Source organism: Urocitellus parryii, chromosome 4, assembly GCF_045843805.1.
Source record: "Urocitellus parryii isolate mUroPar1 chromosome 4, mUroPar1.hap1, whole genome shotgun sequence".
NCBI classification, from domain to species: Eukaryota; Metazoa; Chordata; class Mammalia; order Rodentia; family Sciuridae; genus Urocitellus; species Urocitellus parryii.
The window spans coordinates 173532221-173820578 of record NC_135534.1 but is presented as its reverse complement, the minus strand read 5'-3'; the positions used below and the strand labels follow the sequence as shown (position 1 = coordinate 173820578).

General features: G+C 38.8%; 4 protein-coding genes and 2 non-coding genes across 6 annotated transcripts; 5 read left to right on the top strand and 1 right to left on the bottom strand.

Annotated features, from left to right (window-relative positions):
- Window positions 1-12409: 12409 nt before the first annotated feature.
- On the top strand, window positions 12410-44396 carry Dcaf12 (DDB1 and CUL4 associated factor 12). The gene is made up of 9 exons (XM_026387907.2): window positions 12410-12787; window positions 13876-14130; window positions 30607-30813; window positions 31716-31776; window positions 35019-35212; window positions 36893-36958; window positions 38216-38378; window positions 42152-42330; window positions 42861-44396. Exons 1-9 carry the CDS (start codon window positions 12710-12712, stop codon window positions 43017-43019), a joined length of 1362 nt encoding a protein of 453 aa, XP_026243692.1. The 5' UTR covers window positions 12410-12709; the 3' UTR covers window positions 43020-44396.
- Window positions 44397-72544: 28148 nt separating this feature from the next.
- Window positions 72545-134900, top strand: LOC144254336 (ubiquitin-associated protein 2-like). Its single transcript, XM_077797344.1, has 11 exons — window positions 72545-72646; window positions 84659-84728; window positions 93721-93860; window positions 112306-112383; window positions 115860-115970; window positions 122931-123087; window positions 125063-125140; window positions 126935-126989; window positions 129631-129734; window positions 134731-134783; window positions 134889-134900. The coding sequence occupies exons 2-11, from the start codon at window positions 84722-84724 to the stop codon at window positions 134898-134900; spliced, it is 795 nt and encodes a 264-aa protein (XP_077653470.1). The 5' UTR covers window positions 72545-72646; window positions 84659-84721.
- Window positions 134901-142723: 7823 nt separating this feature from the next.
- LOC113182147 (ubiquitin-associated protein 2) lies at window positions 142724-178058 on the top strand. The gene is made up of 17 exons (XM_077797053.1): window positions 142724-142913; window positions 147014-147098; window positions 151066-151235; window positions 152515-152728; window positions 163186-163225; window positions 165489-165687; window positions 166608-166677; window positions 171503-171701; window positions 172417-172508; window positions 172833-172880; window positions 175129-175207; window positions 175410-175615; window positions 175902-176001; window positions 176087-176194; window positions 176332-176396; window positions 176482-176673; window positions 176761-178058. Exons 1-17 carry the CDS (start codon window positions 142777-142779, stop codon window positions 176854-176856), a joined length of 2100 nt encoding a protein of 699 aa, XP_077653179.1. The 5' UTR covers window positions 142724-142776; the 3' UTR covers window positions 176857-178058.
- On the top strand, window positions 143048-143128 carry LOC113182166 (small nucleolar RNA SNORD121A). Its single transcript, XR_003300682.1, has one exon. It is a non-coding gene; the product is annotated as a small nucleolar RNA SNORD121A (small nucleolar RNA).
- Window positions 164780-164858, top strand: LOC113182167 (small nucleolar RNA SNORD121A). Its single transcript, XR_003300683.1, has one exon. It is a non-coding gene; the product is annotated as a small nucleolar RNA SNORD121A (small nucleolar RNA).
- Window positions 178059-178406: 348 nt separating the features above from the next.
- Ube2r2 (ubiquitin conjugating enzyme E2 R2) lies at window positions 178407-283204 on the bottom strand. The gene is made up of 5 exons (XM_026387938.2): window positions 282559-283204; window positions 212699-212785; window positions 202185-202282; window positions 184873-185007; window positions 178407-181848 (listed from the first exon to the last, which is right to left on the bottom strand). The coding sequence occupies exons 1-5, from the start codon at window positions 282733-282735 to the stop codon at window positions 181629-181631; spliced, it is 717 nt and encodes a 238-aa protein (XP_026243723.1). The 5' UTR covers window positions 282736-283204; the 3' UTR covers window positions 178407-181628.
- Window positions 283205-288358: the final 5154 nt, after the last annotated feature.

The window sequence follows — 288358 nt, the reverse complement described above, 5'->3', positions numbered from 1 at the left end:
GTAGAATAGCAATGATAATGGTTTATTTCTCAAATTTTTTGAAAAACTCAAGCAGAATAATGCTGTGATAGTGTTTTGAAAAGCATTAAGGGATGCTGGGCATGGTGGTATACACTTGTAATCCCAGTAACTGGGGAGGTGGAGCAAGAGCTTTGCAAATTCAAGGCCAGCAATTTAGCAAGGCTATGAGCAACTTAATGAAACCCTGTCTCAAAATAAAAAACTAAATTAAAGGGGCTGGGGACATAGCTTAGTTGGTAGAGTGCTTGCCTCACATGCACAGGGCCCTGGGTTCAATCCCCAATACCACACACACACACAAAAAAAAAAAAAAAAAAAAAAAAAAGTTAGAAAAGGACTTGGGGTTGTAGCTCAGCAGTAAAGCACACCTGGGTTCAATTCCCAGTACAAAAGAAAAGAAAAAAAGAAAGAAAAGCCTTAAGGGTTCTAAAATAGAATTGAATATGTTTTTATCCATATTATCCCCTGTTAGCACAAAAGGACTGGGCCAAATGCAAACTTCATGGATCAGCAAAATCCTGAGTGATGCCACTGATGGACCCACTTTCCTGGTAAAAAATGAGCCATCAGCCAAAGAGGGGAATATGGGTTTATATAGGTGAGAGGTGACTTAATTGATGAGCACATCAGTTTGGGCACTCAGGAATTTTGAGATCTGCTTTGCTGGGCAAAATGGAAGGGGGCCTGGGGTCAGTGGTCATTTATCAGTGGGATTTATCTTTTACTGGGCCAGATGGAGGGTCTGGAGTCCATTGTAGGTATCTGGGAAAGAATTTGTTTGGGGAAGGATCAATGCTTCCGCCTCTTCCCAGAGACTCTCATTTCAGACTTGATGGATATCTACTCCTAGGGCCTGTCTTGTCACTGAGAAAGAATGTACGGAAAGAATCAATGTATTGCCTTCTCCCCCATTCCTTCTCCCCAGGCCACACTATTTTGGGGTTTGTCATTTTCCATATTCAACATCCCCTAATCATTCTTTTATATTTTAAATGTGTTGATAGCTCCCTTACCCCCAATCAACAGAAATTAAACAGGATTATGAGATGCTTTTATAAGGCACTAAAGACAGTATGGATGGAAATGGGTTTGAAGAGATATAGATAATTGGACTATGTTTTCTTTTTTTTGGGGGGGTGGTACTGGAGCTTGAACTCAGAGATACTCAATCACTGAGCCACATCCCCACCCCTATTTTGTATTTCATTTAGAGACAAGGTCTCTCTGAGTTACTTAGCACCTTGCCCTTGCTGAGGCTGGCTTTGAACTTATTGATCTTCCTGTCTCAGCCTCCTGAGCCCTGAGATTACAAACATGCACCACACCCAGTTTAGACTATGATTCACAGGATCATCCCAGGCATGCCTTCCTTCATTCACATAGCAAATTAGGCAGAAGGGAGTTGTCCTTTTTTGTTGCCACAATAGCTTGTAAAGGCCTCTGGCCAACTGTATTATCTAACCATGATTCTGAATAATCACTGGTGTCAGTATAGGAGACAAACAGTTGCTGCTCTCTTTGTGCAGGTTTTAGGATGTTGGTTTGGAAGACTTAAAATACACCTCTAATGCAGGCTTGGTGGTGCATACCTGTAATCCAAGCAGCTCAGGAAACTGAGGCAGAAGAATTGTGAGTTCAAAACCAGCCTCATCAATTTATCAAGGCCCTAAGCAACTCAGAGAGACCCTGTCTCTAAATAAAAAATAAAAAAAGACTGGGAATATGGCTCAGTGGTTAAGTGCCCCTGGGTTCAATTCTCAGTACCAAAAAATAAAGTATACCTCCAGCTGCCACCCTGAAAGCAACATTCAAAAGGTTAAAGTGCAAAAATAATTGCTAATTTTTTGCAGATTATTTATATTCTTTTTCTTTTTTTTTTTTCTTTCTTTTTTTTTTGGTACCAGGGATTGAATCCAGGGGCACTTAATCACTGAGCCACATCCCCAGCCTTATTTATTTATTTATTTTGAGACAGAGCCTTGTTAAATTGCTGAGGCTGGCTTTGAACTTGCAATCCTCCTGCCTCAGCCTCCCAGACTGTTGGTATTACAGGCATGCACGACTGTGCCTGCTACATTTTAGATAATATTTTAAAAATTGGTAGTACTCTGGGGCTGGGGATGTGGCTCAAGCGGTAGCGCGCTTGCCTGGCATGCGTGCGGCCTGGGTTCGATCCTCAGCACCACATACAAACAAAGATGTTGTCTCTACCGAAAAACTAAAAAATAAATAAATATTTAAAAAAAAAATTGGTAGTACTCAGTGTTAGCTAGGAACTGGAAAATGTAAATTTGAATTTCCTTGGTGGACAAGATGACACTATCTTTATACTCCACTCCAAATTTCACAATAAAATCAGGCTATGAAAGGAAGAGGATCTCCAAAGATCCTGAAATTCTATATATTTATGTATGTATGTATGTATATATGTATGTATGTGGATGTTTACTTTATTTTATTTATTTATTTATTTTGTAATTCTGGGGATTGAATAATCCAGGACTGTACATGCTAGGCAAGTGCTCAACCACTGAGCTATACCTCAACATATAATAATTCTTTACATGCTTAAAGTGTTTTACAATTTATATATGTGATCTTACTTAATCCATAGAACAATTCAATGATTTATTTGTAATCCTATATACCTTTTAAAAATATTTGTTTAGTTGTAGATTCACACAATAACTATTTTTTTCTGGTGCTGAGGATTAAACCCAGTGCCTCACATGTACTAAGAAAGCTCTCTATCTCTGAGCTACATCCCCAGTCCCTCCTGTATACTTTTGACAGATAAGGAAGTTGAGGTTCAGTCTTATTCCCCTGATTTGTTCAGGGCTTCATTTTTAGTAAGTAGTTGGAGGAAGGATTAAAAACTCTAAATCCCAGTTGGTGACTTACTGTATAGCAAAATTCAGAGAACACAAGAAAGGGTACTTCTTTCTAAAAGGAACCATCACTACTGCCTGGAGTAATACAAAATGTAAGTTTTTTAATGTATTTTTTTATTTATATATGACAGCAGAATGCATTACAATTCTAATTCATATATAGAGCACAATTTCTCATATCTCTGGTTATATACATAGTATATTCTCACCAATTTGTGTCTTCATACATGTACTTTGGATAGTAACGATCATCACATTCCACCCTCATTAATAACCCCATGCCCGCTCCCTTCCCCTCCAACCCCTCTGCTCTATCTTGAGTTGTCTATCCCTCCCATGCTTCCGCTTCCTATCCCACTATACGAGTCTTATATAAAAGAAAACAGTCGGCATTTGATTTTTTGGATTGGCTAACTTACTTAGCATTATCTTCTCTAACTCCATCCATTTACCTGCAAATGCCATGATTTTATTCTGTTTTATTGCTGAGTAATATTCCATTGTGTATATATGCCACATTTTTTTTATCCATTCATCTGTTGAAGGGCATCTAGGTTGGTTCCACAGTTTAGCTATTGTGAATTGTGCTGCTATAAACATTGATGTGGCTGTGTCCTTGTAGTATGCATAAGTAAGTTTTTTTTTAAAGAAACATCTGGAAAGGCATAGCATCTGCCTAAATGTTATCCCCATGGATTAGTTAAAATTCTCTTGGTTTCAAATGACTGTTCAAATTGAAAAGGTTCCCAGATAGTGTCATCAAGGTTGACTTTTATAGCCTGGCATGGTGGTGCACACCTGTAATGAGAAACTAATGTGGCTCCATTTTTAAAAATAAATAAATATCAGCAACTTCTACCTCAAGGCCTGTCCTAAGGAAGGGGGTGATACCCTTGTCCTTGGGAAAAACCCACAGAGCACTCCTAAGTACATATCCACCCTGCTGAGTTGTTTGTCTGTAAATAACAGGAGAGGTGTGTGGCGCCAGGTGTCCCTGACTCAGGCTAGGTGAGGACCCATAGTAACCCCCCTAGCAACCAGCAATCAGCATAAGACAGGGAAAATACCTGGGATGCCAGATAACCCCCAAGTAGTTTATGGTAGTTGGTAACATGTTGGGAAACCATGTAGCTTAGCACGTACACCCCTTGTGGCCTAAACCAATCAGTTCAAACGAACCCCCCCTTGTACTAGCCAATCACCCCTACCCAACTTGTTCCCACCAGTGAATGTGCTAATCAATGTTAAGAGTTGTTGTTTGATTTTCCCGTGGTATGGAATGATTTGCTGTGTGATGTTGTGACGCATAGAGTATCCCCCCAAAACCTATAAAATCTCACTGAACAAGGGACGGGGACTCACTCCCTGGGACCACTGCATTGGAAATGGTTGTGATTCCAGGCTCGAGCTTGCAATAAAGACTCTTGTGTGATTGCATCAGATTTAACTCCTGGAGGTTTATTGGGGGTCCCATGAATCTGGCATAACAGGTGGTGCACACCTGTAATCCCAGCAACTCAGGAGGCTGGGGCAGAAGGATCTCAAGTTCAAAGCTAGCCTCAACAACTTAGGGAGGCCTTAAGCAACTTAGCAAGACCCTGTCTCAAAATGGGCTGCAGATGTAGCTAAATAGTAAAGCATCCCTAAATTCAATCCCTAGTATAAAAAAGAAAAAGAAAAAAGACCTGGAAAGTGTCAGATCAGGCTGGGCAGGCAGCAACCAAAGGAGGCAGATTTAAAAGGGCCGCTGAACAGGCTTTATTGAGATATCACTTCCCAGGCAGAACTTGATCAGACCCACAGAGGGGACAGGGGAAGGGTCTGAGGAGAAACCTCGTGGAAGCTGGACCGGACTGGACTTTTATGGGGCTTACAGCAGGAAGGGAAGGGCTTGGGACAGGAAAAGGTGTCTCTAGGGTCCCTTTCCCCCTTGGAGTTGGTCAGGGGAGTTGGCTGAACTCCAGGATTGGCCAGGGGGTCCTGCTGATTGACAGGCGTTAGGAGATCTGGCTGATTGACAGGCATCTGATTGATGTTCAAAGCAGCTCGGGCTGCTTTGTTCTAAGTTGCCACTAAGTCGCCACCAAGTCGCTGCCACCGACCTAACAGAAAGGACTAGGGGATTATGAAAATAGAAGGGAGATCAGTAGAGTTGAAGTGGGGGACCAAGGGGCAAGGAGGAGGGGAGATAAAGGGGAAGAATTGGAGAACAAAATTGACCAAATTATGCTATGTGCATGTATGAATATATCAGAATTCATTCCAATTTTATATATAAGGTATCAAATAAAACAAATAAATAAATAGAAGGAAAACCAATAGAGTAGAGGAAGGAGGTTGGGGGAGGTAGGAGTGGAGTACTGGGATTGAAGTGAAGGAAACTGATTATGTGTGGTGAGCCGTTTCTGTGTACTGTGGCCGCCATTACAAGATGGCGCTGATAAGCGCCGTGGCCTGTGATAAACAACTCCTTATTTTGGGAGAGTTGGCACGTAGCTGTAAAACACCCTATGAGAAAGATCCACGTGGCAGTTGTGCATTGGGGCTTTATCTGCTTTATTAAGGCTGGGGCACGTGGTAGTAGTAGTAGGGGTAGTAGTAGGAGTAGCAGTAGGAGTAGTAGTAGTAGAGAGAGAAACAAGCTAAAAGACATGTCAAAACAAAGGCCTGAATAAACTGCTGAAGGAAGAATCCTGTGTCGTGTTTCCTTTGCTGGCGAGGGGACGCGGCAATTATGTCAAAACGAAACCCCACTATTATGTATAAATATAATGCACTAATAAAAAGAAAAAAGAACTGGGAATGTAGCTCAATGGTTAAGCATTCCTGGTTCAAAAGACAGGATATGGTGGTACAGGTCTGTATTCCCAGCAACTCAGGAGGATCACAGTTTTGAGGGCAGCCTCAACAACTGAGTGAGGCCTAAGTAACTTAGTGAGACTGGTCACCAACTTTAAATTCTCTTGTCTCAGTCTCCCAGAGTTGCTGGGATTACAGGTGTGCATCAATGTGCCCAGCAGATTAAGTGTAATTTTCATTTTATTTTGTTTTGGTACCAGGGATTGAACCCAGTGGTGCTTAACCATTGAACCACATCTCCAGCCCTTTTTTATATTTTATTTAGAGACAGGGTCTCACTAAGTTGCTTAGGGCCTCACTGAATTGCTGAAACTGGCTTTGAATTTATGATCCTCCTGCCTCAGTCTCCCAAACTGCTGGGATTACAGGCGTGTGCCACCCCACTTGGCAGATTATATATAGTTTAAGGAGATGTGTGTAGGTGCCAAATTGACAAAGGGTAGACTGGGATGATTAGTTCTATATATCATCTTGGCTAGGCTATAATGCTAGTTATTGCATCAGACACTAATCTAGGTGTCCTATGAAGGTCTTTTGTAGATGTGGTTAACATTTCACAATCAGTTGATTGTATGTAAAGGCAATTACCCTGGATTGTGTGAATGGGATAGTTCCTGAAGGCAATTGAAAAGCTGTAAGAGCAAAACTGAGGTTTCCCTGAGAAAGAAATCCTGCCTCAAGACAGCAAATTAGCTCTTGCCTGAGGTTTTCCAGTCTGTCTTAGAGATTTTTGGATTTGCCAGCCTCCACAATTGCATAAACTAATTTTTTGGAATAAATCCCTATATACACATACCTATATTTGCTGTTCCACTTCTCTAGAGAATCTTAATTCATAGCCTGAGGGTCCAACAATAATTAGTTAATAAATTATGGTACATTCATTTGTTGAATTATTTTTCTGTATTAAAACCATGTTTTTTTTTTTTTCTTTTTCCTGTTCTTTTTTTCTTTTTTGTACTGAGGATTTAACTCAGCAGCACTTTCTCACTGAGTTACATTTCCCAGTCCTTTTTATTTTGAGACTGGGTCTCACTAAATTTCTGATGATCTTGCTAAATTACTGAGGTTAGCCTTGAACTTGCCATCCACCTGCCTCAACTTCCTGAGTCACTGGGATTACAGGCATGTACCAGCATGTGCAGCAGTTAAAATTATGTTTTCAGGAGACACATGAATAACATGAGGGAGCTTGTTGTGGTGGTACAAGCCTGTAGTTCCAGCTGCTGGGAAGGTTGAGATAGGAGGATTGCTTGAGACCTAATTCAAAACCAGCCTAGGCAACATAGTATGATACAGTGTGTGTGTGGGAGCAGGAGTAGAATTCTTATGTTATATTTAAGCAATAAGGAAAATTTATGTTTAATTTTATTTCAAAAAATAAACATACACATAGACAAAGGAATTTATCCTCAAACAGAATGAAAATCACAATATTTATTGCATGTATTTCTTAGTAATGGTTTTAAAAAACATTTCCTGGGGGCTGGAGTATAGCTCAGTGGTAAAAGCTTTTGCCTATTATGCATGAAGGCCTGGGTTTGGTCCTCCAGCACTGCAAAAAAAAAAAATTTTTTTTCCTGACATTTGTTATTTATGTTATCAGAGTAAAAATGTTATTATCTTTTTTTTTTTTTTTAAAGAGAGAGTGAGAGAGAGAGAGGGGGACAGAGAGAGAGAGAGAGAATATTAACATTTATTTATTTTTTCTTAGTTCTCGGAGGACACAACATCTTCGTTTGTATGTGGTACTGAGGATCGAACCGGGCCGCACGCATGCCAGGCGAGCGCGCTACCGCTTGAGCCACATCCCCAGCCCCCGCCCTGGTCTTTGAGCAAGGTCACCTTACTAAAGCATACATGCAATGTCCCATTGAATGTCCTCTAAGCAGCATGGGGTACGCTGGCAAGGAAATTTCGATGCGTCATTCCTACTTGGCAATGGCCCTCAGCAAAAAAATACACAATAACAACAACAATAATAATATGTGAGTAAATAAATTGGGCAGAGCAGCACATACCTGTAATCCTGGTGGGAGGCTGAGACAAGGAAGACCAAATTAGAGGCCAGACTCAGAAATTTAGCAAGACCTCAAGCAACTTAGTGAGACACTGTCTCAAAGTAAAAAATAAAAAGGGCTGGGGATGTAACTCAATGGTAAATTACCCCTGGACTCTATCCCCAAGTACCAATAAATTAATAAAATCTAAAAATTAAAAAAGAATAGGGATGGGCTAGGGTTGTGCCTTAGCAGTAGCACACTTGCCTGGCATGTGTGAAACAACTGGTTTCAATTCTCAGCACCACATAAAATAAATAAATAAAATAAAGGTCTATCAACAACTAAAAAAAAAAAAAAAAAGAATAGGGATATAACTCAGTGGCAAAGTAACTTGAGTTCAGTCCCAGTATCAGATAAATAAATAACCAACCTAATCATGATTCTGGAAACAGGTTATTGGAGCATTATTCTCATTACTCTCTCTTCCCTATATTTTAGTTAACCCAGTCTTTTTTTTTTTTTTAAACGTTTATTTTATTTGTAGGTGGACACAATACCTTTATTTTTATGTGGTGCTGATGATCAAACCCACTGCCTCAAGCATGCTAGGGAGCGCTCCACCTCTGGGGCACGCTCCAGGTCATTAACCCAGTCTTAACATACCTATTTTGTAAACCACACATCTGACTTAATCTTCACTCATTCAACATTTCGCACCTGTGTAAAATAAACTAGATGCCTTCCCAGGTGCAAAGGACTTAAGAGATAAATAAGGGATGCCCTCTATCTTCAAGAAACTTCTAAACACCAGGTGGAGTGGTGCAGGAGGATTGCAAGTTTGAGGCCACCCTTGATAATTTAGCAAGACCCTGTTTCAAAACAAAAAGAGCTGCAGGTATGGCAGTGGTAAAGTGCCCCTGTGTTTAATCTCTGCCTTAAAAAAAAAAAAAAAAAAAAAAAAAGGAGGGTTGGGGCTGTAGCTCAGTGGTAGAGCCTCGCAGGTGTGAGACCCTGGGTTTGATCTTCAGCACCACATAAAAATAAAGATATTGAGTCCATCTACAACTAAAAAAAAAAAAAAAAAAAGGAAGGGGGGAAGCTCCCAAGATAGCGGGATAGATAAGCATGAAAATAGACAACTATAATATACCATGAAAAGTTCCATGGGAGCACAGAAGAAAAGCATCTTAGGCAAAAAAATGGGTGTTGGTAGGGGGACCAGCTTATAGAGTAGGTGATACTTGGGTCCCCAAATTTATTTTAAGCCAGGTGTGGTGGCACATGCCTGTATTCCCAGCAACTTGGGAGGCTGAGGCAGGAGGATCAGAAGTTGAAAGCCATACTCAGCAATTTAGCCAAGCCCTAAGCAACTGAGACTCTTTGTCTCAAAAAATAAAAAGGGCTAGAGATGTTAAGCATCCCTGGGTTCAACCCCCAGTATCCCCCAAAATTTTTTTACTAGATGCTGGAATGAGTGAACAAAGGACATTTCTTAACTTTGGGAGAAAATCCATTCATTTATTTATCCATTTATTCAACAAAATTTATTTAGTGCAAGCACATACAAAAGAGATAAAATGGCAGCAAAAACAGTTATAGTCTCTGTTCTGAAGAAGCTTATAGTCTAGTAGGGGAGACAGGTGTTAAATAAAAACTAATTAATATAAAATTCTAATTGTGGTAAGTGCTATGAAGGAGAAACTTATAGCGCTATGTAACCTAACATGGAGGGGAATTATAATTAAGCCAGGGAACAGTTCCCTGAAGTAGTAGTAACTGGGTTGGGGCTGTGGCTCAGTGGTAGAGTGCTTGCCTAGCATGTGTGAGGCACTGGTTCAATCCTCAACACCACATAAAATAAAATAATAAAATATATTAAAAAAGGAAGTAGTAACTGAAGTATTTTTTTTAATATCTTTATCTCTTTATTTTTATGTGGCGCTGAGGATCGAACCCAGGGCCCTGCACATGCTAGGCGAGCGCTCTACCACTGAGCCACAACCCCAACCCAGTGAATGAAATCATAGGGATAACTAGATATCCCAATAGCAGAAAGAGATGGAAAGAGTGTACCAAGCAGAGATAAAGCTGTGCCCAGGTTCTGTGAGAGAATGAAGCATTTTGATTAGGAAGCAGTTTGATTGGAAGAGAGCTACTGCAGCTGAAGCTGAGAAAGAGGAAATACAAGATGTGGCTGGAGTCAAATTTGAAGTCAGACAATGCAGGCTCATAAAGGCCAGATTAAGGATTTTATTTATTTATTTATTTACTTACTATTTATTGCTTGCAGCAAGGAATTGAATCCAGGGCCTCACATGTGCTAGGCAAGTGCTCTACCACTGAGCTACACTTACAGCTCCCTACATTTACTAATTTTACAGTTAGGAATTACTGCTTCATGTTTGATTTTTTTCCACTCAAAACACATTCATCCACACAATGTCCATGTGTAGCACTGCTGTGTAATATCCCATTGTATGATTAAACCACATTTACCTTTTTTGCTATTGACATTATTTCCAGTTTGAAGTTATTATGAATAAAATTGCTGACCTTTCTTATCAATGATGTTGGAGGCCATAAATACTCATTTCTGCTGGGTGTATAACCCAGAAGTAGAACCTCTGAATCAAAAGGCACACATGTTTAGGACTGAGGGTTCAGTGCTTGCCCAAGGCCTTGGGATCAATCCTTAATACTAAAACAAACAAAAAAGTTAACCTTCATTTTGGCAGGCAACAACCACAGATTTTTTTCAATTTGGTTTTTCTAAATTACATGCCCACTAACGATGTATGAGAGTTTCAGACATTATACCTCCTCAGCAATTCTTGGTGTTATCAGCCATTTAAAAAACATTCACGGGGCTGGGGATGTAGCACATTGGTAGAGCACCTGCCTAGCATGTGCAAGGCCCTGGGTTCAACTCCCCAGCATTATCAAACAAACAAACAAACAACAAAAAATGTAAACTTTTGAACTTCTGAATGGGCCTTCTTTCTGCTTCATTTCCACGGAAATGGTGAGCTCTGCTGTGAGGTACATCTGCAGATGGTTCCTGGGATAAGATGAAATACACTAACTTCAAAAATGAGCCTGCAGCAACCCAGTGTGTCCCTGGGATATAGCCAGAGGAGACCAGAAGACAAGCCCTTTCCAGCCTGAGCCTAGAGATTCTCAAAGGATTCCAGACTCTTGCCCAATGGTCTCCTGGGTCATCCAAAGCATTGTGAGGCAAGACAGAACTAGAACAACAGACTCAAAAAGGAAACTGGGCCACTCCTGACCCATTCACTGTGTGCATGTCTCGGAAGGAACAGACCTAACCAAGAAAGATGGGGCTGCCTTTCCCAAGGTGGCTTTAGGGGTTAGTGGCAGTGCCAACTTGGGATGGCGGAGGACCCTGTCTCAGTCTGGTCTTTGATTCAGCTTGAAAAACAAATCCAAATCTCCTTGTAGGCAGAACTTCAGATGGGCCAACAGAGCTCCCTGGAGGTATGAGGCCTGAAGTTTGAAGGGACCAGCAGGTAACTGGGCACCACAGCCAGAGGCCAGTCAGTCTCAAGAAAGAGCATCCTGATTCCTCCAAGGGTTTCTTTGCCCGAGGAAGCTGGCACTCAAATTCCTTCAGGATCTTCAGAAAATGGAGGCAAGGGTGATCCTGAAAAAAACCCCTTACGGGACTGGGGGTGTAGCTCAGCGGTAAAGTTGCTTGTCTAGGCTGCTTGAGGGCCTGGGTTCTATCCCCAGCATCCCAAAATAACAAAAACAAAACCTCTTTTTAGTGACCAATTTCAGCTCCAACTTAACCAAAGTGCTAAAAATAGCAACTCTTCCGTGATTAGGAACTTCATTCAAACTTCCTAAGGCGAAGACAGGACCAAGAGAGGCAAGCAGTGACAGATAAATCACACCGTGAGGCCTGTTTTCTAAACCGCAAAAGACAGTGTGGCTTTGATGGCAGGTCACGGGATCTTAACGGGGGCATGGTAAGGGTCAGTTGACTGAGGGACAGGAAAGAATCAGGAGGGGGAGGGGCAACGGAGTGAGTGAGGCCAGGAGTGAATGGCGCCTTAAGGCTCCATAGTGGTGGGGAGAGGGCTGCCTAGAGTTACGCAGGGCGGCCAAGGCTGGTTGTGCAGTGCAGGTTCTCGGCGGTGGGAAAGTCTAGCCACGCCGTCCTGGCTTCTAAGCCAAGTCCCACCATGAGGAAGGGGGTGGGATGGGGTGTGCACCTGCCCTTCAATATCCAATCCTAGGTGTCCCGGCAGTGTGACAGTTTCGGGGAAACGTGCGGTGCTGGGTGCTAGGTGCTAGGTGGGAGGTAACCTGAGTAACGGTAAGGACGTGTGCTGGGAGGGATTCCGTCCCTGAGCAGGGCTGGTGGTCTTCATTTCCGGGTGCGGACTGATGGGCGGGCTGGGGTCCGAGGTCCGCGGCCAAAAGCCAGATTCCTTTGGCCCCAGCTGGTCCATAGCCCGAGACCGCCAAACAACCGTTGGAAAGGGGAGGGCGGAAGCTCGGCAACAGCTACGAATTCTCCATGGAGCCCTAAATCCCGCCCCTCTCCTGCGTGCAGCGTCTCTGCGGCGACGCGCCGCCAAGTGCGGCTGCGCAAGGGTGACGGAGCGCGGGCGAAGGGGGGAGGGGGTGTTTTGGTTCTTGCCGCTCGCCGTCCTTTCCAGAGTCGGTCGTCTGAAATCTGTTTTTTACCTTTCCTTCCCCCTTCCTATTCCCCTTCCCAACCCCGAATCTCCCTTCCTCCTTTCCTTCTTCCGCCTCCCTTTTTTCTACTGCCGCCCCGGGTCCGGGCCATTTTCCGGGCCGGGCGCACTACAGCGCGCGGCCCCGGGGCCCAGTATATGACCGGCTCTCCTGCTACCCCTCGCTTCCCCCGCCCCATGTGGCTGCGGGGCCGCGGCGGCGCTGCCCACTATGGCTCGGAAAGCAGTTAGCAGGAAGCGGAAAGCACCTGTCTCTCCAGGAGCTGGGAGCGACGCTCAGGGCCCGCAGGTGAGGGTTTTGAAACTGGGATCTGGGCGTTGAGTCTGAGGCACCAAGACGTGATTAGGGTCTGCAGATCCAAGGACAGGAATCTGGGTCCAAGGTCCGTAGTCCGAGGCGGGACAAGACCTGGGCCTGGACCTGCGGTCATGGCCAGTCCCTCAGGACCTCATTGGAGAGCAAATAGTCTAGAGGCAAGGGGGAACTCAGAAGTGGGACCTTCCTTAGGAGGCATGAGCCAGGAATAGGGCCTGAGGAGAAACCGGAATCTTGATTCTGGAGGAAGAGAAAATATAAGTCATGAGGAATCAGAAACAAAATCAAACTCCCAGAAATTAATGAGAGGGAGAGGGAAGTCCACCTTCCAGCGGCACAGTGAAGCGGGCCGATTGCTACCTTCATTGAGGAAATAGTGTCACTAAGGATACCCACGCCTGAGCTGGGCTTCTGGCACTTGGACCCCTAGAAGAAACAGTAGTTATCAGGTGTCATCCCAACACCGTACTCTTTGCGGGGCGGGGGGGGGGCGGGGGGCGCTTCTTGAACTTGGATTCGGACTCTGATTTCCCCATCCGCCTACCCCGTTGGTAATTTGATTTTTCGAATTCTACAACTGCCTGGAGCGCGGGCGTAATGATAGAGGAGCCGCCATTGATAGCACATCCCTGGAAGACCTGGGACCCAGTCTGGCTACTTGAGCTACACCCTCCATGTTCCGTGGGGAATACAGGCTAAGAGGGAGAAGGGGGCTGGGTAGAGATGCAGTCCAGGTGGGTATGGGAACCACTAGTCCTCTCCTTTGCTCTCAAGGATAGGAAAATAATATTTGAATCCTTCACTCCCAGAAGGTCTAGTAAACCTTTTTTTTTTTCAGTTCTTTTCTACTTCCGTTATAGGTTTAACTATGAGCAACATCATTTCGCTGCTGTAAGAGTTAAACTGAACTTTCTGAACTGAGGTCCTTGTTCTTTTATATTCGTATTTCTGTTGTATGTAAATTCTGCAGGGTGAGTTTTGGTTATTTTGCTAATACAGTAGGATCTCTTGTTCAGAAGAAAGGTAGACAAAGTCCTGATTTCTAATGTTACTTTTCATAGTTTGGCTGGGATCACTCAATTCACAAGAGGAAAAGACTTCCCCCAGTGAAGAGATCATTGGTGTACTACCTGAAGAACCGGGAAGTCAGGCTACAGAATGAAACCAACTACTCTAGAGTGTTGCATGGATATGCAGCACAGCAACTTCCCAGTCTCCTGAAGGAGAGAGAGTTTCACCTTGGGACCCTCAATAAAGTGTTTGCATCTCAATGGTTGAATCATAGGCAAGTGGTGTGTGGCACAAAATGCAACACGGTAAGTGTCTGGAGAGGAAAACTTTATCCTAGTTCTTGAATATATATCCCTGCATGCTCCAGAACCTCTCACTGCTCATTTTCCCCATTAGTTTCTTTTGGAAAGGAACTCCCTTAACTCTCCTTTCCATGCCCTCCTGTTGACCACTTCCTCTCTTTCTGCTCTTTTTCTCAGAACTTCTGCATCTTCTGATGTCTTCAAAATAATATGGCTTTTTATATATATATATATATTTTTTTTCCAGTTGGAGTTGGATACAATACCTTTATTTTATTTATTTTTATGTGGTGCTGAGGATCAAACCCAAAGCCTCACACTTGTAGGTGAGTGCTCTACCATTGAGCCACAACACCAGCCCTTTTTTTTTTTTAATATTTTTTTTTAGTTGTAGTTGGACACGATATCTTATTCAGTTATTTTTTATGTGGTGCTGAGGATCAAACCCAGCGTCTTGCTACCGCTGAGCCCCAGCCCCCAAATAACACATCTTTAAGCCTCCTAATCCTCTGTATATAATGCATCTTCCAGAGTTGAGGTTTTGGTTTTGATTTTGGTAGTGGGGATTGAACCAGGGGCACACAAGCTATATTCCAATCTTTTTTATTTTTTTGTTTTGAGATAGGGTCTCACTAGGTTTCTGAGGCTGGCCTCAAACTTGTCATCCTCCTGCATCAGCTTCCTGAGTGTCTGGGATTATAGGTATGTGCCATCACACACATCCAAGGGGAGTAATTTTAAAGAGAGTGACAGTTATAAGGCAGGCATGGTGGTGCACTCCTGTAATCCCAGTGGTTGAAGTAGGAGGATCACAGGTTTGAAGCCAGCCTCAGCAACTTATAGATTCTGTAGATAACCTAGTGAGACCCTGTCTTAAAATTTAAAAAAGAGGTCTGGGGATGTGGCTCAGTGGTTGAGTGCCCCTGGGTTCAATTTGTGGTAACAAAAAAAAAAAAGAAAGAAACAGAGAGAGAGAGAGACAGTTACAAATGAAGGGGAAATTTATCAGTAAGCTATGTAACCAACACAATTTTAGCAAGGATAAAATAAATCAAAAAGTGAATACGATTGGAACCGAAGACTACAAATGGCACAATGTCAGAGGAATGGCAAGTGAGAAGAGGGAGGACCTGGAGGTGGGTAATAACTAGAACCAGCCGCTCCCTCCATTTTCACCTCACCCTGTGTGAATAGGCATGTAGTGTCATAATGGCTGAGTAAATTTACACTAAAGCTAAACACATATGGGGTCAATCGAAAGAGAGAAGGATCCTGTAGATCAAGAAAATCTTAAGTTTTAGGTGAAGTATTTGTTTATAAAAGGCAAAATATTAATTTATTTTTTTTAACTGGGGATTGAACTCAGGGGGACTCCATCACTGAGCCATGTCTCCAGCCCTATTTTGTATCTTATTTAGAGACAGGGTCTCACTGAGTTTCTTAGCACCTCAATTTTGCTGAGGCTGGCTTTGAACTAATGAACCTCCTGCCTCAACTGCCCGAGCTGCTGGGATTGTAGGCGCGCACCACTGCACCCAACTAAATTTAAACAGTTTTGAGGAAGGAAGTAATACCATGGTGGTTGGGGCCAAGTTTTCATTTCCTTTTCTGTTAAAAGTTGCTTGTCTTATACAGAAGCCCTCCAAAACTAAATAGTAGTAGCAAGCCTCCACAAAGCTTCCCGTTTCTTAGTTTCTCAGCTTGCCCACTGATGGCTTGAGAACTGTCATCATTGTCACTTGGAGTGGAAAAAGAATATCCTGCTTGGAAGGGTTCTTTCTACTCCTTACACTTGCACCATAGTGTTTTTCCCAGCAGTATTGCTGAATTGTAATCTGAGTTAACATCAAAATCTCTTGTTTCTTGAATTTATTGACACTGTTTTGAAGGTGAGCATGTTAAGTGATAATTTAACTTAATACCTACCTCTAGTATTTTTCTTTGCATGGCTTCCAGAACCAAAGCAGAGAACCAGCAACACTGCTTTTTCTAGAGTATCTAGTGAAAGGTATCACTATTTATGAGAGATATTGAGGTTCTAGTATGACAAATTTTAGTTGTCTATAAGAGAGTTGGACTGAATCAGGTTATAGAAGCCCTTGAATATCTAGCTAAGATTTTACTCCTTTAGGAGTGGGGAGGCAGTGGCTCAGTGATTTCTAGTGGGGAGTGATGTGGTTGGAGTAATGCATCCAGGAGAGCAATAACAGGAGGCTAGTGCCATGGTGTATACCATGACAGGTAATGAAGGGCCAAATTAGGCAAGTTTCAAGGAGAGGATGGGGAGGAGAGATTTAAGACATCTTAGAGGTTAAATCTATAGGTGATGATGTGCTTAGACAATCTGTTGTGGAGGAAGAAGTCAAAATTAATACTGAAGTGTTGAACCTGGGGAACTGGAAAGATGGCAGGGTGAGTATTAAGGAGCAGATTGAGAGAAGGTGAGTTTAGTTTTATGCTTTCTGTCTATTAGTTGAAATTTGAGAAAGGGTAGGAAGTTAGTGGTTTGGGAGTCGTTCATCGTATATCAGGGATTATTGAAATTATTATAGGGGAGAAGGCACTCTTAATACTTGAGTCCCATATACTTTCTTAAATTGCAAAATTTTTATTATTGTATATTCTCTGGGCAGGATTATGGGGGCTGGTTTGGGAAGCAAGTCTTAATTTTTATTAGATTTTCAAAGGGAGGACTGAGTCAGAAATGATTAAGAGCCTTTGATACTGAAAGAGGAGCTAGATACAGAATCTTACGGAACACCTACATTTACAGGACAAAAACAAAACTGCTACAGAAGAAGCAGGGAACTCAGGAAAACAGTACGGAAAAGAATAAGAAAGGAGGATGTTAGCAGGGGTCATGGCTTATGAAGGGTATGGCATATATAGTTTAAATTATTTAATTGAATGTAATTATTTTTTTATACTGGGGGTTGAACCAGGGGTATATTGCCACTCAGTTACATCCCCCAGATCCCCAGCCTTTTTTTTTTTTTTTAAAGTGGTGTTGTTGCTGAACATTGAACCCCAGGCTTCATACATATGACACATAAGCACTTGACCACTGAGCCACATTCCCAGCCCCAGACCTTTTTATTTTTTATTTAGAGAAAAGGTCTTGCTAAGTTGCTGAAGATCTCACTAAGTTGTTGAGGTTGGCTTCAAACTTTGGATCCTCCTGCCTTAGCCTCCTTGGTAGCAGAATTTACAGGTGTGTGTCACCACACCCTGGTGAGGTATTTAGCTCATATTTTTATTTATTATTTTCCCATATGGTATTTAGCTTTAGATATGAATTTTCCATCATTAATGCCCTCTAGCCAAAGATACCAGGGACCCTCCTGTAGTAGAATAAGATATAATTGCTCTTTCCAGAGAGAGAGAAACCTAAACCATAAGGAAAGGAAGGGGACTTTCAGAGGTTGTTAGAAAGAACTTAAACTTGGGGCTTATGCTAGGTGTCTGGGGGAAGTCTTTTTTTTTTTTTAAAGAGAGAGAGAGAATTTTAATATTTATCTTTTAGTTTTCGGCAGACACAACATCTTTGTATGTGGTGCTGAGAATTGAACCCGGGCCGCACGCATGCCAGGCCAGCATGCTACCTCTTGAGCCATATCTCCAGCCCCTCTGGGGGAAGTCTTGAGGAAATAAAACTCTTGGCTCCAGATCAGATACTGTTAGGAAGTGCTTTGGCAGGGACAAGATTCCTTTGTTTGAATCTTAATCTTGCCTAGAGGGTGGTTAAAGCTGGAATTGGTAATGATGAAGCAGTCATTTTTATTAGCCAGATTTGATCTTTCTGTGGTTTAGACAATGTTCATGTTTCAGTCTCTGTTCAGATTTGGTACAAGTGACCTTATATGGGAGCCGAGGTAGTTGTTCAGTGATTGAGTGATCACCTAGCATTCATGAGACCCTGGGTTTGATCCCCAGCACTGCAAAAAAAAAAAAAAAGGTGAGGGGGGGAGCCTGGCATGGTGGTGCACACCTGTAATTTCAGTAACTCCGGAGGCTGAGGCAGGAAGATCACAGGTTCAGACAAAGCGTTGCAGCTTAGCAAGGCTCTCAGCAATTTATCAAGACTCTGTCTCAAAAAGGGTTGGGGGTGTGGCTCAATGGTTAAGTGCGCTTGGGTTTAATCCCTGGTACCTAATAAATAGAGAGATAGGGTCATCTTCTCTGGTGCTGGTGTTTGTGAAATTCTTTATTTTCACCATGACACAAAATCCTAGCTAAAAGTATCAGACTAACTCTCTGGTGTCAGGGCTGCTTTTTTTTTTTTTTTTTTTTTTTTTTTTTTTTTGTGTGTGTGTGTGTGTGTGTGTGTGTGTGTGTGTGTGTGTGGTGCTGGGGAGTAAACTCAGGGCCTTGTGCATGTGAGGCAAGCACTCTACCAACTGAGCTATATCCCTAGCCCTGCTTTTTTCTATTATAATATTATATCCTTGAATTTACATATTCAGATTCCTGAAATCCTAAAGGCAGAATATAAAACTTACCTTGATACTCAGGGAAGCAAAGTATGATTACATGTAGGAGATTAATTGTGTTCTGGCCAGATTTTACTCATTTCACCTTGTCTTACTATTTTATTTTCCCAAAAGGATTTTTTTCTTCCTCTTTTCCCTCCTCCCTTCCTCCTTCCTTCCTTCCTTCATTTCTTCCTTCCTTCCTACATATATACATATGTAAATACCTGGGATTGAACCCTGGGGTGCTTTACCACTGAACCACATCTTCAGCCCTTTTATTTTCTGTCTAGAAGAGATGCTCAGGTTTATCCCAGAATTAATCTCTTTATCGTATATTCAGAGTATTTGACTATATTGAGAGGAAGAATTTCAGAGGTGGAAGTACTTGAATTGCCCATGTTGGCAAGTTCCTTTTGCTGGGGCACATATGCAGAAGTGTTTCTAAGGTGGAAATAACTGGCAGTATTTCATAAACCCTAAGGTTCTGTGCAAAGTTAATTCATGTAGTTAAGCTTTAGGAAGAGCCAGGAGTAAGAATGATTTTATGCCTCTTATTTGTGATTATACTTGTTTTTTCCTGCTCCTTTTTTGTCCGTCTTTGAGAGGGCATTGCTTGTATTAGTGGATTAGCACAGGTATGGACCTGAGAAATCCTGTTTAGGGTAGTGCTTGACAGAATTTGGGTTACCCTCTTTCTATATATGAGGAAATTAATGGTTGAGGATGTTAGGGCCTGCCAGGTGCAGTGGCCCATGCCTGTAATCCCAGCAACTCTATAGGCTGAGACAGAAGGATTGTAAATTCGAGGTCAGCATCAGCAATTTAGCAAGACCCTGTCTCAAAATAATAAAAGGACTGGAAGTGTGGCTCAGTGGTAAAGGGCCTCTGGTTTCAATCCCCAATACTGGGGCAGAAAAGTGGGGAATGTTAGGGCCTGAGCAACCCTAGCATAGAGTTGATTGAAGATTTTATTTAGGTCAGCTTTTCTAAACAAGAATGTTGATGGTGTTTGGGACACATGTTCTTGTCTGGAACTTAACCCCATATTGCAGGATGTTTCACATACCTAACTTCTGCTCTGTAGAGTTGAGAAATATGCACATCCCTCATGATTGTGACAGGCATGAATACATACACACAAGTACACATGCATGCATTTTAAAACATTTACGCTTCCAGATAATGACCAGTGTAGAATTTGAAATGATCTGAGTGATCAGATCTAAAGTCAGGTCAAGTCTGTTTGAAGCTTGCAACACTGGGCAGTGAGCAGAGGAGGAACATGAACCTTGTACTTGTAACTTTTTTTTCTAGCTGGATCTTTGATAGGCATTATAGTCAGAGAAGACAGGTTTTATTTCTCAAGCTACCAGAAGAACTGTTTTCTATGGGAATGAGATCAGAACCTAGATCTGGTACAATATGAGAGTTTAGGGTCTTGAAGTGTAGCTCAGATAAAACACAGTTGCTTAGCATGTATAATCTCTTTCAATTCCCAGCACTGGGGGCATGGGGTGAGCTAGATGTGGTAGTACACTCCTCTGATCCCAGTGACTTAGAAGACTGAGGCAGGAGTATTGCAAGTTTAAGGCCAGCCTGAGCAACTTGGCAAGCAAGACTCTGACTCAGAAAGGGTTGGGATGTAGCTCAGTGGTAGAGAGATTCCCTGGCATGCTGCATTGCATAAAAAACAAACAAAAAGAACAAAACTGTGTTGGAGTTTGAAAATATTCTTTTTTTTTTTTTTTAATTTTTTTTAGTTGTTGATGGACAGTCACTCAGGTAACTAGGATTATAAGCACGTATCACTATATCTGGTCTGAATCACTCTTGAGGTCCCCCCCCCACTTTTTTGCCTTTGATTCATTCTAGCCTTTATTAATAAATAATCCTGTTAATCTCTGTTCTTTACATGCTTGACAGTATGATGCTTGATGAATTTAGGGTCTATTCCTACTCAGCCCTGAAACTTTGTGGGATGAGCAAAAATAAGATCAGAGCTTTGTTGGGAGGTACTTTAATAGAACCTGCAGAAAATTTTGTTACTGTTTTGTTTGTGTTATAAGGGGGATCATATCAACAGCCTTTCACATGCTAAGCAAGCACTCTACTACTGAGTTCACCCCTAGCCTAAGTTGGGGAAAGTTAATGAGACAGTTAATATTTACTTGACTTGGATCCTGCTTCCTTTGGACCAGTGTCCTGCACTATACCCCCCAGGCCCAGTTACCTGAAATGCCATATCATCAGAGGAAAAAAAGTTCTGGGAGCTAATAAACATGGCTCCTTTTACCTACATTTTAAATTAGTGTATCTTTAATTTCCAAGGGTATATACCTCTGTTTCCCAAGCATAACTCATGAATCCCTAGCATCACAAACACTTGAGGTGTGTGTTTAAAATGCAGACTCCTGGGCTGGAGATGTGGCTCAGCGGTAGCGCGCTCGCCTGGCATGCGTGCGGCCCGGGTTCGATCCTCAGCACCACATACCAACAAAGATGTTGTGTCCGCCGAGAACTAAAAAATAAATATTAAAAAATTCTCTCTCTCTCTCTCCTCTCTCACTCTCTCTTTAAAAAAAATAAAATAAATAAATAAAAATAAAAAATAAAATGCAGACTCCTAGCCTAGCACTGTAGCTGGTGCCTGTACTCCCAGCCACCCAGAGGCTGAGGCTTGAGGATCATAAGTTCGAGGCAAGCCTGCACAGCTTAGTGAGACCCTGTCTCAAAATTTAAAAAATAAAAAGGGTTAGGGATGTATCTCAAAGGTAGAGTACCTCTGGATTTAATCTTCAGTACCCAGCTGAGCATGGTGGTGCACACCTATAATTGCAGGAACTTGGAAAGTTGAGGCATAGAATGGCAAGTTTGAGTCTAGATAGACTGTCTCAATAAAAAGAAAGGGGCATCAAGCACAGTGGTACATGCCTATATTCCCAGTGGCTAAAGGAGGCTGAGGCAGGAGGATCACAAGTTCTAAAGCCAGCTTCACAACTTAATAAGAACCTGTTTTAAAAAACAGACAAAGGGGGGCTGGGGTTGTGGCTCAGCAGTAGAGCGCTCGCCTGGCATGCGCAAGGCCCTGGGTTCGATCCTCAACACCACATTAAAAAAAATAAAATAAACAAAATAAAGGTATTGTGTACAACTAAAAAATAAATATTTAAAAAAAAAAAGACAAAAGGGCTTGGAATGGGGCTCAGTAGTTAAGTACAATCCCCAACACCAAAAACAAAACAAAAGGCAGATTCTTGGCGCTAGTTGTACCTCAGTAGTACAATGCTTGCCTAGCATGTGTGAAACCCAGAATTTGATCCCAGAACTATAAAAAAAAATCCTTTGAAAAATATTTACATACATAAAAAAATGTTTATGTATGTAAATCTACAGGAAAAATTGGGAAATAATGCAGTTTCTGATCCCTACCTCTGTACTGATGCAGGGTTTCCTTCTTTGAGACCTAGGATTTGACTTTTTGATTTTTTAGAGGGAGGGGCATATTGGTGATTAAACCCAGAGCCTCAAGCTTGCTATATCCTAGCCCTTTTTTATTTTATTTTTCATACAGGGTCTTCTAAGTTGCCCATCCTGGCCTTGAACTTGTTTGTTATTTGTTTGAGACAGAGTGTTGCTAAATTGCTAAGGCTGGCTTTGGCAATCCTCCGGGATCAACCTCTCAAGCTGCTGGGATTATAGGTGTGCACTGCTGTGCCTGGTGTGAATTTGTGATCCTTCTACCTTAGCTTTCCCAGTAGTTTGGGATTATAGGCTTGTGCCATATTGCCTGACTATGGAGTCTTCTGGAGGGAGGTTACTAGGGATTGAAACCAAGAGTGATCTACCACTGAGCTACATTCCCTAGACCTTTTTGTTATTTTTATTTATTTATTTTTAAAATAGGGTCTTGCTACGGCTGGCCTCAAATTTGCAGTCCTCTTGTCACAGCCTCCAAAATCCTTGGAATTATAGGCATGTGTGTCCACATCCAGTTTGAAGACTTTTTTTTTTTTTAATTTTTTTTATGATCACTTTTTTTTTTTTTTTTTTTAGAGAGAGAGATTTTTTTTTAATATTTATTTTTTAGTTATGGACGGACACAACATTTTTTGTTTGTATGTGGTGATGAGGATCGAACCTGGGCTGCACGCATGCCAGGTGAGCGCGCTACTGCTTGAGCCACATCCCCAGCCCCAAGACTTTTTTTTTTTTTTTTAATATTTATTTTTTAGCTTTAGGTGGACACAATATCTTTATTTTACTTTTATGTGGTGTTGAGGATCGAACCCAGTGCCTCACGCATGCCACCTGAGCACACTACTACTTGAGCCATATCATCCCCAGCCTTACTTTTTTTTTTTTAAATAAGATAGTTGTTGAACAATATAGTAATTATGGTAAATCAAGTCCCTATGGTTTTATGCAGGCATTAAAATAATTATAACAACTCTAAAGTGCAAGGCATTTCATATTAAATTGAGATATAAAATTTTGTCTCTGCTTTACTATATGCATGTAGTTAAGCACTAAACCAGGAACCTGACATATGAAAAATTTTTTAAAGAGAATTAAGTGATCTTTTGTATTTTTTTATTATTATTTTTGTTATTGTTGTTTGGTGGAACTGAGGATTGAACCCAGATCCTTGCACATACTAGGGAAGCACTCTACCACTAGGCTGTGTCTTCAGGCCATATTTTGAGATGGGTTCAAATTAAAATTAGTTGTCCAGGCTGGCCTCAAACTTGCAATCTTCCTGCCTCGGTCTGCCTAATAGCTAGGAATATAGACGTGTCCCACCATGGCCATCTGGAATTATGTTTTAAAGAGTTCTTTTTGTTTTTGTTTTTGTTTTTCTTAATACTATAGCATAAGGAGCTTTCTAAAAAATGTTCTTTTTATGCCTTTTGTCAGGGGGCTACCAACGATCGAATCCAGGGGTGCTTTACCACTTCCAGCCCTTTTTGTCTTTTGAGACAGGGTTTCGCTAAGTTACTTAGGATCTCAGCCTCCAGAGTCTCTGCGATTACAGGTGTGTCATTGTGCCAGCTCACACCATCATTCTTAAAGTTTGTAAAATAGTTGTGTGACATATCCAAACTCCTATAGTATACCACTAGTTCATCAATGTTGCACAGTAGTTAAAACTGTTTACCCAGCTGGGTACAGTGGTGCATACTTACACTTCCGGCTTCATTGGAGGTTGAGGCAGGAGGATTACTTGAGCCCAGGGTGTTTTTTTTTTTTAAAGAGAGAGAATTTTAATATTTATTTATTCTTTTAGTTTTCGGCGGACACAACATCTTTGTATATGGTGCTGAGGATCAAACCTGGGCCGCACGCATGCCAGGCGAGCGCACTACCACTTGAGCCACATCCCTAGCCCCGAGCCCAGGGGTTTAAGGCCAACCTGGGCAATAAAGTGATACCTTCTCTTAAGGAAGGAAAAAAAAAAGGAAGGAAGAAAACTATTCTTACCTATCATTGCATCATTATTTCTTTAGGAACTGCAAAGTAAAGGTTATTTATTTATTTATTTATTTTTGTACTGGAAATTTAACCTAAGAGTATTTTACCTCTGAGCTATATCCCCAGCCCACCCCCCTTTTTTAATTTTTATTTTTTAGTTGTAGTTAGACACATTACCTTGATTTTATTTATTTATTTTTACGTGGTGCTGAGGATCGAACCCAGGGCCTCGCATGTGCTAGGCAAGCGCTCTACCACTGAGCCACAACCCCAGCCCTTTTAAAATTTAGTTTTTATTTTTATTTTTGGTACTGTGGCTTGGGGGTTGAACTTGGCACTCAATCACTGAGCCACATCCCCAGCCCTGTTTTGTTTATTTAGAGACAGGATCTCAGTAAGATGCTTAGTGCCTTGCTTTTGCTGAAGGTGGCTTTGAACTCGCAATCCTCCTGCCTCAGCCTCTCATACTGCTAGGATTACAGGTGTGCGTCACCGAGCCGAGCTCCTTTTTTAATTTTTTGAGACAGGGCCTTGCTAAATTGCTAAGGGCCTCGATGAATTGCTGAGGCTGGTCTTGAATTCAGGATCCTCCTGCCTCAGCCTCTAAAGTTGCTGGGATTACAGGTGTGCCCCATTGCACCCAGCTTATTTTTTGATTTTTGATACATATCATCTGAACATTTTCTCTTGTATTTCTTGGTCTTGACTCTCCTTCTGCTCTTTCTCATTTTCTTCATTTGTAAAGGGCATGGATTCATCTACTTTAATGTTAGTTGTCTTTTCTTTCCCTAACTTTTAACATTAAGGCCACCTGCCTTTTTATTGTCTAACTGAAATATAACTTATTTTAATGTCTGAGTGAGCTGCACGGATTTGCTTTCCTTTCTCCATTAGGCTCCATTCTAAAATACTCTTGAGTTTTAGAAACTTTGTGAGGCTCTCTTTTTTCCCTATACTGGGGGTTGAACCCAGGGCTTCCTGCATCCTAGGCAAGCACTCAACTCCCAAGCACTCAACTCCCAAGCTACATCTGAGACCTTTTTAAAATTTTTTTTTTTGAGACAGCATCTCAGTAAGTTGTTCAGACTAGCCCCAAATGTGGAATTTTCCTGCTTAAGTCTCCTGAAAACAGAGATTATAGGTGTGTACCACCAAACCTGGCTGCCATTCTTATTTTTTTTCATTCATTTGTTTTACTGTAGATTGAGCCCAGGGACACTATTCCACTGAGCCGTTATTACTAGACCTTTTATTTTATTTATTTTGAGACAGGGTCTTATAAGATGCTAAGGGTCTCACTGAATTGCTGAAGTTGGCCTTGAACTTGGGATCCTCCTTTGTCAGCCCCCCACATTGCTGGGATTACAGGTGTCCATGACTGTACCTGGCTCCCCCCCCCCCTTTTTTTTAAGCTATTTTGGCTTTGAGGGTAGCATTTACATGTGTCTCCATACCTATACATGCATGCAGAGATGTACTCACTATGCTTATATCTTCCTGAGCAAACAGTCTTTGGTTGGTTTTTCCCTGTGTCCTAGAATGTAATTACAGGGAGTCTGAGTCTCAGGCTTACCTGCCATGCTACAAATTTCTGGCAGGGTTCCCAATAGGTTAATGTAGAGCAGCCCAATTCTGGAACATGTTAAAGTAGCTGTATAAAGCCTTGGCTCCTTGTCACAGAATAAAGAGTGATTCTGGGGCTGGGATTGTGGCTCAGCGGTAGAGCACTCCCTAGCACGTGTGAGGCCCTGGGTTCGATCCTCAGCACCACATAAAAATAAATAAATAAAAGTTTTTTTTTTTTTTAAAAGTGATTCTGTGGCATTTCAACTGTATTTCTGTTCCTTGAAAAAGTAGGAAGGCTCTATTCACATGATACTTGCTCATTCCTCTGTAATTCCAAGAGTGGGGATAAATTCTTCTTTCTTTTTGTGTTTTTTTTTTTTTTTCTTTTTCCTGGTTACTAGGGATAGAACCCAGGGTTGCTCTACCACTGAGTGCATTCCTGACCCTTTTATTTTTTTATTTTGAGATAAGATCTAGCTAAGTTGCTGAGGCTCAAATTTGAGATCCTTTTAAGTTGCTGGTATTATAGGTGTGCCATCATGTCTAGCCAAGCCTTTATAATTTTTTAAAAATATTTTAGTTTTTTTTACTTAGGTGGACACAATATATTCTTTATTTTTATGTGGGTTGAGGATCAAACCCAGTGCCCCTCGCATGCCAGGCGAGTGCGCTACCGCTTGAGCCACATCCCCAGCCCAATATATATATTTTTTTAATATTTAATATTTATTTTTTAGGTGTAGATGGATACAATACAATGTCTTTATTTTTATGTGGTGCTGAGGATCCAGCCTGGGTCCTGCCCGTGCTAGGTGAGCATTCTACCTCTGAGCCACAATCCCAGCCCAATCCTTTATAATTTTTTAAGGCCTCTTTAGCAACTTGTAAATTTTATTTTTTTAATTTTAATTTTGTAGTGTTGGGCATTGAATCCAGAACTCATACATCCTAGGGAAGCACTACCACTGAGCTATACCCCTAGTCTCATATAATATATTGTTACTAAATTTTACAGATACAAAATGAGATTCAGAAAGGTTGGTTAAGGGATTGCCCAAGATGACATAACTAATTGGTAACCAATCTAAAATTCCAGCTTAGATCTCAGCCAGGAGATCTGTATGCCTATAATTCTAACTACTTGGGATGTAGGAGTGCCAGCCTCAGCAATTTAGTGAGACTCTATGTCAAAATAAATTTTAAAAGCTGGGTTTAATCCCCATACCAAAACAAAAACAAACCAGATCTCTCCCAACTTCAGAATTGAACTGATTGAACTTAGAACTTATGTGGAGCAGAGGATCGAACCCAGTGCTTCACACGCCAGGCAAATGCTGTACCATTGAGTTACAACTCCAGTCCCTTTACTTGAGTTTTATTACACTCACCCACTGTCTTCTGTGTTACAGAGCAGATTCTCTTTTAAGTCAGTGCTCAAACTTCACTGTGCCTAGCAACCCTATTAAGCTACAGATTCTGATTTACATAGATCTGGGGCAGGCCTGAGAGTCTGAATTTCTAACAAGTTCTCAAATGTTTCTTTTTTCTTTATTTTTCTTTTTTTAGATAGGGGGCTGTTTTGCCCAGTTTGACCCCTGATCCTCCTACCTCAACCTACTGAGTAGCTGGGACTCTAGTCATCAAGGACCACCACATCCAGCTTCATGTGTTCTTTTTTTTTTTTTCTTTTTAGTTGTTGATGGACCTTTATTTTATTATTTATTTATATGTGGTGCTGAGAATTGAACCCAGTGCCTCACACGTGCTAGGCAAGCACTCTACCAATCTGAGCTACAATCCCAGCCCTTCATGTGTTCTTTTGAGCACCAAAGGTCTAAATCAGTAGCTGTCAAACTTGGGAAGTCCTAAGATTCATCTGGAGATCCTTCAAAAAGCAAATTTGTTTTCATTTTGCAGTGTTGAGTATCAAATCAGGGTCTTGAGCATGCTATGCAAGCACTCTACCACAGAGCTATAGTCTCAGCCCTAAAAAAATTCAGTTTGGGAGGGCTGGGGATGTAACTGTGTGGTAGGCTGCTTGCCTGCCATGTGAGAAGGCCCAGGATTCAATCTCAAGTATCACCAAAACAATTTGGCTGCAAACTCAGAGATTTCTAATGTAAGAGTTGTTCCTAGGGTAAGGTCTAGGAATTGTTTTGTTTCATAGGGAATTTTGTTTGTTTTAAAGAATATTCCCCAGGTTGTTTTGATGATCAGTTTGGTCTAAAAGCTAAAATATTGTGAATGCATCATCCTATACAACACAAACATGAGTAGGCAGTTAAAAGTGGAAGAACCAGTGCCAGATATGGTGGTGTGGATTTGTAGTATGAGCTACTTGGGAGATGAGATTAGAGGATCAGTTGAGCCTGGGGCTTCAAGATCATCTTGGGCAATATAGCAAGATATCTCCATCTAAATAAATAAATAAAGTAAGTAAGAAATTCATATTTACTAGAAGAACTAATTCATTAACCTCAAGAGAGGAAGTAGCCCGGATCTCAAAACAAAACAGAACCAGGAATTAGGAGGCCAGTAAGAACCAGGGGTGTCCACACTTACTCTCCTATGTTTTCTTTTTCTCTGAGGACTGGCTTTGGTTAAAAATGGCCACTCTTAACAGTTTTGGTCTAGTGCCATCAGCCAGTTCCACGTTCCTCAAAATTTTTTTTCGTTGTAGATAGACATAAAACCTTTATTTAATTATTTTTGTGTGGTGCTGAGGATTGAACCCAGTGCCTCAAACATGCTAGGCAAACTCCCTACCATTAAAACTACACCCTCAGCTTCCCTGAAAGAATTTGATGGCCCAGTTTTATCTAGCCTTCAAATTGATTCTCCCTGAACAAGAAGATCCCTCTACAGGGTGTCACCCTTACAGGGATGTTGGAGCCTCCCAGAGAAGTTGGACAGATTGCCTAAAAGGTGACTATACTATATATGCTTAAGTAGCTTAGCTTTGCAGGGCAAGAACCAAGAAGATATATCCTATGCTCTTGGAATTAGGAGGGAGTCATTTGTTTCATAAAAGACAGACAAGTAAATGAAATATTTTCAGTCAGTGTGTTGCTAATTCTCCTGAGTAACTGGAACTGTAGGCATGTACCACTGAACCTGATAGAATTTTAATTCATCTTCTTAAACTGTGCAGTATATGAAAGCATAGATTGTTTCTCTCATTCATGGTTATATTCTTTCTCTCCTCCCACCCAGTTCTGGGGATCTAATCCAGGGTCTCATGTGCTAGGCAGTTGCTCTATCCTTGAGCTAGCCCTCAACTTCCTGAGGTAATACATTAGCACCTGGAACAGTACTAGCAAATGAGTGAATGAAGGATTGAATCAAATGAAGAATTTAATAATAGACTCGATTGGTTTCTTCTTCTAAGACTGTTTTGGTAAAACATTCTCTGAGTTGAATCTTGAAATGTAAAAAGCATTTAGGTTGGTAGAAAGGTAGAGGAGAGGGGCTGGGGATGTGCTCAAGCGGTAACACGCTCGCCTGGCATGTGTGTGGCCTGGGTTCGATCCTCAGCACCACATACAAATAAAGATGTTGTGTCTGCCGAAAACTAAAAAAAAATAAAAATAAATAAATATTAAAATTCTCTCTCTCTCTCTTAAAAAGAAAGAAAGAAAGAAAGGTAGAGGAGAGCTTTTTAGGCAGAGGCAACACCATGGGCAAAGTTAAGAAGGTAGAGAACAGAATAGTGTGTGTAGTAGATATATCTGGAGTTACCAGAAGCCGAGTAAAAGTAATTGATAGGTTTAATAGTGGCTGTGAGATGCTCTGGGAATTATGTTTTGTTTACAAGTTTCTGTGCATGTGAGGATTAGATATAAAATATGTTTATGCTGATAGAAAACTTTTTTTGGTGCCAGAGATTGAACCCAGGAGTATTTAACCCCCGAGCCACATCCCAAGCCCTTTTTATTTTTTATTTTGAGTCATGGTCTCGGCAAGTTGCTTTAGGGCCTTGCTAAGTTGCTAAGGCTGGTTTGAACTTGTGATCCTCCTGTCTCAGCTTCTGGAGCTGCTGGGATTACAGGTGTGCGCCATCACAGCTGGCCAGAAAACTTTACATTGGTCTGACTTTTTATGTCCATAACCTGATGCAAGGTCTGTTGGAAACGTTGCACATATTCTGGACAAAATTTACTAATTCCTAATATCTGTGTTCCAGTAGTGTTTTACTTATCTCTAACATTATGTTTTTCCTTTTTTTGGTACCAGGGATTTGAACTCGGGCACTTGATCATTGAGCCACATCCCTAGCCCTATTTTGTATTTTATTTAGAGATGGAGTTGTTTAGCATCCTGCTTTTTGCTGAGGCTGGCTTTGAACTCATGATCCTGCTGCCTCAGCCTCCTGAGCTGCTGAGATTACAGGCATGTGCTTCCACGCCCAGCTTGTTTTCATTTTTGATTTGTCTGTCCATACCTTTAATAATTTCTGGAATCAACTAGGCATAGTGACTCATGCCTGTATTCCCAGCAACTCAGGAGACTGAGGCAGAAGAAGAATGCAAGTTCAAGTCCAGCCTCAGCTCTTTCAATCTGCAGTGCCCACCTTAAGAAACTTAGTGAGATTCAGTCTCAAGTTTTAAAAATGGTGGGGGGCGGGGTGGCTAGAGATGTAGCTCAGTGCTAAAGCATCTCTGGATTCCATCCTCAATACCCTTCCCTTACCAAAAAATAAACAAACAAGGGTTAGGGGTGTGACTCAGTCCCCAGTAGTACTACAAAAGTAAATAATTCCCAGGATGTAGTTTGTAGTAAACTTTAATTAAATGTTTGGAGGACGGTGGTGTAGCTCAGTGTTAGAACACTTAGCCAGCCTGTGTGAGGCCCTAAGTTCAATCCTTGTAATAACAACAAAAAATGTTTAATGCTTAACTGAACAAATGGATGTTTATACCCAGCATTAACCACATTAAATATGTTCAGCTTATGTATTGCTTTTGTTTTATAGCTATTTGTAGTTGATGTCCAGACAAGCCAAATCACCAAGATCCCTATTTTGAAAGACCGAGAGCCTGGAGGTGTGACCCAGCAGGGCTGTGGTATCCATGCGATTGAGCTGAATCCCTCTAGAACACTGTTAGCCACTGGAGGAGACAACCCCAACAGTCTTGCCATCTATCGACTGCCTACACTAGATCCTGTGTGTGTGGGAGATGTAAGTTTTCATAATAGGTGTAGTGAGATAACTTTTTTTTTAATTGGCCTGGTAGATTACATGGACCTTTGTCCTCTAGACTTCTGCTTATTCTAGGGAAATGGGGATGAGTGTGGGGTGATGATAGTGGATTAGGGACTGGACTCTCCCATAGGGTGTATTAGTATATTGACAGAGGATGTATATTTGATAAATGAATAAGAAATACACTCCGGGACCAAATAGCAGTGGATTTCTCTTTCAATCCACAGTACCCACATATTTTCCCATTGCCCAGAGTCAGAGAGAAGAATATTAAATCATTCATTCAGCAACTATTAATAAGTCTTTTATTGGCCAGGCATTGTTTTAGACCCTGGAGGACACAGTAGAATGGATGAAACAGATAAAGCCCTTGCCCTCTTAAAGCCTGCATTCTGGTGAGGGGTGACATATTAACTAGTATGTAAGTCATATAAGCCAATAAGTGTTTACCAGTAATATGTCACAGTGTGATGTGTACCATGGAGAAGAATAATAGCAGGCTAAAGGGACTGAGTGAGGGAGAAAATGCTGTTTAAGAGGATAGAGAAAGCCTCATTGAGAAGATGACATTTGAGCAGGGAGAGGTAAAGAAAATAAAGTGTAAGCCATGTACATTCAGACAGAAGAGGAGTCCCAGATAATATATCCAGGTAGAAGGCTAGAGTTGTGCATCATTTGGATGTGTTTTTACCCACAGTAGTGCCAGTTTTATCCCAGCTTTGATATTCAAGAAAGATTGTGGGATCATGCCCACTGGGTTGAATCACAAGAACTATTTGTAGTCAGATCTGTATGCTTTTCAGGAGAGTTTATTATAATACTTTATACACTAATTTCTTTGTTTTTCTCCCTGTACCTATCACTCTCTCCTTTCCAAGGATGGACACAAAGACTGGATCTTTTCCATTGCATGGATCAGTGATACTATGGCAGTGTCTGGTAAATTTACCCTTTTTTAAGGAGCTTTTGGTGTGGCCAGAGAGGGCTAGAGGTTGAAAAGTGTTAGTTGTGAAATATGAATAACCTGGTAAACAAATACCATTATCAAGTGCTCTGAGATGGGGCCTCACTAAGTTGCTGAGGTTAGCCTCTAGGACATCATGTTTCCAATAATGGCTTTTTATTTATTTATTTTTATGTGTTGCTGAGGATCGAACCCAGCACCTTGCACGTGTTAGGCTGGCACGCTACCGCTGAGCCACAACCCCAGCCTCTGTAGGGTAACATCTTAGCCATAATATTTTTATGGGGCCTTATTGAGATAAAGTTTATACAAGTGTTTTGGAAATGTTGATGTGGTCTCCAGAGTACAACAGGCTATTATTATTATTACTTTTTTCATTGCTGTTTTGGGATTGAACCCAGGGCCTTGCATTTGCTAGGCAAGTACTCTACCACTGAGCTACATCCCCAACACCCTCCCACACCTTTATTTTCTGTACAGGTTTATGGTTTTGGGCAATTTCTTTTTCAGTGGTTGGAACAAAACCAGATTTACCGAAACAACAACAAAAAACAAATGCACAGTCTGGTGGCAATCCACTTTGATCCCAGCCACTCAGGAAGCAGAGGCTTGGGGATCCCAAGTGGGAAGCCAGCCTGGGCAGCTTAGTTAGTGAAACCCTGTCTCAAAATAAAAAGGGGCTGGGAATATAGCCCAATGGTAGAATGCACCTGGATTCAATCTCTAGTACTGCAAAGAAAAAAGAGAGAAATGAGCTTAGAGAAATTAACCTAGAGAATCACAAATCCTTTCTGATACATCATTGGCCACACAAATACTAAGGGTGGAGCATGATTTGAATTCAAGTCTATGGTTTGTTGTTGTTATTGTTTGCAGTCTGGGAATTGAACCCAGGGGCACTCTACCACTGAGCTACATCCCCAGGTCTTGTTTAGTTTTAATTTCTTATTTTGCTAAGTTACTGAGGCTTGCCTTGAAACTGTCGTGCCTAAATCTCCTGAGTAGCTGGTGTTATAAGTGTGCACCACTGCACCCAGGTTTAAGTCTGATTTTTTTTATTTACTTATTTTGGTGCCAGGGATTGAACCCAGGGATGCTTAACCATGGAGCCACATCTCTGGCCCTTTTTTGTTTAGAGATAGGGTCTCACTGAGTGCTTATGGCCTTGCTAAGTTGCTGAGACAGGCTTTGAACTTCTGCCTCAGCCATTCAGGCTTTTGGGATTAGAGGCATGCATCACCACACCTGGCCAGGTCTGTCTTATTTTAAAGCTATTTACAAAGCTAAAGGGAACACAAATATTCCTTCTTTGGGTTCTTAGTAAGGCAATAGAAAGCATCTAGAAGGGAATGTAAATCTAATAAACATAATCAAAGGTCAGAGTTACCCAGAAAGGGGTTGAGAAGATTTTAGATTCCTTGTCAAGGCATGAGAGAGCTCCTTTAAGGCAGAAACTGAGTCGTGTCTCCTTTATGGGAAACCATGTTTTTGCTAGGTGCTTGCACTAAATTTGGTTTTTGAGGACTTAGTTTTGTTTGAGGAACCTTCTGTCTCTTCTTTCAGATACTCTCTCATTGTCTTATGTTCTCAAGTTGAGAGCTCCCACATCTACATTTCCTGAACATTATAGAGGAGTTTCAAACATTAGCTCCAGCCAGGTACAGTGGCACACTCACTCCTGCAAGCCCAGCAACTTGGGAGACTGAGGCAGGAAAATAGTAAGTTCAAGGTCAGCCTTTGCAACTGGCAGACCCTTTCTCCAAGTAAAAAGAGCTGAAGATGTAACTCAATGGTAGAGGACCTTGGGTTCAATCTCCAATAGAAAGGATGTTAAGGATAGAATATGGTATAGAAATGGTCATTATAAAAGTTTTTCAATATTTTTATTGTTTTTTCCTTCTTTATGTTGCTGGGATTGAACCCTGGGCCTTGCACATGCTAGGCAGTTTCTTTTTGTTTGTGTGTGTGGTACTGTGTGGTACTGAGGATTGAACCCTGGGGCTTGCACGTTGCGAATCCTTAATCTTTTTTTATTAAATTTATTTTTGAGACAGGATTTGGCTATGTTGCTCAGGAAGGCCTTGAACTGTAATCTTCTTGCCTCAAACTTACAGGATTACAGGTGTACACCATCTCACCCAAATAAAACAGACTTTTTTTTCCCCATGGTACTAGGGATTGAACCTAGAGCTCACATGTGCTAGGCAAGTTTTCTACCACTAATCTACATCTCCAGCCATAGAAAAGATATTCTTAGTAAGGGGACAATGCTCCCTTGAGGGACAGGACCTTGGACCTTCCTGAAATTGGATCTAAAGAAAGAGATATGTAACATTCCTAATCTCTCTTTTTTTATTGTTTTTTTTTTTAAGAGAGAGAAATTTAATATTTATTTTTTAGTTTTCAGTGGACACAACATCTTTGTTTGTATGTGGTGCTGAGGATCGAACCGGGGCCGCACGCATGCCAGGCTAGTGCGCTGCCACTTGAGCCACATCCCCAGCCCCATTCCTAATCTCTCAAAGGAATCCAAGACTTAGAGTTAATCATTGCTGATCTAGAGTGGAGGTTTCCAAATCCTAGTGGCCACTAGAAGTTGGCTGCAGATATATTCCAGTTTTCTAAGTATTTAGCCTGGAAAATTACTGGGTTTTATCAAACTGTTTAAAATTCTGTTTTTAAAAATCCCCACTCAGCAACTCAGGAGGCTGAGGCAGGAGGATCATAAGTTTGAGGCCAGCCTCAGAAGCTTAGCAAGGTCCTAAGCAATTTTTAGTGAGATGCTGTCTCAAAATTAAAAATAAAAAGAACTGGGTATGTAGCTCAGTGGTGAGTGCTTCTGGGTTCAATCAATCTGACTCCACTAATCATGTTAAGCTGAAAGGTCATATTTTACTTCCTAGACCTTAATTGATTGTCCTCTTAATATAGCTTATTAAAATGTGTACTGCTGGCTGTGAATGTAGCTCGGTGATAGAGTACTTGCCTAGCATGTATAACACCATTGGATTCAATCCCTAACACTGAAAAAAGAAAAGAAAAGAAACAAAAGGCAAAAAATGTCTACAGTTTTGCTGTTGAAATGGGCCACCTGGCACTCTAGATCAATTATAATATGAGGATGATGCTGTGAACTTCAAAAAGCCCATCTTGGCTTCTGTGGAATTGTCACATGGAGAGTTGAATATATCTGACATCTGTGGTCTCTTTCATACAGGCTCACGTGATGGTTCTATGGGACTCTGGGAGGTGACAGATGACGTGTTGACCAAAAGTGATGCAAGGCACAATATGTCAAGGGTCCCCGTGTATGCTCACATCACTCACAAAGCCTTAAAGGACATCCCCAAGGAAGACACAAACCCTGACAACTGCAAGGTCCGGGCTTTGGCCTTCAACAACAAGAACAAGGTATGAAATCACTAGACACTTCCTTTTGACTCACGTCTTAAAGGTGCATTCCACTTTCCTCTCCCCATGTCACTGCTTGCTTTGTAACTTGGTTCTGAACCTACAGAGCACCTCTTAAATGCTGAGGGATGCTAGTGAGAAATTTTAACTGAGATTGTGAAAATCTGCCCTTGGATTGACCTCTATGTTATTTTTCTGGGTGGCCCATACATGTGGGTGAGCCTCAAAGTTTTTCCCTAGGGCCACTCTGATTTGACTGTCCCTCATTTGCACATCCTTTTATAGGTACTCTATTTTGGCTGTGGTTTTCATACTCGCCTCTAAAAGCAATAAATTTTTTTCTCCATTACTTAATTCCTTCTCATTTTTTACTTCCCTTCATGCTGCCACCAGGTCTTACCTAGTCATTGTGTCAGATCCCCTGGCACTGAGGTTTTAAGGAAAGTGTAAGAATGTACACCCAAAAGCCATATGTGCTTGAAATCCCAGCTACTGAAGGGTTGAGGCAGGAAGATTACAAGTTTGAGACAAGCCTGGCAACTTAACAAGAACCTGTCTCAAAAATTTTAGAAAAGGTGGAGATATAATTTAGTGGTAAAATACACATGGGTTCAATCCCCAGTACCATTAAAAAAAAATAATAAAAATAAACAACACATACGCACATAAGAATATAGACCCAGAACCAGAAAAGGAGAAAGACTTCTACAAAATCTGAACCTGGCCTTTAATTTTACTTTTGAAATACATGCACACTTTAGCAAACTCCTTGAGGCCACTCATTCTATAGATAAGTTAGGATTTCAAGAATAATAATATTTAATAGCCGGGCATGCCTGTAATCCCAACGGCTTGGGAGGCTGAGACAGGAGGATTGTGAGTTCAATCCTCAGCAATGGTGAGGCACTAAGCAATTGAGTGAGACCCTGTCTCTAAATAAAATACAAAATAGGGCTGGGGAAGTGGCTCAGGGGCCAAGTGCCCCTGCATTTAGTCCCCAGTTCCCACCCCTCAAAAAAGAATATTATTATTTAATAAATCCTAAAGCATACTCTTTTTTGGATTAACAGGGTAAAACCAGTTTTCTGCCTAAGACATTCCTGAGATTTGTGGACAAAAGAAATATTAGTGTTCAAGTTGGAGTAAATCCAATTTTTTTTTTTTTTAAGTTCGAGGTAACTTGAAGTCCTCCAAAGCCAAAAGATGAAATATACATTAATTTTTAAAGCAAAAATAAAACTGTTTTTAAAAATCTCTACTTTTTATATGTATTTTTTCCAGTAGTACCTTTTGCTATTCAGACAGAAAGGTTTGGAAGTAATGAGGCTACCAATCCAGGGGAAATAACTGCTAATAACAGTACCAATTGCTTTTAGCAAAACATTCTTAAATTTGTAAAGTTTTGGCCCAAATCTTCAATCATGTTTATTAGGAAGGACTCCTTGAACCATAGGTGCCTATGTTATTGCCAGGACCTGGACTTGCTTCTTGCAATTTATCATGTTGTCTAGTTGCAGTTCATAGGGTGAAGTGATGGGCTGATAATTAATTATTGGCACTTGTTGGCATCATCAGGGTAGAGAACAAGAGGACCCTGACTTTGGGGGTCTTTCCCTGCATGCCTATCATACTTTTGTTACTACAGATTGGACCGTAATCTGTTTTTCATTGCTGTTGTAGGAATTGGGAGCAGTATCCCTGGATGGCTACTTTCATCTCTGGAAAGCTGAAAATACATTGTCTAAGGTGTGATGAACATAACTTAGTTTTACCTAATAATTCACCTTATGATTAAAATAACTCGAGTTCTTGGACCTGAGGATATAGCTCAGTGGTAGAGTACTTGCCTAATATGCCCAAGGCCCTAGGTTTGACCCCCAGCACACAAAATAATAAATAATAATTATAATTCTCCCTGAGCCTTTTCATTCTTGTCTAAAGCATTCTTTCTCTGATGCGCTGGGCATGTTATTGCGTAGTACATGCATGTCAGCATCTGGCATGCCTCTTGAAGGAAAAAAAAAGATGGAGGTGTGGGGTGATTCTTTTGAGATTACAGGGGTTTCCTGAGAGGCTCTTTTACCACCAGTTCTCCAGTTCACAATGCAGTTAAACAGTTGTTTATAGACTACTTGGCATGTAATAAAGGCAGAAAAATCTAAATGTTAGGAACCATTGGCAATTGAAGATTAAATTAAGATAAATCATCTGGGCTGGGATGTAGCTCAGTGGCAAAGCGTCTGCCTTGCATTCGCAAAGCCCTGGGTTCGACCCCCAGTTCCAAAAAAGACAAAAAAAAGAACCCCACCAAAAAAAGATAAATCATCTCTGAAGTAATCATGTAAGATAAAGCGAAAATGGACTTAATTTGCAGTAATTGCAAGCAACTTGATCATTACTTTAAATCAACATGTAGATTATTTGCCCTTGTCAAGTTCCAGAGATGTTTGCTGCTTATTATTTCTATAATAGGCTCTTTCTCAAGAGGAAGCAGAACTCTGGGAATTATTGATTCCTTTGATCTCCTCTGTTCTGCATGGTGTCTAACATGCAGTAGGCATCCATTGAGAATTGCTAGTATAAGGTTCCAGGGTTAAGGCCAATTTGGGTTATCTGGGATTAAGCCAGTCCTAAGGGTGTGCTTTCTGTAGAGTACAATTCCCATTCAATTGAAGAGCCAGAAGTCAGCCCCTTTCTCAAAGAGCAGTGGGAAGGGTAGAAGCTCTTTCTGAAGACAGAACAAGGTGGTACCTTTATTTTAGTGCCGTGGTACTATTTCTGGAAACAACCTATGCATCCTGGCCTTTCCTGCCACTTTTGATATTTTAATTCCAGGTTAACTGTTTTCCCAAACCAAAGTATTATTTCCTTAATCAGGGTTTGCCTTAATCTCTTAATCTATGTGGCTATCGTATGAGGGAAGCCCACTTAGGTGGGAATGGAAGAACAACACCTTATGCTCTCTGATGGTGCCATGGTGGCACCTCTCCTCTCTCTTTTCAGCTCCTCTCTACCAAACTGCCATATTGCCGTGAGAATGTGTGTCTGGCCTATGGTAGTGAGTGGTCAGTGTATGCAGTGGGCTCTCAAGCTCATGTCTCCTTTTTGGATCCACGACAACCATCATATAACGTCAAGTCTGTCTGCTCCAGGGAGCGAGGCAGTGGTAAGACCTGGTGTGCCCTTTGGGCTCAAAACATGGAAGTATTGGTGAAAAAAAAAAAAGAGGAACTTAAATGCCTGCATATCACAGTAGTTTCAAATACCACAGACAAATGTGAGGCCACTAAACCCTTTGATAGAAGCCACCAGTCAGGATTTTAGCAGTTTTGCCGGTCCAATCCCCACATTCTAAACCAGCCCACGAGACACACTCAACCAGTAAGCTACATCTCCATCCCTTTTTTATTTTTAATTAAGGTCTCTGCTAAGTTGCTAAGGCTGATCTCAAAACTTGAAGTCCTCCTGTCTCAGCCTTTTTAGTCGCTGGGATTACTGGTGTGCTTCACACACCTGGCCATTTTCAGGTTGGTTGGTTGGTTTGTTGTGCCGAGTCTTGAACCCTGGGGTGCTTAACCATTGAGCCACATCCCCTGCCCATTTTTTTTTTTTATTTAGAGACAAGGCTTCACTGAGTAGCTGAGCTCTGCTTTGAACTTGTGATTCTCCTACCTTAGCTTCCTGGGCCACTAGGACTATGGACATGCACCACCAGTTTAAAATAAGGAATGGCATGGTGGGGTAAGGAGAAGTTTTCAAAGGGCATAAATAAATACGTCCATTGTTTTGAATGTGATGATAGTGTTATGGATATACAATATTATTAGACTCTCAAATTGTATACTTCAAATATATGCACTTGTACATATTATTGTATGTTATGTGACAATTCCACCTTAATGAAACTAAAGAAAATTTTGAATTCTAACCAGTAGGTGAGTTTATCTTCAGCCTCCAATCTTTGTTCTTTTTAGATGTACATGACAGTAGAGTATATAGCCTCTAATATTTTTTAGCTTATTCTAAGAGCACCTGTGTTCTATACTGGAGGAAAAGACTTAGGTTTATACTATACATTGATTCAGAATATCTTTTTCTGGCATATTTCATCCTACTGAGGCTGGCCTTGAACTCAAGATCCTCCTGCCATTGCCTCCCACGCTGCACGGATTATAGGCACATGCCACCACCGCACCTGGCCAAAGAAATATCTTCATATCCCATGAACTTATTTGATATTTGATCCACAGATACAAGTACCTCATGGAAAGCAGATAAAAGAAGAGTGTTAAAAGTTTTAAGTGTTAGGCTGGGGATGTGGCTCAAGCAGTAGTGCATTCGCCTGGCATGTGTGTGGCCTGGGTTCGATCCTCAGCACCACATACAAACAAAGATGTTGTGTCCGCCGAAAACTAAATATTAAAATTCTCTCTCTGCCTTGCCCAGCCATCGGAAACAAAATAAAAAGCTCAAATTAAAAAAAAAATAAAATAAAATAAATAAAATAAAATTCTCTCTCAAAAAAAAAAAAGTTTTAAGTGTTAATAGCATTGTTTAGATAAGCCTGAGATCAGAGTGGCTAAATAACTTGCCCAAACCAGGTGTGGTGCCTGACATGGTGGCACATGCCTATAATCCCAGTGGCTCAGGGTGCTGAGGTAGGAGAATTGTGAGTTCAAAGCCATCTCAGCAAATTAGTGAGGCCTTAAGCAACTCAGCAAGACCCTGTCTCTAAATAAAATACAAAAAAGAGTTGGGGATGTGGCTCAGTGGTTAAGCACCACCCCTGGATTCAATCCTTGGTACAAAAATAAAAAACAAAACAGATGTGGTCTCTGAAATCCCAGAGACTCGGGAGACTGAGGCATGAGAATCACAAGTTTGAGGTGAGTCTTAGCAATTTAGTGAGACCCTGTCCAAAAAAGGGGTGGGAATGTACAGAGTGCTTAGGCACCTCTGGGTTCAATCCCTAGTACCATAGACACACACCAAAGAAGGTGGGAGGGGACTGGGGTATCGCTCAGTTTCAGAGCATTTGCCTTGCATGTGCTAGACCCTGGGTTCAGCCCCAGAACTGCAAAAAAAAAAAAAAAAAAAAGTAATGCCCAGCATCACACAGCTTGATGTGGGAAGAGCCAGGGATCAGAAACAAAGTAATATAGTATTTTCTTCTTTATCTCACTTTGTCCCCTTTCTTTTGAAAAAAAAAAAAAAAGGGGGGGGGTTAATTGGGCCAAATATTCTCAGCACTGCATTTAAATAAATAAAATAAAGGTCCATTGACAACTAAAAAAAAAAAATTAAAAAGAAAAAAACATTGGCTACTTAATTCTGAAAACCTAAAAGGCACAGTATGGATTATAGTTTTAACTTGTTTCCTTCAAGTAGTATTTATTCCTCTAAATATTTCCAAAGTTGCTTTTGTTTGCAGTTTGTTTTTAATATAGGTAAGATGTTCACTAGTAGAAGTCAGAAAACAACAATAATGGGAGTAGGAGGGAAGGAGTAAATAGGCTTAGCTGAAATAATGTATGCAGTGATTTATTTATTTTATTTTTTTGGTACCAGGGACTGAACTCTGGGGGCACTCGACCACTGAGCCACATCCCCAGCCCTTTTTTGTATTTTATTTATTTAGAGACAGGGTCTCACTGAGTTGTTTAGTACCTCACCATTGCTGAGGCTGGCTTCGAATTCGTTAACCTCCTGCCTCCGACTCCAGAGCCACTGGGATTACAGACATGCGCCACCATGACCAACTGCAGTGAAAATTTTTAAGAGATTAAGGGAATACTGATTTCACAAATATTGAGTTCTTCATATATACCAAGAGATATTTTTCTTTCTAGTATTTTTAGCTGTGGATGGACACAATATCTTTATTTATTTTTTTATGTGGGGCTGAGAATTGAACCCAGTGCCTCACACATGCTAGGCAAGTATTCTACCACTGAGCTACAATCTACCCTGCCAAGAGATATCTTTGTGTGTGCGTGTGTATGTGTACACCAGAGACTGAACTCAAGGGCACTTGACCATAGCCATATCCCCAGCCCTATTTTATATTTTATTAGAAACAGGGTCTCACTGAGTTGCTTAGCTACTCGCTAAATTTCTGAGGCTGGCCTTGAACTCAAGATCCTCCTGCCATTGCCTCCCACGCTGCACGGATTATAGGCACATGCCACCACCGCACCTGGCCCAAGAAATATCTTCATATCCCATGAACTTATTTGATATTTGATCCACAGATACAGTAGATATATTTTCCCTAATACCCAGAGGGAGTAGGTAACATGTCTGAAATGCACCCTGTGAGTGAAAGACTCTTTGTGGTACTGAACTCTGTGCCACCCCTCATAACACACTTAGTACCAGATAAGATTGTCTTGCAGTGCCATGCTAATGGTTTTAGGTCAAGTACAAGAAAATTCTTTTTTTTTTTTAATATTTATTTTTTATAGTTTTTTTAGATGGACACAATATCTTTATTTTTTATTTTTATGTGGTATTGAGGATAGAACCAGCGCCCTATGCATGCCAGGTGAACATGCTACCGCTTGAGCCACATCCCCAGCCCGAAAATTCTTTTTGATGTAATGATTTGTAAATATTCACATTATCTTAAGTTGCAGTATAGGTTGGTATCATAGTGGAAAAGAGCTTTGAAAGATGACTCCAGAGTGACTCAGGGAGGTAAAGAAGTTCCCAGACACATGTTCTTTGGCCAGAATCATCTTAGGCATCATCAGAAATCTGGCTTTATGAGAGGATGATCAGAGGGTTCCTGTTAGTGAATATGAGCTATGGTTTGCCTTAGAGAGTAGTATTTTCTCATATTAAGGGATGCAGTGAAAACTCAATATTGAAGAAATTCAGGCTAGCAGACTGCTAAGCATGTATTCTCTCTTCTCATTGCCATTTACTTTTCTCTTTCAGGGATCCGGTCAGTGAGCTTCTATGAACACATAATCACTGTGGGCACAGGGCAGGGCTCCCTGCTGTTCTATGACATCCGAGCTCAGAGATTTCTGGAAGAGAGGCTTTCAGCTTGTTATGGGTCCAAACCCAGGCTAGCAGGGGAAAATCTGAAACTAACTACTGGCAAAGGCTGGCTGGTAAGTAAGCCCCCACATGAAATGGTTGTTGGACAGTGACAGAAAGATTATCTTCCCTCACCCCAACCCCTGTTGACACAAGACCTGCTCAAACTTTTTTACCTAGTAAGAGGCAATCCTTGGCATGAAGAGAGGTACTTTCTCCTGGGTTTGCTTTTGTTCTGTATATTGCCTCTGGGAAAACAGAGGCCCAGTAAAATATACTGGTTGACTGGGGATTCTCCCACAAATGAGAAGAGAACAGGAAGGATAAGGAACCTTCTGCTGCAACTACCAGTGTATTATGTAATTTGGTTTCAACTGTCCTCTTGAAAAGACCTGAGCTTTGTATATCAATTTTTCATCCTACTCAGTTCTTCTCTCATGTTTAGTTGGAAATATGGGTCCAATTGCTATGAAAACATGTTTCCTGACATAAGGCTAAGGTATAGGACCACCTTCCTCTTACAGAGACCAGAAAGCATTCCTGTCCTCCTCTCTTTTCTGCCTTCTGACTTAAATGTGCTAACAGTCTCTTTGTTTTCCTGTAGAATCATGATGAAACCTGGAGGAATTACTTTTCGGACATTGATTTCTTCCCCAATGCTGTTTACACCCACTGCTACGACTCGTCCGGAACGAAACTCTTTGTGGCAGGAGGTCCCCTCCCTTCAGGGCTCCATGGGAACTATGCTGGGCTCTGGAGTTAATGACAACTCTCTCCCAAAATGCAGATTTACACTAACTTCCACTTTCAGTTTCCTTGTTTCTTCTTTTGATTTTTTTCCTCCCCCAATTGTGTGAAGCTCTCCTATTTTCATGGGAATACCAGTTTGCCCATGGTTTAGGCACTTAATAGGAAGAAGCTCTGTATAGAAATCAAAGGGTGTTTTTGTTTTGTTTTTTATTTTCTTTGTTTTTTGGTAATCAGAAATTTACTCTTTTTTTCTCTTTCTCTAGCTTCTCAACCAAACATTGTTGCAAATCCCTATTTGTATTTTTTCTTAAAGTGGCACACACTCTTTCCCTCTCTGGCTTCTTTAGGCTGAAATGACGTAGTCATTCTCACCCTTCACTTTTCAGAGGTAGGGCTCCTTAATGTTTATGTGGTAGCTGTCAGACTTTCTGTGAAAGTTTGGGAGCCGTATGTATGTGTGAATGCATGTGAACTTGTGTGCCTGTAGGTAGTGTGTGTCACTGAAATTACCTGAAGTGAGGATTACTTTTAATTAAAATATTTATAAAAAAAAAAAAAAAACTTTATTCACAGAGTCCAGCTTTGGAACTGGTCTGTATCTTGTTTTTTAAAGTCTAACAACATGATTGTAGGAAGTAAAAACACAAAGAAAATTACCACAGGGAACATCTTTTGAGTTGAGATTTCAGATAGCTTGGGGCCTTCTATGCCAGGACTCTAAAGTAATCCAGCCTTACCTTTATGTCCCCCAAGTGAGAATACTGGTGCATGTGTCACTGCCACTTCCTAACCTCCCATCTATTTAGCTAGTGGCAGCTTTCCTAAAACATCATAGGACTTGGTAAAGGGAACTGCATCCCAACCTCCCTTTCCTTATTCTCAAACAAAACCTCATCTGGTATTTTAGGAGCCTAGGGCTGGGGCTCATAAGTCTGCTAAGGTTCCCATACATAGTCCCTTTGGTTTTGAAAGAAACTTCTCCTTTGTCGTTCTTCCAGTCTCCCCAGTGGATTTTCCTGCTGTTTTCTAAATTAGGTTCAGTCCAGGAGGGTAAGGGTCAGCAGTAGGTTTATCTGTGTGTAATGAGTGCTTCATGTGTGGAATATTTGTTTTGTCAATGCAGTGGAATTTAGGATTAAAGCCACGTTTTTTGCTCAGTTGGCTCAGCCCTGGGATGGTGATGGGATGGCCTGTAGCCAGCATCATTGTGCATGTAACAGCATCGATGTGATTAGTAATTTATCTGTTCCTCCCTTGAACTGTCTGTTTAGTCTGAGGTTTTTAAACTTGCAGGCAACTGACTGATGTCCAGTTGTTCCTGCTTTTTGCTCATCATGTCGAAAGTAACCGCTGTTCTCACCCACAGATTCTTTCTCTGGCACATACAATGCTTCTCTGTCAAAAATCCCATCCTGGGGAAAGGAAAAGTCACATTTATTCCTGCACCCCAATTTCTTATCCCCTTCTTTGGGTATAAGTGGGGAGATTGGAACGAGTACCTCCTCATAATGGTGGGGGTGCTGCGAAAAAAAACAAAGTCTACCTTGACTTGGTGGTATGCAGCGTACACCATGGGTTCTATAATTCTCATCTTCTAACCTAGAGAAATAGGTGCTATATTACAGGGAATTAAGCAAAATGCTGGATGCTATAAATCTTTTGTCTTAATTTTTTTTCTATTAAACTACAGGCTGTAGATTTCTTAGTTCTCACAGAACTTCTATCATTTTAAACTGACTTGTATATTTAAGAAAAAAAATCTTAAGTAGGGTGTTTTGTACTGTTGCCAGACCCTCTTCTGTGACGGGTAATACGTTTGATTGTTTGAGATTTTCTGTTTTTAAAAATGTAGCACTTTTTGCCAAGGAAAAAATAAATATTATTCCAGTGCAGAGTGTTTTGAGTGAATATGTATAGTCAAGAGATGCAGGGAAAAGGCATTATGATTTGTTGGAAGATGTGCCTCAAGTTAGTGGCAGGGATACAAATACTAAGATCTGGTTGTTTCTGACCCAAGATTGGTTGCTCTGAGGTCCATTTGAGGGTGGCTGTGTCCAGGGGAAGTAGTGTAGTGCATAAAAAAGCTGCTGGCTGAAGATGGGGGGGTGGATGTTAGTTTTTATTGTGATTGTGGATCTGAGCAAGGTGACTAGCTCCTTTTATTTATTTATTTATTTATTTTTTTTAGAGTGAGAGAGGAGAGAGAATTTTTTTTAATATTTATTTTTTAGTTCTCGGCAGACACAACATCTTTGTTGGTATGTGGTGCTGAGGATCGAACCCGGGTCGCACGCATGCCAGGCGAGCGCGCTACCGCTTGAGCCACATCCCCAGCCCGGTGACTAGCTCCTTTTAAATCAGGGTTAGTGACAGGTCCTGTCTGCCTTATTGGTTGGTTCACAGTGGTTGACCATGAAAGGCTGCACAATGCCCTAGGAAGAGCATGGCACTTTTTTGCAGTTGGACCCACAGATCCTTGCTGTTCTTTATTTGGAGAGAATAGGGTAACCACACTGAGTGATAAGCTTCTCAGAGCCTATATGACCCTGTAGCTGAGAGAAAAGCAGGCTGCTGAGTTACACCACCTTCCCCATACAGCCCACCAGGACTGGGTCACTGAACCTGGCAAGGAAGTGCCTATTCCTCTGCCACATGGCACTTGTTCCTTTCCAGAACAAGCTGACTACAGTTGCTTTTCACTCCTGCTGTAGAGACTGATTCAAAACATGACTCACGTGGGGACCTCTATGATCAAAGATTATAGGAAGGGGAAATGACTTGAGTCGAAGCAATTTGAGAGAGCTTCCTAGAGGAGGAGAAGAGTTACAGTTGGACAGGGACTGAAACTATCCTTTCCTAAAATGAGTATAGAATACCAAATCCTAATGATTTGGGGGAAATGCAAAAACAAAAATCACCTTTACTCTCAGGTTTTTGATATGTTATGGAACTCGGGTTACATGGGACATACTCAAAAAGTTGCTTTAGAGTATGTGGGATGGACCTGGTAGGGTTTCTGGCCTCCATGGAATCTTGGCTCTGCTCCCATTTTCCAGCAAAACATGTATCACAGAATGGCTTTGTGAACTTTATGGTGTCCCCTCCTGCCAGCAGTCCCTTTATGGAGGCCATGAAAGAACTTCCTTGTTCATTGTCAAGTCACATACCACATGCTTCATTTCAAATGACTCCTCCCATCATTCTTTGAGTCTTTTTACAGAGGGCTGTAGAACAGAAGTGAATTCCTAACACTTCAAGCCTCATTTATGTTCTAGGTTCCCTACCATTCTTTGTTTGCAGGTTTAGCTGTGTTCCTCACACCGATCTTGAACTCATGGGCACATGATCCCACTGCCTCACCCTCTAGAATAGCTGGGTCTAAGCTGGGTACAATGGCACACACCTGTAATCCCAGCCACGTAGGAGGCTGAGACAGGAGGATCTCAGTTCAAAGTCAGCCTCAGCAAAAGCAAAGCTCTAAGCAATTCAGTGAGACCCTGTCTCTAAATAAAATACAAAATAGGACTGGGGATGTGGCTCAGTGGTTGAGTGCCCCTGAGTTCAATCCCTGGTAACCTTCCCCCCTCCTTCCAAAAAAAAGAAAGCTCACGTAGTTGAACAGATTATTGGATTAAGTAACATGAATAATGATAAAAAATTATAATGCATACGCTTTGGTTCTGTTTTCTTTGGAAAATAAAAAATTGAACATGCACTTCTATATAGTAATAACCCAGAATCCATAAATTGGGTGGCAAAAACTCCTTGCCACTCTTAAGAGGTGATCATTGATCTGTTTCTCCTTCCTAGTAAAACTAAAAGACTACTCCCAGTCCAAGCCTCATGGACCCAGCTATCATCAGACAATTCCTAATGCAGGTACCCAGAAATAGCAAGTCAGGATGTCAAGACCCTTGAATTAGTATTGAGGGTCAGTCTCATAGGAGTCAACCTGTGATAGCAGTATTTTTATCCCTTTCAGTTGGATCATGTCTGGAAGACAACAATGGAAGAAAGGGTAGACAAAGAGGGATTGCTCAAAGCTATTTGCTTCATGCTAGTTCACTTTATGGGGAACACAGTGACACCTATAATCACAGCTATTCAGGACACTGACAGCTGGAAGATCGCAAGTTCAAGCCCAGTCCAAGCAACACAGTGAGACTCCATGTCAAAAAGACTCCATGCTCTCCATGCATGATAGCACACACTTGTAGTCCCAATGATTCAGAAGGCTGAAGAAGGAGGATAGCAAGTTTGAGGCTAGCCTCAGCAATTCAGCAAGGCCATAAGAAATTAGTGAGACCCTGTTTCAAAAAATAAAAAGGGCTGGGTGCCATGATGCACATCTGTAACCCCAGGGGCCCCAGAGGCTGAGGCAAAAGGATCACAAGTTCAAAGCCAGTCTCAGCAAAAGCAAGGCACTAAGCAACTGGGTGAGAACCCTGTCTTTAAATAAAAATATCAAATAGGGATGAGGATGTGGCCAAGTACCCCTGAGTTCAATCCCTGATACCCAAAATAATAAAGGACTGGCGATGTGTCTCAGCCATTAAGCACCTGGGTTCAATCCTCAGTACCAGGGATTTCCCCTTAACCTCTACTTTTCCAAAGAAGAATAATGCAGAGCCGGGCATGGTGGTACAGGCCTATAATCCCAGCAGTTTGGGAGGCTGTGGCAAGAGGATGACAGGTTCAAAGCTAGCATCAGCAATTTGGCAAGGCCCTAAGCAACCAAAAGAAACCCTGTCTCTAAAGTATAAAAAAAGCTGGGGATGTGGCTTAGTGGTTGAGCTCCCCTGGGTTCAATCCCCAGATATATATATACACACACACACACACACACAATAATACAGAAGCTGGGTGCAATGGGATGTGGAAGATCAAGATCCTGTTTCAAGGAAAAATTATAAGAACACTACCACAGAGATAAAAGTATAAGTTGAACTCAAAGATGATTCAGCTTTGCAAGTGTGAGCTGTCCTCTCAAATTCTCCCAGGGTAGGGCCTCACATGTAACCACTCCCTTTGATTAATGTGTAATTGCTGAAGTCAGAATTTTTAAAGGATAATGATATTCATTAACTGAGCTCAGAGTCACTTGTTTACTGTTCTTGTTAACTGTACTCAGAGCGCTGTAATTAGCAGGAAGAAAATGATCAACTACTATCTTAAAAAAACTTCCTTCACTTCTAGGTTTTTTTTTTCGTGTGTGTGTGTGTGTGTGTGTGTGTGTGTGTGAGAGAGAGAGAGAGAGAGAGAGGGAAAGACTGGATATTTAACCCAGGGGCACTTACTTTACCACTAAGCCACATCCCCAGCCCTTTTATTTTTTATTTTGAAACAGGGTCTTGTTAAATTGCCTAGGGCCACTGGGCATGGTGGCACAAGCCTGTAATCTCAGTGATTTGGGAGGCTGAGGCGGGAGGATTTTGAGTTCAAAGCCAGGCTTAGCAATTTAATGACTCCCTGAAGAACGTAGGGAGACCTCAAAATAAAACAGGAAGGGCTGGGTATATGGCTCAGCAGTTAAGTGCCCCTTGGTTCAATCCCTAATACCAAAAAAAAAAAGTTGCTTAGGAACTTAATAAATTGCTGAGGGTGGCCTTGAACTTGGGATCCACCTGCCTCAGTCTGCCTTTTCTCTGGGATTACAGGTGTGCTGCCACCGCACCCAGTTTTCTTTCTTTTTTTAAGCTAGTGGCAATATGGACAGAAGACTGAAAATAGCAGTGAGGACTCTCTGTTCTCCAGATGTATGGTTTGGATCTTAAGTATCTTTCAAATACTCATGGGTTGCAGACTTGGTCCACAACTGATGGTATTATTGGGAGCTGATAGAATTGTTTAGGAGGGGGCCTATTAGGAGGTAATTGGGTCATCAGGGGCATGCACTTGAAGGACATATTGGGATCCAACCCTTATTCTCTGTCTTTGATTCCTGGCTGCAATGAGGTAAGCAGCTTTGCTCCCACCATGCACTCCCCATCATGATGTTCTATCACAAGCCCAAAAGCAATGAGCCAAGCCAACCTTGGACTGAATCCTCTGAAACTGTGAGCTAAATAAACCTTTCCTCCTTTACATTTTATCTCTGATATTTTGTCATGGCAAATGAAAGCTGACTAGCATATCAGGGTCAAGGCATTTGTCAACAACAAAGACCCACCCCCCAAAAAAATTGGGTACCTTGACATAATATGTGGAGGTTTGAGCACTAGCATGTTGCTTGCCTGAAAAAACATTCCTCATCTTTACACCAAGCCGTTTGACCTTTTAGATTGTTATGCTAAGAATACAAAATAATTGCCACAATCACCATACTTAGGATTCCACTGTTAGATCTTATTTTTGTTTGTTTGTTTTGGTTTTGTTGTTGTTGTGTTGTTGTTGTTTTCAGTTGGGGGTGGTTTTTAACAATACTAAAGCAACAACTCAGGAGCTGAGGCCAAAGGATTGCAAGGTTGAGACCAGCTTTAAGCAACATGTTTTGTTGTTATTGTTTTGTTTTGTTTTTCCAATCAATCCCCCAGAATTGAACCCAGGGGTATTTTACCATTCAGACACAATTCCAGTCCTTTTATCTTCATATAGGGTCTCACTAAGTTGCTGAGGCTGGCCTTGCTATCCTCTATCCTCCTGAGTCACTGAGATTACAGATGGGCACAGTGGTGTCCAGTTGGTGCAGGGAAATCTAAAATAGGAAATGATCCCTGTCCTCAGATAAACATTATAATAGGATTTGTTAAAATTTTATGTGGATCTTATTTTTCCTTCCAAGAAAACATTGGGAATTGTAGTAGTTTGAATGTGTTTCCTCCCAAATTCACATCCCCCCATAAATTCAGAATGCAACCATCAGAGCTGGGGGCATATGTCAGTGGTAAAGCGTGGGCCTAGCATGTCCAGGGCTCTGGGTTGAATCCCCAGGACCCAAAAGAAAAACAACTTAGGAAGTTGAGGCAGGAGAAGTGCAGCCTCAGCAATTTAGAGAGAACCTGTCTCAAAAGGGATTGGAGATATAGTTCAGTGGTAGAGCTTCCCTGGGCTCAGTCCTCAGTGCTTAAATCAATCAATAAATGAAAGTATGGGGATGTAGCTCAGTGGTAAAGTGGCCCTGAGTAAATCCTGCTTTTCCATCTCCAATATGTCCCTGAACTTTAGTGGAGCACAAGTAGTGGTGAAGTCATTCCTTCCTGGTATCACTGTCAAAATCTTTCAAGGTGTAGTTTAGGTTCCAACTCTTCTGGAAAGTCTTACATGGATGGCAACATGTCTCCTCAGGAAGCCCTGCCTTCCAGGTGCTTTCCAAACAGGCCAGGCAGGGTTGTTGGGAGAGCCTGTCATAGAGATGACTAATCCATTATATACCCAGTAGGGGGAGCCACTTAGTTGCCAAACTGGTGGTACCCCACCTGACATGCATCAAAATCTCCAAATGGAATGCAAAAAAAAAAAAAAAATGTGCACAAAACTCTCTCTCTCTCTCTCTCTCTCTCTCTCTCTCTCTCTCTCTCTCTCTCTCGTAATGGGGATTGAACCCAGGACCTTACACGTGCTAGACAAGTGCTCTCCCAATGAGCTACACCCTCATCCCATACAGCATATTTTTATTTGATGTGGGGGGTGGCAGGCAGAGCTGTGGTATCAATCTTTGAAGAAGTTTTTTGTTGTTTGTTTGGTTTGGTTTTTCCTTTAATGAAGTTTTCAGAGTAGCAGTACTTGAACAAAGCCTCCCTAAGAATTTATGTGTGAATTTGATTTACACACATATACACTTTCTCAAAAATGCTAGGCAAGTGGCAAATGGCTGTAATCTCAACGACTCAAGAGGCCAAGGCAGAAGGATTTCAAGTTCAAGGACAGTCCTGCAACTTTAGTGAAACCCTACCTAACTTAATGAAACCCTGTCTCAAAAAATAAAAAGAACTAGGGATGTGACTCAGTGGTTAAAAGCCTCTAAGATAAATCCCTAATAGCAAAAAAAAAAAAAAAAAAAAAAAAAAGTGTGGTTGCATTAAAAGCCAGACAGGGTCTGAGGTTGTAGTTCAGTGGTAGAGTACTTGCCTAGTATGCAAAAGGCCTTGGGTTCAATCTCCAGCACCATAAAATAAAATAACAATAAATAAAATTAATAATAAAATAAAACCTTACTTTGAAAGAAGTGAGATGTTGCCATTGGATCTCCAAATTCAATAGATGGAGTTTTGTTGAAGGATTAAGTAAGAGTTGGGCTGGAAAAAGAACACTGGATCTGAGGTTGATTCTCCTAGTTAAATCCTGTCTCTAATCACTAGCCAGCTGTTTGACAGTAGGCATGTAGTGGCAGCCCCTCCTCCACAAAAAATCTTGACTGGTCTTCTCCAGAAATCTTCACCAGCAAGAGAGTCTCTACAAAAGAGTTCAATGTAGGGGATGTGGCTTAAGCAGTAACACGCTCGCCTGGCATGCGCGGGGCGCTGGGTTCGATCCTCAGCACCACATAATGTTGTATACACTGAAAACTGAAAAATAAATATTAAAAAAAATTCTCTCTCCAAAAGAATTCAATGTAGATAAACGTCCTATTTTCATGTTGCCGTATTTTACTTGGCCACTGGCCGAGAAATCAGCACTTCAGGTGCTAAATGCCACTTTACTTGTTTTTCACAAACATGTATCCAGTATAGTAGTTTGTAGAAGTGTGTTTGCAAAAGCAAACTGTGATTAAAAAAAAAAAAAGACAAATCCTTTAAGAAGGCCTTTGGCTTTGAGCTAGAGCTTCACAGAGAAGTCTACATTTTTTTTTAATTTTAATATTTATTTATTTATTTTATTGGTGGACACAACATCTTTGTTTGTATGTGGTGCTGAGGATCGAAACCGGGCCGCATGCACGCTAGGCGAGCGTGCTGTCGCTTGAGCCACATCCCCAGCCCAGATGTCTACATTTTTAAGAGAAGTTACCAATTGGGCTCCATGGTAAAAGCTGGCGGGGAAGGTAAAAAAGGGGAGAAGAAGCCCTCCCCTTCTCAGGTATTGTCCTTGAAGGGTTAACTTACCCAGAACAGTAAAAAAAAAAAAAAAAAGTTACTTTTATGTGAACTTCTGCAGATTGTGAACTTCTGAGCCCCTCCCTTTACATGCTGGGTATAAAATTCTGAAACTGGGGCTAAGATTGTGGCTCAGTGGTAGAGCACTCGCCTAGTACGGCCAGAGCCCTGGGTTTGATTCTCAGCACCACATTAAAAAGATAAATAGATAAACGTACTGTGTCCAACTACAACAAAAATAAATAAATATTTTTTAAAAAGAGATACACTTGAAAAAAATAAAATAAAATTCTGAAACTACCTGAACTCAGGGTTCAGGGATTAATTGATTACAGCAAAAGCAGTACCCTTTGAACTTGGCTGCAGCCAAATAAAACTGTTTCCTGCTGTCTTTGGTGCCTTGCCTCTTCTGTCCCTCCAATAGGCCGATCACTAAATCTCTGTGGATTGATTGTGATCTTCTTTGATTAGGAATATGAAACTGCTTTGTAAACAGAGCACAAGTATAAGGCATTCTTATAACTCTCAGTAACTTGAGTCATCTGTTGATAATTTCACCATTCCAGGGAGATGGCAGATCTTAATTTTATTTTTTTTTTGGGGGGGGGTACTGGGGATTGAACTCAGGGGCATTCAACCACTGAGCCACATCCCCAGCCCTATTTTGTATTTTATTTAGAGATAGGGTCTCACTGAGTTGCTTAGTGCCTCTCTTGTTGAGGCTGGCTTTGAACTCATGATCCTCCTGCCTCAGCCTCCCCTGCCACTGGGATTACAGGTATGCAACACTGTACCTGGCCTGCTCTCTCTCTCTCTCTCCCTCTCTCTCTCTCTCTCTCTCTCTGTATATATATATATATATATATATATATATATATATATATATTTTTTTTTTTTTTTTTTTTTTTTTTTTGGTGGTTCTTGGGATTGAACCAGGGCCTTGTGCATGTGAGGCAAGCACTCTACCAACTGAACTATATCCCCAGCCCTTCCCTGAATTTTAACTCAGCCTAAATAATTGAGGCTCAGGAGCAGAGAGACTGGTTGGAGATAATTTTGACAGAAATGACAGACAGCCTTTGCCCAAGACTGAACCCTAAGCCACATCCCAGCCCTTTTTTATTTTTTATTTTGACAAGGGTCTTACTAAATTGCTAAGGCTGACTTCAAACTTTCAATTCCCCTACCTCAGTCTCCTGAGCCACTGGGATTACAGGTGTGCACCAGGAGCTTTACTCCTCCTGTTTGTAACCTGCTCTGTTTAACCACAGTGAGGCAAGAGACTAGCCTGGTGGCTCACACTGGAAGAAAAGTCACACATGGCCTCAGTATTCTGGATCTGAGCAACCTGTAGGGAGAAGCTGATAGCTGGACTTCCTGAGTAGTTGCTGGGAGCAGCTTTATTTTATTTATTTTTCTATTTATAGATGGATATAATACCTTTCTTTCATTTATATATGGTGCTGAGGATTAAACTCATTGCCTCACACATGCTAGGCAAGCGCTCTACCACTGAGCTACAACCCCAGCCCCTGGGAGCGGCTTCTTAAGAGAACACTGGGAACTCCCTAAGCACTTGAGCTGGTGTAATTGGAGTGATGCACCAAGAAATAGGCATTGGTGTAGTAGGGGACAGATGAGGCAGGACACCAAATAGGAAAGAGGAAGCAGGTTTATTTGGCTGCAGCCTGGTTCAGGGGGTATAGCTTTCACTGTAATCAGTTAATCTCCCTGAACCCCGAGTTCAGGCAGTTTCAGAACTTTATACCTAGTGTGTAGGGGAAGGGGCTCAGAAGTTTACAGTCTGCAGAAGGTCACACAAAAACAGCTTTTTCTTTCACTGTTCTGGGCAAGTTAACCCTTCAAGGACAGTGTCTGAGAAGGGGGAGAACTTCTTCTCTTCTTTCTTCCCTCACACTGCCAGCTATTACCATGGAGCCCAATTAGAAATGTCTTCTCTAATCTCTGAAATGTAAACATCTCTGTGAAGCTCCAGCTCAAGGCTGAGGCCTTGTTAAAGGATCTTTTTTTTTTTTTAATCACATTTTGCATTTGCAAACACACTTCTACAAACTATTTTATACATTCATATATATGTGTTTGTGTGTGTGTGTGTATATATATATATATATATATATATATATATATATACACGAATTCACTCAAAATTTACCCCTTGTGGGTTCAGTATCCATGGGGGCAAGACATGAACATTTTTTTTTTTTTTTTGGTACTGAGGATTGAACCCAGAGGTGCTCAACCACTGAGCCATATCCCCAGCCCTTTTTAAAAATTTTATTTAGAGATAGGGTTTGTGAAAAACTGGTAAAGAGGCATTCAGGGGCTGGGGATGTGGCTCAAGCAGTAGCGCACTCGCCTGGCATGCGTGCGGCCCGGGTTCGATCCTCAGCACCACATACAAAGATGTTGTGTCCGCCGAAAACTAAAAATAAATATTAAAAAAAATTCTCTCTCTTTAAAAAAAAAAAAAAAAGAGGCATTCAGCACCTGGAGTGCTGATCTCTTCCAGGCTGGTGGCCAAGTAAGATAGAACAACAGGAAATAGGAATTTTAACTACATTGAACTCTGTTGTAGAGACTCTTTTGCTAATGGTGCTAAGATCAATTATGGTGAAGATTTATGGAGAAGTTTAATTAAGAGTTTCTGTGGATGCCACTATATTTGGACTACTTTTTTTTTTAGGGGGGGTACTAGGGATTGAACTCAGGGGCATTCAACCACTGAGCCACATCTCTAGCCCTGTTTTGTATTTTATTTAGAGATAGGGTCTCAATTGCTTAGAGCCTCAGTTTTGCTGAGGCTGGCTTTGAACTTATGATCCTATTGTCTCAGCCTCCCAAACTGCTGGGATTATGGGTGTGTGCCATGGCAAATTGGGACTGCTAAAAGTTACCCTCCCAGGCAGAAGTAGCCTCTATGCTGTCCAGAGGAGGGGGGTGACTAGAGCTTTAGCTTTGCTATTCAGTGTCTCAGCATCTAAAGGTCCAATTTTTACCTCCATCAAGTTTGCAGGTAGGTGCTAATATTTGTTTTTCCTGAAATCTCTCCCTCCCCGGGTCTCCTGTATCTCTGTAGCTGGCTGTGCCTACAGTCAAGTACATGAATTTTGGCAGAGGTTTTTCCTTAGCAGGCATGTTCAGGCATGCAGGAACTGGTTAAACTTGCTTCTGAGTCCTGACTCCACTCCTTTGGCTTTAGGCAAGGGAGATGGAGAAAACTGGATATAGCCAAAGAGATCTGCCAAGTTTAGGAAGTTCCTGGAGAGGTGACTACTCTGAGAAAGTAGAAGGTCCCTCAGGATTCCCTGAACTTCCCCTAAACTACCTCTTCACAGATCCCAGGACAGGTCTCTGTCTGTAGCTCTTCCCTGTTGTTTCTTGTTTGTTTTGTTTTGTTTGGCATTAGGGAATTAAACCCAGAGCCTCACATATGTTAGGTAAGTGCTCTATTCTGAGCTATATCACCAGCCCTTTTTTTAATTTTTGTTTTGAGACAGGGGCTCACTAAATTGCCCAGGCTGGTCTTGTACTTGCAATCCTTCTGCCTCAGCCTTCTGAGCATCTGGGACGTGCACCACTGCACCTGGGTTCCTTGTTTTGTGTTAAAGTTAGTGTCATCGTGTTTTGGGGGATTTTTTTTCTTTTTTTTTTTTCTTTCTTTCTTTCTTTTTTTTTTTTTTTTTTTTGAGGAGGGTCATGGGCTGGGGATATATAGCTCAGTGGTAGGCACAGCCCTAGCTTGTGTGATGCCCTGAGTTCAATTTCTAGGACTACAAAAACAAACACACAAATGAGATGGAGGTTTACTATGCTGGACTAGTCTCATATTCCTAGCCCAGCATAGTGGTCCTCTTGCCTCAGCCTCTGTAGTAGCTGGAACACATACCAACATACCAGATCAGTGTTGTTTTTATTTCTCTTGCAGTGTTGGAAATTGAACCCAGGGCCTTAATCATTCTAGGGAGGTAATCTACCACTGAGCTACATCCCCAACCCTTTTTATTTTATTTTGAGACAGAGTCCCTCTAAGCTACTCACACTGACCCCAAACTTATGATCCTCTTGCCTCAGCCTTTCGAGTGGCTGGGATCACAGGTAATGCCATAGTGCCTAACTCCCAGTGTCACTTTTGATGCTCCAGAGAATTGCCCCTTAGAGAAGTCTTCCCTGCCTCATCCACCCATCACCATTATGGTGATGTCCTCCTGGAGGGCACATATACACACACACACACACACACACACACACACACACAGAGGACTCAGGAGCCATTTTACAGGGATTCACTCAAAATTCTCCCCTTGCTGTGCTGCATACTTCAAGGCCAAATTATCGTACATAAACAGTATTGTTTGAAATTCAGCAATAGTCAGCAGGTTATGGTGACACACCCTTGTAATCCGAGCAACTGAGGAGGCTGAAGCAAGAGAATCACAAGTTCCAGGCAAGTGTGAGCAATTTAGTAAGACCCTGTCTCAAAATAAAAAATAAAAAGGGCTTGAGATATGGCTCAGTGGTACAATATCCCTGGGTTAAATCCCCAGTAGCTCAAAAACAAAACAAAATTATATTCATTATATTATATATTTATATTAAAATAAAGTGATAGTAGGTGTACATCCTTCTACCCCTCCAGGTCTACTCTTTGCCCTGTTCAGTACCTATTTGTTCTTTCAATAGGCTTTCTTATCTCTTGCCTTCTGTAAGTTCATCCAATGGAGACCAGAAGACATGAGGAGAGAGACATCAGGATTGTTATGGTTTAGATATGGGGTGTCCCCCCAAAGCTCATGTGTTAGACAATGTAAGAATTTTCAGAGGTAAAATGACTGGGTTATGAGAGCCTTAACCTAATCAGTTCATTAATCCACTAATATGGACTAACTGCAGGGTAACTGTAGGCAGGTAGGCTGTGGCTGGAGGAGATAAGTCATGGGGCATGGCTTTGGGGTTTATATTTTGTCTATGGTAAGTAGAGCTCTCTTTCTCTCTGCTTCCTGATTCCCAAGTCTGGATGCTGACACAGGAGCATTTTGTCGACAATTTAGTGAGGCCTAAGCTGCTTTTCTCCTCCATGCACTTCCACCATTATGTTGTATCTCATCTTGTGCCCAGAGCAATGGAGTTGGCCATGTATGGACTGAGTCCTCTGAAACCATGAACCCCAAATAAACTTCTTCTCTATATTGTTTTTGTCAAATCTTTTTGGTTATCATAATGAAAAAGTTGACTAAAACTAGATCAATTATTCTACTTTGTGCACCCTGCTTTCCTAAAAGCAGGATCTATGGAGGATCCTGTCAAGTGACCCTTTCCATTTGCTCTCTGTTCTCTCTTGTCCTCTCATCCTCAGCACTCCTCTTCACTGTCACTGCACCATATCTTGCTGCCATTCCTTTATTAAACTCACATCAATTATCCATCAGTTTCTTACTGGACCTGATAAATAGAACACATACTATATCACTAAGATCTAGAGATCTCCACCTAACCTAGCTTTGTTACTTGTTTGTGGGCCTTTTTGCAAGATACCCAACCTCTCTGAGCATTGGTTTCCTTATACATAAAATATTGTAGGGAAAGGAGGGAGGTTCTAAGATCACTTTTAGCTTTTAGAATCTTTGGTTATAAAGCAATAATAAGATGATAATGCTACAGCCAGGTGCTGTGGTACACACCTGTAATCCCAGCAGCTCAGGAGGCTGAGGCAGGAGGATGGAGTGTTCAAAGCCAGCCTCAGCAACTTTGAAGCACTAAGCAACTCAGTGAGACCCTGTGTCTAAATAAAATACAAGATAGGACTGAGGATGTGGCTCAGTGGTTGAGTGCCCCTGAGTTCAATCCCTAGTACCAAAAAAAAAAAAAAAGATTATAATGCAAACTTTTATAGAATATAATCAGGAGAGGGACTGGTATATAGCCTAGTGATAAAGTGCTTCCCTAGCATAGTTAAGGCCCTGGGTTTGATTTCTGACATAGGAAAAAAAATTCTTTTTTAACCAGGAGAATATGAATAAGCCTAATAGAAAAATATGTAAGATTAATCCGTTGGGTATTTGGATTTGTGTGAAGGATGCATATTTAAAACATCCCAGAGTTAGCATGGCATGGTGGCATGTGCCTGTAATCCCAGTGACTCAGGAGGCAGAGGCAGGAAGATGACAAGTTCAAAGCCAGCCTCAGAACTCAGCAAGACTCTGTCTCAAATTTTAAAAAAGAAAAAAACAAAAATGACTAAATAAAAAAATCATAAGCCATGGGCTAGGGTTGTGCTCAGGGTAGATCACTGGCCTAGCATGAGTGAGGCTCTGGGTTCAATCCAGGGCACCACATAAAAATAAACAAAATAAAGGTAAATATTAAAAAAAAAAAAAAAAGAATCCCAAACCGGTCACAGTAATGCACACCAGTAATCCCAGCAGCTCAGGAAGCTGATACAGGAGGATTGAAAGTTCAAAGCCAGCCTCAGCAAAAGTGAGGTGCTAAACAACTCAGTGAGGCCCTGTCTCTAAATAAAATACACATTCCCAGCCCTATTTTTGTATTTTATTTAGAGAGAGCGTCTCACTGAGTTGCTTAGCGCCTCACCATTGCTGAGGCTGGCTTTGAACTTGCAATCCTCCTGCCTCCTGAGCTGCTGGGATTACAGGCATGCACCACTGCGCCCAGCTGTCCCTAAGATTTTTTACAGCTGGAAGGATTTCATTATAAATTGGGGAGGTTTGTGCATGCCTGTAATCCTAACCACTTGGGAGGCTGATGCAGGAGGAGGATCACAAGTTTGAAGCCAGCCTCACTAACATAGTGAGGCCATGTGTCAAAAAAGAAGAAAAAGGGCTGGGGTTGTGGCTCAGTGGTAGAGTGCTCACCTAGCATGTCCAAGGCCCTGGGTTCGATCCTCAGCACCACATAAAAATAAAAATATTGTGTCCAACTACAGCTAAAAAGTAAAATATTTAAAAAAGAAGAAAGAAGAAAAAAGAAAGCTGGAGATGTAGTTCAGTGGTTCAATCCTCAGTAAACACCATCCCCTAATTTTTTTTTTAATAAAACCACTGTGTTTTACAAAATGATATATATTTAGTGAGGGAAGGGTCTGACCAATAGTGACACAGTAAATTAATAGCAGAGCAAATAATAGCTAAAAGGTACATAATGGCCACGTATGGTGGTACTCGCCTTTAATCCCAGGGACTCTGGAGGCTGAGACAGGAGGATAGCAAGTTTAAGGCCAGCTTCAGCAACTTAATGAGGCCCTGTCTCAAAATAAAAAACAAAAAGGGGGACTGAGGATGTAGCTCAGTTGGTAGAGTGCTTGCCTTACATGAATAAGGCCTTGGGTTCAATCCCCGGCACCACAAAAAAAAAAGGGGGGGTGTAGTTCACTTGTAAAGTGTGCCTGGGTTCAATTCCCACTACTCAAAAATAAAAGGTATATAATGCTGCCTCTGCAATAAGTGTTTTTTATTTATTTATTTTTTGAGGTGCTATGTCTTTGCACATGCTAGGCAAGTGCTCAATGGCTATACCACTGAGTTATACTTGCCCTTCCAGTTTTTCACTAAAGGTACTTTTCACAAACAATTTTGGTATTTCAGACAGGTCGTGATTGGACAATTGATAACAGTACACACCAAACACACCAACTTTCAAACTCCTTTCTTCAATAGACTACCAAAATCCGAAAGCCAGTATGGGGGTAAGGTTGAAGCTTAGTGATAGATAGAGCACTTGCCTAGCAGGTGTGAGACCTGGTTTGATCCCTACCACCACAAAACAAAAACAGTGCCAGGTGTGGTTGTTTACATCTGTAATCTCAGCTACTCTGGCAGCTGAATCAGGAGAAGCACAAATTCAAGGCCAGTTAGGGTAATTTAGCAAGACCCTCTCTCAAAATAAAAGATAAGCAGATGTAAGGGCAATCTGGCTGCAACATCTGTCACCCCATTGATTATCAGGGTTGATTTGCTGATCTGGTGGCTAGGCAGGTGTCCCCTTCCTCCCTCACCACTTCATGTGTATTATTCCAGAAGTTGGGACACTACATGGAAGAAGACAACCTTCCCCAATAGAGGACCATTCTTTGGTAAAGTAGCTGTGCTCCTCTGCTAGCTCACAAAATAAAAAATAAAAAAGGATACAGCTCAGTGACAGAGCACCTGCCATCTCTAGCATGCTATAGATCCTGGGTTCAATCCTTGTATCACACACACACACACACACACACACACGCAACAAAAAACAACAACAACAAAACCACTATCAACCAAAAATCCAATGAGGTCTATTGCTGCTGTTGTCATTTTGATCTGTCAGCTAGCACAACAGGAGAGATTATTTATTGTATATATTGTACATGTGTTACATTGGGACACAACTGAGAACAGAACTAACCCAGAATGCCACAGGTCCAGGACAAAAGGATAAAAAGGGACTGTTCTGTGTCGGGTTTTTAAATTGTTTTCTTTTCCTTTCTTTTTATATTTTTTAATTAAAAATTTTTTTTGCAGTGCTGGGGATTGAACCTGGGGCCTCATACAAGTGCTCTACCTTGAGCTACATTCCCAGCTTCCATAGACTGCTTGGGTTATGCACAAGGTGGGTCTTTCAGAGGGAGTCTTGGCAATCAGATGGTGATGGAAGTTCTAGATACATTGAGAAACAAATTCTAGACGGTAGCATGTATTTGTACCACTGTCCCTGGCCTCCAACATTGCTTATTTCTGCTCCTTTGACCAACATGAGTGCACAAGTTAGTTTACTTGCACTTCTGCCTCATCTTTATTTATTTATTTATTTTGGTACTGGGGACTGAATCAGGGGTGCTTTACCACTGAGCTACATCCAAAGCCCTTTTTCTTTATTTTGAGATAGTATCTCCCTAAGTTGCTGAGGGATTTGTTAATTTTCTAAGGCTAACTTTGAACTTGGGATCCTCCTGTTTTAGTTTCCGGAGCCACTAGAATTTCAGGCGTTTGCCACCCACTTCACTAGGCTCATCTCTACTCTTTAGCATTTCAGTCTGCCTGTTTGCTTCTTCCTCAACTTGACTTTCATGGTGCAGAGGTTTCTTTCCTTTCCTTTCCTTTCCTTATCAGAACTGGGGATTGAGCCCAGGGGCATTCTACCACTAAGCTACATCTCCAGCCCTTTTAAAATTGTTTTATTTTGAGACAAGATCTTGCTAAATTGCCAAGACTGGCCTTGAACTTTCAATCTTCCTGCCTCAGTCTCCACAATTGCTGGGATTACAGGTGTGTGCCCCAATACCCAGCCACTGCAGAGGTTTATAAAAAGATGGAGCTAATGCTGAAAGCTCCAATGAAGTCTTCATTTGATGTTCTGAATAGGGGAAATTTAGAGTGAAGGCTGACTTTTCACTTTTGGCATGTTTTCATGATTTGATCCTGAATTTCAGGAAATGAAGTTAAAATGGCAGAATTAAAACTCTGAAGATCCACAATTCAAAAAAGGAACCACAGATCTTTTGGGGGATGCCATGTCAATGGTGTTACTGGAAAGTCCAGTTTGCCTGACATACTGGTAACAATTTTGGGGACATTAAGTCCCAATAGGTTCCTGGGATTAAAGGTGGAGAGGGAGAGTAAGACATAAAATGAATTTGAGTTTTTTTCACAGCACAACATGTTTGTGCTAAAGTGACTATCAGGGACTCTCTCTTCTTGGGAGTCAAGTGGATGTCTCTCAAAACTAGAAAGGAGGGACTCAGGGGTAGAGTGTGTGTGCAGAAGACATTGCATTCAATCCCCAGCACCAAAAATATAAACTTGGAGTGAGAGGGTGTTGCTAATTTGCTTCATTGATCCAGTTGAAGAGACATCCTATCAGTGACATATACCTCTTTCCCCCAAAACAACAATGGAATGTTCTGTGTACTAATAACATAGTTTAAAAAAAGTTCTACATGTTTACAAAACTTGATCAAAAACATAGTATGTCAAAGCTGGACACAGATTCAGCTACTTGCAGAATTAAGGCAAGAGAACTGAAGTTTGAGATCAGCCTGGGCAACACAAAGAGACTCATTTAAAAATATATAGTATTTTGGACTCTACAGTTATTGGAAATACAGAGTTATTAAAAGTGTACACACTTGGGCTAGGGGTGTGGCTCACTCTTGCTTGCCTAGCATGTGCAAGGACCTGGGTTCAATTCGTAGTATTGCAAAAAATAAATAAATAAACAGGTGGTGGGGGGTGACACACAGCACACACTTCATTTGGCACCTTCAGTACCTTCAGCTTTCTGTTCCTGGTCTGGGTTTTTTTTTTTTTTTTTCCTTTGGGTACCTTTTCTCCTTTCTTTGCAGTGTTTTTTTTTTAAGCTTGAGCTCTGACTTTGGAGAAGCATGTTTAGCAAGGGAACCTAGATGCTCTTCTCTGTGGTTTATCCTTCACCTTGGCTTTCTGTGCTGTAGCATCCTTTTGACCTTTTATCTCAATCATGGCGGCAACAGTGGCAGGGAGGCACCAGGTATAGGGACACACAGGCTTTGTTCCATCCAAGGATGACTGTTACTTATCCTTTCTAGAAATGTTTTATTTTTTATATTTATTTTTTTTTTAGGTGGACTCTATCTTTTATTTTATTTTTATGTGGTGTTGAGAATCGAACCCAGGGCCTCACGCATGCTAGGCGAGCACGCCACAACTTGAGCCACATCCCTAGCCCCTCTAGAAGTGTTATAAAATGCTAACTTGTAATGAATGTAAGAAAGGAGGATGAAGATGAAGGAGGATGAAGATGTGGTGTAGTGGTGATAGGAGATGGAAGTAGAAATCTTGGGGGCAGAACAAGGAAGTAAGAAAACCAAAAGGGGGATCCCTATCCGGAATCCTCCTAGCCCTCTCTTCTTCTTCTCCTTCTCCTTCTTCTTCCTCTTCTTCATCCCCCTCCTCCTCCTCCTCCTCTTCTTCTTCCTCTTCGTCTTCCCCTTCCTCTTCCCCTTCTTTTGGTACTGGGTTTGAATGCAGGGGTGCTTTACCACTGAGCTACATCTCCAGCCCTTTTTCTTTTTTCATTAAGTTGCCTAGGGCCTCTTTAAGTTGCTGAAGCTGGTCTTTGAATTCATGATCCTCCTGCCTCAGCCTCCCCAGTTGCTGGGATTTAGGCATGCGCCACCATGTCAAGCTTCCCTATGCCAACTACTACTTCTGTTTTGTTTGTTTGTTTTGATTCTGGAGATTAAACTCAGGAATGCTCCACTACTGAGCTATATCCTCAGTTTTTTTATTATTATTCTTTACTTTGAGACAGGGTCTTACTGAGTTGCTGAGGCTGGCCTTGAACTTGTGATCCTTCTGCTACAGTCTCTTGAAATGCTAGGATTACAAGCATGCACCATGACACCTGGTCCAATCCCTTACTCCTTACTCTAGGTCTCACCTCTCAAAAATGATCCTTAGAGAAATGGGGATAGTTATAGAATTACCTGACCTCCTAGGGCTGGGGATATAGCTCAATTGGTAAAGTGCTTGCCTTGAATGCAGAAGGCCTTGGGTTCAATCCCCAGCACCAAAAAAAAAAAAAAAAAAAAAGAATTAACTGACCTCCTGTATGGAGTCCGAAGGCTTGACAATCCTAAAAATGTTCAGTATTGATGTTATGTTATGAATAGAATCATACCGGGTCCTTCAACCTGTCTTTTTAAGGCCCTAACACTTGCTAGAAGTACATTCATTCCATTAAAGCCTGGTGACTTAGTTGAATGTCTATAAACTATTTAGCTACTCACTCCTGGTACTTTCATAGTTATTCTTCGAAAATGGAGAAAAGCTTCCCCCAATACTTGCTATGGCCATGGATGGTCCCTATAGAAGTGGCAACCCTGGGCATGTCACATGACCTACTACCAACCCCAACCTCAGTTGACTGGATCAGGGATGGACATCTCCATGTCCTATAGTGACCAGTGACATATAACATTAACTGGCTTAAAATATTGAGTTAGGATTTCAGGCATGGTGCCACATGCCTATAATCCCAGTGACTCAGAGGCTGAGGCAGGATGATGACAAGTTAAATACTTAGATGGCAAAGTCCTAAGCAATTTAGCAAGATCCTGTCTCAAAATTAAAAAAATAAAATAAAATAAATAGGGTCAAGGATGTAGCTCCAGTGGTAAAGCACCCTTGGACTCAAAACCCAGTACCAAAAACAAAAACAAAACCAAAAAATTCATCTGGGCTTTTGAAAATCTCTTTAGGAATTTGTGCTTGATAAGAGGCAACCTGGGGCTGGGGTTGTGGCTCAGTGGTAGAGTGTTTGCCTGGCACATGTGAGGCTACTGGGTTTGACACTCACACCATGAAATAAATAAATAAAATAAAGGTATTGTGTCCATCTACAAATTTTTTTTTTTAAAAGATACAAACCAGCTGGGTGCAGTGGTGCACACCTGTAATCCCAGTGGCTCTGGAAGCTGAGGCAGAAGGATCTTGTGTTCAAAGGCGGCCTCAGCAATGACAAGGCGCTAAGCAACACATTGAGACCCTGCCTCTAAAGAAAATACAAATAGGGCTGGGGATGTGGTTCAGAGTTGAGTGCCCCTAAATTCAATCTCTGGTACCCTCCCCACCCACAAAAATGATGCAACCTGACTTAAAAGAAATTTCCATCTTTTCCTTCCTAGTCTAGAGAAATTTCAATCTTTTTATGTCACACATATAGTTTCTCCTCTCTCAGCCTTAGCTAGTGCCCTACACATTCTGGCACAATTAATCCTCTATTTCTGGAAACTTAAATAATTTCAGGGTTGGGGATGTTAAAGGGCTTGTTCAGTATTTGTGAGGCCCTGAGTTCTATCTCCAATACTATAAAAAGAAACAAAAAATGAATGTTTCTCTGCTAGATTATTATTATTATTTTTAAAGAGAGAGAGAGAGAGAGAGAGAGAAAACTTTTTAATATTTATTTTTTAGTTTTCTGCGGATACAACATCTTTGTTTGTATGTGGTGCTGAGGATCGAACCCGGGCCGCACGAATGCCAGGCGGGCGCGCTACCACTTGAGCCACATCCCCAGCCCCTCTGCTAGATTATGAACACCTTTAAGACAGAATCTGATTCATTGTCTCAGGCATTTATTTAGTGGACAAAAATAATTACATAACAAAGGGACAGACTGAGGAAAGGAAAGAATAACAGTTAATCTCTCTGGACCTCAGAACCTCCTCTTCAAAATAAGAATGATAAGGCTAGGGATATAGCTCATTGGTACAGTGATACCTGACATGAGGCCCTAGGTTCATAGCATGAATGAGGCCCTAGGTTCATAGCCCCAGCACATTAAATAAAGATGAAATTTCCTTGCCTGCCAGGAAACTGAAAGAAAAGAGCTCAGGAATCATTTCCAAGACCTATGACCTGCTTTACAATTTTTCCCTAGAGCAGAGTCCAGTGCCAGAAAAGTTAGGAACATTATGGTTTATCTTTCAACAAAAAGACATTTGGCCTTGCTTTACAAAGACAACAGGTGTAGCAATTCTGTTTCTGCAAAAGGCCAAACTGAACTATCTTTGGCCCTGAAGAGGGCCTGAGCTACTGGGAGATTAGCATTTGGCTAGGGGAATGTCTGGGAAGGCCCAGAATGAACAAATTGTCAAGCCCACTCCTGACCTCCCTAGTGCACTGTGAGAGGTGTATTTTTTTTTTCTGCAGTTGAACTGAAAATTATACTCAGATTTCTCTTGGCAACTGCCATGTGTATATACTTGGAAATTCAACAGGAAAGTTTTGCTTAATTTAATTTAAAGTTGATATGCAAGTGAGTGCTCAAGGAAGATACTTTCTTTAGTGACTACAGCTGGCCCATACTCAAGTGGCAGAACTGGCGCCATATCAGCAGCAGAGGATCTGAGGGGGTGGCTTCCTTATCCAAAATATCAATCCCACCACCTGTCATTCCACCATTAATTCCCCAGTATCTCTAAGAAGGCTTTTCTGCTTTTAGAGACCCCTATTGGTATTTAAAATCTTATGGGAGAAGCATTTTAGCAGGGATTAGAAACAGGAGGAAACAAATTCCTTAGCCTGTATGATTAGATACTATTGATTTTTATATGTTTATCTTTGACATTGACTTCCAAAGAATCCTTCCATCAGTCAAACTTGATTTACTTCTACTCTGCCTGCAGTTCATACCATTGCCCCTGCCTAAAATTCTGTTCTGCCTGGAATATCTGCCAACCTACTTTCTCTTAGTTTGTTTCTCTTCATTTCACAGTAGACATTTATTTAGTAAATACTACAAGGTGCTAGCTGGGTTTGATGGTGCATGCCTATAATCCAGTGACTTCAGAGGCAGGAGGATTGTAAATTCAAGGCCAGCTTCAGCAATTTAACAAGGCCTTAAGCAACTTAGTGAGACCCTGCCTAAAAATAAATAAATATGTAAAAGAATGAATGAATAAATAAATGTTTTTAAAAAGCGCTGGGGAGGGCTGGAGATGTGGCTCAGCGGTAGCGCGCTCGCCTGGCATGCGTGCGGCCCGGGTTCGATCCTCAGCACCACATACAAACAAAGATGTTGTGTCCGCCGAGAACTAAAAAATAAATATTAAAAATTCTCTCTCTCTCTCTCTCTCTCTCTCTCTCTCTCTCTCTCTCTCTCTCTCTCCCCCCCCTCACTCTCTAAAAGAATAGAAAGAAAAAAAAAAAAAAAAAAAAGCGCTGGGGATATGGTTCAATGGTTAAGCCCCTTTGAGTTAATTCTCCCATAAAAAAAAAAAAGTGCTGGTAGCACAAAATGACAGAGCCAGATGCAACTTCATGATGAGCACGCCCTTTATTCAGGAATAAAATCACATATCTATGGACCCACTTTCCTGGTGGGAAATGAGCCACTGGCCAAAGGGGGATAATAGGTTATACAGAAAGGTGACTTAATTATTGACACAGTGTGTCAGTTTGGGCACCCAGGAAAGAGTTGTGAGAATTTAAGATTTGTTTTTACTGGGCAATATTTTGACTTGGAGAAGAATGGAGGGTCTGGGGTCAGCATTCAGTATGTATCTCTTTTCCTCCTGGGTCCCATTGCACTATCACTGGGAAAAGACTTATTTTGGGAAGGATCAATGCTTTGGCTTTTTTTCAGAGACTGTCATTCTAGGCTTGCTGGATATCTCCTCCCCAAGGTTTGTCCAGCCACTGGATGATGTTTGTTTCCTTTCTAGGGATTAACTTGTCACTGGGAAAGAATGTATAGGAAAAGGACAATGTTATCAATGTGTTGCCTTCTTTTTCACTCTCTCTTCCCAAGCCACACTATTTTGAGGTTTGTCATTTTCCATATCTTACACTGAGAATTGATTCTAGGGCTTCAGGCATGTTAGGCAAGCACTCTACCACTGACCTATACCTCCAGCTCCACCTCCCCTCCCCCATCCCCCACCGGTTTAGTTGTTCACAACATGGAAAACATAGCTGAAAAAGTAGTGGTCATACAATAAATCTGAGGTCTAGGGATACCCTGTCTCAAAAAAATAAAAAGGCTGGGATGTATCTTGGTGGTAAAACACCCTGGGTTCAATCCCTAGTACATAAAAACAAACAAAAAAAGTGAGGTCAAATTTGCTTCAGATTCCTTCCACCTCTAGAATTTTTTTTTCCTAATAACTTTATTTATTTATTTTTATGTGGTATTGAGGATCAAACCCAGGGACTTGCACGAGTGAGGCGAGTGCTCTACCACTGAGCCACAACCCCCACCCCCCTCTAGAATTTTTAAAATGGTTATGCAGGTAGGCATGAATTGATTTTCACATCTTACTTGTAAGCAATATGTGGAATTGTGAAACAGACATTTTGGAAGTAACTCTCAGAGGATATCACTTCTATTTTGTAGGGCTGAAGATTAAATCCAGGGCCTTCCACAAATAAGGCAAATGCTCTACCACTGAACTACATTATAAGCACTCATTGTCCATTATTAAATATTTATTGATTATACTTACTTTAAGCTAGATCCTGAAATACAAACATGAAAAGAAGCTTAAAGGTGGTGTATAGGCATGGTGGCCCACACCTATCATCCCAGCAATTTGGAAGGCTGGGACAGGAGAGTTGCAAGTTTGAGGCCAGTCTCAGCAATTTAGCAAGGCCCTTAGCAATTTAGTGAGATTCTGTTTCAAAATAAGAAATAAAAAAGGCTGGGGATATAATTTGGTGGTAAAATACCCCTGGATTAAATACCCAGTACAAAACAAAACAAACCAAAAGCTTAAAGTCCAGTGGGGAGAGACAGGCAAAATTATACTAGGTATTAGAGGAAAGTAAATCACTATGTATCTGGAGTTGAGCAGACTTGTGTTTGAATTCTGCTGTTGCTGAAAGCTTGGTCCTTGTCCTTGATGCCAATCCAATAACAAGGACACAGTTTTGAGAAAAAGGAATAGGGTTTAGTTCTTTGTTAGCAAAGGAGTAACACAAGGGATTCCGGTTTCAAAGGTTGTGATTCTGTCCACCTCATGGAACAGGGGGTTTTAAAAGAGGTGATTCAGAGAAAATGAGATTAGGGAGGAGAGATCAGAAAGGAGAAGATCAAGGAGGAGAAGGTTAGGGAAAAGAAGATCAGAGCAGAGAAGATCAGGAAGGAGAAGGTTGGGAAAAAGAAAAAAAAAATGTAAGTTTCAAAGCCAAAGGGATATAGTGAAAGCATCAAGGGACTTCTGTTACACTGCCACTGTCAATTGGTAGCAGTATGACTTTGAATTACCTCACTTTAATTGGTGATGAAGATAATGGTAATACATCCTTCAGAGTTTCTGTAGGAAACAAAACTAAAATTTGTATTTAGCAGGGCTTTGTGGCACATACTCGCAATCCCAGCAGTTTGGGAGTCTGAGTCAGGAGACTAAATAAAATACAAAATAGGACTGGAGATGTGGCTCAGTGGTTGAGTGACCTTGAGTTCAATCTCTGATATCCAAAAAACAAAGTTGATCTTTTTTTAATATATAAATATTTTTTAGTTGTAGTTGACACAATACCTTTATTTTATTTATTTATATGTGGTGCTGAGGATCAAACCCAGGGCCTCACATGTGCTTGCCTCACATGTGCTAGGCAAGCGCTCCAAAACTGAGCCACACCCCGGCCCACAAAGTACCCACTCCATGTAAACAAAGAAACAAAAAACTAAAACAGTAGGCAATAATCCTTTCTGATTAGCACCCTCAATCAGAAACCTCTTTCTCAGTACTCAGAAAGCCATTTAAATCAAATTTATATAAATTCTTTCAGCAATTTAGCAATTTTTTTTGAGGGGGTTGCTGGGAATTGAACACAGGTTGCTTAACCACTGAGCCACATACCTAGCCTTTTTTATTTTATTTAAACTCTTTTCTTCTCCCCTCCCCTCCCCTCCCCTTCCCTCCCTTTTCTTTTTTGTACCAGGGATTGAACTCAGGGACGCTCAACCTTTGAGCCATATACCCAGCCTATTTTTGTGTTTTATTAGAGACAGGATCTCACTGAGTTGCTTAGCACCTTGCTTTTGCTGAGGCTGGCTTTGAACTTGAGATCTTCCAGTCTCAGCTCCCCACCCCTCAACCCTGCCCCCAGCTGCTGAGACTACAGGCTTGCATCACCCCCCCCCCCCAATTTTGTATTTTATTTAGAGACAGGATCTTGGTAAATTGTTTAAATCTTCACTAAATTGCTGAGGCTGATTTCCAATTTGCTATCTTTCAGACTCAGCCTTGCAGATCACTAGGATTACAGGCTTGCATCACTGTGCCCCTCAAGCAATTTAGCAGTTTACATGTTTCAAAGTAAACATAAAAGGGGTTGGGGCTGTGGCTCAGTGGAGGGTGCTGTTAAGTTCAATTCCCAGCACTAAAAAACTAACAACAACAACAACAATAACAAACCCAACCTAAGGCATAGCCTTTGATCAATTTAGATTAATAACAAAGGCTTCCCTTGAACTGGGTGTAAGGATGGCCTTAGGCCTTAGCCTAAACAACTCCATTTTAAACTCCAGTTTGAAACCTGCAGTCTCACCAAGGCATGCCTACAGAGTCCTCTAGTATAGCCCTCAGGTACAAACAAGTCACTGCTCCCTAATCTGAGAATGAAGTCTCTGGCTTGTTGTCCTCACCCCAATAAGGGGAAAAGGCAAGAAAATCAGGGTGGGACCACCAGACCAGATGCTTTAACCTGAGGACGAATGATGTCACTGAGAAATTGAGTAGTAGCTAATAGAGATTGAAAGGGTGGTCAGAAGCCTCAAAATTTAGTATAATGATGGGGCAAATGAACAGACATTCAGCCAGCTGACACTGATGCACATGAGCCTGAGAGTCTGATGAGGACCTGGACTGATATCCCAACTCTTCTCATCTGATCCTCTGTGTTGTTCTCACTGCTTTCGAACTCACAGCAGCCTCTTGATTTTGGTGAGAAAAGGACTTCTCCCTATAACCCTCCTCAGCCAGCCGTCAGCTTCACCCCAGGAAAAGCCTGCCTTGGTTCCTGATCTGATCATCATGGTCTGAGTGAATGTGCATCTGCTGGACTTAGAGCCTAAGTCTTGAGACTTATGACCTGACACTTGAGCCTAGCATGCAGAGGGAATGTCTGTCATGAGCCTGTCATGATTAAGTGTGCCTGCAGTGCTTAGAATTAATCTAGAATTGTTTGCTGTGAATTGATTAAATCTATTGCAGTGCAATAACGCATTGAAGCGTGTGGACATTTTTTATTTCTCCCCGTCAACAGCATAAATTGCACCTTTTGCCCATTATGACACTGGGTGGGACTGTTTAAGGTTTCTATTGTTTTCATCAAATAATTTAACACAGAACTAGTCTATTAATTACTAGCCAGGTAGAAATTAGCATAGTGCCCTGAACAAAACTCAGTTTAAATCCTTTCTTTCTGAAATCTGTTGAAGCCAGCTGTGATGCTGCATGCAGGACTGTAATCCCACTGCCTCTGTAGATCCATGTAGTAGGATCATCAAGTTCTAGGCTAGGCTCAGCAATTTAGTAGGACCCTAAGTAATTTGGGTAACATTGTCTCAAACAAAACAAAACAAACAAAAAAAACCTAATAAATAAAAGTTCTGGGGATGTAGCTCAATGGTAAAGTGTCCTTGGGTTTGATCCCCAGTACAAAAAGGAAACAAGCAAACACCTATTGGGCATAAACTGTGTGAAAATAATTCAATTGTTGAGGGTTTCCTATGTGGTACTCACGTACTTTACATAATCTGAATTTCACAACTCAGTGATTTTACCAGGGTAGAAAACTCTGAGATAGGCCTCCTGGAATTCCAAGTCCTTGTAAACTAGCCTAGGATAATATACACACTTTTGTTTTTGCTCAGGATTGAACCCTGGGCCTGGCCACACTAGGTACACACGTTCTATGGCTGAGCTACACCCTCAGTCCCTGGATAGTATCTTTGAGGATCAAATAGGCCAGTAAATGATAAAATAAACTCTAACTCTGTGCTATAATTACAGACCATTATCTCATTTCATCTTAGTTCCTGGAGTTAACAACAGGTACAGTCTTACTGAGATGTGGCTCATTCCACTTTGCGCATCAGAAAACTGATTTGGATATTTCATGCCAGGAAATAACTCTCTACACCTCTTTCCATGTCCTCAAAATGAGAACGATTCTAGCCTCGAGGGGTTGATTACATGATATAACATGATACAATATGACTGTATACAGGGCTGATGTGGAGCAGGAGTTCAATAAATGTTAGTCTTTTCATGCAGTCGGGATTTGGGAATGCAGAACCTGACCCACATTTAGTTAGATTGAAGTCACGAGCCCCTTCTAACTTGTAGCCAGCCGTTGGTGTTTTCCCGCGCAGAGAGCAGGGCGGGGCGCGAGACCCGCAACTTGGTAGCAGAACCCGCCCCCTTCTTCCCGGGGCAGAACTACTCCTCCCAGAAGGGACCACGCTGGGTCACTTGGAAGGTGGCACGCAGTGGTATTTGTTTCGCAAGTCAGCCCTGTGCGCTTTCGGTCTCGGCCTTCCCTCTGTGCTAGACTCAGTGGCCGTGCATCTGTGAGCTCGCAAGGGAAATGCTACTGCAGTGGGTGCCTTTACTGTGCGGCACGCTGGAGTTAGTAGTCGATTTCTGCGACGTCTGGAGGCCAAGCTTGCCTTGAATGGCTGGACCACATCACATGATTAGAGGAAGCCGGCCGCAGGGGTGCAACACGAGGTGCCTCATGAGGTCATCACAGCGCGACAACGAGCTGCAGTTGTGGGCAACCTGCATGGCAGTGGGCAGTACTACCCTGAGAACTCCAATTACAAGAAATTCCATACAGTCCCCTTTAATTGCTCCTTATTCTAGTCATCACCCGCTCTGAGATATTAGCTTTGCCCTGGTAGTTAGAGGCCGTTTGCTGTCGGGGCGGGCGGGGAAGCCGCGCGCGAGCTACGTGTCCTTGCTCCGCCCTGGCCCGTGACGTAAAGGCCACGTGACGGGCAGGGCCGCCCCTGCCGCCGCCGCCGCTTTGTAAGAGGCACATTGGCAGGTAACGAGCGGCGGCGGCGGCGGCGGCGACGGGTTCTCAGTCCAGCGAGAGCAGCAGCGGTAATTGCCACCCTCCCCCCTTCCTGGTCCGTGCGTGCTCCCGTGCGTGCTTTCTGGACTTGGGGTTAGGTCTTCTGAGCACCCAACCATCTTTGGGCTGCCCTAGCGCCGGTCTGTGAGGACCGGGCCGAGCTTCTTTCGCTGGCTTCACGCTTCCTTACTATGTCCAGGCCCGGGCACCTTTCTAACTCTCGCTCCCGGGTAACCCGATTCTCTCTTCAGTCTTCCCTAATTCTATTTGGCCCGGCCCCACCTAGCTCCAAGGGGCGCTTACCCTTCCCCCGTGGATCTCCGTCCTGGAGGGTGTGGTTTTTTTCTCCCACCTTGGGCTCCTGCCTGTGGGCTGCAGCTCTCCCGCCACGCTGTCGCCCCGCATCCTGACCAACTTTCCGTTTTCACGCCCGGAGTTTGTCCTGGGACTGGCCTTCTTCAAGCCCAACTTCAGCACTCTCTACCTTTCTTTGGCGTAGTTATTCTAATACTTTTTCTTCTGGATGGCTCCTTTCTCAGATGGGACCGAGTTTCCCTTCTCGTTCCTGGTTCGTGTAGTTTGGTTGTGTCCCAGTTCTTTCTTTAATGTAGGTTTAGAGCGATTCGTAAATTTGTGAAGTGCTGTTATATATTCAAAATGCTTTCATTGGTGCGTAACGACTAAGTTTTCTTTACCGGTGAATCACTTTCCCACCGTTTTCCTTGAGTTTTCAGTCTAATTAGTTGCCCAGACATCTCCACTGTCACTACTCTGGCCTTGTTTTCTTTAGGGGTATATCCTATCATCGTTCCTATTATTTCCTGTTTGACATAATCCTGTAGTTCGCTACCACCTCTTAAATCCAATCGTAGTCTGCCAGTATTGAGGCAGTCTTTCTCCAGCACCTGTGTAGCCTAACAATTGAGAGCTTTTTAAGCTCTTCAGTAAGGCATCCAAAGATCATCTTTTATTTGAAGGGCATATGATTAACATTTTTAGTGGAATTCAGTTCTTTTATTTTCTCTTTCACCATGGTAAGACTTTTTTTCACCAAGAGGTATGCCACTAGTTAGTGTATTTCTTTTCTTTCTCTCTCTCTCTTTTTTTTTTTTTTTGTACCTGGGATTGAACCCAGGGGTGCTCTACCACCGAGCCACATCCCTAGCCATTTTTTTTTTTTTTTTTAAATTTTGAAACAAAGTCTGGTTGAGTTGCTGAGGCTGGTTTTGAACTTGTGGTCCTCTTGCCTCAGCCTCTGGTACCACTGGTATTACAGGCGTGAGTCACTGTGCCCAGCTAGTTATTGTATTTCTTTTTTCTGTTAATTGCTTTTACTTTGATTCCACAAATAAAGGTGGAAGGAAAGTAAATGCCATTCATACCTAAGCTCTTCTCTAGCTCAGACATCAGGTGGGTACATTGGTATGGCCCTCATTATCTCAGGAATAGATTCCACTCTCTAGAAATGATTGATCATCTTTTACCTGCCTGTAGGACCCCAGTTTGCTAAGACTATTCTTCCTGTGCTGTGAAGCCTTCTCTTACCCTAGGCAATGGTGATTAGCTTCCTATACCACTTTTCTGCCTGCTAGCAGTGTGCTCTGCCTGATTTCTTTACTTATGGATAGTTCACATGTATGGTGAGAGATTTTCTCCTGATCTCTGTCCTACTTGTTTCCCATACTTTTGATTTCTTCCAGTTGCTTCCTTGCTGCTCTGACTCTCAATAATTAAGGAATATTTTCGGACAGATTTTCTTTGTGACTTAACTATGGCTGGAGGTGGTGGCATGGGAGAAAATGAGGCCATGAGAAAGTATTGTAATTGCTTCTTCTGCCTGTTTCCTGCCACTCTTGTTTCCTCTGGCTTAAGTGTGGGCTGGACTAGCAGTAGTCACATGTAGCTTCCTTTAGGACTAGAGCAATAACACCTCTACTTCCCCTTCCTGGGAAATGGTGAAGCTTGTGCATTGCTCACCAGGAGTGTCTTGTTATAAATCAGAGTGACCTTTTAGTAATTCAGGAATAAATGGTAAGAGAACATGAACCAGAATGGATTTATTTCAATATGCTCTTTTTTTTTTAATGGAAACCGGGCATTATCTCTACCCCCTAAAGTATGACATGCATGTAGGTAGTATAATCGTATATTGAAGGACTGAACTGTATGAAGTGACTTTACCTTTTTTTTTTTTAATATTTACTTTTTAGTTGTAGTTGGACACAATGCCTATATATATATATATATTTAGTTATATATGGACACAATATCTTTGTTTATTTTTATTTGGTGCCGAGGATGGAACCCAGTACCTCACATGTGCAGGCAAGTGCTCTGCCACTGAGCCACAACCCCAGCCCCACAATACCTTTACTTATTTTTATGTGGTCCTGAGGGTTGAACCCAGGGCTTTGCACATGCTAGACAAGGGCTCTACCGCTGAGCCACAATCTTAGCCCTTGACTTTACTTTTAAGCATGTTATCCTTTAAATATTGAAATCCTTTTTAAAATGATGAGTTAAGATTTCCTTTATTCTAAGATAGTTTTTCCACGGAATGGGGAATGTATTATAAAGGGATAATCCCTGTTCCAAAGTAGGAGTCTTTGTTAATTCACAAATAGAGAATTTCCTCTATACTTTAACAAATTGATGTTATTTTGTTTTTTTTCTTCTTGCAAGGTAACCCATATATCAGCAAATACCAGTTTACTCTTAGTTGTTAATTTGAGTAAATGGAATGTCCTTAAAAGCTAAGTGTTGGGCTGGGGATGTGGCTCGAGCGGTAGCGTGCTTGCCTGGCATGCGTGCGGCCCGTGTTCGATCCTCAGCACCACATACAAACAAAGATGTTGTGTCTGCCGAAAAACTAAAAAAAAAAAAAAAAAATTAAGAAATTCTCTCTCTCTCTCTCTCCCTCTCTCCCTCTCTCCCTCTCTCCCTCTCTCCCTCTCTCCCTCTCTCCTTCTCCCTCTCCCTCTCTCCCTCCCTCTTAAAAAAAACAATAAGGAAAAAAAAAAAAAAAAAAGCTAAGTGTTATGGCACCCAAGGTGTTGATGGTGAGGTAGTAATCCCTAATACATCTTAGCAGCTGTTTTTGTTGGTGTTTGTAAAACCCAGTGGAGATGAACCTAAAGGAAGGCAAAGAGAGAAAGGATCTGTAGGGAGTATCACCATATAAGCATGTGGTAGATTTTGAAATAATTTTAACACAATTTTTTTTTTCAAGAGTGAGAGAGAGAGAGAATTTTAACATTTATTTTTTCTTAGTTCTCGGCGGACACAACATCTTCGTTTGTATGTGGTGTTGAGGATCGAACCAGGGCCGCACGCACGCTAGGCGAGCGCGCTACTGCTTGAGCCACATCCCCATCCCAATTTTAACACAATTTAAGTGTCTACTTTTTTCTCTTTTTGATATGGGTATTGAACCAGTGGTGCATTTCCACGGAAATGGGTCCTTACTCCCCCTGCCCTCCTTTTTTTTTTTCTCCTTATTTTGAGATGAGATCTCACTAAGTTGCTTAGGGCCTTGCTAAATTGCTGAGGCTGGCCTTGAACTTGTGATCCTCTTGTCTCACCCTCCTGAGTTGCTGGGATTGCCATCACCACCTGGGTCTAAAACTTAGAAAAATTTCAGTGAGAATCATGTTTTCTGTCTGTGTGTGTTTGCATATGAGATTGTGAAGTACTAGGGATTGAATCCAGGGGTGCTCTACCACTGAGCTACATCCCTAACCCTTTTATTTTTATTTTGAGACAGGGTGTTCTCCATAGGTTGCTGAAAGTCCCACTAAGTTGCTGAGGCTGGCCTGCAACTTGTGATCATCCTGCCTCAACCTACTGTTTAGGTGTGTGCCAGCATGCCCAGCTCAATGAGAAACTTTTTAGTACCAGGGATTGAATCTAGGGGCGCTTAACCACTAAAAACACATCCCCATACTACCCCCCCCCCCACCCTTGGGGTGCTGGGGATTGAACCCAGGGCCTTGTGCATGTGAGGCAAGCACTCTACCAACTGAGTTATAGTCTCAGCCCTTCCAGACCTTTTTATTTTTTATTTTGGGTCAGGGTCTTGCTAAATTGATTAGGGCTTTGCCAAGTTGCTGAGGCTGCCTTTGAGTTTGCAGTCCTCCTGCTTCAGCCTCTGGAGCCTCTGAGATTATAGGCATGCACCATGCCTGTCTTAATGAGAAGTCTTTTTTTTTTTTTTAAATATTTTTAGTTACAGGTGGACACAATATTAATATTTTATGTGGTGCTGAGGATCAAACCCAGTGCCTCACCTGTGCATGCTAGGTGAGCACTCTACCTGTGAGCCACAACCCCAGCCCTCAGTGAGAAGCTTTTAAAGATTATTTGTGGAGAAGGGAATCATTTGGATTTAGACATTTTGATGTATATTTTTTTCCTTGTTTTTTTAATATTTATTTTTTAGTTCTCAGCGGACACAACATCTTTGTATGTGGTGCTGAGGATCAAACCCGGGCCGCACGCATGCCAGGCGAGTGCGCTACCGCTTGAGCCACACCCCCAGCCCCTTTTTTCCTTGTTGATACTGGGGTTTGAACCGAGGGTGCTTAATCACAGAGGTACATCCGAAGTCCTTTACTTGTTTAGAGATGGTCTTGCAGAGGCTGATTTTCTACTTGTGATCCTTTTGCCCCAGCCTCCCAAATAGTTGTGATTACAGATGTCTGCCATTGTGCCTCCAGCTTGCTGTAACTTTTGTTTTCTTGCTAGTTATTAACTTGTCCCTAAGTAAAATGTCACATAAGGACCTTCTCATTTAGTTATATTGTGTATATACAATCTAATAATACCTAGTACTTTTACAATTTTTTAAAATTTATTTTTTGTTACAGGTAGACACAATATTTTTATGTGGTGCTGAGGATCAAACCCAGTGCTTCATGCATGCTAGGCGAGTGCTCTGCTTCTAAGCCACAATCCCAGCCCTAAATTTTTTTTTTAACATGTCTCCGTCTCATCAAATCAGTTGTAACTGTTATAGGTAGATGGATATAATACCTCTATTTTATTTATTTTTTTAATTTTAATTTTTTTATTTTTTAGTTGTAGATGGATTTAATACCTTTATTTTTTATTTTTACATGGTTCTGGGGATTGAACCCAGTGCCTCACGCATGTTAGGCAAGTGTTGTACTACTGAGCCACAGCCCTGGCTCTATTTGTTTTTATATGGTGCTGGGGATCGAACCCAGTGCCTCACATATGCTAGGCAAGCTCTCTACCACTGAGCCACAAACCCGGCCCCTCATGTTCTCATTTTTTATTTTGAGGTAGGATGATATAAGTTGGTTATGGCCTTGCTAAATTTGCTAAGGCTGACTTTGAACTTGTGATCCTCCTGCCTTAGCTACCTGAGCCACTGGATTACAAATGTGTACCACTACTCCCGGCTCTTTCCTTTATTCTTGTCTTTCTCTTTTTGTCTCTTCTCTTGCTTCAGCTTCTATACAAAAATTTTCTGAATACTCACTGAGCCTCAGTTGAGGAGATCATGGGCCCAGTTTCTTTAGAGATGGGTCTTTGGACTGTATTTAACACTACAACATGCCACTTCTCAGCATGTTATAATTTACAATCTTTGCAACCTCATAGACTTGAGCAAGGTGTTTAGTGATGCTTGTATTATATGTGACTACCTGGTTGGACTGTGTGTTCTTTGAAGGCTGGATTTGGTAAGATTTGGCATTGACAAATCATTAAACAAGAAAATAAGTGGTTATTTATTCATTCATTTATTTTGTGGCACTGGGGATTGAACCCAGGATGCTCTACCACTGAGCCCTTTTAAATATCTTTTTGAGAGACAAAGTCTCACTGATTTTCTTAAGCTGGCCTCAAATTTTTGATCCTCCTGAGTCTTCAGGTTTACAGGTGTGCAACTATAAGTGGGTACTTAATTAAAAGTTCAAGTTCAGGGGCTGGAGGCATAGTTCAGTGGTAGAGTATGTGCTTAGCATACATGATGTACTGGGTTCATTCCCAGCACCAAAACAACAATAACAAAAAAACAGCAACAACAAAACTCCCTAAACCATAAGTTTACTTGAAAAAGGATTTAGAAGAAAATGTTTTGATTTAGGACTGATTGTTTTCCAGGGTATACTCAAGGGTAGATAGAGTGCTTACCTAGCATTTGAGAAGCCCTAGGGTTTGATTTCCAGCACAGCCTTCTAGACTGAGCTTGCCTGATCCCTTTCACAAATTAATAAATTTCCATTTTTGAGTATGTTTTTAGGTCAGGCTGGTTGGAACTATGTTACCTATAAAAGCAATTTTTAAAAATTTGAAAAAGTAAATAAGATAAAAACTAGTGATTTAAGATATTGTTAGAAACACCCATTTTTCTTTTTTGTTTTTGTGGTACTGGGGATTGAACCCAGAGCTTTGCATGCTAGGCAAGCACTCTGTCACTGAGCTATATCTCCAGACCTTTTTAGATTTGTTGTTATTGTTGTTGTTGTGCTAGGGATTGAACCTAGTACATGCAAGGCAAGCACTCTACCAATTGAGCTATATACCCCAGCCCCTTTTTCAGATTTTTTAAGTCTTGCCCAGTTGTCCTCAAAGTTGCAGTTCTCCAGTCTCAGCCTCCAAGTAGCTGGTATCATAGGTATGCACAGCTCCTTACCCTTTTTTCTTTTCTTTTTTTTGGGGGGCAGGGGTGGGGGGGCAGTCTTGGAATTGAACTCGGGGACACTCGACCTGAGCCACATCCCCACCTCTATTTCATATCTTTATTTAGTGATAAGGTCTCACTGACTTGCTTAGCACCTTGCTTTTGCTGAGACTGTCTTTGAATTTGTGATCTTCCTGTCTTAGCCTCCTGAGCTGCTGGGATTACAGGTGTATGCCACCATGCTTGGCCCCTTTTTTCTTTACATAAAGTGTGTGTGTGTGTGTGTGTGTATGTATGTATGTATAGTATGTATATATGTGTATGTATGTATACACACCCCCCCCCCCATTGTTCTGGAGATCAAACCCAGAGCCTCATGTATGGTAAGCAAGCACTCTACTACTCAGGTATAACCATATAATCCCTAGTTGTAGTCCCCGTTCCGTCTCCCACTCCAAAAACCTGTGATCATACTTTGCATATTTACAATTTTTTTTTGAAAAATATAGCAAGGTCATTGTAGAAAGTATAAGAGCTGGGTGTGTAACAGTGGTAGAGGACTTGCCTAATGTGTCAGGCTCTGGGTTCAATCCACAGTACCAAAACAAATAAACAAAACACTATTATTTTCTGCTTGGGATGAAGCCAGGAACTCATCATTGGGAGGATAGATTCTACCTGTGAATTGGGCTGTATCCTTGTTGTTACTTTCTTTTTTGTGGTGCTAGAGATTGAATCCAGGGCTTTGTCCACGGGAGGCAAGCACTCTACCAACTGAGCTATATCCCCAGTCCATGTTGTTACTTTTATTACCATATCATAATTGTATCTGTTTTTAGCCTTGACTAGTAATTTATTTGTAGCAGCTCACAAATGAGAGACAAAGTTAGTCACATCAGTCACAGTAAACATTTTCTTTTTAAAATTTGTGTACTTAAATTCTTTTGATACTGGGGATTAAACCCAGGAGTGTTCTACAACTGAGCTACATTCCAAGCATTTTTTATTTTATTATGTGTGTGTTTAAAAGCATACACAAAATATACAACATATATGTACACATATATTTATACATATGTAATAATATATATGTTGTAGATGGACACAATACCTTTATTTTATTTATTTATTTTTATGTGGTGCTGAGAATTGAACCCTCTGCTACACAGGTGCTAGGCAAGCACTCTACCACTGAGCCACAACCCCAGCCCACTTTTTATTTTTCTAAGATAGGGTCTTGCTAAGTTGCTGAGGCTGGCCTAGAACTTGTAATCCTCCTATTTTGGCCTTCTGAGTCATTGGGATTATAGGCAAGTGCCACTGCTCCTGGCTTCAATTCTTTTTTATATTGTCATTATTCTTTTTGCAGTGGTAGGGATTGCGCCCTTGGGGTATTCTGTCACTTATCTATATCCTCAGCCTTTTTAAATTATTTTATTTTCCAGTACTGGGGATTGAACCCAGGAGCATTCTACCTCTCTGAGCTACATCCCCAGTATGTTTTTATTTTGGGGTGGGGTCACCAAGTTGCCGAGGCTGGTCTTAAATTTATAATCCTTCTGTCTCAGCTTCCCAAGTGGCTGGGATTACAGGTATGAACCACCATGCCTGGCTGGGTCAATTTTATATAGTAAGTTTAATGCTTTAATTGATCACTCCCATCAAGATCTTGTTTTTATTTTATTTTATTATTTTAAAATTTTTATTAGTTGTTGATGAAATTTTTTATTTTATTTATTTATTTGTATGTGGTGCTGAGTATTGAACCAGTGCCTCACACATGCTAGGCAAGTGCTCTACCACTGAGCCACAATCCCAGCCCAAGATCTTGTTTTATTTTGATTAGAAATTTCCTGCTATAACATCAATTTGAAGGAACAGTTTACTTGATAAAATGTTCCTTCAAATTGCTGGAGACCAGATGATCTCTTTAACATTTCTTAGCTTCGGTACTTCAGCTTGTTTAATGCCTTCTAAATTCATTATAGTTGGAAGTGTTATGGTAATGGTAGAAAATTATTTCTGTGTAGTACAGTGCAATCCAGGTGTGAAAGGAAAAAATCCTTGTTAGAATGGGCCATTTACTATTTTATTACAACAGAAGAGCGTTTATTTTTTAAATTTTACTAAAAGGCTTTGTTGTAATGGGATGGAGCTTGCACAGTTGGATGTAGCAAAGCAAACTTAGATACTCTGATAGTTTGCCCAACTATCAGAAAGGAAAGAGGATTTTATTTGGGTGATAGCTAGACAGTAGCACAGTTTGGTAAATATATACTAAAAAATCTTTAATTGTATATGTAAGGATGTATTTTATGGTATTTAAGCCATTCTGCAGTAAAATTATTAATATCTTTTTGAATAAGTGAATTTAATATTATGGAATGAAGAGATTGAACAGGAAAAAAGTGGCCCATGTTCATTAGTCCTGTAATTGCTGCTATTTATGTTAACTAAGCATTTGAAGTACATTATCTTGTTTGCTGCTGCTTACAGACTTGGGAAACCTTGAGATACTTGTCCTTTGTTACCTAATCTTAAAATTAGTGGACTCCAGATCTGACTCTAAACCTATGCTCTTAATCATACTACTGTACTCTTTTGCCTATGTGAAATATTGCTATCTGGGAATACAGCCAGGTGCAAGCTGATAAATGAGAACAGTGTAAGCAATAGATAGAAAGGAACATTAACACCTTTGTAGTGCAAAAGACTGGGATTTTGTAATGTGTGAGGAAGGAGGGATGGGATACACAGGCAGGGTCCTTGAACTCCTATGCCAGATTTCACTAGACTGGCTTCATTTTTCTTCTTTTTTTTGGGTGGTAGTGGAGATTAAACCCAAAACCTCACACATGCTAGGCAACAGCTCTACTGTTTAGATTTTTTTTTCACTTTTATCTATTTTGTGTGTTGGAGTTTAGTCAAGATGTTCGATTGAATTGAAATTCTATGCTTTAAAGAAAAGAAAAAACACTCCTTTTCCTTTGTTTTTTATTCTGATTTTACTTTCTGTTCCAATCAGCATGATGAATTGATATCTAAGCCCTCTGCCAGTTTAGATGCATCCTATGAGGACATTAGGCACACAACACTGAGAAGTGACAATTGATAGATTAGTGAGAAAGAGAGAAAGCTGTAAAATTACTCTTAGGACTCTGGGGGCTGAGGCTGTGGCTCAGTGGTAGAGCGCTTAGCATGTGTGAGGCACTGGGTTTGATTTTCAGCACCACATATAATTAAATGAATACAATAAAGGTCTATATATCTTAAAAAATATATATACATATATAAACAATAATTAAAATTCTGGCCAGGTGCAGTGGCATGCGCCTATAATCCCAGTAACTGGGGAGGTTGAGGCAGGAGAATGGCAAGTTCTAGTCCAGCCTCAACAGTTTAGCGAGTAATAAAAAGGGCTGGGGATGTAGCTCAGTGGTAAAATACCCTTGGGTTAAATTCCCAGTACCCAAAACAAAACAAAACAAGCAAAACAAAACGAAAGAAAGAGCCAAGCCTCAAAAATTTTTTTTTTTTTCTTAAATGGTACAGGGAATTGAACCTAGGGCCTCATACATGCTGTGGAAGTGCTCCATCATTTAACTATACCAACACTTTTTATTTTGAGGCAAGGTCTTGCTAAACTTCCCCGACTGGCCTCAAATTTGGCATTCTTCTGCTTCAGCCTCCTGAATATCTGGATTACAGACCTTCATAGAACTCAGTCTCTGGAGATTGTACTTGTAGAGTGCTGGCTTTGGTATGTATGAAGTCCTGGGCTTAATCATCCACAGATACAAAAAACTCTCAGTTGCTGTTTAGTATATGGTTATGTGACCCTAAAACGCCCCATTTGTTTGTTTGTTTTTTTTTTTTTTTAGAGAGTGAGGAGAGAGAGAGAATATTTTAATATGGTAAAATATTAAAATATTTTAATATTTTACCATTTGTTTGTTTGTTTGTTTTTTTTTTTTTAGAGAGTGAGGAGAGAGAGAGAATATTTTAATATTTTACTTCTTAGTTTTCCGCAGACACAACATCTTTGTTTGTATGTGGTGCTGAGCATCGAACCCAGGCCGCAAGCATGCCAGACGGGCACGCTACCGCTTGAGCCACATCCCCAGCCCCCAAAACGCCCCATTTGTAATTGACATTATATAGAAAGTAATTGGTGTTCATGTTGAGGAACCAAAAATGAGAAAATGAAGGGTATGCTCAATACATTTTAGAAAACATGTCTGAGAAAGGCGATGGCAAAGAAGTAGGTAATATTTGGAAGAATGGCAACGCCAATTTGACCAAAGTGTAGGGAATGGAAAGCAACAAAGAATTTGTATTTTATTGTGTTGCCAGGTTTTAGCAGTATACTAGAAGATCAATCAGTATACCCGGCATCAGTTTATAATTAAGAGGTCAGGCATGGTGGTGCATGCCTGTAATGCCAGTGGTTGGGGAGGCTAAAGCAGGAGGATTGCAGGTTCAAAGCCAGCTTCAGGAACTTAGCAAGATCCCTGTCTCAAAATAAAATATAAGAAGGTCTGGGAAGTGGGCTGGGGTTGTAGCTCTGCGGTAGAGCATTCACCTAGCACGCCTAGCACTTGCAAAGCCCTGGGTTGGATCCTCAGCACCACATAAAAATAAATAAAATAAAGGTATTGTGTCCAACTACAACTAAAAAAAAAAAAAAGTTGCTAGGGATGTGGCTCTGTGGTTGAGGTTCCCCTGAGTTCAATCCCCACACCCAGTTCCTGCCAACCACCAATATACTTTGTTTCTATGGATTTGTTCATTCTGAACATTGAATATATATGGAATTATACAATATCTGTAAATGTTATTTTGTGACTTTATTTTACTTAGCATGATATTTTAAAGATTTACCCATGTGTTAGTACATAACAGAACTTTATTTTACTACTTTAATATTATTCTAATATTCTATTGTGGGGCTGGGGTTATAGTTCAGTGGTAGGTCTACTTAGCACATGTGAGGCACTGGGTTTGATTCTCAGCATTACATAAAAATAAACATAATAAAGCTAGTATAAAAAATCTATTATGAATTTATACTATGTTTCATTTATTCATCAGTTGATAGACATTTGGTTTGTTTCTACTTTTTGGCTATTATGATTCATTCATGTACATATTTCTTGTTGAGCATCTGTTTTCAATTCTTTTGAATTCATAGAGTAGAATTGCTTGGTTATTTTGGGGAAGTGCTTGGCAAACTTAAAACAATATTAATATCTGTTCTGTTTTGAGCAACTCTGAATTTTTTTTCAGGTATTGGAAATTTGACCAATGGTCAAATTTGGTAAATTGCCACTGAAGTACATCCCAAGCCCTTCTTCAGTTTTTTTTTTTTTTTTTAAATATTTTTATTTTTTAGTTCTCGGCGGACACAACATCTTTGTTGGTATGTGGTGCTGAGGATCGAACCAGGGCCGCACGCATGCCAGGTGAGCGCGCTACCGCTTGAGCCACATCCCCAGCCCCCTTCTTCATTTTTTTGATACCAGGGGTTGAACCCAGAGGTTCTTAACCACTGAACCACATCCCTAGCCCTTTTTATTTTTAAAAAAATTTTAATTAAATTTTTTTTGTAGTTATAGATGGACAGAATGCTTGTATTTTGTTTATGTGGTACTATGATTGAACCCAGTGCCTTACACATGCTAGGCAAGTGCTCTGCCACTGAGCTACAGCCCCAGCACCAACCCTTTTTATTTTTTGAGACAGGGTCTCATTAAGTTGCGTAGGGCCTCACTAAATTGCTGAAGCTGGCTTTGAACTTGTGATCCTTCTACCTCAGCCTCTTGAGCCTCTAGGATTACAGGCATGTGCCATTGCGCCCAGCTCTGATTTTAATAGAACCTGGGAGTCATCTTTTTTTAGAAATTCTCTAAATGATTACTGTGCAACCAGAGATGCTGATGGATAGTGATCCATTCTTCAAGAGTTTTTATTTTTATCTTTTGAATTGGGGTCTTGCTACGTTGCCCAGGCTGGCCTTGAACTCCCAATCCTTCTTGAGCCTCCCAAGGAGCTGAGATGATAGCCATATGCCACTGTATGCAGCTTTTAGTCTTTTTTCCCCCTGTATTAGGTATTGAACCAAGGGCCTCATGGATGCTAGGCAAGCACTCTACCACTGAGCTACATCAGCAGCTCTTTTTTTTTTTTTTTAATTTTTAATATTTATTTAATTTTTTTTTTTTAGTTCTCGGCAGACACAACATCTTTGTTGGTATGTGGTGCTTAGGATCGAACCCGGGCCGCACTCTTTTTTTTTTTTTTAAACTTGAGGTGAAACAGCTGGCCTTAAACTTTTTTTCTCTTTTGGTACTGGGGATTGAACCCAGGGGCACTTAACCACTGAACCATATTCCCAGCCCTTTTTATGTTTTTTTAGAGACAGAAGAGTCTTGCTAAATTGCTTAGGGCCTTGTTAAGTTGCTGAGATTGGCTTTGAACTTGTGATCCTCCTGCCTCAGCCTCCCGAGTCACTGGGATTTCAGGTGTGTGCCACCATACTCGGCTTGGCCTTAAACATTTGGTCTTCCTGTCACATCCTCCCATGAAACTGGGATTAAAAGCCCTTCTAGAGTTTTAAGATTCATTTGATAATGACAAATTCCTGATGGAGTAGATGTTTTCCTGGGCTTCTGCTAATTTTTAAACATTTTATTAGTTTCTTAGGTCCACTGAGAAACCATAGGATCAGAATGTGGCAGGAGGTAATAGCATAAATATACACTCATTCCTTATTGCTGGAGTTGCTGAGAAACCTAGTAGGTATCAGAAATGAACATTGAAGGGGCTGGTATGTGGCTCAAGCGGTAGCACGCTCGCCTGGCATGCATGCGGCCCGGGTTCAATCCTCAGCACCACATACAAACAAAGATATTGTGTCTGCCGAAAACTAAAAAATAAATATCAAAAATTCTCTCTCTCACCTCTCTCTTAAAAAAAAAAAAAGAAATGAACATTGAAAGCAAAAAGCAGAATGGAGATATACTGTTGTGAATATGGATGGTTGCAAATTCTGGGGAAGCAAGTCCAGATGGTGATACATATGAAGGTGAATACAATCTAATGTAAGTGGTACAGGGAATAAAGAAAAACAACAGAGTTTATGTTTAACAAAAATCATAAGTACTAAATTCATAAGGATGTTTCTAAATATACTCATGTAAGTGGATAGTCTGTAGAAAATCTTTTGATCTGATTATAGTCCTTTTTTTTTTGAGAGAGAGAGAGAGAGAGAGAGAGAGAGAGATAATTTTTAATATTTATTTTTTAGTTCTCGGCAGACACAACATCTTCTGTTGGTATGTGGTGCTGAGGATCGAACCCGGGCCTTAATATTTATTTTTTAGTTCTCGGCAGACACAACATCTTCTGTTGGTATGTGGTGCTGAGGATCGAACCCGGGCCGCACGCATGCCAGGCGAGTGCGCTACTGCTTGAGCCACATCCCCAGTCCCCCCCTTTTTTTTTTTAAGTAGACTCTTTACTAGTTCTTCTCTGTTGTAATAATTCTTTTTGTTTGTTTGTTTGTTTTTTGTGGTGCTGGGATTGAACCCGGGGCCTCACACATGCTAGGCAAGTGCTCTGCCACTGAGCCACAGCCTCAGCCCCTGAGTAGTAATTCTTTAATGAAGATATCCGATTGGTATTTGAGAGGCATTGTTGAATATAATCTGAAGTAGTCTGTTTATAATTTGATAGGGTTTGTGCAAAGATACATAGTATAGGTTGTTTTTTTTTTTTTTGAGAGGTCTGTTAGAAGTAGGGATGATGACTGATTATGATTTTTTTTTTTAAATCTTAGCTTACAACAGTTTTGAACTTGGCTTCATGAAGTACATTGTTTTTTATTTATTTTTTTTTTAAAGAGAGAGAGAATTTTTTTTAATATTTATTTTTTAGTTCTCGGCTGACACATCTTTGTTGGTATGTGGTGCTGAGGATCGAACCCGGGCCGCACGCATGCCAGGCGAGCGCGTTACCGCTTGAGCCACATCCCCAGCCCCGACTGATTATGATAATTATGGACTTTTCAAGGAATTGGAGATAATACTAGGTAGCTACTGGGTTAAAGACAGGGCTTAAGGGCTGAGGATATAGCTCAGTGGTAAGAGTGCCTACTTTACCCATGTGTGAACACCTGAGTTCAAACAGTACTGGAAAAAACAATAACAAAAATAAAACCTTGTGAAAAGAGAATTGAAACGGGATACGTGTATTGAAGCAGCCATAGGCAATCAAATACTTTTCCATCCCTAACCTTAGGTAACCTGAAGTGTGACTGTACAAAATAAAATGTGATGTTCTGTAATGTCCAAGTTCAGCACTCATTTTTTCTGTGGGCAGGTTAGTGCATGGGACAGCTGATAACACTGTGGTTTCTGTCTGCCAAGTGTGGGTGTAGGGGAGTTCAGCCTTGTCCACCAGCTGCTAGAGGTCTGACCCTGCCCTCTGCAGCTGTGAAGAATAAAAGTATCAGCTTGGTCAGCTTCTGGCATGCAGGGCAGTAGCAGTTGAGCTGCATGGAATTAGGTCTCCTAGTTGAGTACTTTGGAAACCTAGTTGTCTTATTGACTTTCTCTTGCTGGCTTTTCTAGACCTCCTGAATTGATTTTTGTGGTTTTGGGGATTGAGCCCAGAGGCACTTGAGATATACCCTTGCCCTTTATTTTTTATTTTGAAATATGGTCTCACACTAAGTGACTGAGGCTGGTCATGAATTTATGATCCTTCTACCTCAGCCTTCCAAGTTGTTGGGACTATAGGTGTGCACCACTGTACCCAGCAAGATTTTTTTTAAAAAAAATTGATTTGTATCATTGGTTTTCTTTTTTTTAGTTGTAGATGGACACAATACCTTATTTACTTACTTATTTATTTTTATGTTGTGCTCAGGATCAAACCTAGTTCTCATACATGCTAGGCAAGAGCTCTACCACTGATCTACAGCTCCAGCCCCCAGAAAGATTCTTAATCTATTAAAATTCACTTAATGATGCAGAAAAGGGTTGAGAGTAATGGTTCTTTCTATATAGAAAAGCAGGGCTGGGGCTGTGGCTCAAGTGGTAAAGTGCTTGCCTAGTACTAGAACCCTAGTACCTGTGAGGCACTGGGTTCGATCTTCAGCACCACATAAAAATAAAGATATTGAGTCCACCTAAAACTAAAAAATAAATATTAATAAAAGAAATACAGAAATTAAAAAAGAAAAAGCAAGGACAGAGGTTGGAAATTAAACATAATAAAGCAGAACTAGTCAAAGCATAATAGTATAGAGCACCTGTGGTATCTGGGAGGCTGGGGAACTTAGATTATGATGCATAACAGATTTTTCTCATCGGATGAGAGCTATGCATGTTATGCGGTTCTGCTGCCTTGAAGAAGAGGAAACCAAGTTGGGGACTACAATATTGCATAATTGTTAAAAGACCATGGAGCCAGATGACTGGGGTTTGAATTTTTAATTTTTATCACTTCACTATCTGTGACTGTTTATGTCTTAGGTTTTTTTTTTTTTTTGGGTAAAATGGAAATAGTAATGTTAATGTTCCTCAGAGTGTTGTTGGAAAGGTTAATGACTTAATACTGTGCTTCTAAAGCCCTTAAAATGGTATCTGGTACATAGTAAACACCATTTCTTTGCTGCTATTAATTTATCATTGCTTATTGGTTTTAGACATTTTGAAATGAGTTTATATACAGAGGACCTGTGTTTATCCTTGTCAGTCTAAGTGGTAGTCCCTGTAATATTGGCTTTGTGATTGAGTAAATAGCATCTCTGACGTTATTTCTTTTTTTATATATTTTTTTTATTTGTGGGTGGACACAATGCCTCAAACATGCTAGGCAAGTGCTCTACCACTGAGCTACAACCCCAGCCCCAGTTTTTTTTTTAAAATTTTTAAATGGTACTGGGGTTCAATGCAGAGACTCCCACATGGTAGACAAGTACTCTGCTACATCCCAGACCTTTTTATTTTATTTTGGAAAGAAGATATTGTTAAATCCCCAGAGTTAGCCTTGAACTTGTGATCCTCATCTTCCTTGAATACCAGGAATTACATGCATGTGCCACCACACCTGGCCTGGCTTTCCTTTTTTTTGTTTTGTTCTTTTGGTATGGTGTCTTATTATGTTGCCCTGAGTAACTTTGAACTCCTGGGCTTAAACAATCTTCGCAGGTCAATTTCCTGAATAGCTGGGACCATAGGTGTGTGCCACTGTGCCTGGCTTTGTGGGCCTTCTGTTTTTTGTGGAACCAGGGGTTAAATTGAGCCCAGGTCCTCCCTCATGCTATGCAAGTGCTCTGCTACTGAGCTGCTATATCCCTATCCCTTTTTTCTTCTTTCTTTTTTTGTGGCACTAGGGATTGAACCTAGGTTCTTATGCATGTATTCTACCACTGTAGAATACTGGCTCTTTTTTGGTTTTGTTGTTTTTAATTTTGAGACAGGGTCTTACTAAGTAGTTGCTTAGATTGGCCTTGAACTTGGAATCCTGCCTCAGCCTTCTGACTTGCTGGGTTTATATGCTTGGTCCACACCACATGGACACCAGTGTCTTCTGTACTAGGGATTGAACCTAGAGCCTTATGCATGCTAGGAAAGTGCTCTACCATTGAGTTACACCTCCAGTCTTGTAAATTTTATTTTGAAACAGGGTCTCACTAAGTTGCCCAGGCTGAACTTGAAGTTGCAATCCTCCTCAGTCTCCTGAGTAGCTAGGATTACAGGCATGAGCCATCACACCTGGCTCCCAACTGTGTTTTTTGCATGCCTTAAAGTGTCCTCATTATTTGTTTATATAAGCTTTTATAGAAAGTCAGGTGGCAGTTAACCAGTGTTCATTCTAGACTGAGACCTTTGGAAAACACAGTGTTATTGAATCTTCAAAAGAATCCTTGAAAGTTAAATGCTGTGCACACCTATAATTTCAGTTGCTCCTGAGGCTGAGGCATGAGGATTGCAAGTTCAAGACCAACTTCAGCAATTTAATGAGGTCTCAATTAAGGAGACCTTGTTTCAAAAAAAAAAAAAAAAGGACTGGGGGTGTGACTCAGTGTTAAAGGGACCTGGGTTCAATCCCTGGTACAAAAAAGAAAGAAGGGAAAAAATAAAAAAGAAAGAGTTTAAGTAACTCAGTGGTAGATCACTCCTGGATATATATACAGTCTCCAACATTGGCAAAGAATACACACCTGAAGAAGCTAAAAATGTATCAGCAGTTCTTTTTTTTTAATATTTAATTTTTAGGTGTAGTTGGACACAATGCCTTTATTTTATTTACTTGTTTTAATGTGCTGAGGATGGAACCCAGAGCCTCACACCCAGCCCAGTAGTTCTTATCTGTGTTAAAATGTATCACATCTTTAATTTGGATGACGGGAGGTCAATACCAGTTTTAAAATTTGACCAAATATATTTGAGTAACCTGGTGCTTCCTGCAGTGCAAGAACCTGAGATATGCTTGTTTGAATTTTTGCTGGATTATTTTTAGAATCTCTTGCTCTTGTCTGTTTCTATTCTAAGAATTCTCTTGGAACCTGTTCCAGAGTAGTAGAGCTCTTCAGGGTGGGAAATGATACAAGGGATGGAACACAAGTGTAAACTGAATTAGTAAGTTCTGGCAACTGGGTCCTGCACAGAAACAATTGTTTTTCTTTTTTGGTGATTCTGAAGTTGGATATGCCTCACTCATAGTAGGCAAGCATTCTATCACTAAACTATATCCCCAGCCCAAGAAGCAATTATGTTTACTATACATAATTCAGTTTCCAGTAGTTATAACCTGTTTTCCCCATAGACGGTATAGTATATTAGTTGAAGGTACTTTATTTTTATTTATTTTTTTGTTTGTTTTTGGAAGCAGGAATTGAACCTAGGGACAATTTAACCCTGAGCTACATCCCAGCCATACCATCACCCATTTTAAAATTTTGGGACAGTCTTCCCAATTTTGTCACAGTCTTTCAAGTTACTGGGATTAAAGGCATGTGCCACCATACTCAGCTTTCCAGCTCTTTTTTTATTTTGAGTCATAGTCTCACTGAAGTTGCTGAGGCTGGCCTCGAACCTGGCCACCCCATGCCTGGCCATCTTTATTATTTTTTTTTAAATTTATTTTTAGTTGTAGATGGACACAATACCTTTCTTTTTTTATTTTTAATGTGGTCCTGAGGATTGAACCCAGTTCCTCACATGTGCTAGGCAAGCACTCTACAACTGAGCTATAACTCTAGCCCCTGGCCAACTTTATGTATCTTTTGAAGTCTGTTTTTCCAGAGGATTTTAGTCATATTCCACCCCCACCTCCATGTTCTGCAAAATCTCAATTCTATATCAGGAAGTTTTTTTTTTTTTTTTTGAGATGGGGTGTCACTATATCACTGTTGCCCAGGCTGTTCAGGGACTCCTGTCCTGAAGTGATCCTCCTGTCCTAGCCTCTTAAGTAAGTGGGACAAAACTTCTTGTGTCTGAAAGATTATTTAAAAAAAAAAATAAATTTTTTTTTTTGGGGGGTGGGTACTGGATTAGAACCAAGGGCTTCATTTTTTTTTTTTTTTAAGTGCTGGGGATCGAACCCAGGGCCTTGTGCATATAAAGAAAGCACTCTACCAACTGAGCTATATTCTCAGCCCCTTCATGCATATTAAGTAAGTGCTCTGATATTGAGTTGTATCCCCAGCCCTGGAAATTGTTTTGTTGGATATTTTTTGCATTAAGACTTTTTTTTTTCTTTCTTTCTTGTGGTACTAGGTATTGAACCCAGGCGTACTTTATAACTGAGCTACATCCCCAGCTCTTGTTTTGTTTTTGAGATGGGGTCTCACTAAAGGTCTTGCTAAACTGTTGAGTTTAGCCTCAAAATTGTGATCCTCCTGCCTCAGACTTCCTGGTTGCTGGAATTACAGGTGTGTGCTACAACGCCAGGCTAAGACTGACATTTCATCCTTAGTATGTAGATCCATGATTGTCAGAAAACAAGTTAGTCTGAATTTGTTGATTTGAGTATCCTTGAAAGCTAGGTCTAAGGCCATTAATTCTATTGTTTTCCAAGAGATGTATCTGCCTTTTTTAAGTTGAAGGTTTTTCATTGAAATTATTTATGAATATGTAATGTAGACCAGTAATTAATAAAGGAAAAACTGTAGTTTTCAAATAATACTTAAACATAAAATGGGCAATGTACTTATATTTCACATGGAATTTTGTTGTTATTCGTAACCTAATTATATTAATTATGAAACATTTTACACTAAATTGATATTTGGAATAGAGATAGTTTTAATATCCTCAGTAAATTAGTAAAGTTTTAATATTTTAAAATATATTGAAGTTTATGGTTTTCCTTCCTGACAAGTGAATATTAAGGTGAATTACCTTGCCAGCCTTGGTGGTATATGCCTATTATCCCAGCTCCTCAGGAGACTGAAGGGGAAAAAATAGGAGTTCAAAGCCAGTCTTACTCAGCAAAAGTGAGGCACTAAACAACTCGGTGAGACCTTGTCTCTAAATAAAATATAAAATACAGCTGGGGATGTGGCTCAGTGTCTGAGTGCCCCTGAGTTCAATCCCTGGTTACCCCCCCCCCAAAAAAAAAAAGTGTATTGCACCAATATTATGTTTGAATGTAATAGAAATATTTTTTGTAAATCAAAATTCATTTTAGTGTAAGTATATTTCTTTTGTACATGCAGATTTTTATCAGCAGATGGCACTCCTGTAAGGAGAAATTCACATTTTGTTATATTTAGTGTACTTAGGTTATTTTCATAAATGGAACACTGATGAATAAATAGTACAAAGTGTGAGTGGGGAAAGTAATCATTTCAATGAACACGATTATTTGGAATCTATAAGCAAACAATTGGAATGTCATGGTTCATAACCTGTATCTCACCCATGTTAGGCAAGCAACTGTCACTGATATCCCTAGTCTTGTCTTGTTTCTTGAGATCACATTTTGAATTTTGTTTTTTGCTGAGTAAAGTCTAGTAGTTACTACAAGTAGTAGTAGCTATATATACTGGTAAAATGGTTGCTGGTTAAAATTAGTTGTCCTTGAGATTTTTATTTAGCATTGCTAAGATTCTTGAACAGTTCTTGTCACACTGTCCTCCAAAATGCTACAAGCAAAATCTTTGATATCAAAGTGCTGTTTCTTGGGGCTGGGGTTGTGGCTCAGCGGTAGAGCCCTCACCTAGCATGTGTTAGGCCCTGGGTTCCATTCTCAGTACCACATAAAAATAAATACATAAAATAAAGATATTGTGTCCAATTACAACTAAAAAGTAAATATTTTTAAAAAGTGCTGTTTCTTGAAAATTTGTATTCCAGAGAACTTTTATTTTATGTATCTTCTTTTCCTCTGACTTATGTTTGCCTTTTACCATGATTTGCATGATTTCCTACTTTGTTGCAGATTTTCTATTTTGTACATACGCTATTTTGTATATACTGTACATGATGACTTCAGTGAGCAATGACCGCTGCCGAGGTGCTCGGGAAAAAACACAGATTTCAACAACACAGGCGACACAACCACAGAAACAAGTGGTACAGGTAAGTGTTTGTGGAACTTTTGTTTCTTTTAGAATTAAGGGAAAACACATGATTTAATGTTTTCCTTTGTAGGAAATCTCACCATTTTGGACCTTGTGTTTAAAAAGCAGATAGTAAATAATAGGAAAAAGTAATATTGTTGATTCATGTACAATTAGATACTGTTCCATTAGAACTAATTAATCCTGAATTCCAGCTACCAGTTACTGAGTCAGTTTCTTGGCTTTGTTTTTCTTCATTCCTTTTTTTTTTTTTTTTTTGATGATGATGCTCGGGATGAAACTCAAGGTCTCTTCTATGCTAGGCAAGTACTCCCACACTGAACTACACCTCCAGTCCTTAATTTTAAATGAAGTGAGATAATTCAAGTAAAGTGAAAGCATAGTACTTGGTACAGTTAACATTGTATACTTTATTGACTAGATTGGCAAGCCTCTTTTCAGAGGCATTATGTAAGTGGGTAAATAAACCTAATCTAGTCCATTATAACTTCAGATTGATGATTTGACTGTACCTTGATAGTTACTTATAAGTGTTTTTTTTTTTTTTTGTTTTGTTTTGTATTTGTTTTTCTTTTGTGGTATTACAGGTGGAACTCAGAGGTGTTCTACCATTGTGCTACTTGCCTGGCTCTTTATTTTGAGACAGGGTCTCGCTGAATTTCCAAGCCGTAAATTTGCTGCTTTAGCCTCCCAAGTTGCTGGGATTATAGGTCTTTTTACCACCACACATAGCTCTGATGTTTATTCACAAACTGATCAAGAAAGACTCTCCATTGTTGGAAAACTTTGAGAGCTAGATCATCTTTTTATAGTTCTTAAGAAAAATTTGTTTCATGAATGGTCTCTTATCAAAGAAGAAATAGAAGTTAATAGTAATCATGGGTGTAACTCTGCTAATAAATAAAATGATTGTTTTTATTTGAAAAAAATTTGTACTTAGCAAATCATTAAAAATGAAAAGTAAGATTTTGAAGGAGAGCCCGTTGTAATGTAGGTGTAATGTAGGGATTGTAAACTGTATACACTTTCTTTCCTCCCAAGCAAAGTCTTTGGGCTGATTTACAAAGAATTAGTCTCCAAATTGGAGGAGGGGGGGAATATTCCTTTCCTCACAAAGGGTTTTCTATTTGTTATTTATTTACACACACAGACAACCTCCCCCCCCCCCCGCCATATTGGTAATTAAGCATGCATTTTTCCACCATCCCAGGCCATTAATTGATTGATTTGGTCTAGAATGCAGGAAACCCTGGGTTCAGTCCCTAGCACCACACTCAAACACACACACACACACACACACACACACACACACACACACACACATTCTCTCTCTCACTTAGACACACACACAGTTTCTGTCTCTCTTACACACACAGACACACACACAAAGGAAAGAATGAAAAATTGTTCATCTTTTCTTATGCAGTGGAAAATATTTTCTAAGGAAGTAACCTTAAATTGGAAACAAAGTGCCTTTTGTAGTTGTTGTGGTTCCAGGGATTGAAACTAGGGGCACTTTACCACTGAACTACATCCCCAGCCCTTTTTTTTTTTTTTTTAATTTTTTTTTTAATTTTGAGACAGGCTTTGTTTAAATTACTTATAAGGGCCTCGATAAGTTGCTGAGGCTGGCTTCGATCCTCCTGACTTTTTTCTATCAGATGTTAGTTAGTTACCCACTTTGTGTGTGTGTGTGTTCCTGAGGATTGAACCCAGGTCTTCGTGCATGCTAGGCAAGCTCTCAACTACTGAGTTACATCCTCAGCCCTTATATTCCCAAATGTCTAGAGGTAGGGGTGTTCTGAGATGATCTATCCAAGTTGCATGCTAAAAGAAGAGCTCTTTTGATTCCATATAAACCTGAGTTTGGATCTTGGTCTACCTATGTTACTAATTAGATAAGTTTCTTAAGTCTTTTTTTTTTTTTTTTTTGCTGGGTATTGGATCCAAGGCCGCTTTATAACTGAACTATATTCCCAGCCCTTTATATTCTACCACATTTAGTTTGTGCCTTTATTCATCATTTCTACAGCCCTATTTTTTTTTTGTGTGTGTGTGTGTGTGTGTGGTGCTGGAGTTTAACTCAGGTGCTAGAGCGTGCCAGGCAAGCTCTCTTCTACTGAGCTATACCCTTAGTACAGCTGAACTTTTTGAGAGTAGAGATAAGATACTTCTTTACTCCTAAATACATTAATATGTTTTTGTAAAAAGTGACTTCTTTTGCATAAAACAGTAAAATTATCCAAAAAGAAGAAAATTAAGTCATTATTAATTTGGCATCTATTTTATTTATATTTGTCCTAAATTGTCCCAGTAAGATTTTTTAGTTAAGTCCTTGATCATTTATTGTATTTAGGTGTCTGGTCTCTTTAATCTCTCTCTCTGTTTCTGTCACTCTTTCTCTTGGCCCTGGGAATTGAACCCAGGACCTCGTGCATGCTAAGCATATGCCACTGAGTTACATCACCAGACACTTCCTGTGGAATTGTTCCTTAGTTTCATGACATTGACATGTTTGAAGAAAATAAGCCAGTTTCTTCATACTGTGTTTTCCAGCTTGGATTTGTCTATTATTTACTCATGATTAGAATTGGTTTATACATTTTTGGTATGAATAATGTATAAGTGACCTGATCTTTCTTTTTTAAAAATTTTTTGTAATTGTACATGGTCAGAATGCCTTTATTTTATTTGTTTATTTTTATGTGGTGCTAAGGATTGAACCCAATGCCTCACAGACCTCTTGATATGCTAGGCAAGCCCTCTGCCACTGAGCTACAGCCCCAGCCCAAGTGATAGGATCTTAATTCATCATATAATGATGTAATAGAATATGTTTGTCTCATTCTAGTGATTATTTTTATCGCTTGTTTAAAAGTGGTGTTTTTCTATTATCTTGGAGATGCAAACTAGTTTTTTAAAATATAAAATGGCATATGATATTTACTTTTCAGGATGATTGAAAGGAATTGAAAGTCGTGGAAGGTTGTGGATGATAATTAATAATCTGTGTTTATTGTGTATACCTCATAAATTATGAAGTAATTATAATAATACTTAAAAATTATGTTATAAAATGTCATGGAAAATGAATAGTTTCTGTTTATCTGAGAAAAGATGTAAAATGTATTAATGAAAAAAGGCTATTAGACTATGTTAATAACATTTATTTTTGGTAGGTACAAGGATGATTTAAAAAATAACCTTACATCATTATGTTTCCAAATTTTCTGGGTGACAGATTCTATGAAAAACACTTGGCTCATTAGAAAAGCTATCAGCACATTTTTTTTACTGTGAAAGCAGCTTAGCTCTTTATAGGTCATATGCATGGGTAAAAGATCCTGAGGAAGATAGTGATGATGCTTTTCTTAGCCCTTTTCTTTTAATTTGAAAATTGTCTTGTTGGATGTCACTAATGGGGAGGGTGCACTATTCTGTTTAAAATAGAATTACCAGTTGACCCTGCTTTTTCCTCTTTTTTCCCCAAGCTGTACAGACCTCTTGACACTTCTAGAGCTCAGCCTGGTAACTTCCCTATTATACTCTTAATTTACGTTTGGTGGTTTATTTATCAAATATTTATTGAAGTGTTTATTGAATAAAGTAATTTTCTTCTTGACTAAGGCTTGTAGAGTATTTTATAAAGGAAGACAAATTTAATATTCTGATTAAAATTTTATATTTTATTAATATGTTAGTGCTAATGTTGCAGTACTGTGCTTGTTAACAGCTGTTAAGTATATCAGCTGTGCTTTCAGAAGTTGTCTAGTCTGTACCCTGTAAGGAATAAAACAGATGGTGTCACTGAAGAAAAATACAAAAAATATCTGAATCATAATTTACTTAAGCTGAAAAAGCTAAGTCTTGGATTGGTATTTACATATGGCGATGAGTAATGACTTTAGAGTTAGACATGTATAGGTAGCTGGGCATGATGGCACTTGCTTGTAATCCCAGCTACTTGGGAGTCTGAGGAAGGAAGATCAAAAGTTTGAGGCCAGCCTTGGCAAATTAGCAAAACTGTGTCTCAAAAGGAAAAATAAAAAGGGGTGAGGATATAGCTTAGTGGCTGTGCACACCTGGGTTCCATCCCCAGTATTACTCATGTAAAACAATTTGTGGGTGATACAGTATCAAAATGAAAACATGTAGTGGTTTAGGGTGTAGCTCAGATGTAGAGCTCATGTTTAGCATGCATGAGGCCATTAGTAACTGTTCTGCTTAAAACCTGTGCCAGGTTCTGTAAATTCATGTTCTTTTTTCTTAATATTTTATAGATGTCTTAACAGAATCAGGGAAGATTTGTTTTTATAAATTGTGTATATTTACAAAAATATGGACAATTAAGTTTAAATACTGCTGCTTTGGGTTGGGGGTATAATTTCATGATAGAGTCCTTGTCTGGCATGTCCCCAGGTTATCATATCATTGCAAAACAAATGATATATTATCATTTATAAAGCCATCATTTGTTTCTGTTCTTGCCTGTTTTCACACCCTTTTTCAGAAAGATTTCATCCAGGTTTTCTGAGCTTAGTATTATACTCCGATATGTCTATATGAGGTATCTTCTGTCTGAAACATCTTGATCAAATCAGACACATTCTTGTAATGAACTCACCATGCAGTGAATGACTGATTGTCCACAACTGATACATGATTTCATTTTCTTAGGATTTTTTTCAAAAATTTTTTTAGTTAAACATGGACACAATATCTTTATTTATTTATTGTTCATGTGGTGCTGATAATTGAACCTAGTGCCTCACATGTGTGAGGCAAGCACTCTGCCACTGAGCCCCAACCCCTAGGATTTTTTGCTTTTATCTCTTTATTTTAGCTCCCATTTAACTCTTGTCCACCCCTTTCCCCCCTGTTTTTGGGTTCCTTTAGGGCTGCTTTTCCCATCTGTGGAAGTTGACACCACCTTCAGCATTTTATTATGTAAATGATTAAACATAAAGAAAAGTTATGCTTGGGCTGGGGATATGGCTCAAGCGGTAGCGCACTCGCCTGGAATGCGTGCGGCCCGGGTTCGATCCTCAGCACCACATACCAACAAAGATGTTGTGTCTGCTGAGAACTAAAATAAATAAATAAATAAATATTTAAAAAAAAAAAAGTTATGCTGTAAGGATTCATATACATCAAATTGCCTTTCTTCTATATTTGCTTTGCTTAGCTGTCATTGTCTTTATTATTTTTTTCCCTTGGATTTTGATGCATTTCAAAGTAAGACTTCAAGGTAATTTTTTTCTAAACATTTTAGCATGTGTATCATTGACTAGAGTGTAATATTTGTTTACAATTTTATTTTATTTTGAATTTCTGGTGGTGGGGATTGAAACCAGGCGTTTGCCTGTGCTAGGCAAGCAGTGTACTATTCCATAAATCATCTAAGTCTCTGTTTTCTTTGCATGAGCAACTGTAGAATTCTGCTGGTTTTCTTTGTATACTACTGATCATTTTCACCTTGTCAATCTCTTGCCCTAACTCTTGATTTTTTTTTTTTTTTGGTAACAGGAGTTGAACCCAGTGTCACTTAACCATTGAGCCTCATTTCGAGCCTGTTTTGTTTTAAGACAGGCTCTCCCTAAGTTGCTAAGGCTGGCTTTGAACTTGTGATCCTCCTGAGTTGAAGGGATTACAGGTGTATGCCATATGCCCAGGATGTTTACTTATTTAAAATAGCTTTCCCCCCTAATTATAAAATAAATGTGTTTAAATTAGAAACTTGGAAAGAAAAGAAAGACATAAAAATTACCACAAATCGCTGTCAGTAGGATCTTCCAGTACTTTTTCGTTTTTAGTTCTTGCAATACTAGCAGTTGAACCCAGGGTGCTCTAGCACTGAGCCACATTGCCACCCCTTTAAATTATTTTATTTTTTATTTTGAAAGAGGTCTTGCCAAATTGTCTAGGGGATGGCCTGCAATATGTGATCCTCTTGCCCCAGCCTTTTAAGTAGCTGGGATTATAGGAGTGTGCCACCATGCCTAGCTACTTTTTTGTGGGATCCTGGGAATTGAACCCTGAGGTGTTTTGCCACTGAGGGAAACCCCCAGTTCTTTTTTTCATTAAGTTTTTAAGTTGAGATGGGCACAATACATCTATCTATTTATTTATTTTTATTTGCTGAAGATTGAGCCCAGTGCTAGGTAAGTGCTCTACCACTGAGCTATAAATCCCGTCCTGCCAGTTCTTTTTTAAATTTTTAAAAAATTGAGACAGGGGGCTGGTGTTGTGGCTCAGCAGTGGAGCTCTTTCCTATCATGTACAGGGGCCCTGGGTTCAATCCTCAGCACCACATAAAAAATAAATAAATAAAATAAAGGTATTGTGTCCAACTACAACTAAAAAATAAACATTTAAAAAAAAATTTGAGACAGGGTCTCACTAAGTTGCTGAGGCTGGCCATGGATTTGTGCTTCCTGCCTCAGGCATGCCAGTTACTGGGATTACAGATATGTGCCCCCACAACTTACTCCTTCTAGGATTTTAAAGAAATTTTCTTTTCCCCCTTTTCTGTGACTTCCATTCAACTTAAGAATCTACTTCACAAATTTTTAACAGAATGCACCAGTTGGGAGTGAATGATCCTGATTCATTGGTAAAGGGATACTTTACCACTGAGCTACATTTCCAGCCTTTTATAAAAACTTCTTTTGTTGTTGTTTGTTTTTTTTAATTTATTTTGAGACAACAGTCTTTCTGTGTTGCCGGGGCTGGCCTTGAACTTGCAATTCTCCTGTCTGAGCCTCGAGGGTATCTCAGATTATAGGTGTATGCCACCACACCTAGCCTTCTTTCTCAATTTTAATCCCTTCTTTCCTCCCCAAAGTAACTACTATAATTTTCTTTTTTTGCAGTGTTATATGTTGTTCCCAAGGCCTTTTACATAGTAGTCTAGAGCTCTATCACTGAGCTACCCTTAGCACCCATTTTGACTTTAGAAGTTCTTAGATTTTTATCATTCATTATATCTCTAGATGCTGCTATTTAGTCTTTGCTTATTAAAAGAAAATAAAAATAATCACAATTGCTGTAATCTGTTGGTCCTCCCTTCTGTTTCATCCTTTCTTTTCTATAAAGTTTTTCTGTTAAAGAACCTGGAACATATAAGCTAGAGTTCAATAATCTGGCTATTATTCATTTTGTATTCTTGGAGAAATTCATAATGTTTGTCATAAAAATTAACTTCCCATTTTCCCATTGTTATTACACTATAACAATCAACACTGAAGATTATTGTGACCTCAAAAGGTGTGGGATTTGGGGCTGGGGATGTGGCTCAAGTGGTAGTGTGCTCGCCTGGCACGCGTGCAGCCCGGGTTCGGTCCTCAGCACCACATACAAACAAAAATGTTGTGTCCTCCGAAAACTAGAAAATAAATGTTAAAAAAAAAAAAAGGTGTGGGATTTCTCCCCACCAGTCAGCAAGCTGGGTTTTCTCTAACCCAATTCAGTTCTAACACTGTCTCTTGGGACATACTGTCAGATCCCACAAGGTGAGGACTGAGGCCCCAAGACTACTTTCCTTACTCTACATTTAGATATGAGTTGCAAGCCCCTGATTGTTGTAGCTGTGCTTCTTACTGACCAGGTGTAAATCAAGGCTTCTACAAATCTTTTCTGTTTCTATTAATTTATCTCAGAAATAACATAAAAAGGAGTAGACCAAAAAAGTTACAAAGAAAAGTACAGAGATCTTGATATAGTCACCTACCTACTTTTTTAACATTTTACATGAAGAGATGGCAAAACTTTTTTGAGGGATCAGATAGTATGTATTTTTTTGCTCTGCAGCCCTCATACAGTATGTGTTGTATATTTCCCCCCCCCCTTAATTAACCAGTTGAAAGTATTAAAACCTTTTCTAATTGACCTGCAATGCAAACGAAACAAAACAAAGAAAACCCAAAAAACCAACCCAGGACCATGGTTTGCTAACTTGTGTCTAACAATCACTTATTAAAATTCCTTTATGTATTTATTTGAAAGCAAATAATAGGATTTATTGGAGTACTAGAAAGAAAGCAGAGCTCCTGAAGAGGGAGGGGGTCCCAAGAGAGGGATGCAATGGTTTTTGTTGTCTCGGGGTTTTAGGCCTTTATCTGTCTCTAGATGATTGGTGGGATATAGAATTTAGAAAAGTGGCCAATCAACTTAAAATCTAGAGAAAAGAGATTTTGAAACCCCTTGTTGGCACAAGGGGAAGTGCCTCTTGGGGTTGGTCATCTCTAGGGGTTTTTAAGGAACTGTGCTTGTGGTTAGGAATAGATGGGATCAGACATTTTGATTTCCCAATTCTCTCTTTCTCCTTTTCTTCTAAGATCCTTTTCCTGGCTGCCTGTGAGTGGTTTATCTTTCTATCTCATATTACCCCCCTGAATGAAGTACCTCTAACTGCCATTAGGCGAAAATGGATGATGACCACTCAGGCTGCTTCATGATGTTAAGGGGGTTGGCTGCGCCGGCCAGGACCTCTGAGGGAGGTACTCTATCTAAAGGGCTTTCATAGAAGTTAGGAGAGCTTTCATGGAGGGTGGTATTTCCATGACCATCTGGAGCTTAATGGTTCTGTGGATGTGTTGCCCATCAGAGCAGTCCAGAGGTATATGATAGTGGTTGACAGGTGACTGGAAAAAGGTATTTTATGGGGCTTGAATCATGCTAGGACAACAACAAACAATACAGCAAAGTAATATTTTTTAAAATTATTTAAATTTTTTAAAATAATTATTTTTTAAATAATGAGTGTTAAGAGCCAGTCTCTAAAGACCACAAAGGTAGTAACTTACTAGAGCTTTAACGTGTGGTCTCATATGTCATTTATTTGTGAGTGGAGACCATTTGAGGCTTTAGAAACCTCAGTAGAGTTGTTAAAAACATACAGGACACTTAGTTTTTATAATGCCACAGGTTTCCCTTGAGCTGTAGGAATGTCATCAGATTTATATAAAATGCCTTTTTATTGTCATTATTTTTGTGTTAGCAGAAGGATCCCTTTAGTTGTGTTACTTAAGACTCTCTTGGTAAAGTCGGTAAGGATTTTTTGGTACCATGTTATATCTTATAGACCAACTGAGGAATAAATATTAGGAATAATCGTATCAATGAAAAAGAAATTAGGTTTACTTATGTAGGAGATTAGGAAAATTTGTAGGCCTCAAATTTATTTAGAACAAATTTGTGACTCTGGTAGTGTCTTGTAACACTTTCTTTGTAACCTCCCAGTTTGACTTACTTGTGGGAGAACTGATATAAGTGTACATTTCAAGTTACATTAAAAGAGCCATTGTTGGACAGGGGTTGTGGCCAGCGGTAGAGTGCTCGCCAAGCACATTCGAGGCATTGAGTTCAAGCCTCAGCACCACATAAAAGTAAATAAATAAAATAAAGGTATTGTGTTCAACTACAACTAAAAAGAAAAAAATTAAAAAAAAAAGAGCCATTGTCTTTTTTTCTTTTAAATGTCTATGTATGGCTGGGCATGATGGTCCTTGCCTGTAATCCAGTGACCAGGGAGGCTGAGGCAGGAGGATCACAAGTTTGAGACCAGACTCAGCAATTTAGTGAGACCCTGACTACAAAAAAAAAAGGGGGGGGGGTGTAAGGGTATAGCTCAGTGATAAAGTACCCTGGGTTCAATTCCCAGTACAAAAAAAGAAAAACAACAACTCTGTGACTCTGTTACTCTCCTGCCAGGTGTTTAAGACTAAGTTGAGGGGCTGGGGATGTGGCTCAAGCGGTTGCGCGCTCGCCTGTCATGCGTGCGGCCCGGGTTCCATCCTCAGCACCACATAAAAACAAAGATGTTGTGTCTGCTGAGAACTGAAAAATAAATATTAAAAAAAATCTCTCTCTCTCTCTCTCTCTCCCTCTCTCCCTCCCTCCCTCCCTCCCTCCCTCCCTCCCTCTCCTCTTTCTTAAACGACTAAGTTGATTAAGCCAGGCATGGTAGTGCATGCCTGTAATCTCAGCAATTTGGGAGACTAAGGCACGAGGATCCTAAGTTCAAAGCCTCAGCAACTTAGTGAGTAGCTAGGGTCTCTAAGTTCCGTCTTCACTAATTTTTTTTTTTAATGTTTTGTGATAGGGTCTTACTAAGTTTCTTATCTGAAAACATAAAAAAAAAAAGGGTGGAGATGTGGTTCCATGGTTAAGCACTCTTGAGTTCAATAGTTCAATCCCTGGTACCAAAAAAATAAAAGACTAAGTTGGTCAAAATTGACTTTTTTCTTATCTACAATTATGAGTCATCTGAGATTTGTCAGAGATGACTCTTGGGAACTTGGGAGAAGCCTCTGGCTCTTTTAGCTTTCCTGTACCAGTTGTGCTATCTGCCAGGATTGGTCCATGTCTTGCTGACTATATGTGGCTTCCCATCAGGGACACTTCCCTTTCCAATGACCCTTCTCTTTGCAGATTATGCACTGATTTTATTCCTGTTCTCTAGGGTTCTCAGAATCCTTCTAATTAGGAAGTCAGGTGACTCGTGGAGCTGCAGGACCCTGTAAGGGAGTCCTATCTTTCTCTGAGTTCTGGATGACTTTAGAGGGCAAAGTCTGAAATATTGGCTGATTCCTCCCATTCCCAATGCTTTTACTTCCTTAACTTTGCTCAGCAAGTTTTGGTTTTAAATATCAGTGTCACCATTTTGAAGTGTTAGTATAGGGTTTTAAATTTAATGTCTGTAAATCTAATCAAACAAAAAAATCCTTTTTGTTTGGTTAGATTTAGTGTCAGTTACTTGTGGAGTCTAAGATGATAACATTGGTACAACATCAACTAAATTTAGACTTTAATTGGATTTGGTTGTTTTTTCCATCAGTGCCTTTTTTCTGTTTTAGAAACAAATCCAAATAGACTTTAATTGGATTTGGTTGTTTTTCCATCAGTGCCTTTTTTCTGTTCTAGAATCAAATCCAAATAGTGGTAATTTCTTTTTTGGTTCTTTGGTCTGTGACTGTTTTTTCATGGCGTTTCATGATAATTATACTTTCAAAGAGTATTTAAGAGTCTTTTTAAAAATATTTTTTTAGTTGTTGGTAGACACAATATCTTTATTTTTTATTTATTCATATGTGGTGCTGAGGGTTGAACCCAGCACCTCAAATGCACTAGGTAGGTGCTCTACCACTGAGCTGCAACCCTAGTCCCATTTATAAATCTTCCAAAGGTGAATAATTACTATTTTTGTGTGTTGATGTTGGCAATGAAACCCAGGGCATCTTCCATGCTATGAAGGCAAGTACTCTACACTGAGCTATATCCTCAGCTAAAATAATTCATATTTTTATTTTTTATTCTACTTAGTTATAGATGACAGCAGAATGCATTTCAATTCCTTGTATACAAAAGAGCACAATATTTCAATTCTCTGGTGGTACACAAATTTAAAATTTGGTAGGCTTCAGTTACTTTTTTTTTGCTTTAAAATGGGGTCTCACTAAGTTGCTTAGGGCCTAACTAAGTTGCTGAGGTTGGCCTCAAACTTGAGATCCTCCTACCTCAGACTCCTCAGCCACTAGGATTACAGGCATACATCACAATGCCTAGGGTCAGTTAGCCTTTTGAAGTTCAGATTAACCCATTTTTGGTCAGTGCAAGGTTCTTCAAGTAGTTTGAAAGTGGTCATACTAATCATTGATGGTGTCTTCATAAACTGCTATGATAAAATATTCCAGACTTATATTGTGTATTTTTTGCTTTGTAACTTGAATCATCCATTGCTGTAAAGACCCTGGTTTATTTTAGTTGGAAATGGTATTTGGCAGCTTTAATTTGGTGGTAACAGAAGATGTTTGTTGTTGTTTTTAGATTTTTTTAGTTGTTATGTACCTTTATTTTATTTTATTTTTTGGTGGCTTTGGGTATTGAACCCAGGGCCTTGTTCATGTGAGGCAAGCACTCTACCAACTGAGCTATGTCCCCAGCCCCTAGACCTTTATTTTTATTTATTTTTATGTGGTGCTGAGTATTGAACCCAGTGCCTCACACATGCTAGGCAAGTATTCTACTGATGATTTATAACCCCAGCTCAAGATGTTTATTGTTACTGGTTTGGTTATTGTTTTCAGGGCTTCTCAGTGGACAGGGCTATGAAAAATTTTTCAGGTAAAATGCCTCATGAGTTAATGATGATTTTGTTTGATAGCTTTGTTTGTTTTGGCAGTGGTGGGGATGGAACCAAAGGACTTGCTCATGCTAAGCAAGCACTCTACCACTATTGGCACATCCCCAACCCAGGGCTCATAGTTTTGATTTTTTTTGTATTGCATCTTATCATTTTCCACACTGATAATCCTGGTTTCCTCAGAACTAGGAGTGGTATAATTAGAATGTCCCTAAATTACTGACTTGCTTTGTCCCACTTTATGTAACATCTAATAATGCTCTGTATTTTCTACTCTTATTCCAATCTCTCTTTGACCTAGTACTGATCTGAATTACACAGGAATGGAATTGGCTCCTTTTACATCCCAGAATCCTATATCAATGTTAGCTTGTTTTAATAAATGATGGTCAATGTGTCAGTATTTAACACACTAAATATAAATGTTTACTCTGCAGAGTAAAAAGGTGTGCATCAATCTATTCCTTTTAAGATTTTTTTTAGTTTAAAAATTTTAACTTTATTCCACCTATTTATTTATTTATTTATAATTTTTTTTTTGTAGTTGTAGATGGAAAGAATGTCTTTATTTTGTTTATTTTTATGTGGTGCTAGGGATTGAACCCATGCCTCACACATGCTAGGCAAGTGCTCTGCCATTGAGCTATAGCCCCAGCCCTATTCCACCTATTTTAGATGGATTAATTGATAGAACAAATGTCTAGTCAAATATTTTCTATATACATTTTCAAGGAAATTGCTTTGGTTATTGTTTTGGTTATTGCTGGGTTCCTTTGATTTGAGATTTTTTTTTTTTGTACCCAGAATTGAACCCAGGGGAACTTAGCCACTGAGCCGCATCCCCAGCCCTTTTTATTTTTTAATTTGATAATAGGGGCCTTGATAAGTTGTGAGACTGGCCTGAAATTTGCAATCCTTGTGCCTCAACCTCCTGAGTCTCTTGGATTACAGGCATGTGCCCCCATAACTGGTGGCACTTTGTTTTTTTTTTTTCATTAGTAATAAAAATTATTCCATAGTCAAGAGGCACACTCTGTATGAACCTGAGAATTGTCTGCTATCCTTTTATATAATAAGGAACTCATAGCCATACTTTTGTATTTTGCTTCCTCATGATGTTTCTCAGTATCTGGAACCATTTGCAGCTATTATTACCAGCATCACACAACCAATTATTTTCTTGAATAAATTAGTCACTTTGCTAAGGTTCAACAATTTGTGTATGGTTCCTGCTTCTTATTTTGGTCCTTGGGATTGGAACACTAGGTACATTCTGTACCATTGAGCTACATCCATCTCAGCCCCTGTCTGTATATGCTTTCTTCTATGTGACAGTTACTACGTGATCTTTTCCCTTTCACAGCCTTGTTACAAGACCACCTCTATTAGTGACCTTAAAAAGTGTATTTTGCTTGAAAACGGTGGCCTTCAATTTAAAAAGTAATAATGTGGAAGTCCAAGTCAGCCTGAACGACAGGCTGGTACATCTGCTCTTTCAGGTAAAGCCTGTGAGACTCGTGCATCTGGAAGTTGCGCAGTTTCTCTCCCTTTTTCCTTTTTAAATAATTGTATCATATCTGCATTGTTTTTGTACCCATTGTGTATTATAATACTGTCTTAATTTTATCATAGTTTTTTAAAATTTTAATTTATATTTTGTTTTGGTACTGGGGATTGAACCTCAGGTGCACTCAACCACTAAGCCACATCCTCAGCCCTGTTTTGTGTTTATTTAGAGACAGGGTCTCACTGAGTTGCTTAGTGCCTCGCTAAGTTGCTTAGGCTGGCTTTGAACTCATGATCCTCCTGTCTTAGCCTCCAAAGCTATTGGTAATTTTAATATTTTTAATTCTTTTTAGTTTTACATGACAGTAGAATGTATTTTGGCAGATTATACATAGAGTATAATTTATTCTATTTAGGTTCCCGCTCTTGTGGTTGTACATGATGTAGAGTTACCCTGGTCATGTATACAAATATAAGACTAGGAAAGTTATGCTTGATTAATCCTACTGTCTTTTCTATTTCTCTTCCTCCTCCCTTCCCTTTGTTTCATCCAGGGATTTACATTATGGTCAGCTAGTTTTAGTTTCACAATAAGTATTCATTTGGTATTTACCATTAGCACTAAATATCAATGTCTCGTCATTTTAGTTATGTCAAGTCATTCTGTTAGGAAAGGCTCATGGGTATAACTTATGCCCTTTATATTTGAGTATAAAGTAAGTTTTGTTGGCTCTAAATTCTGGGCTTGTATTTTCTTTACATGTCTTAAATCTTGTTCTCTTTCTCTCCCTCTCTTTTTAAATTGTGGTGCTGGGGCTTGGTTGTGGTTCAGTGGTAGATTGCTTGCCTAGCATGTGCGAGGCCCTGAGTTCGATCCTCAGTGCCACATAAAAAATAAAGTAAAATAAAGATATTGTGTCTATCTATAACTTAAAAAAAAAAGACTTGATTTAAATTGTGGTTCTGGTGATCTAATTTGGGGCCTCTCATGTGCTAGGTGTTTACTCTATCAACGGAGCTATATCCTTAGTCCTGTTTTTTTTTTTTTTTAATTTTTAAATTTTATTTTTTTTTTAGATGTAGATGGACACAACACAATGCCCTTGTTTTTATGCGGTGCTGAGGATCGAACCCAGGTCCCGCCCGCGCTAGGCGAGAGCTCTACTGCTGAGCCACAATCCCAGCCCCCGCCCCTCCCGCTTTGTTTTTGAGACAAGGTTTTCCTAAGTTGCTATGCGTCTTGCTAAGTTGCTGATGCTGGCCTCAAACTTGTGATGGTCCTACCTCAGCCTCATGAGTCACTGGGATTACAGGCGTGCACCATTGCATCCAGCTAGTTGGCATTTCTTTAGATTCCTGTAATATTCTACAGTTTCTTAGTCTTCTTTAATATTGGCAATTTCAAATAAATGTAGATCAGTTATTGTATAAAATATTCTTCAATCTTGACAATTGGATTCAGGCCGTAAGTGTCTGATGGGAATAATATGTAACTGATGTCAAGTTTTGATTTTTTTTTTTTGTTTGTATTTTTTTCTATTTTGCAGTACTGGGGTTTGAACCCAGGACTTTGCACATCTAGGCAAGCAGTCTGCCATTGAGCTACATTCCCATTCTTTTTTAAAAATATGTATATATTTAGTTGTCCATGGACCTTTATTTTATTTATTTATATGTGCTGCTGAGAATCGAACATGGTGCCTCACATATGTTAGACAAGTGCTTTATCACTGAACTACAACCTCAGTCCCATTCACATTCTTTTTAAAAATGTTGTACAGATGGGGTCTTGCTAAGTTATCCAGACTGACTTTGAAGTTATAATCCTCCTACCTGAACTTTCTGTTATGTAGGATTAAAGGTGTGTACCATTACACTATCATGCCACAATGTTTAGTGTATTTCTTTTAGAATATCATACCTAGAGTCACATGATGTTTGTGTGTTGCTCATTGAGGATGTTGATTTTCATCACTTATTCTGAGTTTTGTCCACTGTCTCTATTAGGTTTCTTCTAGAATACACTAGTATTTGGGGAGATACCTGAAGACCATGTGCAAATACTCTATTCTTTATCAAACATTCCCTTTTAAAATTAACGTCTGTTAACAATTCTTATCTGAATCAGCATATATACTGTATTGTTTAAATGGTGATGTTTAAACTCTATTATCTTTCTGCTTATTTGTCTTTTTAAATCATGTTCCATATTAATGGATATAATTTTCTTTTTATTTATTGTTTTGCAGTGTTGGGGATTAAACTCACATCCTCTTGAATAATGGGTAGGTGTTATACTATTTAGCTACACCTCCAGCCTGCAATCAATATATATTTGAATTTTTGTCCTTGCTAGTCAAATAAGAAATAAAAATTAAATGGATGCAGTGGTGCATGCCTTTAATCCAAGTGACTCAGAAGGCTGAGGCAGGAGGATTGCAAATATGAGGCTGGACTGGGAATGTATTTCAGTGGTAAAGCTACCTTGGGTTCAATCCTGAGTACTATAAAAAGAAAAAAATGAAATTTAATTTAATAGCCAGGCACAGTAGTGCACATCTATATCCCCAGTGACTTTGGAGGCTGAGGGAAGAGGATTTCAAGCTGAAGGCTGGTCTCAGAAACTTAGTGTGGCTGTAAGCAACTTAGTGATAACTTGTTAAAATAAAAAATAAGAACTGGGAATGTAGCTCAGTGGCGAAGTATCCCTGGGTTCAATGCACACACAGTAACAAAAAAAATTTTAAGCCAAATTGAGGGGGTTCAACTGTGTGTGCTGGGTATTGAACTTGTAAATGCAGCATATATTCAATACTCTTTATCAGTGAGCTACGTCCCCAGCCCCTATACAACATTTTTGTTATTTAAAGTGACTTTTTTTTTTTAGTTGACTCAACTAATTTTGGGAAATGTATTAAAAAAGTAGACTTTTTTTTTTACTGTTGGTTGTTTATACATCTTTGTGTACTTTGTGTAGAGCATTTTTAAGTTAGAGTAATGTACATATTTTTTAGATTGAAGAGTCAGACAGTGGAGAGTATTGATTGGTACTGGCATTATGCTCAAGTATGCATTTAGCACCAGGGTCACTGATGATCTGTTTTCATTTAAAGAAGTTTGCCATTACACAAATTCAAATTATAACGTGAACATACTGTCTTTCCAGAGTTTATCTTCACTTTTGGTTTTTCCTCTTACCTTATCCATTTATCTATCGTGCGGTTGGTTTTTTGGCTGTAGGGCTGAAACTTCTCAGTTATGGGTCAGGGGAATTCTTATCTGATGTGCAGTAGGTATAATGGGAGTATATTTAAGGCCCTTACATATACTGGGAAGGATTGAGGTAAAATTGTTAGTAGATGTGACACTGAGTTTCTGTATGAATATCTTTCTGGGTATAATGTTGCAGCATTGTAGCAATTAAACTGAGGTCATAGCAGGCATAGATTGGCATGGCAGAATTGACCATTGCATTGACCCGAGATGACCACAGCTCCTGGAGTTTGTATAATTATACACCCACATAGACTGAACAGGTCTAGAGAGAAAAGTGTTCTATGGCGAAAAAATGCCATCAACCTTCCCCCACTTTAGTTGAGATTACTTGATTTTAATGCAGTATATATTGAAACCTAAGATGAAAAGCTGTTCATTAGTTCCTTGTGGTCTTTTCCCTCTAAAATCATTTACTAAACTGTTTAGCTTTTAAAATATTGTGTTAGGAATTAATTCGAACTTTAGTTAGGAAGGACTACTTAAGGAGCCAGGCTTGGTGATGGGTTCTTGTTATCCCAGCTACTCAGGCTGGAGCAAGAAGGACTGCAAGTTGTAGGGCAGCCTTGGCAACTTAGTGAGACCCTGTTCCAGGGTAAAAAATAAAAAAAGAGCTTGGGATGTAGCTTGGGATGTAGAGCAGCTCTGGGTTTAATCCCCCCCCCCCCCCATACTGGGGAAAAGAAAGAAAGGTAATTTAAAAAGCAAACAATTTTGAAAGAATTTTAGATTTACTAGAAAGTTGTACTGAGATAGAATGAAGAATTTCTGTATACTCTTAATAATTTTGCTGTTGTAATAATAATGATACCTTTATCAAAACTAAGATACCAGATGGGTACATTATTACTGTTGAGTCATCCGTGTTCTGTTGTCAGAAAGATCACAAGGGGAAATCTTAAAATTTAGTAATTTGGTTTATGAAAACAAAAAGATTTTGAATGAATAAAGTAACTGGAAGAACATTTTCTACAGAGGCAACTAATTTTAATATTTTAGCTTTTAATTAAAAACTTCTAAAATTATGATTTTAAAAAAGGGATGACTTTAAAAATATTTTCTGTTCAGCTAAAAAATACAACCTTTTGTCTTCAGAACTGATAAAGGTATCTTTTTAGAGTTGACAGCAGAGATTTCTTTGCTTTTTTGACCCCAGAATGGTTCAAAGCCTCTGTCTAGCAGTTTGTTTCCATTGTTTTTTGTTCTTCTTTCTCTTGTGCTGGTTTCCCCACCTCCTCAACTGAAAGAAAACCCAAATAAGTTGCATGACCAATAAAGATGAACAAGAGCTTTAAGTCCTTTCCAGATGAATGTGTCCTTTTCACTATTTAATTTGATGGTTTTTATCTTATGGGATTGGGTTGTATATAGTTGAGAGATCTAAAATTCAGAATTTTGTTGTGTTAGTTTATATTTCTATTACTAGTGGTTAGTGCTTGAGAGCTTTATCTTTTGACCCAAATTTAGCATTTAACTTTCATTTTTGTTGCTCAAATCTTTACCAATTGTATGTGCTTTCCAGGCAACAGCTGAACAAATGCGTCTTGCTCAAGTGATCTTTGATAAGAATGATTCAGATTTTGAAGCTAAAGTTAAACAGGTATGTTTCCGGCAGAGGATATGCTGATTTTTGTAATCTGTTTTTAATTGTACTTAAAAAGATAATTTCACTAGAGATTTTAGTTTTTTTTTTTTTTTCCTAGGCACAGGGGAACCAGGGGTACTTCACCATTACTGAGCTACATCTCCTACCTGTTTTTGTTTTTCATTTTGAGATAAAGGTCTCACTAAGTTGCCAAGGCTGACCTGGAATTTATGATCCTTCTGCTTTAGCTTCCCAAGTAGCTGGGATTATAGGCATGTGCCACTGTGTCTAGCTTAAGTAGGCCATATCTATGTAATTGGATTTTTTCTTTTTACATCTTTGTTTTATTTATTTATTTTTATGTGGTGCTGAGGATCAAACCTAGGGCTCTACCAATGACCCACAACCCCAGCCCCTGTGTACTGGATTTTGCACTTGTGATTCAATAATTTTATTGGCAGCCTTGGAAAGGAATGTATTAATTTTCTTAACAATAGAATCTTTTTGAGTTAATAAAGTATGTTTACATGTAAACATTTGGGCTAGACATTTACAATAACTGTGTAGAGAAAGTATAAATAACATTTGGTATGTTCTCAGAAAATCTTGTTTAATACTATGGAAGAGTTGAATTGCATTTTAAAATATGGATGTGATTTCAAACTTTAGTTGGAAAAATATAAGTTAGCCAGGTGTGGTGGTGCACACTGGTAATCCCAAAGATTTGGGACTCTGAGGCAGGAGGATCACAAGTTCAAAGCCAGCCTCAGCAACTTAGTAAGGCTCTAAGCAACTTAATGAGAACCTGTCTCAAAATAGAAACATAAAAAGGGCTGGGATTGTGGCTCAGTGGTAGAGCACTTGCCTGGCATGTGTAAGGCCCTGGGTTCGATCCTTAGCACCACACATAAATAAATAAATAAATAAATAAATAAATAAATAAATAAATAAATAAATGTCTATTGACAACTAAAAAATTATTTAAAAAAAAAAAAAAGGCCTGGGATGTGATGTGACTCAGTGCTAAAGCACTCCTGGGTTCAATGCCTGGTAGCAAAAAAAGAAAAAAAAAAGTGTAGGGCAGTGTCTTTATTTCTTTTTTTTTTTTTTAATTTTTTTTTTTCCAAAGAGAGAGAGAGAATTTTTAACATTTGTTTTTCAGTTTTCGGTGGACACAACATCTTTGTTTGTATGTGGTGCTGAGGATCGAACCCGGGCTGCACGCACGCCAGGCGAGCGCGCTACTGCTTAAGCCACATCCCCAGCTCCAATATCTTTATTTTGAACTTCAATGGGAGGTCTTTTTTTGGTCGGGGTGGTCGGTTGGGGTGTACTGGGGATTAAACTCGGGGACCCTTGACTACTGAGCCACATCTCTAGCCCTATTTTGTATTTTATTTAGTGACAGGGTCTCACTGAGTTGCTAAGTGCCTCTCTTTTGCTGAACTCTTGATCCACCTGCCTCAGCCTCCCTAGCTACTTGGATTACAGGTGTGAACCACTGCATCCAACTGTGGGAGATTTTTTTAAAATAAATTAATCTTAATCTGAAGCCCTCTTTTGTTTATTTTCTTACCCTTCAAGATTCTTGAAACCAAGCTGTACCTCCCATCTCAGTGTCAGGTATTCTCCAGTCCTTAGTAGTTGTATTCTGATCGTTGTTCTTTGGACCTCCTGTCCCATAGTGTACTACTTTACAATGTGGATTCTTTGTTTTTACTTGTAATTGTTGACAATAAGCTAGTAGTAATTTTTTTTTAAGGCCACAGAAACAACTTATTAAAAATCATGGTAGTCAATTTGTTGTTGTGGTACATTCCTTTGTAGTCTGACTACCTCAAAATGCTGAGACTGGAGAATCTCTTGAGCTTAGGGCAACATCAAACCATCCTCTCTGTCTCCAAACTCCTCCATCCACCAATGATAGAACTCATTCTCTGGAATGAGATCTAGTATGCGAGTACTTGATATGTACTTCTACATGTTATATTGCCTTTTATCTGAATAGTATAACAGATAAACAAAACAGTACATTGGTCCATGAGTTCACAGAGTGAAATTCTAACTTCAGTTCTATGTATTGCTCATCTAATCATTGGAGAAATTTTAATGCTTACTGTGCATTTTAACAATTGCATATGACAATGACTCTGACACAATTTTCCTGTGAACATGTAAGAATACACCATAATAAATCTCCACATCATGTACAATCACAAGACTGGGATCATAATTAGAATAAGACGTACAAATATGTCAAAATATACTATCATGTATATCTCAAAAGAACAAATACAATATATGTGGTAACAAACAATAACATGTGGTAGACAATTGGTGATTGATAAACATGAAATTAGTTGTAAGTATTCAAACATGGAGAAGCTATAGAGCATGTAGAACTTGACTAATAGGTAAAATAAGAGAAATGTGTAGGCCCAGGGGTATATTTCAAAGAGCTATGATTCTGAGATCAGGAGATGTGTGTTCTATAGAAGCTTTGCTATTAATTAGCTTTATGACCATAGACAAATCTCTGGAATTGGTAGGGTCAAGCTTTATGAACTTTAGCTAGTCTATATTAAAATAATTAAAGGTAATTAAAACATAATAGATAATTAAATCTCAGATTTGATTACAGAAACTTAAAAAACTTGTTCTTAGTCTATGATTTTTTTCCAGTAAAAAAAATGCTAATTAGTTAGTTGATATTTCTTAGGATATAAGTACACTGTTGAAATTACTTGAGAAATAATTTGCTAAGGAGTGTAGTTTGTGATAGTAATAGAACTCTACTTGTAAGATTTCAGGTTGTTAAAACTTAGTTTATATTTATTGTGTTTTAATTCAAGCATTGAGAGCCAGTGTATGAAATGTACTTGTGCAGAATGTTTGGACTCCCTTATCTATGAATGTTGGTTATGTATTTACATACAACCTTTTAATGTTTTTTTATATTTTGTACTGGGGATTGAAATCAGGGGTACTTAGCCACTGAGCCATATTCCCAACCCTATTTTGTATTTTATTTAGAGACAGGTTCCCGCTAAATTGTTTAGTGCATCGCTTTTGCTGAGATTGGCTTTGAACTCGTGATCCTCTCTCCTCAGCCTCCTGAACCACTGGGGTTACAGCCACTTTTCCTGACTCTCTCAGTGTTTTAGTAGTTCAGATTTTGGGGAATCCAGTTATTCTGAAACTAAGTTTGAGTAGATAGATGATATACATTTTTGTGGGGCTAATTAAGAATCCTACTTCATCAGTTTGTAGGAGGGTTGATTTGTACTATGATTCTGTTAGTATTAGTGAAAGGATATGGGATAGCCACAAAAAAACTAGTAAACCTGTTTTCTGATTGTAAACTCATAGGCTGCAAGAGTCCATCTTATATGAATGGATTGCATAATTTCTATATTTGTAGTAGAAACATCAAGCCCCCCTGCCCCCCCCCTTTTTTTTCTCCCCTAACCATTTTCTGATACTTTGAATAGCTTATGGAAGTGACTGGGAAAAATCCGGATGAATGCATAGTGGCCCTACATGATTGTAATGGAGACGTGAACAAGGCTATTAATATATTGCTGGAAGGTAATTCAGATACGGTAAGTATTACTGATTGATTTGTAATGCCGATATTTATATTTAGTTTCATATTATATCTTCATCTCATGTTGGATGGGGTAGGAGGTGAGGGAGATTATGAATGCCATGCTGTATACTCAACCACTGAGTCAAATCTCACCCTTTTTTACTTTTTTTAATTTTTAAAATTAAAAAAATTTTAGCTGCAGATGGACACAGTATCTTTATTTTTGTTTATTTATTTATTTTTCTGTGGTGCTGAGGATCAAACTTGGTGTCTCACGCGTGCAAGGCAATTGCTGTACCACTCAGCCATAACCCTAGCCTTTATTATTATTATTTTTTTATTTTGAGAGAAGATCTTACTAAGTTGCTTAGGCCCTTGCTAAGTTGCTGAGGCTGTTTTGAACTTGAGATTCTCCTACCTCAGCCTCCCGAGCTGCTGGGATGTGCTTGCTGGTCCTAGCCATAAGTAGTGTCTTCAATGAAGTTCTAGAATGCGAAGATGTAAAATAGAAATTATTGATCTATTCCAGCTGTACACAGCTTCCAAAATTGTTTGGGTTGTGGATGTTTTCACCACCTAATTCCTGATTCCCCAGTGCTCATATTTCATCTCCAATTTCACCTCTAACTATTACTTGTATCTCTAGTTTCACAGAAAATCAGAATTTGTTCATATATCTGTTTGCTTATGTGGGAGTGTTATGTGGACATACTGACAATAGTTTTTATCACACACACACAGGTGGACAGTAAGGAAGAAAACCAAAAAACCTTTGTGGTGTGCCGGTTATGGTAGTGCACACCTGTAATCTCAACCTTTTGGGAGGCTGAGAAAGGAGGATCAGGAGTTCAAAGTCAGCTTCGGCAATATCGAGGTGCAAAGCAATTTAGTGATACCCTATTTCTAAATAAAATACAAAATAGGGCTGGGGATGTGGGTTAGTGGTCGAGTGTCCCTGAATTCAATCCCCCCCAAAAAAACCCTTTGTGATGATGAACCCAAGGGTGCTCTATTACTAAGCCATACCTCCAACCTAAGTTGCCCAGCCTGGCCTCAGACTTATGATTCTATCTCAGCTTCCTGCCTGAGCCTCTTGAGTTGCTGGCATTATATGCATGCACCATTGTGCCCAGTAAAATAAAAAACAAAACAAAACAGAACAAAAACTAAAAGTTTGGCAAATGTGTAGACATACTAGTACTCATCTCTTTGGTTTTAGGAAGGATGCAAGTTAAGCCACACCCAGCTGTTGTTAGCCCTGATCTCTTGATTTCTGTGTGTAAATTGTATAGTATCTCATTTGTATTTTTAAATTGAGCAAACTGTTTAAGAGCAGATTAAAACAAATAGTGTTTTACCTAAAAGCCTAAATGAAGATATAAAGATGATTGTGTAAAAAAGTACCTTTCTTGAGGCTGGGGATGTTGCCCCATGGCAGAGTGCTTGTCTAGCATGTGTGACGTCCTAAGTTTGATTCCTAGAACATTTTTGTCAATGTTCAGGTTTAATCATGTTCTTTTCTTAAGGACAGGCCCTAATTGGGAGGTTGCATAAAAATGAACTACTATGAAAAACTGAAAACAGAAATGATGGTTTTTAGTTGATGTGTAACAAGCAGAATGGGATTTTTTTTTTAGTATAAAAATTAGCTAATTTGGGATACACAATTTGAGTGTAGCAGCATCAGGTGAGAAAATTCCAGGCAGGAGAGTACTGTTTACATAATAACCACTAAATACATGAATTTGTTGGGAAAACATCATGTTTTAAATAATAAATTCAAATTTTGAATAGTTTTTGTTCACTGACCTGTAGGAGAATGTATTTTCTAGGTTTTGTGAAATCTGCGGATTATGTTTACTTTATTGCTAATGGAAGCTACATAGTGACTTAGTTATTTTCAAAATGCACTGAAGAGCACTACTCTCTTTATATTAAAATAAAAAAAAAAAAAAAAGGAAACACTGCGAGTAAACAAACACTTCCAAATCATTAACTGGAGGGGTTCTTTTCCTTTTGTGGTAGAGAGGTAATGCCCAGATACTATTTCTTTTACTTTATTAGCTCCTGTAGATTTCATTCCATTTCTGTGTCAGGTGAATTTTTAGTTTTTATTTTTTTGTCAATATTGATATTAAAGATTGAATACAAGCCTCACACTTGCTAGGCAAGTGATTTACCACAGAGTTAACATCCCTAGCCTGACATTAAAATTTTTAAATGTCTAGTTCTGTCTTGTACAAAGGTTTTATGTGTAGTATGTGTGCACATGCATGGTTCTAGATCAGATTCGGGGTCTTGTTGGTGCTAGGCAAATGCTTTGCCACTGAGTCAAGTCCCCATCCCTGTTGAATTGAGTTTTAACTTGCCCTTCTTATTTGGGATTGAACCCAAAGGATGTGGTTCTCAGCTATGTATGAGATAGTTCTTGGCTGTGTATCAGAAAGTAGTACTGACATGTGATTCTCCCCCAAACAAAACTTTCTTCAGCACTCTTGAACATAGATATGTTTTCTTTAAAGATCAGAAAATAGCAAATTAGGGCCTGGACATAGTCAGAAAAGAGTATTTTTGTTTGGAGTTGACTGGGCTGTGAGGAAAGCCCTATCAAAATCCTGATTTGCTTAGGACAGTCTGTACGGCATGTTTTCATTCCTCCTCCTTGCCTTGTTTCTCACCTGGTTGCTGTCTGCAGCTGCCACAGCTATCCAGCTGTAATGACTATTTTCCCTTGAGTGTGGTGCAGCTAATTGGAGGGGACAGTGATGTAAACACTGTAGGGTTGCTAGGACTAAGATTGTTTCATAAGCCATGAAAGCAAACAAATCTTGTTTTATTGGTTAACCTTTTCCAAAACAAAATTTTTACTTTGAAAATGTGTTAAGTAAAATGACCATGATATTTTGAAAGATAATTTTTCTCAAAGGCAAATATTGAATATGGTCACAAGTAGTAAACTATCAGTCCCTTGAATTAATGTTCTTGACTGTTTCTAGTAAGATGTGCTGGTAGCTGTTGGCAAAGCTTAAGGGATTGGAAAATAATTTTGAACAATCTGATCTTGAAATATTGTAGTTAGTAAAATGTATCCAGGAGGACATTTCATTCTCTTATTAGTTCTTCAGACACATTCTGTAAGTAGAAAAATACAGATGGCAGAAGTTCTTCTGGAAGTTTTTTATAAAATAATCTGGCTTATTGTGAAAGCCTGTAAACTTTTTTTTTTTTTTTCTGTTTTTCTTTTTCCTTGATAAGTTGTTCAGAGACTTGATAAGGTACTGAGGCTGTCCTGGAACTGGTGCTTCTCCAACCTCAGCCTCTTTAGTTACTGGGATTACAGGTGTGCCACCACCATGCTAGGCGGCGGCGGTGGTGGCGGCTGCTGCTGCTGCTGCTTCTTTTTCTTCTTCTTCTTCTTCTTCTTCTTCTTCTTCTTCTTATTATTATTATTATTATTATTATTTTGACATTTTTGTAGTTGTAGATAGAGAGAATGCCTTTATTTTATTTGTTTTATTCTTAATGGTGCTAAGGATTGAACCCAGTGCCTCACACATGCTAGGCAAGCACTATGCCACTGAGCTACGACTTATTTTTTTAAATTTTTATATTGAGGCACAGTCATGTTAAGTTGCTGAGAGTCTCCCTAAGTTGCTGAGGCTCGCCTTGAATTTATAATCTGCTTGGATCATAGGCATATGCCAATGTTTTTAGCTGTGTGCATGCTTTGGAAGACAGATGTGGAAAATGTGATAATTTCTTTAGCATTTACAGTGGTATTAGTCAAAATGCCTCCTATAAGGTTCTATCTCTAATTCCCCCCACCAAAGGGGATTTTGTTGGTGTAGAGTTCATGAGTCAAGACTTACTTGAGGTAGGTATCTCCTTTGCTAAATAAAATGGAGTAAGATGTTTTCCTCTTTCTCAAATGAAAGCTATAAAGCTGGACCCTTTGTAATGATGGACTACCCTTTGGTCTGGCTTTGTAAAAACGTGCACCACACATACACATTATGCTAACTCTGTGTATATTTTTTCCAAAATCTCGAAAGTTTACTTTTTGTCTTGCTAACCTATGAGAACAGACTTTTTTCCTTGTACAGTTGTTTAGTTCAGTTATATTAGCAAACATTGTAAACATAGTAAAAATAGTAAACTGCTTTTGTGGGCTAGGGTTGTGGTAGAGTGCTTGCCTAGCACCTGTGAGGCACTGGGTTTGATCCTCAGCACCATATTAAAATAAATAAATTAAAAAAATATATTGTGTCCATCTATAACTAAAAATACTTTTTAAAAAAATTTACATTTATATACAATTGAATTTTTTTCCTTATAATAAATAGCTCTGTTGTTTCCTCTAGTTGGAAAAGCAGTGTAGAAAGATGAAAAGATTAAGTCAAATAAAACATATACATACACAAATATGCACAGGATTCTTTTTTTTTTAAGAGAGAGAAGAGAGAGAGAGAGAGAATTTTTAATATTTATTTTTTAGTTCTCGGCGGACACATCATCTTTGTTGGTATGTGGTGCTGAGGATTGAATCCGGTCCGCACGCATGCCAGGCGAGCGCGCTACCGCTTGAGCCATATCCCCAGCCCTGCACAGGATTCTTTTTGAACTAAAAATGTAATTCTGTTTCATGTGCTGTTTGCTGATAGCTTGCTTTTTTTTAATATTTATTTTTTAGTTTTAGGTGCACACACATATCTTTATTTCAATTTGATGTGGTGCTGAGGATTGAACCCAGTGCCTCACGCATGCTAATCGAGCACTCTACCACTGAGCCACAACCCAGCCCCAATAGCTTGCTTTACTTACATCATGGACCTTTAACTGTGTGTATCTGTATAACTACATACTGTTCCCTTTATGGATATACTGGATAGTCTCCTAAATTAGATGTTCTGGAACAATCCCCCCTTCTATCCGCATTCTATTGACCATCATCTATAGATGAACATATGTATAATTATCAGTTTATTTTCTTTTGAATAAAGACCTAGAAGTAGAATTACTGATTTAAAAACTATACGAGTTAAAATTTGGACATCATTGCCAGGTAGCATTAGGAATGCTAAAATAGTGGCATGCTTGCTAGAACTGTGCAAGAATAGATGCTTGTTGCTGGGCGTGGTGGCACACACCTATAATCCAAGCAGCTCAGGAGGCTGAGACAGGACAATCACAACTTCAAAGCCAACCTCAGCAAAAGCAAGGTGCTAAGCAATTCAGTGAGACTCTGTCTCTAAATAAAATACAAAATAGGGCTGGGGATGTGGCTCAGTGGTCAAGTACCCCTGAGTTTAATCTCTAGTACCAAAAAAAAAAAAAAAAAAGAAAAGAAAAAAAGAGTATATGATTGTTCCACCTTTGCTTTTAAGGTGCCACCATCTTTTTTTTTTTTTTTTGTATGGGGGATTGGACCAGGTATGCTTAATCACTGGCTGTACACCCAGCCCTTTTTTATTTTTAATTGTGAGAGATGGTCCCACTAAGTTGCTTATGGCCTTGTTAAGTTGTTGAGGCTGGCCTTGAACTTGGAATCCTCATGCCTCAACCTCCCAAACCCCTAGTATTTTACAGGCATGTGCTACTATACCTAGCTTAAATGCCTGTACCTTTAACCTTTATTAAAGCTTAGAGGTAGAAAATTACTTGTTTAAATTGTTAGTTTATTTTTACATCCAATTATATTTCATAATATTAAATGATATATTAAATCCAGTGATTAAATATAAACAGGTAGAAGTATGTAAAAGACCAAAATTTTTATTTAAAAAAAAAGTATTTTGAAGTCGGCTTTTAGTATTTTGGAAATAACTCGGCCTATCAGATGACTTTTCATTTTCTAGTTCTAATACAATATTAGTAAGTTGTTTCCCCCCTTAAGATTTAAAAAAAATTTTTTTTTAGCTGTAGTTGGACACAATACCTTTATTTATTTATTTTTATGTGGTGTTGAGGAATGAACCCAGCACCTTGCATGTGCTAGGTGAGCGCTCTACCGATGAGCCACAACCCCATCTCTCTTAAGATTTTTAAAAGATTGAAATAATTATTACTCTTATTTTGGGTTTGAATTACTTCAAATTCTTTGTGAAATAAAGTAGGTTATGAAAACGCAAGTAGAAACTAATGGGCCAACATTGGGATTTTCTTTCAACACTGCTTGATACTCTTTTGTTCATGAATGTCATCTCATTCTTAGAAATTTCTTTATGTATGTGTGTGTATTATCATTAGGGGAGTGTAAATGTATTGGAAGAGGTGGTTATATAAGTTGTTTGATTCCTCATTAGAACAATTCCTTGAGGTTGAATTTTGGATGCTATGTAAAAAAAAAAAAAAAAAAAATCCACACCAAAACCAACCCAAATTTTAATGTAGTATTAATTTTTTTTAGATGATTTCTTTGGATAATTGCAATGATTTATTCTTGGAATTTCTAAGTAACTTTTTAGTCTTTGAATTAATCTATGTATTAGTATGGCTAAGGCATACTCTTGGTAAGTAAGAACTTGGGGAAATAACATTTACTGTATTTCTATGCTAGCTGAGGAAAGGACTCTGAGGTGGGAAAACATAGTATGTTGTCATATCAGTTAATATCTATAGGGGCTGGGGATGTGGCTCAAGCGGTAGCGTGCTCGCCTGGCATGCATGCGGCCCGGTTTGATCCTCAGCACCACATAACAAACAAAGATGTTGTGTCTGCCGAAAACTAAAAAATAAATATTAAAAAATTCTCTCTCTCTCTCTAAAAAAAAAAAATACCCATAAATATTTGTTCACTGTGTAGCAACAAGAGTTTAGAAAGACATTTATTGTAGAACCATATGGAAAATAATGAAATGATATGCAAATGACTGGAAGTTGTGGATAGTTAGGTTTAAAAGATTCATCCATGCACCCTGTATAATTGTTCACACTTTTAATGACAACTTTTAATAAGAACTCTTCTTTTTGATAGACTTCATGGGAGACTGTAGGGGGTAAGAAAAAGAATTTTGGTAAGGAAATTTCAGAAAACAAAGAGAACAGAGAGAAGAAAATTGAAAGAGATGCAAGTCGTGGACGGGTAAACAACATACGAAAAGGAAGAGGTGGCAATCGTGGCAGAGAGTACTGTAAGTACTGAATCTTTTCTCTCTTCCTTTTTCAGAATTTTCATATATTCTGAAAAGCTGAAATAATAGTCCAAAGAATGCTCATAAATCTACTTTCTCAATGTAAAATTTCATCTAGTAATTAATATTAGTAATGAGCTGCATCAGAGTAGTTCTAGAACCTGTGAAGCAGTTTCCTGTCAGCACTAATGTGGGCTGTAGGTAGTTAATTGTACGTGGATAAAGGGCATTCTCTAATTTAAAAACATGTTGGGGGGCTGGGGATGTGGCTCAAGCGGTAGCGCGCTCGCCTGGCATGCGTGCGGCCCGGGTTCGATCCTCAGCACCACATACCAACAAAGATGTTGTGTCCGCCGAGAACTAAAAAATAAAAAGAATTAAAAATTCTCTCTCTCTCTCTCTCTCTCTCTCTCTCTCTCTCTCTCTCTCTCTCTCTCTCCTCTCACTCTCTCTTTAAAAAAAAAAAATAAATAAAAAAAAAATAAAAACATGTTGGAGGGATTGGGGTTGTGGCTCAGTGGCAGAGGATTTACCCAGTATTTATGAAGCTCTGGGTTCAATCCTTAGGACCACATACAAAAAAATAAGCAAATAAAATAAAGACATGCTGTCCATCTACAACTACAAAAAAAAAAAAAAAAGTTGGAGGTGTTGATTCACTGATATATGAAGCTGTTTTTTCTTCCCATTTACAGATAGGCAAGGGTTAGATCAGGAGGTAAGTTGAATAGGTAGAATTTTCTTTCTTTTTTTTTTTTTTTGAGGCTTTACTATTTATTCAGTGGTACACATTATTCTTACTATGATATAATTAAAGATTTTCTTAATACTTTCCATTAGACCCAGATTTTGGCATCAGTTATCCTAAACAGCCCTTGAGATTTTGCTTGCTCATTTATTCCACTTATAATTACTAAGTAATAGATAATCTTATAGCGACATACCAATGCGTAAAACATTTAAAAAGTTTGCATTCCTAATATTTATACTTTAATAGAGCTGGGGATATCACTCAGTTGCAGAGTGCTTGCCTAGCATGTGTGAGGCACTGGGTTTGATTCTTAGCACCACATATAAATAAATAAAATAAACGTTGATAACTAAACAATATTTAAAAAAATGTTAATGAAAGTAGTGTGACATGTAGCAATTATAAGTAAAATATTTTATATAATATTTTGGCAGATACTAAGATTGAACCTAGGGCCTTGTGCATGCAACCTTGCAGTCTACCACTGAAGTACATCCCCAGGTCTTATACAGTATTTTAGTAGTGTTATGTAGCAACTATTCTGTGGGAAAAAACAACGGCAGAAAGAGAGGTGAAGATTATGGGGAAGTTTATGGCAAACGTAAATGTATTGAAAGGAAGGCCTCACTGAGACCTTATGTGAGTTATGCCCTGAATAGAAGTGAGGGGAACAGGGGATGCTAGTATCTCTTATCAAAATTTCTTTCTTTTTTTTTTTTTTTTTTTTTTTAAGAGAGAGTGAGAGAGGAGAGAGAACTTTTTAATATTTGTTTTTTAGTTCTCGGCGGACACAACATCTTTGTTGGTATGTGGTGCTGAGGATCGAACCCGGGCCGCACGCATGCCAGGCAAGCGCGCTACCGCTTGAGCCACATCCCCAGCCCCAAAAATTTCTGTATTATATATAATTTTTAATGACAATATAGATGAGGAAAAAGGGAGACTATATGTTGACATAATCTGGATATTTCACGTTTCCCAAGGACACAGTATTTCTCTAGTATTGATATTTTGTTATTTTGTGCCTTTCCAGACATTGAGCTTAACTAATGAGGAAATTTTTTGTTATATTACATAGTTGTATAATGAAAGTGGCTAATTGAAGCAAACTTAATTTAGACTTTTTTTCATTTAGTCCTTGCTTTAATAGGTGTCTTAGTAAGGTTATATACAAAAGGTTTGAAACAAAACATAGATTTTTCTGTTTTTTTTTTCTCTACTTAGTTAGAGGTGAAGAGAATGGGATTGATTCTAATCAAGGGGACAAACCTTCAGACCGTGGCAAAAGAGCCCGTAATAAAGGTAAGTCTGAATGAGTGTTAAGGAAATGGTTAGCGATGGGAGGAAGAAGGCAATCTTCATTTGCTTCTGAGTAGGGATGACTGTGTACTCTGAAAGAATGTTTGGTCTTCGAAAATATTAAGATGCATTTACCTGATGCCTGTGAATGAATTGCTTGGCTTATGTAGTTTTGGGAAAACTTATTGATTACTTTCAAATGAACTCAAAAACTTATGAATAATTTAAGACTAGATTCTGACAAAAAGTCATTTGGATTATTATTTGGATTATTATTTTTTAAAAGTCATGTTAGATATTAATACATGTGTCCTAGGTGATACTGTGTAAAATTTTTTTTAAAAATTTTGATGTCTATTCACTATTTGATGATTTAATCAAGCTAATTAACATTTCATGATGGCTCATAAATTTTTTTTTGTGATGATGCATTTGAAACATACTCTTAATTATTTTGGTATATATAATACATTATTATTGATTAAAGCCACACTATTGGTTCAGTAGATCTTCATACTTATTCTTCCTGTGTAGCTGAAACTACGAACTCCTTCTACTCGAACCTTCAGTAACGATCATTTTGCTCTCTATTTCTATTAATTCAACATTATCTATCTATTTATTTATATTTTTGGATTTGCGGATTGAACCCAGGGCTTAAGGCATGCTAGGTAAGCACTCTACCACTGAGGTACATCCTGAGGCCTTCTAAGTTTTTGATATGGGGATTGAACCCAGGAGTGCTAAATAGTCAGCCACATTCCCAGGCCCTTCTAATTTTTATTTTGAGATAGGGTTTTGCCAAGTTTCCCAGAGTGACTTTGAACTTGCAGTCATCCTGCCTCAACCTCCCTAGTAGCTGGGAATATAGTCATCACCTTGCCTGGCACCTGTCATTGGTTTTGAATTTTTTTGTTTTTGAGTTTTAGGTGTCCATATATGTATAAATAACATCCATAAAGTCCCAGATGTTTTTTGTTATTGTTGGCTATGTGTTTGGTGTCATATCCAAGAAATTATTGCTAAATTCAATATTATGGTGTGTTTGATCTGTTTTCCAACGGGAGTTTTGTAGTTTTAGCTTTTAATTATGGGTCTTTCCTCCTGTCTTGTGTGCTGCCATTATTCTCATTAATCATTGTCCTATTACTAGAAACAATGTTTAGTAACACTGTGAAATTACTTTGTAGGTTCCTTTTTCTGGTTTTCATTTCATTTTTTAGTGAAATTTAGTAGTGGTTCATGATGTCATGTTGTATTGTGCTAGTTTTTGGGTTTGTGTGTTTCTAGGGATTTTGCCTAGCTAAATTGCTAAGGGTGGCCTCAAGCTTCTGATCCCCCATCATGCCTGGTTCACTCCATAGCTTTAAAAAAATGCAAACCAGGGATGGGGATGTGGCTCAAGCGGTAGTGCACTCGCCTGGCATGTTTGCGGCCCGGGTTTGATCCTCAGCACCACATACAAACAAAGATGTTGTGTCTGCCGATAACTAACTAACTAACTAACCAACTAAATAAATAAATAAATAAATAAATAAAAATGCAAATCATTTTATAATATAACCTATGTTCAGCAGTCACGTTTTACAGATATTACACATGCATAACTAAATTTTCTCTTACCTTTGAACTTCCTAACTTGGGTGGGTAATTGTTTCAACAAGGAACCAGCACATTAATGTCATGGGTGGGAATGTTAGGGCTAGTAGAAACAACAATGGTACTGTGTATGTGGTGAATATAGGATGAAGTTGATGAAGACATAATTAGTAAAGCATATTTTTGTTTGATTGAAAGGATATGGACGTGGCAGAGGGAGAGGAATAGGAAGATTCTCAGCCCAAAGCATGGGGTAAGTCACCTTCAACCTATTTTTGTAATTATTTTCTTCCTTTGCTGTTACAGTAGTTTCCCTTCCTGTTTGTTGTCCCCAGAGTTTTATATAACAAGTAAAATAGTTCAAATGAAATTGATGTTTCAAGGGAACAAAAAGGAAATTAATGTTTCAATGGGCATTAGAGCAGGGTTTCTAGCCTTGATACCATTGACATTTTCAATTTAAAAATAATTTATTGAGGTAGTGGGGTGTTCTGAAAATTGCAGGATGTTTCACATTCTTTTTCTCTTCTCCTTATTTGATGCCAGTAGCATGCCTTCTGAAGTGTGACACTCAGAATGTACACATTGCTAGATGTTCCTGGCATGTGTGTCTGTGCATGTACATAAACTGCCCTGGTTTGGAACCACTGCATAGAAGTTGGTAAATCCAACACTTTTCCTTCATTGATAAGCACATGTAATGATTACTCATAACCAAGTGGTATTTTTGTCCTAAATTATGATAGTAAAGAAAAATGTACTAAATAGGTGCTATAATTAGTAGTTTATGATTGTGTCATTGTGTTTGGGTTTTCTTTCTTTTTTTGGTACTGGGGGTTGAATCCTGGTGACTTTTACCACTAAGTTACATCCCCAGCCGTTTTTATTTTCCTTTTTTGAGCCAGGATTTCACTAAGTTGCTTAGGGCATCCCTAAATTGTTGAGGCTGGCCTGGAAATGCAGTCCTCCTGTTTCAGCCTCCTGAGTCACTGGGATTACAGGTGTGGGCCATTGTGTCCAACAGTGTTTGGGTTTTCTTTTTCATCATTTTGCCTTAAAAACCTTAGTTTACACTGGATTTTTAAAATATTTTTTAAAAATTGAAGATGGACACAGACCTTTATTTTTACGTGGTGCTGAGGATTGAACCCAGTGCCTCACACATGGCAGACAAGCATTCTACCTCTGAGTCACAACTTCAGTCCCCACTGGATATTTTTAAAAAAATTGTATTAAAAAATCTTAGGGTGGGCTGATGGTGCAGCTCACTTGTCTAGCATGTGCTGGGTTTGATCCTCAGCACTGCCAAATAAAATAAAACAAAAACTTAGGTTAAGCCGGGTACTGTGGTACACAGTAATCCCAGTGATTTTGGAAGCTGAGCAGGCAAGGATATAGCAAATTAGTCAGGTCAAATTAATAAGACCCTCTCTCCAAATAAAAAAAAAAAAAAATAAAGAGCACTGGGAATGTAGCTCAGTGATAAAGTACCCCTGGGTTCAATCTCCAGTACTGCAAGAAAAAAACAAAAACAAAACAAAATTTTAGGGTAGCCTTATGGTGAAACTCAGGATGGAAGGGAGTAGTTCCGGGAAAAGCCCTTTGTCTCTCCATGGCTTTCAGGTGGTACTCTTGGTCGGTTCCTTCTCAAGTTGTTGGTACCTGCTGTCATCCTGTTTTCTGCCTGAGCAAATTAAGGAAAAAAATGAGGGATGAAAATACATGTTTTAAAACTGGCAAGAGGGGATGGGGATGTGGCTCAAGCGGTAGCGTGCTTGCCTGGCATTCGTGCGGCCCGGGTTTGATCCTCAGCACCACATACAAATAAAGATGTTGTGTCCGCCGAAAACTAAAAAAAAAAAAATAAAAAAAAAATAAAAACAAACAAACAAAAAAAAACTGGCAAGAATGTTAAAATATCCAAGTATATCCCATTACCTTTAAACTATTTTGTGGATTTTTCTGTTTACTTGTTTTGTGAAAATTTTAAATTAGTTTTTATTTTGACCTTTGCTTACCTTATGGGGTTGTTCAGTAGAATTTTAATGAATGTATCAGAGATGTTGAACAAAACCTTTTCTTGTCTATATGCATTGGTGCTATAAAAGAGGACATAATTTTTTTGTAAAAGATTCATAATTGAGGGGAATGGAGGAAGGGAGGGAAGGGAATAGTACTGGGGATTGAAATGGAGAAATCTTTTTTTATGCATTTCTGAATATGTTAAAAGGAATCCCATTATCATGTATAACTGTCGTGCACTAAAAAGTAAAAAATAAATATACCATAAAAAGAAAAAAAAATTACCCCCCCCTCCAAAAAAATAAAGATTCATAACTGGGCCCGGGGCTGTAGCTCAGTGGCAGAGCATTTGCCTAGCATGTGTAGGCAATAGGTTCTATCCACAGAACCACATTAAAAAAATGTGAATAAAATAGAAGTATTAAAAAAGAAGAAAAGACTTGTTATGTATTAGTTTTCTGTGGGACTTCCTATTATTTCCTTTATTTTGACTTTAAACATTCCTAGGTCTCTTGTTTGACTATTAACCGATTCTGTTTGGCTTCCAAGATCACAGGAGATTGGGCATGTTCAGGGTGGTATGACTGTAGACATGTTTCCGGTCTCTATGGCTACTTTAAGATGCAGAGACCATGTTGTAAAAAAATAGGGCCATGTTGCAAGGCTATATGGAAGATCTCTACCTTTTTAGAAGCTCTGCATCCTGGAGGCTAGATGAATTCACTGCAATTAAATAGTAGAAGGAGGGAGAAGATTTTACAGTGGCTGCAAGGAGGAACTGGGCTTATTTTATGAGAAGATTGTGTACAGTTAATTTTGTGGCTTTGGTGCTTGCTTCATTTGCCTTTATTTTTTCTTATTTTAAACTCCAGGACATTTAATCCTGCAGACTATTCAGATTCTACATCTACAGATGGGTGTGGGACAAAACTAGTAGTTTGGGAAGCTACTCAGAATGGTGCAGAAGAGGGACCTGGTAAGTGTTCTGTTTTTGTTAGAGATGGGTTTTAAATGTTTGGGAGTTTTATATTGTCCTACAAAGGTAAAGCCCACGTGTGCTAATGGAGACTAAACTGAGAATGATCTTAGTTGGCTCTTACCTCCAGAGTCTCTCACTTATAAATCTCCTTGATAAGTTTGATTCCCCCCCCCCTTTCTGAACTCTGAGAAAGAGGCCGTATAAGGAAATCTGTATAAATCAATATCAAGCCATACATAATTTCAGAATATGTAGCATACATATACAGTTTCATTGCCAAAGACTTTTTACTGGAATGGAAATATTTAAACATTGTTAATGGTGTATAGTAAAATTTGGTGAAATAGTTGGGCACACTTCTACATGCTTGTCATCTAACTATTTGGCATTTGAGGTAGGAGGATCGCAAGTTTGAGGCCAGAACTAAGCAATGTAGTGAGACTCTGTCTGAAAATGGAAAATAAAAATAAAAAGGCTAGAGATGTAGATTAGTGGTAAAACCACTACTGCATTTGATCCCTATTACTGTAGACAAAAAGAATTAAAATTTTTTTTAAATTGGCCAGATAAAGAGATATAGATCATAGATGGGTTTAGGGCAATATTCTTTTTGAAGGTTTTTCTGTATCTTTGCTGTTAGCAGATTATTTCTGAAATTTATGAGCAAATGTTTACATAGAGCTCTTCAGAAGATTTATTGGTAATAATATACATAACTGAGATTATATTAATAAAAACATAAATAAATATTAACTGAATGAAATATGACCCCAAACATAGGAAGTTATCAAAAGACAAAACTTCCATAACATGAACCCTGTGTAAAAAATGGCTCACACCTTTAATTCCATTCAACTTGGAAGGCTGAGGCAAATTTTTGGTCAGCCTGGGAAGCTTAGTGAGACACTATTTTAAAATTAAAAATAAAGGGCTGGGGATGTAGCTCAATGTTAAAGTGTCCCTGACTTCAATCTCCAGTAAGACTGGGTATGGTCAGAATGCTAATTTATAAATTTGGTTAAAAAAATAGTATCTGCCAAACAGATTGGAAAGTTCAAGTGGGAAGGGAGCTTGGTTAACATGGAGAATGAAAACAATGAAAGGTTATGAAATTGAATGTTCAGGAGTCATCAGTCTTAAGCTTCATTGCTTGTAGTAAGTTTACTTCTCCTTGGACAGTTAATGCAACGTTTACATATAGGCGCCCCCCCACCTTATTGGGTGGGTATGTTCCAAGGTACCTAAAACTGCAGATAGTATGTATTTTTTCCTATACACATATACTTATGATGTCATTTAATTAATAAATGATCCACTGTTAAGAGGTTTACAATAATAGCCTCATAATAGAACAATTAAAACTATACTGGGGGCTGGGGCTGTAGCTCAGTGGTGCCTGCCTTTGAGGTATTGAGTTAAATCCTCAGCACCACATAAAAGCAAATAAATAAACAAACAAACAAACAAACAAGCATATTGTGTCCATCTACAACTTAAAAAAAATTACAGGATTTTTTTTTTTTTAAGTTATGAGAATATAGTTGGTCTTTCTGGAACTTACCATTTAATATTTGTGGACTTTGTATGGCTATAGAAATTGAAAACACAGATGAAGGGGTGGGATTGTGGCTCAGAGGTAGAGCGCTCGCCTAGCATGTGTGAGGCACTGGGTTCAATCCTCAGCACCACATAAATATAAAATAAAGACATTGTGGCCGCATATAACTAAAAAATAAATATTAAAAAAAAGAAAACACAAATGAAGCAGGACTTCCTGTACTTAGCTTTGACTCTGTGTTTCAAACGCTGACCATTTTCTTTCAAGGGTACTTACATTGTCTTGATATTTAAAAATTTTAATATTATATTCATCTAACAACCTGGCTTCAAATGCTCACTCACAACACAGCTTAGGATTTACCAAAAAAAGTTATTTTGATTTTAACAGTGATGCAAAAACTAACGAAAACATTTTTTTTAAATAAATTTATTTTATTTATTTATATGTGGTGCTGAGGATCGAACCCAGGGCCTTGCATGTGGTAGGTGAGCACTCTACCGCTGAGCCATAACCTCCAGCCCCTAACTAAAACATTTTGTCTTCTTTTTTCTTTCTAAACTGTAACTTGTAAAAACATTGTTGTATGAAGGTGTATGTGGGTTTACATTGATATAATAAAAATACCTTTGGGGGTTGGGGTTGTGGCTTAGTAGTAGAGCACTTGCCTTGCATGTGTGAGGCACTGGATTTGATTCTCAGTACCACATATAAATAAATTTGTTTTATTCAAACAAAAGTCCGTCAGCAACTTAAAATTGAAAAAAAAAGTATAAAAAATACCTTTGGGGGGAAAGTTTTTTTTTTTTTTACTTAAATATATGAATGTTTTATTTAAAAAGTTTGCAGTTAGGGCCACATGCCGAAGTGCACATGTTATTCCCAGAGGCTCAAGAGGCTGAGACGGGAAGATTGAAGGTCAGCCTTACCCTAAACAATTTAGTGAGACCCTTTCTTTCTTTTATTTTTTTTCGGTAGTAGGGTTAGAACCCAAGGACACTTAACCACTGCCCCACATTTCTGGCTCTTTTTATCTATTTTTTAAAATTTTGAGATAGGTTGTTGCTAAATTGCTTTAGGGCCTTACTAAATTGTTGAGGCTAGCATCTTGAACTTGTGTTTCTCCTGCCTCAGCTTCCTGAGTTCCTGGGATTACAAGCAGGCACCACTGTGCCTGGCAAGTCCCTGTCTTAAAATAAAAAATAGAACTGGAATGTAGCTCAATTGTAAAGCCCTCTGGTCTTAGTCCCCAGTACAAAAAAAAAATTTTTTTTTTAAAGCAGAGTTAGATATGTTATATGGCTGGGAGATGTAGCTCAGTGGTTGGTATGTATATACAAGGTCATTTATAAAATGATTATAATATTTTCTGTTTTTATAAATGATAGCTAAAAAATTATTATTTTTTTATATTTTCATATCCATTTGACAAGATTTTGAAAAACTTTTATAGATTGGAATTCAAGGTGCTACAGAATATTTGTTGTTTTTCTTTTTCCTATGTGGCTTTTTAGGTTGTATCATTAGAGGACTAACATCAAGTTAAGTTGAACATAAATCATTCATCTGAAATTGGTACTGGGGATTGAACCCATGTCCTGGCAGATGCTAGGCAAGTACTGCATCGTTGAGCTGTATCCCCAGCACTCAGCCTCCTATAGTGGGGAATGAAACCAGGGTCACTTTACTACTGAGCCAAAGCCCCAGCCCTTGTTGTTATGAACTAGATTTTGAGTAGTTGCCTATGCTGGCCAGCTGTACTGATTCCTATTAGGAATAGGAATAGTTTTTTATTTAATATCCATCTTCTTTCTACCTTTCAGAAAATACCTTTATTCAGAGACATTCATATTTTACTTATGTCACTTCTGGAGAAATCATGATGAGACAACACAAAGGATCAGATTAATTAATTAATTAATTCAATTATTGAATTGAAATTTTTTTAAAAAATATTTATTTATTTATGTATCTTCAGTTTTAGGTGGATACATTAGTTTGTTTTTATGTGGTGCCGAGGATCGAACCCAGTGCCTCATGCATGCTAGGCGAGCACTCTACCACTGAGCCACCACCCCAGCCCCTTGAATTGAATTTTATTAACAATTCACAGACACAGCCGTCAAGAGATACTGAAGAAGTAGGCAGGAGGTATTTGGGATCCATGGTTTTCATTCTGGGCATACATGTCCTGTGGTTCAGAGTAATAGCTGAGGTTTGTAAGCAACATATATAGGTTTCTACACAACCAGAAATACTTTCAATTTTGAATTATCTACATTTTTTTATCCATAGAGTAGCATAGTATTTATGACAATTTAGAGGAACCTGTGCTGTTTGAATCCATGTATTTTGTGACTGTTTGCCATAACTGATCCTAAGTTTAGGATATTATATTAAAAATGTTCCATCAATAAGGATTCTTCCTCAGAAACACGAAGAAGTTGGATGTTAGATTATTAACACGATGTCAAGGGAGTTAGATTTGGTTACCTCTGTTCCTTTTTTTTTTAAAGCAGAATTGTTTCCCTACCTTTTTTTTTTTACACACAAACTAGAAGCAAGATGGGATTTTGCATGTCAGATGCTTAATCCCTTTCTTCCCATGAAGGAACTGAAAACATCCACAGTCCCTTTTTCTAGAAGTGGTTATGGTTAATGCTTTGATTCCTTACTATTTAAAAGTAATTTCTATAGTTAATGTGTTTACATGCATGCTTTAAAATGTAGGGGAATAAATGTTGTACTTGCATAAGTTAGCATTTTTGTATAGCAACATTTTTCTTCAAAGCACTTATAAATGTTGTATGTATAATATTCTGTGAGAACTGTTTGAACACATACTTTCTACCTGTTCCAGCTCCTCTGGACTTACTATGGTAGCAGACCTGATCAGAGCAGCAGAATTGTTAATTTTGGGGGGCATCTGTGAGGAAACCATGCATTGGATCTACTATTTTTTATTAAAGGGTCACATCTCTAGATTTGGTAATTCTATAATTCATGTGAATTAGAGTCTTGGGCAAATCTGCCTTAAAAATGAATATTGTTTCTACTTTAAGGCATTTTATAAGAAATTAGTTAAATGTTAAATGCATTTTTTTAAAATGCTGTGTTCATGTTTTCTTTTTTTTGGATAGTTTCTAGCTTGTATTTCCTTAATCATGGTAGGATTGCTTGGGTATTACTTAATTGAGGTGGAATCAATTTGAGACATATATTTAATTTTATGTATGTAATGCTAAGTTGCATTTGGAAACATTCCTGATTTTATTGAGAATAGATTAAGAATGTCATATTTCTTGAGTTATAAACTGATTGCTAAAAGGGGTATATGATTTTTTTTTTTCCTTGCATGGTACATGAAAAAGAATCAGTAGGATTAAGGATCATATTTGACTTTGAGCTGTATTCTTTGGTTTTCATTTCCAACAGATGCCTGGAAGAATTCTGTGGAGGAGTGGCCAACAGAGGACTGGAATGAAGATGTAAGTGTTTGGTGTCAGATCATTCCCATCTTTTGGTGTTTGGTGTGGGCACCTGTGCTTGGGGGAAAACTGGATCCTTTATTTCATCTTGGCTTCTTTTACTAGCTGTATTCTTAGAGCTACCTGTCTTTTTAAGCATATGATTCTTAGAAGGCAGTTGGTTGGATCAGGTTTGCAAGGATCATGTGGTTTTATGCATATGTCTGCTAAAAAGTGACATATGTTAAATAGAAATGAAATCATTTTTAAAGTGTTTTCTGTTTAATTTATATTGATAGCCAACTGACTGTAGCCTAAATGTGTGGAGTAATCCTTATTCTTTAAAGTGTTTTTATGAAAGGAGAGAGTCTTATGTTTTGGCTCATGGTTTAAACTAACCTGGGTAAGTTGTTCTGATTCCCCGCTTAACCCCCATTTTTTGGATACATAAACCCCCACGCCACCCCCAGAACTGGGAATGGAACTCAAGGCCTCATCCATGCTAGGAGTACTTGGGAAAGAAGCAGCATCATTTCTACCTGACTTTTTTTGTTGTTGTTGTTGATACCAAGGTTTGAGCCCAGGGCACTTTACCACTGAGCACATTCCCAGGCCTTTTTATATTTCTGTTTTTTATTTTGAGACATTGTTTTGCCAAGTTGCTTAGGGCCTCACTAAGTTGTTGAGGCTGGCTTTGAAAATTTTTGATCCTCCTCAGCCTCACCAGTCACTAGGATTATAGGTATGTGCCACCGTGTCCGGATTTACCTGAGTTGTTTAATGACATTAAGCAGGTGTTTAATTTTTCCAGATTCTTGGTTTTTTAAATTTTTTTTATTTGTGAAGAGAGGAATGATCATTCCTTTACATACAGCATCATTTGGCTTCCAGGCACTGTTTTAGAAACTCCATAGTGCCCACCCTAGCTATTTGGGAGACTGAGGCAGGAAGATCACAAGTTCAAAGCCAGCTTTAGCAACTTAGGGAGCCCTAGTCTCAAAATGCAAACTAAAGAAGGCTAGGAATATAGAAGTAAAGTGTCCCTGAGTTTAATGTTTAGTACTAGTGGTGGTGGTAATGGGGAGACCAAAATAAACACTCTAATGGGCTGAGATGTGGCTCAGTGGTAGAATGTTTGCCTTGTTCACACAAGGTACTGGCTTTCATCCCCAGTACTGCCAAAAAAAAAAAAAAAAGCCTTTAAAAATAGATGAAAACATTGTAATATAGATTCATGTTTACCTTGCAAAAATTAAGGACTTTTGGAGGGGATGGACATATTGATCAGTGGTAGAGTATCCTGTGTGAGGATCTGGGTTCAATCACCAGCATCATCAAAAATAAAAGTATATGGGGCTGGGGATATGGCTCAAGTAGTGGCATGTGTGAAGCACTGGGTTTGATCCTCAGCACCACATAAAAATAAAATAAAAGCTAAAAAAAAAAAACTTAAAAAATAAAAACATAAAGGACTTTTTTTTTTTAAATAAACGAATTCTGGCTGTGTTGCCTATGCTGTCCGTAAATGCCTAGGCTCAAGGGATCCTCTGCCTCTTCTTCCCAAGTAGTTGAGACTGACTATTGGGCATGCCACTTCACACTGTTAAATAATAACAAAGCATTCCCCTTCCCCGCATGGCACTGGTGATCAAACCCAGGGCCTAGAGCATGCTAGGCAAGCACTCTACTACTGAGCTATATACCTCCAGCCCAGAAATGTTACTTTTAGTGAATTCAATTATAAGTGTTTCTACAAAACTTAGCACTTATTATGTTTTTAAAATTACTACTAAATCTGGCTTGTAGGGGAGGTGCTGTAAGAGTGAGAGAGTAGGTATGCTCATTTGATTGGAAATTTAGGAAATTTAGGGTATATGTTTATTCTTCTATATACGAACCATACTTCCTTGTGGTATGATGTTATCTACTCCTGGCTGTCCTAGATTTTGGATCATACAGATATAAAATATCTGTAATAGTGAGGGGCTAGACTAGATACATGATAATTTGAATTAGTGGAGGAGTGGGCACTAGTGGCAAAGGGATGTTAAAGTGAGTAGTCTATGGTATCTTGCCTTATTTTAAAAAGATCTATTTTACTGTGTTTTTTGTTTGATTTGTTTTGTTTGTTTTTTGGGATGGGGATTGAACTCAAGGTAACTTTACCACTGTGCTATGTCCCTGGTCGTTTTTCTTTTTTGAGACAGAGACAAAGTTGCTGAGCGTCTGGCTAACTTGGTGAGGCTGACATTGATCTAGGAATCCTGCTCAGCTTCCCAAGTAGTTGGGATTCCAGGTTTGTGACACCACACCTGGCTTAAGATAGAATTCTTTTTTTTTTCCTATTTTATTTTATTTTATTGGGGCATTATAGCTGTACATAATGATGGGATTTGTTGTTGTATATTTGTATACACACACACTATAACAAAACAATTTGACCATTATGACTTCCCAACACTTTTTCCCTTCTTCCTCTTGCACCACCACCACTATTGATCTCCCTTTGATTTTCATGAGCTCTCTACCCCCACACCTTTCCTTTTCCTTTTTTCTGACTTCCACATATGAGAACATATGATCCTTGGCCTTCTGAGTTTGGCTTTTTTTGTTTAACATAATACTCTCAAGTTCCATCATTTTCCTCCAAATGACATAATTTATTTATTTTTTTTGAGAGAGAGAATTTTTTTTTTTAATATTTATTTTTTAGTTTTCGGCAGACACAACATCTTTGTTTGTATGTGGTGCTGAGGATCGAACCCGGGCCGCACACATGCCAGGCGAGCGCGCTACCGCTTGAGCCACATCCCCAGCCCTAATTTAATTTTTCTTTATGTCTGAATACAGCTCTACTGTGCATAAACACCAAGGTTTCTTTATCTATTCATCTGTTGGTGATACCTAGGCTGGTTCCATTGTTTGACTATTGTGAATTGTGCTGCTGTAAACATGGGTATGCATGTATTGGTTTAGTATGACTTTCATTCTTTAGGATAAATACCGAGAAGTAGAATCTGAGTCATGTGGTGGTTCCATACCTGATTTTCTGAGGAACCTCCACAATGATTTCTATAGTGGTTGTACTAATTTACAATCCCACCAACAATGTAAAAAGTTTGGTTAGTCCTTTTTCTCCACATCCTCTCCAGCAGTTAATGTTGTATTCCTAATGACGGCCATTCTGACTGGGGGATGATGAAATCTAAGTATAGTATTGATTTGCATTTCCTGATATGTTAATAATGTTGAACATCTTTTTATATTTTTGATGGACTTTTTTTTTTTTTGTACCAGGGATTGAACCCATGGGCACTTAACCACTGAGCCACATCCCTAGCCCTTTTTTTATATTTTATTAGAGACAGGGTCTCGTTGAGTTGCTTAGAGCCTTGTTAAGTTGCTGAGTCTGGCTTTAAACTCTCTGATCTTCCTGCGTCAGCCTCCTGAGTTGCTGGGCTTACAGGTGTGCTCCATGGCACTTGGCGATATTTGTATTTCTTCTTTTGAGACATGTCTGTATAACGCATTTGTCCATTTATTAATTTTTTTTTTAGGTGTTTGGTGTTTTTGTTTTTTGTACTGGGAATTAAACCTGGGGCATTTAACTACTGAGCCATATCCCAGCCCTTTTTATTTTTTATTTTGAGACAGGGACTCAATATGACACTTAAGGCCTTGCTAATTTGCTCATGCTGTCCTTGAACTTAGGAACTTAAATTTGTAAGTTTCCTTAAGGCAAAAATAGATTCATAGGAGGGCCTTAAAATACTACTTCAAAATAGGGTGCAGTACAATTCCTTGTTGAATCAGTGTCAGTTGAGCACCTTTTGGTGTCTGCTCTGGCCCTACTTTTGCATATTACTGTCTTGGGAAATCTGATCTTATAGTGTTTCAGAATTCTGAGACCTATAGGGCTGATAAGAATTATAGGAACCCGGGCTGGGGTTGTTGCTCATCATTAGAGTACTTGCCTAGCACGTTTGAGGCGCTGGGTTCGATGCTCAGCACCACATAAACAAACAAACAAACAAATAAGTAAATAAATGAATAAATAAGTAAATAAAGGTATTGTGTCCAACTACAACTAAAAATATATATGTATTATGAAAAAAAATCGCATTTTTATTAGTTTTTTCCAATTTATCTCATTAGACCATTTTTCAACCCATTCTAAAAAGAACACATATCTTTCATTAATGTCAATTGAAAAATGTATCCTGAGTGCCCCAAAAGTGAATTAAAACAATATGCACAAATCTCAAAATATGATGAGTGAACGAAGCCACGGAAAAGAATGCATATTTTAATTTTTTCCATTTTCTAGAAAATGCATCCTAATCTATAGTGCCAGAATACATCACACTGTTTTCCTGGGGATGCAAGTATATGTAGAAGTGAGGTATACAGGGATAGGAGAAAACTTGGGGAGTAAAAAATATGTGTTTATTGTCTTATTTTTGGCGATGATTTCATGAGAGTATACATATGCCAAAACTCAAATATTCAGTTAGAATATTTGTGGTTTATTTGTATGTGTTATGTAATTCAAGAAAATTATTTTTCAAGATAAGAAACCTGTGGTTTTTAAAAAGGAAATATAAATAACTAATCAATGCAATATAAAAGACATCTTTACTTAGGGCAAGAAAATGTCAGCTATTTCACCTTTTCTCCTTTTTTCTTTGTGGTGCTGGGGATCAAACCCAGGTCCTCATGCATGCGTGCTAACCAACCACTGAGATAGATCCTACTTCTCTCCTTTTTTCCCATCTTTTTAAGTAACATAGGGGATAATTTTTGGTCTTTCCACTTTATATAATAACAAATAGAGTAGTGAGATGTGTTGATTTTCATTGTGTTGTTTTCCATTATTCTCTCTCTTTCCCTTATGTGAAATTATTCTTGTAGGCTGATCTAAGAGTACCATCACCTGAACAAAATTACTTGTCATGGTCCCTCCTGTAGTTTATTCCTTTTAGAATATCCTTTAATTGAACTATAGGAGAGTACTGATGACTAAAAATTGTTAGAGATTTTGTAAATATTTTATATAGGATAAGATTAAAAAATTTTTTTTTCAAACTTTCCATACAGCTCTCTGAAACAAAGGTTTTCACTGCCTCATCTGTTCCAGCAGAGAATCATGTCACACCTACACAAAGGTAAGCACTTTTGCCCATGTTTTATTATTAAAAGCAATTTTAATTTTATTTTGCTGTATGACAAGAGTTTTCTTTTTGGGGTCTCTTTTTGATTTTCTTTTTTCATCTAAGACTAAACTTTAATTACCTCTACTTGGTATCCTAACATCTTTGATTATTTCCTAATGGGTTGTATTCACTGATGGATTAAAAATTAGTGATAATTTTCATGATTTGGTAGCAGTTGTGGTAGATTGTTAAACCTATTTAATGGCTGTTTCACTTAAAAATTTTTTTTGACAGAATAAATAATTACATTCCATCCTTTCATTTCTTTTTTTTTTTTTAAAAAAAACATTTAATTTTTAGTTGTAGGTGGACACAGTACCTTTATTTTATTTTTATGTGGTGTTGAGGATCCAACCCCCTGCCTCATGCATGCTAGGCGAGTGCTCCACCTCTGAGCCACAACCACAGCCTTCCTTTTTTTCTTCATGTAATCATATTTATTTATATTCCTCCAACCTAATACAAACTTCTCATTTCATATGGGTTGTTCTAGTATTTAATCTACTAGACCAAAGAAAAGGAAGGGACTTTGGGGACGACAACAACAACATTCTTAGAATGTGTATTGAACTAGATTTCTGATTTTTTTTCATGATAATGGAAATTATTATTTCCTCATAATTTTCATGATAAAAGACCTATGAGAATAGTTTAAAATGCAGTGACCTGGAATGATGAAAACCTGGATGTATGTGACATCTTAGAAAAGAAGGCAATTTTGAACCTAACATATCCAGTCTCATGCTAAATGAGATAATTTGTAAGACCTTATTATTATTTTTTTTAAAGAGAGAGTGAGAGAGAGAGAGAGAATTTTTTAATATTTATTTTTTAGTTTTCAGCGGACACAACATCTTTGTTTGTATGTGGTGCTGAGGATCGAACCCGGGCCGCACGCATGCCAGGCGAGCGTGCTACCACTTGAGCCACATCCCCAGCCCCTGTAAGACCTTATTATAGGGAAATAAAAATAGTGGAAGTTACATCTTATAATACACCATTGTATGAATTACTCGGAATTTCTTGTTAAACGCACATAACTTCGGTGTATTTGTGACTCAATAAATTTACTAGAGTCAAGTTCTTTCTTTCTTTCTTTTTTTTTTTTTTAAAGTAAGAGTGAGAGAGGAGAGAGAGAGAGAGAGAGAGAGAGAGAGAGAGAGAGAATTTTTAATATTTATTTTTTAGTTCTCGGCGGACACAACATCTTTGTTGGTATGTGGTGCTGAGGATCGAACCCGGGCCGCACGCATGCCAGGCGAGCGCACTACCGCTTGAGCCATATCCCCAGCCCTCTTTTTTTTTTTTTTTTGATGGTACCAGGGATTGAACTCACGGGTATTCCACTACTGACCTGCAACCACAGTATCCTCCCCACTCCCACCCAACTTTCGTTTATTTTTTCAGTTCTCACAAAGCTGTTGAGACTGTCTTTGAACTTGTGATCCTTCTGCCTCAGCCTTTTGAGTAGCTTGGATTATTAATGTGTACCACCATGCCTGTCCATTTTCATTTTTGGAAAAAAAATAATTGACAATTTTTTAGTGGTTTGTTTATTTTTCAGAAGCATAATATGCTCTTTTCCACATGTATGTCTTAACAACTTTTTTGGAATACAGCTTTCTCTGGGTTTTGATAGTAATGCAAGCAACATTTATGATGGGTTATAGGTCTTAAACTATCCTTGATTTGTTTCCCAGGTATTAGGTTACCATAAATGAGAACATTATTTTGGAGTCCGATATATTTGTCTAGAAATTCAATTTGGCTATGGGTAAGGGAATGACAATGTATAAGGAATGGAAATTCGGGCTGAGAAATTTGCTGTGTATGAGTATTAAGTACTGAATTATTTTAATTAAAGATTAGTCTTAAAAGGAGAAAAAAAATAGACCCCAAAATGGAAACATTTGTTCTCTATCAAAAACAGGCATGCTGAGAATTTCAGTTTAGAATATTGATGGAAACAGTTCTTTGAAGGGATTATTAGAGCACCATTTTAGGTAATCTGGTGCATTTTTACAGGTACTACAAGATTCACCTTACCTTGTAGGTAAGTTTGGAGAAGCTATTATAGGAAGATCGCTCATTCATGCATAATATTATCTGAATTTTACTTCTTGATGGTTTCAGGTTTTAGGCCACGTTTCTCAAATTTGAATATCTGTCATTCTGGGGGCATTGTAGGAGTTCTAGTGGATCAAGTATTTGTTGTGCCTTTATACCTGAAAATTTATCAGAGAGAAAATTACATATGGTTATAGGATAGAATGTAAAACTCTTATAGATATTCAAGATCTTCCACCACGGTTAAGTTCTCATACTCTAAAAATGTTGATAAACTCTGCTATATGAAAAATTTAAAAACTCTGGTTCCAAATAATAAGTAAGATAAAATATTCTAAACAAAACGAGTCAAACTTAGAAAATTGTTAAAGTTTTCATAATTGCTTCAGGTTTTCATATCATTCAAAAATGTGTCATTTCTGTGAATATTTACAAGTAGTTTTTCATTAATGTTTTCTTCAAAGTCATGCCTTAGTCTCTCTGGCATTGTAATCTGTTTTTAGTGATTACACCGGTGTCTTCCTTTTCACCATCTTCAGTCTTCAATTTCATTTTACAAAGATTCTGTTCACTTAGATAATTACTAGCTTAAATTTATTTTATATTGATTCACTTCTCAGATTCATTAGTTGGTAAGATTTGCTTATGATTGGTTTCCTGATTTGCTTTTTGTCTGCTTAGCATTGATCTAGTATCCTTGCTCCAGAAGCCTGTCCCTCCCAGTCAAGCCTCAGATGTCAACTCCTTTGAAACCTCCCAACAGCAGGGCTTTGGCCAAGCTCTTGTCTTCACAAATTCTCAACACAACAATCAGATGGCACCAGGAACTGGTAGCTCCACTGCTGCCAATTCCTATTCTCCTCAGAGTCTGGTAATTTACTTTTATTTCAGTATGGGATTTTAAGGAATATACCCATTAACATCTGTATTGTAGAGTATGACACATACCTTATAATTATGTTCTCATAATTAGTATAAAATATAATATTTCTACATTAGATCTTGGTCCAGAAAACAATGATGTGATAATTTCCAAGCACATATCTGATGTTTCCATGTGGAATTTAATTACTGAGTTTCCTGGACAAAGATAAAAATTTTTTTTTCCTTTAATGATAAGTTTTCAACTAACAATCACTTTGATTGCAAGCATTCTTATTAATGATTTTTTGGTTTCTTTTTTGGATATTGTTTCATAGTCTGCCTATACTCAATGTGTTAAAATTTTAATTTGGTTTTAAGTTTACTTAAATCCAAAGTTTGACCAGGCATAGCGGCACTTGCCTGTAATCCCAGTGACTTGGGAGGTTGAGGTGGGAGGATTGCAGGTTTGAAGCCATTCTCCACAATTTAGTGAGGTCTTGAGAAGTTTAGTGTGATCCTGTCTCAAAATAAAAAGGGCTGGGGATATAGTTTAGTGGTAAAGCCCCCTTGGGTTAAGTCCCATAACATCCCCCACCCCTGCAAAAAACCGCAAAGTTTGTAAGTATTAACTTGCTATAAAATCCTGCAAAAACAATTCTTTTAACGTCTGCCAGGGTGCTCATAGTTTTTACAATTTTCTTTTTCTTTTTTTCATAAAATAAGGCTGCTTTTTAAAAAAATGTCAAGAGTTTAAGGCTCTTATTTGGATGTGTTTTCATTGAAGCAATGTCATCCAGTGCTCTCTGTGTAGCTTTTTTTTTTTTTTTTTTTTGAATGCCTTTATTTGTTTATTTTTATGTAGTGCTAGGGATCTAATTAAGTGCCTCACACAGCTAGGCAAGTGATCTACCACTGAGCCGCAACCCCAGTCCCTGTGTGACTTTTGATGAGATCTAGTCTCCCATCAGAAAGAACTCTGGACCTGTTAGTGACGAATATGAAGATAGGCTGATTGGAGTAAAGCTTAACTTAGATCCAGCATAGCTTGGGAAAGGATGTAGTTGCAGTAAGGTGAAATGAAGTCCAACTGTAGAATGTTCAGAGCTGCCAGATGGGAGGTGGAAAAGATATGAACATAGACTTACAACTTTCATTACTGGTAATTATTTTGGTCTTTCTGTGTCGTGTGTTTTACTTGATCAATTGTCAAGAAACTGAATTTTCACTTCCATGAATTAAGTAGTTCACTGTACCCTGATAAAATTGAGAGTTGAATATGCAGATATGTCGTTGCACTCTCTTATTTGCAGTTACACTTCACTCTGGACAGGGTACCTGCATTTGCAGTGTCATTGATATGAGTGGGGTCAGTGATTTGAAGTGAACATGGTATTTTGTCTTTTATGAGATAGGCCTAATAAACTTCCTGAATTTTGATTGAACCAACAACTCTCCTTTCTTCTGTCTTGCTACTTGCCTCTGTTATAATGCTGTTCTTGGTGATTTTCTGATCTCAAAGTGGTCATGAGTTTATAAGTAAAACTTCAGTTTTTAGAGTAACCATTCTGTAGGTTGTGTAATGACCAACAACTTGAGGACTGAAGTAATAATTGTTTGAGTAGTAGTACACTAGAGCAGTGATTTTCAAAGCTATTGTAGTTTATAATTATCGGGGAAATTACACAGGACAAAAATAAATTGCAATCTGTGGGATTGGGACTTGGGTACTATGTGTTTATATGTGCATTATAAATACGTGCATATTATTAATACACATATTTTTAAAGCTTTTTAAATTGGTTCAATGGTTAGGTGGCAATTGGAGGTCCTGTACTAAGTGTTATGTAGGGCAGGCAGCAGTTGATTGACTGAGTTCTTTGTGTTGAAAAGTGCACAGAAAGTACATCAGTATAGCTAGCTGATGTATGATTGAGGTTATATAAGAAATGAGGAAGAAGAGAGCAACATTTAGGTAGACTTCCTTGAACAGGTTTGCTTGAACTGGGTTTTGTGGGGTTTGGTGGTGACATGGACAGCAAATCTGACCCAGTGACAGTAATATTTATACAACTGCTTCTGTGTTCTGTGTTTTGTTCTATATTATGAGTCATGGAATCAGATTCTGTGATTGATATGTTACAGTAACCTACAACGTAGCATTTTGCTCACATTGGAGAATTTTAGATTTCCTTACAACTGGAATATTCCCTGCCATTGAATATTAATGAAAAATAATCACATCAGTTTTCTTGCAGTAACTTTGTGGGAATATGAAGTATTTATTTTTGACCATGGATTTTAAAAAAAATTTTTTTGTAGTTGTAAATGGACAGAATGCCTTTATTTTATTTGTTTATTTTTATGAGGTGCTGAAGATCAACCCAATGCCTCATGCATGCTAGGCAAGCGCTCTGCCACTGAGCTACAGCCCCAACCTGACTGACCATGGATGGTTTTGACATGTAATTTTGTCAGAGAACATATCAGGATGACTTAAAAATGAAAAAGGCAATTGCTTTTCCCCTGTATTTTTCAGTCGTTGGCTTTGGTTCTTTTTGGATCTTGACATCTGACTTGACAGGACAGATGGAGAAGGAAAAGCATTATTTTTTGTGAATTTACTTATGAAGAAGCTTTGTTGTTTCTGGTCTTCTAAAAAAATTTGAAATGGTTGGGTCCCGTGGCACATGCCTGTAATCCCAGCTGCTCGGGAGGCTGAGGTAGGAGGATCGAAAGTTCAAAGCCAGCCTCAGCAAAAGTGAGGCACTAAGCAACTCAGGGAGATCCTGTCTCTAAATGAAATACAAACTAGGGCTGGGGATGTGGCTCAGTGGTTGAGTGGCCCTGAGTTTAATCCTTGGTATGAAAAACCACAACCAATCTTGAAATGAACCTCCAGGAAACAAGGTATTTGCTCACACTGAAATACTCATGTCTTTCCTTGTCTAATCTTTGAATATTAACATTTTAAGTTCTCTTCTATAATCCTTATTTGACCTTGAAGTGTGACCTCAGGGATTACATCTTTTGTGACTAAACCTATTCTAATCAAAAAAGAATTCAAGGGCTGAGGGCATAGCTCCTTGGTAGCGGGCTTGCCTTACATGCACAAAGCTCTAGGTTCAATCCCCAGGACCAAGAAAAAAAAAAAAAAAAGGAATTCAGTAGTTCATAGATTAAGAAAGTATTGTGTTTTGTTTGTCAAGCATGTGTATCATTTACTTTTTCTTTTCAGCTTAAAGAAGTGATGTTTAATGGTATATTTGAGACATCACTTTAAAAAAATTGTTTTGGTTGTGGTGGTACACACCTGTAATCCCAGATTTTCTGGAGACTGAGGCAGGAGTATCACAGAACAAGGATAGCCTGGCCAATTTAGCAAGATCCTATCTCAAAATAAAAAAGGGCTGGGGATATATCTTTTTTTTAATTATTATTTTTTATTTTTTTAAGAGAGAGAGAATGAATTTAATATTTATTTATTTATTTTAGTTTTTTTTTTTTTTTTTTTCCGGACACAACATCTTTGTATGTGGTGCTGAGGATCGAACCCGGGCCGCACGCATGCCAGGCAAGCGTGCTACCGCTTGAGGCACATCCCCAGCCCTGGGGATATATCTTAGTGGTAGAGCACCTTTGGTTCAATCATCAGTGCTGGGGGATGAGAGTATTCTTCAAATCTATGGCAAATAGTTCTGTTCCTTTTAACTTCATGTCAGAATCAGGAAGGAATGTTTGTTGGATTTACTTAGTAAGTTACTGCATCTTCATAATTTTTTTCATATAGTATTTTTCTGAAGTGAGGCTTACCAGTTCCAATTTTCTAGGTTAAATTTTCTAGGTTAAAATTTTTAAAATACTTGTTAAATTTTCTAGGTTAAAGTTTTTAAAATACTTGTTTTGAAAATTCTTGTTGTGTTTTTAAAGCCTTGGGTAGGAATTCTGTATTGTTAAGAATTTGGTTTTTTCCCTTTAAAGTCATCTGTCCTTGGCTCAGGATTTGGAGAGCTTGCTCCATCAAAAATGCCAAATATCACAAATTCCCAGATTTTGGACCATTTAAAAGCTCCAAGTTTGGGACAATTTGCCACCACTCTGAATTCACAGCAGAATAATACGAGTCCCCCCAAAACTACTACTTCATGGGACCTCAAGCCCTCGGCATCCAAGGCCTCTGTTCTCAGTCATTTTGGTAAGTATATATTTTCTGTGCTCGTTTGCCTTTTATTGCAGACATGCTAACTCATTAGCAAAGTGTGTTGACTTGTGAACTCTGTAAAGTGGGTCTTGTCCAGAGGTGTTTCTTCTAAGAAGTATTCTTATGGTTTTTTAATTAAGTCAAGTCTTTTTTTGTATTATAAAATACTTGCATTTATTTGTTGTTGGTAGTAGTAGTAGTAATAGTCATTCATACTTGGAAGAGATGTATAAGAGCAAGGTATCATGAAAATATGAGCGTACAACACTTTGAGTAAATGCATATCTAGAATTTTCTGAGCTTAGTAGAAACACTGTGGTGACAGAAGATGGAACTTGGACAACATTTTTAATCACACCTTTTATGGGTTTGGACATACAAAGCACTTGCCTAGTGTGTGTGAAGCCCTGAGTTTAATCCCCAGCTCTGGGTGGGGTGGAGGGAATCTGTACCCTCTGAAATGTTTTCTTATTCTGACATTTTGCATGTGTCCACCTCATTTGGTCAAACTTTGCTCTCTCCTATTTGTGTGTGTATTGCATGTGTAAGTTGAATGTTTTCTAAACAGAACTCTCACAGATACTGTGATATTAAACTACCATTCCCTACTTAAACTTGCCTGCCAGTGTTTTAAGGAATAGTGGGGGATATTTTAATGATAATAGTTGGTTGTGTGGGCTTCTTTTTATTAAGTACTAATGAGAGACCTGGAAGCCCATTTCTATGGTAGATGAAATGGCTTACTATGTCTAAGTACTTGAGATGACTTCTAGGAAATCTAAGCAATCTCCTTGGGAGGTTCTATTGAGGCTGGATACATAGTTACCTTGTGTCTAATGCATAAGAAAATTAGGGATTCCCTTAAAGGAAAACAGGTGTTGGGCATAAACTATGTTCTTTATATAGACATTTTAGGCACAATGAGTCACTCATTTTGGTTGATGTGTTGGTACCTGTTGTTTAGCACACCCCTACGTTTCAGGTTCCAGATGCCAGCCAAGGGTCATCTTCAGGCAGACATTTATTATAGCAGTTGTAGCCTCATCTATTTTGGTTTTGCTGCATACTTATTAAGAAGTGATAGAGCCAGCTGTAGTGGTGCAGGCCTGTAATTCCAGCAGCTCAGGAGGCAGGGGGATTGTGAGTTCAAAGCCAGCCTCAGCAAAAGCGAGGCGTTAAGCAACTCAGTGAGACCCTGTCTCTAAATAAAAATATGAAATAGAGCTGCGGATGTGGCTTAGTGGTCAAGTACCCCTGAGTTCAATCCTTGGTACCCAACTCCTACTCCCTCCAAAAAATAGAAGTGATAGAAATATTTAGAGTGTAAGCATGTTATTCCCATGTTCTTTATGAAGTTTGTATTTTCCATACATGCTTCTAATCCCAGGTTCAGAAATGGATTCACCTAAACTGGATCTGCTGTTTAGTTTTTATAAATTATATATTGTTGGAACTTGGCCAGTGTAGCTGAAGTCTGGCTGTTTCCCACGAATTCAGCGTTGAGTAGTTTCTGATAGATAACTTTCAATAGTTAAAATTTATATTATCTGTTCCTTTACAAAAAAAATATTCCCCATGTCTCTCCCATATGACAGAGGTGGCATTTCAGAAAAATCCACATGAACACACAAAAATTTAGGTATATAGTATATCTGTGTATTTTGATGCAGTGTCTCTGAAGATACCATGAAATGGTTACAGTGCTTGCCTCTAGACTAAGTATGAAAGCAGCAATGGAAGGAAGATTTGTATTCATCATATTCATTCCTATTTAAATTTTGTAACATCACATTTATTTTTCAAAGTAAAATAAATTTTAAAAGATACATGTAGGGCTGGGGTTGTGGCTCAGTGGTAAGAGTGCTTGCCTATCACATGAGTCTTTAGATTCAAATAAATAAATAAAATAAACATATTATGTTCATCTACCAAAAAAATTTTTTTTTTTTTTTTTTTACAAGTGGCTGGGGTGGTGCATGCCTGTAATTCTAGTTGCTTGGGAAGGTAAGACAGGAGGATGGTTTCAGTTCAGCCTTGACAACTTTGCAAGACCCTGTCTCAAAAAATAAAAAGGGATAGATCACCTGGGTTCAATACTAAGGAACACACACAGAAGTTATGTATGCAACCCATAAAACACAACCAGGTGCCTGGGACATGTGTCTATTGGTCTGAATATTCAGATAGCTAATATGGGAGGATTGTGAGTGCAAGGCCAACCTGGGCAACATGCAAAAACTGTCTCCAACCCCCTGCCCCCAAACACACAACAACAAAGCCATAAACAATAAAAACATAATTATCTTGTTAGCTAATGGGCACACACATGGAGCACTTTAATAGTGTTTCTAAACATCCCTGCTCCATATACTCTAGCATAAAATATATGTCCTCTCTGCATAAGAAATAAAGTATAAACATACTTTGGCATTCTTTTCTAGTTACCATATTATGCATTTTAATTATTTTCTCTTTCTCCCCATCCCTTCAGTGTGTGTTTCTGTCTGTCTGTCTCAAGAGATTCAACTAGAAGATGACCATAGAAACTGATGGTGATTGACCTCTTCATAATCACTGAGGTTACAAGAGGGATTTTGAAATTCTTGTTGCAAAATAATTGTTGCTTCTTCTTCTTTTTTTTTTTCCCCCTTTACATATTTCATAGATTTCAAATCTCAGCCTGAGCCATCCCCAGTTCTTAGTCAAATGAACCAGCGACAGCAGCACCAGACCCAGGCAGTTAGCATTTCTACTCCTGGTTTGGAGTCCTTTTCTTCCCAGTCAAAACACCGAGAATCAGCACCTGGGGACAGTATCTCTGCTATGAACAAACTTTTGCAGCTCCCTAACATGGCTGTTGAAAATATTGCTGTGTCTGCCCACCAACCACAGCCCAAACACATTAAACTCCCTAAGCGACGGATGCCTCCAGCTTCTAAGGTGGGTATTCCATCATGAAGTCTTTGTCCCAAGGATTTGGTGGATGATAATCTAGCTCATATAGTGGGATACTAGGCTTAGAAACTGTAATGCAGTGTTTTCAAACACTGCTTGCTGAGGATTTGGTCATTACTGAGTGACTGGGCTAATTTAGAGGGAATAGCTTTGTACTGAGAACCAGAGTCTTTTAATTCAAACACAGACTTGAGAATTGGCTAAAAGCACTCTTTTTCTTATGTATTCTGCTATGTGCCATAGTTGGAGGCTGTGTGGATCTATGACCAGTTAATAATTTTGTAATTTGTATGTTCCTGAAAATATGTTGCTCAGTGTACACTCAGCCACTGCCTCAACTCTATTCCAGCTGCTTTAAAAAGCAATGGGTGGGGGCTGGGGATGTGGCTCAAGCGGTAGCGCGCTCGCCTAGCATGCGTGCGGCCCGGGTTCGATCCTCAGCACCACATACAAAACGAAGATGTTGTGTCCGCCGAGAACTAAGAAAAAATAAATGTTAAAATTCTCTCTCTCTCTCTGTCCCCCTCTCTCAAAAAAAAAAAAAAAGCAATGGGTGCCATTTATACTGACCATTCCCATATGACCTTTAATTTTTTGTTGCTCTTTTCCCTTCAGAGTATGTGTGTTGTCTGTTGCTGTCTCTCTCTCTGGTACTGGGGCTTGAACTCAGGGGCACTTAACCAAATCCCCAGCCACATCCCCAGCCCTTTTTATATTTTATTTATAGACAGGGTCTCACTGAGTTGCTTAGTGCCTCACTAAGAGGCTGGCTTTGAACTAGTAATCCTCCTGCCTTGGCCTCCCAAGCTGCTGGGATTACAGGTGTGTGCTACCATGCCTGGCCCTTCACTCTCTTTTTAAAGGATCATATCCTTTTTTCTTTTTTTCTGTCTCTTACTCCTTGTTTCTGCCTTTATAGCCAGGGAACCTCGTTATTTGCTTGGCCGTGTTATAAGCCTTTCAGACTTGGAGTCCCTGTCATAATAGCTTAGCTTTGCCTTTTCAGAATCCAGCTACTGCAGTGGAGATGCCTGGTTCAGCAGATGTCACAGGACTAAATGTTCAGTTCGGAGCCCTGGAATTTGGATCAGAACCTTCTCTCTGTGAATTTGGATCAGCTCCAAGCAGTGAAAATAGTAATCAGATTCCCATCAGCTTGTATTCCAAGTCTTTAAGGTATAAAACTTTCCACTTCTCTGGATTTGACCAAATTTATTTTTTTTCTGTGCAAAATAAAATAGAGCCTAAGAAATCATGTCATAGAGGTAATAATATATCCATGGTAATAAGTTTATACAGTCATCAATAATGTTTAATTCCAGAGCTTTTTTTCCTTTACCCCCCAAGAGAAACTTCATACCTGTGGCAGCCACTCCCAGATTCTCTTCTCTCTGCCACCCCTTGACAACCATTAATCTGTGCAGGATTTGCCAAACTTGGGACATTTTATTCATCTAAAGTCATGTAAGATGTGACCTTTTGTGTCTGTCTTCTTTAACAAATAAGTTGTATGTATCCTTTTTCTGGCCAAACATTTCATGGAACAAAATATATGCCATATGCCAAAATATATGCCATCAATTCATTATTTGGGGGACATTTGGTTTCTTTCTTCTTTTTGGTAATAGTGACTCATGTTGCTCTGGAAATTCATTACAAGTTTTGGTTACTTTCATTTTTTTTTGGATATATAACTAGGGGTAGAGGTTTTTGGGTCATATGGTAACTGCTGTATTCAAACTTCTTCCAAAGTAAGTGCATATTTTTTTGGGGGATAGATGTCTTAACTGCATCATCTTAACATTTCTTCCAGTAATCTAGGAAGGATCCAATTCCTCTTCATCTTTACAATTCTAATTTTCTTCCAGTGGAATATTTTATAATAGAAAGTCCTAGGGAGCTGGGGTTGTGGCTCAGCAGTAAGCATTCGCCTAGCACGTGCAAGGTGCTGGGTTCAATCCTCAGCACTACATAAAAGTAAATAAATAAAATAAAGATATTGTATCTGACTATAACTTTAAAAAACAAAAGGAAATCCCAGATTTGAGATTTTGTCAGTTTTCCATGTTCAAAGGCACAAAATTGGTTGTTTTGAGTTACCTTGAGTTACATGGTTCTAGATAACTGATTCATTAAAATATCTTAAGGATTCCTAAAGATATCCCCTCACCTGTTAGTCTTGTTTTTGGGTGGGGAGAGGAATTGTTGAATTTTAATAGAATGTAGTAGTGTAAATTTTTAGTTGCATGTTTAATTTAGAATATAAATGTGTCTGGGATTGTGGCTCAGCGGTAGAAAACTCGCCTAGCATGTACGACGCCCTGGGTTCCATCCTCAGCACCACATAAAAATAAATAAAATATAGAATATAACAGTAAATTGATAATATGGTTGTGTTTAATGAAACCTATGTCAAGCAACATCAATCTATATCTGATATTTTTATTCTTTCTAGTGATCCTTTGAATACCTCTTTACCGATGACCAGTGCTGTACAGAACTCCACGTACACAACTTCAGTCATTACCTCTTCCAGTCTGACCAGCTCATCCCTCAGCTCCACTAGTCCAGTAACAACATCTTCCTCCTATGACCAGAGTTCTGTGCACAATAGGATCGTATATCAAAGCTCTGTGAGTCCATCAGAGTCAGCACCAGGAACCGATACAGTAAGTGGGACTTCTGGTTTCTTCTCCTTGGCAGTACTAGTGTATGATAAGTTATGCTTTGAGGACAAGATTTTGTCTTGAAATCCACCAACCTTTTGAGGAGAATCTTTATAGTTGAGTTTGGTTGTAGCAGGCATCTCTAGAGCTCATGCATGTAACTACACAGTGGAGAAAACCAAGACTATTAAGTAGTACAAGCATTTTGGCTTTGGTACTGCATGCACTATATGGTTTGATATGTGTGCATTCTAAATGATTCTTGTACTCATCTTTGTGTTACTGATAATTTTTCATTGACTGGATATTATTCCACATTACCATAGCTATATTTATTATTTTGTAATTATGTATTATCTACTCAGCTTTTGTTAATGATACTGGAATATAGATAAAGAAGTGAAAGGGCTGGGTATATAGCTCAGTTGGTAGAGTGCTCCTTTCACATGCACAAGGCACTGAGTTTAATCCTCAGCACCACAAAACAAAAAAGTTAGGGCTGGGGATGTGGCTCAAGTGGTAGCAAGCTTGCCTAGCATGCGTGATGCACTGGGATCGATTCTTAGCACCACTTAAATGTAAAATAAAGATACTGTGTCCACCTAAAACTAAAGAAATAAATGTTTTTTAAAAAGTGAAATATCTGTCATATTTCAAAGTCTTCCTCTGCAGAGGATTGCTTTGTGCATATCTGATTATTATTGCCAGTGAGAGGTTTTCTTTTTTTTTTTTTTAAATGCACATTCTTTTTTTTAAGAGAGAGAGAGAATTTTTAATATTTATTTATTTTTTTTAGTTCTCGGTGGACACAACATCTTTGTTTGTATGTGGTGCTGAGGATCAAACCCGGGCCGCACGCATGACAGGCGAGCGTGCTACCACTTGAGCCACATCTCCAGCCCCAAGAGAGGTTTTCTTTTAAGTTGAATTGTACAAATATGTCCCGAGAATCTTAGAAGAAAACTTAAAAAGTAAAAGAAACAGAAACATACTAGGCCAATTCAACTGTTTTTATTCATGTATCCCATTAACAATTTAAAGTAGCTCATACTTGTAACGTCTGCCTTGCAGGAAATAAATGTAATTCTATAATCTCATGTATTCCTTCCAAACCACTATGAACACTTTCTAGGTGTATCTTCAGCTCATTTCTTCTGTCTGCATTTCTTGTGAGATTAAAATCACTGTGTACATAAATGAATTTTTCAATGTGACGGCAATATTCTATATCTTGATAAGGAATTTGGCTTATCTGTGTATGTGTTTCTTGAAACTCACCAAATGATCCTCTTAATAAATATGGTAAACAGATGTGGAGCTCTAGTTAGCGATTTGCATGCTGAAAAGTACTAGTGTATACAAATTTAATTTGAAATGCAGCAAAAGCAATTAGGAGGCTGGGTTGGGTTTGATTCTCAGCATCATATAAATAAATAAAATAAAGATCCATCAACAACTAAGAATATATGTATATATTTAAAAAAGACAATGAGGAGATAGGATAGTTGCAAGAAAATGTAACAAAATGTTAATTATTCAATGGAAGTTATAAGATATGGGTATTTATAATTTTCTACTTTTTGAAGTTTTTTTGTTAAATATTTGGAGAAAAATCACTACACACTCAATTCTGTTTTCCTTTTATCACTTGACATCATTTTGTAAATATGACATGGCATCTTAGAATTTCACATCTATAACTCTATGTCCAAGGTTTCTAAGTGAATTTATTTATGCCTGTATTTATTTATTTTATATTCATTTATTTGGGTATAATGGCGATTAAACTCACGGGTGCTCTACCACTGAACTACATCCACAGTCCATCTAATTTATTTTTCTGTTTTGACACGGGATCTTGCTAAGTTGCTCAGACTGGCCTCAGATTTGGGATCTTCCTGCTTTAGCCTCTCAAGTTGTCAGTATTACAGGAGTGTACCACCAAGTTTAAATGAGAAAAAAAAATTTCTGTTTTTTCACCCTTTGATACTGGGTTTGAACCCAGAGGTCTTCTATCACTGAGCTATATCCCCAGCACTTTTTATTTTTTTGAGACAGAGCTCACAAAGTTGCTGAAATTGTCTTTTAACTTTGAATCCTCCTGTTCAGCCTCCTGAGTTGCTGTGATTATAGATGTCACCATTTCACCTGGTGCTAAGTGAATTCAAAAAGCTAACATTTTTTATTAATAGTGCTGGTAGTGACTAATCTTGTTAGTAAAATCTAAACCTTTGTCTCAGAGGAGCCCCTCCTACCATCTTCATGCACACTCATACAACGTGCTTGCACATTTTACGTTGTGTAGATTATGCCCTGAAAAATAAATGTCCAGTTTAGGAAAAAGCTTTCATAGCACTAAGAAGACAATCATAATATGATGGGTCTTTTTTTTTTTTTTTTTTTTTGGTAGTTGTAGATGGACAGAATACTTTTATTTGTTATGAGGTGCTAAGGATAGAACCCAGTGCCTCACACGTGGTAGGCAGATGCTCTGCCACATCCCAATCCTTGGTGGTTCTTTATTATGTCAGATGGCATGCATCTGAAATCTTTTTTTTTTTCCCTTCTTTTGAGGGGTGGGTAACCAGGAATTGAACGTAGGGCCATTTAAGCACTGAGCCACATCCTTAGCCCTTTTTATATTTTATTTAGAGATAGGGTCTTACTGAGTTGCTTAGGGCCTCAGCTTCCTGAGCTGCTGGGGAATGCACCACTGCGTCCGGTTGAAATCTTAACTGTGTTTGAGTTAAGAAATCTTGTCTTAATAAAATACTCAAATGGCTGAGACCATTAATAAGATGTAGAGTACCCAATGGTAATGTTATTTAAGATATTTTTTCTGAGATTATGTTATTATTTCTCTAGTGATAACAAAATCACAGGCTAGAACAGAATCACTAGTGCAGTAGTGCCTGCCTATAATTATAATCCAAGCTACTCAGGAGACTGAGGCAGGAAGATCACAAGTTTGAGGCCAGCCTGATCAATTTAGCAAGCTCCTACCTTAAAACAAAAATTAAAAAGGCCTGGGATAAATAAAAAGGGTTCAGTGGTAAAGCACTTCTGGGTTCAAACCCCAATATCCAAAGGAAAAAATAAAATGAACAAAATCACAGGCTAGAACAGAATCTTGCAATATGTTAGTGGAGTTAGATGGAGCTTTTCTCATTTTGTCCTTTCCACCATTCCCTTTACTTGAACATTCAGAAAAAACATCTGTGTCTTCTGGCCACCTTAGATTAATCTGTCTTACCATCTTTCTGTTTCTGGAGTGTGCGTGTACAGGTGTCTATACACACACACACACACACACACACACGTACTCAGACACATCTGGAATATCCACAGATTGTCTTCCCAGGAACCATTTGATTGACATGTTAGTGTTTCCAATCATAATATAGGCTGCATCCTTGTAATACTTAGATTCAAATAAGTTAAGCTTCTGGATTCCATGTAGCTTTTGTAGTCCAGTTGTGGCCCCTTAAATATACTGCTTTCTTTGCCTTTGGCCTTATTCTGGTTCCCACAACGTTTTTTTTCTTCATAGCAGATAGCCTGGTTTTGGGGAGTATGTCATTGACAAGAAGCAGCTGGCAGGTTTGTTATCAAATTACTTGTCTGATATGGAGGTTGTTCTGCAAATTATTATGGTATAACTCTTTATCTTTGCTCTTTAGCCCTAACTGATAAAATTTCCTGTAACCCTGAAAGTTATTTTTTAATCTTGAGCTTTCTATTTTATATTCTCAACTGCTTACTAGATAATTCTAGTTAGATGTACCTTAGACCAGTTAAATTGACACTTCCTTTAGCTTTTCTCCTCTTTATACCATTCTTTTAAAAAAAATTTTTTTTGTATGTATAGATGGACAGAATTCCTTTATCTTGTTTTTATTTTTATGCAGTGCTAAGGATAGAACCCAGTGCCTCACGTATGCTAGGCAAGCGCTCTGCCACTGAGCCATAGCCCCAGCCCTCTTAATATCATTCTTATTCCTTGATTCTTTGACCTGATTGGCAGGTCATTGTTGACTTGACACTGTACAGTATAATTTTAACTCTCTTTTATTACCACTAACCTCACTTCATATCTTTATTTTCTACAAGTGTGTTGAATATTGTCCCTTTTCCTTCCTGAAATATTTGGTATCACTCACAAGTAAAACCGTAGGGCCAGAATGTTTTCTTTGTATGAAAGCTTGTAATTTCAGTTTCTTTAATTGGAAAAGTGATATTAAGCTTTCTATTTTTTTAAATTTGTGTCAAGGCATTTGTGTTTTCTAATTTGTTAATTTGCTGCTATAAAATCTTTGTTTTTTCTTACTGTCCTTTTAACATCTGTAGGGAGTATAACAATATTGTCCTACCTCTTTTATTCCTTTTTGCAATACATGTTTACATTGTATAAATACTTATTTGTATAATATTTTAATCAACACATGTATCTCTGCAAACATTCATCAGTTCTTTGTGATAAAAAACTTCAAAACCTTTCTTCTAGCTTTCCTTTTTCTTGAAATTAAAAAAAAATCAGATAATGTCATCCATTAGTATGGAGAAGCGCTGGGTTAACTTGGTGTCTCAAGATTTTGTCTCCATTTTCTTGATCCTTGTGATGTGTGGAGCCCCTGGTGAAAGCAGTGGGGAGTGAGGGTGCCAGAGAAAGAGCGGGTTTAACTCTACAGGTTTTAAGTAAGTTCTCTATTTGCCTTCCCCTTACTCCTGCTCCCTCTTCTACTCATACAAACCAATATTAGGTGCTTGGAGTGGCTCTTTGATATGGGGTGTGTTGTCCTTTGGATTACATACTACTGGCATTACGATTTGGCTTTTCCAGTTTAGCTGAGTCTGATACCATCCTTAATATTCTTTCTGGTATACAGTATTTTGTTACTATCATTTTTGGCTGGGGGGAGGGAGGATACAGGGATTGAACTCAGTGGCACTCTACCACTGAGCCACATCCCCAGCCCTATTCTGTATTTTATTTAGAGACAGGGTCTCCCTGAGGTGCTTAGCACCTCGACATTGCTGAGGCTGGCTTTGCACTTAGGCTCCTGCCTCGGCCTCCTAAACTGCTGGGATTATAGGCATGCACCATCATGCCTGACGTTACTATCATTTTCTTTCTTTTTTTCTTTTTTAATATTTCATTTTTAGTTTTAGGTGGACATAACCCAGTGCCTCACGCATGCTAGGTGGGCGCGCAAACCACTTGAGCCACATCCCCAACTCCGATGTTACTATCATTTTCTTCCCAATGGTTTTTCCTTTTGAGTTTATCTTTTTTTTTCAAAATGTCATGTATTTTTTTAATCTGTCATCTTTTTTTTCTAAAATTTTTATTATTGATGGACCTTTATTCATTTATTTGTTTATATGTGGTGCTGAGAATTGAACCCAGTACCTCACACATGCTAGGCAAGCACTCTACCACTGAGCCACAACCCCAGCCCCTTGATCTGTCATCTTTAACATAAAATTTATTCCTGTACTTTTCCAATATGACAACTACTGGCCTAATGTGGCTATGTAACAATTAAACAATTAAACAAAGTATCAGTACCTTAAAAATAGCAACATTTTAAATGCTTATTAGCCAGATATAGTTAGTGGAATTCAACATGGGACCACAAAGATATAAAGTATTTACAACTTTGCAGAAAGTTCACTTTGACATTGCTCATGTATTCTGTTTCTGACACGTAAATCAGAATCAGACCATATGCTGTCTGTGCAAATATCCTGTCATCTCGAACACCATTTCAGTTCTAGCTCTAACTTTACACCTTATTCATTGTCCATGTCACTGCTCACTGAGTTCCTTGCTAAGCTACTTGGTTTTTTTTCTTTTTGTTTTTTGAGTACCGTGGATTGAACTCAGGGGCACTTGACCACTGAAGCATATCCCCAGCCATATTTTGTATTTTATTTAGAGACATGGTCATCTAAGTTGCTTAGGGCCTTGCTAAGTTGCCAAAGCTCTTCTCCAACTCGTGATCCCCCTGTCTAGAATGTATTTCTAAACTATAAAGTTCTTGAAAAGTAACTGTAATACAATTAGCTAAAAAAATTAATCCCTTAGTCACCAGTCAGTGCTTTAATTTCTTTTGCTCTCATTAAATTTGTAATCTATTCAAGTCATATCTTAATTATTACTAGGATTGGGAATGAATGAGAACAAGTGTTCTGATTAAGCTTGAAGATTTTCTCCTTTTACTTTTGGAAAATATTTTAGTAATTTAATACAATGAAAATAATTTAAACATTGAGTTGACAATTTTAATCAATTTTTTAAAACAGTCTTTTAAAATTGTTATTCTTATAACTTTCCTTGTTTGTTGTTGTTTCTCTGGTATTGGGGATTGAACCTGTTGGCACTTAACCATTGAGCCACATTCCCAGTCTTTTTATGTTTTATTGTGAGACAGGTCTTTTTAAGTTACTTAGGATCTCACTAAGTTGCTGAGGCTGACCTGGAACTTGCAATCCTCCTGCCTTAACCTCCCAAATAGTTGTGATTGTAGCATGTGCCATCTTGCCCCTTATAACTTTCTAGTCATTGTTTTTTCACTATTTCATACAAAAAGGAAATTGAAGTCTAGTGATTTAAGTGATTTGCCAAAGGTAGAGGACTAGAAAAGAATACCAGGGCCAGAACTCAGGGGTTCAGAATCCAGTGTCATCATTTTTCTTCTTCTTGCTTCTCTCCCCCCTCCCTCTATTGAAATGTTATAGACACTTAATGCTTTCCTTCAATACTTTGAAATGTTCAAAATAGTCTTTCAAAGTCTTTGTTAGTAAATTCAGCATTGGGACCTTTGCTTTATACTGATTGTCTTTTCCTTGTTTATGAACTACGTTTTGTTTCTTTTTTTTTTGACTTGTAATACTTTAAAAAACATGTTTTTTTCAGTTGTTGATAGACCTTTATTTTATTTACTTGCCTCAAACATGCCAGGCAAGTGCACTAGTGCTGAGCCCCAGCCTTAACCTGTAATACTCTTTTATTGGATATTTAAATAATATAATTTGACAGTTGTAGAAATTAGAGTGTTCCTTTCCTCAGGTTTGTTTTTGTTACTGTTGAAATTGCTTGTTTAATGACTTTATTTTAGACTAATTTTATAATACCTCTATTTTTTCTTATAGCCAGTGAATTCTTTATTCTGTCAGCTAGTGATTATACAGAGATTTCCTTAATTTGCTGGAATCAATGGATTACCTGGGCTTTGTGAAGAGGCTGTCTGTGTGTTGGAGCATGCCTTTTAACATACAGCCAAACTGTTGCAGACTCTACCTTAGCTTTCACTTCCTACTTGCGCATAAGTCATAGATGTGAGCTTGGGGCCTTCCCAAGTCGTTCCTGAGCATATGTAGAGCCCTAGGAATGTACCTATAAACATTGGCATGGTCTTCTAGATCTGTAGAAACTTGTCAGAGCTTTACAAATGATATATACTCCAATTTTTTCTTTCTTTCTTTTTTTCTTTTAAGATACCTCTCTTTTTTTTAATATTTATTTTTTAGTTGTAATTGGACACAGTGTCTTTATTTATTTTTATGTGGTGCTGAGGATCGAACCCAGGATCTCGCCTGTGCTAGGGGAGCACTCTACTGCTGAGCTGTAACCCCAGCCCCCAATTGTTTCTTTTTCCTTTTCTTTTTGCTTAGTGTGTTTTATTGTCCCCCCACTCCCAAGTTAAGCAGCTTTAAAGTTAAACAATCACGTGCCTCCAGGGAAAATGTTTCTTTATTGGCCAAGTTTCAAGTCAGATCTAGATTATCAGTAGCTGTGTCTAATGATGACAGTTCCCTGGGCATAGTAGAGGTTAAGGAACTTCCAGGCCTTACTGTTTTCTTCTATGCCTGTCAGGTTTGAATATGAAGGTTTTTGTTGTTGTTTATTTTTTGGGTACCGGAGATTGAAGTCAGGGGCACTTGACCACTAAGCCACATTCCTAGCCCTATTTTCAGGGTTTCACTGAGTTTCTTAATGCCTCGCCCGCCATTGCTGAGGCTGGCTTTGAACTTGCATTCCTCCTGTCTCAGCTTCCTGAGCTGCTGGAATTATAGAGACTTGCCACTGTGTCTAGGTTAGCTACTTGATTTCTAATCTCTCATGTAGATTTTTTTGTGTATGATTTTTTTGTATACTGGGACTTCAACTTGAAACCAGGGCACTCTACCAATGAGCTATATTCCCAGCCCTTTTTATTTTTCATTTTGTAGAGAGGCTCCCAGCTGAGGCTGGTATCCAATTTGCAATCCTCCTGTTTCATAGTGCTTAGCTCTTCTACAGACTTTTAAGAAACTTTTAAAAATATTTTTTTTTAGTTGTAGATGGACACAATACGTTTATTTTATTTGTTTTCATTTTTATGTGGTGCCAGGGAACATATATCCAGTGCCTTACGCGTGCTAAAAGTGCCCTACTACTGAGCCACAACCCCGGCCCTCTTCTATGGATTTTTTTTCTCTGCTGGACCCTTTGATACTTCTTTGCTTTTGCTTCTGCCTTTCTTCTGCATAAAATCCACCTTTATCAATTTGTCGATTGTTTGCATTTTATTGCATTCATTTAGTTTGAATACTGGGTATTAAATCCAGGGCCACTCAAATTCAAGGCAAGTGCTCTTCCACTAAACTTCACTTCCAGTCCTTTTTATTTTTTATTTTGAGACAGAGTCTTGCCAAATTACTTAGGGCCTCACTAAGTTGCTGAGACTCTCATCAAACTTTTTTTCTTTTTATTATTTTTTTATGGTGGATAGACACAATATCTTTATATTGTTTTTATGTGGTGCGGAGGATCAAACCCAGTGCCTCACATGTGCAAGGCAAGTGCTCTACAAACTGAGCTACAACCCCAGCCTTTTCCTCAAAGTTTCCATCCTCCTGCCTCAGCCTCCTGAGTCACTGGGACAATAGGTGTACACCATCCGACCTGACTTGGAACGACTTCTTTAAATCTTATGGTTTGTACTGTTTAGGATTCATCTGTTAGAAAATCATACAAACATATTTAGTGGTGAGTGAACCCTAGTTTCGAGGATGGACACTAGACTTTTCATTAGTCTCCACACAGTTTCTATATTTGATGCGGTATGTTGTGTTACCTTTTCCCTAACTATAAACTTTTATTTAACTATGAGGTTTCTTTTTCCCCCTAGTCATTCTGTTATTACTGTATACCTTTCTCTCCCCTCTTTCCCCCCTACTGTCTGCATTTCTTTTAATAATTACAGGTTATTTGGATAATAGAGAATATTGTTAATAAGTACAGTAGTCATGATTTGTATTAGATTTGGGTTAATACATAGGCCACAGACATAAAATCTTTTTCTTTAATAGTTTTGAAATTTGCAAAAAGGAATGTGCCTTGTAGCTTTTTTCAAGTTCCTCCCCTTATCTGGGGACAATGGCTAAGCCTTGTGGTATCTGTTATTGATTGTGCCATGCCATGGTTCCCTGGCTTGCTCTGTAGAGGCAGGCATCATTTCTAAGAATGCCTTTTTCAGGGCTTCAGTTGAGGCTCAATGGTAGAGTCCTTTCCTAGCATATGTGAAGCACTGGGTTCGATCCTTGGCACCACATAAAAATAAATATAATTAAGGTTTTGTGTTCATCTACAACTAAAAATATTTTTTAAAAATGCATTTATTTGCACCTTAGTTCCATTGAAATGTTTGCAATTTCCTCATACCAGTTGTTTTCAGGTTTTGAATTTTGATTCAGGGTTCACATCATCCTCACTTTGTACTTCCTCCTTCAGAAAATCTATTTTAAGGTCTCATGTCTTTTTCTCTGAGGCCCATTTTTTTTAAGTGATATAAAGTTTTCTTTTGTTCTATTTTGCACATGTTTTCTTTTTTACACACATGACATCCAGGAGATAAAACTTGCCCTAGATAGGAAAGTGTCTGAAAATTTCAATGTATATATTGAAATGGTGTAGTTTGTGTGTTGGGAGAATGGGGGAATGTACTGGAGGTTGAACCCAGGGGTGCTTAACCACTGAGCTGCATCCCCAATCCTTTTATTTTTTGTTTTGAGATGGGGCCTTGCTAATTTGCTGAGGCTGACCTTGAACTCGTGATCCTGCTGTTGGAGCTTCCTGAGTTGCTACTATTACCTGTGTGTGCTATCACACCTCTCTCAGTTGAATATTTTAATAATTGTTTTAGGACTGATTAATTGCTTCCTCTATCCTTTTTACTTCCACAAATACTCAATCTAGTTTCAAAAATATTGGTTCCTTGGGACTCATTTGTTTGTTGGATTATTTTTTCTTTTATTAAAAACAAACAAACATACAAACCAGAATAAAATAGACAGTTTGCTCCTCCATTAATCTATACTTCATATGGTTGTCTCTGAGTCTCAGTAGAATGTCAAATAGATAATCATTTGAGTAGATGTGTGGGTTGACTTACTTTCTCTTCTGTTCCTTGTAGAATGGGCATGGCGGTGGTCGAAATCAGCAGACAGCAGACAGTAAGTATATCAACCAACTATCTACTCTTGTCCATGGCTGGTGAAAATTAGAGGAAAGTATGGTGGATGTCATGGGGAAAATAATAGTTGGGCAACGGCTACTTCTCTAAAAACAGACCAGTTGTATTTTTTTCTGGAAACTGCTGTTCTGATTCATCACTGGAACAGAGTAAAGCCATATTCATTGGTTAAGTGAAATCTAGTCTTATTTCTGTGGCAGAGCTAACAAAGGTTAGTTAGTTCTCACTTCCAAGATGATGGTTGAGGGTATTATTAGAAATCTTGTAGCTACAGCAAGATGGTGATAATCTGGTATTATTCTGTCCTGGTTGGACTCTTCCGAAGTTCAGTGTATTATGTTCATTTAAAAGGGGCTTTGCTTAGAGACAGGTTGGTAAATGGGGATTGTGATGGACTTTTAAAGCAAAAAATTGCTATTCGTGTTTCGTTGCTTTTGGAACCTGAAGGACTGCTGCTTAGGAAGAGATCGAAAGTATACGCTGGTGATGCTCTGGAGAAAGATGAGGGGTATCCTATCCTCACAATAGCTCAGTGATCACTGGAGGTGGTGTGGGTGAATCCCTGATGTTTTTTTCATTCCTTGGTGCCTGGCTCACTCATCTGTGATTATTTATATTGTTTCTGTTTGATCTTTCAGTGAGACGATGGCTATCCACTCTTGAGTCTGGAAGCCAGAATGACTTTTTTTACTTAGGATTTTGGGGAGCATTAATATGGAACTCTAGCAGACACAGTTGAAATTGAAATAATGGAATTGATGCACCAGGGTTTGTTTTTAGTATTAGTGGTAAAGTTGGGTTGCCAGGGCTATTCAGAGAAATGTTGGCAGCTCTGAGCTTGTTGGATGACTTCATTCTCGCAACAGAAGTAGCAAATTTCTTTTGTACTGTTGGAGGTTCATGAAGGCATATAGGGGTTCTAAGTGGTTTGGAGATATTTTAAAATGAGATCATGAGATATGAAGTATCTGCAAAACATAGTATGCATTTAAGGTATGTGTTTCTTTTTAGGGTGCTAGGGATTGAACCTCAGGGGTACTTTGCCATTGAGCTACCTCCTCAGCGTTTTTTATCTTTATTTTGAGACAGGGCTTCAGTAAGTTTCTGAGACTGGCTTTGAACTTGTGATCCCCCTGCCTCAGCCTCCTGAGCTGCTGGGATTATAGGCATGTATCAGTGGGCCCAGCTACCTTTATTTTACAGAATTTGTTCTTTGTTTCCTCTTGTGGCCCTATTTCTTGTTCTTTGAGAGAATGGCTCACTGTGAATCTGTTAGCAATGTCATCCACTGCCCTGGGAAGTACCTTTTGGGGTCTTAGTTGTCGGGGAGGTACATTAGTGGTATCTTCATCTGGTTTCATCTTTGGAATAGACTATCAGTGGCGAAGATTCTGGAAAGAGTTGACCTGGCTGTGTGCCTACCTGCCTTTTTTTTTGTTTTGAACTTCCTCTTCCAGTTAGACTATTGAGTACGGAATTCCCTGTGGGTTCACAGGAGTCATGCTGGAAGGTAAAGCTGTGTTTTCCTTCCTAACTGGAAAAGACGGTGATGTATTTCCAAGCACATATCTGAGTTGTATGTGTGGATAGCACAAAAACTGAGTCTTTTCCACTGGTGGGGTTGATTATATCCTCATGCTTTCTGAAGTCTAGTAATTGATAAGCTTGCTTATGTGCTCTGAGATTAATCTGTTGATGCATGTACCAAGGAAATTCTCACTAAGCATTTGAAAAGTATGTGTTGGACTGCAGGCACGTATTCTTCTTGTTGATTTTAGGCACATAGATCTCTTCACAGTGTCTACACTCAGGCCTTTTTCCCTCTGCCCTGAACTGGCTCTGAGCTTTTGATAATGTCAGCCTGAATGGGTATTTGATATGAATTCTTGGTGGTCTTGCCAGCCAATTTTTTACTTTCCTTTACTGTCCTTTGGAGGAAAATTTGCTTCACTCTATATATCTGCCAATCTCAACATCTCTTCCTTCCAGTTTGCTGCCAAGGGTCAGGTTTCTATAGGACAGTTTACGATTATAAAAGCGTCACTGCTTTCTCTTTCAATCTTCTATGTCTGACCATCACCTGTCCTTTTGGTAGTCTTATTATACAGAGAAGGAATCATCTGGTGCCATGCTTGGGCATTGTCCTAGGAAATGTTAACATTGTATATATTTCACTGAGTCTGACATGTCACTAGATACTGCACAGATTTCTGATACTCAGGGTTGGTTCTGGAGCTAAACAGATCTGTTTCTTACAGCTACTTCATCCGTTCCAGCTCCAAAGACAACAGACCCTCCTTCTGCCCTCCCATCTGTGAGCTCCCTGCCCAGCACCACCTCCTGCACTGCGCTTCTGCCCTCTGCATCCCAGCACACTGCCACTTTGCCCTCCTTGTCCCAGCCTGGTGACCTGTCCAGCAGCCCCCTCTCTCAGCTTAGCAGGTATGGGGGAAAGGTGGGCCCAGAGTGAGAAGTACATTGGGCAAAGTCCTAGAGCCTCCGTAGAAGGTTGTTTCCCTGAACAAAACACACTTGTTGCTTCTGATGACATCTTGGGCTTTTGAATTAATACTCCAGCTTAGGTTTTGCCCAGATCAAGTCAAATACCACCAGATAGAAAAATCTTGCTGTCTTATAATGCTTTTGCTGGCACAGAGCACTGGTTCTCCTGGAATCGAATGGGCCTTTGGTTCCCTGTGACTCTTCTTGGACATCAGGCAGACACCCTGAGTATAGCCTGTCCCCAGCTCTGGACCCATATCACTGATATATAATGTGAATGATGTTGGATTTCTGAGCAGGTGTCTGACTTAATACTTGTCATGACTCCAGAGAGGAAGTCATTTCAATAGGTGTAGGAAAATGGGGTTGTTTATTACCTATATCTTTTGTGTAGTGCTCCATCTTGACCCTTTCCCTTGGGAGCAAAAGCTTTTTATTTGAACTCTGGATCTGATTGAAATTCAGGCTCTGACTCTGGCATATGTGGTTGAACACAGACCTTTCTTCACTCATTCAAAGATTTTATGAGCTCTCAGCGCAGGACAGTGTTCATAGAGCAGTCCTGTTTTCACTTTTTCTATTGCTTGAAGAGGAAAGAGTTATAGTTTACTGAATTTTCCTCTATAGATTTCCTGGGCCAGGAGATATCAGATCTTGTTGTGAGTGAGACTTTAGATCATTTCTCACAACCAGGATCCTGTCACTTGGTTCCAAGGGCATGAGGTCTGATGTGGAGGCTTCCCCAGGGATAGGGCCAAGCAGGAATATAACCTTGGGAGCCCAGTGTGCTTCGTTCTTTTGGAATAACCTGTTTGGGTACCTGTTTGGATGGACACAGGGTGCTCTATTTTGTCTTCTAGTTCACTCTCCAGTCACCAGAGCAGCCTCTCCTCTGCGCAGGCAGCACTGTCCTCGAGCACACCACATACAGTAAGTGTCCACAGGCTCCCTCCCCAACACCCCTTCTTAGCATACCTGGAGCTTTAGTTTATTAATTTTCAAATCTGAGATAATATGGATTTGTTTGCATGAAGTGTCTTGAGTAGTTACGTGGTTCAACCATAGGTTTTCTGGGTTTGATAAGAGGACATGTTTTCTGATATGTGGCTCTTTGCATTAATTGCCTCAGACCACACATGATATCACTAGGGATGTCAGGTGGTGAGCTCCCCAAGAACTTCCTGAGTTCCCCATTCGATATATGAGATGTTTCTACCCAACAGAGGAGGTTTTATTTTCTGGCACTTGTTATGTTGAGGCATTTGTAGCTTTTTGAGAAAAATAGGTTCATTGTTAACTTGACCTTTGTACTCCTCTAAAAACCATTTTTAATCAAGATCGATGTTCCTTGAACCCTCTACTACTTGGTGTAGAGCTAATACTTAAAAGGAAAAGGGAGTGCTTAGCTTAGGCAAGGATTTCCTATCCTACGCTGCAAACACCTGCACATTTTTCTCTGAGACTGACATTCCTAGCTATTGGCCCAGTCAATGTAACTATGTTCCATTCTTTTGGTAGTCATGGACATTCCTAGTGGTAGCCATTGGTGTCCTATTGATTTGTGCCTGTGCAACCTTCCGTGTTTCAGAGGTGCACACTTTGAAGAAGGAAGTCTGAAGGGTGGAAGGCAAAAATGGAAGCAGAATTATGTTGTCAAGGAAGCCAGGCCGGAAGAGATCAAAAAAGGAAGTACTGGCTAGGAAGTGTTTTTGTATGCTAAGAATAACACTAGATTATGGTTCTGAATTCTGACTTGATCAGTTGTGAAGTTGGGAGTGTAGTTTCAAGTGGTATAGAAATGGTCTGGCCAGATGGTGGTGGGTTAAGAAATGAGTGGTAGGGAAAGGAGAGGGGATGTTATTGGAGGTGTTTAAATAAAAGCTGAGTAGCTGAGAGTTGGGTAAGTTGAAAGACGCCGAGACAGCAAAATGTCCATGCTTCTAGGTGATGGAAGCTTCAGGGAAGGTTGGAGTAGGGGGTGATCTACAAGCAGGGAAGATTTTGGATGAAAATGAATGAGAGAGGCAGGAAATTGGTGAAATTTGTTTCCTCCGAGGAAGGAATCAGGGCAAGTACAGAATGAGGGATTGGAAAGTGGCAGTCCTGTCTCGTATTGGTATCAAACACTGTGACTTTCAAACTACAGTTTTCTATGTGAAATCTTACATAAACTCCTTTGTTATGCAACCCATAGCTTTGGGCATGGTGGCACACACCTATCATCACTGTGACTTGGGAGGCTAAGGCAAGAGTATGGCAAGTTCAAGCCAGTCTCAGCAACTTACTGAGACTCTATCTGAAAAAGTAAAAAGGGTTAGTTATGTAGCTCAGTAGTAAAGCCCCTGTGGGTTTAAACCCTAGTATCGCTTCCCCAGCAAAATGAAAGATAACAAAAGAACTCAGAGTCCACCATCTTCTAGATAGCGTATTGTAGGCTCTTAGCTGCCCACCTGTCTCTGTCTTCTTGTTGTGGAAACAATGAGCTAACCTCACCATGAGGATGAGGAGCACCTCTGTGTCCATAGCTCTCTTGCTGAGAACCAAATTGGGAGCTGCATGCTCTGGTTCCCAGCTGAAAACTCCCAAGTCATGTAATCCAGATGCCAGAACTGCCCATGCAGGGAGTTCCACACTCTGTGTGTCAGAATGGTCACATTGTTAAACATTCAAAATAATTGTTATTGATAGTTATAAAAAGCTATGTACTATAAAGGCCTTCTGGTCTCTAACTTTCTTAGTTCTAGCCCTGGATTGCCTATTTTCTCCATCCTTAGTAGCTTTAAAAAAAATAATAAAACATATAAAAGGAAAAAGCAACATTTAAAAAATTTTTAAGTTGTTGATAGACCTTTATTTTATTTATTTATATGCAGTGCTAAGAATCAAACCCAGTACCTCACATATGCCAGGCAGGTGTGCTATTGCTGAGCCCAACCCCAGGCCCAGAAAAACCAACAATTATCCTCCCTTTTGTCCTGTGACATAAATGAGAATATTGTGTACATAGTGGTCCTTGCCCCTAATGGAATACCTTTTTGCTAGTTTTATGTTGACAAGCTGTTTATTCTTTCTTCCCAGTTATACTGTAGGGACTGTGTCCTCCATTCAGGACTGTTTTAGTCTTGCTACTAGTGTTGAGTGGATGACCTTCTACATCTGGTCTAATTGTGGAACTATTAGGCATTTGTCACTTTAAATTTTACTTTTTTTGATACTGGGTATTGAACTCAGGAATTCTTAACTACTGAGCTTACATTCCCAGCCCTTTTTACTTTTATTTTGCTCACTAAGTTGCTGAGGCTAGCTTCAATCTTGCAATCCTCCTGCTTCCATCTTCTGAATCACAGGGTTACATGCATGTCTCACCGTGCCTGGTGCATTTGTCGTTTCATACACACTGCCCTGCACTGTGATGTCAACCTGTTCCCCTCTGTGGGCAGTGAATGACACGCCTCATCTCTCCAGGCCTCCCCAGCATGGCATTGTCTTATATTTAGTGTATTAGGAAAATTAGCCTCTGTGTATTTTTTAATTGGAGTTGGACATCTTTTTTATATATTTGAAAGACATTGAATTTCTTTCTGTAAACTGTTTATATTCTTGGTTCCTTGTGTTGAGTCCTTCATATCTTTTTAGGTATTCTGTGTATTAGGGAGACCAATAGACATTTGTGATGGGAGGTACAGATTTTTTGTTTTCAACCCTAGAGTGCTGTATCACTAATTTGTATCCCCAGCTGCCCTTTCTATTTTTTATTTTGAGACAAGGTCTCACTAAGTTGGTGAGAATGGCCTTGATCTTACAATCCTCCTACCCCATTTTCCTGAGGCACTGGAATTACAGGCTTATATTTTTCATTTTACAAATAGTGTGGCTTTTTAAGAAATAAAGTAGATGTATTTCTTCTCTTTCATAATTCTTCCTCATAAAAGAATGAAGGACTCTCATTGTTTTCTCCTTCCCTGGCTTCTCTGGTCCCATACTTGGTAGACTGTGAGATGGCACCAGGTTTTGGATTAACTGTAGCCTGGTTGGATGGACTAATGAGACCCTTTAAATGGTGTGTGGGTCAGTTAGGTCCACACTTGGGCATTTTCTCATTACTTGGAGGTGAGGGACAGAGTGGGGGATAGCAGAAGGGAGGAGAGGCTTTCTGGAGGAATTGACTTCCTTTCAGTATATCAGGAACTATTCTCTAGCGGACACTTCTTGTGGATGAGGAAGGTTCATTTTTGTCTCCTATGAAAGGCTAGATGGCCAACAACGCTTGGAGCCTTGGTGAGAGCTGTTGCAGGGATTGGTGGGTGGTCTCAAGTGGAAGTCCGTCTGTTCTGGGCAGGCAGCACACCCTTTGTCTTGGTCCATGCTGAAAAAGAAACAGTTCCTGGTAGCCTCAGAGAAACTGTTTTCAGTTGTCTTAATTTTTTTTGTCTTAATATTTTTATTAGTTGTTGATGGACCTTTATTTTATTTATATATATGTAGTGCTCAGAATATACCCAGTGCCTCACACATGCTAGGCAAGTGCTGTATCACTGAGCCACAATCCCAGCCCCTCAACTGTCCTAATCTTGGTGAATCATTTCTTTTTTAAATATATATTTAGTTGTAGATAAACACACAGTATCTTTATTTTTAACGTGGTGCTGAGGATCAAACTCAGTGCCCCACACACGTGAGGCAAGCACTTTACCACTGAGCTACAGTCCCGGCCCTTGGTGAATAATTTCTGTATGTTCTTCAGATTGATAGGAAGGCTTTGGGGATGAGATGTCCACAGAAACATTGCATGTTGGACCCCTTGGTCCTGATGCCACTTTCTGCTTTTCCTCTAGGAGTTTCTGTACTATATTTTTTTCAACTTTTGATTTGAAGACTTAGGTCAGTCTTTTTTTTTTAATATTTTATAATTGTTGATGGATATTTATTTTATTTATTAATTTATTTATACATGGTGCTGAGAAACACAGTGCCTCACACATGCTAGGCAAGCACTCTACCACTGAGCCACTACCTCAATCCCCTTAAGTCAGTCTTAGAGAACTTTTTCTTACCTATTTGGGGCTTGCTTTGTCCAATTCAGTAGATCTCTTCTTCTACCTCCTTAGTGCTTGAAATTTTTCGTGATACCTTGTTATTAGACTCAAGGTGCTTGGCTGGATTTCTGGAACTTAGGGTCTCACAGAATTTTCTGTTGTTTATTGCCCTTCCTTTCTGGGTGGACCTTGTTGAATATGAATAAGAGCAGGTCTTTATGGAGTAGTCCCTGATGAGGCATTGTTAGACTGTGAGGTTTTGGATTAAAGGACTTTGGTGGCCTCCTGTGGCATGGACCAGAATAGTTAAAGTGCTTAATAGACAGAAATACCTCAAAGACTCTGACTTGGCTGGGCTGCCTGTGGCCCTGAGGTTAGTTCTTCTGAGTCTCTGCTTTTGTGATCAGCAGTTTGTTGCTTCTGTACCTTGTTTCAAATACAAAGCTTGATCAATTTGAAGGCGTTTTAAGAGGGTTTTTGTCATAGAGCTCAATTTCAGTGTTATTGATATTCAGTTTATGAGTCCTGGTGGCTGAATCTTCCTGTAGTGTTAAGAAACAACAGTGATCACTGAACACAGAACCCTTTTCCTTAGAGTTCCTGGATATTAGTATTGTCATCTGTCTACCTGTTCAGCCATGAGATTGTGGGCTCAAAGTCCAGGCCAGCCTCTCCCTCTGTGCCTCCAGATCCATGTGTCTGGACTTTTGTTTTGACAGCACAACAGCATGGAGAGTGCCCCTTCCCTGCAGTCCTCAGCTGCTTTCTCCACAGCAGCAACCTCCACCTCAAGCACCCCACCCTCAGGTGTCAGCCTGCCTGGCAGCATAAGCACAGCAAGTAGCCTCTGCCTGGGAGGGACCACTGTGAACACAGTCAGCAGCAATACGACGAGGGCTGCACCGTTGGTGACCTCAGGTATGTGTTCCAGGGACCTTTCCTGCTCACCCATGCCACTTTCAGCGTGCACAGCTGGCTTCCCAGGAACTATGTCTAGTGGTGGCTGCCAGGGCTCAGCGGATGGCCACAAACATTAGAAGATAATGTGCTCACTCTGGGGATTGGTTGCAGTTGGAGTTTTTGGGTAGCCTTCCCTGGGGCAGGATTCCCAACAACTTTTGTGTTTCTAGATCCCCAATTGTTCTGTCTTCATTCATACCCAGAGCTGAGATCAAAAGATGACTGAGGGAGAGGGGTCAGGCCTAATTTAGATGGGTATCTCTTGCCCAAGTTATATGACTGCCTGTGGAAATGGTGTAAACCCAGTTTTAACACAGCCTGCCCTCTTAAGACACTGTGTAGCTTCCTTCTGTTTTGAGGAGGTTGATTGTTTTTTATGTTCATTTGATATTTTGACCTTTGTGACTGAGGAATTAAGAGGTATTTCTCTCTGAAACAACCCTCTGATGTTGAAACACCCTGAATCTGGTGGTGTTTGCTTTCTGTCTTCACTCAAGCCCCTTTCTGGCATGACCTTCTGTATCTGACAGCGATTGCCATGTTCTTTTGTCGTGGACCCATCAGGGTTAGCACTGTGACCGACAGTGAGCTCATGAGACCTGGATCTCTTCTCCAACAGCTGAAGAAGTTCTCTATGGTAGATTTGCATTCCATTTGATTTTTCTCTGTGCAGGCAAAGCACCCCCAAACCTCCCTCAGGGGGTGCCTCCATTGCTGCACAACCAGTACCTCATGGGCCCTGGAGGACTGCTACCTGCCTACCCGGTGAGCGCACGGTGGAACTCCTGGCCAGCCCCAGCTCCCCTGGCCTCAGGGGCTGGCACCTGGCAGGACCTGGTGAGGGGAACCTTGGGTTAGGTCGGAGCTGCCCACCTTGGGCTGCTCTTCTTCCCTGAGCCCTCTATCTTTGCTTCTCCGATTCATGATGTTCCTTCAAATCTAGAGTCCATCTGGGCAGTAGATTGCATCTGGGAGGGATCTGTTCCATAGCAACTGAGCTAGGTCCTATTTGTGGGTATCTTATCCTCCCAATCTTGTTTAGGCCACTAATGGGCCTGCTCCCTAATACCCTTTCTGGTTCTTCTGCAGATCTACGGGTATGATGAGCTCCAGATGCTTCAGTCACGGCTGCCTATGGTAAGTGGGAGTAGTGAGGCAAAGGCAATGGCAGTTCTCATTCCTCCTGTGACTGCCACACTGCTTGGCCCTTAGGATCCTTGGCTTATGGAATTGCCTCAACATTACTGCTGAGAAAGCTGGTTTCCATTTGGTGATTGTGCCTGGTGTGCCAATAGCTTTGGCAGATGAATGATCTATGATCATCCCTGGGAAACTTAAGGGCCTTCGTTACCAAGAGCCCCAGTAAACCATGCCTTCCCTACTAAATGTGGGTCTTTATCTTCCCCTGTACCCTTGCATGTGCATGTGTGTGCGGTACTAGGGATTGAATCCAGTATCTATATCCCCAGTTCTTTTTTATTTTGAGACAGGCTAAAGAGCTGGAGATGTAGCTCAGTGCACCTCTGGGTAAATCTTCAGTACCAAAAAGAAAAAAAGCTGGGGAAAAAAAAATCATGTGACCCAAGATATACCAATTATTTGGTAGGCCCTGGAGTTTTATATTTTTTTGCTTGAAGCACCATTTGGTTCTCTGGACCATGGTGGCTGGTGGGTACGTTGGGATAGAAGTGTTAGTCTTCTGCCTCTGATGAATGAATAGCTGGAACTGACCATCCTTAAGGTGTCTTCTGGGTCTGGTCTCGCATCTTTATGTGCAATAATGCTCACTCTGGGATTTCCCTAGTGGTTGTTGCCTGGCTCTCAGAACACAGTTGCTCTTCCTTCTGAATAAGGATGAAGCACTGGGCCATCCCTGGGATAACACAGAAGCAGGTGGTTGGAGAAGGCCCACGTCTTCCTCTGCCAGCCGACAGAATCTCCTTTTTAGCCATTCTTCTTGGCCTGACATTTCCTGGAATAGACTGTCAGACCACTGGATATGGTCTTTCCTGTTCCCAGAGGAAGGGGCTTTATCCTCAATGAGGTGTTACCTTTCCTTCTTTAATGTACCTCTGGGATTCGTACTTCTTATGCCAAGTCACCAAGAGCTGGGAGCTGCAGGTCCCACCTCTACCCACCAGACTCCTGTGTCTGAAGGGAAGCACTTTTCCACCAGTGGAAGTTATTTAGAGAGGCAGAGAATGACTGAAGGACAGCTTGGTCTTCTGCTAGAGGTCTCCTGGGAGTCCCTGGAGCAAAAGAGATGTTTCTGCTCCCAGTATTCCCTTCATGAAATGCCAGCAGAAATTCGTTCTGTCTCAGGGACTCTCCTTGGTTCTCCTCCCTTATTCAGATGATTCCTTTCCTTTCTCTGTGCCTTAGAAGAAATCCCCTCTGAGCCCAAGTTTCATATACCTTTCATTTACTTTTCCCTTGATTATGTTTTTGCCTTTGTTTCTTTTGTGCCTAATGCCTGCCTTTAGATTTCCATATCTGTGAATGAACTCCCCCTTCTGGGCTTTTTATACCTGTTCCCAGTTGTGCTCCTTATAGGTCCATGCAGTTTACCCAGTCTTGCTGCCTCCTGGGGTTCTAGGCTGAGGATACTGTGGGTTTCCTGGAGGTTACCTGGAGATGTGTCCAAAGAAGGGTATTAGTGACATTTCCAGCCAGGATGGCTTTTGTTTGGCTGTGACCATAGCTCTAGGGCAGCCCAAGGTCCTTTACTCAGTGTGTTCAGGATAGCCAAAGCCCTAGATGGCAAGTAAATGCCAGACAGGCCTCCTTTGCACACAGTTCCACTGCTCTTTGTCTCCATACAATGTTATATCCACTATTCTTAGTCCTAGGTCCTCTGCAGTGTCAGTGTTGCTAAGGCAGAGTAGGGAGAGGCTAGTTGGGGGTCCTAGACCTGAAGTGCTATGCACCTACCTGGCAGTGCACTCTGCCCTCTTTAAACTTTGTAAGCTTTTCCTTTCCTACTGACTCCTTTTCCCAATTTCCTACATTTCATCAATTTTCCTAACTGGTTTTTAGAGACTCCAATATATGAAAAGCCAATAAAGTTAGTTCAGCTTGTGGCATTGGTCAGGTACCCATTTGTGGAGTGGCTGAGAGACTGGATCTCCAACATCTCTGCCTGGTGAATGCTGCCCAGTTGGTCAGTCTGTCTGCATGCTAGTCAGTTACACAGGGCTACCAAGCTGCTTACACACAAGGGCAACCTATAACTGCAGCTGTCTGTGAGTGCTACCTTTAAGTTATGCAGCCTGTGTTCAGGAGTATGGAGTCACTCAGAGTGCCATCTGCCTGTTCCCTTCCGGCTGTGCTCTCCTGGGAGTGGGGTGAGACCTTTTCCTGAATAAGCCCCCCTGGTCTTTCCTAGGATTACTATGGAATTCCCTTTGCTGCACCCACAGCCCTTGCCAGCCGAGATGGGAGCCTAACTAATAATCCATATTCAGGTTAGTTGGCCCAGTGGTTGAGAGTGGGAGGGTGTGGACAAGGCTGTAGCTCATCCCAGGAGATTGAAAGGCAGGTGTTGAAGAGGTGAGAGGCCTTTTCACTATCCGTACTTGACTGGTAGCCAGACCTGTTCCTGTTTGCAGGAGCCAGTCTGGCCTTTCCCCTCATTTACAAATGTCAGTAGTGTTCCTCTTATCCTAGGTGATGTCACAAAGTTTGGCCGAGGTGACTCTGCATCCCCTGCACCCCCCACCACGCTAGCTCAGCCACAGCAGAGCCAATCCCAGACCCACCACACAGCCCAGCAGCCCTTTTTGAATCCCGCTCTTCCACCTGGCTACAGCTACACTGGCCTCCCCTACTACACAGGCGTGCCCAGTGCCTTCCAATATGGGCCCACCATGTTTGTGAGTATTTGTGGGTGGTGTTATTTCTCCCTAGGCCTTATACCCCTGGAAGGTTGAAACTTTGGACCTGTAATCCAGCTCCTTGGAGCAGCAGGGAGGGGGCAGATCATGATACTACAGAGTGTCTCGTGTGACCCTCAGTAACTGTTGAGCCATCATGTGCTGCACTAATGAAAAGGAATCCCCTCTGGTTGTGGTTATGTAATCTGCTACCTTATGCAGAGGATGTATGACCTGCTCCATCTTGCCTGTGTTCTTACACTGTTGCCCCACCTGTGCCCACCAGGTCCCTCCAGCATCAGCCAAGCAACATGGTGTGAACCTCAGCACCCCCACCACCCCTTTCCAACAGGCCAGTGGTTATGGCCAGCACAGCTACAGCACAGGTGAGAGGTGCTTCCAGCACAGAGACACAGGGTGTAGCAGAGGCTTGCTTAGCTCACACATGCCTCTTGTTCTCTGCCATGCTAGGTTATGATGACCTGACCCAGGGAACAGCAGCAGGAGACTACACCAAGGGTGGCTATGGTGGATCATCACAGGCACCAAACAAGTCTACAGGTTCTGGGCCTGGGAAAGGTAATGTTTGCCCCTCCTTTCTAGGGCTAAAGCTTGGAATAGTTATCTTCTGTCTGTCCTCTCAGGCAGAACTCCCTCAGAGTATCCCTAGCTGGGACCAAATGTCTATGGGAACAACTACCTGATTTTCCTCCTAGGAGTATCCGTATCTTCAAGTACCACTGGCCTGCCTGATATGACTGGTTCTGTCTACAAAACACAGGTGAGGAAGGACAAAGATGGCCAGGTAGGTTTGTGAGAGTTAAGAGTCCAACCTCACCCTCAGCATTGTCTTCATTGCCTTGCAGACTTTTGACAAGCAGGGATTTCATGCAGGGACCCCTCCACCTTTCAGCCTGCCTTCGGCCTTGGGTTCAACTGGACCTCTGGCACCTGGAGCAGCCCCTGGCTATGCTCCGCCACCATTCTTGCACATCCTGCCAGCCCACCAGCAGCCACACTCACAGCTGCTGCACCACCACCTTCCCCAGGACACTCAGGTGAGTGCAGTAATGGAGGTGGCTTCCTGGGTAGGGGATTCTACCCCAGCCCTGACAGCCTTTTCTCTTCCTTCTCATTCTTCTCAGAATGGTTCAGGTCAACGCAGCCAGCCCAGCTCCCTGCAGCCCAAGTCTCAAGCCTCCAAACCCACCTATGGCAACTCTCCATACTGGACAAACTAGACCTCTAAGAGAGGGGTGGGCTTTGGGGTAGGGCTTACCCTGGACAGGAGAGAACACTTGGAGCACGTTTCTGGGAGCCCGGTACCCTTCCCTAGAATTTCTGAGACATGTAACTGTCAGCCGAGCCTCTCAGTGGGGAGCTCCCAGACTCACTATATTGTATGTAGTGTATTTATGTATGTATTTGTAAATGTATGAGAACCCCAGGGGAGTGGGGGTATAGCTGCAGATGGCAGCCAATTCTGCTCTCCCCATCCAGACCCCTTTTCTCTATAGCCATGTAAGGCCCCTGCACCTCTGATGCTTTCAGACCTTCCACGGGTGCCCTACTCCATGGGCTGCTAAGGTCTGCCACTGGAAGGGCTGGTTCAAGGCACATTGTGCAATGGTCAGATACCAATGAAGAATCACGACTTATTTCAGTCCCTTGTAACCATTATTTGAGTTTTCTTCAGCTTCCAATTACTTTATACCTTTTTTGAGAGATTGGTCCTTTTGTCATTTGTCATGCTCCCATTCCAGGGTATCTTAATCTGAGAATAGCAGAGATCATCATCTACTGCCCAACGTAAACCTGGGTCCTGTCTTCACATAGAGCAGGGGTTTCTTCTGGTCTGGTCCAGTCCCTAGAAACTTGCTGCCTTCTGGCTGACCACTTTAAAAAAAAAATCTGGTCTCAGAGAGATGTTCAGCCCATCAGCTCCCCTTTAAAAATCAAAGATCTGCTTCCACTTCAGTGAAAGCCCGTCTCCAAGCAAAGACTCCTCTATTCCAGTTGTCCTAAAACAGGTGGGCAACGGTGTCAGGGGTTTTCTCTTGCCCAATCTCCACCTAATAAAGTTATGAGAGCATGCACGGTCTCTGTGTGGTGTGGCTGAGGGATGGCCCTGGGAGAAACATCTTGGGCTTCATAAAGCAGAAACTTCTGTGCTTCTGACCACAGGTTGTAGGGCTTAGATTAGAATGCCTGACCTGTATTAGTCAACTTAATGTGGCAGAAGAACCAGCCGACTAAGGTGAGTTTTTACCTTTTCTTCGTTGGGGCTCTGTAGTTGAGAGCAGTGTTTTAGCTAATCACATGGCTATTGTGAATTCTAGCAGGACCCCTAGCTATATAATAGCCAAACTATTAACTAAAACTAAATGGGGACTTTTATCAAAACGTGTTATCTTTTGCTTGATTTCATGTTATTTATTAGCAGCAGGAAGTTGGGATCACAAATAACAATGAAAATAAAATGTTTACCCAAGGAAGGCAGCCCGGTATCTGTCCAATCCCTCTGTTCTGTTTTGGAATCAAATTGAGTCAAACTTAACAAATGGATATGCCCTTACAAACTTTCCTTGAAATCTTGTGTGGATTGGGATAATTCTCTAGGAAAGGAGATGGATTTGGACAGGATGCATGACGACAGACAGGTCAGCCAGTTTTGGTGGTGGTCCTGTTTTTTCAGCTGAGTTCTGGGCATAATTTTCAAAGAAATAATGAAAATGTTCAGACCACCATTTAGTTTTAACACAAGGTAAAAAAAAAAAAAAAAGGATCATCCCATGGGGAAGTAGCAATACAGGTATATTTTATTTCACATTTTATTAGTAGACAGATGGGCAGAAAAAGACAAAATAAACCACTAAAGGGGAAGTCAACACAAAAATGCATCAAGATAATCTTTTCTCATAAGTTAAACTGAAGAAAAACATCTACAATTTCAGCTAAGAAAACTATTAAAGTCAGGTGTGTCCTGCTGGTTTCAGAATAGTTGAAAATTGCATCTGAATTTGTTTAGTTGTAAATGTAAACCTTGTTTATCAGGATGAGAGGGGTGGAAAGTTAATTTTCAGCAGAGTACTATACATTTTCCCTTCCAATCTCTTACTCCATTGCCTCAAACAAGGAAACCAGCAAAGGTAAAGAAGCAAATAATTGCCAAGGAAGGTTTTGGAAAGAAGGAACTACAAAAGTTCGGCTAGTAGAAAAGAACTCTGGAATGATAAGAAAGGAAGGGTGGGGGGAGACTGAGAGAGAAGCCAACAATGGAATCATGATATTATATCTCCAATACAAAAGAGTATTCTAGTGAGGCCTCAATTAGAACCAAAAGAAATCTAAATATGCAGGATTTTTGAGTTTACTTCACACCAAATAATTAGCACAACTGTACTCATGAGGTTTTGGCATAAGCCAGAGACCTCCATCCACTCCCAAAAGAAAAAAGAAACAACACTTAGATACTCAAGTATTTTTTTCCACAGGATATGTTCTCAGGGACAGAAGTCTGGAACCAGCATCTGGGTTTTATAAGTCAGTCTAAACTATCAGAATATCTACCTGCCAATAAATCAACATACCCCTGGCTTCTGGAACTGATTGTACTCTCATCAGAGGCAAACCCAACTTACAATAATATTGCCCTGAAGGGCTGAGAGGTATGACCTCCACTTGGCGCTCTGGCTCCCTGAGTCAACATGCAAGAGGCCAACAGGGTCTAATGGGACAAAGCTGAATAGCACAGCACCTCCCATAGTGCCAAGATGCCTGGCCTACCCTGGGAGTGAGATGCTTTAGCAGTAAGGGGAATGAAAGGCTTTATTTTAGGGCTCTAAGAGAGTCAGACCCAGCTACTGGCTGTAAACTTGTATAGTATAGGACAGGTATGGGGATGGAAGGGGGATAAAAGCAGGGGATGGGGCGGTAAATCAAGAGAATATTGAGAGGCTTTGGCTCCAGAAGGTTTGCAGGGTATCTGGAAGCATTACTTAAGAAGTGTGGGGACCAAAAAGGCTAGTTCCAACATCCTTTAGAGTTTTTACTTGGACAAAATCACAACACTGTCCTATAGAGCTGCTGTGTTCCCTGAATCTGTGGAATCACTAGATTTAAGGGTGCAATTAGCAGCCCGGGCCCTGTGGAGATTACACAAAGATTCTGGGATCAGACTCAACAATATCCCATTAACAACCTCAATGTGTTAGACATTCTCATTTAATAACAGACCAAACTTTAGAGGCCAGAGAGGACTGCTGAGAAATAGCGCATGTTTGAGAGAAAGTTTGAAGAGCAATGAAAACCCTGAGATCAGAAAGGAAGGAGGAGCTATGGAAATAAGCATCAATCACCTACTCTGACCACCCTAGGATCTGTCCTACCCTTGTCCCTAATCTGCCCTTTGGTTCATTCTGAGTGTGACCTAAAGAAGGAGATGACACTGGTGCACAGGGATCTTAAGTAGGACTTCTGTCACCTTGCGGTTACTTTCCTTCTGAAATCTGACTTTATAGCCGGCTTCCTCACTCAGAACACCATGAACTCACATACCTCAATGACAAAAATCACCTACTTGGATGATGAAGGCTGCTGGATCTCAATCTTAATTGAAGCAATACATGATAGAGACCTGGGAATCAAACCTGCAGCAACTGCATGGCTAGAAGATCTAGCCTTGCGTGGCTGGAAACTACCTGCAGTCAACTCCCTTGGTCCTGCCAGAAGAGACAAAAACCCATGGGAAGCTCCATGCACAATTTCTGCTGCACTCCAAAGCCAAAAAGTATATTGAAAGGAGAAAAAAGTCAGAACTGGTCACTCATGTCTCATACATATCCACATTTATCACTATCAGTATAAGCAGCTCAATGAAAACCAAAATCTTAACACATGCATCTAGGATTAATACTGAGTAATTAAAAGTGGCTACTTAAAAAAAAAAAAAAAAAAAACCCACCCCACAGTGAGAGAATAGCTTCGAGGGGAAGGCCATGTTAAGTACAAACAGGTGTCTCCTCTCCCAGTGGCCACCAGTAGTTTTGAGTTTCTCTCAGCAGCATCAACCAAAATTGGCGTGATTTTTAACTTTGTTCTTAACACTAAAAATCCACACTAATTTTTCACTTTTTCCCCACACGCCCCATTCCCTAGTGGGGGGAAAAATAACCCTGCCTTTAAAGAATAAATAGCAACCAAGTGCTTAGTTCTATGTAAAGTATGAATATTTATTTCAGGCTTTAGATTCCCAATCGATTTCAAAAAACAAAATCTGATTTCTCTCCTCAAGAATAGCTGAGACCTCCGTGTTAGGATGATTTCATGAAGGCTTAAGGAGCACATTTCATCAGGCTTAGCATGAAGTAAGTCCCTGATGCCCACTGTATCCTGGTTAGGAAGGGAAACAAAGAAAATTCACCACCATGGGACTTGAATGAATGCATACACACTAATGTAAATGAGCAGCTAAACCTTGGCAAATTTGCTTTTTTTTTTTTAAAGTTTGTTTTGTGGGTTTTTTTTTTTTCCATTTTCTTTTGCTACCCAGTATATGCAGCACTTGTGAACTCCCAACGGTTTCCAGCTTTAAACACATTAATGTCTTGAAAAGGCTAATTCTTCAGGAATCTAAAAACAGAGCAAACGTGTTTTGCTGTGAACATTCTGCAGAGACGAAGTGAGGCGGGAGTTTGGGTTTGGGTTGTTGTTTTTTTTTTGTTTGTTTGTTTTTTGTTTTTGTTTTTTTAAAAAAAAGAATCAATACAGTGATGGAAGGGTAAAGAATGCAAGAATTCAGACATTCTGTGGAGGGTTACTTTCTCTCCATGAAAGGTCCATAAAAAGGAGCAAACTGAGATCCATAAGGGGAGTCAGCAGGAGCTGTGTTTTTTTTTTTTTTCCCCACCCCCAGTGAATAGGTTTTTGTTGAGGGGCCGCTGCTAGGTCCCCACTTGCTCCCCTCCCTTTGGCCTGAGACGGCAGGGCAGTACAGGGGCATCAAAGGAGCACGTCACGACTCCTCGTTCCCAGAATCATCATCATCATAACAGTCGGCATCTTCCTCCTCCTCATCTTCATCATCAATGTCGTCATCATACAAGTCGTCATAAAGCAAATCTGAGCTGTTGTCATTGGAAGGCACTTTAGTTTTGATGCAGTATTCCGCCAGGGTTGTGGGGACCTTCACTCCGTCCTTTTCAGCTTCGGCTTTAGTGGCTGAAACCTGTTTCCTGAAGAGTGAATGACAAGTAGTTTATTGTCTCTGTTTTGAAAATAGATTTATAATTGGCCCCAGTCAAGATTCCTTATCACACTGCTTTTCAAACTCAAGTTACTACCTGAAAGCATCTGATATTATGTATTACACTATATTAAACAGTCTCAACCCATTCGTTATCATTTTGAAGGAAACTTTTAATAATGACTTTTTTGTGTGTGGGGGATAAATATTGACAAGAAGGAAACTTAAACACAGTCATTCTCAAGTATTAATGAGATTAACTAAAATAAATATATTTTTATCATCACCAACCTGACCTAATAAATGTAGCTCAATAATCATCCTAATCTATATTCAGAGTAAAAATGTAATTTTACGCTTACATTCCAAAGTCTTATTATGACCCAGTCTTGGTTCTCACGGTCACATTGCTTTCTCCAATTCTAACATTCAGATGACCCTGGTCCATTTTTTGTGCTTTGAACACATTTAGTTGACTTTCTGTCTGGACTACTAGTTTTCCTGATCTATGTGTTTCTTTTTTGTCATATCTTGACTTAAATTGCATTCAGAGTACCCGCTAACTCCCAGCCCCACATTCTGGGGATTGAATGCAGGGCCACACACATCCTACACAAGTGCTCTATCACTGAGCTACAAACCCAACCCCAGAGACAACCATTTAAATTAGGCATCACTCTCTCACAGCTTCTTGTTATATTCTACTGATCACTATTTTAGTATTTTTTTCTTTTCATGATCTTTTTTGTTCATTCTTCTGTATCTCCCTATCAGAATATAAGCTTCATCAGAGCAGATGTCATACCTTTCTTAGTTACTTCTACTTTCCCAGTGCCTATAACAACCAGGCTAGCATACAACAGGTATGCAATAAATATTTTGATTGAATGAAGAATAGTTTCTATCTACCAAACAAATATAAAAACTTGAGTCATCAAGACGGGGGGGGGGGGGGGGTTTCGAGTAATCCCCAATCAAGACCTCTTTAAGTTCCTCTTTGAATTTTAGTTATGTTGTCATTCCTTACATACTGATATTCCTGAGGCTTCTAGGCTTCAATCTCTGCGCTCTTTAGCCCTAAGACATCTTACCAGTTCCAGGTTTTAACCGATGCTCCCCTTTATACTGATAGTTCCAGCTTACATTTTTTTCAGTGCTATACACACTCAGCAAGAGTGCATTTTTCATTTTCTGTTTGCACAGCCAGTTGTTTTTCCATTTTTCATGAAAAGCATTGGTTTCTAAATCATAAATCCTCCTTTGAAGCTCTGAAGCCTAATTTTTGCAGTTTAGTCCATGGTTTTCTGGTCAATCTCAAATAGAATCATCTCTTACCTACCTCCCTAAAAATCATGAAGTGACACCCTATCTCTTCTGAAATTAAGAACTATTTTTTCTTATCATGACTTCAATGTCCCTTAAAACGTAGTGTTGATCCTGCTTAATTTCCTACTACTACAAATCAAAATTTACATCCAAGCATTGTAAAACTACTTATAATGTCCCTGACATACCATACTGTTATGCGCCTATGTCTTAGTTAAACATGTTTCTGTATCTCTTAAAAGATTTTTCCTTACCCCCCTTTTTTTTAAGCATGAAAAATTTCTGGTTATAAAGCATTATCGTTCCTAGGAACTCTATTGCCTTATATATTCCTTCCAGTGTATCTTGTTTGGGCTTCTATAATTGCACTTATTACTTCATTTGTTTGCAAATGCCAAGTATGAGTTCCCCCTCAGGAGAAAAGCCTGTCATAACCCATCTAGCAGAGTACTCTAAGCTGTTAGATAATAAATGCTGGGGGAAAAACATCATTTATTAACATTTATCAACATTATACAAAGACCAGAAGCATCTTGGGAATATTCATTTGTTCACTTACTGAAACAACGGGCTTCATTCCTGCTCCTCTAAATTTCTATAGGTCCTTGTTATTTATACCAATTATCTTAAACTTTTGGTATGCAACAGTCACTTGGGTGGCTGAGAACTATGGAAACCCAAACTCTATCCTTGAAATCTCACAGCTGTGGTTGAGGGAGGGTCTAAAAGTGATTTCAAAGAGCAGAAAACAGATCTATAGTCACACATTTCTTGGTGTTTTTTTTTTTTGGTCTATTACATGGTATCATGCCAAATAGATTCATAGAGAGGGATTCCATTTGTATAAATTCTAGTAATAACCAAATTCCTAACATTCTACTGTAGAGAAGGACCCTATTTGAAAGTATAAAAATATAATATTATTAAGGGGGGTTGAATATTTTGCACAATTCTTATGTGCTATTATTATAATATTTATTTAGCTGGTGACTGAACCCAGGGACTTGTGTGTCTGAGGCAAGCACTGTACCAACTGAGCTATATCCCCATCCCTATTATGAAAATCTTATGTCTCCCTTAGGGTTGTTATTAGGAAATAAAAGGTTGAGGCTGACACCTTCTATTTTTTATATAGATGAAGAAAACTAAACCAAAAAGTTAATTGATAAATGGTCACAGGACAAGTAGCAGAGCCACAATAGATTCCAAGTCTTCTGGTTCTTATCTAGGTCTTGGCCATGCCATACATTAGTGTTGCTAATAAAGCGGATATCCAGAATATGTACTTGCTACTAGGGCCAAAAATACCAATAAGTTATAGTACTTCATTAATTAGAAAATTGAAAAGAAAATCTTTCATATGCCTGGAATGTCTGGAATACCTTGGGTAATTCCCTAAAATGGCCAGGAAGGAGAGTTTACAAACAATTAGTCAAGAACCTGGAAGCACTAGTTCCTAGAAAATTGAATCTGCTGCACTATTTTTTTTATTGGATGCTCCCTCAATTGCCAAGGTTTAAGTTCAGGAAGTAATTGTCCCTTGCCACACTACAAATCTAATTGTGACAAATTATTCTGGAGTAGGACAGGATATTTAAATTTTATTTAATCCTTGGTTCTTAGCATACACTTTGGTTTGTATGAAGGCTTAAACTAGTCAAACAGAAGGCAGAACAATGTACCTTACCTAATGATTTCAGCATATTCTTTGTCTTTTCCTTTACTGTCCCTCCATTTCCTGAACATAACCGAAGCATCCACATTGGCTGGGGAGAAGGTGTTGGGCTCATTAAGCAGTGAGATTACACTTAACAGAATAGTCCTGAAAATAAGGGAAAAGGGTCAACCATGAATATACATACTCTGTATTCTGCTTTTTTGGAAAGTACAATCCGATCTTAAGTTTTCCTTCCCTTAAAATTTTTCAGACACAATTTATTTGATACTATAATATTTGAGGCCTTTAGGAGATGATCATAAAATTTTGTTTCCAGTACTCAACTGTATGGCTACTATTTGGAGGGAAAGGAACAGGAAATATGTTTCTAGCATAATAGCCATGCTGTGAGGTATAACGGGACTTTGTGGAATGCACAATTTGCATGTTCTAGTTTGCAAAAAGAGCTTTCAAATATCGTGTTAAAAAAATCATAGCCAGGTGTGGTAGCATATACCTGTAAAACCAACTACTCAGGAAGCTGAGGCAGGAGGCTTGTAAGTTTGAGGCCAGCCTGGCCAACTCAGTGAGACAATGTTGTGAAATTAAAATTTCAAAATAGTAGTGTAGGGGGGTGGGCTGGGTTGTGGCTCAGTGGTAGAGCGCTCGCCTCTCACATGAGCCACAACCCAGCCCACCCCCCTACATAAAAACAAATAAATAAAGGTATTGCGTCCAACTACAAATAAAAAATAAATATCTAAAGAAAATAGTAGTGTAGGGGTACTAGGGGTTTAGCTAAATGATTGAGTATAAGTGAAGCATGTAGGAGGTCTTGGGTTTAATCTTAAATAATGAAAAAAAATAAGTATTAGGAAAAAAAGCATAAACAGCTTTAAGGCAATTTTTTCATGGGAAAGGGTAAAAATGATGTTATTCATCCAAATTTTATCATGACCACTTAGAAGATCTGAAAAATAGTATTACGTGTAAATCTTCACACCTATAAGGAAAGGGAAACAAAATATATGCAGAAGAGTAAAAGCAAAGCTTTGACATAGAAAAATAATCCTCTGAATGATGGAAATCTCTATTCAAAAATATTTACCAAGTACCTACTATATGCCAGAGGCACCAAGTAAGATGTTAAATGAGCAATGGTGAGCAAGTTAGATGCCATTCCCGATTTCCTAGGGCTTCTAAGTCTAGTGGGAAATACAAACAGGCAATTTTTACCCAAATATCAAAATTTGACATTTCAATAGTACATCAGGAGGAATAAAATTTCTATTAGAGAAAACCACCAAGGAAACATGCCAGCCTTCAAAACACTCAAATTATTCCTAGGTGCTTTTCTCCTTAAAGCAAGAAAAGTAAGGGAAAATAGTAAATTTCTCCACTTTTTCCTCACTGGTGGGAGGTTAGAGGTGGCTGTTGTTGCAAAATAGGCTTTTGCTCCTGGCTCCAAGAAAAAATAAAGGGAAGGAAACAGGTAATTAGATTTCTGAGTTCCTAAAAAGAGGTAAAGAATTTTGGTATGTGATTATTCAGGATTAATGAAAAGCATTTTCAAAGAAAGAAAACTTTCCCCTCTCTAGTTAAAATCTGTTACAAACTTTTCAGTTAGACTAAGGATAATCCTATAGACTCCTCCTCAGGAACTTTCTTAATTTCTTCAGTAAGTACATTAAAGATATTTAAAGAAAAAGTCATCACTGCTAAAATGGAAAATGACTGATATAACATCATAGAAGTGAAAGAAGAAAATGTGGGCAGAAAATCACATTAGAGTTTCTTCAAAAGACAACAAAATCAGTAAAACAGGATAATGACAAAGCATGGTACAAAGTGGGTGGGAGATATAATACACAGAAGCAAATAACAAAATGGCAAATGTTACTTTCTAGAAATTTCATTTTTTAAAACAATACTTAAAATGGATTGAGGTAGCATGAGTAGTGGCACACATCTTTTCTCGGACATGAGTTTGATCCCCAGCAGTGGAAAAAAAGGTTAAAAAAAAAAAAAAAAGCAGGGGGTGGTATTTTTTAAGGAAGATGGGAAATCAGAATTACATATATAATGCAACAGGTATTACTGTATTTGCTCCCTTTCAACCTATAGACACCAGTTGGTGATATTGGTCTGCTCTCCCTCTGTTGCTAATTACCTGTCAATACAAGCACAACTTTAGTAGGACACAATACGCCCTAGCTCAACAAGTAAGACCTGGCTCAAGGGTCTTCAAGAAAAGTTTTTGTTTATTTGGTTGTGTGTGGATTTTTTTTGTTTTGTCTTTGTTTTTTTTTTGTGTTATGGAAAATCGAGCCCAGGGATGTTTTACCACTAAGCTACAACCCATTCCTTTTGAAGACAGAGTCTCACACTGCTTAGGGCCTCACTAAATTGCTGAGGTTGGCTGCGAATTTGTAATCGCCCTGCCTCAGCCTCCAGAGTTGCTGGGATTCTGCACTGCATTTGCTATGAGCCTATCTTTTTTTTTTTTTCTTTCTTTCTTTCTTTCTTTCTTTTTTCTTTGTTGGTGCCAGGGATTGAAATCAGAGCCTCCTGTATGCTAGGTAAATATACTACCACTAAGCTACATCCCTACCTCTTTTTTATTTCAAGACAGGGTCTAAGTTGTCAAGCATGGCCTTAAACTTGTGATCCTCCTGACTCAGGCTCCTGAGTAGCTGGGATTATAGGCATACACCTGGCTGAGAGATTGTTTCTTTATTTCAAAGATACCTGTCAATATTCAATTCATAAGAGTTGCACTACCAATTTCTCGTTTTTCCAACTGGTCTCAAAGAGATGACATCAAAGAAGAGTATATTTTTAAGCCAATAAACTGCAGGATGTACACCTAAATAGATCCCACAGAAATCTCACCAAAAAGAGGGGACTGGATATAGAAAGAAACTGCAACATTAGCACACTGCCAGTGTATTTCCTGCTGAGAACTATCTTAGCTAGAAGGGGTGGCCAGGACATCCTAACACCAAAGGAGACAAGTTTCAAAATAAAACAGTGTTTAAAGCTTTACACATAAGCCAATCACATAATTTCGCCAGTGCTGACTAATAAAGAGAAAAATGAGATGGCACTTTTACCAACAACAGCTTTAAATCCATAGAATGGTGATGAGATAAATCTCATAAAGCTAAATCAATGGGAAAACAACAATTTTCTTTCTTCAAAGGAGGCAAGGCAGGAGAACTAGTAAGTGTTGTTTAAGTGGTGGTCCCAATATAAAGGATCATGTGATCCATTCTGTGAGTGGTTGGGAAGGTTTTGTGATGGGATAGAAATTTTACTTGTCTTACCATCTTAAGTCAGGAAAGTTCAATTTTTTGCAGGATTGAAGATTGCTGTTTCTCCTCAGTGTACACATATACCCTTCCAAGGCAGCATGTGAGGAAAGGAGGACTTTTTTTGGGGGGTCGGGGTACTGGGAATTGAATTCAAGGGCATTTTACCACTAAACTACACCCTCAGGCTCTTTTTAGTTTGTTTTTAGACAATGTCTCAACAGATTGCTGAAGCTAGTCTTGAACTTGTTTTCCTCCTGGCTGTCAACTCCAGAACTGCTGAGATGACCAGAATGTGCCACAGCACCCTGCAAAAATCATTCTTAAAACACCTAAGATTATATTATTTTCTGTGTCTGTCTGTCCGTCCGTCCGTCTCCCGCCACCACCACCCCCTGGGCTTAGTTTCTTTAAAACAAAAAATTTTTTTTGTAGTTATAGATGCTCAAAATGCCTTTATTTTATTTTTTAGTTTTATGTGGTGCTGAGGATTGAACCCAGTGCCTCATGTACACTAGGCAAGCACTTTGCCACTTTGAGCTACAGCCCCAGCCCCACACTTTTCACTTTTATTGACCTACCATAATTTCTGGTTGACTTGTAGAGAAGTGAGGCCCAATTCTCTGGCAACAAAAGGGAACACTACATACTGTTGCTTCCACTTATTATACTGACTTTCAATTCTACTCTGACCTTTCTAATTTATCCGGGGTCCTTTTAATAGCTCAGTCCTGCTCTTTTAAAGGAAAGACCAGTAACACTAGAAGATGACCCAGTTAAAACTCATTCACATTTCTAAGTGGAAGAGGGATTTAAAGAGGACATGATGACAAAGAAGCCAGCTGTAACTAGAAAAATGTGGCAGCTACTTGTAAAATACAGTAGGTTCAACTGGTATAGTTACTAGAAACAACATTTCTTAATGCTTCTAAAGCAACTAAGAAATTTAACTGCTGTGCAATGTTGTAACTACTGCTGACTGATGTATTCCTGAGAATACAAAGAAGGAATGAGAATCTCAGATTTAAAAGCATAAAAATTTTAAAATGGAGTATTTTAGTTTAAAAAATAAAAATTTTAAATACACAAAATATGTATGCATGCAAAGAAAGAAACTGGCACGTTGATGTCAGTGGCATATAATGTGGAAAAATTAAGGAAGTAAGCAAATAAAATAACCCTGGTCCAGAGCCAGGCTTAAAAGAGCCCTAGGGCTACTACAGCTGTTTCCTGGCCTTACCTACTCTGTCATCCAATGCTTGGGGCATTCCTGGTGCTCTGCCATTTCAATGAGTTATAGAAAAGACCCAAGAAGAAAATTTCCTACCCTACTCCTGAAAGAGACCCTTCTGCATGAAACAGTAGCTGCTGGACTGGATTTATCAATCTAATCCTGCCAAGACCACTTTCCAATCCTAGAGTCAACATTAAGAATGACAAATACTTCCAGAGATGGTACCTCAGACAAAGCATTTGTGAACTCTAACGGCAAGGTCCACCCCTACCCCCAAATTCTCCCACTTACTTATAGACAGAACACAGATTAAGGTGTGTATTGTTTCCACAGCTCCGGCTGTAGCTCAGTGGCAAAAGGTATGTGGTGCTGTATACTTCTAATCAGACATGGGTCAGCATCAGGGACCCATACTGCCCACAACCCCAATCTTCTGCTGCCTAATGCCTACTATTAAAACTTTCCAATTCCATAAGGACAGATCAGCACCACCTCCCTTCCCACAAGATGTCTGGATCCAGGCTTCACCTGGAAGGTAGGAAACAAATGAGTAGCTAGATGAATTTTTGAATCCTTACTATTCTAACATCTTTTTTTCTCTGGTCAACAACTGTTATTACTCACAAGGTCTTCTGATACAGATTGTATTTCTTTAGGCTACAAAAGCCCTCAGAGTGTTCCTTTATTTTACAAATGTGTCCACTTAGGTGCTGAATGACAGTCTTGAGTAAAAGTGGTCAGGGAGAAGTACAAACACTTGAGAATATGAAACCACTTTCAGATACCAGTGCCATGCAGAGGCCAAGACCTCAAAGAGATCAACTGAGGGCTGGGGATATGGCTTAAGCGGTAGCCCGCTCACTTGGCATGCAATGGGTGCTGGGTTCGATCCTCAGCACCACATAAAAATAAAGAGGTTGTGTCCACAGAAAACTAAAAAATAAATATTAAAAAATTTTCTTTCTCAAAATAAATAAATAAATAGAGATCCAACTGAATGCCATGCTAACTCCTTTGCTATCTTGCTATACAGCTACCCAAAAATTGGATAATGGAGTCTATAACCTTTATTCAGACAAACTGAAGAAGAAAAAGCTGCCTGTCTACATTGTAAATCTTGCCTCTTAACATTTCAGTGCCATAAATGACCTGCAAAAAAAAAAAAAAAGATAATTTACTGTCTTTTTTTTTTTTAATTTTTTTTTTTAAGGAGAGAGAGAGAGAGAGAGAGAGAGAGAATTTTTAATATTTATTTTTTAGTTCTTGGCGGACACAACATCTTTGTTGGTATGTGGTGCTGAGGATTGAACCCGGGCCGCACGCATGCCAGGCGAGCGCGCTACCGCTTGAGCCACATCCCCAGCCCATAATTTACTGTCTTAAGACCACCTTGGGGCTGAGGTGTGGCCCGGTGATAGAGCACTTGCCTACTATGAGTGACACCCTGCAGAAGTATCACAAGTTCAAGGCTAGCTTCAGCAACTTAGCAGGTCCTAAGCAACTTAGTGAGAAAGTGTCTCAAAATTTTTAAAAAGGTGCTGACAAAGTAGCTCACTGGCTCCCATGGGTCCAAGCACCAGTATCCCCCCACCCCCCTTCCCCCAACACAAACACACACACACACACACACACACACACACACAATAAAGGAAAGAAAGAAAAGAAAAAGACCTTTGGGGTGATTCCGAGATAACCTGTTATAGTTGTGAAGCCTCTAAACAAAAAAGACATAAAGGCAGAGAAAGTAGTTCCTGTGGTGTTTTGGAAGAATGTCCCTAAATCCGGGCTCAAGGAGCCTGTGGGCCCAGGGAGAAAAAACTATGCTGGTACCAAAATGCAAAGGACAATTTCAGAGGGGCAGATTAATATGAAAAGTATCCTCTGTCAAAGAACTAGGTTAATTTGGCTTAGCTTACAAATATTAAGATCAGACAATGCAAATGACAGAGTCTGTATATTTTAATCAAGGAGAAAAAAGTCTTGAATTCCTGTGGGCAGCAGCAATACATTTTCTAGGGACGAAAGCAATGACAAAATCCTTGTTTAGGGCTTTGTATGTGAAAAAAGGAGAGGTTTGTTTTCTAGGGGAGATGTTTAAGTATTTCATTCAACATTCAACCTCCAAAAAACAATCAAGCTGGGCAAGGTGATGCATGTCTGTAATCCCAGCAACTGCTGAAGCGGGATTACCACAAATTAGAGGCCAGACTGGACAACTGAACCTCATCTCAAACTCAAAAATACAAGGGGCTGGGAAGTAGCTTAGTTGTGAAGTATCATTAGCTTCAGTCCCCAGTACTGCAAAACAAAACAAAAATTAGAATCACTAGTATCTTAGATAAGCCTGCCCCCTTTTTTTGGTCCAAATGTTCAACAAATCTTCCAAAATTTTTCTATAAACCTTTCATACAATCTCCCCTTATCCTTGGGGGTGTTTATGGTTTATATATGAGGTGTCCCTCCAAAAGCTGATGTGTGATACAATGAAACAAAGTTCACAGTGGAATGATTGAGTTATGAGAGCCTTAACCTAATCAGAGCATTTGATCCTTTACAGGGATCAATTGGGCAGGTAGGGTGTGGCCGGAAGAGGATGTCACCCAGAGTGAGCCTTTGGGTATGTTTATATTTTGGATTTCATGATTAGAAGTCTCTGTGTGTTTCTTGGTGGTCACGTCCTGAGTTACTTTCCTCCACCACACTCTTCCTACCATGATGTTTTGCCACACCTTAGACACAGATCTATGGACTGAGACCTTTTAAATCATGAGACCCAAATAAACTTTTCCTCCTCTAAAATTGTTTCGGTTGGTTCTTTTGGTCACAGCAATGAAAAAGCTGACTAATAGAGGAGTTATGTTCCAAGAGCCCCCCCCCCCCTGCAGTGTATCTTGAAACTGCAGACAGTACCAAACCCTAGATATATACTGGTTTTCATATATATATATATCTGTGATAAAATTTAATTCACAAATTAGGTAGAGTAAGAGATTAACAATATCTGATATTAAAATGGAACAATTATAACATATACAATAATAAAAGTTATGTGAATGTGGTCTGTGTCAAAACATCTCACTTTATTTTCACCTTTTCCCTTTAAAGAAGCACTTTATAGTTTTCTTCTCTTGGGCATACCTCCCCCTTCCCCAAATCACTCTCTTGTGTTTTGGGTTCAAGTAAACTAAGAGTTAATTTGAACACAAGCAGTGCAAATCCACAACATGACAACTAATACTACAAGTATTACTAAGTGACTAACAGGTAAGTAGCGCACACAGCCTGGATATACTTAACAAAGGCTGACTCACATCCCAGGCAAGAGGAGGAGGAGGAGGATATTACTCAGAATGGGATACAGTTTAAAACTTAGGAATTGTTTATTTCTGGAATTTTCCATTTAATATATTTTCAGACTGTGGTTGACTATGAGTAATTGAAACTGTAAAAAGTATAACCAGAGACGTGAGGAAATAGTGGGAGACTACTCTGGACTACCTCCCTGTTAAATTATACTGTCAAAATATATTGGCTGTCATATGTGGTGTGGCACACATGTAATTTCAGTGATGCGGGATGCTGAGGCAGAAAAATCTGAAGTTTCAGGCCAGCCTTGGCAATTTACCAAGACTCTGTCTCAAAATAAAAAGATTTAAAAGGGCTGGGGATGCAGGTCCTTGGCAGAATGCCTCTGGGTTCAATCACCAGTACTGCAAAAATTACTTCTGAAGGCATAGTGCTCTCTCATAAGCATGTTCCTGAATGAACTTAAAGTGGAATAAATAAAACTCAGAACTTTCATTTTTTTACAGTACTAAGGATTGAACGTAGGGACACTTTACATTAGAGCTTCATCCCTTTTCATTTTATTTTATTTTATTTTTAAATTTTGAGACAGGGTCTCACTAAGTTACTCAGGCTGGCCTCTAACTTGTGATCCTCCCAAGTACCTGGGATCATACCATACGGTGCTCAGAATTTTCAATATTTACTTAAATCCAATGATTAAAGTCTTAAGATGTGCTCATATATGCATCATTTGCTAGATGGTACTTTTAAAAGTACATTTTATATTACAAAATATCTAAAATAAAATTCTGAAAAAATTACCTTAGTTATTTTCATGTATTTAGCAACTTAGTTAAATTCTGTACTACATAAAGTGAACTGTTTGTGATATAGGCATCTAACAACTGTCTCCCAACAGCCAAAATAAATTTATTTGAGGAATTAAGAAATGAATTTTTGGCTAACATATAGAAAATGATTACTTCATATCTGTACAACAAAAAACTCCATAGAAAAATAGCAATGAGGGGCTGGGGCTATAGCTCAGTGGTCAAGCACTTGCCTCACAAGTGAGGCACTGGGTTGGATCCTCTGCATCACATAAAAATAAATATACTATGTGTTCATCTACAACATTAAAAAAAATAGCAATGACCCCACTCAGCTAGATAATAGGCACCATTCTAATGGCTTTACATGGATTATTCATTTAATTTTTTCATCAGTCAACTGAGGTAGATATTATTCTTGGCTTTCAGATAACAGAATCTGAAATGTTAAATCATTAGAAATAGATTACTAATAAAGCCTAGTGTTTTACAAGTCCATCTCTTACAATTAAAAACTATTCCTAATTATTCACTTAGAAAAAAAATCAGAAAAGAATCTGTCAGAAAAAGTATAAAATGTAGAAGAAATGTTAAGACAATATTTAGACAAGAGACACATAATTATTATTTACTGGAACACAAATAATAAGACAAATATGAAGCTGAAATCTCTAAAAAAAAATCATCCAAAACTAACATTTCATTAATTTATAGTTTAAGAAGAGTTTTCCTGTTTCATGCAAAAATCTCTTAATATAAGAGATGTTCTCCAGTACAGTGGAGAACATCCTTATTCCTGGCATTTCAGAGACTAAGATTGGAAGGGCTATTTGAGCCCAGGAGTTTCAGATCAGTGTAGGGATCACACAAGACCCTATCTCAAAACAAGCAAACAAACATTAGCATGAATATAATGTGGTTAAAATGTGCATTATTTTAAACAGATTCAGCTCATATTAGAGAAGCAATTTCAAAAAGGTATACACCTCACACTTCTTTCATGTCATCAGATAAATAATGAAAAATAGTGCAAAAAAGCATAATCATTTATGTTTATTCTAGCTTCACACATGGTACTACTGATATCTGAAGAGATCAATTCAAGATTCAGAGAATGGTAAAGAAAATGAAGTTTACAATTTTATTAGTCCATAAATAAGCAAAACATTGAAAAATACCTAAATCCAAACTGTAGAAAACAAAGTACTATTATGTTAAATGAACCAAAGACTAAGTTGGGGAAATAATATTACTAAAAGCACAGGATAACACCCAAGATACCAAAATCTATGGATGTTTAAATCCCTTACATAAAATGGCATAGTATTTGCATATAACCTGTGTACATTCTTTCATATATTTTAAACCATCTCTAGATTTTTATAATACTTAATATAATGTAAATGTTAGCTTTACTGTATGGTTTAGAAATAATAAAAAGAAAAAAGTCCATTTCTATTCAATACAGATGAGTTCTTTTTTTCCCCAAAATATTTCTGATCCACAGTTGTTTGAATCCACAGATATAGAGGGCTAACTGTATGTATTTAACACAACAAAACTAGAAAGACAGGGTGCCAGAAATTAAGAGATGACTCGAGGGCTGGGGATGTGGCTCAAGAAGTAGCGCACTCGCCTGGCATACGCGGGGCCCTGGGTTCAATCCTCAGCATCGTATAAAAATAAAAAAATAAAGATGTTGTGTCCACCGAAAACTGAAAAATAAATTAAAAAAAAAAAAAAAAGGAGATGACTCGACACCAGAAAAGTATGTTCCCACTGATACTCTGGCACATCAAGGATTTATTAAGCTTTGGAGATAGGCCCTAATTGTTAGGTCCACAAGGAGTTAGAAAATATGAATTTGAGTTAAGCTGAAAAGTAAACCCCTGATTTGGACAGCTATATTACTTTCCTAAAGCTGCCATAACAAAGGACCACAAAGTGGGTGGCTTAAAACAACAGTGACTTCAGTCTCAGCTCTGAAGAATAGGTTCAAAATCAAAGTGTTGGTGCGGCCAGGCCATGTGCTCCACGAAATACGTAGGGAACAACTGTTTCTTTTTTCCTTCTAGCTTCTGGTGTTTGCAATCAATAATCAACATTCCCCAGCTTATAAATCCATTCCCTCCAATCTCTGTACTCCAACATATCTTTTGTGTGGATACAACATCAGTAGCAGAGGGCAGAAAGGAGCCAATGAAAAACTGAACCCACAAATACAGTTCAGAGGGCTGGGGCTGTAGCCCAGTAGTAAAGCACTTGCCTCACATGTGTGAAGCACTGGGTTTGATCCTCAGCACCACATAAAAATAAATAACAATACTGTGTGTTCACCTACAACTAAATAAATATTTTTAAAAGAAAATACCGTTCAGAAAAGCTCTCACAAAATGAAACAAAAAGAAAATCAAGTCATCTATGCTGGGTAGAAAAGGATGGCAAACGGTAATAAAACTTTCAAAGGCAACAATCAAAACAGAGGAGTTGGAGTTGTAATTCAATGGTAGAGCACTTGCCTAGCATGTGTGAGGCACTGGGTTCAATCATCAGCACCACATTAAAAACAAATAAATAAAACAAAAGTATGGGGGGGGGGGCAGAAATGCCTGTGATGCGATGCCTCCATTGTCACACGGTCATGTTTGTCTTTGTGTGTGTCTTCTTTCTTTTTAGGGCTCTTCTTTTGAAGCTCTGTCTTCTTTAAAAGGACATCTATAGTATTGGATTATGGACCTATTCTACTCTAGTATGCACTTCAAGGAATTACATATAAAATTAGATTATTTCCAAATAAAATCAAATTCTGAGGTACTAGCAGTTAGGACTTAATCATCTTTCTGGGGACACAATTCAACCCCATAGTAGTCCACCTTGCTGGCTGTCCAAAAATCACGTCCTTTCTACATGCAAAATACTTTCCCTGGTACAAACACTCTCAAAATTCTTAACACTTTTGGCATTAAATTTAAACTGCAAGTTTCCATCTAAATACCATAAATGCAATGTCCCAAATTTTATCATCTGAAATAATTTATGGGTAAGAACTAGGGTATGATTCACCCTAGGGCAAAATTCCTCTCCATCTGTAACCCTGTGAGATAAAACAATAAATTATCTGCTTCAAAAATACAACATTAGAAAGGTATAGGACAGATTTTTCTCTTATACAAGGGAAAAATCAGAAAAAAGGAATTGTAGGTCACAAACAAATCCAAACCTAGCATGGTAAATTCTATTACCTTTCAAGGCCTGAGAAAATCCCCTGGACTGCACACTCTGTCCTCTGGGCTCTAAGTACAACCCCACCCTTTTGGACTTGAGTAGTTTATCAGCTCTCTGAAACCAATAAGGAAGTGGCCTATCTCCAAGGCTACCATTGCCTTCTCTCTGAGGACCATTTCCTAGCTTCTAGATGCATCGCTCCAAGCTCTGCCTCTAAGCTTTTACTACCATAAAACCTTTCCCTTCCCCTTTTGTATCTACTTGTCTTCTTCCTCCTCCTCTTCTTCTTCTTTTTTTTTTTTTTTTTTTTTTTTTTGGTACTGATGCTCCAACTCTAGGGCACTCAACCACTGAGTTACATCCCCAGCCCTATTTTGTATTTTATTTAGAGATAGGGTCTCACTGAGTTTCTTAGCGCCTCACTTTTACTGAGGCTGGATTTGAACTCGTAATCCAGCCCTTGTCCTCTTCTTTTTTTAAATGTATGTTTTAGATGTTGATAGATCTTTTTTTATTTTATTCATTTATTTATATGTGGTGCTGAGAATCAAACCCAATGCCTTGCACATGCTAGGAAACTGCTCTACCACTGAACCACAACCCCTGCCCCCTTGTTCTCTTCTTAATGAACACAAATCATACTGTATTAAAGACCCATCGTTACTAGGCAGGCTGGTATATGCCTGTAAACCCAGAGACTCAGAAGGCTGAGGCAGGGGGATGGCAAGTTCAAGACTAACCTTAGCAATTTAGCAGGGCACTAAGCAATTTAGCCACACCCCGTCTTAAAATAAGGGAAAAAAGGTAGGTAGGGAGGAAGGGGTGTGTGTGTGTGTGTGTGTGTGTGTCCCCGGGGTGGTTATTGAGAACACAGCTCAGTGGTAAAGGTTTCAATCCTCAGTGAACACTTCCTCAAAAAAGGACCCACCTTTCTATACCGCAGCCTCATTTTAATTAACTTTAATTACATCTGCAATTGATCTATTTCTAAATAAGGTCATGCTGTAAGGGGTAAGGACTTCAATGAATCGTTTTTGGGGAAAACAATTCAGCCTGTAACAGTGGCAGATGGCAGAAAAGACCTAGAGAAAAACTGATTCCACAAATATGGGTCACCTATGAGGGGTAGTAAGGAGGGAAAACAGGGTAGCCAAGCTTTTTTACATCAATAATCAACACAGATTAATGCCTATAATATTATTGAAGAAAGACATTTTGATTCTGAAATCTTATACCAAATGTCATTTAAAGAACAATGGCACTGGCTCCATGGCATACACTTATAATCCCAGCAACTCTGGAAGTGAAGCAGGAGAATCACAAACCCAAAGCTAGTCTCAGCAACTCATCGAGTCCCTAAGCAACTTAGTAAGACCTTGTCTCAAAACAAAAAATAAAACAGGCTGAGGGTGTGGCTCAATAGTTGAGCACTTCTGGGTTTAATCCCCTGTATGGGGGGTGGGGGGCGAGGGAGTATAATGGCAAAACAGGTTAGACACGTAGCTCAGTGACCTGCTAAGCATGTGCAACGTCACAGGTTCTATCCCCAGTTCTGCAAAACAACATAAGCATGTGTGCACACACGTGCGAGCGCACACACACACACATACAAGCACAAAACATTCTGAATATGAAAAGACTCGTAATGTTGGCTACCACAAAGTATGTTTGCAGAAGTTACCACTAAGACAAGTTCAGCTAGATAACAGATCACGAGAGTAAAACAATAGACAGCAGTGAATCAATTTAACAGGAGAAATAAGAATAAATTAGGATAATGCTACAGAGTAATATAAACCAAAATCTTATAATGCTGACTGTAAAGAAAGAATTACATTTATACATTGCTGGGCATTGGTATGCTCATTACATTTTGCTTAATATCTGAGCACTGATATATAATTTTATGCAGAAAACTCAAGTAACAGATATAAGTAAAGTAAAAGACATAAACAAAAAATAAAAGGGGCTGGGGATGCAGCTCAGTGGTAGACTACCACTGGACACTGTGTTAATACCCAGACCACCAAATAAAATAAAAATTTTAAAAACAGTTGCCTAAGAAGAGAGGATTAATCAATATAATGTGTCATAATGCATGGGATCCTGGAGTATAAAAGTTACATTGGTAAAAGCTAAGGAAATGGGGAAGGGGGGTGTGTGGCAATGGCACATGCTGTGATCCCAGCCACTGAGGAGGCTAAGGCAGAGGATCACAAGTTTGAGGGCAGCTTGGGCAAATTAGTGACTCTGCCTTAAAAAATAAAGTAAGTCTGGAGATGTAGCTTAGTGGTAGAGCACCTACATGGGTTCAAATACATGGTACCACCAAACAAAAACAAAACAAAACAAAAAAAACAAGGAAATGTGGTGAAAGAGTATGGGCATTAGTAAACAAGATGTTAATACTGGTTCATTAATAAATGAACAAAACTGATGGCAGATGTTAGTAACAAAGGAAAACAGCAGGGTAAATAGGAACTCTCAGTGATTTCACATTTATGAAATGTATTCGTAAAGTTTAAAGCTTTTTAAAATAAAAGGTTAGCCATGTGCATTGGCAACACCTCTAATCCCTGCATCTTAGGAGGCTGAGGCAGGAGCTTCACAGGTCTGAAGTGCCTGCAATTTAGTGAGATCCACAGCAACTTAATTAAACCCTGTCTAAAAATAAAAAGGTCTAGGGATGTATCTCCATGGTGAAGTGGCCTTAGGTTCAATCCCCAGCACAAAATAAACAAATAAACGAATAAAAATAAACAAGAACTTGATGAGAAAGCACAGTAAGAAACCATTTTGTATCCAACTAGGACAGGTGAAATAGAAAACAAAGTGTTAAAGGAGATGGGAAAACTGAGCTACATGTCGAACCTGTTTTGCCATTATACTTTTTTTTTTTTTTGGGGGGGTACACACACCTACTCAAAGAAATGTAAAACTATTGTAGTCACTTTGGAAAACAGTTGGGAAGTTCCTCAAAACTTTCAACAGAGGGCAGGGGATGTGGCTCAGCATGTGCACTGCCCTGGATTCAACCCCCAGCAGAACACACATTAAACACAGTTACCAATTGACCCAGCAGTTCCACTCCTAGGTAAATATCCAAGGAAATGAAAATAGATAACCACTCAAAAATGTGTACATACTTTTAATAGTACATCATTCATAATAATCCAAAATGGAAAAACCCAAATGTCCCTTGACTGGAGGCATAAAATATGGTATAACCATACCACATATATGAATACGTGTGATTTAATAATACAGTGTGATTTAATCATACAAAGGGATAAATGCCATAAAAAGAAATGAAACAGGCTAAGGATGTAGTTCGGTGGTTGAATACCTGTATGCAGGAGGTCCTGAGTTCAATCCTTAGTATAATTTAAAAGGGGGGGGGGGGGGAGAGCGCCACTGGGACTGTGGCTCAGTGGTAGAGCACACGCCTGGCATGTGTGAGGCCCTGGGTTCGATCCTCAGCACCACATATAAATAAATAAAATAGAGGTATTGTGTCAACCTACAGCTAAAAAAAAAAAAAATTATAAAAAAAAGGAGTTGAAGTATTGATACATACCACAGCATGAATGAATCTTGAAAAGTTTATGCTAAATGAAAGAGGTCAGTCACAAAATAATACATATTATGTTTGCATCCTTATGAAAGGTCTAGAATAGGCAAATCCACAGACACAGAAAGTCAACTGATGGTTTCCTAGGGCTGGGAGATTTGGGAAGTAATGAACAGAAATTGTTCGTGTATGGGTTTCCTTTAAGCGTAATGAAAACATTCTAATGTTGATCGTATTAACAGCACAAACCTGTGAGTATACTAAAAAACTTTTAAATTGTAGATTTTAAATGGGTGACTTGTATGGTATGTGAATTATACTTCAATAAAGTTTTTTTTTTTTAAAAAGACTAGAACACTATAAATTCTTTTTTGCCAAAAAACTTAGAATAGAGATATTTAGTTTATGTCCTAAAAATTTTATTTTAAAACATTACTCCACTGTGAATTCTTAGTCCTTCTCTTCTAATATACAGTAATACTAGTCTTTGTTACATTTGAATATGTATGTATGTATATGTAAATAAAATTGAAGCCATTCTTTGCCACATTCTAGAACCATATAAATTATACATGGATCTATAAACTAATATAGAACAAATGTTTATCTGATTAATATATTTCCTGAGGCTAAAGGTATACATCACTGATAGAGTGCTTGCCTAGCAAGCCTAAGGCCTTGAGTTTGGTCTCTAGCACACCAAAAAAAAAAAAAAAAAAAAAAGAGAGAGAGAGAGAGAGAAAGAATTTTCAACATTTATTTAAAAATAAAAAAATAGCTGGGCGCACTGGCACACGCCTGTAATCCCAGTGGCTCAGGAGGCTGAGGCAGGAGGAATGCAAGTTCAAAGCAGGCTTCAGCAAAAGTGAGGCTCTAAGTAACTCAGTGAGACCCTGTCTCTAAATAAAATACAAAATAAGGGTGGGAATGTGGCTCAGTGGTCAAGTGCCCCTGAGTTCAATCCCTGCTACCCTACCCAAAAGAAAGAAAGAAAGAAAGAAAAAGTATCATCAAATTACAGTGTTTTTAATCAACAGTACATTAATGATAATGGCAATAACTCAATATAGAATTAGGGGGTGTGCTGGGGTGTGAACCTAGGACCTCATATATACTACACCAGCACAAAATTAGTTTTTAATTGTGTAAGTGATTTCTTAAATATATTTAATAGGATTAACAGTGTAACTGGTTTTAAAATTTCTTAAGCAGTAAGATCATCCCCTATACATAAAAACGAAAGATGATGAAATATCAATCTAGATAAATAATCAAGAGATGAGTAGTCAAAGAAGAAATCACATGAAATATGTCTTCCAAACATCAAAAGAAACACACATGAAACTAACTAAATAAATAAAAGGCATCAGATAAATAAACTCAGTTTTGAGTCTGTAAAGTCTTAAGATCTGTCTGCAAAAAGTAATAAGAATATTAAAGAAACAACAAAAGTCATGGGGTCCAAAGAAGCAAGGTAGAACTTACGACAATGTAAGAGGAAGAATCCATGTTTATAAAATTCCTTCCACAGTGAACACAGGGAAATAAAAATCACATGCATTATTCCTCAGTAAATAAAAACATTTTGAAAGAAGCATACATAAAGTTCTAAATGAAGACAAACAACTCCAAACAGGAAGGATTTTTTTTGCATAGCTTAAAAAAACAGTACATAATCTTATTTGACTAGAGGCAAAAAAAAGGAAAAATGAGAATTTCACACACAAAAAGACCATTATTAAGGTAGTGTGTAACTATGTAACTGTAATCCTAGTAAATTCTTGGGATGCTGAGGCAAGATTGCTTAAGTAAAGTTCAAGGTCAGCCTGAGCAAAAACCAAAACCAAAATTAAAAAATAATTTTTCTTAATTTAACACCTTACCTCACATTCTGAGTAGGATTCCACCTTTCAGAGGGCAGTTCTCCACTCTGTGGGTCATCTACAGGAGGATGAAGTATCGAAATGCATACATCTCCATTCTACAAAACACAATATCATATTTAGTAAATATCCCACAGTGCCATACCATACAAAAAGGTACATATCAGTTCTATTTAAGTTTCCTTTGTTCCTAAATACGTGCATGCTATTAATTAAGGGAGAAAACAATTCTTTTTCTAGCATAATAAAGATTCATTTGAACCATCTCTAAAACATATTTCTTAGCTAAAAAAAGAAACACCTATAGGGCCATAAAATAAACTATTAAGTAAAAAAAGAAAAAGACAAATATGAGGGGCTAGAGTTGTGGCTCAGGGTAGAGCACTCGCCTAGCATGTACAAGGCCCTGGGTTTGATTCTCAGCACCACATAAAGATAAATAAATAAAATAAAGGTATTGTGTCTAACTAAAAAATAAATATTTTTTAAAAAGTATTAAAAAAAAGACAAACATGATACTTCCTAAATATACAGTTACAGGAACTCACCACTATGGTTATTTCATTTAGTGTCACAAATGTAAATTATAGGACTTAAAGACCTAATCCAGAATTACATTAAGATTATTTCAGGGGCTGGGGATGTGGCTCAAGCAGTAGCGCGCTCGCCTGGCATGCGTGCGGCCCGGGTTCGATCCTCAGCACCACATACAAACAAAGATGTTGTGTCCGCCGAGAACTAAAAAAAAATAAATATTAAAAATTCTCTCTCTCTATCTCTCTCTCTCCTCTCTCACTCTCTCTTTAAAAAAAAAAAAAAGATTATTTCAAACACATAAGGATGGCATAAAAAGGGCAATGCAGAGTATTAATTCAATAGATAAGACAGATATACAAAACACATTTATATAAATGTATCGTTTTTAAAAGATGAAATATTTTTAATAAAATGAAATTTAAATAACTATATTCTAAAACTTTGTATTACATGTAGATCCCAAAGGAAAAACTAAATATGGGCAGATGAAAAAAGGGAGGTAAAGTAGAAGGACTTGTAGTTGTGGGGATTTGGGATGGGTCTGTAATAACAAATACAACTTTAACAACTTAAGGGAAATTTAGATATAAGTTTGGAGAAATAAGCCAACGCAATAAATTGTAAAATAATGCTTTGGTACTTGTATTTGTTTTTTATTGCAATAAATTCATTATCTTACATTGACAACAACAAATTCATTATCTTACACTGACAGGCCAATTTATAAAGCAAAACATACCATTTTTTAAAAAAGAGAGAAACTACCTTTTTCCCTTGGCATCCTTTATCTTCAAAGCATTGTTTTATTTTTCTTGGCCTTTCTTCCAGAATTACATTTCCTCTAACTCATTTTCTGTCTCTTCCTTCTACTAAGGACTCTTCTGATTACATCAGACATCCCAGATAATCCCAAATAATTTTCCTAAAGTCAGCTGGTTATCTATATTAATTACCCCTTGACATGTAATATATTTACAGATTTGAAGGATTCAGATGTCAGCATTTGGGGAGAATCATTATTTTACATACTTTAACAGTGAACATTCTAGTTTTGCTGAAGAAAAGAGTACAGAAGTCAAAAACAGAACAAAACAGTAAAACCAGCACAAAAAAATCAAGTCAGAATAATATATTGCTTGGAATTTTAAATGTATGTAACTAAAAATTCTGGGTAATGGAATAACATAAACAGATTTGCATATTTTAAAATGGGCATTTTAGCCAGGGGTTGGCACATGCCTGTAATCCCAGCTGCCAGAGAGGACGAGGCATGGAAAGTTTAAGGCAACTTACAGAGACCCTGTCTCAAAAGAAAATAAGTGATAGGGATATAGTTCAGTAGTACAGCACTTGCCTAGCATGCAAGAAAGTCACCCTGAGTTTGTTCTCCAATATCCCTTCCCAAAACAGGGGAGTGTTTTAATAAATACAAACAATGCATTTGACAAATTTCAACGATGAACAGAAAGAAACTATCATAACATGAAAAGGGGCATTTGTAAAAATTTAAAAAAAAAAACAGAGCTACATTCCTATGTAAATGTAAACAATAAAAGTTTTCTTCTTAAGAGCAGAACAAGAAAAGGACACTCACTTGAACTACTGCTATCTAACAGTTTTTACTTTTTCTTTCATTCATTCATGGTACAGGGGATTTAACCAAGAGGGTATTCTACCACTAAGCTATACCACCAGGGCCTCTTTTATTTTATGACAATATCTCACTAAGTTGCGAAGGCTGACTTCAAATTGTGATCCTGCCTCAGCCTCTGAAGTCACTGGGATTACAGGTACATGCCACCAGGCCCAGCCTAATATTGTTTCTACTCAGTACAATTAGACAATAAATAATAAAAGAAATATGAATTGAAATGAAGAATTAAAATCATTTGTATTCACAGATGATATGATCCTACACATGGAAAATTCCAAAGAATCAATAAGAAAGCTACTAGAGATAAGAAATTTAGGAAGTTTTAAGACACACAGTAAATCCTCAGCTTTTTCTTTTCTTCTCTTTTCTAACAGTACTGGGGATTGAACCCAAGGCTACATCCACAATCCTTTTAATCTTTCATTTTTGAGACAGGGTCTCCCTAAGTTTGAGCCCTCTTGCCTTAGCCTCATGAGTACATGCGATTATAGGTGCATACCATGTGCCTAGTCTTCAAATCAGTGTTATTACCATATATCAGCAAATAACCCTTAAAAAGAACAGTTTCTTAAAAATCCATTCATAAAGGCTAGGGTTGTGGCTCAGTGGTAGAGCACTTGTCTAGCACATGTAAGGCAATGGGTTTGATCCTCAGCATCACATAAAAATGAATAAATAATTAAAGTTATGTCCATCTACAACTAAAAAATTTTTTTAAATACATTCATTATAGGCATTTAAAGGAATAAATCTAATTGAGGTCATGAAAAACCTGTACATTGAAAAAAATAAAACAATGCTCAAAGAAACTTGAAAAGACCCAAAAAATGTAAAGACACTGTTAAAATGGTAATATTCCACAATTTAAACTACAAATTCAACACAAACCCTATCAAAATACTACCTTCCATTTTTGCAAACACTGACAAGCTCATCCTAAAATTTATAGAGAAATTTAAGTGAACCAAAGTCAAAATAGTTTTGAAAAAGAACAAAATTTTAAGACTCATACTTCCTTGTTTAAGAATGTACCACAAAGCTTACAGTCACCAGACAGTTTAATACTACCATAATGACAGACATATAGATCAACTGAAAAGAATTTAAGAGTCCAGAAATAATCCCATATGTCTATAGTCAATAGTCATTTGGGTGGGGTGGGGGTGCCAGGGATTGAACCCAAGAGTGATTAACCACTGATCCACATCCCCAAACCCCCACTTTTTAAAAAAAATTTTTTTTAGTTAACGGACTCTTTATTTTTATTTTATTTATATGTGGTGCTGAGAATTGAACTTAGTGTTTCACACATGCTAGGCTAGTGCTCTACCACTGAGCCACAATTCCAGGCCCCCAACCCTTTTTGATTTTTATTTTGAGACAAGGTTTGGCCAAGTGGCTGAGGCTGATCTCAACCTTGTGATCCTCCTGCCTCAGCTTCCCAAATTGCTAGGATTGCAGGTGAGCTCTACCACTCGTGGCTTGTCAACAGATCTTGGATGAAGAAACCAAGACTATTCAATGGGACAAGAATGGTCCCTGGTCTCTCAAAAAATAATAAATGGATTTCCTTAAACAAAAGAATAAAATTGAACTGTTACCTGAAATCATATACAAAAATAAATCAACAATGGATCAAAGATCTAAATGCTAAAATCATAAATTCCTAAAAGAAAACATAGGGATAAATTTTCATGACCTCAGACTTGGTAGATTTTCAGATGACAAAAAAATCATAAGCAACAAAAAAGGACATTTAACAAGAAAGTGAGTAGGCAATCTATTGGATGGGAGAAAATATCTGCAAATCATATATATGATTTCAATATCTAGACTGTCAGAAAGGAAAGGAAAGTAAGGGAAGGGTAGCAGAGAGGGGCAAAGGGGAGAAAAGGGGAAGAGGGAGGGAAAGGGAAGTAGGGAGCAAACAAGAGACATTTCTCCAAAGAAAATACACAACTAGCCAATACGAGAATGAAAGGATGTTCAACATCATTAGTCATTAGAGAAATGCAAATCAAAACCAAAATGAGATACTACTTGGCTTACACATTTCTGATTAAATGATAAAATATTCATGTTCATGTGTTCGGGTCCCTTCTTAAATACAACTGAGTAAAATCATGTAAAACAGAAATTTATAATTGACAACACAAATATACATAAAATGAACATCATTAATACTAATTTGTTTTATGAATTTTAAAAATTTATTTTAAAATTACATGAAGTAGATTTAATATAATGAACTTAGGCAATTATTTCCTAGTTTGAAAAATCATAAGGCAATGCAATATTACAATTTTCTATGTAATCAATCCTAATGTGATTCCTTTGGTTTGTTATTAATTTCTACTTGGTATAAACATTAAAGTTAATTCTCAGAGAAATCATCGTAAGACCTCTACAAGTTAATTCCACCAGGAAAAGAATAACTCAATACTTAATCATTCAGACTCAATCATGCAAATGATCAAAAGAAATGGAGCAGAATGTGCTTCCATTTGTTTTATTCTAAAAATATTGCCATTTATTATATACAAATAATTTTATTATTATCACACAAGAGACACTAAGCTCTTATTTATAAAAACATTCTAACAGAACTTCCTATCAAATTATAAACCCTAACAATATAATGATGTTCACAAAGGGTGTAGAAATACCATAATGTGCAAGTAAGAAATGGCAGAAAAACATGGGTGGGTACTATTTTTATCTGGTTTGGTTTTTTAAAGAAATGGATGTTAAAAAATGGCCTTTTCTGGATAGTTTAATAATATAATTTATCAGGAGCTCAGGAAGCTGAGGCAGGAGGATCCCAAAAAGCCAGCTTTAGCAACTCAGTGGGGCCTGAAGTAAATTAAGAAGACCCTGCCTCAAAGATAGATAGATAGATATATAGATAATAGTAATATGCATGAACTAGGGATATGGCTCATTGGTTAAGTGCCCCTGGATTCAGTTCATGGTAAAAATGTGTGTGTGTGTGTGTGTGTAAAATATATATATATATATATGTGTAAAAATTAGTTGTCCTCATTATCCTAGATTGCTTCTTCTAGGACCCACTAAGAATAATAAAATCTGAGGATGCTCAAGTCCCTTATGTAAAACCTATATATATCTTTCCATATACCATTTATGTATTATATATATATTTATTTATGAATGAAGTAGGGCTCCCAATGGTGTCCAGGCTGCCCTTGAAGCCCAGAGTTCAAGTGATTTTCCTACCTCAGGCTCCCAATCAGTGGGACTTAGAGGCACATGTCAGAGAACCCAGCCCTCCCATATACTTACATACTTTCTTCCTTTCCGTCCCTGTTCATTTATTTATATACACATAAAAACATGAAGGATATAAAATCAACACACATAAAAAATAAGGCATTTCTGAACATCAGTGACAAATCTCCTGAAAGAGAAACTAGGAAAACCACCCCATTTATAACAGCCTCAAAAAAATAAAATAATATACTTGGGAATCAACGAAAGAGGTGAAAAGACCTCTACAATGAAATTTACAGAACACTAAAGAAATAAATTAAAGACCTTAGAAGATGTAAAGATCTCCCATGTTCTTGGACAGGCAGAATTAATATTGTCAAAAAAACTATACTGGGGCTGAGGTTGTTGCTAAGTGGCAGAGTGCTTGCCTAGCATGTTTGATCCTCAGCACCACAATAAATAAATAAATAAACAAACAGATATTTTTAGCCTAAATTTTATTTCAAAAGCAATGGTTCTACAGAATTTGCAAAAATCTTTAACACTGCAAATTCTTAGGAAATTTAGGTGTCATACAGTTTATCTGACATTATGAGTATTTGTATACTCCCCACAAATTCATGTTAGGTTCTTGCCCCCTATGTGATTTTTGAATTCAAAATTTATTTGGGGTTAGATGAGAACATAAAAGTAAAGCCCTGGTCTAATGAGATTAGTGCCCTTAGAATAAGAGACAATAGAGAACTAGCTCCCACTCTCCATATCACAATGAGGGCACAAAGACTGAGTAAATGAATTAGTAGCATCTAGGCCACCCATCTATATTTTTAGCCACAAGTGACTAAAAGAACATGTTTTAGGCCAGGTGCAGTGTCATAAGCCTATAATCTCAGTGGCTCTAGAGGCTGAGCCAGGAGAATCGTGAGTTCAAAGCCAGCCTGAGCAAAAGAGAGGCACTAAGCAACTCAGTGAGACCTTGTCTCTAAATAAAATGCAAAATAGGGCTGGGGATATGGTTCAGCGGTCTAGTGCCCGTGACTTCAATCCCCAGTACAAAAAAAAAAAAAGAAGAAGGACAACGCTTTAGAAAAAGCATATTAAAATAATAAGGTCTATTTTTAAACTATTATTAAATCAATTAATACTTAAAAATCCATGTCCACAGTCAGGGTATGGCATAGCTCAGTAACAGATGCTGCTTAAGATGCACAAGGCTCTGAGTTCAAACTCCAGCACACATATACATAAATAAATAAGAACAAAATGCCCTGGGCTAGGGTTGTAGCTCAGTGGTAGAGTGCTTGCCTAGCCCATGTGAGGATTGATTTGGTTCAATCCTTAGCACCAAATAAATAAATAAATACAATAAAGGTATTGTGTCCATTTACAACTAAAAAGTATATATGTGTATATAAATATAAAATATATTAAAAGACACAGACACACACACACACGCACACACACACAAACTGGCTGGATGCTACTGGAATAGTCAAATTAGAATACCCTTACATTGTGGGGGGCTATAGAGATTAGTATTAGAGTCAACTGGGTAAAGAATCAAGAGTCATTCTCCAGAATTAAAGGCTAATGTAAAATAGCAAAATATTTTCATATGGATTACCAGGTAGTCTGGGGTACAATATCTTATTATATTATAAGCTTTATTTTGTGACTATGTAAGTGACATTTATTTATAAGCATTATACAGGAGAAATGATTTGTTCAGTACATCAAAAATACGTAGATCTTTATATTTTTGAAGGAAAGCTCTATACTGTTTTATATACCCTAGTACTAAAAGGATCATTAAATATTAAATACTTTTGTATACTTTCACTGTTTCGCACTGAACCAAAAACTGCTCTGAAAAATAAAGTCCACTATTAAAAAAATTTTTTAATACAATGAGCAGTGAGACTTTGAGTTCCCTTATCTGTGAGGTTTTCAGTGAAATGTATGTGAATATGTGATTTTAATACGGTTTGTGAAGCAAATGAGACCCACTGATCATCCACTTTTGAACTCACAATAATATGTAACAGCAAACTATTACTTTTAAAAACTCACTTAACATACTGCAAAGCAGAGAATGGATTGTGCAATATAGTCATATAGAAAATTCATATTAAATTCCTTCCTTTCTTTTTTCCCTTGATTAATCATAAATTTCAAAGACACAGTAATGATACAGGAAATTTTTAAATATTAAATTCATTCAAAGAATAGTATTTACAATTTTTTAAACTGAAGTGTTTAATAAATTACAACCAAAGTTCCTGATTTTTAAAACTAGATGTAGGGCTGGGGATATAGGTCAGTTCTCAGAGTGCTTGCCTCACATACACAAAAGCTGTGAGTTCAATCCCCAGCATCACACATACACTAAGTAACAATTGATCTATTTTCTATTGATAACAATCTTTATAATATTCATTTTTAAATGTTTGTTAACTTGCCAAAAACTAATTCATCAATTCATATATTTTAGAATTTAAGTTAGATTGTGCTTTTGTATTTGTTTTGTTGATAATTGTTTCACACTCCCTCCTCAGATACAAATATCCTTGCAGTATGTAATTTAGTGACTACCAATTTGATATCAAGGTCCACTGTTTATATCATGGGTAAGAAGAAAGCAACTCAAGAGCATACCTTTGGCCAAGAACCATTAATCCCAGATTTGTAGAATATTGACACTGGCTCAAAAAATATCATTCTAATATCATTTCCCAGAGTACAGCCAATCATGTGATTACAGTCACTTATGATGCTTTTGACTATATATAAAATTTTTCTTTGGTAAAGGATTGAACACAAGGGGCTTAGAACCTATACCAGCCCTTTTGAAATTTAAGAGACAAAGTCTCTCTTAAATTACTGAGGCTGGCCTTGAATCCTTCTGTCTCAGCCTCCCAAATAGCTGGGATTATAGGCGTGTGCCACTATATCCAGCTTCAAATTTTATTTCAAATTATGATCTATTGCTTCATTAAAAACAAAAATTAGGGGCTGGGGATGTGGCTCAAGTGGTAGCGCGCACGCCTGCCACGCATGTGGCCCAGGTTCGATCCTCAGCACCACATATAAACAAAGATGTTGTGTCCGCCGAAAACTAAAAAATAAATATTAAAAACTCTCTCTCTCTCTCTCTCTCTCTCTCTCTCTCTCTTTAAAAAAAAAAAAAATAATAATCCCAAGCCCTCAGAAGGCTGATAGAGGATTGAGGATCGCAGTTCAAGGCCAGCCTCAACAACTTAGTAAGTCTCTAGGCAATTTAGCAGGACTGTCTCCAAATTTAAAAAAATCAAAAGGGCTGGGATACAGCTCAGTGATAAGGTGCCCAGGAATTAAATCCCCATTATTTAAAAAAAAAAAAAAAAAAGTATGGAAATGCATGTACTTTATTGGAGATAAAAATTATTATGAATATTATATTCTATACATACATATTTTTAAAATTTGGTACTGGGAATTGAACTCATGGCTGCTTTACCACTGAGTTACATCCCTAGCTTTTTATTTTTTATTCTGAAATAGGGTCTTGGCTAAGGTGCTGAGGCTGGCTTCAAACTTTCAATCTTCCTGCCTCAGGCTCCTGAGTCGCTGAGATTACAGGCATACACTACTGTGCCAGGCAAAAGGTATTTTTAAATATCACCATCTAATGCTGCTAACTCTTGAGAGAAGTCAATAGCTTAAGTTGTGAAAGACTAAAAGGAATTTAATTAACAACTACACCTTCTTTAGAGCTTTGAGTCCTTTTTCTTGTTTTAAGTCTTTTTTAAGAGAGGTCTCAGATAACTGTGATAGGAATAAATTAGTAAATGACTTTAAGGTTTTGTTCTTGATAGCAAGACAAAAGGCTGGTCCTCACTTTTCCCTTGCTACCTTAAGCCTATCTATACTGTGTAGGTTTTGTTATTGTTACCATAGTTGCAAGAGCTTCACAAGACACCAAATCTGTTGATGGCTTATCTTGGACTTCCTAGGTTTCAAGCACTGTGAACAATAAATTTCTGTTGGTTATAAATTCCTCAGTCTAAGATACTTTGTTGTAGCAGCCCAGATAGACTAAGATAAATACCAAAATACTTCTGTGAATATTGAATTCAATTTAAATTCATGAAACAATGAGTTATTTCTACAGACCCTTCCCTACAACAGAATAACTTTGATACACAGGACAGTAGAATCACTGAATTATGATTATGCTAAGTACTAAAAAAGAAGAAACAATATTATGGGAGCTAATTTCTGGCAAGAAAACTACATTACCTTTCAGCACTAGTTTGTCCTGTGTGAAAAAGCAAAGAAAACTGAAGATATCTTACAAAAAAAGCAGACTGTAGAAAATAATAATTCTGCTCAAAAGCGCTAATGCATTATTCTAACATCCTCATGAATTAGCCCAAAGCTAGGTATGTTTCAATCAACAAAACTAGAAATGCTTCCTTCAGGCATGTTGACTTGTCCAACAGAATAACCTCACCTTGGATTTATTCCAAAAGAGGCTCTCAAATGCTCAGCAGCAACTCCTGAAAGGAGGCCAGTCCAAATGTAGTAGGATAAATCCCCCCAAAAAGCTGAATCTCTGACATAGCAACAGGTGACCCTTGCTGTAAAGTTAGAGGATAAGTACACAAATAAATTTGTATTACTTTATCTATTAAATTTTTAAAAATGCAAATGGTAACACATGTGCATAATAATCTTTAGCAACCAGCTGGGAAGATTTCAAGCCTCAATCTTAACTTGAATATACACGGGCTATTATAAAACTACCCTCAATTTTAAAATAATTAAATCAGAGACTCCTAAATAAAAGTGAAAAATCATGAACACTTCTCTATAGCTAGAGCACTACCATCACGACATACAGAGATATACAGTGTGTGTGTATGTGTGTGTGTGTGCAGTGTATGTGTGTGTACGCACACGCGCATGTGTTGCTGAGGATTGAACCAAGGGCCTCAAGCATGCTAAGTACATGCTCTACCACTAAGCTACAACCCCAGCCCAACAGGCTATTTTTAAAAGTATTAATATGGGAAATAAATATGCAGAGAAATATATGATGGACATCTCTTACCTCATAAATGTTGGGGTGCCACATTTTGGTCAAGAATCTGAAGGTAGGTGGTGAATATGGGTAGTCAATAGGAAATTTAATATGTGCCTGTAAAGAAAAAAAAATAAATGCTAATAAATGAGACAAGTTATTCATCTGCCTAATAATTTACCCAATTACACCACACAGAATCAAAGCTTCTTTCTATAGAATACAAACCTAAGAATAAAACAACTCATTTATACTATGTTATCCCCAGTGCCATAGGGTTACGAGCATGTTCTCAAAGCATGCCTTCAAATATTTATAAATGACTATGTTAAATCAAAGTTCATAGCCATTTACAGCTATTATAATTCTTAATTCATAGGGTGATATGTGTATTTTTGTATCCGTTTATAGAATACAGAACAAAGATTTTTTTAACTTTTTAATTTAAAAATTACCCCCTTACTCAGAAAAAATAAATGGAACATCTTGATGTAGTTCCTTTCAGTAGTTTTTTAGGTTTATACATGTTCATTTCCTTATAAAATTCATCTTTAAACATTTGAACATACCCTATTTTGTACTCTGCTTTTATTACCTATATCTCATAAGTATCCTTTCATGTCATAAGTTGTTAGTATTAACATATTATTCCATGTAGATGAATCATTTTTTAAAAATATTTTCTGATTTGGGGGCATTAGACTGTTTTCTTATTCTTCGGCTATCATAAATACTATCATAGCGAATGTCCGTGGAAAGATTCTCATTTAAAATAGCAGGGAATTCTGAAAAATGACCCTTGAAAATTCTCTCTTGTACAAAAGAAATGAGAAAATTGCCCAAAATTGTAAGAATCAATGTTTTCAGAATTCTAGAAGACAACCAAAAGTTTGTAGCAATTCAGGGAGTATATATTCAATGAAAATGTCTAAGGCACAATAAGAACAACAAGCTTTCTAGGTTTAATTCTGCCTAGTTCAATACTATAGCTCTGCAGTACCTTAAACCAAATACCTCACAGGGTGTGGTGGTACACATTTGTAATCCCAGTGGCTCAAGAGGCTGAGACAGGAGGATCTTGAGTTCAAAGCCAGCCTCGGCAATGGCAAGGTGCTAAGCAACTTTAGTTTCTCTAAAGAAACTACAAAATAGCACTAGGACTGTGGCTCAGTGGTCAAGTGCCCCTGAGTTCAATCCCTGAATCCCCCCCCCCCCAAAAAAAAAAACTCATATTCAAACCTAACAGGCATAGAAGAAAACACTATGGTCTGGAAGTTCCTTAAACTTTACTCTCCTCAGGGAACTGTTATTATTAGACACAGCTACTGCTTGGAACCTGACCAATAAGAAAACATTTTCCCTGGAGGCACATGATTGTTTAACTTCAAAGCTGCCTGAGTTGGGAGTGGGAGGACAATAAAACACACTAAGGAAAAAGAAATAATTGGGGGCTGGGGTTGTGGCTGAGTGCTCCCCTAGCACAGGCGAGGTCCTGGGTTCGATCCTCAGCATCACATAAAAGTAAATAAAGATATTGTGCCCAACTACAACTAAAAAATAAATATTAAAAAAAGAAAGGTATCTTAAAAGAAAAAGAAAGGAAGAAAGAAATTGGAGTACATATCATTTGTAAAGCTCTGACAAGTTTCTACAGATCTAGAAGACCATGCCAATGTTTATAGGTACATTCTTAAGGCTCTACATATGCTCAGGAACAACTTGGGAAGGCCCCAAGCTCACATCTATGACTTATGCGCAAGTAGGAAGTGAAAGCTAAGGTAGAGTCTGCAACAGTTTGGCTGTATGTTAAAAGGCATGCTCCAACACACAGACAGCCTCTTCACAAAGCCCAGGTAATCCATTGATTCCAGCAAATTAAGGAAATCTCTGTATAATCACTAGCTGACAGAATAGAGAATTCACTGGCTATAAGAAAAAATAGAGGTATTATAAAATTAGTCTAAAATAAAGTCACTAAACAAGCAATTTCAACAGTAACAAAAACAAACCTGAGGAAGGGAACACTCTAATTTCTACAACTGTCAAATTATATTATTTAAATATCCAATAAAAGAGTATTACAGGTTAAGGCTGGGGCTCAGCACTAGTGCACTTGCCTGGCATGTTGAGGCACTAGGTTCAATCTCAGCACCGCATACAAGTAAATAAAATAAAGGTCTATCAACAACTGAAAAAAACCTTTTTTTAAGTATTACAAGTCATTAAAAAAAACCGTGATTCATAAACAAGGAAAAAATAATCAGTATAAAGCAAAGGTCCCAATGCTAAGTTTACTGAACAAAGACTTTGAAAGACTACATTAAACATTTCAAAGTATTGAAGGAAAGCATTAAGTGTCTTATAACATTTCAATGGAGGGAGGGGGAAGAGAAGCAAGAAGAAGAAAAATGATGACACTGGATTCTGAACCCCTGAGTTCTGGCCCTGGTATTCTTTTCTAGTCCTCTACCTTTGGCAAATCACTTAAATCTCTAGACTTCAATTTCCTTTTTGTATGAAATAGTGAAAAAACAATGATTAGAAAGTTATCATAAGGGGCAAGATGGCACATGCTACAATCACAACTATTTGGGAGGTTGAGGCAGGAGGATTGCAAGTTCCAGGTCAGCCTCAGCAACTTAGTGAGATCCTAAGTAACTTAATATGACCTGTCTCACAATAAAACGTAAAAAGACTGGGAATGTGGCTCAATGGTTAAGTGCCTTAGGTGCCCATGGGATCAATCCCCAATACCAGAGAAACAACAACAAACAAGGAAAGTTATCATAAGGATACAAATTTTAAAAGACTGTTTACTAAAATATTTTCCAAAAGTAAAAGGAGAAAATCTTCAAGCTTAATCAGAACACTTGTTCTCATTCATTCCCAATCCAAGTAATAATCAAAATATGACTTGAATAGATTACAAATTTAATGAGAGCAAAAGAAATTAAAGCACTGACTGGCGACTAAGGAATTAATTTTTTTTTAGCTAATTGTATTACAGTTAGTTTTCAAAAACTAGCCAGGGGGATCACAAGTTGGAGAAGAGCTTTGGCAACTTAGCAAGGCCCTAAGCAACTTAGATAGGCTCTGTCTCTAAATAAAATATAAAAAGGGCTGGAGATGTGCCTCAGTGATTAAGTGCCCCTGGGTTCAATCCCCAGCAATAAACAAACAAACAAATAAGCATTCTAAAATATTCATAAATGAAATTACAGGATATCTGAAATAATGTGAGGCTTTGGGTGTACAGGGTATGGATAAAAACAAGATTTTGCCAGGAGTTTGTTATGGAAACTGTGTGACAGGTACATAATAGTTGAATATACTCCAATTTCTACTTTTTCTTTTTTTAATTTTTTAAAGTTGTCAACAGACCTTTATTTTATTTATTTATATGCAGTGTTGAAAATCAAATCCAGTGCCTCACACATGCTAGGCAAGCAATCTGCCACCAAGCACAACTCCAGCCCTCTACTTTCATATTGGAATAATTATTTTTTGGAGGGTGGGGTGGGCGGTGTTTGTACCAGGATTGGAACTCAGGGACACTCAACCACTGAGCCACATCCCCAGCCCTATTTTTATATTTTATTTAAAGACGGGGTCTCACTGAGTTGTTTAGTGGTTTGCTTTCTACGTTTAAAATTTTCCATAACCAGGGGGATGGTGACACTCCCCTGTAATCCCAGCGGCCCTGTAGGCTGATCATGAGTTCAAAGCCATCCTCAATAAAAGCAAACCACTAAGCAACTCAGTGAGACCCTGTCTTTAAATAAAATATAAAATAGGGCTGAGTGTCACCATGCCCCTGGTTATGGAAATTTTTAAACGTTGTAGAAAGAGCAAAAGAGGGAGGGAGGGAGGGAGGGAGGGAGGAAGGGAGGGAGGGAGGGAGGGAGGGAGGGAGGGAGGAAGGAAGGAAGGAAGGAAGGAAGGAAGGAAGGAAGGAAGGAAGGAAGGAAGGAAGGAAGGAAGGAAGGAGAAAAAGAGAAAAAGTTGAATTCGGGCTGAGGATGTGGCTCAAGCGGTAGCGCGCTCGCCTGGCATGCACAGGGTGCTGGGTTCGATCCTCAGCACCACATAAAAATAAAAATAAAGATGTTGTGTCCACTGAAAACTAAAAAATAAATATTAAAAAAAGTTGACCGATACACAATTGCTATTTTTTTATAATTTTATTTATTTATTTATTTATTTTTATGTGGTGCTGAGGATTGAACCCAGGGCTTTGCATGTGAAAGGTTAGAGCTCTACCACTGAGCCATAACCCCAGCCCCTGCACAATTACTTAAAAAAAAAAAGTATTAGGATGCTTTCCATTACCAAAATCATATTTGTGCACTAAGTACCTCTATTATCCAAGTAAATAAATATGATGGAACTCAGCAAAGTGACTATAAAGTTCAAGTAAAAGTATATAAAAGGGCTATTTAAAGTATGTTTTAATTGGGATAAATTTCATTATTCATACAGGTATTTTTGTTACTGTTCAAACCTCATATCAGAATAGTTAATGGGATAATAAAATTACTTTAATATTGCACATCAGAGGTCATCAAGATTTTGTCCAAAAGTGACGTGGACTTGGCTTCTCATAATCTCCCCATACTGAGGCTATACCCAGGGACACTCTACCACTGAGCTATGTTCCCAGGCCCTTTCTTTTTTATTTTGAGACAGGCTCTCGCACTAGGTTGCCAAGACTAACCTCAAATTGCTATCCTCCTGCCTCAGCCTCTAGAGTAGCTGGAATTATAGGTGTGCATCACCAAAGCGGCTAGGTTATTTGTGCCCAGCCAGACTGCAGCACATCCCAATTTGTCCTTGATTATATTTCCTAAATCTCATTGATAATACTTCCTACATGCCTCAAAATACATCTTGCGTTTGTTACTACTTTTCCTGTCTTTGCTTACATGTGTTTTTTTTTTTTTTTAAATACATTCCTTTCCCTTGTATGGTGTCTTTCTACCTTCTCAGTTTAACTAAAGCATCATCCTTCATTGTAAACCTTCCCTGAAACATCTCAGCCAGCAATAGGCATTTCTTTCACAATGATCTCTTGGCACCTAGTAGATACAAATTAAATGCCTTAAAATTTGTAATAGGTATCTGGAGTCTTTGGTGATTTTTTTTTTTTTTAAAAACCTCATTCTAGAAGTGATCTGAACATTTTAGGGAGGACATAGATAGTAGTAATGGTACAGATATTATTTTGGTGATACTAGCACTTTCAAGTTTGCAGATTAGTCAAAGATTTAAGGTGTTACTTGAAAAAGAATCTGAACTGTGTCTCAGGGTCTAAATTACTTATGTTAACAGTAGTGTGACTCCTTGGATTTATTTTCTCTATTACTCAGTATAGCCTGGTAAAGAACACTCCTGTGTTTAATCCCCAGCATCACACACATACACAGAAAACAATAGCCAAAACAATTCTAGTTCAAGGCCAGCCTACAATTTAGTGAAATCCTGTAGCAAAATAGAAAGTAAAAAGAACTGGGGATATGGATATAGCTCAGCAGTAAAGTGCCCCTGGGTTCAACCCCCAGTATGTATGTTGTATGTATACATATAAAAATAAATAAATGAATAAATATTGACCGTATTTCTATACACTAATCAAGAATCTGAAAAGAAACTTAAGAAAACAATATCAGGGCTGGAGATGTAGCTCAATGGTAAAGTGCTTGCCTAGCATGCTTGAGGCCCTGGGTTCAATCCCCAATACTGGCAGGGGCCGGGGCCCCGGACATATATGACAATTATATTTATAACATCAGAAAGGATATAGTATTTAGAAATAAACTTAACCAAGGAAACCAAAGATTTGTACACTAAAAACTATGAAATACTGAAAATTTTTTGAAAAGACACAAATGAAGACAAGTTCATAGGCTGTTGTTTTTTTTTGTTTTGTTTTGTGGTGATATAACCCAGAGGCATTTTACCACTGAGTGACACCTTCAGCCCTTTTTATTTTTTGAGACAGGATCTCACTAAGTTGCTTAGGACCACACTAAATTGCTGAGACTGGCCTTGAACCTGTGATCCTCTTGTCTCAGCCTCCCAAACCACTGGGATTACAGGTGAACAACACCATCCCCAGATGGAATTCATTAATGTTAAAATTCGTTATTGCTAACTACCCGAAGTGAAATAAAAATTAAGACATTCTCAAGCTCATGGGTTGGAATTCATTATTATTAAATGTTAGTAGTATCTGAAGTGATCTATAGATTCAATGCAATCTTTATCAAAATGCCAAGATCTGTACAGAAATAGAAAAATCCATCCTAAAATTCCTAAAAATGGAATCTTCAGGGAACTTAAGTAGCCAAACAATCTTGAAAAGAACAAAATTGAAGGTCTCATACTGATTTTAAAACTTATAGGAATGCGACAATTTGGGGCTGGGGATGTGGCTCAAGCAGTAGCGCGCTTGCCTGGCATGCGTGCGGCTCGGGTTCGATCCTCAGCACCACATACAAACAAAAATGTTTTGTCCGCCGAAAACTAAAAAATAAATATTAAAATTCTCTCTCTCTCAAAAAAAAAAAAGAAAAGAAATGCGACAATAATCAAAACACTGTGAGCTAGCATAGTGACAGACATAAGGATCATCTTTGAAATAGAAAAGAATTCCAAGGAAAAAACCCTCATATATATGGTCCAATGATTTTTCAAGAAGAATGCCAAGACCATTTAATGGGGGGGGGGGGACTATATTTTCAATAAGTGATACCTGCAAAAGGTTGAATATGGACCCTTAGACCACATACAAAAATTACTTCATCAAAGACCTACATGTAAGATCTAAAATTATAAACTTCTTAGAAAAAAACAAGGAAGAGCTTCATGACACTGAGTTCAGAAATGACTTCTTGGAAACAAATTCCAAAACCAAACTGATTAAAGAAAATCTGAAGTGCATAAAAATTTAAAACTTTGGTGCATCAAAGAACTATAAACAGTGAAAAGGCAACCTGTGAGTCATCTACCCAATAAGAGGTTAATAACAAGAATACATAAAAATTAAAATAGTAGCAAATATGATTTTAAAAAATATCAAAATGGAAAAAGGACATAAGTAGATGTTTAAAGAAAATACACAAATGGTCAATAAGCACATGAAGATTCTTACCATCACTAATCATTAGGGAAATGAGATATATTTCACAATTATGATGGCTACTATCACTCATAACAAACAGGGACTGTGATGTAGCTCAGTGGTAGAGTATGTATTTACCAGGCAGAAGGCCCCGTGCTTAATCCCCAGAACCACTAAACAAACAAAACAAAAACTAGAAAATAACATTGTAGAGGATATGGAGAAATTGGAAACCTTGTGCACTCTTGGTGGGAATGTAATATGTTGCATGTGCTTATGAAAAAAAAAAAAAAAGTATGATGGGGCCAAAGTGTAGCTCAGTAGTAGAGCACTTGCCTCAAAGAGAGATTTTCCCATTCATGTTGATGGCAGCTTATCTACAACAACCAAAAGGTAAAGCAACTGGAATGTCCATTGACGGATAAGTGCATAAAGAAAATGTGGTATACATAGAATAGAATATTATTTTAACGTAAAAAAGAAATTCTGACACATGCTACAAGATGATGAAACTTTATATTATGTTACCACAGTTACAAAAGGACAAATTTGAAGCTACCTAAATGGATAGCTGAAAAAGAATGGATAAAATAAACTAGTTACTTAATAGATTACTATAACAGCAATGAGAATAAGTGATCTTCAATTACACAACTACAAATAAAACACATTGCAACTTTGAGAGAAATAAGCCAGACACAAAATACTCACATTGTACAAATCTAGTATGAAATTCAAAAAAAGGCAAAACTAATCTATACTGTTAGAAATCAGGATGGTGATTATTTCAGTGGATGGGAGAACAGTTATGGAAAGAAGCACAAGAAAGTGTTCTATATTGCTAGTAATGTTCTTTTTTTCATGATCTTGGTACTACATAAATACATGCCCCAAAAGTTTTGTGAAAATTCACCCATCTATATACTTTTATGTGCCTTACTGTATTCATGTTTTGATGAGATTAAAAATTTATCATTGTAATAAAAGACTTAAAATTCCTGGGCATATTGGTGTACACCTGTAATCCCAGTGACTCAGGAGGCTGAGGCAGGCTTCACTTCTACTAGGTACTTTTGATAGGAATGACACAAAAAGCTTAAAAACTCTAAAGGAAATAATTAATTTTATAACACTGAAACTGAACAATTCTGTGTAATAAAACAATACCATAAATATGGCTAAAGGCAAACCCAAACTGGGGTAAATGTTTAAAGCTCCTCACAAAGAATTATATAAGATGCACACTAAATCAAAGCATAAAAACCTACCCATCAGGGATGGGTTGTGGCTCAGTGGTACAACGCTTACCTAGCATGTGTGAGGCACTAGGTTCAATACCCAGCACCATATAAAAACAAATAAAATAAAGGTATTGTGTTCATCTACAACTCAAAATATATACATATTAAAAAAAAACTAACCCATGTATATAGTAAACAGGCAAAGGATATGAACTACTTACCAGCCTTTTCAGCTAAGCAACTCAGTGAGACCCTGCCTCTAAATAAAATAAAGGGCTAGGATGTGGCTCAGTGGTTAAGTGCCCCTGAATTCAATCCCTGGTACCATCGCCCACCAAAAAAAAAGAAAGGAAGGGAGGAAGGGAGGGAGGGAGGAAGGGAGGGAGGGAGGGGGGAGGAAAGGAAGCTCTAGATTATAGTAATAACAAAAAAGGAAGAAATCTCTAACTCTTTGACTTTATCATACCAAATGACAAGCAATAAAGTTTTATTACCAAAGCAGATACCTCTGGTGACAGTCCTTTAGAGAACAATAAACTGAAAAAATTTTAAACCCCTTACTTCATGAATCAATTTTTTTTTTTTTCATTTTTGCTTTTTGTGGCACTGATGATTAAACTCAGGTCTACGTGTGTGTTAGGTAAGCACTCTACCATTGAGCTATATACCCAAACTTTTTATTTTATCTTATTTTACTTTGAGACAGGATATTGCTAATTTGCCCAGGCTGGTTATGTACCTGCAGTCTTCCTTAGCCTCCTGAGTAGCTACCACATGTGGTCATCAGTCCATAGTTCACTGTCAAATAGTAACAAAGCATAACTTAAATATCTTTTTTTTTTTAAATCAATTTCTGAGGTATAGAAAATAGATCCTTAAAAAGAAATACAAAATAGGGCTGGGGATGTGGCTCAGTGGTTGAGTTTCCCTGAGTTCAATCTCTATACACCACCCACACCAAAAAAAAAAAAAAAAAAAAAAAAACCTTCTGAGAGGGGTTAGGGATTTAACTCATTGGCAGAGCTTTTGCCTAGCACACACAAGGCCCTGAGTTTGGTTCTCAGCTCTGGAAAACAAAACAAAACAAAACTGCAGAGGGCTGCTGAGCAGAGTGGTGCAGGCCTCTAAACCTGTAGGCTGAGGCTGAGAGAATTGCAAATTCCAGGCCAGCCTCAGCAATGTAACGAGGTTCTAAACAACTTAGTGAAACTGTCTCAAAATAATAAAAATAAAAGGGCTGGGGATGCAGCTCAGAGGTAAACTGCCCCTGGGTTCAATCCCCAGTACCCACCCAGTACCCAAAATTGAAGAGTGCCTGTTAGATCTTGATCACATTACTAATTACTGAAAAATAACGTGTTAAGACTGAGCTAACTCATGTTCTTTTTTACCAAACCACCCCCAGGAAAGAAGAAATACATGTGTCAGACGTGCCAAACAGGCAAAAAATAGAAATTTGATGTTATACAACCACAGATCTCAATTCTGATTTTAAATACACACTAATTCAAGGTTTGAACAAATAAAAAGTTATTGACGGTAATGTTTTTACCAAGCCAAAGAGGTACAGTGGTATGAAATACATGCTTTGCTATTCTCTCAAGATATGGGATTATCACTCTTCTAAAAAGTTATCTGCTGCCAGGGGTGGTGGCATAGGCCTGTAATCCCAGTAGTTTGGGAGGCTGAGACACGAGGATCAAGAGTTCAAAGCCAGCCTCATCAAAAAGCAAGGTCCTAAGCAACTCAGTGAGACTGTCTCTAAATAAAATACAAAATAGGGCTGGAGGTGTGGCTCAGTGGTCGAGTGCCCTTGAGTTCAATCCCTGGTATCTTCCCCCCAAAAAAGCTATCTGCCATATGTAGCCTAATCATCAATAGAAAATAAGAGAGGAAACCACTAGGAATTAGGGGAAAGGACAGAATGATACAATACAGACTTATACCAAAGGCTAAGATGTCAAAAGGAAAATAAGCTCATTATATTTGGGCTAGTACGAAACTTTTCTTTTCAAGCCAAAAATTTCTTTTTAACAGAATGATGGTAAATGTGTCTTCCTAAAAATGCAATTATATATATAAAAAATATATTTAAATAACTAAAATATAGTTTATTGAATCCAAAAGCATTCTGGAAAAAAAGTCAAAGACACAGTCTAAAGGCTCCTAACACCACACAAATACATATGTAACTTTTATTTTAGCTATTCAAGGGAAAAAAACAATTCTAGTGCTAATAATGTTTCTAAAATAATGATGGAAGGAAGAAAAATCATATCAAGGAAGTCACAGGAATTTATAAATCCATTAAAATCATAGATCATTCCTGTGCTCACTTTGAATATATGATCTACAATGTTAAAATAAGATATTCTCAGGGGTCTAAAACTATGAGGTAGGACAGAGATTATAAAATAAATTTGGGAGCAATGAACCTAAACAAATTTAAATGTAAACCATCCTTCATAGTTCGGCTTAGTTTTCATAAATACGCAAGCATGTCAGTTTGGGGCAATCAAAGCATTCTTAATCTGCCAAAGACACATTACATGAAAAGATACTACAGTAACAATACAAATTTGGAAAATAATTTTGAAACTAAAAACTTACAAAGGTTTAACAGTTTTCAAATATCTTCATTATACTATGAACCATAACTCACAGCATATAGATGGTCTCCTAACTTACTACATCTTAAAAATTTTCTACTTTCAAATGGTATAAAAGCAAATACTACTGAGCATAGGTGGCCTATAATCCCAGTAATTTGGGAGATTGAGGGAGGAAGATTGCACTTTTGAAGCCAGTCTTGGCAACTTAGCAAAACCCTGTCTCAAAAAATTAAAAAGGCTGGGATGTCCAATGGCAAAGTGCCTGTGGATTCTACCTCCAGTAGGAAATTTTAAAAAAAGAAAGAAAGAAAAGGTCAGGGGAGGCGATTAATACCCATTCAGTGGAAACCTTATTTCAAATTTTGATCTTTTCTGAGTCAGCAATATATGGTACCATACTCTCTCAGGATGTTGGATAATAGCAGCAAGCCACAGTTCCTTGCCAGCTACACAATAATTCTCTCAGTGTAAATTATCTGAGCTGGGTGCCATGGCACACACCTGTAAATCCCAGTGGCTTAGGAGACTGAGGCAGGAGGATCTCATGTTCAAAGGCAGTTTAGTTTCAGCATCTTAGTGAGACCCTATTTCAAAATTTAAAAAATTAAAAAGAGCCAGTCATGTGGCTCAGTGATTTAGTGCCACTGAGTTCCCTCCTCATCCCGCACCCCAAACCCCTGTACATATATGTCTAATATGTAATATTCAAAGGTTGTCTTGCCATTATTACAAGATAGTGCTTTTTACTCTCCTGGAAGATGTTTTACCTTCATGTTCTAACCAGAGATTAAAGAAAAAAATATAAATATAATTTTATTTTATCTATTTATTTTTATGTGGTACTGAGGATTGAACCCAGGGCCTTACATATGCTAAGCAAATACTGTGCCAATTGAGCTACAACCACAGCCCAGATTTAGCTATTCTTAAAGAAAAACTAAACAACAAATTCTCAACCAATTCTCTGTAGCCTATATATAGGCAAAAAAAGTTCATGTCCCATTCAAAAATGTTATTTTTTATACAGTTAAAGCATAAAAGGGTAAGAATTTTGCCAGTGTAATCAGCTGTGTTGTTTCACACATATGCACACAAAGCTAAAATTATTACCTTGAAAAATATTGGCTAAATATGACTTTTATTTATAGCTTATTGAAATAAGCAACACTTCCTAATATAAAAGTAAGTCAACACTAACTTCAATTTAAATATAGACAAAAGAACTTTTTAGTATTAAAATGAGAGTAATTAAAACAACAACATATAAACTCATTAAGGATAAAGAGAATGGCCTGGTCTGATGGTACATGCCTGTAATCCCAGCAACTCAGGAGGCTGAGAAGGATCCAAGTTCAAAGCCAACTAAGTGAGACCCAGTCTCGAAATAAATAAAAATGGCTGAGGATGTAGTTTAATGTTAAGCATCCCTGAATTCAATCCCTGGTACCAAAAACAAAAGAAAGGAAGGAAGGAAGGAAGGAAGGAAGGAAGGAAGGAAGGAAGGAAGGAGAGAAAGGGAGAGGAAAGAAAGAGAAGGGGAGACGACAATAAATGAAATAAAAAGAATTGGGCAATATATATATATATTTTTTAAGGGAATTTAGCAGACCTCAGAACGTTGAAATCTAAGTGTGTGGGAGATGGCGGAAGAAGGGTTGAAACAAGTTCATATGTAAGAGAAAACTGGAAAGGCTTAGGAACAGAACAGTTAGTACTTCTGAAAGTCAAGGTGGGAGGTGGGGCTGAAAATAAAAGGATGGAAGGATATATAAATAAAGTTAAAAACTTTAAAAACCCAGATCTCTTCTTTCAGCCCTTTAATCAGGTGATTGCTCCCACACTGTAGAAGACTAAAGATTTATATTCTGGAAAGGTTAAACAGAATCTCTAACAAAGTATAAAAATGAGGTTTACTGAAAGCAAAGGGAATGAATGATAAAACTACATTCTTGTCTTGGGGGCTGGGGTGGTGGCTCAATGGTAGAGTGCTTGCCTAGCATGCATGAGGCACGGGGTTCGATCCTCAGCACTACATAAAAACAAACTAATGTGTTCACCTAAAACTAAAGATACATAAATAAATAAATATTTTTTAAAAAAAAAACTACTTGCTTGTCTCACTCACCTGCCACCCCTCTATCCCCAAGTGAAAATTTACAGAATTCTCTTCCAGACACACTGTTCTTTCATGAGAAAGGACCTATGGATAATGCTGTTTAGGAGCATCCCATTAAAAACCCAACCTCAGTTTGCTGAGGCCCACTAATAAGCCAACTGCATTCGGCGTCCCACTTGCTACTTTTTAGAGATTGACCTACCTACCTTACTTCCTTTCTTTTATAATGAAGACTGAATGCAAGGGCACTTTACCACTAAGCTACATCTCCAAACCTTTTATTTTTTAATATATTTTGAGACAGTGTCTCACTGAGTTGCTTAGGGCCTTGCTAAATTGCTGAGGCTAAACAGCCTGGAACTGTCTCTGCCTATGGAATCCCTGGGAATTATAGGAGTGTGCCACCATGCCTGGCTTAGTGACAGACTTCAATATGAAACACCACCAAAAATGAGAAGAATCTCCAAAATAAAGGACAAAGTTAGAAAAGAAAAAAAAAACTTAAAAAGCATCCTAAAGAAAACCAACACACATACAAATATTAGAAAACGCTATAATTAATATACTGGAGGGGGGTTGTTTTGTTTTTGCAGTGCCAGGAATTTAATCCAGGGCATTGCACATAATAGGCAAGCGCTTTACCATTGAGATCCACCCCCAGCCTTCAGTTTTTACTTCATAAAACCAGAACAGTAAATTATGAAAGAAAAAAACTGCCTTCTTAGAAAAGAATTTTAAAAATCACAGTAGAGATGCATGTTAGATTACTTATGGGTAAATGGCATGAGGCATAATGCCTAAATCTGCCTCAAGAAACTGAGAAAACACAAAAAATCAATATGTGTATCAGGGGTTGGGTTTGTGGCTCAGTGGTAAAGCGCTTGCCTCGAATGCGTGAGACCTTGGGTTCAATCCCCAGCACCACATAAAAATAAAAACAAATAAAAATGAAGATATGGTGTCCATCTACAACTAAAAATACATATATATTTTTTAAAAACAATGTGTATCAGTAAGTTTGGTAATAGGTTGTTGAGAGCCACAGCCAAAGGGGCCCCAGAAAACTTCCAGCTGCCAGCAAACTCCCAGCTGCCGGCTGATGATTGGCTCACAGTGGCCCCAGCAACATCTAGCTGATTGGCTCCTCTGTGGTGATGTTCATTGGGCTGTTTCCCTGCCCTTCAGACTGCCAGCTGATGATTGGCTCACAGCGGCCCCAGCAACATCTAGCTGATTGGCTCCTCTGCGGTGATATTCATTGGGCTGTTTCCCTGCCCTTCAGACTACGGAACTGCTCATTGGGGGACTTCTTTGGCTCCGCCCACGCGACCCAGCCAATCGGCCTCAAGAGCAGGAGGATTGTGGGAGGTGGTGTGGTTTGTTTTGGGAGAGGCTTGTGGAAGCCAGTGGTGGCAGTTGGGCTCTGAGGGTTTTTCCTGAGGAGCTGTTTTGTTTGGCGTTTGTAGTTTTAAAAATAAAGTTTGTTTCTTTTGACAAGTGGCTCCTGAATTGTGCCCAGTCAGACTGCGGCAATAGGTAAACCAGGATTTTGCCCTTTTTTGGGGGGGGGGGGAGGACAGCTTTGTTGTCTTGTTTGGCATTACTGAAGAATAAACCACTCTACCATGGCTTCATCTCCGTCCTTTTTTCTTTCCCCCATTTCGGGGGTGGCAGGGGTGGTGGTGTTATTTTGAAACAGGGTCTGACTGAATTGCTGAGGTTGGCCTTGAACTTTAAATCCTTCTGCCCCAGCCTTCCAAGTAGCTGGGATTACAGGCATGTGCTGCCGTGCCCAGCCCCAGACCTATTCTTAAATTTCATTTTTGAGACAAGGTATTGCTAAACTTCTTAGGCTGGCCTTGAATTTGGGATTCTCTTCCTCAGCTTTCAGAGTAGCTGGGATCAAGGGTATGTGCCACCTCTCCCAGGAGTATAACACTATTTACCTTACATTTACATTGTATTAGGTTTTACCAGTAATCTAGAGATGATTTCAAGTAAATGGAACTGGGCATGGTAGTGCATATTTATAATTCCAGAGACTGAGGTGGCTGAGATTCAGGAGGATCACAAGGTCAAGATCAACTTCAGCAACTCAGTGAGATCCTGTCTCAAAATAAAAATAAAAAGAGCTGGAATATATAGCTCAGTAGCAAAGCATCTCTGGGTTCAATCCCTAGTAAGTAAATAAATAAAATGGAGATTACAGTAGAACATATGCAAATTCTATACCATTTTATATAAAGGGCCTGAATATCTACAGATCTTGGTATTAGGCGGGGACAGCTAATGTCCTGGAACAACCACTCCCCATATCAAGGGACAACTATAAATTAAAAGATCGAGAAAATTAAAGTTGAAACAATTAGTGAGTACAAGGAAAAGACAAAGATACAGAAAATACAAGAAAACAAATATGAAAATTAAATAATCAGATTTGTCAAAATTAAATAATCAATAACCATTTTTTACTAATGAGTTCCAGAAAAAGAGAAAAAAGAAAACAGAAGAAAGAGAATTAAAGAAATAATTTAATAAAGTTTTCCAGAATTGAAAGACTGGAGTTTTCAAGCTAAAAGAAGCCTCCAAGTCGGGGCTGGGGATGTGGCTCAAGAGGTAGCGCGATCGCCTGGCATGCGTGCGGCCTGGGTTCGATCCTCAGCACCACATACCAACAAAGATGTTGTGTCCGCCGAGAATTAAAAAAATTCTCTCTCTCTATCTCTCTCTCTCCTCTCTCACTCTCTCTTTTAAAAAATAAATAAATAAATAATCCTTAAAAGAAAAAAAAAAAAGAAGAAGCCTCCAAGTAATTAAAAACCTGAAATAGTTTGAAACTGAGAATACCTTATCTATTTGACCATATGAAAAATAGTAGTGAATATGTCTTACAGTTTGGTTAGAGAATTTAGAATCATGAATGAGAGTAACAAAGGAAAACAGGTAAAATGGAAAAATAAGACAAATATTAACTCTAGGAAAAAGATTTCTAAGAACAGAAATGTAAACAGAAAATAACTAGGAAGAGAGTCAACACAATACTTACATATATATCTTCAAAACAGACAGTAGATATTACTATCACAACTATATTGGAAAAAAATAAAAGGGAGACTATAGTCAGGAATAGTGATATAAGAGGGTTAAACTCAGGTTCCATAGTAGTAAGTCAAAAGAAAATGTTAAAAATTAAAAAATCATTAAGTACCAGTATAAGCATACTATTTAGAAATCTGAAACCAAATACTGTTACAAACAAGACCGGAAAGAGGAAATGTGGAGGGAATAGGTAAAGCAGGGAGCTACTATGTATAATTATAAGCCTAGAAGTATATTTTTTAAAAATTTTTAAATCATAAATCTGAGCATAGTGGCTAATGCCTATAAACCCAGTGGTCAGGAGGATGAGGCAGGAGAATCCCAAGTCTGAGGCTAGCCTCAACAACTTAGAAAGACCTTGTCTCCATAATTTAAAAAAAACTGAAAAGGGTTGGGGATACAGCTCATTGGCAAAGTAGCCCTGGGTTCAACCCCCAGTAGGAGTACAGAAACTTCTATATACATGTATTACTTTGACAAAACTTAAAAGAAAAAAAAAAAAAAAAAAACCTTTGGAAAATGATGCTTTCCTGAGGAACAGGAAAGCTGTCTGGGAGAGTTAAATGAACAAGTGAATAAAAGTTTCTGCATTCTGTCCTTGGTTCTTCCCAACTGGAACTTTGGAGAAAGGAACAGGCAAAGATATTCCCAAACAAAAGTCATATCAGTTTGCAGCAGTATACAGGGTAAAATCAGGACAGTGTTAACAGCTCTGCTACTGTAAGGCATAGATGAAAACAGTTACAGGCTGATAAACCACCCTCAGCATTTATTCTTAAAGCCCTTCCCCTTTCAAAGGCTGGTAGACTATATAACCTTAAAAAAAAAAAAAAGTCTTCTTCCATCACTGTCTGAAAGTTTCAAAGTAATACCTTGTCTAGCTGGGAGCAGTGGCACATGCATGTAATCCCATCGGCTTGGGAGGCTGAGGCAGGAGGATCCCGAGTTCAAAGCCAGCCTCAGAGAGGCGCTAAGCAACTCCGTGAGACCCTATCTCTAAATAAAATACAAAATAGGGCTGGCGATGTGGCTCAGTGGTCCAGTGTCCCTAAGTTCAATCCCCATTACCCACCCCATTCCACCACCACCCCCACCAAAAAAAAAAAAACAAAACAAAACAAAACAAAAAAACAAAAAACCTTATCTAGTGTTGTTGCATGGTGAAATAGCAGCAAACCAAAATGATCACACATTTATGGCATCTGGGAACCATCTCTCCCCAAGAAATACACAAAGTCTTCAACCTGGCTTTCAATTATTTTCCCAATCACATTAACAACCACAGTAGCTAAAAACTTCAGCAAAAGGCTAGGGTTGGGGGGTAGCATAGTGACAGTGTGTGTGTCCAATATGCATAAGGCCTTGGGTTTGACCCCCAGTACTACAAACAAACAAACAAAAAACAAACACACCTCAAGAAAAAGAAACTCGTGTCAAAATAATTATCTAAAGAATACATACAACAGGGCTGGGGGTGTGGCTCAAGCGGTAGCGCGCTTGCCTGGCATGCTTGCAGCCCGGGTTCGATCCTCAGCACCACATACCAACAAAGATGTTGTGTCTGCCGAGAACTAAAAAATAAATATTAAAAAATTCTCTCTCTCTCCTCTCTCACTCTCTCTTTAAAAAAAAAAAAAAAAAAAGAATACATACAACAATAATGAGACAATCAAAAGCCAGACAACATATACCATTCCGAATCCTCTATGTCCTTAAATATATATAATGCTTATTTTAAATTCCTGGTCCATCTGTTCCCAAATCCAACTAGATGTTATCTACAAGATGCAAAATAGACCAAAAAAAAAATTGAAAGACAGAAAAATATAATTGGAAAAAAATAAACTAAAAGAATGCTGGAAAAGCAACCGGATAAATGGGATTCAAGACCAGAAATGCCATAAGATATGAGTATGTCCCCCATAGTTCATTTTTGGAAATTCAATCCCCAATGCAACAATTCTTTTCCTTTTTTATGGGGTGGGGATGGGGAGTTACAGTATTAGGGATTGAACCCAGAGGCTCTTTATCACTATATCCAGCCTCCCTACCCAACTTTTTAAATTTTGAGGCAGAATCTAGCTAAATTGACCATCCTGGTCTCAAACCTGCAATCCTCCTGCCTCAACTTCCAGAATAGCTGGAATGACAGGAACATGCCCCCATTCCTACGAAGTGGATTCTTTGTGAGGTGCTTAGGTCATGAGATCTCTGTCCTCATAGATTAATGCCATTACCATGAGAGTAAATTCCAGACAAAAAGATGAGTTCACTGCCCCTCTTACTTGCACCCACACACAAAAGACGCTCGCTTGTCCTTCTGTCTTCCACACCAATACAACTCAGCAACAAGGCCTTCACTAGATGCAGGTCCTCAACCTTGGACATCTCAGCTTCCAAAATTATAAGGAATAAATCTCTGTTCTTAAGAAATTACCCAGTCACCAATATTTTGACAGAGCCACAAAAAAACTGGATTAAAATAAAATTAAAAGAAGGACATTATGTCGCAAACATGTAGAAGGAACAGAGAGAAATATATAAACTAACAATTCCATTGGGAGATTTTAACTTCCCCTTCTAAGAAACTAATAGATCACATAGACAAAAATAGTATAAATAATTAATATCTAAACAATATAATTAAGTGTAAACAACTAATGCACATCCTATAGAACTCTATAGAAAAAAAAACAACAAAAATATTTTCAAGTATGTATGTTTGCAGCCATAAAAAAAGCCTCAACAGCCAGGCATGATGGTATAATCCAAGCTACCCAGGAGGCTGAAGGAGGAAGATCACAAGTCCAGCCTGGGGAATTTAATGAGAACCTGTCTCTAAAAAATAAAATGAGCTGGGTGCATACCCCTGAGGCTGAGGCAGAAGGATTCCAAGTTCTAAGCCAGCCTCAGCAATTTAGGGAGGCCCTGCGCAACTCAGAGAGACCCTACCTCTAAATAAAATATAAAAAAAGGTCTGGGGATGTGGCTCAGTGATAAAGCTCCCCTGGGTTCAATCCTTGATACTAAATAAATAAATAAAAATAAAATAGGATATTAAAATAAGTGTTTGACTAAGTGGTAGAGTGTTTGCCTAGCATGTATGAAGCTTTAGGTTGGATCTCCAGTAACACACAAACACACACACACACACAAAAAAAAAAAAAAAATCAAAAAACAGCAAAAAGAGTGTTAAAATTCAAGAGGCCTAACAATGAACATACCAAACTGAAAGATTCAAAAGAGAAGAAAATAGGGAACTAAGGTATAGCTCAGTAGCAGAGAAAACCCTAGCATGCACCAGGTCCTAAGTTCCATCCCTCAAAAGGAAAACAATAAAGGGGAGAAGTCAATCAAACACAGGCCAACAAAATATAAAAAACAGCAACAAAAACAAAAGGTCTCTCTCTAGCAGCTCCGGAGACTGAAACAGGAGGAGGATCATGAATTCAAATCCAGCCTCAGCAACAGCCAGGAACTAAGCAACTCAGTGAGACCCTGTCTCTAAATAAAATGCAAAATAGAACTAGGGATGTGACTCAGTGGTTGAGTGCCCCCTGGGTTCAATCCCTGCCCCACCCCCACCCCCTCAAAAAAGGGGGGGCTCATTTGAAAATAAACCAAACAGGCAGACCTCAAAGAAAGAAAGGGGGGGTTGCTCCCACCAACAAAGCAAGTTTTAAAAATAAGAATAAAAGAATTGGAAGATGGCAGCTTAGATATAGGGTGCACTCCCCACCAGTTCTTCAAATGAAGATTTAAAAAGCAGGAAGACTGCTCCTCAGCAAGGTTGATGTCTAAGAAACTTAAATGAAATTCAACACTGGATAGCAAAATAATCAGACACACACAGTCAGAAACTTTTAACATAATTATAAGAAATGTGTTTGAAACTCAGCCAGTGGCAACAGCAGCAGCAGCACTGCCTGCCCACTGCTGAGGTAAGAGGGAGCTAGGCAGAGAGAGAGGAAAGTGTGGCAAATAAAATTGGCTTGGGGGAACTTGTGAAATAGAAAGGGCAGTTGATTTTAACTGACTGAGAAATAGTGGGGAAAGAAAATTGCGCAAAAATCAGTGTCACTGTGGTGGAAACAGTTTTTGAGTGGCCACTAACAGCAAGCAAAGGCTGGACACTGGGAATTCATAAAGGAAGATGCCAACCTAATCCAGAATCTGTCTGGGATCCAGAGTCCATCTGGACACTCATGATTAAAACAGGCACAGAAAGTACTGTGCTTGGGTCAATACAGGTTGGGAATACAGAGGAGAAAGAACCCCCTTTGGCCCTGGTACCCCATACAAGAATCTGGGAAGACACCAGTAACTGGTCAAATGAGTGTGTCTGCACTCCAGGTCTGATCCTGGGTAATTCACATCCATGGAAGTAAAATATGTGAAGAATGTTGAGGATTAAACTGCTTCCCCAAAGAGGGAATTTTCACGAGGTCCCTGAAACCCAGACATGCAGCAGAGATTGACATCTCCCCAGCAACAGAAGATATGGGTCAAATCTCTGATAACCACCAGCAAAGTACCAAAGGTTAACAAAGACCAAACCCCAACTACTAGATATTCCTATTTGGAACTCTGTACCAGCCCTGCTAAGAGAGTACAGCAGTTGTCAGAACGCCCCATTATCCCATTTTATACTTGAAGCTGAGAGCTACTAAAATCACGTATGGCACTTTACAATAATGGCTGGCAGCTCAGTGAAAAACACAAAGATGGGAGAACTTAACCCCCAGCACTTGATCCAAGGATTAGAAAGCCCCCCAAATGAATACGATGAATGACACAACAGCATAAGCAATTCTAACCACCTCAGTGGAAACAAGCTCTTTATTTTTTATTAAGATTATTTTTTTCTATCCCCCCTTTCCTCTTTTAAATTTAATTACTTTTAATTTATTTTCATTCATTTATTTAGTTATTTTACTTTTTTCCATTCTGTGTGATGGTGTGCATTCTCACTGTGGAGATAGGCATGAAAACATACATATATTCACATAATTTTTCTTTCATTTTAATTGCTCTCTTATTCACCCATTTATTATTTAGCCTTGGTTTGATTTTGGTGGGGTAAATTTTACCTGAGTTTGGTTTGTTTTGATCTTATATTTATTTCTTGGTTTGTGTCTTAATCTTTGTTGCTCTTATAACCCCTTACATTTTACTCCTCCATATTTATAGTCATCGTCTGCTATCTCCTGCTTCTCCTCTGTCCACTTTTTAAATATTTCTCTTATCTTCCTACCCTATTTTCTCTTCATTTAAAGAAGAGTAAGTCAACTATCTGACAGACTTACAATATATGTAATTTTTATCCCATTCATGTTGTTGTGATTATAAATACAGTGGATGAGATAACAGACACTTGCTGTTTATGTCTGATCTAGTTTATGGAGGTTATTTATTTTTGGTGCTGATGTTAAATGCTAACACACCATTCCCCTACAGGTGGTAATTAATGTTACAGATGTTAGACACATTGATATTAAGGCTGTTCATTGGTTTGAACATCATTGTTATTCCTTGCTCCATCTTTCTCTAAGTGGGGCTTGAAAGTGATTGGGACACTTCAAGTTCACAGAATAGAGTTCATTCTACTGAATAACATACACAACTCAGCCAAGTAACAGCAAACCTCACTTAATACATGAACTAGCTCCACTTGAACCTCAACAATACTTCAACAAATAAATAGGGGAGACAAAAACCCCAAGCCAACAGCTAGCCCAGAAACAGGACAAGAGGGGAACCTCCGGTTCCACTCCTGGACATCTACTCATATACCCGAAACAGAATGTCCCTAGAACAAAAATTACAACTATACACCAAAGAACACGTGTATAAAAGAGGAAGAAGAATCCATGTCAACTGAGTACAAGTTCAAGACCTCTGAAAACATGAAGTAACAGGCAAACAAATCTCCTCCAAAAATTCAGACTCTTCACAAACAAAAGAACCCACAAATATGAAAGTGGAAAAAACTTCAGAGAAAGAGTATTAAAAAAAGATTATTAAAATGATGTATGTATGAGGCCCTGGATTCAATACCCAACACTGAAGAGAAGATCGCTATATCTAGCAAAACTATCTTTCAGAATTAATGAAGAACTAAAAAAAAAAAAATTCCACGATAAACTAAATGAATTCATGACCATTAAAGTCAGCACTATCATGAATACTTATAGATATGCTGCACACATAAGAACTCAAAACAAAATTCAAGCTCCTAAAAAATACAAAGATCACCAGAAAAACAACTAATTAATTTAAAACAAGACCAAGTCAAATATAATAAACAAACCAAAATAGCAGAAATAACAAAGAGAACCTCAATAACACTGGATGGAAATGGCCTCAACTCCCCCAGTTGTTAAAAGACAGATTGGCGGAATGGATTACTAAACCTGATCCAACTATACATTATTTCCAAGAGATACATTTCATAGGCAAAGACACAAGTTGAAAATAAAAGAATGGGGAGAGGGGGATATTCCATGCAAATGGAATCTAAAAACAAGGGGGAGTAGCTATTATCCTATCTGAAAAGGCAGATTTCAAGCAAGAATTAACCAAAAGAGACAAAAGACACTACATACTGGTACATGGAACAATCCAACACGAAGATATGATAGTAAATATGTATGCCTAAATGTCATTGTACCTAATTACATTAAAAAAAAAAAAAGGTTCGACGTTAAATCCCAGATCCTCTCCAATACAATTCATTTCAATTGGGCTGGGGATGTGGCTCAAGCGGTAGCGCACTCGCCTGGCATGCGTGCCGCCCGGGTTCGATCCTCAGCACCACATACCAACAAAGATGTTGTGTCCGCCAAGAACTAAAAAATAAATATTAAAAATTCTCTCTCTCTCTCTCCCCTCTCTCACTCTCTCTTTAAAAAAAAAAAAAAAAACCAATTCATTTCAATACAATCTCAATACACCCCTACCACTGAACAGACAAGGCAAAATCAATATACAGATATTTCTGACCTAAATAACATAAAATAAATGGACCTAAAAGACATCTACAGAATATTTCACCCCAAAATAGCTGAATTCATTTTCTTCTCGACAGCTCATGGAATCTTTTCCAAATCAGACCATATACTAGGTCACAATGTGAGTCTTAGAAATAAACCAAAAAAGGGATATAATCCTGTGCTTCCTATCAGATCACAATGCAATGAAATTAGATATCAACAGCAAAAATAATTATAGAAACTAACCAGCCATGGTGGCACATGCCTGTAATCCCAGCAACTCAGAAGGCTAAGACAGAAGGAGCACAAGTTCAAAGCCAGCCTCAGCAACTTAGCAACGAGACCCTGTGACAAAATAAAAAATAAAAATGGCTGGGTGTGTGGCTCAGTGGTTAAGTGCCCCTGGGCTCAATCCCCAGTATCAAAAAAAAAATTATATATATATATATATATATATACACATACATATATACACACACACACACATATATATATACACACACACAGAGATAGATATACAGATATAGATAGATAAATATAGAGAGATAATCTATCTATTTATATATAGAATTAATAGCAAATCAGCCCCCAGACCTTTTTATTGATTATTTTGAGATAGGTTCTCAAATAAGTTGCCCAGGCTGTGATCTTCCTGCTTCAGCCTCCCAAATAACCTGGATTCAGACATACACCAACACATGCTGTGTTATGTTTTGTGTTATTTAATCTATTTACTTATTTATTTACTGGTGCTGGGGATTGAACCTAGAAGAGCTTTATCACTAAGCTATACCCTCAGCTAAGTTGCTAAGACTGACCTTGAACTTGTGGTCCTTCCCTCCTGAGTTGCTGGGAATTAAAGCAATAATCCTGGTATGGTGGCATACACCTATAATCCCAGCTACTCAGGAGGAAGGGGCAGAAAGACTGTAAGTTTGCCTGGACAATTAATAACTCGCTGTCTCAAAATAAAAAAGCTGGGGCTAGGTGTGGTGGTAGCCATACACACGGCCCCCACCATGGTTTTTGTAGTCTCTTCTGTCTCAAAACAACAAAAAGGGCTGGGAATGTAGCTTAGTGATAAAAGCACTTCTGGGTTAAATCACCAGTAACAAAAGAGGAAGAAGGATGAAAGACTTCTGTGAAAAGTAAAACAATAAAGTTAAAATCTTGGGCAGGGGTTTTAACTCAGTGGCAGAGTGTGCTTGCCTAGCATGTGTGAGGCACTGGGTTCAATCTTCAGCACCACATAACAATAAATAAAATAAAGGGGTGTGTGTGTGTGTGTATATGTGTGTGTATATATATATATATATATATATATATATATATATATATATATATATATATGCATGCTAAAAGCTCAACTTCAATGAAAAAAGCAGAAAAACTTATCATGCAAAAAATTAATTCAGTTTTGAGATTCTTTTTAAATAGTTGTATTTCATATACAAAAAATCCTATAAATTAACAAGGAAATACTAAGTGCATTTGAAAATAAAGTACAAAAAAATTTAAATAGGAACGTAAATGAAGAGGAAACCCAATAACAACAATGTGAAAATGTGCTCAAAACAGTTATTTTTATACAAAGACAACATTTTTTAAAATGAGATATTTTATGTTTATTTAGTTGGAAAAAATGAGACAGCTATATTGTCAGGTGTTGGAATAATGCAGAGATAAGGAAATAGCATGTCTTTTTGAGAGTAAGGGTTCACAAATCTATTTTAAAAAGCAATCCTACTGTTTAAGTCATTAAGTATACATCATGTACAATACAACAATTCTCCGGAATCTATATTTTAAAGAAATTTTCATGAAAGTACATAACAGGGGCTGGGGATGTGGCTCAAGCGGTAGCGCGCTCGCCTGGCATGCGTGCGACCCGGGTTCGATCCTCAGCACCACATACCAACAGGGATGTTGTGTCCGCCAAGAACTAAAAAAAATAAATGGATGTTAAAAATTCTCTCTCTCTCTCTCTCCTCTCTCACTCTCTCTTTAAAAAAAAAAAAAGAAAAGAAAGTACATAACAGGAGCCAAGATGGAAGTTCACTGTGGCACTGATTGTTATAAAATGATAACCTGGTGGTTATCCCCCAAAAATAGGTAAACTGTAATAAAATTATAATTTCATGTATTATGAAATTAGTCATAAATGACAGATTAGATAAAATAGCATATAGTGGATCTTTAAAATAATACTGCTTAGTGGCTAAAAAAAAATAAAGTATTTAAAAAAAATACCTAAACTACATAAACACATACTAACAATATGTACTTTACAGAAAGAAGGAACAGTCAAAACTTAAGTATCGGAATGGTTGCCTATGGCAGGAGAGAAATGAAAAATAGGTTATGGTGACAAAAAGAAGTAAGTAGCCCAAGAGAGGGGGCTTACCGTGATCAGTAAAAACATGGGCCATAAACAGAGGATTGTGATTAACTTAACTCCATACCCGAGATACAGAAATAATTAAAATGTTTGTGGTTGGGTAAATGAATTAACAGGAATTTGAAAATAATGGAATACATCACAGAATTTTAAAAGGAAAGGGAAAGCCAATAGATATTACTTTGGAAGAGAGGCTCTTTTCCTCAGAGCAAGTACTAATAGTAGGCCTTACCTAATTCTTTTTTAAATTTATATTTTTAGTTGTACTTGGACACAATATCTTTATTTTAATTTATTTATTTTTATGTGGTGCTGAGGATCGAACCCAGGGCCTCGCATATGCTAGGCAAGCACTCTAACGCTGAGCCACAATCCCAGCCCCATTTTACCTAATTCTTAAAAAAAAAAAAAAATTAAGTGCTAGAAAATGTCTCCAACATAAACTTAATATTATTTCCCTTATTTGAGACAATTGGTCCTTCCATCTTAACTCATTTTCCCCTTGCTAAAAATTAATATTATTTCCCTTATTTGAGACAATTGGTCCTTCCATCTTAACTCATTTTCCCCTTGCTAAAAATTAATCTTATTCTTACTTCATACATGTTAATTTATAGAAAAATATAAAGTACAAGTTTTAAAGAGAGAAAATAATAATTATCAGTAGAAAATAGTTAACACATCCACCACCTTTCACTCCTATTCTCACAGAGGCAAGATCTGGAAGTGAAAAGCAGGCCGCCATATCTTAGAAAGCAAGAAGGTAGAAAAGTCCTTTTTTGTACCCAGTATTTTCCTGGCCCAATCTCCCAGGATTGTGCCAAAGAATCAGGCATCAACTAACCTCTCCTGAAACTACTGCCAATCCCTGGAAATATTAGCAAGACAAATTTGTCCCCATTTATATTTGTAGTAATATGGACAACTACCTCCAGGTGGCAGCAAACAGTAGGCTGGACCAGGTCAGAGTTGGAGCAAGAAGCTAGAGTTCTCTAATTGTAGGACAGAGAGAAATAACATTACCTCATCTTTTGTGTGATTAAATTTTATGTATATATTTTTTAAGTTATTGAAGAACCTTTATTTTATTTATTTATGTGTGGTGCTGAGACTAGAACCCAGTGCCTCACACATACTAGGAAAGCACTCTACCAGTGAGCCACACCCCCAGTGCCGGTGGCGAAATTTTTTTGACCCCATTTATCCTATTATGGTGAAGTTTACTTATCACCAAATAATCATCCTAAACATTCTAGAATATGATCTTCTGGATTTAGATCATATTTTAATATTTTTACAGTTACATATTAAAATTAAATATCATTTGTCAATAATGCCATTTATGTCATTAAAAATGTATTTTATCCAAATGCATAATTATAATCCATTTAATAAAGCAAAAAATGAGTCCATAAGGATATAAATAAACAAATGAGTAGAAATAGAATCTTTTTTTTTTTTAAAGAGAGAGTGAGAGAGGGGGGGGAGAGAGAGAGAGAGAGAGAGAGAGAGAGAGAGAGATTAATATTTATTTTTTAGTTCTCCGCGGACACAACATCTTTGTTGGTATGTAGTGCTGAGGATCGAACCCGGGCCGCACGCATGCCAGGCAAGCCAGGCAAGCGCGCTACCGCTTGAGCCACATCCCCAGCCCAGAAATAGAATCTTTATACAGTCTCAAAGTATTGTCCCCCATAAAAAAAAAATTGTGGGGGGAGAAGGGAGACTGGGGATTGAACCTGGGAGCACTTTGCCTCTGAAGCTACATCCTCAGCCTCTTTTATGTTTTATTTGGAGAAAATTATTTTATTTTATGTTTTATAAAGGTCATCAACAAGTTACTTAGGGCTTCACCAAGTTGCCGAGGCTGGCCTTGAACCTGAGATCCTCCTGCCTCAGCCTCGTAAGTCTCTGGGCTTATAGGGGTATGCCAGCATGTCCAGATTCACCACAAGACTTTTAATTGCATAGGGGATGAATAACTTTACAGTGAAGAAACCTGTCAGACATCTTCTAAAGTGACCAAAGTGAACATTACTGATAATGAGACAAGTCAAAATTATGTGCCACCTGAATATAATATAAAGAACATGAGGAAATTTTTGAAACCTAAGTCAAAGGGCATTCGCTAAGGCTAAATTATAGACACAAGAAAGCTAAAAGCAACAGCTGACTCTGAATATTACGATAATTAGCAAAATTGAATAGAATCTTAAGACTAATTTTCTGATTATTGATAATAACTATGATTGTGCAGAACACTCTTGGTGTAGGATATACACTGTAAAATATTCAGAGGAATAGTGAGAAAATCAGAGGTTGGCAATTTACCCTCAAATGATTCAGGAAAAAAATGATATAAACATATTAGAAATGGGTACCTAAGAAGGTGCGGGGGGAGAGGCATTAGCCCCAACTCCAACTTTGTTCTAAAAGTATATCAGGCTGGTGGTACTGCTCAGTGGCAGAGGGCTTGCCTAGCACATGTGAGGCACTGAGTTCAATCCTTAGCACCGCATAAAAAATAAACAAAAATAAAGGCATGCTGTCCATCTACAACTACAAAAAAATTTGTTTTTTTTTTAGAAAGAGAAAGAATTGAATACGTACATACATACCAACCACACACATAGAATCGCATAGAATGGCCAAAATAATAAAATAATGAAAAAGAATCATAAATTGGGGCAGGTGGCATGGCTCAGTGTTAGAGGCTTTCTAAACATGCTCAAGGCTCTTGGTTTGACATCCAGCCCAAGAGGGAGAGGAAGAAGAAAAAAGAATCATGAACTGAAAAGTATATGATTATTAACTCAATCCTAGAAACAATAATAAAATGTTATAAGTAAATGTTAGCACATGTGACTAGATCTAGGGGTAGGACTCACTTCAGGTGTGGTTATTTTGCTGGAGGTAATCAAAGACATTCTATCCATTTCTTTAAAAAACTGGAAAAGGTTGCTACTGGGAGTGAGGAATGGTAGGGGACAAATGTTCCTTATTTTATTTATTTTTTTAAATACCTTTATTTGGTTTATTTATTTTTCATGTGGTGCTGAGGATCAAACCCAGTGGAAGGCAAGCACTCTACCACTGAGCCACACACAACCCCAGTCCCTCCTTATTTTAAATCACACAGTAAATATGACTTTTAAAACTATACATATGAAATACTTTCATAAATAAAATTAAAGGAAAGACGCAAATGTTAAATCAGTAATATGAAGGCTGTAAAGAACCTCAATTAGCAGCATCTGGAAGGGCAGGCAAATTATAAGAGGTTAAGATGAAACTAGAAGTCAGAAATCCAAATAGGCAGGTCAATTAGGTCACTAGCATGAGGACATACATGAAACTTGGTATTGCAAAGGACATCTAAACAGTAAGTTCAGTAGCTCATCAATTCAGCTGACTCTTACCTCACAGCTGGTTATCATGGGAAGAAGAGTGGTTACAGGTGATTGAGAAATAAAGTAACTAATGACAGCATTGTTCCCAGTGTTTGTAGCAATTCTTTCAGCTATTGCCACTTTTTAAACATACCCACAGAATCACTGCACCCTTGACTCCCAGGAGCAATTATACCTTTATTTTTATAGCCTAGATCCTCAACCTAATTCCAATTCTAAATGGTCTAATTACTGACTCCAACCTCTTTCTTGGAGCATGTGCCCCAACTCTAATTTTCTTCTAAAAGTATATCAGGCTGGTGGTACTACTCAGTGGTAGAGGGCTTGCCTAGCATGGGGGAGGCTCTGGATTCAATCTCTAGCCCCAAATACATTTATACCTTTTTAAATTATATACATATAAAAAAGGAGACTACTTAGTTTCTGTTTGCCATGGCCAGTATCTCTTCCTGAAGGCTGTACTTTTTCCCAAACTCTAACCCCCCCCCTTTTTTTTTTGGTATTGGGTATTGAACCTGCTGGGGTACTTTACCGGTGAGCTACATCCACAACTCTTTTTTTTTTAAAGAGGGAGGGAGGGAGGGAGGGAGAGAGGGAGAGAGAGAGGGAGGGAGAGAGGGAGAGAGAAAGAGAGAATGAGAAATCTTTAATATTTATTTTTTCAGTTTTCGGCAGACACAACATCTTTGTATGTGGTGCTGAGGCTCGAACCCGGGCAGCAAGCATGCCAGGCGAGCGCGCTACCACTTGAGCCACATCCCCAGCCCCCAAACTCTAAACCCTAATAAGAGTCTTAAAGGATCCTTTTACCAAACAACTGTCTGGTTTTTAAATAATATTAAATATTCAAATAATACCTGTTTTGGGAGGCAGAGCAAAATATAGTTTAGGCAGACAAACTTAACAAGATGCAGAAACAATGATGCAAACTAATCTGTGTAACCTTGGACAAGTTTCTTAAACTCCTTGTGTGCCTTAACTTCCCCACATCCACAGGACTAGGTTATTGAGATCTCATCAGGATGTTGTCAGAAACATAAGACAGCAGTAACAACTCACACTTATTGTAATTATTTTGTGCCACGCTCTCTTCTAAATCCTCTAAATGTAAATAATTTAATTTCTAAAATAACACTATAAGGCAATTTAGTATCAAACCAATATTATAAATGAGGAAAATTAATTCAAAGTTTTAGAAACTTGCAGCAGGTCACACAGTTAATAATGGAATCTTGATATTTGTGTAAAGTGGGTATTTCTTTCTCTCTAGCTGTAATATATAAATGTGTGCACAAACAGATGTAGACACTGTCCCCTTAGCCCGGGCATTGTACATGTTAATAACTCAATAACAGTAGTGATGATTAATTTTGTATTCTCTGTTGCTATAAACAATTTTCTCATCCTAACATTAGACTCAGGGAGGCACTGCAGCATGTGCCTATAGTCCCATCTACCAAGGAAGCTGAGGCAGGAGGATCCCTTGAGCCCAGGAATTCAATGACAGCCTTAGGCAATATAGTGAGACCTCATCTACTAAAAGACAAATACTAGACTCCTCAAAAAATAAAAAGTATCTGAACTGAAAATAAAAAAATTGCTTGACTGTAAATTAAATTGGACTGTTTTTGTACATGTGAGGCTGGCTCAGTCCAAGCAGTCTTATTTCAACCATGAGGACAAATCTGATGCCAGGCCCAGACCTCCACCTTACTTAACTGATTCTAAATATACCCATACACTATCAGGTCACAATCTTTAGCAAGTGATTTAACGATTAATAGAATCAGAGGTTAAAAAAATCATATTATCATCTCCACAGATGCAGAAACTGCATTCAAAAGAACTCAATATCTATTCTTGATTTTTATTAAAGGTTAGATACTTCGTCAACATTGTAAAGCATATGTCTAACCCAAAACCCAACATAATGTTAACTACCACAGGTAAAGTCAATAAAAAGATACCCTTCACCTTAAGTTATTTGACATTATTCTTCATGTACAGCCAATGGAATCAGATAACAGAAAGAAAAGTGTAAAATTTAGGAAAATCTAAAACTATCATGATTTTCCAATTATATGCTTTACTTGGAAACCTAAAAAGAATCAGGGCTAGGTGTGGCACAGTGGCATAGCGCTTGCCTGGCATGTATGAGGCCACTGGATTTGATCCTCAGCACCACATAAAAATAAATACACAAAGATATTGTGTCCATGTGTAACTAAAAAAAAAAAAAAAAAAAAAAAAATTTTAAAGGAATCAACTGAAAATCCAGATAGTAAGATAATGCAGTAAGAATGGTGGCACACATTAACACAATAAAATGAATAGTATGCTCATATACCAATGATGTATCAGAAAAAATGTCAGAAGATATTTTATTTAAAAATAGCACCAATGAAGTTAAATTAGCAATCAACATAAATATGCAAAATAATTTTAAAATGTAACCGAAGAAAACTGAGGAAGATACTTTAATGATATGGTAAGGTCATAGGTGTATATATTTTTATAAATAGCTTTAACTTACAAATTGTAATTGTACACATTTATAAATATAATGGGATGTTTTAATATATGCATACAATGTAGAATGATTAAGTCAAGATCATTAACTTATTCATTACCTCACTTATTTTTGTGGTAAGATATTTAAAATTATTATTACTTATTTTGAAATACATATTATGATGAATTATAGCCATTTTGCTGTGCAAATCATCTCAAACTAATTCCTTCTTGGGTGCAATCTCCAATACAAAAATGACAAAAATTACCTTGTTCCTCCCATCTTAAAATTTGTAACTTTTGACCAACAAGTCCCAATTCCCTTCTTCCCTCCCTTTCCCTGGTCTCTGGAAACCATCATTCTGCTTTCTTATTTCCATGGGTTCAAATTTTTTTCATATTCTACATATAAATGGATCATAACTTTCTGTGCTTGGCTTATTTCAATTGGCATAATATCCTCCTTGACAAGATTCATCCACCTTGTCAAAAATTACAGGATTTTCTTTTCTTCAGGCTAAACAGTATTCCACTGTGCATCATACATCATAAAACATTCTTTATCCATTCACCTGCTGACAGACAATTTAGGCCGATTCTATATCTTGGCTATTATGAATAACACTACAATGTTCATGGACAAGCAGATATCCCTTCAAAAGACTGGCTTCAGTACTTTTGGATATGTACCAGAAATGCAGTTGCTGGTCATACCACAGCTCTATTTTTATTTTTTCAAGGTGCTGGGGATTGAACACATGGCTTTGGATATATGAGAAAAGCATAACACTGAGCAATAACACCCACTTTCCTGGTAGTTCATTTTTCAGTTCTGAGTTTTCCATATTAACTTATATTTCTGCCAACAATGTACAATAGTGCCCTTTTCTCCCCATTGTCTCCACGATTTGTTACCTTTCAACTTTTTTTGATAAAAGCTATTTTAACAGGTATGAGGAAATATCTTATCGTGGATTTAATTTGCATTTCCCTAATGACTAATGATGCTGAGCACCTTCCCATGTCCTTCTTGACCAATTATATGTCTTGAGAAATACATATACAGGTCATTGGCCCACTTCCAAAATTGTGGTTATTTTTCTTACTGTTGAGTTGTTTGAATTCCTTAAATATTTAGGATATTAACCCATATCAGATGTACGGTTTGCAAATATATTCTCCCATTCTATGGATTGTGTCATTAATGCAACTGTTTCATCTGTTAAGTTCTTTAGTTTTATACAATTCCATTTGTCTAGTTTTGTATGTTACCTGTGATTTTAGGATCTTATTTTTAAAAGTCACCCAACAAGACCAAAATCCTGAAACCTTCCCTTTTGCTTTCTTTTAGTAATTTTATAGTTTATTCATAGTTATTAGGTGAAAAAAGAAAAATACTGCAAATTAAGAATGCCCATTTGTTTAAAAGGGAGAAAAAAAAAAGTCTTAAAAAAAAATGGTGCTGAGGGCTGGGGATGTGGCTCAAGCGGTAGCGCCATGCGTGCGGCCCGGGTTCGATCCTCAGCACCACATACCAACAAAGATGTTGTGTCCGCCGAGAACTAAAAAAAAAAAAAAAAAAAATGGTGCTGAAACAACTGGTATTCACATGGATAAAAACATATGTAGCCAAGAATAGTGGCTCATGCCTGTAATCCCAGAAGCTCAAGACTCAAGCAAAAGAGTTCAAAGTTCAGTCCAGCCTTGGAAGCTTAGGAAGACCCTATCTCAAAAGAAAAAATAAAAAGGGGACATAGCTCAAAAGAATTCCCTGGTTCAATCTACAATTTCGGGGAGGTTCATTGTATTATTCATAATAGCCAAAATATGAAATCAGTTTAAATGTCCATCAACAGATGAATGGACAAAGAAAAAGTGATATGATGCACAGTGAAATATAATTCAGCTTTAAAAAGGATCATAGTTCAAATTCATTCTCCGCAACTTAGAAAGCCTCTGTTTCAAAATAAAATATAAAAAGGGCTTGGGAGGGCTGGGGTTGTAGCTCAGTGGCAGAGCGCTTGCCTAGCATGTGTGAAGCACCAAGTTCAATTCTCAGCACCATATATAAATAAAAGATCCACTGATATCTTTAAAAACAAACGCGGGGGGGGGGGGGGCTTGGAATGCAGCTTAGTAGTTAAGTGCCACTGAGTTCAATCCCTAGTACAAAAAAGAAAAAAGAAAATCATATGTAGCAATAACAGCATTGCTAAAAGAAATTATGAAAGTCAGAAAACAATGAATGACAACTCTGAAGGACTGAAAATGTGGAGAAGGGAGATGCCAGCCTAGAATTATATATATATTATTATTATTTTTTAATCCTTCAAAAACTAATAATTGTGGGACCAAGGGTACATTTCAGAAATGGAACACTTGCCTAGCATGTGCAAGACTCCGGGTCCAATCCCCAATTTTGTTTGGGGAAAAAACAAATCAAAATCTAATACAAAGGGCTGGGCTGTAGTTCAGTGACAGAACACTTTGCTGAGCATTTGTGAGATAGTGGGTTCGATCCTTAGCATCACATAAAAATAAACAAATAAAATAAAGGCATTCTGTCCATCTGCAACTACCAAAAAAAATAAATAAAAAACTAATGGAAAACAAAAATATGTTCAGGGAAACAAAAACTAACAGGTTTTCAGCAGACTCGAGTTACAAAAAATATTTTTTTCCTGGTACCAGGGATTGAACTCAGGGGCAGCTGACCACTGAACCACACTGCCCAGCCCTATTTTGTATTTTATTTAACAGGGTCTCACTGAGTTGCTTAGCACCTTGCTAAATATCTGAGGCTGGATTTGAACTCATGATCCTCCTGCCTCAGCCTCTCAAATGCTGGGATTACAGGCATGTGCCACTGCACTCAGTTGTACTGAGACATTTTTGTTTTATTATCACTGCATAACCCACCATGTCAAAGGAAGAAAAAAGTGGACTTCCTATGTCACACTTTTAGGCACAATGGAGTGCTTTATTTTGTCATCAAATTAGATGGTAAACCAGGTGCAGTGGAGCTGCTCAGGACGCTGAGGAAAGAAGATCACAAGTTCAGAGCAAGCCTCAGCAAAAAGCAAGGGAGACCCAGTCTCCAGATAAAATACAAAACAGGGCTAGACATGTGGCTCAGTGGTCCACTGCCCCTGGAATTCAATCCTCAGTACCAAAAAAAAAAAAAAAAAAAAAAAAAAAAAAAAAAAAAAAAAAAAAAAAAAAAAAACCCTAGATGGCAAAGCATTGTCTTTATTATGCAATGACACTATGCTAAAAGAATGCATAGCCATTATCAGACTGCAGTCATCTCATTACAGCTGTCTCCAACTCATTGTTTCTAACAGTTGGAAGGTCTAGGGATATAGCTCAGTTGGTACAGTGCTTGCCTTGCAATGCACAAGGCTCTGGGTTCGTTCCCCAGCATCACAAAAAAAAAAAAGGGAAAGAAAAAAGAAAATTTTAAGTGGAATACTTCATTACAACAAAATTTCTTCATGAAATTAAAAATGAAACTGTAAAAAAACCAACTTAGTGAGTGGCTTATTTGTTAGCCTACCAAGGAGAGCCATTTACTGATGGTGGGTTAATTAGATAGTGTTTGATTACAGCAGTCAAAGAAGATGAACGTGTTCAAGATTGTTAGCTTTGTGGTGATAATATTTGTTCAGCAACTTGAGAATATTGGGAGCAACAGCAATAGTAAATTAAAAAACAAGGCAAATGATTTCAAAGAGGTTTTCCTTGGCTCTAGATGAGTCAGCATATGTTACTGATACTGCTCAGTTGCTGTTTATTTGAGCAGTGGATACGGAGTTTGAAATGACTAATGAATTAGTCTCTATGCATGTCCATTTGGAACTATAGGTAAGAACATTTTCAAACTTGAGAAAACAATACTTTGTTACAACCTTAAGATGATTGTACTAAGAAACATTACAATTGGTAGTGGTAAAAAATATGTGTGGAACAGAACATCTTAAACAAATTAAAGAAATTTATGAAAATTGTTTAAGCTTAGAGCTGTTTACATTGTTCATTGGTAGGTACTCTGCAGAAAATATGTTTTGTTGTTATTATTGTAATGGGGATTGAACCTAGGGGCACTCTAACATTGAGCTACATTCCCAGCCCTATTTTTTTTTTTATTTTGAGACAGTATCTTTCTAATTACTGAAGCTGGCCTCCAATTTACCATCCTCTTGCTTCAATCTCTTGAGGAGCTAGGATTATAGGTGTGCACTGCCATGCCCAGCTTTGCAGAAAATATTTGAATCTATCATATATAACTGACCATAGTGCCAGAAGATGAAATTAATTCACTTTCATGTATTAAACCATCAGCAATATGCAAAGAAGTTGAATATCCTGATTATGCCCTTATACAGAGCAGTTTGATAGCTTGGAAGTGATGTTTTATTTTTTGAGCTCAAAGCCAAGACAAGTTTTTCTAAAGGAGAAGAACTACTCTCAACCACTGCTATAGAACACTGCTATAGCTTTGGAAATTAGAAATTAGGTCTTGCTGAAAACTTGATGTTTCTCAATGAATTTAAACTAAAATTATAAGAAAAATAGTACTCATGTGCAAAACATACTGTGGGGTAAAGCCTAAAAGATTTCAAAAACAATGTCATTTGAATAAATGTCAAATGCTATGTACACTTTCTGTGCTGTCAAAAGTTAACACAGGGGGCTGGAATTGTGGCTCAACAGTAAAGGGCTCGCCTAACATGTGTGAGGCCCTGGGTTCAATCCTCAGTACCACATAAAAATAAAATATTGTGTCCAACTACAACTAAAAAATAATAATTTTTTTTTAAAAGTTAACACAGTTTTGCTACAGATATATGGTCTGAGTTCAAACTGCAGTTTTAGCATTGTTCTTCAGAACTTTAGAAGTACAAAGGAAATTTACTGAAATTTAAACCCAGTTAACTGTGCAACTGAGGAATTTCAATTGGATATGGTTAATGTGTACTATGACCACATGCCAAAAAGTAAATTTCAAGACAAGTGACTAGCCCAGGGTGTGGTAGCACAGAAGGCTAAGGCAGGAGGACTGAAAGTTCAAGGTTAGCCTCAGCAAGTTAGTGAAACCCCGTCTCTAAATAAAATAAAATGAAAACATAGAAAGAGCTGAAAATGTCAGCCCTGGATTCCATCTCTAGTACCAAAGGAGAGAGTGAATGAGAGAAATATCTAATAGAATTGGGATACTTATTGCCTTGCAAGCAATAAATAAGCAATTAAAATCTGATATCTGTGTTAGGCAATACCAATCTGTGTGAAAAGACATTTCCAGAGAGGAAATCTCAAAGATTAACATTAGCAATCCATTTTAATAAAAATGAACAGTAGCTTTATTAAGTGAAACATTATGCATCCTCTCAGAATTCCATCATCCTCATCAAAAGACCTGAACTACAAAAAAAAAGCTCAATATTTTGTCAAAGATGATTTCTGAAAATTTGTTTTTTCTTATGATATAAATAGCAAAAAAAAAGCCTTTGATTTTGTCTCTTGGCCCACAAATCCTAAAATATCTGCCTACCTACCCCTTTTAAAAGAAGTGTGTAAATCACTGAACTATATGATTATTTGTAGGATTAAAATAATAGGAGGTTGCTGGATACTGTGTCACACACTTATAATCCCAGTGGCTTGGGAGGCGGAGGCAGGAAGATCTCAACTTCAAAGCTGGCCTAAACAACTTAGTGTGATCCTACACAATTTAGCAAGACCCTGTCTCAAAAAAAAGGGGGGGGGGGGGAGGCTGGAAATGTGGCTCAATAGTTAAGTGCCTCTGGGTTTAATCCCTGGTACTATAAATAGATAAACAGAGATTAAAACAATAAAATCAATATATACAACTATCCTTAGTTATTATATTGGTAATGCTAACATTAGAATTGATATGCTGAGATACTACCTAATATTTGAGAAATAAATGAGTAATTAACAATGAGAATATTCTAATTTATTATATTCTATAAGAACCAGAACTTTTGGGGCTGGGGATGGGGCTCAAGCAGTAGCACGCTCGCCTGGCATGTGTGCGGCCCGGGTTCCATCCTCAGCACCACATACAAGGATGTTGTGTCCGCTGAAAACTAAAAAATAAATATTAAAAAAAAAAAAGAACCAGAATTTTGGGTATGGAAAAAAGAGAGGTATAAAATCACATGAACATTTACATTAATTCACATTCTGTTGCTTTAACAAAATACCTGATACTAGGTAGTATGTGGAGAAGAGGAAGGAACTTTCAGGGATGATAGAAATGGCCCATAATTTGTAGTAGAAGCTGTGTGTGTGTATGTGTCTGTGTGTGTGTGTGTGTACACACATTTGGTACAACTAATAAGAGTTGGGAGTGTAGTAGAGTACTTGCTTAGTATGCCCTGGGGCGCAACCCCAGTACCACAAGGGGGTACTACTTTTCTACAATCAGTACTACATATAAATTACACCATAATAAGTTTATAAGACAACCAAAATTATAAACTCCACAGAATAAATGGAAGATAAGAATGAAGTAATTATTTAAAAGAACAAAAACACAAATTGAAATTAGCAAAAAAATATTTTTCAAATTACAGGATTAATTCAGGCAGTCCAATACCCAGAAAATGGGTACTCCCTAAACAAAACAGCAAAACTATTCAGAAAAAAAATACAATTGAAATAATGTCAGAAAATTTTGAAGTGTGAAAAACTTCCAGAATAAGAAGGGGAGGAGGGGAGAAAAACACACACACACACACACACACACACACACACACACATACACACCAGTTCACCAAAACAGACAGGATTTTGAACAATAGCTTTGGAACTAAGTCAATAACAGTAATAACCTTAAAATTCTGAAGTTAACAGGTTTGGTGGCCCTAGCTACTTAGGAGGCTGCCTAGGCAATTTCAGTTTTGCCTAGGCAAACTTCAGTTTCAAATTAAAAATCAATAAAATTGGGGTGAAAGATGTAGCTAGCTCAGTGGTAGAATGCTTCCCTAACATGTGAGGTCCTGGGTTCATTCCCCTATTTCTATAAAAACAACAACAAGGGGCTGGGGTTGTGGCTCAGTAGTATCGCGCTTGTCTGGCATGCATGAGACACTGGGTTCGATTCTCAACACCACAAATAAATAAAATAAAGTACCATCAACAACTTAAAAAAGGGGGGGGACTGATATATTCAAACAAGAGAATGAACCAAAGCAGATACAAGATTCAGAAAACAGATACTCCTACAAAAGTAGAAAGAGAAGAAATCCCCACCCAGTATGATGGTAAAGGGAGTATTATAAGACTAACAACAATGACCATGCAGAATGCAGCGCTGGGTGTGGTAGCATATGCCCTGTAATCCCAGCAACTCAGGAGGCTGAGGCCACAGGATCCAAAGTTTGAGGTCAGCCTCAGAAACTTAGAAAGGCCCTAAGCAATTTAGTAAGATCCTGTCTCAAAAATAAAAATACAAAAAGGGCTGGGGATGTGGCTCTGCGGTAAAGCACCTGTAAAACAACAACAGACTCACTCCAGAATTCTAGTGGGTTGGTGGGAAGGTAAAATGATGTAGTCACACAAAGGTTAAAGTATGTTTAACCTTTTGGCAGTTCCCCAAAAGGTTAAACATACTTACCATATGACCTGGCAATTCTATTCCTTGATATATAACCAAGATAAATGATAGTATATTTTACATAAAAAAAGATTACATGAGGGGCTGGAGTTGTGGCTCAGTGCATAGAGTGCTAGCCTAGCACGTTCAAGGCCCTGGGTTCAATCCTCAGCACCACATAAAAATAAATAAAACAAAAGTATTGTATCTAACTACAACTAAAAAATAATATTTCTTTTAAAAGTATACATGAATGTTCACAGACACATGATTCACAGTAAGACAAAAAAAGCAGAAGAATCCAAGCATCTATTAACAGATGAGTAGAAAAAGAAAATGAAAATAGGGCTAGATGTATAGCTCACTGGTAGAGCTCTTGGCAAGCATGCACAAGGCCCAGGGTCAATCCCCAGGACCATACAAAGTGGCACACACACACACACAAACAGTGCAGAGAATACAAAATATGTGGGAAATAAAATTGTTTTATTACATTTTAATATTATTAGCAATGAATATCTATAATTATGACATATTTTTACTGGCAGACCAGAGGACTGTACATGCATGTATACAGGAGACATCCAGTGTGTGAGGGGCAGGAATAGAAGAGAAGAAAGAAATTTGAGCCAGGTGCGGCGGTGCACACTCAGCTCAGGAGGCTGAGACAGAAGTTATGAGTTCAAAGCAGGCCTCAGCAAAAGCAAGGTGCTAAGAGACTCAGTGAGACCCTGTCTAAACAGAATACAAAAATAGGGCTGGAGATGTGGCTCAGTGGTCAAGTACCCAGAGTTCAATCCCAGGTACCCCCCCAAAAAAAGTACAAAAATAAAAAATGAATAAATACATTGTTTAGAATTATGATAGCTCTGGATTGGCTGACTACTCACAAACAACAACAACAAAAAAGAATTACAATGGCAACCACCAGAAAAAATAAAGACAAGAATGGGTAAAAACTCTCTGGAACTACACAATAATAGAATGTACTAATGCCACTAAGCGGTAATTGTGACATGGTTAAAATGTTAAATTGTGTTGTGTATATTTTATCACAATTTTAATAATTATTTTTAAAATTAATTTAATTTAAAAGCCAGGCACAGTGACCCATACCTGTAATCCCAGCAGCTAAGGAGACTAAGGCAGAAGGATTGTGAGTTCAAAACAAGCTTCAGCAAATCAATGAGGCCCTAAGCAACTTAGCAAGACACTATCAAAAAATAAAAGGGCTGGGGATGTGGCTTAGTGGTTAAGTACTCCTGGGTTCAACCCCCAGAACCTCCCCCACCCCCCCCCAAAAAAAACTCAGCTGGGGTACTAGGATTGTGGCTCAGTGGTAGACCACTTGTGAGGCCTTGGGTTAGATCCTCAGCAACACACAATCAATCAATCAAGTTCTTGTATCCATCCACAACTGAAAATATTTTTAAAAAATTAGCTGGGTATGGTGACACATACCCATGATCCCATCTACTTGGAAGGCTGAAGCAGGAGGATTCAAAGCCAGCCTCAGCAAATTTTATTTTGTCTCAAAATAAAAAAATAAAAAGGGCTGGAAATGTGGTTTGGTAATTAAGCACCCCTAGGTTCAATCCCCAATTAAAAAAAAAAAAAAAGAAGTGAAGGCTGGGATACTGGGGAGAGGTGGTAGGGTAGTGTTGCATAAAACTTTATATTTAATGTTTTAAATATTATTATTATTTTTTCAAATATTTATTTTCCTTTTAGATGGACACAATATCTTTATTTCACTTTTATATGGTGCTGAGGATCAAACCCAGTGCATGCTAGGCGAGCACTGTACCACTGAGCCACAACTCCAGCCCCATGTTCTATATTATTTTTAACTTATATACTACTTAAAATGAAAAGGTATATTCACTAATAGCAACTAACAGTAAGTGTGCTTTTTATATAGCAGGCCCCCTTCTAAGTACTTCTATGTGTACTAACACATTTAATTCTCAAAGCATGACAGATGTCATCCCAAAACCACCATTTTAAAGAAGAAACTGAAGCATACCAGGGTTAAATTATTTGCTGGGGATCATAGCTTAAGAGTCTGAGGAGAATCTAGTTGACTCTAGAGCTCACATTTTTAACCATTATATTATACTTCACAGACTTTTGGGGGTTTTGTTTGTTTATAGGAGTATGGCTATATTGCCCAAGCTGGTCTCAAACTCATGAGCTCAAGGAATCCTCCCATCTTAACCTTCCCAGTAAATGGAACTAGAAGCAATGGACACTACTTGTTAGAGTCTGTAAACAAGTCAGGATGGCGCCTGGCAAAATGCCAGAGGGAGTGGTTTGTGAGGTGGCGCCAGCGAGCCATTAAATGTGGAGATTCCTTATTGGTTGACTGATGTATCAAGTTTATGCTAATTAGATAAGCTGTGTGGGGCTTCCTGAAGGCTACTACTGCGTTAACCCCCATCACCATGTTAATTAACATTAAAGAAGAATGAAGATTTAGCACAATAAAATTCAAAGGTTCACTAAAATATACAATTTTATATTAATTCCACTGCAAAATAAGTATCAATAGTTTTAAGTGGCAGCCTCAAGGCTAAGCCCTCTCTTAAAATTGCTTGTAGACTCTAAAATCATAACCCATAAAATCCAAAGAAAGCATTTAAAAATAAATAGCATTTAAAAATAAATCTAAAGGAAAGCATTTACAATGAGAAAATATAATTCAACTTTTCTCACTGCCTTATACCAGACACTCTATAGGGGTATAACAATAATTTTGCTATCCAGTATATAATATAGTTTCCCCCAAAAAATTGATGGTTGGCTCCATCCCTTCCTTTGGGATCTTACTCAAACATCTAGAATATTCTACACCAAAATTTGTTTTATTATCCTCTTAACTTCAGACTCTACTTTTGATACATTTTTTCCCCTCATAAGCGCTTATTACTTTCTAAAATGACATGTACTTTTTCTCCTACCTCTAATTTCTATATAAATGAAGAATAAACTGAAAGATAGAGGCATTCGATACCTATTCTACTCATGTATTGGCTATCACTCAGGGAAAAAAAGGATCCAAATGTCCTTCAATTCAATATCTATTTTATTGGGGGGGCGGGGATCTAAATGTATTGGCTATCACTGGGGGGGCGGGGATCTAAATGTCCTTCAAGAACATACATGATTTCATATATAAAAATTACTAGATTTATTACAAAAATCCCTAAATGTGAACATATTTGACCCATAAATTCAAATCCATTTCAATGAATTTATACTAAAATCAAATTATATTCATAATATTTTGTACAAGTGCTGAAAAGTGGTTATATGAATATTCATTACACTAATCTTTTTTTTTTTTTTCTGGCCATGTTTTGTTTTTGAGAATTTCACTATGTTGCTCTGGCTGGCATCAAACTCCTGGGCTCAAGGGATCCTACCTGGGACAATAGTGTGTGCCACCATAGCCAAGCCACCCTTTTCTCATTTGGGGGATGGGGTTTGGACCTGTTGCCCACATTGGCCTTGACCTCTATGATCAAGTGATCCTACCCCTTCAGCCTCCCAAGTAGCATTGCCTATAGGCAAAACTCACTGTTGGCTATATTTTCTCTTTTTAGTAGTGCTTTGGATTAAACCCAGGGCTTGCACACACTAGACAAGTGCTCTACCACTGAGCTAAAGCTCCAGTCTTTAAAAAAATGTATTTTGAGATATGGTCTTGCTAAAATTCCTCAGGCTGACCTCAAACGTGTGTGATACCTCTGTCTTAGCCACCCAACTAGCTGGGACTACAGGTGTGTGCCACCATTATCCACCCCAGTTCTGAATTCAGGGCATTGTGCAGGATAAACAAGCACTCTACAACTGAGATACATCCCCAGCCCTCCAACTATATATATTTCTAAACCTAAAATATTTCATCTTGTAGCAAAGAATTTCTAAGGACCTATGTTGTAAAACTTATGGCAACATTTCTTTATATTTACAGTAAAAGCTGAAACAAATGCCCAACAATAGGTGACAAAAATGTAGCAACCAGGTGCATTGGTTTTGCCTATAATCCCAGCCACTCAGGAAGCTAGGCAGGAAAATCTTGAGTTGTCAAGTACAGTATGGGCAATATAACAAGATCTTGTCTCCAATATGGGCAATATAATAAGATCTTGTCTCCAAATATAAATCAGTACATACACTACAAAGCAATTAAAAACCAGGCTTAATGGTTCATTCACAGGTGTTCTCTCTCTCTCTCTCTCACTTACACATTCTTCAGTATTCAGGCATGTTTTGTCATGAAAAGGCAGTTACAACATATTAAGTTTAAAAAACATTAAAAGACACAGGTGTGTTGGTGCACGCCTGTAATTCTAGCAATTCAAGAGGCTGAGGCAGGAGGACAGGCAAACCTAAACAATTCAGTGACACCCTCAGCAACTTAGCAAGACCCTGTCTCAAAATTTAAAAAGACTGAGGATATAGCTCAGTGGTAAAGCATCTCTGGGTCCAATCTCTGGTATCAAAAATAAACAAACACATAGACACACACACATACAGAAGGAAATATTACTCGAGAAAATAAAATCACAGGTAATTTTTTCAATTTACTTATTTATATTTTTTCACTTTAATATGACCAAAAGTGTAAGTGTAATTAAATGTTAACTAGCCATATATGGTAGTGCACATTGTTATGCCAGCTGCTCAGGAGGCTGAGGGAGGAGAATCACAACTTCAAGTCCAGTCTAGGCTCAGAAGAGACCCTGACTCAAAAAAAAAAAAAAAAAAAAAAGGTTAAATAGCAGGTATTTAAAATTAGTAGTGACTATGTCATAGAAAATGATGAAGTAAGGTGGGCACGGTGGCACATGCCTACAATCCTAGCAGCTCAGAAGGCTGAAGCAGGAAGGTCGCAAGTTCAAAGTCAGCTTCAGCAACTTCGAGAGACCCAAAATAAAATATAAAACCAGCTGAGGATGTGGCTTGGTGGTTAAGTACCTCCAGGTTCAATCCCTAGAACCCACCGAAAGAAAGGGGTGAAGTGGGAAGGAAAGGGAAGGGAGGAAGGGGAGGAGGGAAGAGAAGGGAAGGAAAGAAGAAAGGGAAGAAGGAGGAAAGGGAAGAAGAAAAGGATGGAAGGAAGGAAGATGGTGGAGTAGAAAAAAATCCAGGAATTTAATCCTTCACCTAAACAACTAATGAGTAAAAGGGAACTGTTGGAAACAAATATTATGGAACTCTTGAGTCTTAACTGAACATGAGGAGAGAAAGTATTTCTCATAATACTCAAAAAGTAAAAATAATCCAGCCATCGATAGATTACACAATTAAGTCTTATACAGTGATAAAAAGTACTGAAATCCTGCCAGGTATAATAGTGCATGCCCATAATGCCAGCTACTCAGAAGACTGAAGCAAGAGGATCCCAAATCCAAGACCAGCCTCGGCAATTTAACAGAACCTCTATCCAAATAAAATTAAAGGGCTTGGGATGTTGCTCAGTGGTACAGTGCTTTCCTAGTATGCCTGAGGCCCTGGGTTAAATCTCCAGCAAGGCCAAAAACAAAGAAAGGCAGGCTGGGGATGTTGAGCAGAGGTAGAACATTCCTGGGTTCAATCCCCAGTACTGCTAAATAATAATAATAAAATTCTGATATTGGGCTGGGGATGTGGCTCAAGCGGTAGCATGCTTGCCTGGCATGCGTGCGGCCCGGGTTCAATCCTCAGCACCACATACAAACAAAGATGTTGTAACCACCGAAAACTGAAAAATAAATATTGAAATTTTCTCTCTCTCTCTCTCTCTCTTAAAAATAAATAAATAAATAAAGTGAATTCTGGCTACCTTTACAACACTAGGCTCCCTCCACCCTTCTAAACCACCACTCTTAAGGCTGATTCTATCTTTAAAAAAATAAATAAATAAATAAAATTCTGATACATTCTACAACACAGCTAAATCGTGAAATGATTATACTAGATGAAATAAGTTAGATGAGAAAGGACAAATATTGTATAATTCCACTTATATAACCAGGAAATAGGCAAATTCATAAAGACACAAAAGAGAACAACAGGTTACCAGGGAAAATGGGGAATTGCTGTTTTAAGGAGTTCAGAGTTTTAATTTGGAATAATAAAAATGTTCAGGAAACAGATGATAATGCTGATTACACAATTTTGTGAATGCACTAATATCAATGAATCGTACCCTTAAAAATGGTTACAAAGGTAATGTAATATATTTTACCAAAATCAATTTTAAAAGCTACTGTCACCAAGTCCATTTAAAAAGTGTTCAGTTACGTTAAAATACCTCTCTCCCCATAATCCTCCTTACTTAAAACTTATAAATTTCAAATTATTAGAATCCAAATTAATAAGCATTCACTAAACTACAGAATAACTTTTAAATAATAATCTTCTTAGCTATTTTCCGCACTATACTTTGGAAGAGAAAAAATTAATTTCACTTTGTTCTCACATACACAAGTATGATATGAAAACTGCCCTCCCACATCATGTCACTTTTTCCTGTGAAGATGCAGACACCACTGAGTCTATACTCCTAGTTATTCAGGAAGCTGAAACAGGAGAACCCCAAGTTTAAGGCCAGCTTGGGAAATACTCTCTGTCCCAAGAAAACAAAACAAGTAGATGTGACTGTGTATTCATCAAAATTCACAAAATATACCTATAAAAAAGATTAATTTGGGCTGGGGATATAGCTAAGTTGGTAGAGTACTTGCCTCACATGCACAAGGCCATGGGTTCAATCTCTAGTACCCCCCCCCACACACACACACGCGCACACACACATGATTAATAAATCATATCTCCATACACCTGGCTTTTAAAGAATTATACAATTAAAAAGTCCAAGGGGGGGCTGGGGTTGTGGCTCAGTGATAGAGCACTTGCCTAGCATGTATGAGGCCCTGGGTTCTATTCTCAGCACCACATAAAAACTAAATAAACTAAAAAGTCCATTGACAACTAAATTTTAATAAATAAATAAATAATAAAAAGTCCAAGGGGGTATAAAATAATTTATCAGTGATTACCATCACTGATTCAATAAATAGAGCTCAAAGAGACCAGAGTTGTATTGTTAGCTTTAACATAAATTCCCCATGTAACTCAGAGCTAGTTATTTTCCTCCATATAGCCCTTAACTTCCTTATTTGTATAATAACATGATCATTAAGATTTCTTTCAGCTATAAGCTCTATACAAAAAATAAAAACTAGTTGTGATTCTTAGATATTAGACTGAAAGGCGTTTTAAAAACACAACAATGGCACATGCCTGAAATACCAGCTATTTGGGAGGGTGAGACCACAGGATTGTTGACGCCAGGAATTTGAGGTCAGCATGAGCAAGCATATTCAGATCCCAAAAAGGAAAAAAAAGGTGTCCAAGTATTGGAGATATTGCTCAGCAGTACAGTACTTGCCTAGCATATACAAGGTCCTGGAGTTGAAACCCCAGCACCAAAAAGAAAAAATAAATGCCTAACAATATACTGTTTAGAAAGTAAAATAATCTTCAGCTCCAACAAAAAGAAAGCAATTAAATAAAGAAAACTTGGGGATTTTTTGGGGGGGATACCAAGGATTAAACCCACATCCCCAGATATTTTTATGTTTTTAGACAGCTAAGTTGCTTAGGGCCTCACTAAATCTCCAACTCATGATCCCCCTGCCTCAGCCTCCCGAGCCATTGGGATTACAGGTGTGCACCATCAGGCAATGCCTAAATGCTAAATTTAAAAATAGATTCTTAGGCTGAGCACAGTGATACACACCTATAATCCCAGTGGCTCAGGAGGCTGAGACAGGAGAATCTCGAGTTCAATGCCAGCCTCAGTAACGGTAAGCACTAAGCAACTCAGTGAGACCGTCTCTAAAGAAAATACAAAACAGGGTGGAAATGTGGCTCAGTGGTTGAATACCCCAGAGTTCAATGCCCGGCACCAAAGGAAAAAAAAAAAAAAAAAAAAAGATTGTTAGGGGGCTGGAGTTAATAGCTCAATTGTAGAATGCTACCTAGCACATGTGAGGCACTGAGTTGGATCCTCAGCACCACATAAAAATAAAATGAAGGTATTGTGTCCATCTGCAACTAAAAAAAACATTTAAAAAAAATAGATCGTGGGATGGGGTCATATCTCAATGGTACAGTGCTTGCCTAGCATGTGTGAGGCACTGGGTTCGATTCTCAGCACCACATATAAATAAGTAAATAGAGGTCTATCAGCAAATAAGAGATAGTTTTTAAAAATTAAAAAGAACATACTATTAAAAAAATAAATTAGTGAGGATGATACATTTTCAAAAGAAAATATATTTAAAATATTGTCTCTAGCGCTAGGGATAGAGCTCAGTGGTAGAATACTTGCCTAGCATGAACAAGGCCCTCAAAATTAAATGGGCTGGGTACAGTGGCGCACACCTATAATCCCAACGGCTCGGGAGGCTGAAGCAAGAAAATCAAAAGAGTTCAAAGCCAGCCTCAGCTACCCTGAGGGGCTAAGCAACTCAGTGAGACTCTCTCTCTAAAGAAAATACAAAATAGGGCTGGAGATGTGGCTCAAGTGCCCTGAGTTCAATCCCTGGTGTCCGCCCCCCAAATTTTTTAATTTAAAAGGGCTGGGAATGTGACTCAGTGGTTAAGCACCCCTGGGTTCAATCCTTGGTACCAAAACCAAGAAGGCAGCTAAGTTTGAAATTAGAATTTCTGGAGAAGTGTTGTGGCTCATGGTAGAGCGCTCACCTAGCACGTGCAAGGCCCTGGGTTCAATCCTCAGCACCACATAAAAATAAATAAATAAAATAAAGGTGTAAAAAATTAAAAAAAAAAAGAAATTAGAATTTCCCATAATCACAAATCTCCTAACCTCCAGTTTTAGAAGCATAATAACTTCCCATTATATTAGTGCTGAATAAATTAATTTGTAATAAAATGTCATTATATCCAGTCCTATAGTAAATTCCTTAAATCTGAAGGCAGCAGTTCAGCAGTTAAGTACTTTCAACTGCCAATAATTAATTTTAAAAACAATGAGCCAAGTATTGTGGCATATATCTATAATCCCAGCTACTCAGAAGGCTGCAGAAGGAGGATCTCAAGTTGCCTGGGCAACATAGGCAGACAACAAAAAAAATTTTTTTTAAATAAAAAGAAAGAAAAAAAAGTAGGGGGAGGCTAGGAATGTAGCTCAGTGTAGAGTGCTTTTCCAGTGAGACCGACTGGGCCCAGGCGTTCAATAACCAGGATCACCCAAAAAAAAAAAAAAAAGTGTACATGTATTTGGGAGTATCTAGAGAAATTGCTTATCACTGATGATGGGACTATAACATGTATGGCTACCATGGAACAGTCTGGCAATCCCTCAAATGGTTAAGCTAAGATTATCAAATGACCCAGCAATTCTATTCTTGGGTAAATACCCAAGAGAAATAAAAACTTATGTCCCCATTATCACATGAATGCTGGTAACAACATTACTCATAAAAACCAAAGAGTGAAAACCACTCAAGTTTCTAACGGATAAATAAAATATTTAATTTTACACTAACAATAAAAATGAAGTAAGTATTGATAATGCCACAACATGAATGAACCTCTCCCAAAACATGCTAAGTGAAAAAAGCCAGTCATGAAAACCCAAAACTAAAATGTATGATTTCCATTTATATGAAATGCCCAAACAGGACATTGTAGCGCATGACTATAGTCCCAGTTACTTTGGAGAGGAAAGATCAACTGAGCCCAAGTGTTTGAGAGTATCCTGGGCAACACAGCAAGACTATATTTTTTTAAAAAAAAGCAAAAACAAAAAACAAAAACAGGAGCTGGTGTTGTGGCTCAGCAGTAGAGCGCTCGCCTAGCATTTGCGAGGTCCTGGGTTCGATCCTCAGGACCACATGAAAAATAAATAAATAAAATAAAGATATTGTGTCCAACTACAACTAAAAAGTAAATATTTTTAAAAAATACTATACATATGAAGTGTTCAGAATGGGCAAATACACAGTCATAGAAATAACACTAGGAGTAACCATCAATGGATATGTGGATCCTTTCTGAGTGATGAAAATGCTACTAAAATTAATTATAGTAATGGTTGTATAACTTTGACTATACTAAAAACTGTTGGTTTGTACATTTAAATTGGTGAGTTGAATGGTATGTGAATCATAACCAGTAAAGCTGATAATAAAAAAGACAGAAGAAAACATGGAAATTTTGGGGCTGGGGATGTGGCTCAAGCGATAGCACGCTTGCCTGGCATGCATGCAGCCCGGGTTCGATCCTCAGCACCACATACAAAAACAAAGATGTTGTGTCCGCCGAAAAACTAAAAAATAAATATTATAAATTTTCTCTCTAAAAAAAAAACATGGAAATTTTTAGATTACATCTTAAGAGTCATTTTAACCAAATTTAATTGCAGACTGTCTTAAAATTTTAAACTGTGAGGGGCTGGGATTGTGGCTCAGAGGAAGAGTGCTTGCCTTGCATGCATGAGGCACTGGGTTCAATCCTCAGCACCACATAAAAATAAAATAAAGATATTGTGTCCACCTGTAAGTAAAAAAAAAAATATATATATATATATATATATACTTAAAATTTTTTAAATATTTATTTATTTATTAGTTATTGGCAGACACAACATCTTTGTTTGTATGTGGTGCTGGAGGATGGAACCCGGGCCGCATGCATGCCAGGCGAGCGCGCTACCGCTTGAGCCACATCCCCAGCCCTTAAAAATTTTTTTTAAACTACGAGAAAAATCAAGGAAATCTGAACACTGAGTAGACAGATATTAGATGATATAAAGGGATTACTATTTATTTTTAAGTGAAAAAATATGATTTTTAAAAAAAAAGTGTCCCGAGCCAGGGACAGTGGCCCATGCCTGTAATCCCAGTGGCTCAGGAGGCTGAGGCAGGAGTGGCACATGCCTGTAATCCCAGTGGCTCAGCAGGCTGAGCCAGCCTCAGCAAGTGAGCAAGGCCCGAAACAACTCAGTGAGACCCTGTCTCTAAATATATATATATATATATATATATATATATTTTTTTTTTTTTAATGTAGCTCAGTGGTTAAGAGCTCTTGGGTTCAATCCCTGGTTACCCCCCCCCCAAAAAAAAGAGCATCCCTATATTTTAGGAACTGAAATATTTAGAGATGATGGGCTGTGGATATGTTTGGGGTTTGCTTTAAAACAATCTAAGAGGGAAAAGGAGTTGGTAAAGAGAAATCCAGTACACTTAAAGAGGTCATTCACAGTGCACTGGATCTTAATATCTGGAGTTCACTGCACTAATGGGAGCAAAAGCAAAGTCCCATGACAAAAAAACATTCCAGAGGACGGCTTAGGCAATGGTACCTTCAGAGACCACCTATGGAACAAAAATAGGAAATAAAGTTGGAAAATAATCAAGAACCTAATTATTGGGGGTGAGGTGGTACAACAGCTCAGAAAGCTGAGGCAGGTGGATTGCAAGTTCAAAGCCAGCCTTAGCAGCTTAGCAAGACCCTAAGCAACTCAGTGAAACCCTGTCTCTATAAAATCCAAAAAAGAGGTGGGGATATGGATCAGTGGTTAAGTGCCCGAGTCAATCCCCAGCACCAAAAAAACAAAACAAACAAACAACAACAACAACAAAAAAAAAAAAAACGATCATGAGTGCTTTGTATATCACACAAAGAAATTTCTATTTATTTAATACTGTGGAAAATGATGAGTTGATAGGTTTTTTTCATTTGTGTATATGGTCAGGGTTATATGTCAGACTAGGGTTTCAGAAAGGTTACTTTGGTGGCATCACAGCTAGAAGGGCGTAAGATAAAGTTATGGGGCCACTGTTACAATTCAAGTGAGTAACAACTGAGTGTGGACTTATATGGTGCAGTAGCAATGACAGGAGGGGGCTAAATACCAGGGTCTCAATGTATTAAAAAATAACTGGATGTGTGAAAAGAGGAAATGATTCCCAAATTTCTAATGCTTACATGGCCTGGTAGTGTCCAATATCCAGGAGAGTGAGAATAGAAGGCTTATGGAAAAAGGTAAAGTCCCATCTGCATTTTTTTTCAAATATTTATTTTTTAGTTATAAGTGGACACAATATTTTTTATATCTATGTGGTGCTGAGGATCAAATATATCCAGTGCCTCACACACGTTAGGTGAGAGCTCTATCTCTGAGCCACAACCCCAGCCCCCTCATCTGTATTTTAAGTCTTTAGTGTCAATACAACATAGTACTGGAAATATCTAACAAGCAGGCAAAAACTCAAGAGAGATCTAATTAGAGACGTAGACTTAACAAACATTTTCAGGACATATATGGTAGCTAGAACAGTAATAAATGACCTAACCACAAGAGAGCATGTTTGTAATCATTTGTACATCACAGGAATTTTACCCTACCTAAAAAGTTTCTCCAAGTTGGGTGTGGCAGTTCTTATCTGTAATCCAAGGAACAGGAGGCTCTGAGGCCAACCCTGACAACTTAGCAAGACCTTGTCTAAAAATAAAAATAAAAAAGAACTGGGGGTGTAGCTCAGTTAGAGCACCCCTGGGTTCAATACCCAGTAAAAGAAAAACATAAGTTCCCTCCAGCAAGGAGTATGTGAAGAATTAATTAATTTGGGAATGGGAATCGTGTTTGCTCAGCATGCTCTTATGTTCTGGGTTCCATCCTCAGCATCATTTTCTACTTTTTTAAGTACCAGGGGTACTCTACCACTAAGCTATTTTTTGTTTGTTTTTGAGACAGCTGTTGAACTGGCCTTCAACTTGTAAGTCCCACTGCCTCAGTTTCCTGAATAGATGAGATTACAGGCCTGCACCATCATACCTGGCTCTCAGCACCATATAATTTTTTTTTTTTTAATCAGGCATGGTGGCACATACCTGTAATCCTAGCCTGAGATAGGAGGATTCCAAGTTCAAGGCCAGCCTCAGCAATTTAGTGAGGGCCTCAACAACTTAAAATAAAAAATTAAAAAGGCTGGGGATTTAACTCAGTGATAAAGCACCCTGGGTTAAATCTCCAGTGGTAACCAGTAAAGGGAAAAAAAAAAATTCAACACACACCTGTAATCCTAGCAACTGAGAGGCTAAGGCAATACTGCAACCAGTCTTAGTAACTTAGCAAGCTCTTATCTCAAAATAAAGAATTTAAAAGGGACTGGAGGTGCTGGGGTTGTGGCTCTGGCAGAGCAATTGCCTCGCACATGTGAGGCACTGGGTTTGAACCTCAGCACTACATAAAAGTAAACAAAAAATAAATAAAGATATTTTTAAAAAATTAAATTAAAAGTACTGGGTATATGGCTGGTAAAGTGCCTCTGGGTTCAACCTCAGTACCAAAACAAGAAAAAAGAAGGGGGGAAAAAAGGAAAGTAAGAAAAAAAAAAAAAGTCAATTTGTTCAAGGTATACACATAAAGAGAAATGTGCTATATGCAGTTATTCTCCATAACTAAGACCCCTAATATATACTATGAATAGAAAAAAATTGGCTAAATATCAAGATTCTTTGAGAAAATGCATGCATACAGAGTATTATCACAACATAAATTCAAATTTAGCACTGAGCATTCTAGCAACCATGGCAAAGAGAAGGGATAGCCAGATGCACACCTAAAATCCCAGTTACCTGGGAAGCCGAAGCAGAAGAATCACAGGTTTGAGGCCAGTCTGGGAAACTTAGACCCTGTCTCAAAATTAAAGAAAGAAAGAAAGAAAAAAAGAAAGGGTTGAGGATATAGCTCAGTGGTACAGTGATTTCCTAGCAAGTTCAGTCCCCAATACCACCAAAAAGAAAAGGCCTGTTTTTCATGGGGGAGGGGGGGGATAGTCATTTAGCTTTTTATTTTTTATCTTATTTATGTTCCAAAGCATATAATTCACAGAGTTCAAGTTTTACTCAAACCACGTATTTATTCATTATGGCTTCTCTCTATGTGTCTGCACTTGTGCTTTTGTTTCATGGAACTATGCACTAAACTTTATAGCATGAACTGGGGCAACAGAGTTAGCAAGAATTTGACTGCTTTTGGGGCTGGAGTTGTGGCTCCGTGGTAGAGCGCTTTACTACCACGTATTAAGGCCCTGGGTTTGATCCTCAATACCACATAAAAATATTGTATCCAACTACAACTAAAAAGTAAATATTCAAAAAAAAAAAAAAGAATTTGACCACTTTTGTAAATATAACCCAGTGGAAGTGTCCATGTTGACCTGTCTGGCAGATGTCCGTAAATCTTGCCAGTTAGGCTGTAGAAACCTTACTTACCATACTAATTTCAATAACAGGTAGGAACAAGTTATACATGAAATGGAAATATTTTGTCATTAATTACCTGCTTTTTAAATAAATGAAGCACCAATTTTTAAAAAAAAAAAAAGCATAAATTCAACTATAAAAATGTATTTTTATACTTAAGAGTGAGGCTCAGTGGCAGAGCTCTTGCCTAGCATAAGCAAGGCCCTTGATTTGATTCCAAGCACTATGTAATAATAATAATAATAATAATAATAATAATAATAATAATTCATTTAATACAGTAAGAGTCATTAAAGGACTGGGGTTGTGGCCTGGTGTAGAGCACATGCCTGGCTATGTGAGGCACTGCGTTTGATATCCTCAGCACCACAAAAATGAATGAATGAATAAATAAAGTTATAAGGAAAAAAAGAGTCATTAAAGGTGGGTATGCTGGTGCATGCTTGTGATCCCAACAACTCAGGAAGCTGAAGCAGGAGGATCACAGGTTCAAGATCAGCCTCAGTAACTAAGCAAGGCTCTAAGCAACTTAGCAAGACTGTCTTGAAATAAAAAATGAAAAGGGCTGGGGATGTGGCTCAATGGTTAAATGCCCTTGGGTTCAATCCCAGGTAAACACCACCACCACCCCGCCTCCATCCCCCAAAAAAGAGCCATCAAATTTTTTTCTTTTTCCCCCAGTGCTGGGAAAAGAACCAAGGACCTCATTTGGCTAGATAAGTGCTCTACCACTAAGCCACATTCCCAATCCCATCAGAATATTCATAACAGACCACTATTTTAAAATTCTCAACCACTTTAGGGCAGGGGATGTAGCTCTCAGTGACAGAATGTGCACAGCCCTGGGCTCCATCCACATAGCATCAATCAATCAATCAATCACAAAACTTTGGGGCTGGACCAGGTTATGTGACTATAATCCCAGCTACTCAGGGAGCTGAGGGAGGAGGATAGCAAGTTCAAGGTCAGCCTGGACACCTCAGGGAGACCCTGTCTCAAAATTTAAAAACCAGCTGGATATGCCTCAGCAACTTATCAAGGCTAAACTGCCCTAAGCAATTTAGCAAGACAATGCCTCTAAATAAAATATAAAAAAGGGCTGGAGATGTGACTCAATGGTAAAGTGTCCCTGGATTAAATCCCTGGTACAAAAAAAAAAAAAAAAAAAAAAGCTGGCTGTAGTTCAATAGCAGAGCATTCCTGAATTCAGTCTTCAGTACCAAAAGAATAAAGAACAAAAAAAAAATTCTCCACTTTTTAAGAAATTCACTTCCAAAATGTACTTCTATGCTTTTTTTTAAAAAAAAAAAATTAACTTCTTCCAATACCTTAAAAAATAAAGGCTAGGGGCTGGGATTGTGGCTCAGCAATAAAGCATTTGCCTAGCATGTATGAGGCCCTGGGTTTGATCCTCAATACCACATAAAAATAGATAAGCAGGGCTGGGGTTGTGGCTCAGCAGTCGAGTGCTCGCCTAGCTCCTGTGAGACCCTGGATTAGTCCTTAGCACCATGTAAAAATAAATAAATAAAACAAAGGTAAGCCCCAGCCCCAGAGTTACTTTTAAAAGAATGAAAATTAAAAAGTGTGAGCTAAATGAGTTCATGGGGGCTCCCCTTGGCTGCATCACATCATGGCAGGAATGCATATGCATCACTGTATCCCAGTTGTCTCCCCTCTTTTCTTAGTAAAGCCATCAGGATTCAATCATGCAGACTCCACCCTAATGACCTAATCTAGTCACTTTCCAGACTTCCCCTCTAAACATCAGAAATTATGTTTCCAACTTTTAATATGATTAACATATGACTATGGGGATTAAACTCCTGCATTAGTTGGGGAAAGAGGCAAATCATATCTACATCATAGTAGCAGAATTATTATACTTGCTTTAATCAACGTCAGCACTGAATTTTCTCATCAGCAGATAGCACCTGATTAAATATATTTAATTTTTCCCTCTATTTAGACAATGTGGGAAAATAACACGAGTGAAAAAACCAACAAGGATACTGAAAGCTTCTATTTCTAACCAACAAGAATCGACCTCTTCAAGGCAAATAACTTGAAGGGATGGCTATACCATATACCCACTAAAACAGTATTATACCACCACTGCCCCAGATAATTCAAGATTTTTTTCTCAGGATTCATGTTTTGAGAACTGCCTTCCAAACATGTTTTTCTTACTGTCATTATGGCAAAGCTCCATATTTCTGGTGTGGAATCAATTTTGTTTCACTTTTTCATCTGAAGGTTATTAAGATTCATCTCTAAAAGACAGAATGAATCGGGCATAACTTTCCTAAGTTCATGTATGAATACATGACCAGTGTAACTCCATATCATGTACAACCACAAGAATGGGAAGTTATAATCCATGTATGTATAAAAAGTCAAAATATGCTCTACTGTCATGTATAACTAAAAAGAACAAATAAAAAATAACAACCACAAAAAAAAAAAAAAAGATTCATCTCTAGTTAAAAAAGTGAATAATCTGAGGGCTGGGACTGTAGCTCAGTGGTAGAGCACTTGCCCAGCATGTGTGAGGCACTGAGTTTGATTCTCAATAAGACTCCTAAAGCACAAGAAGCAAACTCAAGAATCAATAAAAGGGATGGTATCAAAAACTAAAACACTTCTTCACAGCAAAGGAAACAATCAAGAACCTAAAGAGAAAGCCTACAGAATGGGAGAAAAATCACTGCCACTACACCTCAGATAGACCATTAATCTCCAGGATATATAAAGAACTCAAAAAAACAAAAACAAAAACAAAAAAAACACCAAAAGTAACCCAATCAATAAATGGGCCAAGGAACTGATCAGGTACTTCAGAGAAGAAATATAAATGGTCAACAAATATATGTAAAAATGTTCAACAACTCCAGCAATTAGAGATATTCAAATTAAAACTATACTGATCCCAGTGGCTTGGAAGGCGAAAGCAGGAGAATCACAAGTTCAAAGACAGCCACAGCAAAAAGCAAAGGTCTAAGTGAGACACTGTCTCTAAATAAAATACAAACAGGGCTGGGGATGTGGCTCAGTGGTTGAGTGTCCCTGAGTTCAATCCCGTTACCGCCCACCCCAAAAAAAACTACACTGAGATTCCATCTCATTCCAGCCAGAATGGCAATTATCAAGAATACAAGTAATAAATAATAAATGTTGGCAAGGATGTAGGGAAAGTGGTACACTCATATATTGCTTGTGGGACTAAAATTCGTGCAATCACTCTGGAAAGAAGTATGAAGATTCCTCAGAAAACTTGGTATGGAACCAGTTACCTCACTCCTTGGTATATACCCAAAGGTATTAAAATCAGCATACTAAAGTGATGCAGCCACATCAACAGCTCAATTCACAATAGCTAAGCTATGGAACCAACCTAAGTTCTCTTCAACCGATGAATGGATAAATAAAATAATGATGTATACACATGATGAACTATTACTCAACCATAAAAAAGGATGACATTGGGCTGGGATTGTGGCTCAATGGTAATGCACTTGCCTAGCACAAATGAAGCACTAGGTCCGATCCTCAGCACCACATTTAAAAAAAAAAAAAGAATGACTTTAAGACTGGGTTGTAGCTCAGTGGTAGAGCACTTGTCTAGCACATGTAAGGCACTGAGTTTGATCCTCAGCAACCCAAAAAATACAACTAAAAATAAAAAAGAAAATGACTTTATGACTTTTGCTGGTAAAGGGTGGATCTAGAGACTATCATGCTAAGTGAAATAAGCCAATCCCAAAAAAACAAAGGCTGAATGTTCTGATATGCAGGTGCTAACACACAATAAGGAAGGAAAGGAAGACTAGAAGTTTGGTGAATTAAGCCAGGTACAGAGTGGCGCATGCCTGCAATCCCAGTGGTTTGAGAGGCTGAGACAGGAGGATTGCGAGTTCAAAGCCAGCTTCAGAAATAGTGAGGCACTAAGCAACTCAGTGAGACCCTGTCTCTAAATAAAATACAAAATAGGGCTGGGGATATGGCTCAGTGGTTGAGTGCCCCTCAGTTCAATCCCTAGTACCAAAAAAAAAAAAAAAAGAGAGAGAGAGAGAGAGAGAGAAATTTGGTGAATTTGACAAAGGGGAATGAGGAGAAGGGAAGGGGGATGGGAACAGGAAAGAGTAGAATGAATCAGATATAACTTTCCTATGTTCATATATGAATACACCACCAGTGAAACTCCACATCATGTATAACCACAAGAATGGAATCCTAGAATAAATTATACTCGATGTATGTACAATATGTCAAAATGCACTCTACTGTCACGTATATCTAAAAAGAACAATTTTTTTTTTTTTAAATAGAAAGATTCTATAATAGGGGCTGGGAGGATAGCTAAGTGGTCATGCTTGCCTGGCATGGACAAGGGCCTGATTTGATTTCTAGCACAAGGAATGGAGACAGCTGTAATAGAGGTAAAAAGTATCCTTTAATGGGTTCAACCATAAGAATAATCAAAAAAGATGTTTCCCCATGCTGTTTAAATATACTTGGAAAAGTGTAAGGCATTATTTTTAATTCATAAATACAATACTGTATTGACTTTTTTGGTTTTTTGGCAGGGCTATGGATTGAACCCAGGACTTTGCACAGGCTAGGCAAGTGCTGTACCGCTGAGCTGCAACTTCAGCCATTTTTATTTTACAGGATCTTGCTAAGTTGCCCAGTCTGGCCTTGAATTTGTGATCCTTCTCAGTAGCTAGGATTACAGGTCCACACCACCACACCTAGTTTGAACTGAGAAAATTAACTGCATCTATGAAGTTCTCACAGTCATTTTAGAAGTGTTTTATCTTCATTTCTAATCCCAAACTAACTTCTTGGGATTATCTCTCTCAATACTAGCACCATTCCCACCCTCCACTAAAAGTAAAGCAAAAGCTTCTAGTATAAGAATCAAGTTCTGGGCTGGGGATGTGGCTCAAGCGGTAGCGCACTCGCCTGGCATGCGTGCGGCCCGGGTTCGATCCTCAGCACCACATACAAACAAACATGTTGTGCCCACCAAAAACTAAAAAATAAATATTAAAATTCTCTTTCTCTCTCTTAAAAAAAAAAAAAAAAAAAGAATCAAGTTCTACCAGGCTTGGTAACACACACCTGTAATCCCAGTGACTTGGGAGACAAAGGCAGCAGGATCACAAGTCCCAGGCCAGCCTCAGCAATTTAGTAAGAAACTTAATGAGACTCTAACTCAAAAATAAAAATTAAAAGGGCTGGGGATGTGGCTCACTGGTTAAATATCCCTGGGTTCAATCCCCAGGACTGAAAAACAAACAAACAAAACAAAAAACCACCTCTTAAGTTTGATTTTGATTTTTCTTAAAACCCTGTTTTCAAGCAACCCTCTTAAGACCTCTCTTTGGGAAGGTTGGCTTCCTGTTCAAAAATAAACTGCTACTTTACTAAAAAACAAAAACCAGGGGCTGGGGATGTGGCTCAAGTGGTAGCGCGCTCGCCTGGCATGCGTGCGGCCCGGGTTCGATCCTCAGCACCACATACCAACAAAGATGTTGTGTCCTCCGAGAACTAAAAAATAAATATTAAAAATTCTCTCTCTCTCTCCCCTCTCTCACTCTCTCTTTAAAAAAAAAAAAAAAAAAAAAAAAAAAAAACCTCCACTTTCATAGCTTCAAGTATCTTCCAAACTGGTCTAAGATCTCAGTTAAAAGGCACAGGCTTTAGAGTTAAGTAGTCTGGTAGTACAGCTTTATATTTCAACTTTCTATCTGAAGACCCCTGGAAAAAATAAATGAGCTCTGTGTGACATGGCTTCTCTATATGCTAAATGCAATTAACAGTAATAATCTCATGGGAGGATTTTTTTTTTTTTAAAGAGAGAGTGAGAGAGAGAGAGAGAGAGAGAGAGAGAGAGAGAGAGAATTTTTAATATTTATTTTTTAGTTCTCGGCGGACACAACATGCTTGTTGGTATGTGGTGCTGAGGATCGAACCCGGGCCGCACGCATGCCAGGCGAGCGCGCTACCACTGAGCCACATCCCCAGCCCTCATGGGAGGATTACTCGAGATATTCTATGTAAAGTATACAACACATAGTAAGCATTCAATGATACCTCACTACTGTATATAGTACTAATAGCATATATATGCAACAGATAACGGCATTCCACATTTTACCGTTTTAAGTGTTCATTCTAATTATTCACATATTGAAGCACTAACCCCATACGATAGTAGAAAGTGAGGCCTTTGTAATTACGTCATGATGGTAAAATCGCCAGATAGGATTTCTTTTTTTTTTTTTTTAAGAGAGAGTGAGAGAGGAGAGAGAGAGAGAGAGAGAGAGAGAGAGAGAGAGAGAGAGAACTTTATTTATTTTTTAGTTCTCGGCGGACACAACATCTTTGTTTGTATGTGGTGCTGAGGATCGAACCCGGGCCGCACGCATGCCAGGCGAGCGCGCTACCGCTTGAGCCACATCCCCAGCCCCAGATAGGATTTCTTTATAAGAGAAAACCAAGACTCAGGTTTGGCTCAATGGTAGAGCCCATTCTGAGTACACCCAGCACCAGCACCACCATCTCTGCCTCCAACCCCCACAAAAGAGGAAAAGAGCTAATCTCTCTCTTCTGTTTTGCCATATGGAGGATGACCCAAGGAGAAGTTATCAGCACACCAGAAGAGGATTTTCAACAGGATCTGACCATGGTGAAACTTTGATTTCTTTTTTCTTTTTGTATTTTTTGAGAGAGATACTTTTTTTTAATATTTATTTTTAAACTTTGATTTCTAACTTATACCCTCCAGAACTCTGAGAAATAAAATTTCTATTGTTTATAAGCCATATAGTCTACAGTAATTTATTTTAATAGCCTGAACTAAGAAATAACTTTTTTTGTTGTTTTTTTGTTTTTGTCACTACTGGGGACTGAACTCCAGGCTCTTGTATGCTAGGTAAGTATCCTCCTACTGAGCTAAACCCCAGCCCCAAACATTTTTATATTTCTTAATTTAAAAAAAAAAAATCATGTGCTGGGTGCAGTAGTACATACCTATAACCCCAGAGGCTTTGGAAGCTGAGGCAAGAGGATTCCAAGTTCAAAGTCAGCCTCAGCAACTTAGCAAGACCCTGTCTCTAAATAAAATACAAAAAAGGACTGGGGATGTGGCTCAGGGGTTGAGTGCCCCTGGGATTCAATACCCAGTACCAAAAAAAAAAAAAAAATCATGTAAATGTGCTAAAAGTAGACTACTTCTGGACACAGTGGTACCTGCCTGTGATCACAGTTATTCGGGAGGTTAAGCAAGAGGATCACAAACTCAAGGTTAGTCTGTACTACTTAGCAATATTTTTCTCAAAATAAAAAGAAAGGATTAGGGATGTCAACAGTAGGTAGACTGCCCATGGGTTCAACCCCCAGCATCACAAAAATAAATAAAATGAATAAAGTGGACTACTTACTATACATTTTAAATACATTATTAACATGAATTTCCTGATTCTCATATAGAAAGATTATTAAATAATATCACATGCTTGCAATCCAAACTAAAATTACTCTTCAGAAGCATATTAGCATGAACTTTAAATAATAATTTCTCATCTCCCTGAATAAAGATGAAATTTAATTCTATGTTGACAGAACACAGAGGCTTAATCTCATCCCCGCCAAACCCTGTATTGGGGTTATTAAAACCAGAGGTACTCCACCACTGAGCTATAAAGCCAATCCTTTTTTCTTACATTTTTGAGACAGGCTTAAGTTGCTAAGGCTGGCCTTGAATTTGGAATCCTCCTGCCTCAGCCTTCTGAGTCTCTCAGATTATAGGCATGTACCACCTTTCCAAGCCTACTCAGACATTTATAGCTGTATGTGTAACAATCCAAAAGCAGTTCAGGAACACAAAAGAATTAAAATATTTAAATGTAATCTCCCAGAGGATGGAGATCTATAGTCCTAAAACTCTGAATTTTGTACTCTTCCTGTTATTTTCCCATAATTAGATTAGCAGAGGTGAATCGAGTTGTGAACCTCCTTTATTCTCCACTTGTCTCCCCCATAGACAAGTTCTTATGGAACTTTAGATTAGAATCACTAACACTAAATTAGCAAGAGGGAACAGAACATTTTATCATGATGGATAATACTTATCAACCTAATTATCATTCTCTAATTGGCCTTGAAGCTTTAAGAACTTTGCTTTTCATAAACATTTATAATTACATCAGTAACACTTATACCTCACATTTCTATATTTTTAAATTCAAGGGTTGGTAATGTGCTCAGTGGTACAGCACTAGCCTACTATGCATGAAGCTCTAAATTCAATTCCCAGTACTACAAACAGGAAAGAGTTGGGAGAGGAGTAAAGCTAGGGTCAACAGTAGGTAGAGTACCCCTGGGTTCAACCCCCACAAATACCTGTGATCAACTGTACTTGGAAGGCTGAGGCAGGAGGATCATAAATTCAAGGCCAGCCTCGGCAACTTAATGAGACCCTGACTCAAAATAACAAAGGGCTGGAGATATACCTCAGTAATAGAGTACCCAGGTTCAATCTTCAATATCTCAAATAAGTAAAATTCACACAAAAATTTTGATAAGCCTTAGTGCTAACACACAATGGGGAGTGGGGGGTAGAAGTATTTTGGATTAGACAAAGGGGAATGAAGGGAAGAGGGGATGAGACAAGAAAAGACAGTAGAATGAATCGGACATTACTTTTCCTATGTTCATATACAAACATACAACTGGTATAACTCCACATGATGTATAACCACAAGAATGGGAAGTTATACTCCATGTATGTATAATGTCAAAATACATGCTGCTGTCATGTAACATAACTAAAAAGAATAAAAGGGGCTGGGGTTGTGGCTCAGCGTAGAGCCCCTGCCTAGCATGTGCAAGTTCCTGGGTTCGATCCTCAGCACCATATATAAATAAAATAAAGGTATTGTGTCCAATTACAAACAAGAAAAAAAAAGAATAAAAAATGTTTAAACTTTTTTATGAAAATCATTCATAAAAGCTCTAAGGTTATCAACATCCTACTACTTTCTCTTCTAAACTTATCAATGTCCTATCTACTATTTTCCCTCAGTACCTATAAGGAAGTGCCTTTTCCTACATTACTTGGCCTTTGATGAGTAGTCAATAAACACCATTTACTAAACAAATCTCTTTAGAAAGGAGAATCAACATGGTGAAAAAAGTTTAATTGGGGGGGGGGGGGGCCAAGCCTGGGGTTGTAGCTCAGTGGTAGAGCACTTGCACTTGCCTAGCATATGTGAGGCACTGGGTTCGATTCTCAGCACCCGCATACAAATAAATAAAATAAAGGTCCATTGACAACAATATTTTTTTTTAAAGTTTAATTAGGATGACAGGGTTTAGCTTAACAACGGGGGTGCTTAGCATACAGGAGGCCCTACATTAAATCCCTAGCACTACCAAAAAAACAAAACAACAGACCACACACACACACATATATTGATATATATATATATAATTTATATATATTTATACATATATATAAATTAGGACTCAAATCCTTCATTCCAATAAGAATTAATCCTCCTTTTATCAAATCTAAGACAATGATTCTGGTATTAAAAAAAAAGATTTCAATGAAAGATTCTCTTAAAATTAAATCCTATCTATCATTGGCTGATGGCAACTTGTGATTTCAAAAAAAGATTTCATGGATTCTAAGACACACTGTAGCTCAGTGGCAGCACACTTGCCTTGATGAACAGGGTCCTGAGTTCAACCCCAGCAAAACATGCGCATAGGGACGGACACACAGATACACACACAGAGAAAAGGAAAAAAAAAATCTGTCATGTTTGCTTTGAAATTTTAAAAAACAAAAAACAAAACTAAACTAAATGTCATTTAGTGTCAAACCCTTGGACTTAAGCTATTTCCATTTATAATGTTGCTAAAACTCAAGGTAAATTTTCAAAGCTCAAAGTTAACTGACAAAACCTTCATGTGGGGGGAGGGAGGTTATTATAATTTTTAAACTGTTCAATTCCTCCAGGCACAGTGGTACACACCTATAATCCCAGGACTTGGGAGGCTGGGACAGAAGGATCACAAGTTCAAAGCTAGCCTTAGCAACTTAGCAAGGTTCTAAGCAACTTAACAAGATCCTCTGTCTAAATAAAATGTAAAAAAAAAAAAAGGGCTGGGATTGTGGCTCAGTAGTAGCGTGCTTGCCTAGCACATTCCAGGCCCTGGGTTCAATCCTTAGCACCACATAAAAATAAATAAAAAAATAAAGGTATTGTGTCCAACTAAAAAAAAAAAAAAGGCTGGGAATGTGGCTCAATGGTTAAGTGCCTCTGGGTTCAATCCCTAGTATCCTCCCCCGCAAAAAAAGTTCAATTCTGTTTTTCAAATTGCCTATTCAAATCCCTTAAAACAGGCTTTTTTTTTTGCAGGGGGCAGGGGGAGTACTGGTTATTGAACCCTGCCAGGGCTTTGCCACTGGGCTGCGTATCTTCCCTTTTATTTTTAAGACAGGGGTCTCATTAAGTGTCCCAGGCTGGGCTCCAACTTTTAACCCCTTGCCTCACCTCCTGAGAGGTTGAGATTTTAGGGATGTGCCACCACACCAGGGTTAATCAGGGATTCTTTTTTTTGTTTGGTATTGGAGACTAAACTCAGGGATACTCAACCACTGAGCCACATCCCCAGCCCTATACTGTATTTTATTTAGAGACAGTGTGTCACTGAGTTGCTTAGCACTTCGAAGTTGCTGAGGCTGGCTTTGAACTTGTGATTTCCTGTCTCAGCATCCCAAACCGCTGGGATTACTGTGCCTGGCTAAATCAGGGATTTTTAACCCATGAGTTAATGGCCTCAAAATCTATACAAATTGGCTTACATGTACATTTTTTTTCCTGAGGATAGAAACCTATCAGTTTCTCAAAAGGATTCGTATGGCGTTTAAGAATTGTTGCAACTACATTTTAAGAATTACACAGTAATTAAGTGTTGGGTCAGGTGTGGTGGCATGCACTTGTAATTCCAGCAACTCAGGAGGCTGAGACAGGAGGATCACAAATTGAAAACCAGCCTCAGCAATTTGTGATACCCTGTCTCAAAATAAATGTAAGGGCTGGGGACATAGCTCAGTGGTAAAGTATCCCTGGGTTCTGGGTTCAGTCATCAGTACCAAAAACAAACAAAAAAAAAGAGTGGGGCTTGAACTTTGTGGTGTCTGTAATCTCAGCTACTTGGGAGGCTGAGGCAGAAGTTCCAAAAATTCAAGGCCAGCCTGTGTGCAGTAGTGCACTCCTGTAATCCCAGCAACTCAGGAGATGGATGACAACTTTGTGCCCTACCTCAGCAACTTAACCAGGCCCTAAGCAAGTTAGAGAGAACTCGTCTCAAAATAAAAAAATAATTAAAAAGGGTTGGGAACGCAGCTCAAGGGTAAAGCACCCCTGGGTTTCCCAATACTAATAAAGTTCAAGGTCGGCCTGGGCAACTTAACAAGACCCTGTCTCAGTATAAAAATATTCTTTAAAAGAGCTGGGGGGCTGGGGATGTGGCTCAAGCGGTAGCGCGCTCGCCTGGCATGCGTGCGGCCCGGGTTCGATCCTCAGCACCACATACCAACAAAGATGTTGTGTCCGCCGAGAACTAAATAAATAAATAAACATTAAAAAAAAAAAATTCTCTTTAAAAAAAATAAAAATAAAAAATAAAAGAGCTGGGAATATAGCTCAGGGGTACAATGAGCTCCCTAGGTTCGATCCCCAGGACCACATACACACAAGGTTCCCCCTACACCCCCTGAAAAAAACCACAAGAATTAAGAATTATTATTGCTGGGCGAGGTGGCACATGCCTGTAATCCTAGCAGCTCAAGAGCCTGGGGCCGATGGTAAAGGAGAGGCAGAAAACAGATTATTTTATCCTAGAACAAATGGAGCCTAGAGAATATGCATATTCCTTTATTTTAAAAAAGTGTGTGTGCACGCACATGTACAGAATTGAAGAGTTTGTTATTCTGATAAGGAAGTACTCCTATTAGGGAAAATTTTAAGTATTTAACAAATACTTTTTGTCAGTTGGGGTTTTCTAAAAATGGAATGCATCTATTATTTCATTATCTCAGATTACTGAATAAAATCTACAGAAGTTACCTATGATATTTTAAGTTTTTCTTTATTATCTAAACTTTTATGTTATGAATATGATGAAAGGCACTCTCATTTCTGACTATAATCTCACACTATCATGCTTTCAGATAAATAATGTAGGAATTCCAAGAAGGTTCTATACCAAATCATTCACACTTCATTGTAATCATCATCAGAAGGTATTTGAAAAGATAGTTCCTTTTAAAGGGGAGAAACTACTGCCTTGATCAACAGTAACATAATAAAAATTCCAGCTTGCTCCATAGTATCAAAATGAGCTCAGGGGTGTTCTCTATGTCCTAAACCATCAACTAATAGAGGAAAAATTCCAAGAAGCAAAGAAATTCAGATATTCCCTCAATAACATCAAGAAAAGGTGAGGGCAGGATTTTATAATATGCAAAACAGAAGAAACTACCTTTTCCCATCATACATTCATTGCCTCCAAAGCTAAGAATCAGTTTAGAGGTACTAAAAAAGTGAAAAAAGGATGAATCAAAAAACAAAAATACTAAGAAACAGTATAAGTCTCAGTCTCCACCACAGTTCCTGTGGTGCCAACCACTGCATGGTGAAAAGATGTTAGAAATCTACTAACACCTAAAAGTTAAAGAAGTTATACTCTGAGAATTTTAAAGAATGATTGGCAGTTATCCAAACAATTATGTCCAACAGAAAAAAGAATTCAACTTGAAAATAAATTATACCAAATGTTCAAAAATTAACAACATTTGATAAGGGAGAAGAGTTGTACAAAAAGCTCTGTGCCAACTTTTAACTGCAGCTGTAGTGGAACACACTAAAACCCTTGTTTTAAGACAAAAGCAGTGGAATAAAAAACAATGACCATAAATTTAAATTTGCCTTTTTTCCAACAAAGGACGAATGAGATAAAAGGCAATACAATAAAGGACAAAATAGAAGAAAACATTATTGAATAAATTTTCATACAAGACTAAAATATTCATACGTTTTTTATAAGTTAAAATTAAAGGTAAAAGAGTGGGCTGGGATTGTGGCTCAGCGGTAGAGCACTCTCCTAGCACGGGCAGGGCCCTGGGTTCCATCCTCAGCACCACATAAAAAAATAAAGGCATTGGGTTATGTCCATCTACACCTAAAAAATAAATTTAAAAAAATAAATAAATAAAGGTAAAAGGATTGGGGATGTAGCTCAGTAGAACAGCACTTGCCTAGTATGCACAAAACCCTGACCTGGGTTCATTGCCCAGCACCACAAATAACAAGAATTTTCAGTGGGGCAAGGTGGCACAAGCTTATAATCTCAATGGCTCAGGAGGCTGAGGCAGGACAAGTTCAAAGCTAGCCTCAAAAACTTAGCAAGGGGGGCTGGGGATGTGGCTCAAGCGGTAGCGCGCTCGCCTGGCATGCGTGCGGCCCGGGTTCGATCCTCAGCACCACATACAAACAAAGATGTTGTGTCTGCCGAAAACTAAAAAAAAATAAATTAAAAAAAAAAAAACGATTATTAAAAAAAAAAAAAAACTTAGCAAGGCCCTAAGCAAGTTTGTGAGACCTTGATTCAAATTAAAAAATAAATTAAAAAGGCTTGGGGATGTGGCTCAGTGGCTTAAGCACCCCTGGATTTAAAAAAAAAAAAAAATTCCACACATTTTTTACACTTCAGAATTAAAGGTAAAGGGGCTGGAGGTAGTAGAAAGGCAAGGCACTTAGATCCACAGTACAAAAACAAAAACAAAAATCAAATTTAAGGTAAACACTCTCAAAGGCTAATAAATCTAACACAACAAAATAGGAAATTTAAGCTATTCATTTTTTTAACTTTTTTTTTTTTTTTGGTGTAGATGAACACAATACCTTTATTTTTATGTGGTGCTGAGAATCGAACCCAGTGTTAGTGCTCTACCACTGAGCCACAACCCCAGTTCAAGCCATTCTTTTTTTTTTTTAATATTTTTTAGTTTTCAGCGGACACAACATCTTTTTTTTTATGTGGTGTTGAGGATCGAACCAGGGTCGTATGCATGCCAGGCGAGCGAGCTACTACTTGAGCCACATCCCCAGCCCCTCAAGCCATTCTTTTTTAACAGGACTGAAATTAAAAAGCCTTTGTTTTAAATCAGCGTATATGCTACAAGGAACCCTTGCATACTACCAATTCCAAATTGTGAGTGAGTTTGTGTGTGTGTGTGTGTGTGTGTGTGTGTGTGTGTGTGGTGCTGGGGATTGAACCTGCAGCCTTGTGCAGGCAATGCAAGCACTCTACCAACTGAGCTATAACCCAGCCCCAAACTGTGAGGTTTTTTTAACCACACTACAATTTGCAACCCATTATTTTCTTTCACAATTTTTTTTTTTAACAAAATTGCATTGGAGTAAGATTATTCTAACTAGTACCCATTTGCCTTAACCATCAGTTATTCCAAAGACTTTTTAAAAGTTAAAACTTTATCCATTGAAGTTAAATAATATTTTGCTGAAAATGCTTTTATAAAAAAAAAATTCCGTTTTGTGCAAAAATATTTCCAATATCTATAAATAAAAATTTATATTTAAAAGTAGAGTGTATGGGGCTGGGGCTCAGTGGTAGTGCGCTTGCCTAGCATGCGTGAGGCACTAGGTTCAATTCTCAATTTATTTTATAAATAAATTCAATTTATTTTATAAATAAATTCAATTTATTTTATAAATAAAATAAATGTCCATCAACAACTAAAAAATTTTTTAAAAGTAGAGTGTACCTCAACATGAACAATGCAATACCTTTTCCATTTGCCACTAATAACTTGCACCTTTACTTAGCAATTTTAAATTCCTGCATCTGAAAAATATAGCATGTGTTGACAAATATACACACATACATAAAGTGTAATTTATATTCACAAAAAATGAAGCAAACGGTAGGAATATCACTGTTACATAATATTCTAAAAATGCGTTTTTTACTAGGTGTTCCTAGTATCATGGTGTCATTATTAAACAGTTCCATATCAATACTATCTTCTACAAAGTTGACCCAATTTAAAGCCTGAAACTAAAGCTTCTACCTTTAGAGAAGGGTAGAAAACAAGAGTTAAGTAATTGGTTAAGTCCTAAAAATACACATCACAACTACATGACTAAGATACTCATTTAAAACCTGTGCCAAGATAACCCCTCCCTTCAAAACAAACTAAAACTGACTCACTGGCCTATTTCACTTAATTTTGGAAATAAAAAAAATAAAATAAAATGGATTCCTAAGTACTCATTTCCTCTGTCTTGCCACCAAAATTTAAAAATTCAAATCCTCAATTTGGGATTCCTCCCTGCAAAAATGCTAAACCCCAAAACAAAAGAAAAACTACCTCCAAGTCATCTACCTTGGAGTTTTTAGAAAAATACTTTGGATTCCAGAATAATTTTGGAAGCACTGTTCTAAAATCACAGGAAACAATAGAAACAATGTCTATGGTCTCTAAGGAGCCATCCCACCCAGAGAAAACCATCTCACCTGCGATACTTTTCATCTGTGAAATGACTCCACTCGCTGGAGTTCTACCTGAGCAAAATCTTTCCATTTTGTTTCCCTAAAGTGGGAAACTATCAATCTCCCCTCAAGACACGTTCCACCCTTTGTGGGTGTTTCTACATGAAGAAAAAAAATGCTAGTAAACTTGATGGCGGGGTGAGGACAAAGGGCGTTTTTAAAGAAGCACTGACTGAGGTAAATGGAGAATGAGGACAGAAAGAAGGCTAAAGTTCCTTCAAGTGGATAATGGCAAGACAACGCAAGCACCTCTTTTTTAAACCACCCCTAGGGTCCTTTATTACAGCACACTGGAATGCAAAGTTGGAACTACCACTATCCAAGAAGCCCAATGAAACCTCAAAATGTCAGGGCACTGGCAGCCTCTGGAATGACAGGCTAATTCCCCTCCCCCCACCCCCCACCCCCAAAAAAAGAAAAGTCCAATCCAATAAGTGCAGGTCACCCTGCCCTCTGGGGCAGTTCCAGCCTGCGCAGGGAGAGCTCTAATGGGAGATCAAGAAAAGAAAGACCACCTCTTTCCACACACCCTCAGCTGGGGAAACAAAGACAGCCCTCCTTCCCCTGTAGCCACTACCCCAGCCGGAGAGACTTTCCTATTTCCCGGTGCAGTCTGGCCTCCCGCCCCCGCCCCATGACAAAGAAAAGGCACTTGGTGAGCAAGGCCTTCCTGCCTCCACGGATGGGGGAGGGGGCTACGAGGCGAGAAGCCCCCTCCACGCACCCGCGCTCACACTCTCCGCCCCGAAAACTGCCCAAGGCGGGGAGGAACCGAGGCCTCGGCAGGGAAAGCCGGGTCCAGGAGGGGGTGAGGGTACCTTGAAGTAGCCGCCTTCGTAGAGGGTGTTGGGGGGTCCGAAGATGGCCACCTCCCAGTTGTAGAGGTCGGACTCATCCACCAGGGTGATCCGGAAGCCCTCCACCGGTTCCTCCTGTAGGGATTTCAGCTCGAGCATCAGGGCCTTCTGCGAGCTGGTCATCTGCTGCTGGGCCATCGCGGCGGCGGCGGCGGTGCCGGGCCGGGGCCCCAGTCCTCGCGCACCGGCCGGGCCGGACCAGGCCCCTCCCCTCCGCTCGCCCTCGGGACTGGCCGCACGGGGCCCCGGTCTTCACACACCCGGCGGGCCGGACCAGGCCCCAGACGGCCCGTGGGCCGGCCCGGTGTCCTCACACGCGTCGCGGGTCGGGCCGGGCCGGGCCCTTCTCCTCACACTCCGGCCGGGTGGGGGAGGGGTTGAAGGAGTTGGGGGAATCCGCTCCCGGTCCGGGGCCTCCCCCCCCCGGAGGGGGCCTCTACTTGGGGGGGGGGGGGGAGAGGAGGTGGAAGCCGAGGAAGGCGGCGAAGGGCCGGCGATGGTGAGCGGAGGGGGCCGGGCCGGCCCGGGAGCGCCGCGCTCGCTCGCCCTCTCGTTCGCCTCGGGGGCCGCCGGGGCCGAAGGGCGCGCGGGGCCGGAGGGGGAGGGGGAGCGTGGCGCGCGGGGGTCTCGCGGCAGCGGCGGCGGCGGCGGCTGCGCGGGGGGAGGGGCGGAGGAGGAGAACGAGAGCGCCTCTCGCCGCGGGAGCGACGGAGCCGAGAAGGAGGGAGGGAGAGAGGGAGGAGGGGCGCGCGCCAGGAGGGGGGCGGCTCTTGGCGGCTGGCGGCCCGACGCGCGTGCGCGCGCCCCTCCCTCCCCCGCCCGCCCGCCTGCCTGCCTCGTCCTCCTCCCCTCCTCCCCTCCGTTCCCGGCTTCCATCCCTCCCGCCCGCGCGGTGGCGGTGGCGGCGCTTTGTGACGCCGGCGCGTGTCCCCCGCCCTTAAAGGGCTAATGGCTGTAGGAGCCTGAGGGCGGGCGGTCGAGAATCGCCTTGGCCCCAAAGGGTCGGTTTTGTGGCTTGGCGCCGCGGTTCCAGAGGCGTGTCCCGTAAGGGACTTTCAGGTCCAAGAGCTCTCAGTGACTTCCCCCAACGTGTATTCACCGGCCTCCAAACAGCAGTCCTAGGACTAGTCCTAGGACGAGCTCTAGTCCTCTACAGACCACCTCCAACCCCATCCCACCCCCGCAACATCCAGTCTGCAGTCCCTGAACTTAGTAGGTGCTTGAATAAGAAGGACTGATAATATGGGTCATAGCGATGGGAACAAGATTTCCCAGCTTGAGGTTGGGGTTGGGGTTCAGTGGAAGAGTGCTTGCCTGGCAAGTGTGAGGCACTGGGTTCGAGTCGCAGCACCACATAAAAATAAATAAAATAAAGGTATTATGTCCATCTATTTCCCAACTTCTCTCCCAACTTAATCTCCCGCAGATCCAATCTCCTGGCCTGTGTGCCACTGGGCAAATCACCCATCTTAGAGAGGGCATGTTTTCAAAAGAGAAAAGGCAGGAAGGCCAGTTCCTGCTTCCCTTAATAACTACAAAGAGGAAGTTATGAGGAAAGAGAATTAAACTAAACCTGGTTTCCTGGCCCTTCTCAATGTGCTATGGGATGGACAACTGCTCTGCTTATCCGGGTTTGTAAAACTACTGAGATTGGACTTTTGACACCCATCCCCATAATTCTTTCAGCTTGATTGTTCAACCTCCAACTCCTGAGGTAATCATAACTGAAGTAAAATGTGGAGACAGGCTTCAGTCCCCATTATTTAGAATACTCCTTTCTCTTGGACTGGGATTGTGGCTCAGTGGTAGAGTGTTTGTGTGAGGTATTGGGTTTGATCCTCAGCACCACATAAAAATAATAAAGGTATTATGTCCATCTACAACTAAAAATATATTTTTAAAAAAGAATACTTATTTCTCTTAGAAAAGCATGTGTTGTAACTGTGTGAACCCTTTCCCAGAAAAGTCAGCATACTGAGAGTTCCATTCAATTTTGAGATCACAGAGATCTTGGTTTCAACCCTGGTTCCACCACTTATATTAATTATACCTAACACAAGCAATTGTAATGATTAAATGAGATCATCTATGTATGGCATTTAGCATGGTGACTGGCAAGTGATCCATAACTAGGAGCTTTAAAGAACAGTATAGTTATTTTGTGGATACCACTCTTCATTTTTTTTAATACACTTTATATTTACAACAGTTTTAAATTTACAGAAAAAGTGAGAAGACAGTAGGGTTCTCATGTACCTGGCACCTAGTTTCCCTTAATAACATATTAGTGTAGTATATTTATCACCAATATTGATACATTATTATTAATGTATTATACATTATCATTAATGTTCATGCTTTATTCATATTGCCTTAGTTTTTGCCTAATGTCCCTTTTCTGTCCCAGAATTCCATCCAAGCTACCAGACTATAGTTTTCATGTTTCCTTAGACTCCCTCTTGACTGTGACAGTTTCTTAGACTTTTCTTGTGTTTGATGCCTTGATACTTTTGAAAAATATTGGTCAAAACAATTTTGTTTATAGTAGGGAGTGTACTGGGGATTGAACCCAGGGAAACTTTACCATTGAGCTCTATTCCCAGAACTTTTTGTTTTTATTTTGAAACAGGACCTCACTAAGCTGCTGGGTTTGAACTTTGTTCCTCCTGCCTAGCCTCCCAAATTGCTGGGATTATAGGCATGCACCACCACCTCTGGCCTCAAATGTTTTGTAGGTGGTCCTTCACCTGGGATTTGTGATAAGACTGGGGTTATGGGTTTTAAGAGAAAAAATCATAGAGATAAAAATGCCATATTCATCATACCATACCGAGGACACATGATAAAGCAACATGACTTAGCACTGTTGATGTTGACCTTGATCACCTGGCTGAAGTAGTAAGTATATCAGGTTTCTTCATTGTAAAGTATAGTTTCATCCTTCTTCATCATTCTATACTGTACACTTTGAAAGAAAATCAGTGTGCACAAATCATAAAGGGCCTTTCTCTTTTATTTCTTTTTTTTTCTTTCTTTCTTGGGTTTGTTTGTTTTCAATGAATGAGGTCTCCATACTTTAAACATTCTCTAACCCCCAGCCTTACCTACCATCTAGGTCTTTTTTTTTTTTAATATTTATTTTTTAGTTCTCAGCGGACACAACATCTTTGTTGGTATGTGGTGCTGAGGATCGAACCCGGGCCGCACGCATGCCAGGCGAGCGCACTACCGCTTGAGCCACATCCCCAGCCCCCCATCTAGGTCTTGAGACCAAACTCCACTAGAATTAGAGCTCTTGTCAGAGGAAGGGAAGTGTTGGGCTGGAGATGTGGCTCAGTGTAGAGAACTGTCAGGCCCTAAGTTGGAAGCTAGTAGGGAGAAGTGTCTTCCTATTCAATGTAACTCTCCTCCCAAAATAATGATGTATGCCTTATTCAGCTTTCCAGTCCTCCACCAATTTAGGGACATGAAGATTGCTGACCTGGAAACGTGGGAGATGGTGTTGACACCTTTAATAGCAAGGTTGTGAGTAGACAAATAGGCAGAAAGTTCATCTTCAAAGCATTTCACCTATATGAAATCATAGCCTCACCCTGATCTATACAATGATAGCTCTCTCACCTAACCCACTTGAATATACATCTGCCACCCAGACCAGAAGCTGTCCCCTGAGTTCAACTCACAAACTCATACTAAGTATCCACTATGGACATGATCCTAAGCTGGAAGGCTGGCAGCTTAGTGTGGTAATGAGTTTTGTACTCAAGTCTTTCCCAATTCTCAAGTCAGAGGAACTGCAATTCTACAAAACTAGCTTAAGTAAAACATTGCCTATTGGTAGGCTGCAACTGTGTCTTATTCATCCTTGTATTTCATGAAACCAGCACACAGTGTGACACAAAGTAGACACTAAGTAATTGTTCTCAGACTCATGGCTAAGGGCAGGAAGACAATCAGTATCTCACACACACACACACACACACACACACACACACAAATTGGACTCCACTCGCAAGTCTAGGCTCTCAGGCACTCTCAGACACACAGTAGGTATTCAGGACTATAAATTTCATAACCATTTACCACCTACCCCAATGTTTGCCACATACTAAGTGCTCAAAACATTTTTTTCCAGGCATGGTGGTTCATGGCTATAACTCCAGCTACTTGGGAAGCTGAGGCAGAGAGATTCCTCACAAGTTTGAGGCCAGCCTTGGCAATTTAGTTAGACCCTGCCTGGGGCTGGGGGTGGGCAGCGGGGCTGTGACTTAGTGATACAGCATACCTATCATGCAGGAGACACTAGGTTCAATCTTTAGTACTAAGCCACTATAGTCTAAACAAAGAATAGGGGCTGGAAGTAGCTCAATGGTACAGTAGTTTACCTACTATGTGCAAGGCCTTGGGTTCAGTCTCCAGAACTACTAGATAGGTATATATCTAGATATATAGAGGACAGCATTTTTTTTCTTTTTAAAATTTTTTATTTGTTTTAATTAGTTACACATGACAGTACAATGATCTTGACATATCATACATTTGAATTGGGGTATAATTTCTCATTTTTCTGAGTATACAGGTTGCAGAATCACATTGGTCATAAAGTCAGGTATGTACATACAGCAATAATAATGTCTATTTTATTCTGCTAGGACAGCATTTTTTTTTTTAATGGAAAATAGTAGAAATAACTTCCTAGAGCTTTCTTTGTTTTCTAATGATAGGTTGAAATTTACTTGATTGATTAGTGCCCTCTTGTGGTAAAAAAAACAAAATAACAACCTTCCACCCTCCCCCCCCCCACCATGCTTGGGATGGAACCCAGGGGTGCCTATCACTGAGCCCTTTTTCTATTTCTGTTTTATTTTGAATTTTGCTAAGTAGTCCAGGTTTGCCTTTAGCTTTCATTTCTCCTGTCTCAGCCTCCAGAGTAGCTGGAATTGAGTAGCTGGGATTATAGGTGTGTACCACTGCACCTGTCCTTCCCCTCAGTCACTAAGGCATCACTTAGTACTTGCAAACCTGGGAACTTGCAATTAATCCATTATCTTTCTTCCAAGGAGAAAAAATATGGGGCTGGGGATGTGGCTCAAGCGGTAGCACGCTCGCCCGGCATGCGTGCGGCCTGGGTTCAATCCTCAGCACCACATACAAACAAAGATGTTGTGTCCACAGAAAAACTAAAAAAATAAATATTAAAAAAAATTAAGAAAAAATATGGAAATCTTACCCAGGCACAGTGGCTCACAACTGTAATCCCAGCTGTTGGGGGAGGCTGAGGCAGGAGGATCGCGAGTTCAAAGCGAGCCTCAGCAACAGAGAGGCACTAAGTAACTCAGTGAGACCCTGTCTCTAAATAAAATACAAAATATGGCTGGGGATGTGGCCAAGTGGTCGAGTGACCCTGGGTTCACCTCCCCCCTACACACACACAAAGGATAGGAAATCTTGGTAAGATAAGGTGGAGGAAGATACATTTGGGTTAGGAAGGATCATTCTGACTTTTAAGAATGACTCTTTTTAAGAGGCCAACATTTTTCAAATTCAACATATTAACATATATGTAAGATTTAGACACTGCTTTTAGGAGCCACAATATTCCTCTAATAATAATAGCTAACAGGGCTGGGGATGTGGCTCAAGCGGTAGCGCGCTCGCCTGGCATGCGTGCGGCCCGGGTTCGATCCTCAGCACCACATACCAACAAAGATGTTGTGTCCGCCGAGAACTAAGAAATAAATATTAAAAATTCTCTCTCTCT

Coding starts and splice junctions, on each gene's coding strand:
- Dcaf12 (XM_026387907.2), top strand. CDS start 12,710: ATGGCTCGGAAAGCAGTTAGCAGGAAGCGGAAAGCACCTGTCTCTCCA. Junction 31,777..35,018: donor TGATACTATGGCAGTGTCTG/GTAAATTTACCC, acceptor TCTTTCATACAG/GCTCACGTGATGGTTCTATG. Junction 35,213..36,892: donor CCTTCAACAACAAGAACAAG/GTATGAAATCAC, acceptor TTGCTGTTGTAG/GAATTGGGAGCAGTATCCCT.
- LOC144254336 (XM_077797344.1), top strand. Junction 93,861..112,305: donor CACAGAAACAAGTGGTACAG/GTAAGTGTTTGT, acceptor TGTGCTTTCCAG/GCAACAGCTGAACAAATGCG. Junction 115,971..122,930: donor TGGAAGGTAATTCAGATACG/GTAAGTATTACT, acceptor TCTTTTTGATAG/ACTTCATGGGAGACTGTAGG.
- Ube2r2 (XM_026387938.2), bottom strand. CDS start 282,735: ATGGCCCAGCAGCAGATGACCAGCTCGCAGAAGGCCCTGATGCTCGAG. Junction 212,786..282,558: donor ACGAAGGCGGCTACTTCAAG/GTACCCTCACCC, acceptor TTTTCTTTACAG/GCACATATTAAATTTCCTAT. Junction 202,283..212,698: donor GGCACCCCAACATTTATGAG/GTAAGAGATGTC, acceptor TGTGTTTTGTAG/AATGGAGATGTATGCATTTC.
- LOC113182147 (XM_077797053.1), top strand. CDS start 142,777: ATGTCAACTCCTTTGAAACCTCCCAACAGCAGGGCTTTGGCCAAGCTC. Junction 142,914..147,013: donor CCTATTCTCCTCAGAGTCTG/GTAATTTACTTT, acceptor CTGAATTCACAG/CAGAATAATACGAGTCCCCC. Junction 163,226..165,488: donor AAATCAGCAGACAGCAGACA/GTAAGTATATCA, acceptor GGAGCTAAACAG/ATCTGTTTCTTACAGCTACT.